The 287,118-nt window shown below is 38.6% G+C and overlaps 4 protein-coding genes across 12 annotated transcripts; 2 read left to right on the top strand and 2 right to left on the bottom strand.

The window, feature by feature from the left end:
- The first annotated feature begins 18,387 nt into the window (after positions 1-18,387).
- Positions 18,388-71,728, top strand: NPNT (nephronectin). 3 transcript variants are annotated; one of them, XM_042796983.1, is made up of 13 exons: positions 18,388-18,681; positions 20,163-20,263; positions 28,384-28,434; positions 36,758-36,850; positions 44,290-44,409; positions 45,259-45,378; positions 50,494-50,628; positions 51,848-51,970; positions 53,918-54,262; positions 63,886-63,981; positions 64,370-64,468; positions 67,572-67,828; positions 69,661-71,728. In XM_042796983.1, exons 1-13 carry the CDS (start codon positions 18,611-18,613, stop codon positions 69,754-69,756), a joined length of 1,707 nt encoding a protein of 568 aa, XP_042652917.1. In that variant the 5' UTR covers positions 18,388-18,610; the 3' UTR covers positions 69,757-71,728. The 3 variants fall into 3 exon arrangements, with proteins under 3 accessions (XP_042652917.1, XP_042652915.1, XP_042652916.1); XM_042796981.1 differs by having other exon boundaries at positions 53,759-54,262; XM_042796982.1 differs by lacking the exon at positions 28,384-28,434 and having other exon boundaries at positions 53,759-54,262.
- A 31,782-nt stretch (positions 71,729-103,510) lies between these two features.
- On the bottom strand, positions 103,511-212,283 carry TBCK (TBC1 domain containing kinase). 3 transcript variants are annotated; one of them, XM_042796258.1, is made up of 27 exons: positions 212,262-212,283; positions 211,818-211,945; positions 206,319-206,553; positions 203,797-203,869; positions 181,471-181,585; positions 179,840-179,913; positions 178,611-178,752; positions 177,288-177,348; positions 175,924-175,985; positions 175,132-175,193; positions 174,269-174,417; positions 173,109-173,247; positions 171,595-171,694; positions 169,618-169,667; positions 169,123-169,252; positions 168,189-168,287; positions 166,804-166,866; positions 165,810-165,936; positions 165,138-165,188; positions 162,925-163,008; positions 160,700-160,785; positions 154,444-154,480; positions 152,895-153,056; positions 137,710-137,885; positions 123,423-123,598; positions 118,631-118,790; positions 103,511-106,585 (listed from the first exon to the last, which is right to left on the bottom strand). In XM_042796258.1, exons 3-27 carry the CDS (start codon positions 206,509-206,511, stop codon positions 106,475-106,477), a joined length of 2,682 nt encoding a protein of 893 aa, XP_042652192.1. In that variant the 5' UTR covers positions 206,512-206,553; positions 211,818-211,945; positions 212,262-212,283; the 3' UTR covers positions 103,511-106,474. The 3 variants fall into 3 exon arrangements, with proteins under 3 accessions (XP_042652192.1, XP_042652191.1, XP_042652193.1); XM_042796257.1 differs by lacking the exon at positions 212,262-212,283 and adding an exon at positions 212,180-212,217; XM_042796259.1 differs by lacking the exons at positions 211,818-211,945; positions 212,262-212,283 and adding an exon at positions 212,180-212,211.
- Positions 212,284-212,605: 322 nt separating this feature from the next.
- AIMP1 (aminoacyl tRNA synthetase complex interacting multifunctional protein 1) lies at positions 212,606-251,346 on the top strand. 5 transcript variants are annotated; one of them, XM_042796254.1, is made up of 8 exons: positions 212,622-212,687; positions 231,169-231,246; positions 232,258-232,391; positions 233,127-233,240; positions 235,526-235,684; positions 238,712-238,923; positions 244,430-244,598; positions 251,092-251,346. In XM_042796254.1, the coding sequence occupies exons 3-8, from the start codon at positions 232,283-232,285 to the stop codon at positions 251,256-251,258; spliced, it is 930 nt and encodes a 309-aa protein (XP_042652188.1). In that variant the 5' UTR covers positions 212,622-212,687; positions 231,169-231,246; positions 232,258-232,282; the 3' UTR covers positions 251,259-251,346. The 5 variants fall into 5 exon arrangements, with proteins under 5 accessions (XP_042652186.1, XP_042652188.1, XP_042652187.1 ...); XM_042796253.1 differs by lacking the exon at positions 231,169-231,246 and adding an exon at positions 224,953-225,029 and having other exon boundaries at positions 212,628-212,687; XM_042796255.1 differs by lacking the exons at positions 212,622-212,687; positions 231,169-231,246 and adding exons at positions 217,037-217,054; positions 224,953-225,029.
- Positions 251,347-251,442: 96 nt separating this feature from the next.
- Positions 251,443-258,108, bottom strand: GIMD1 (GIMAP family P-loop NTPase domain containing 1). The gene is made up of 2 exons (XM_032997625.2): positions 256,219-258,108; positions 251,443-253,503 (listed from the first exon to the last, which is right to left on the bottom strand). Exons 1-2 carry the CDS (start codon positions 256,792-256,794, stop codon positions 253,231-253,233), a joined length of 849 nt encoding a protein of 282 aa, XP_032853516.2. The 5' UTR covers positions 256,795-258,108; the 3' UTR covers positions 251,443-253,230.
- Positions 258,109-287,118: the final 29,010 nt, after the last annotated feature.

Genomic DNA, 287,118 nt, shown 5'->3' with positions numbered 1-287,118 from the left:
AATACCTGCAAAACTAATGTTGTGTTTATGTGCATCATGACATCCCATTTTTCTTGGACAAGCCAAACTATAGAAGGTGAGTTTGTGACAGATTTTTTTTTTTTTTCTGAGAGATCAAGGATATTTTGATGGTATCATAGTATCTGTCATCTTGATGGCTTTCATGGTAGTGAGACTGCATGCCATTTGCAATACTGTTTTGTGACCTTGTCACTATTGGCATCAGTGGGCTTTGGTTTCTCCTTAGAACAGGATCTTCCTCATGTTTAAGGATGGATAGTAAAATCAGAACCATACTTGAGGTGAACTGTTATTTTGTTTATTGAAAACTGAAGAGAAGCAGATGAAAAAAAAGCATAAAAAGTAGAAGATATTTTCAGCAGCTGATAATAGCTATTCACCACAGATTAAATTGCCACTCTGTGCCGTATACTTCCCTCTAGAAATGTGAGCTCAATTATATTAATTTTTAGGTATGTTAATTTGTTATGTGCTTCCATATGCATAAATGGTGTGGAATTAATAGGGCCTAGAATGCCCTAAACAAGGTGACTGGACATTGTGGTCCCGGTAAGTGAACAACTGTTGTTCTAGCAGCTTGTTATGCAAGGAGCTAGTTTGATGTCCAAGATGCAGACCTAAATACTATTTGTGTTTCTTATGTGTCTGCCCCCACTGGGAGCAGCTATAAGGTAAACAAAATGTTGTCCTAACATGGTCATAATTTTCTGTTGTCTTGCCAGTCTTCTTTTCTGTTACCCTTGTAGCCAGTAATGCTGGGAAAAATGAGTTTATAACAGGAAACAGATGACCAAACTGAACTGAGCTCCTCTGTGTGTTATAGTCATCTGTGTGTACATGTATCATTATTTTTCTTCTTTCTTTTTTGTCTTTATTATGTTAATTATCTGCTTCTTCAGTCCTATTTCAAGAGCTGTTAGTATTGCCATATGTAGGCAGGGATACTAATAAACAAGGAGCATTCCTAGTAGGTACATTGTGCCCCCTACTTCTGTGGCTTGATCTGAAAGGAAAAAAAAGAAAAAAAAAAAGATGTTAGTATTACTCTGATAAATTAGTCTATTGAGGTTTTTTTTTTTAATGAAAATTACATGTGTTGTCAAAATTTACCCATTGATCATTCTTACAAAGACACATATAAAATGCTTCATTTGTAGAGTTGCCATAAGTTTTAGACTGATATTTTCTGTTTCTGTCTATTGCTTGACTGGTGGATCTGTCATTTGAAAAGGCAATGATAATAAGCAGAAATGTCTTTTAAATAGCTGTCTTTCTAGGTGACATGCTATGCCAGATATTCTCATTTAAAAGAACAATTGAAAAAGCCTATATGGTCAAGTATGTACAGTATAAGTTTGAGTTTTAAGCAATCTGCAGTGAAATGACACACAGTTGATTTTATAATGAGCTTATATAGATATTAGTTTGGCTAGACCCCATCAACTGCAGCTATTTTCTGTCAGGATTTTGGTTTAGGATTAGTGTTTTACTCTTTCAATGAATATACATCTATATTTAAAGAGTATTGAGCTAAAAAAGCATTGCATAACAAAAGGTAACTGAACAGCTGAAGCATTGCTTTCAGTCATAGTGCTAAGTTGTCAGCAGAAAGAAAAGCACAATTTTTTCCTTTAAGCCTATTCAAGAAAGACTTTCAGTGGTTTAGCCTGGGAGCATCTGCCAGTCATAACAAACTCCTGATGTCCAATCTCAGTCTAAGATCGTGTGATTTTATTACTACTTTAAAAAAAAAAAAAAAACGGGAAACCTAGGAATCATACATATACGTGTCTATATGTCTTGTGTCAAAAGTGTTAGAAAATGTTACTTACGTGCCTTTTTAATAAAATGAAGAAAACCTCAGGACTTTCCATGCTCAGACTTGCACTTAAACTACCTGGCTATCATGGTTTCGGTTCAGTAGCTTGTCCTTAGCAAGTTTCAGCTTATTACACCTATCATTAAAATAAATTAAATTTCCTAAGTTGTTAATATATTAAGATTATAGGCAAACAATGAAACTGGAACCAAATTCATCTTGTCTTTGCTTTTAGCTTTTATTTACTCAGAAATTAAATGAGTAAAGAAGTGTCCTGCTCTGCACTCTTCTCAAAGTGAATTTAAGAAAATACCTGTATTTTCAAAATTCCCCTGATAAACATCATATGTAAGGACAAGTGTTTAGGATAATTTTATAATAAATCACTCAGATCATTTCTGAGTGAAAATGGAACAGTTTTTAAACTTTGCATGTGTCCAGTGGTATATTTCCTAACTTGTAATGTTCGAATTTTTTTTTTTAAGGTGCTAGTGAAAATGTTCATTTTATAGCAAGTGAGTGATATTATTTGAGTATTTTTGTTAATTAAGTAATTGGTGTTTCTAGAAATTAAATTATTGACTAATGATGTGCTTTTTGCACTTCAGGCTATATTTTACATTATTGTTGCTGATCTTACATAAGTTTGCACAGCATCAGCTGTGATGGTGCCCTTGAAACAGGTTTGCTAAATGTTACAGTTATACTAATAGTGAATATGACTACCGATTTTAGTGCTAATATTTTTTTTTTAAAAAAACAGCAACATTTTCCAGTATCATTGAGAAATACGAACCTATTGTGTGAATTGAAATGTACCTGTATTGCTTCAGCAGTTTTATTGTCACGTTCCTTTTGATAAATCTGTCATTCTTCCTTGAGTGAAAGATTTCCTTTGAGCTTTAAGAATTAGAAGAGCACTTACTGAGGATACATGAGGCTTGAAATCACAACTGCACTGAAGACAGGAAGCTCTCCATGATACTGAGTAAAATAGGTTTTAATCCAGACTTTCAAACACACGAAACATCACTTTTTAATTGTTTTTGTATATGAGCCCCTTCTATGTGTAGACCCCATTGTTACGGGTATTTAAAAAGTTTTAAGAGGCTTCTATTTTAAAAACATCTGAGTTAATCTCAAATTTAAATACTGATCTTTTTGGGGGTGTTAAATTGGTCTTTTGAAAGGTTGAGTGAGACTTGGCTAATAGAACCTGTAATACCATATTGGAGTTGTGACCCGATAAAAAGCTCTTGAACTGTTTTATATATATTGGACTTGAACAATGGCAGAAATCTTCTGCAGTTCTCTAGGTTGCTACAGTAGACATGCATGCGGCAGAATGGAAAATGGGGTGAGCTCTTTGTACTTTCCCAGAGAGATACAGCTGGTATCTGCTGAGCGGAGCAGCCGCGTGAGTGAGACGGGCCATGGGGTATGTAAGTACCAAAGCGTACCGATGCAGTGGTGGCCCAGAGGTGTGCCGTGGGTACCCAGTGCAGCAGGAGACACATGCCCAATGGAGACTTGATTCTTTCACCACCGAGGGAGCATTTCATCAGCAGGTTGTAAAATTCTGCACCTGCATGTGAGACAACCATATGCAAGATGTATTGTAACCCAATTTTATTGGATTCACCATGAAAATATCATAAAACGTTTATACAACCCACTGATCAAAACGCATAGATAAGCCACCTGCAGAGAAGAACCATTACAGTTTCTCACTTAACAAATCTAAAGGTTGAAAGATGATGCTGATGTGGTATCATGTGTTTGCCTTTTTAGATCTGCTGTACCTACACACTTCTCTGCTGCCTATGGTTTGGTTGGTTTGCAGAAAGGACATTGGAGTGTAGAAATAATTTATTTCTGATCATACTACTGCTGATACTGCTTTTTTTTTTAATTATCCCTTCTTTTCAATGCATGTCTTCTTGAATTTGGAATCCATTCATCAACACTAGTGCCCAATATGGTATTTGTATATTGGTGAGGATTGAGTTACATTTCTCGAAGCTTAGAAAAAAAAAATCTCTGTTCTGCTTGCCTTGAGAATCAGAGTGCAATTAAATGAGAGGTGGAGTCATAAGAATCATACATATGTGAGAACTAAAATAATGTTAGTATTTCTGTTTTATATATGTGATAATGAATTTTGGATAGCTAGTTGCCAAAGGATTAGAAATAGATACAGCAATCGGAAAAAAAGGCATTTGTGCTTCTTAGCTGTGTTCACTTCATATGCCATAGCCAAAATCTAATTTCAGAAACTGTTTTAAATATTTTTGTGCACTTTAATACATCAAAAAAAGAGTTTCCATTAAAATTCTTATATTTTTGTCAGTCCTAAGTAATCGCCATTTTATCTTTCTATTAGTATGCTATTATAGTTTCCATTTTTCTTGCTTTCCTCTCTCCCAGTACTAGTTTTCCAACCCAGATGGTTGCTTTGGGTGTGTTGGAACAGCATTCCATGCATATTTTTAACTGTTAACAGCTTTTTCTGAGCTTTAAAGTGTCAATTCAAAATAACATGCCAGTGTGCTTAATGTGCCCTTTATTCTGTTATTATTGTAGCTTTTAATGTTTTTATTAGTATTTAGTTGCTTTTGCTGCATTTAGTGTTGTAACATTTTATTTAACATTATAATTATAATTTGGAGGTTTTTGGAAGGACTGTATTTTCAAATATATGAAGACAGAGTATGTTACTGTACTTTGAACTGTTACCAGTACAACTGTGTTGTAGCTCAAACACCTTCAATTATAGCAATATAATTCTAAGTTATATTAATGAGAAATGCAATTGTTCAGTCATGGGCACAAGAGACAAAGGAAAATCACCACTGTTATGAAAGTAATAAAGAGGAAAAGGCATATCTAAGGTACACAATGCAACAGTAAATTCATCTGTGCCACGAAACAGAAAACTCAAAAGTTAGCTTTTCTTTATGTCCACCATTGTCTTGATGTCCAACTTTTGATGTGTTTCTCAGTTTTATTGCTTTTTCTTTGGATTTTTCTAATTTTGTTCACCCCCAAGCAGCAGCACGTCAAAGGCCTCAGCATGGCTCCAGTTACAGATGCATCATTTTGGAACGATGAGGGATTGATATGCCAGAACAAATGTTCCTAAAATGATGTTGCAGGTAAGAAAAAGGAGAGAGAATTTTTGCAGGTTTAGAGCTTGCGTTGGGGGGGTGCTACCTTTTTGTTAAGGATGCTACAAAGTTAGATGGAAATCATACACATACTGGGTTGGAGGCTTCTAAGAGGCCTCACTTCGATTTTCCCAGGGATGAGAGTGAGTGTGACTTGCATATAGTTCCCTGCGTTGTCCTTGCTGTAAGATTTACCTTTCTGAAATTGTTGGGGAGCCTGCCCAGGCTTCACAACCTTTCAAAGACAATAAAGAGCTGCCTCGTGATGATGCCAGCCAGTTCTCCCACTACTCTCAGATGTGTCCCATCTACTCCTGTGGACATGTATAACAAGTTAGAGAACAGTGTCCAAGTTGGGGGAACTGGTTGTGGTTGTGGTATGATGGGAAACATTAACCATGGAGGAAATGGGTAAATTTTCTTGCCTATGAAATAAACATGAGCAAGTCTAAAATTAACTTTTAAGTTACTCATTTTAAAAAAGAAAAACAAAGCCACACAGTAACTACTCTGCTGAGGAACATCTGACTTTTATCAGATGTTTTAGCCTAATATTTTCAAGACAGCTGGGGTAGTTTTGGTGCAGGCATGTGGAGAGGAGCAGTGGGGTGTAAATGTGGAGAGGGAAGGGTGAGTTGAATTGGAGGATGGTTATTTGAGATAGTCCAGCTGTAGAACTCACTCCCTCTAGCCATTTCATTTCCCTACACACACACACACACACACCCTCCCCCCCCCATTTTTCATCTGGTATTTCCTGGACTGTGGACCATTTCTAGGTTATCTATAGCTGTTTGAAATGATAGATGTAAGAGCTGCGTATGTGTTTTTTTGTGACAAGTGGACCTACTATTTGGTTGCATTTGGTCTATATAAAAATATGTGTTAAGCACTAGGTGAAAAAAATCATGTAGGTGACTTAATAACTTGTATACAAAGAATCCTATTATTTTGCAAAGAAGATATAAGAGTGGTGGTCTGGGATAACATAACAAACTTAGTGTAGAAGTCTGGGGGTTTGCAAAAGTAAAGGTAAGTGATTGTGTCTATAACATGCATGTTTCTTTGTGGCATCTATATTTAGCCAGTGGAATTCCCCATGACAAACTATCACTGAGCCAGGTTTTAAATCAGGATTTTAAATAGAGGTTTTTAAAATAAGGATAATGAAGTTATCCATAGTTAAAACAGATGATAGGGAAGGACCATGGGGGATGGAAGCCTCATGTTTTAGAATTTAGGCCAAGAACTTTGAGCCAACTGCTGTTCATTAAAAACATTGAGGCCTCCAGTCTGGACCACTGTTGGCAACCAGAAGAATCAAAGTTCATTCACTGTTGCAAATCCCAGTCACCTTCTTTTAATTGAGGTCTGCAGTGACTAACTTCTTAAAATTAATTTTTATTCGATTTTATTCTTCAACTACTAAAAGGCTGTTGAACTGCACAGCTTCTGGTTATTATGGTTTTTGGCCAGCTAATATTATTCTCCATGTACTTAAGCAGAATATGTAGATTTCTTTTACGAATAGATAACTGTTTTCGTACCCTTGCGGTGTTACAGTTCTTGAGCTATAATACATATATGTTGCTGTGGTATAAGCTTGGATGATGACATAATGGGCTGGTAATAACTCCTAGTGTATTTTTTTGACATTACTTGCTTAAACAAAATCACATCAGCCATAGGCTACACATGGTGCCTGAGAGGTCAGTAGTTATAGTAGGTGTGTGTAATTTTGCACAATGCTTTTGCATGCTTTTGGCTCGTTTTGTAGAAATAGCTAATGTTTGGCACCCATGAAGGTTGTTTTTATTCATCTGGCATGTTCACGTTCAAATACCCGTTTAATGCAGTCACCGACTATAGAAATAGTTAAACAATACTGTAAATGGACATGTTTTCTTTGTTGGGATAATCACTGACACATTGAATTCTTTTCATTAAGTAATTTGACCACAAGCATGTCTTTACTTTGGAAAAAGAAGAGGAAAAAAGCTCTAGCAAATAGATTTTTCTCTCAGTTTTCATATTTGCAGTGCTTACATGGGTGATATAATTAGAATTTCAGGATAAATTACACAAGATATTGGATGAAAATCGAGACTAAAATAAACATTCAATTCCTCTTTTTTTTTGCATTTGACCATTATACACAAACATTTGGTTATAAATAGATACCTCATCCATGTTGGAGTAACATTTCATGTTCAAAGTAGGATTCTGGAAAAGAAAAATCCTTTTTAAAGTGATTTAAAGCAATTACGCAATTTGAAACCTTCAGTTAGTTTATGAATCTTTATTACAATTGGATTACTTTTATATGCTCTGTAATAAATACCAAAAATCCCTCTAAAGTAAAACATGTTCCAGCTGAATAATCCTTACTGGGGGAATTTGCAACTGCAGTTGCTTTTAGCTCTTGATAATCTCACATTAGCAGGATGTCTTCATACTACTGGTATACACAATAGCTACTGTTACATGAGTAAATACCATTGACATGTGTACTGTCAACCTGACAGACATAAATCACATCATTAATTTGATGTAAGCACCTACCTTGCTTAAAAGAAGTGGAAGCATTCAAGTTCTGAGGATCACACAGGACCATTCTGTGTCTACCATCCTTATTCAGAATTTGCTGCTGTGTGTAGAGATCACTAGGAAGTATAGTTCAAAAATTTTTTAGGATAGTCAGTCTTGGGTGTCTAATCTTGAAGAATGTTACTGTCCTTCTAAAGGTTGTCAGTTAACCATGAAAATGTAGGCATATTCACGCACAAAACTGCTATGGCTTAATACCTACCTTTATCCACAGGGACGAGTCAATGCAGGGCAGAAAGCAGTAAGACAGTTTTTAGCTATTGCTCTCAAGCTGGTTGTGAACAGTAACACTTTATGCCTGGGTCATCAAGTCCACTAGACTCATACCTTAGATGGAGCACAGCAGGTTTTCTGTAAGTGCCGTTTGGCTCTCCTAATTGTGTGCACCTTCTTCACATTGAGGAAGAGTAGAAAATACCCTTCTTTACTCAGTAGTGTTCTGGTTTGAACCAGGAAAATCAAAGCTCAAGTCAACACCCATGATGCCAAATAGGAAAAAATTACTAAAAGCAGTAAATGCCAGGAGGTCCTAGTTTAAGCTATACTGCAGACCCAGACCCTGTCGTGCTGTCACTGTGTGAAGAGTGAGAAAATCAATCAGGCTTCGACATACAGGAGGAATCTACAGAAATTTCTGTGACGTGTCTGCTTAATGAAACCTGTCCACAGCGCATACTGATGCACTGACCTTTGGAGATGCATATAATGTAGAGAGCTGCCCTACAGGTGTGCACACCTAGCTTTTTATTCATGTTGGTAATGCTATTGATGCTGGGGAAGTGATCCATAAACCAGATGAACTAAAATTTCAGCACAGCTAGGTTTGGGTTCCAGTATTTGTTGGTTTGATTTCCAAAATCATGCCAAGAACCAGAAATTAGCATCTTTATTGTCATTTACAGTAAAGCCAAATCTTATCCTTTAAGTGGACTTCCTTTGAGTGCTTCCTGATTTAACGTTTTAAATGTATTCCCTTGTCCTTATATGATCATTGCCTTTAGTTTCAGTAAAAGTAGAAACTGAATACTGTGCAAGCTTGACAGTCTAATTTTCTGATGGGCAGCTGACATTCTTTAACTGCATTCAAAGGAAGAATGACACCTGATTTATTTGGATAGTTTCCTTCTATCTTTGAGAGCTGACAGTTTTTCAGTTTAAGGATGCAGATTTTACACTATTCATGTTATTGTGAAATATTTTAGAGTAGTTTGGGCAATAGTTCTTGAAAGGAGGTAGAGCTTTTTATAGACACTTTCCTGTCTGTTTTCAACTCCAATACTTCCCCTACTTCACCAAGCATAGTTGTGAGTCATGGTTATTTATGTGTTAGAACCAAGAAGACAGGAATAAAATGTACTTTCTGAAATCTGATAGGAATCAACTTTTATCCCTTTGTCCTAGTTCCATCTTCTGCCTGTCAGTAGAACTGTTCATTCATTTTGTCATTAATTCTGTTACCTGTGGATTCTACTATTTAAAGCCCTACAGAGCCCTTTAAAATTTGGACTGTTTTTCATTTGTCCTAGAACATTTTGATATGGTCTGCAAACCAGTTTTTAAAATTGTTGACAGATTTGCTACAATCTCTTTCTTAGCTTTCCCCTCTCCTTTCATGCTAGCCATTACAATTTGTTTTCTATTCCTGAAATTTTCTCACTTCTGCAGACTCTCTTCATTACCCACGGAAAAAGCTTCTAATCTGGTGCTCCCGATCCATCTCAGCCAGAACTATTGTATTTCTCTACTTTATGAAAATCACAGTTCAGGAGAATTCTTATTGGTTTCAACTGTTCAGACATGTGCTGAATAGAATTTTAAAACAGAACCCCAAATTTATTGTCTCCTCTTGAAAGATATCCATGAAAATCCATAGATGTCTTTAGAAGAGTTATTTGGATTTACTTACAATTTTTGAGTACACTGCTTCAAGAAGAACACAGTACAAGGTAAAACTGAGTGTTACTGCGTTGTTTTAGCAGAATACAGAAGAATCAGTAACTGTCTACCAAAACCCTGTAGATAACCCTGAAACTGCTTCATTTCCTTTTGTACTGAGCACTTAAATCCATCTTAAATCTTTTCCATCCTCTTGTCTTTCACAATGTATTCAGAAGACGTGAACTTCATGCATGCTTTAGTCTCTCAAATCCTACCTAATGAAAACCACAAACAAAGTCTGTAATGCTGAAAGGCATTAAAAGGCTCACAAGCAGCTATCTGTGCAATAATTGTCATACCAGTCATATGATTTATTTAACTATTACTACGCTATACTTAGATGAGACCTGTTTTGGTGTTGACTTAAAACATACGAAAACTTCGTCGGTATAAATTGTTAGTTTCACAGAGGTCAGTACTGGGTCCAGTTCTGTTTAACATCTTCATGAACAATCTGGGTGATGGGGCAGAGCGTATGCTCAGCAAGTTTGCTGATGACACAAAACTGGGAGAAGTGGCTGGTATGCCAGAGCCTCCATGCTGCCATCCAGAGGGACCTCGACAGGCTGGAACTGTGGGCTGAGCAGAACCTCATGCAGTTCAACAAAGGGAAATGCAAAGTCCTGCACCTGGGGAGGAACGACCCTGTGCACTGTGTGCTGGCAGCTGCCTGGCTGGCAAGCGGCCTCGCGGAAAAGAGCCCGGGGGTCCTGCTGGACACCAAGCTGAGCGTGAGCCAGCACTGAGCCCTTGCTGCAAAGGCAGCTAACGGTGTCCTGGGCTGCATTAGGAGGAGTGTTGTCAGCAGGTCAAGGGCGGTGATCCTTCCCCTGTACTCAACTCTTGTGAGGCCATACCTGGAGTTCTGGGCTCCCTATTGCAAAAGGGGTAAAAAGGTGCTCCGAGACGGTCCAGCAAAGGGCCACTGAGGCAATTAAGGGACAAGAGCATCTCCTGCGAGGAAAGTATGAAAGAGCTGGCACTGTTTAGCCTGGAGAAGAGAAGGCTCAGGGGGGAATCTCATCAGTGTGGACAAATATCTGAAAAGAAGATGTAAAAAAAAAATGGAGCCAGGCGCTTTTTGGTGGTGTCCAGTGACAAGACAAGAGGCAATGGACACAGGATGTTCCATCTGAACATCAGGAAACACTTTTTCACTGTGAGGGTGACTGAGCACTGGCATGGGTTGCCCAGAGAGGTGGTGGAGTCTCCATCCTTGGAGCTATTCAAAAGCTGCGTGGACGAGGTCCTGGGCAACCAGCTGTAGGTGATCCTGCTTGAGGAGGGGGGTTGGACCACACGACCTGCAGAGATCCTTTCCAACCTCAAGCATTCTGTGATTCTGTAAAACAGTGATAGAAATATTCAGATGTCCATACTGTTTTAACTTGTAAAAGTTCTTTCAGAGATTGCAGTTATATAGAGTTGAAGAGAAGAGCTGGGTCAACAATATCATAACTAAATGAAAGCTCTCCCTCAGAGCATCCATAGTAGGTTTTCCTGCCTACTAGTCTCCCTTGGTATCTCAGAATGTACTAGGAATTTTCTGTATGTCAAAACAAGATGGAAATTAAATAAGGAATTTAATCAATTAGACAAGCCTATTTTCCTTTTGAGGATAGCAATTTAAACTCATTTATGTAAGTAGTTCTAGGTCAATTTATCAGCAACCAGTACTCCACGTCATTACACAGCTACAGCTCAGCTCAGGCAAGAAACATTACAGCACTTGAAACCAAATGAAACGGGGAAAATCAGGACCCAGAGTGATACGTATATTTAGGGCTAATTCAGCCCATCTTTGCCAGCATTTATGTCGCAATTCAGGTTCAGTATGAAAAAAGAAAATCTAAAGGATCAGGTTAAAGCAGTGCTTGGTCATTTCTCTCTGGAAAGTCATTGTCATAATTTATATAGGTAGTCTGGCAGCATTACCTATATTAATATACAGACCTTTGACTTTTTTTTTTTTTTTTTGGTCTGATATTGGCAATGAGCCCAAGGCATGGGGAAAAACAAATTTACAAAAGCTGTGTGATAGTCAAGGCTGATATCCTAGGCTACTGTAAATCATTTCCTTCTGGCTCTGCATCTCCCAGTGTATTTCTTGCTGTAAGGACTGTATTTCATGAGCAGAAACAATTGAATCCGTGCTGCACCAGATTATTTTATTCTTTTGTCCTAAAGACAATTCTGGTAACTTTTCAGGCTGATTTATGGCTGTTTCTTATATGTTAAAATTCTTATGTAGCCCAAGAAGTCCTAGCTTGCAGTCTGGGCTCATGAAAGAGAAAACTCACATAAAGTCCATAATTACTTCAGTTAATACACAAAACAATTGGCCTGCTTTATTCAAATCAGTTTACATTAGAACTGTGATCAAGAACATGTCTTCATGGAGATCTCTTAATGTTGCTTTCTCTCAAAAGTTATAGCAGAAAGAATGAGGTTAAATTTGATTTCAGCTCACGTACTTGTGTTTTTTTGATCCTTAACAGCTTTTTTTATAGTTATCCTCTGTATGACATATGTGACTCTTTTCCTGTTTTGTTTTCTTTATTTTTTCTTTTAGTTATAGATAATAATCTGGTGGTTTGATTTTTGCTTTGCCCTTTTTCTTTTCTTTTTTTAAAGGATCTGTCATCAGCCTTTAATATGGTTGAACAGAACGCTTTTATGTACTTCTTGCCCATGAAAAAGACAGTACACTGTTGATTCTGAGTGTTGCTGAGTATATATATTTTCTTGCCATGCAAGTAATATTTCTTTGGTAATTTTCACTCAAGCTAAATGTCTTGCTTGTTCTGGTCTCTTCACTCTGACTGGTAAGTGCATGTGCATGCAGCCCATGGAGATGATAACAGTTTGGGTGGCAGTGTATTAGTGATGTATGGAATAGTTTTCTTGTGTTCAAGCGTTTGGTTTCCTGAGGAAAGGAGACAGCACTGGCCATTGGCTGCACCGTGTAAAACTGGACATGAAGATCTGCAGTACGATCTGCAGAACACATGCTGCAAAGCTATAGGAGTTGTATTGGAGGCAGGGTATTACTGGAACTGTAGGACCTTACAGAGATGATGTGGCAAATGCTGTTACAGAAGCGTGACTAAGCCAGGCTCCTTAGGACACTTAGCCTTGCTTGCTCTGCACTGAACCTCGCTGGTTTGTTGTGAGGCTTTCCCAAAGGCTGACTGAACTACCTGGAACAACCTGGAATAGGTAATGATGCTAATGTGGTGTTGGAGGAATTCTGCTCAGTGCTGACAATCTGATTACGTAAAATAGTTTGTCATTCATTTATTCAGCAAGTTCCAAAAACTTTCTTCTCTTTCTCCCTTTTTCAGGCAGTGTTAGAGGCCATATGTGTGTTTTTCTGCTCAGTCTATGAAGGCATTCACAGTTTCTCTCGCATGTGGAACTCAACCCTGTTCCACCCTGTTGCCTGCCTGCAAGTGAGGATCATTGCAATGTAGGTTTTGGTCCTATCTGCAAAGAAATTTCTTAAGCCTGTGTTTTCCAAGTTGCTTCTCTTTCATTGCTGCCATCACTGAGAGGTGCAGGATGTGCAAGTCTGGAATTAGTGCAGGAATTAGCACCGTTTTTTGAAGTTGGCTGTGCTGGCCCTCACTATCCTACTGAAGAACTCTTTTACATCAGTTGCAGATTTTTCTGCGTTCAGTGGTTGTGTTGTAAATGAGGCAAAGTAGACTGACTCCTTAATGGACAGGTTAATGTTAAATTTTGGGGGGAATATCGTTCTGATCCCCTATGCAAAATAGCTTTGTTATGAAAATTGATAACAGGGACAGTTAGAAATCTGTTTAAAAGACATACGCAGAGGTCAATGTGAAATTTTACCGGGCTTTGAAAAGTTATTGTTTGTTTACAGGGGAAAATAAATTCTTTACACTGTAATGACATATAGAAAACTTCAACACAAATACCACTCATAGTTTTTAAAGAAGGGTCACGTGTGTGTGGAAAAAAACTTATTGGAAAAAGCAAATTAATTTGGAAGACCTTTTGAATTTAGAAGACCTTTTGAAGCATTTGGAAGCTTTTGAATTAGTATTTCCAAAGCACAGTGTTTATCTGTACAGAAGGTAATTTGATACTACAATGTCTGATAGTTTTGATTACTTTCTTACCCTTTCAAGTAGGATTACTAAGAGGGAGATGCAGTACTAAGATTAATTTATCTGGTAGAATTTCTGGATTTTCTTGATGCCTCATAGTTTCCTTATTAGCATGAGACTGACAGAGGTTGTTACCTAGCATATGACGAAGATAATATTTACTCACTAAATACTACTTTTAAATATACTGTATATAAAGTTGGTTGAAAAGCGGAATTGCATAGCCCCAGAGGAAAAGTAATGACATTGAAAGTTTCATAGATAATTTGGGCTTGGATTCTTTTCTTCTGCTCCATTTTGCAAGAAGTATACACATTACATTAGCATCACAAATGCAGAATATGATCATGCATGCCATTAGATACAAATCAAGTGGTTTTTATGCATGTCATAGTGTGATTTAGTGACTTGGGGTAGTGTAGTATTTGTGGTTAACTTCCTTAGCCTCAGTGAGGGTGAAATATTTTGAAGGGAGGAAGGATGGATTTGTGGTTGAAGTATAAAATTGGAAAACGGGAGATCTATTTCTGGTTTGATGACAGATTATTTGATTTGTGAGAAAATAATTTTCTGTTCCTTAATTTCTGCTTATGTAAATGGGAGAGTTACAAAAAGTATTGCCTGATTCTGCTGAATAGAGGACTTAGTGAATTCATATTTGTAATGTGTTTTAAGACAACAAGGAGGAAGTTAATATTAAAAAAAATGGACTTGAAAGAAATTATTCATTTAATGCCTCCCTCAGAAAAAAAGTTACCTGGCAGCAGATTGCCCTGAAAGCAGTATCTTTTACTGGTGTGATTATGTCCAATTCATAGCTACCAGTAACAATGAAGATAAATTTTAAAGTTGTTTCTATGTGATTTCTGCCATATTTACCATATTCTATCATTTACCAATATCTACCACCTGTATCTTTTTTTTCATCTCTTTTTTTCTTAATATTGTCTGTCCAGTCAATGCCAGGGAGCGTTCCAGAAACTGTTTTTGTTCTGTTGTTTTTTCCCCTCAGGAATGGCTATAGATACGTGGAGTGTATTAGAAGCCTGTGTTTAGCCCTGCAGCTGAAGTTTTAAACACTGAGACCACTGGGCACAGTCTACCTCAAGTGAAGTAAAAGTATTATTGTTCAAGAGGAACAGGTCCCATGCATACAAGAAAGGTTCATTTCACTAGAGAAAACTATAAGTAAGCTTAATTTCATTATAACTGGGTTTCATGTTTACATGCTTTTTTAGTTGATGTTGCTTGTATTACCAGTTACGTATATTGCTCATGACATTGGTTCTTTAATGGAGTTTAACACTGCACTGTATTGTTTTTTGGAAGAAAGTGAGTACTGTACTGAGCGGTATGTTGGACACACTCCTGCATGCTTTGTTTGACTGTGCTGTGCCAGATGTCCCCCTGCCATGCTCACCATCCCAGACTCAGCAGCTGTCCTCACCACCTTTACCCTCCCTGCAGCAGAATTAGCAAGCTCTACTCTTCAGAGCATTTCTTCACCCTCTGCCATCTTATCACCAAAATTCACTTTTGTGTGTAGTCAAATGTGCCTTTATCACTCACAGTGTAGAATACAGCAATAGAATATATATCTAGGGCTTCGTCCCCATGGAAATTAGAACCTAATGGGCTTTCTAGTGTCATAGGCAACTGCAACCATTCTAGACTCTTCCTCTGTTCTCAACACAAAGTATCTTAACAAGTTGAGGGTCTTGATTTTCATAGAAGGATCTCAAATTGACCTCAATATATCCATGAGACTGAAAGTTTGAGATGAGGATCAAGGCTTATAGCGTAGCTTCTCTGGCACAAGGGACATAAAGATCTTTATAGAGGAATGGAGAAGAGGAAAATAAGCATGGTGGGAAGGGTTACTATGCTTGCATAAAATAAACACCGTTTCAGGCAAAATTTACCTTCCTATTTGCAATTGCTGCATGCATTTTGACTTTTTCATATACAAGGGTACAGCATGGCTGTTCAGAATACTATGTCTTCCTCTGTGTTTCTGCTTCACTGTTGCTAATTTCCAGCTAAAAACCTGACTATCATGTTACATTCAAACAAGTGTCTTACCAATATCTTTGAAAAAGCTTTTTTGGACACTTGCTGGTTTACGCATGCTCCACTGTGTCCTCTGCTTGGTAGCTGGGTATGTACTAGTCATCGAGTGCTTGATGATGCACAGCTGCTGGACTTGTATTGCTAATGGCTTGCTGAACATCAGGTCAGCCCACCCTGTGGCTTCAACATTTGTCAGGCTTTCATACTGCTTCACTAAACGTAAGGCACGAAAGTGCTTCTAGTAATACTTCCACAACTTCTCCATCTCCCTCTTCTATATATTAGCCTTGGTGCATGCCCACACAGCAGTGGCATGTGGAAGATGGCTTTATACACTTTTAACTTACCAAGTGATTTGGTTCTTTGCCAGCTCACCCAGTAATCCTTCTAGGGTCCTGGATATGAGAAACTACCTCTTTAAAAAAACTCCACTGGCATTGATAAAGCATTGCCAAAATAAATGAGTTCATGAACGACTGGATGTTCAGCCCCACTGATGGGTGTGGAAGTGCAATATGTGATCTTTCAGTGGCTGTTTTTTTCAGGCTGATGTTGCAAAACAAATTGTAAAAGCAGCAGAAGTTAACCAAGAGAAGACAAACTTAATTGGAGTGGGCACCACATCTGAGCAGCACATTAGTACTAACATACAAGAGTGCCAAACAGGCTGTTGAGGAAATCTCAAATACTGGGTGCAGTCTGGAGAGATTAAATAATCTTACTATCATTTGTGAGTATACGTGCTTTAAAGGAGTAACATGTGCTTTAAAGTCACTGTATACATAACTACCACTATGCAGCATTGCATGAAAATAATTTATTTTATGACATGTCCCTTTGGACATTAGAGTGAAAGTGTCAGGTTGCCCTAGTCTGTAATTCAGAGTTAAGTTCAAATGTTGTTTTTGGCACCTGTCCTGTACTTGGCTGGGGTGTAATTTGTGGATACTTTTTTTTCTACAAGTTGGAGAGATGCAGGCAGATGCTGTTACCAAAAAGAAATCACTGTGGTTATCACAAATAGGATTTCTCCTCTTTTGCCCATAAAATCTTGACAGTGAATTAATTCTGCACAGTCTGTTATTCCACATCACACATCCAAGTGAAGAAAAAAAAAAAAAAAGTAATCAATCAGTCAAGAGCTGGAAATCAGCTCTATATTTCAGCAAGAATCTAATCTGAGCTAGATGCTCTCTCATCTTTCCCAAATGCCACTGTGGTGTTGTCTTCACTGTTTGGCAATCAACTTCTCATGTGAATTAAGGGAACCAGGTTTGGTTCTCGGTGCATTTTTTTTATATCTATCTGAGCCCTGTGAGGGGGGCTTGCTTATTATCTAAGCATAGGTAATGAGCACCTTGCAGAATCATCACCTTGTAGCTTTTACAGTTGGTTTTTCTCTGTTTCTGAAAAGTGCTGGGTTGAGGCTGTGGACAGAAAGCTTAGCATGGGGAACATATAGTCCTGAAGAGATGACAAAAAGAGGGGAAAGAGTATGGGAGGGGGGTCTCTGCTGCAAACTTGAGCAGGAAGTGGTAAAACCACTCTGGGCAAGGCTGTAATTTTCCAAAGCTCACTGGCACAATTTGTATCTTGTGCAAAAAGTAGTTACCTTTGTGTGGTATTGCTTGAATTATCTGTGAAGTGTTCTGAAGCTGGAAAATGCTCTGTACAGAACTACCAGCTCAATTCTAAAGCCTGAAATCATATTTGGCATCCGAATGATCCCTAAAGGCTTTGGCTTTGTGTTACCGCACAACCCAGAAGATCTTTGTTTTCTGCTTCTAAGCTGCAGCCAGACCCATGTAAGAACAGCTGATGGGCTTTAGCCTTGATTTAGGCACAAATCAAAACCAATGCTGCAGCCTTGTCCAAGTTGTTGGCCCCATCTGTCTGTAATTGGAGGGATGTCAGAGCAGCTTTGACCTGGAATTGGTGACAGGCTGTTTTTAGAAGTGTCTCTCTGTAAGTCCCTAGAGCTGTAGTTCATAGGAGCAAACCAAAAATAACTGCTGTATTTTAGCATGTTAATGTAGAGTCCCAATGCAGTAGTCTTTGTTGGTAGTGGTGTAAGGATGTTTTACATGCTGTGTGGGTAATGTTTAAACTTGTCACTTTTTTGTTCTGGACAAAGGCTGGGACACCTTATGTCACACATGCCAACAGCTGAGAGCTATTAATAGGAGTATTTGAGCCAAAAAAACCCCACATGCACCTTGTAATTCTTTTGAAAAGCTTTATTCTGGGGGAAGTTTGGTTGGCAAAAGAAGGCCAAATCTTAATGCTCTTGGCTCTAGAGGTCGACTCTGCTCACAGCGAGGAGTGGGTGGCCGCCCTACTTCGTAAGGTTCGGGCTAGAACAGCTTATAAAAACAAAGCCCACCCTTCGTGGCTTCAGACGGCGGGTTTTGCCTCGCTCGGCCCCTGTCAGCAGGGGTTGGGCCCGGGTGCCCTCAGCGGGGAGGCGGCCCCGGTGCCCTCAGCGGGGAGGCGGCCCCGGTGCCCTCAGCGGGGAGGCGGGCGGGCGGGCGGGCGGCCCCGGTGCCCTCAGCGGGGAGGCGGGCGGGCGGGCGGGCGGCCCCGGTGCCCTCAGCGGGGAGGCGGGCGTCCTGGCCCGGCCGCGGGCGCCTCTGCCGGGGGCGGGCGGCGGTGCCGCTCCCCGCGCAGCGCCTCCTCCGCCCGGCAGCGAGGCGGGCGGGCAGAGAGCGAGGGGCTCGCCGCCGCCGCTTCGGAGCTGTGGCAGCGCAGTCGGCGTCGGCGGCAGCCGGACCTCCCGCCCCGCAGTCCGCCTTCCAGCGCGGCGGTGGGGGAGCACCTCCGCCACCGCTGCCCGCCTCGGGGCCCCGCTGGCCATGGAGCTCTCCCTCAGGCTGCTCCTGGCGTCCTGCCTCTCCCTGGGGGCTGCTGGGGAGTTTGACAGAAGGTACGCGCCGGCTTCCGCGGGGTGAGCGGAGGTGGTCGGGGGCCGGCCGGGCGGGGAAGTTGGCGTTTCCTCAGGCGGGTCGGAGCCCCCGCGGGCAGAGCGGAGGGAGCCGGGGCTCTCCCCTTCGCGGGCGGTGGGGTGGGGACTTCGGCGGCGGCTGCTGTAACAGCCCGCGGGCTCCTGACTGCCACCAGTCCGCTGGGGCGCGAAATGGCGGCGGGGGGGTGGGCTCGTTACCGGCCCCCGGGGCTGCCTCCCGGTGAGGCGAGGGTAGCTGGAGCCCTCGCCCTCGGCGGGACTTGTCTCGGCGCTCCCGCCCCCCGAGCCGAGCGGAGGGGCCCGGGCGGGCGGCTGAGGGGCGCGGCGGGCCGAGCGCCCCGGCCCCCGCGGCCGCAGGTGGAGGCGCGGGGCCCGGTGCCACCCGGTGCCGCTGCCGGGGCTCCCCGGGACGGACCCACCCTTGACCCGCGGGGAGCCAGTGCCGGGCAGCGCTCGGCGTCCTGAGCACGGGGTTCGGGATACGGAGTTTGTTGCTCTGGCAGGGTTGCGTCCTGCGAGAATTAAAAACAAAGCACTTTGCGTGCTGTAAAAGTAAAATTAGTTTATTGACGCCTCGAGGCACTTGAAACAGAGTACGGTGAGGATTGCGACTCAAGTTTTAACATGAAGCGAGGTGAAAATGGATGTTTGGAGAGCGTGTGCCCCGTGGGCTGTGCTGAGCCGCGTCAGGTGTAGTGAGCGGCTGCATGGCAAGTCGGGGAAGGCTTCATGGGTGCTTCGAGGAGCGGGCTGCCCCGCGCAACGGTTCTGTCAGCGGGCACATAGATCGGCCAGCATCATCCCCTCTCCAAGGATTTCTTTTTAGGATTTGTTCAACTGCAACGTTCATGTGATTCCAGCTTGTCGTTAAAAAACATTAACCATTTATGTCAATACTTTGTAATTGTTTGAGACTGCAGTATCTTTTCCTTGGAACAAGGGAAGACTACAGATCTCCTTTTGTATTTACTTTCTGTTTAACAGTTCAGGAAGCTTTTGCTTTGATTTTTTTTTTTTTCTCTTTCATGTTTCAGTGAGAAAATTTGGCCATGTATTGTGAAATAAACCAATGCTGAAACTTTATGATGCTGGTTTATTCTACGTTATGAATTCTGTGTTTCAGACTTTTGAAATTATTCAATACCAGCCTGGGAGTGGAAGCAGTGAGCATATTGCAAAGCATGTCAGTTTTTTCAGGCTTTACAAAGTTATGCTAGTTATCTTTTCCCTTCTTTGCTTGTAGTCATTTGCATTTTCTGAACTAAACAAAGTGTTAATGATAGAATTATTACAGACTCAGAGCAATTGCTGTTTTTTAAAAAATATATATCTTCATGCAGGAGAGGTTTTTGCTGGTCTTTGTCTTTTGTTTTTCTTAATCTAGAATCATTTTAGTTCCTTTCAAAATGTTTCACCAGACTTTTTTGAACTGTCTTGTTCAGGTGGCCCAGACAAATAGTCTCCTCCACAGGACTGTGTCGGTTTGGAAGTAGAATTGACTGCTGCTGGGGCTGGGCCCGGTTGTCCTGGGGACAATGCCAACGTGAGTATCACTGCTGCTGGGGCTTCTAGTCACTTGTAGAAAAGGCTTGTACACACCTAGTCATGTCTTTCACATGTTCACACACATTCTTACAACGCAGGGCTTAGGCTTTTGCACGTGTGAGTCTGAATTAGAAGGATGTTGTCATTTTACAATTCTGTCTATTATTAACAGTACTAAAAATGATTGCAATCAAGTAAGGTAAACTTTAGTTAGGGCAGTGAGAATTTGGGAATTTCTGTTTGGTTTCCACTTCGTTTCATGCTCTGGTTTAATAGCCTGACGTAACACTGCACTGTGTCACGTTACAAGCACTGTAGGGCAAGAATATTTGCATCCAAGAAGGAAACCCAAATTATTGATATTTCACTTAGAAAGTTGGTGGAAATGTTCCAGTTAGTATTAAGTTCAAACATTCTTTCAGTAACCCCTAACTAAGGGAATAAATCTGCCTGACAGCATCCTTTTAGTGGGTCACACGTGAAGAGAAGCATCTCTGAGATTCTCACATCTATCTAGAATCTTTGATATAGTTGCAGGATTACCAAGTAGATAAGTCTTCATCATTAACTACATCTTCAAAAGGTATTCTGTGGTGGCAGCTTAGCACTGTGTAGAAGTTAAAATTGTTAGGAGTATTGTAGAGATATCAGCTTGTTAAAATTACAGCCTTTGATACCGGGAACGCTTGCTCGTGTGTTTAACAGTGCATACGTGAGTGATATCCCCTAAGTTTTTGCAGGAGGCAACCTATAAATGCAAGTATTTTTTTTTTTTTTTTTTATTTAGAGGCAAGTGTCTGCAAACTAGATCATTTTCTGCCAAGCCATTTTTAAATTAAGACAGGTATTAAATACTGTAAGTTGCTTAGTCTGCAGGGCAGTGACTGAGGTGGCAAATATTAGGCAAAAAATAAAAATAGCATTGGCAGTGCAACTGTAGACTCTCAGCAAAGGTTTTGTTCAAATCTGTAATCAACAAGACTGGCTTCTTCCTTCCCAAGTGTGTTAAAAGCCCTCAATGTTTAATAGCGTATAAGATGATTGGTAAAAAAAGCTATGTAAAGTACTTCTGGAACATAATATAATGTTTCTGATACTGTTTTTAAATACAAAGTTCTCAGGTTGATATCTCTTAGGCCATACAGTGAATCATTTCGTAACAAGTAGTCTTTTCCTTGGGATGAATGCTTACAGAGAAGGAAGGAGGATGTGAAGTAGGTTGATTGAGGCTACTCCAGAGATGATAGAATCTTTGTCCATCTTTCATAATACAGTTTAATTTGGAAATTGTTGAACATTTAAATGTTTGAGGCTACGAAGGCTTAACTGGCAAGTAGCAATTCACATCAATTTTGTTGTTGCTTGTCTTTTTTAAAACAAAAAAACCCAAAACCCTAAAAGGGTCTCACCATGGCCCTTTTCTTAGACAAATTGCCACCTGTGTTGTGACCGCAAACTGCAGCTCATATTTAGGTAGATGTAAGTTTCTCGCTATTACCAAGTCTGTTTTGGGGTTGTATTTTTATGATCTTGGGAGACAGGAATAGCATAAAGTGATACTATCAAAAGATTCATAACTAAAAGTTGAAAATGAGACAAAAGTAATAATACACAGAAAGTATTTTTTATTTTTACTCTGAATTTTGTCAGTAAGATCATTTGTGGTGCCAACTTTTTCAGATACCATAAATGCTCTTTTTTTAAGGCTAAAGCTAGGTTCATTCTCACCTCCTTCCACTGCATTTTAGTCCATTAGTCACACTTTTGTTCTCCATGTACATTTCCAAGAAGTGCAGAGATGGATTTTATGTGGTCATCTCCAGTAGTTGTGACCAGACTTTCAAAAGAATACAATTATCACTTAGGTGTCTAAATGCATTTTTTCCCCATTTTTTATTTCACACACTGGGTGCTAATAATTTCTGAATCACTGATTCAGAAGAGTCTCAGATATGTGGGTGATGACCTTATTAAAAACTTAGCAACTCCTTCTAGTTTTTAAATGGGATCCAAACTCTTTGCAGAATAAAGCAAGAAAATCTGCCCCAGTTGTGGGTGGTGAAAATTCCAGTCATATCAGAGTGGGAGATTGCATTAAATGAAAGTGAATCTTTCTAGTGCTTGCAGCCAAACAGAAAAACTGTAGTCAACTCTCCACCTTGGGAATGTGGCATTCAGTATGAAGGATTAGCCTGGCACAGAAGGCAGCATTCCTGGCCTCAAAGGAAAACTTGAATGTTTTACTGTACAAAGGGGTATCATTGAAAAATTTCCAAAAAGTCAAATACACAATTATTTCTCCTGCTTTCTCTGTGGAGAAAGGCAAACCTCTTAGTCCTGTCCCCAAAATGAGTGGCATAAATACATGTCAGACTACTAGATGTACATTTTCTTTGCCGTTTCCAGAATAAATTTTATTTGCACAACAAAAACAAGTATAGAGGCAGGTTTAAAAGTTAGTAGTGAGACTCAACTTATAAATGAGTCCAGAAATGAAGCTGTAAATATTCAGGCAATAACGCTGAGCTCTTTATTAGAGAGCTTGAACTGCTTTTCTCAAACTAGTTTGAGCCATTCTTGGTACACCTGCAAGTGCTACAGTACCTTTGGACTCTCACCTGCTTACTTGTGCATAATTTACTATGTAGGCACAAATTACCTCTGAATTTATCTTTCTGACAACAAACGTAAAGCGAGAGCCATGCTGGAGCCAGATTTTAGCAAGAATATAGGCTCTGATACGTGACAGGGTTGTCCCAGTTTACAGAGACCTCTGAACCGTGATGAGCCACGGACAAGTGATCGCGAATGTACCTGGATCCATTTTCTGCTGTCCAGCTGAGCCACTCCACTTAACGTGTATGGGCGTGCCTTTTGCCCATGACTTTTGAGAAAAACATGTGCTCGTTTAAACCAACAGTGTGATTTAAGGTAATTGTTTAATTGTGATCAGAAGTTTAAGCCTGTATATGTCAGCTTTAACAAGGTAGGAGTGCGGCACAGCTGACAAGTGGTAACTCATTAAGCCTTGGTAACTCAGTGCTCCTGATCTTCCATTCACAATCCACCCATACAGTTGCAAATGGAAACTGAACTGTTAGCTAAACTTGCTTTTGTGAAATGTGGAGTTATTCCTTTTATGTCCCTTTGACTGACAAAGGAGTGCACATAGAGCATAACTGTGTTTACTGCTGCTTAGTAACGCAAGTCAGCATAACTCAGCTGTCTTTTTCATTCTTATAAACATGTAGGAAGAAATTGAAACCAGGCCCTGCTTTTAATTTATACTCCTCCTTTAAAATATCCTCTGACTCCTGTTAATAAATTACACCAATCAAAACTTGTGCATGTAGGGCTGATCTGTCTGTAAACTTGCTTTCAAAGCCTGTCAGTGGTCCGCTGTAATTTCTCAGCTAGTAGAAATATTCTCTCTTCAGTGACATGAAATTGTCTTCCCAAATGCCCTTTCCAATTCCAGCAGATGCACTTAGAAGGTGTCCCTCCAACTGAAATAATCAAGAACTTTGAAACAGGTTGGACTTTTTTGTTTCTTTCTTGCAGTTAGTGAAAACCCAGGTGAGATCCATCTTCAGGCAACTAGATCCATTTTGAAACTGATACAAATGTAGCCACATTTTTAAAGGTGCTGAACATACTTAACAAATTCATTGGCATTTCTTAGTCCTTGTAAATTGAACTTTGTAAATCTACACTTATTTAGTAGCCTGATCTAGATTTAGAACTGTGGATATATTCCATCACTAGCATAATTAAGTAGCTCTTTTGAGGTTTTGATTTGGTATACAAACCAGATTTATTGGTTAAACCTAGTATGTAGAAAGGCTGATTTGTACACAGCAGGAATGTTGTTTAAGCAACAGCTCTTAGTTCATGTGAAGCAACCTCATCATTGGTACAGCTGGTCCTTTACACTTACGGATCCACAGCACCAGTACTTTAAAGTTAAATATCCCTATTGAAATTAGTCAAAAAACTGCATTTGTTGCCCAGCCTGAGGGATATACTTGTTCCTTAATAAGTAGTAGTGGGAGTAATATCTCTAAGTGGGAGTAATCACACAAAAGCCTACTTCTGAGAAAAAAGAATAAATGTATGATATGTTGATGAAGTACCTGATGAGATGTGTGTAAAAATAGGGCTGTTGTTTTGCATTTTTATGTGTTATTGTGCACACAACAAAACTATAACTCAGAGCAAAAGTGAGGGTAGAAAGAGTTTCTTCTGGATTTCTTAGAGTAGGGGGTTTTGACTTCTTGCGACAGTGTTTTTGGTGAGAGCAGATATCAACAGTAGATTTTTAATTCATAACTCCTTTTGCATTGTAAGCCACACTTAGCATCTGTGGTACCAAGTGTGTTGTCCTAACCCAGAACCCATTCAACGGGTTTTAAAGCATACAGGGAAAACCAAGTTGGGGCATGCATCATTGCACACATCTTGCACACACTCACTTTTCTGTGTGCCAGCAGAAAAAAATTGCCTTAGGAAGTTGATTAAACTTTTTTTTTAATGTGTTGTTCAGCAATAATTTTCATGGTTTGAAATATGTGGGGGAAGAGAATTTCCAGCAGTGGTGGGGCTGGAGCCCAGTTCTTTGAGCTGGATGAAAAACATCAACTACAGAATAGAAAATAGTTGTGTCCATTCCTGTGTTTTAGCTACTGTAGTCTAGGAGACCTGCTGAAGCCTGTCATCTCATCCCCCTAACATGATGTTTGTGACAGCATCCTGCAGGGATAGCTGTGTTTCTCAAGGAAAGAATAATCTGGGCCTTGTTGTCCAAGTGTCTCTGCTAGGTCAGAGCTAGGCCAAGCAGCAGAAAGGTCCTTGGAACTGCTGCTGACAGACCCTCGCTGATAATCTGGTGTACAGAAATCAACTGAGAATATACTCACATACGGAACTCTGGAACCTGGTTAGCCTATCAGAAAACTAAAATATGGGATAAGAGATGCACTTGTTTCATGCAGAGACTTATGTGAGAAGTAGTGTGATGCTTTTTATTCTTCAGTGTGAAAATGGAAGTTCTTCCCTTCAGTTTCCAACAGGCCATGCTAAGGACTCTCTGAAAATAGTTCTTTGTGAACATTTTTGCCACTAATCCACCTTGGTTCCCTGAAAGTTATTATTAGAACTAATGGTCTACCTGCCTTGCTTTTAGCTGGCTTACAAATATCTCTGTAGTTCTTTCAAAAGCTATAAAAATAGTTTCCGCATGCGTGTGTCCTTCATGAACAAAACACACCTGCTTTGTACTTGGCTGTGTGTCTGTTTGAAATTGATTTGTATGCTAGTTATATGTAGTCAAGGTACACTAAAGGTGTGGGTTGCCTTTTGCTTCAAAATTTCAGCTGCAGTTTAACAGCCAAGAACTGTAGAAAAAGATACTGCTTTAACATAAATTTTAAAGGTTAAACAAGATTTTTTTTTTTTTTTAAAGAAAAGCAATATAAACTAGTTTGAATTCTCGTTCTGGATTACAATTTGGACAACTCCTTTGCTAGAGGTGATGGTAAAAGTTACTCTTTTTGCTGTGTTCACATATGTACAAAATGGAAGGTTGGATCTGCAGCTTCTATAAACAGATGTAGATCTACTGTCAGATCCTCTGATGGCAGGAATCTGCATGACTGTTGGAGTCAGGAGAGGGTACTCTGAGATTTTTGTCTAGTGGACAGAAAATTTGACCAACGGAAGATGCTTAACAGGAATGAAATTTTACTGAACATGGATTTTACAAGTAGTGATGTTATTTTGTTACTTCGCTCATTTCAGTGTTGAATTCTCCTTAAATGATAACAAAGTCTATAAAGTCTGTCTTGAGATGGGGTTGTGAAGATGAGTGTGCTCTTTCAGAGCATCCATCTGTTCTAACTCCATCTGGTTATCTCCCTGTGCCGAAGTTTGAGTCTTCTACCTAGAGAGCAAAACCGAAATCAGTCAGCAAAGTAGTTTCCTGCCACCTTACATTAAAACCATGACAACTGGCTTAAAAGCCTAGGGACAGAGCAGACAAGAAGGTGTACAGTAAAATAGCCTATTAGTAAAAGTGTAAGTCAAGCCATCAGTTTAGACCTCCCCTTAGCATTGCATCATTAAAAAATGTTCATTGAAGGATGTCAGGTTAGCATTTAGATTTAGTCAAACCTAGTAGAAAGCATACTATTTCTGGAGGTTCTTAAGAGGACCTGCAAGAGAGAGAGAGGAGCTTTTACAAGCTGATAGAGCAGATGCAGGCATAACCAAATGCTTTGCCAAGAACTGTGCATGCTGCTGCATTCTTCCTACAGTTGCGAGGAAACTTACAGTGTCTGTGCTGCTGCTCCTGCCCTAATGAGCTTAAAGACTGTGTATCTGTACTGTGCAATCTATTTACAGAGCTGCAAGGTGGTGGGAGTGGTGGGGAAGGGGGTGGCTGTGCTCTCATTGATGCCTTAAAGGAGATGTTGTATAACCAATGATAATGTTGATGGGAGTTTACCCATATAAATCATCTCATACATCAATGGGAGGAGAGGCCATAGCTACTTAGGACTTCCATTTCTTGCACATAACAATGCTTCCAGTGGAAATGGCAATTCTGTATAGTCCAAAATGCACAAAAATAAACCCATGATTTTGTCACTATTGAACCATGAAAATACTGTCTTCCAGGAGGCTGACCCACTAGCAGAAACCTCCTTCAAGTCAATAAAAGCTTTGTTACTGAATTTGTGGTTGCAAGAATACAGTCTGGATTGATGCATTGTGTTGACAATGTTTAATTAATATCGATATGCAGGATGTCTGCTGCTTACAAAATGGCTAATATTTTTGTGCATCCCGGGTACTTTTCAAAGAAAAGACGTTTTATACAGAATTGCAATGCCGCTTTAATACTGCTATGCAAGAAAAAATGAGGTTTTGCTATTTTTATTCAGCTGTTCTTTTTTTTTTAGTTTTCAGTTTAGAAGCTGTATGCTTTTAAAGCAGTTATGACTTTACTATGTTAAAGATACAGTATCCTTTTCCACTTGCCCGCTGCATCCCTCCAGCAATTCATACATAGAGTAATAGTTTTGCCGTCTAGTTTTTCCTAAGGAAATCTCAACAGGAACATGATCTGACCGTTTACAACTGTAGTATATTCGTATTTGGAGCTTCTCTCAAAACCCAGCAACAACTTGAGGAGCCTCCTTCCACTGTAACAAACACTAAGGGACTTTCTGGTTAAAACTAATTTAAACCAATGTAAGTTGCAGTCATAGCAAACCATTAAGCATTGGTCACTTAAAATACAAAGAGCTGCTGTTGCTTAAGTCCCAGTCTTTTATAATAAGGTTAAGTAGCCTAACAAGCTATGCTGCTAACATTAAGTTTATTGTCAAATAAATTGATTTAAAATAAGCCCAAAACATAAATCTGTGTTTCCATCTTAACTTTTCTGGCATATCAAATTTCATATGGTAGTAAAAGCTGAAAAGGTCTCTAAGCATTAGTTTTAATTTAGATGACATTCAAAATTTAAACATTATAAAAATGACCAATAAATTTATCTGCCAGCATGTTCATTGATTACAGATGTTCAGGTACTTAGAAATTAGTGTAATTTTAATTACTGTCAAATTAGCATCCAGATGCTAACCCTTTATGTTTGCTATGTGGAGATGCAGCATTAAAAACAGATACCTATATTTAAATGAAGGGATACTGTCTCTTTAAGAAAAGCATTTATGTTCTCTTGATGGAAACATTGAACCTAAACCTTGAAACATGAGAATTTTTGCAACTGTGTGCCATATGAAACATGACAAGTGTCGCTCCTTATTTGATTGAATAAGAATAGCATCACGTCATTATATTTAATTACTCTTATGTATCAGAATGTGTTTGTTAAATCTCATAATGAAATACTGATGTAAGGTATTTCCATTTTTAAATGTGTACCAGAATTTTTTTTATTTCAGAAAAGCTCTGAGTGTTGAATGTGTGTAAGTCTCCAGGAATGTAACAAGTTGATAAAAACCCCAGCCAAGCCCATCCTCCTTACAGGAAAGAAAAAAAAAAAAAAAAAAAAAAAAAAGCTGGAATTTCTTTTTTTGGATATTTGTTTTGCAGCTTTCTACGTCTTAAGGCAGAGAATAGCCAGCCTAAGGTGCCAGCCCAAAGGTTAGCTGAACATATTTCTTGAAATAATTTTGGCAAGGTTATGACTTGGAGTTATGGCCTCCAAGTTGTAAGTTTACATGAATCCTATAATACGTGACAAGAAGATGTAAATGTTCTTTTTTTTTTTTCCTTTTTTTAAACATTTGGTCTGGGGAAGATGAGGGGGGGAAGGATATTGGGCAGTTTTATCCCAGTCACTTATCCAATGAGATACATATTTTCTAAACTATTGCACTTTTCCCTTTTCACTCTTTTCCTTTTTCTTTATTTTGCCCTCAAGCCCCAGGCAATATTTTTTTCCTTCTTGCAAATTGTTTGTACTCCCAGCATCATGTTTACAAGCTGTCAGACCTAGGAGGCCTAATTTGCTTTCACAGTATTGAATCATGTCCAGTGGGAGGTTTGGGGGGGCTGAAGCGCTTATTGCCTCCTGTTGCCTGCTTTGCACCTCCACTACAGGCTGTTGTTCCCACAACAGGGAGACTTTACAGTCCTTGCTCTGCAGCAGTGTGCAACCTGGCGTGTTAGAACAAAATGAAATCAACACTGCTTTACACTGGTACCCAGGGCTGCAGCCTGCTGCTGCTTAGGAGTCAATATGTCTTGTTTGCTTGTCCCTACGGCGGAAGTACCAGCCCTTAGAAAGGGGTGCAAAGCAATCAGCTGTCTGTCTGCCCCTTAACTTCAGCTTTGTTACTGTGGTACAGAAGTTACTCCACTGAAGCCAGTGGGTGTTATATTCTGATAAACAGAATAGCAATAGGGTCCAGTTTGTTTTCTGCCACCACACAGGGAGACACTTGCCCTAGCCTGCTTCTACTTGCTGGAATTCAGTAGACACAGATTCAGGTAACAACAGGCATTTGAGATGATAGAGCACCATTCTTTAATCAATTATCATGAGCCATTTGAAATGCAAACATGGAAAGATTGACAAAGAATGAAATATTTCTTGCTTTTCTAATTTTGCATTGTGTCAGGTCAAATTTTCACTGATTTTTAAAAAGAGTATTTAAGTGCATAAGCATTAGATTAACTGTCACTGACTTCATTAAGTCCTGGTGATTTCAGTGCTACCCATGCTTAAGTTACGCATGCTTTTAAGTGCTGTTGTGAATAGCAAGACGTTCATGAACCAGGGTCTGGATATGTCTATGCAGTTTAGAAACGCATTTGGCAGCAGTCATAGCCCAGCAAAGAATTCACTGCAATCAGCAGCCCACACTGGTTGCAGTTCGTCATTTTAATGTGCTGTTACCAGAATCATGTGTGCAAACTGAGTAACTGATTTACCCAGGCAAATGTAATAGTTGTGCATGAAAAATTAGGAGCCGCTCACTTAATGGAACTGTATGTTTTAGATAGAAGCTGAAGCATGCATTTTGACATTTGTTATCGTGAACGTTACAAATAAGCACAAGTAATTTGTGAAAAAATAAGCATTAGATACTACCATTTTATCTGATATTATCAATCTCTAGTTACAGATGTTGGTCAAGGACCTTTACTATCTTTCAAAAAACAGAGTAAGGAATGTTTTGCATATGAAATTATCTGAAAATTAATACCCAGTTGCCCTAGTCAGGCATATTAATCTCTGCAGAGATATATGTTGTGACTGCTAGTATACTTATTTGAGAAGCAAAGTTAATTTTTCAGAAGTAATTCTGTAATGTGAGTTACCGGTATGACATGTTTTTACCACCTACTGGTAACTTTGTGGCAGATTAAGCTTTATGTGTTCTCTGACATTTCTATGTAGTTGAACAAAAAAGCAGTATGTAACTCTGAAAGAGCTGCAGTGATTTATTTTACAATTTATTTCATACTTTTGGGATCCTAGATCAAAATTACTGTGAATAAGGCAGATTCTGAGCGTGTGTTTATACAATTGCATGATTTGCAAAGAATTGCAAAAAGTAAATAGAGACAGACATGAGCTGAAGCTGGTTCTGAGGAAGAGAAGTATAGAATTTGAGGCTGTAATCTGTTAGCACCAGAGGAAAAAGGCAGCCAGTTTCAGGTGAAGGAGGAAGCATGGAGGAAAGCTTGTTTCACCAACATGCAAGTCCTGTGATAGAGTTGGCACTGGGGGAACATGAGTAGCGATTTTAAGATTGGAAGTCTGTTCTCCATTCAGCAGGGTAAGAGGATCCAATAAAGGTTTGTGAAGCTGAATAGTATGTAATCATCTCTGGGCTGATGCACAAATTACTACGTGTTTGTGCAAATTGATTTTTGAGGAGTTGGGATTTAGAGTCAGAATAAATTAGGGGCTATGTGTTACTTGGAAAGAGAGGACAGAAGCAGGGCCGTTTTGGCAGATGGTTAGCATACATTGTTTCAGATGCAGGTATTCTTATGCATATTTTTAGACTTCAGAGAGGTGAAAGAATAAGTTCAAGGACAGGTTGGACATCTGCAGTCTGGCATTTTGAGGCAGATTTGGGTGAAGGGATGTAGAAAGAGCAGTTAAAGACTTTGAGGACAGTGAAGCCCTCTTGTGGGCATCATGCAAGAAAGAAAATGCAAGGAATAACTATTAAGGAACAGAAATCAAGAGGCAAAGCAGAGAAGAAGAGTGTAAGAATTGTACACAGAATTCTACTCAAAGCTGTTTTGATGAAAGACATAGCTAGGAGTGTTGAAAAACCAAAGAAGAATTAAACTGGTAGAGATACTCACTAAGAAAGTTTAGGGATTTCCATTGTTGGCCACAAACAAAGAGGAATTAGACAGGTAGGAACCAGACAGTGCAACCATCTGGTTAGGGCTCCACTGAACACTGTTTGATAATCAAGAAATAAACAGTTAATGTTAAAATTTTAGATGAGAAGGAATAGAGGGGACAGCATGTGGTAGTCATCCATGCCCTCAAAAGGTGGGCAGCGCAGTGTGGAGGAACTGACAAAACCTGGGTGGACTTCCAAAGCAGTTCCAAGAACTGTGTGCAGGGAGAAAATACAGGTGAGATTTTTAAAATGCAGCATTATAGACCCATAATTAATTGATTGAATGTACTTTTCATTTATTGTATTTATGCAACAATTAAAAAACAGTCCTTCAGAATGATTGAGTCATGCTCAGACACCACCAGCAGCTAGTAGTGGCTGGGAAGATTGGTGGCTTCTGGCTTTTATGCAAGCATAGCATGTGCATTTCACCAGAAATTCTTTCTCCCTCTCTCCCACACTGGAAGAAAATTCCCAATCCTCAACCCAAACCACTCATTCATGTTTCAATTCCTTGTGTTATTTTTACAGGAAGTTTAATTTGTCCTGAAGTTTAAATGAGACTTAAAATGTGGTATTTATCACCTTATTTTGGAGGAAAATGTAGGTCTTGCCAACCTTTAAAATAGGTACTCTGTTAGATTTATGGCCAAATAAAAGGCTTTAAGATACCTCCTTGACTCTACTGAAGTCGGCGGGAACTGAGACAGAGTAAGTCTTCATATCTGGACCAAAAAAAAATAGAATTAAAAATGATCAAACTGCAATGAATAATCATGAGACCAGCATGTATTTGCTGATATCTCTGATGTATTGGACAACAAAATGAAAAGTAAGGTTTAGTTGTAGTTCATTCTATGGCCTAGAAAAATGAGCAGCAGTGGACTAAAGACGAAAATAGCTGTGCTTAGGAGATTTCTTTCTATCTGAGTCCCCATTACTACCCAATGGCAGTGCCACTTTAATGCTTTCAGAGAGGAATCTTTAGAGAAATGGTAGGTCTTTGATGGTACTGATTCAACAATGAATATGCAATCTTGTTTTAGTGGCACTTGTCTATACAAGCGTACTGTTAACTTTTTTTTAAAGCAATTACTATTATAAAGAGTAGAAAATTTTTGTTTCTCTTTGGCAACCTGTTCAGATGCTTATCTTCTGGATGTCATTGCCCTAAGTGTGTAAGGGAGAGACTTTCTCACTCTGGTGGAACTCTCCACTGTCTATGTTTCTTTCTCACCTAGTAGGAAAGTGAGTGTTATGTAGCACACTGAAGTCCATGGACATGGCTTATTTCCATCACTGTAAATGTGAGTTGATCAGATGGAAATGGTGTTGTGTTGGGTGGTTTGTGGTTGGTCATGGGGGGAATTCTTTAATTGTCAGGATGCAGAGAATATTAGTTGGGAGGCTTTTTTCTGTACTACATATAAGTCTGTGTTAAAAAAAATAGATAAAGTCCATGTGTTTGTGTGCAAGCAGAGCAACTGAAATATTCTATTCTATTCTATTCTATTCTATTCTATTCTATTCTATTCTATTCTATTCTATTCTATTCTATTCTATTCTATTCTATTCTATTCTATTCTATTCTATTCTATTCCATTCCATTCCATTCCATTCCATTCCATTCCATTCCATTCCATTCCATTCCATTCCATTCCATTCCATTCCATTCCATTCCATTCCATTCCATTCCATTCCATTCCATTCCATTCGGAATTTTTCAAGAAATTAAGTAGAGTGAAAAATTCAAAGAAAAAGCCCAGTTGCGTCAGCACACATGGAGTATGCCTGGACTCATACCAAACAGTTGAAATAATTGCCTGTTATTAAAAGAAATGCTGAAAGTCAGGCTCAAGCTTATTTTCATACCTGGATCTCATTGTTGACCACCTTCCAGCGGCACCCTCGGGGACTCGGGGAGTGTGTGTGTGCTGCCGGGCAGGGGCAGCTCCTCCCTCGGAGGAGGGGGAGTTTGTAGGCTGCAGAGCCTGGGCCAGGACACCCCTCCGGGCCTGGTGACACGGGTGGGGGTCAGTGGGAAGGGTGCAGAGATGTCACGCGTGGGACCCCAGCCAGGTGTGCAGACTTGGCTGAATGCCGCCTGCTTCTTAGGCCCTGAGCGCTGTGCGGGGCCCCGCTCACGTGAATGGGAGGACGTACAGATCACTTGGTGAGGGTGGCTCGATTGCTGGTAGGAAATGCTGTGGGATGTGTCTGTGGTGCTGGCTGAGCTGCAGATGTTTGCTAAGCTTACTGCAAAGCGCTTTTCTCTTGTGCGTAGGAATTCTTCAGTTGTAACATTGTATTGAATTTCAGCTGCTGTGTATAAATAAGATGCATAATACTTAAGTAGCCAAAGTGCACAGAATATACTCTAATAAACAGGATTTATTCAAGTACAGTGTTTGGCAGCAAACATGGGTTTCCAAATACCTGTTTAATGTGCAAAAGCCCCCATTTTATGATGACTTTGACTTTATGGATAGTGGTTTGCTAATCATTAGGAAACTGCCTTTGTGGCAGTAGAAATTCTTGAGCTGTAGAATGCTGAGGGGCTGAGATTTCTCTTAACTGAGTCTTTTAAAACAGAAGAGAGATATCTGTCATGTGACTTCCATTTCTTAATTAAATCTTGAGATTAGGAGGTAGACGAGATCAGGAGTTACCCACCTGTATGTCACAGGACATTAAACATTGCATAGTATGGTGCTAAGTTTGTTGAGATGTGCTGGACTAGATGATCTCTTGAAGATCCCAAAGATCCAGTTGCCAGATTTAATAATATGGCCTATCTTACATGTTGCATATCTGTAGACAGTTGTATATTATTTGCTTTAAACAAATGCTAATGCGTAATTTTTGTTCTAGTATAATATCTGACCTACTTGATTAACAGAGAATTAAGCAAAACAACTAATTCCTAATATAAACATATTTGACCTTCCGAATTAGAGGAACATTTTAATTTCTAAATTAAATGTAAATCTCATTTATTTCATCACTGAATTTTAGAAAGCTTTTCATCTTCAAGTGCGAGTGATTTTTTCCCCTCTATCTGAGATGCTGCTAATTTATAATCTGTGCAACTGAGGGAGGGACCAGGACTATTTAAAAGTCAGCTAAACTGAAGTTGCCACAGGTTCAGCTCCTGAAATGTAACACTTCACACCAAGCTGATCCCATTATTATCTAGCTGTATCCCACTCCACAATATGGATTTTCTTTAAAGTGCAGTTGAAATTTCACGGAAGCTTTCAAAAACATATTTATAGTAATTTCTGTTTTTCTGATGTAGTTTAGATCACATCTTTTTCTTTTTCCCCAGTGACTTCAAAGTCATGAAGGTGGTCTTTATAGTCTGTTTTGCCACCGTCACCTCTAATTAGACTTGGGTTTATGTCAGGAAGATAAGAGTCTTAGTGTCTAAATGAGCTCTTATACAATGAAGATCTTTTTTTTTCTGTTTATGACCATAGTGATTAGAAAAGCAGTAATTGTTTCCAGGCACAATGTTCTAGAAGTTTTTCATGATGTATTATTTGCTCTTCAGTCAAATCTGTCCATTACCGTAGAGCATACTTTTTGAAACATACCTTTTAATAGTCCACACAGCCCCTTTTCCTAACGCTTTAATTGAGAGGTGTTTCTGAATCTGAATCCCATTTCTTTGTTTCTGGATGGTGCTCACTGGAAAAAAAAATCTTGCATTAACTAGAAACATCTCTCTGCTGCCTTTTAAGATATTCCTTAAGACAGTTTTCAGAAAGAAACTGTACCATCGCGTTAGGAAGATCTGTCAAGCACAGTGCTGTAAATTTAAAACAAAGTTTTGTGTTCTAAGGGGATATCACTGGCCATATATATATATATATATAAAATGTTTAAACAAAAAAATGCTCTGATACTAAAGAGCAAATGCAGTACAAAAACTGGAGCAAACTCCTATTCTAACAGTTGCTTCTGTGGATGCATTTGTGGGAATTACTGATTCTGGATGCTTTGAATCTTATGGAAAAGATTTGAGAAATCAGAGATGTATTTGCATAGTTCTTGCACAACCAAAACTAATCTCTTGTGTCTGTTTCAATTTTGTTTAATTCAACCCTGTTGAACAACTTGGCTAGAATGCAAGCTACATTTTTGAGTGCCTTCTGACAGATTTCTGTTGAATTACATCCGTAATACATCCAGCTTTATGATACAGCCTGTTGTCAGATTAATTAAAATTACAGCTGGATCTAATTAGTTACTTTTCAAATTCCAAAAGATACTGTTAGTTTAGAAAAGGAACTTAAAGCCAAGGTAAATAGTAAATCCTGATTACACAGTATTCAAGTTATGCCACCCTCTGATTTCTCTCAAATTTGTGTCTATGTTGCTTAAACAGTAAGTTTACCCGAATCTTGCATCTGCATTTTGTCATATAATGCTAAACAACATTTTAGAGCATAGTAAATAATTTAGTTTTCCAGTAGGTTGAAACGGTATGTTTAATAATAGAAAGACATTTCTAATAAAAAAGACTTGGAAATGTTGTTTAAAATTTTCAGCTGTAAAACGGTTTCCAGAGTTATACAGGATTCGTTGCACTCTGAAAATATTCCTGTTAGCTAATTCTACATTAGCAGAAATATATTTGTGCATTAATTTTTATATTTGTTCAGAATCAATGCTTGTTTCTTACTGAAGTTTCGAAAGTTTGTTTTATGAATTTTATTTGTATATATTGAGAGAGGTACCAAAAAATGGGTTCCTAACTATTATTCTTGGAGTTCTGTATTTATACTCCATTTGGGGAATTAGAAATTACCTGGAAAATTTGTATTTGAATAGACCATAACTTCACATTCTGAGACTATAACCGTACAGCAGGTTGGATAATAAATGCTTGTAATGTTCTGACTAGGAGTGACCTGCATATGTGTAGTGATAAAACAGCATATTACAGTTAGTGTTGCTTTTGCTTTTACCCAGTCCTTTTTTCCTCCAAAAGAAAAAAAAAAAAAAAAAAAAAAAAGTAATTCCCATGCCAGAATCCAAATACCCAAAAGGGAGAGATTCGGGCAAAACATTGCTTAATAAAGGGTAAAGAGTGTTGCCTTACAGTCATAGGGGAAAACGGTGAATGCGGGGATCTGTGCTACTGCCTATCAGTGGCTGAACCATGGCTTTGGTTGTATGTCACCTGTGACATTGGTGTACTCATTTTTTACATAGCTGGAGCATATTCCAGGTTTACCAAATGTAATGGCATGAATTGTAGTACATACATACACAGAGCAAGTGAAGGCACATGGCCTGCTTGCTGATTAGGTATTACGTGGGTTTAATATCCCAGGAACAGCACAATGTAGTGTTGTACAAAAATAGACTACTAATAAGTATTTCACTCTTCCCACGTGTACTGGGGTGGCGATTATTTTTGAAAGTGCACCTGACATTTGCACAGTGGTATTTGAGGCATACAGTGGTGCTGAAGGGAAGAACATAAACGGTACTATTTGTTAGGTCGTTGCCATTTGTTTTAAAGTAAAGTGCTGTCAGCCATGACTGGAGCGGAAGGATAATGAATATTCCTCTATTTGCAGCTATATGCCAGCCAGGATGCAAACATGGTGAATGTATTGGGCCAAACAAGTGTAAGTGCCACGCAGGATATACTGGAAAAACCTGCAACCAAGGTAAGAAAGTGAAGTCTGAGAAACAGAATTTCTTCTTGAAATCAGCAAAGTATTGTTAATCCCTCTCCCCTCAAATGCTATGTGTGTTGCCTGTGTTTAGAGGGTAATGAACTCATATACCAGGTCTGTTACTGCTGTAGCTATTCTGATGTTGGGACTGACATTTGTAGAGAGAATGACAACTGCAGTGGGATAACACAGGGGAAAAATTGCTTTCATTCCAATGAAATCAATGAGATTCATGTAAAGTATGTATTTACATGCTCTCCTGAATCTGAGTCAAATTATTTAAATCTTGTGGTCAGGATTGCTATTTCATAAAGTCAAAATTTGCAGGTTTGGATAGTGAAATAAAATCTGTTTAATTAAAAAAGATATTCATTCATGCATTCTCCTTTTTGTGTTTCTAATCCTGAACTACCTAGGTAGCAATACACTGTAGTGCATACTTAAAAGTTGGAAACATGAAGTGTTCTCCTACTGAATTCTCAATATAGTTTCACTTTGGTTTTTTTTGTGAAAAATTATGTCCAAACCGTGTAAAGGTATGATCATAGAGTATAAACAGAATTGTAATTAGCTTAGAATTCAGTTCACATACAAAGGTATCTCAATAAGACTGTTATCTTTTCCAGTTTCTTGGCCTACAGAAAATGTTCAAATGTTTTCTGAGAGTGCTGAGGAAGTACGGTAGAAGACTGTGACATTTAGAACTAGGTTGTTCAAAAATGTACCCTGATGTTTGCTAACGTTCTTTTGACATGTTGGTTTTAGAGTGGATTATTTTCTTTTAAAATAGACACACATTTATTCTCATATTTACTAATCACTCCCAAACTGATATGGAAATTAATGTTATATTTTTCAGTTTTGTTTAAGTTTCGTTTATTTTGTCATCTCTCAAATTATCCTCTCTCCTTTTTCCTTTACTCTGGACCGACATTTTAAAGGATGGGTTGTTACAATTTTATTATTCGACACCTGTTTTGATCAATCAAGAACTTTTTTAAAAAACAGTACAGTGAACTAACAGTTGTTACATGCATACGTAAGAGTTTTTATATGTACTAATAACTTTAACAATATCAAAAGAATGCTGTGCAAATTGCTGGAGGCTTCAGTCCTGAACTCAACTATTCACTTTTTACTCAATCCTAAGGAAGGAAAAAAAAGTGGTGATAGATGATTAAAGGAAGCCTTTTCGACAGTGTTGATCAATATTCTTGCATGGTATTGGTGGCAAAGTTGCCCTGGCAGATGTGCGTGAGGTTTCTGAGATGCCTGCTCACTGTGGTGTCCCAAGTGTACCCCAGTTTAGGTGACTACAGCCTATAGCTGTTCTTATTATATGGTGGGACCCTTGAGCTGTTCCTGGGGTCAGGCTATGCATTATTCCCATGCTGATTTCATGCTAGGATGGGACCTGAAAGTGCATAGTGGATGCAGAGCCTGCTTTTTCTGGGAGGAGATTCACATTGCACGGGATAAATGTGACCTATTATTATACCCTAATATAGCACCTGTCCTGTTCAGTCTGTGGGCCATCTTTCTCGTTGCTGTTCTAGAATAATAATTAGTAGTAACAGAAGGTATGGTGTTGGCAGAAGAAACGGTGGAGTTGGCCTGCAGAGATGGAAGTCTTGCTAGGATGTATGATGATGCCTGGATGCTTGTTCTTTTCCAGTGGCACTGCAGCTTCTGTGGCAATTTAGACCTCTCTTTAGATTACTCAGAAGTTAGGATTAGCTGTTACTTCTTTTATATGCTGCTATCATCAGCAATTAAATTGCAGTGATTTAGCAAAAGAGCTAACCATATGCTTTTGCCACAGCATTCAAATCTCCTGAGTGGATTTAGCGTTTCCCTTCTAGCTTTTTGATCCCAGGTTTACATCTGTAACCAGTTAAGAAAAAACTGAGCAACTTGAAAGAAAATAACCTGTGCCAGCTCTCTAATTTATAGTGATAATAATGGAACTAATACTTCTTTCCAAATGTGTTCATCAGAAAATTGATACAGGCTCTTCAGTAAGATCTGTGTTCACAGACAAATACAAATAGTTGAAAACTTGTGATTTTTGCTAGCAATCTAAAGCATATGCAGGCTAACTGTGCTTATCTGGACAAGATTGTCTTTATGCAAAGACTGTTATGCTGCTCTTCTGTAATTTAGTATCTCTTACCCTGTTTGTTCCAGGAACATGATGCAAAGTTGCAAAGTTTGCTATTTTCTCTTTCTGTAATGCAATTCTTGTCAGCACTTGATATCAATCTTTTTTTTTTTTTTTTTTTTTAAATGATGAAGTAATGCATATTACAAAGATCTGGTAATTTCATTTTTATTATGCCTTCTTCCCATACTGTGAAGATGAGCAGCCATATGCAAGTCTACCTGGTCAGAGCAGTGAAGCACTTCTGTTCCACCCCCTGGATCATCGTGCGAGAAATATAGCATCAAGGGGTGAGATGGTCCTGTATTTCAGGTGGCGTGCTCCTTCTACCTGCACGGCTTGAAACAGTAATACAATTTCTTGCAAAGGGTATGGAGGCTACTAGACCGATGGCTGTGATGCAAAAGCTGAACCTGCAGTGTCATTAGCATGCAAGCACATAATTGATTGTATTTCCTTGATGCTGTGTGCCTTTAGTCTGAAAAGGCTTGACTCTCCACCATACTCACGGTTGTAAGTTGCTTTTGTTTCTTTCCTCTGCTTTTCTTTCAGGTCCTGCACTTTATTTGTTTCTGAGTTCCTTTGTAAAGTGAGAGCAATGGAAACTGTGTATCAGGTTAGATAAAGACAAAACTGTGATTTACACAAAGCTGAAAGTTGAAGAAAACGAGGGTTGTTAACTTCTGCATTTGGCAACTGTTGATTAATCAGACTAAGAGATGCGAAGGAAACTCTCTTAGGGTGATACAAATCTCTGGTCATAAGCCTGACATGGCGGTGAGATGATAGTTGCTGGAAATGAAAGCTGATCTACTGTTTATAGTATGGTGTTAACAATTTAATTTTTTACTTGGTTTCTGGTCCCTGGCCTTCTATTTTCAAAGTCTGAGTAAATTTGGTATGGAATATTTGACCTTTGTGTTGCTCGATCCAAGATAGCTAATGGGCAGAAAAACGCAGAAAAGGTCTGAGTGCTGGAATCTTCTGCAGAAGCTAATTAAAGAAAATAGCAGAGCGTATTGCATCTTCGTAGGAATAAGTGCCCCATTGTTAAGTGTGCACTGAAATCAATCAGTATCCAAGATCATGTGTGGTACCACACAGTAGTCAGAGCAGTCACATCTGCATTTCCCAGCATAGCATTCTTGTCTTTTCTTCGCATTCACGTTTTCATTTAATTTCTTTAAAAATAAAATACTTGTGCTCAGCAGGTTGCACTTGTGTTATAGACCTGCTTTCCATACTGCCCAGAACTGCCACTCCGCTTTTATGTACGCTGCTGTCTTACATTATTTTGAATTAAAGAATGTTGGTTTTGCATGACTGTACAGTTGTAGGCAACATGGGAATCTAAGTGGCTGAACAATGAAATTCTCAAGTGCGGGACACAGTGAGAGGACATTTCCACAAAGGAATCAAAGGGATTTGTTAAACTTTTTAACAGTGTTGGGCTCTATATTTAAAATTCCAGTGCGAGATAAGTGACTAAAAGAAATGATGATATTTTATTAAAATTAAAAACTATTTAAAACCATTATTTTTATTACCCTTGAGTTTATACATTTTAGCTTGCCTTTTTTTTTTTTTTTTTAAGAGGAAAATTCAGCTATTTTCTTACTTCCTCTTTTGATGCATAGAATTTACACTGAGTTGTCTTTGTAGCTGTTGCTGGAAATACACAGTTGATAAGTAACCAGCATTTGTTGAAGAGGTTATGTTGCTATGGCTGATTTTTTTGACTGCTAACGTTAGCCTGAACCTGTTCTTGAAAACATAGACCTTACGTAAGGAACAAGAAACAAGAAACACACACACAGAGTGTATAAATAGCAGGGCTGTTTCGGTGCTCCTGCAGTCCATGTGCAATGCATCCGGACTCCTCTCAGGGAAGCTCGCTGTTACAGATTATGGGTGCATGGAGGTGGATCAAGAGAGCTGACAGCATATTCATCCAGGCCTTTGTGCAGAACCAGTGGGACCTGACAGTAATCGTACAACGTGCCTCCTAGCAGACTGAAGGGTGCTTGTCATGCAGTTTCCAAGTATGTGCCTGTCTGCGTTGGTGAAAAGAAGAAAAGTTGCATTTTAGGGAAAATAAGATGGGCTGAGCAGTATGCTCTAACACATCTAACCTGTTTGCAGGCTGACTTCTCTCTTAAGCAGCCACACCACTGCCAGTACGTGTTTTCCTAAACAGTAGCATTCATTTTGACTCCACAAAGTTAAAAACATCTTTCTCTCAATAGCTAATTTAAAAGTCAAAGATGAAAACCTGTGACACATGAAATTTAGGTTCAAGTGGAGTTGTGCTAACAGCCTGTTTCTTCTGCCTTGTGACCTTAGCTTTCTGTTATGTCAGCCAAGGTTAAAAAATTTGAACTTTTTCAAGGCACAGCCATTTTACTTTCAACATGCTTTTTAAGATGTGAATCAAAAGCTGATGTTGACAGCATTTGTTCACAGGCAGAAATAGAATGCAGTGAAGACAGTAGAAATAATTTGGTCAAAATTCCATAAACGAAAAGCCTGTGATGTGATATCCTAATATAGTTGATTGCATCTACTTTTTAAGATCAGGTTATTCTCAGTATATGTTACTAATAGCTGTCTATTTGTCAATACCAGAGCTTTCATTTCTGTACTAAGAATATTTTGTACCAAATGGTGGTGTAGTATTCAGAGTCCTATAGAAAGATCCAATTATTTAAGGCTCATAATGTAATCTATACTTTATGCAAGACGGTAAACTGAGAACAGTCATAAATTCTTATCGTTTTCAACTTCGGATCTGTGCTTGTAGCTCTGAAAATAAATGCAAGATAGTTCTTAAGGGTAAAGTCTTTGGGAGTACCTGAATTGAGGAGCTGAAGTGCAGTGGGATGTAAGCACTATAAGTTAACACAGGCACAGTTAAAATCCTGCCCTGTCAGCTTAATTGCAGCATTACCTTTCCTCATTTGGTTCCTACTTCTAATTAAGTATTTTATACTTAGCTCTGTCATGAATTTATTATGTACAGTGATGCTTTTTGTACAAAAGAGGAAGAATACAGATAGACTTACAGAACTTCTCTTACTTCAAAACTATTGTTGTCCATGATTCTCAGAATAGTCAATAGTGTGGGCTCTGTAGGGATACTTTTATGAATTGATGTAGAATTCTAACAGATTTGTTAAATTTAACAATGACTTCTTTAACAGATGTGTTGCATATGTAATAAATATGTTAATACAGCTATAATGTCTATCAGGAGCTGCCTAATTGTAGTAAATTTTACAGAAAAAATTTAAAAAGCAGCTTTTTGTGCAGCCCAGAGAATTTTGCTTTCCAAAATGTGGCCTTTCACCTAATTATTATTGAGCATTTTTATATAAAGTTTTTTTTACACAAAGATTTTCACAATGAAAACTTGCCCTTCCCCTCTAGTGTGATCAGCTTTTCCATCTGACCAGTGCAGGTACTCTATAAATAGTCACAACTCTTAGCTGAAGATCCCACTTTCACGGTAGAAAATGTCCATCTCTTCTGCAGCTGTTTCTCTCAAACCCAGCAGGTACACTCTTGTCATTGTGGCATTGGTGCCTGCTGGGGGAAGTGTGTTCTCCTCGCAACTCCAGAAATGTTTTCAGGCTCCCAAAGAGTGAGAGTTGAAAAGGGATGCTCTTTCTGCAACATGTGATCTGTAGGAAGACTTGAGGAGATGGTCATTGCTCCTTGTTTGTCAGGCACAGGTCCAGCCCTTACTTCGGCAACTTTTCCTCGCTGAAGTCCTGCCTACACTCACCTGGTCTTCCTTGCCACTCTAGGAGAAAACGTTTTCCTTCAGGCTTCCTATAAACATCTTATTCAGCTTTCTGCAGGAAGAAAGGGAAAATTATGACCCTTACCACTACCCTCTTGCAGCAGAGGGGAAGTATTCTTATCCTTCACCTTGCTGCTCTTCCATATCCATCAGTTAGGGGAAAGGTTGTGGAGAGGGACAAATACCTGTCTGCATGACGCTTGCTCTTCCTTGACCCCATGAAGATGAAAACAAAGTAGGTCAGAAGACAACGGGTGTGATGATACACATAAACGCTGTCCAGAATTACTGACTTCATTTTAACCAGAGATATATTTGTCTTTCTGCTTTAACGTCGTAACTCTAAGCCTTTACATCTAGTCCATAGAAAGCATGCGTCTCCTTCTCGGCTGGCTTTTTATAAAGTGGCTACTGTGTTTGTGTGTCTGGCACATGGTAGATGCCCCAAGGCTTTCCTTTCTGCTACATGAATTAGGGATTGATTTTTGATCAGAATGTGCTTAGTAGTGGAGATGGCTCTTTAAAAAGTTCCTGGAAATAACGGAATCTCCTACTGTAGCAAGACCTCTGGGCAGGATTGTGCAATATTAGAGGTGAGCGTTGGCAACTCAGTTGTTTAAGTACTTGTTGGCTGGATTTGTGAATAGATTTATTATTTTTACCTTTTTTGCATCTTTACTCATCAGCACACAGATAACTAAGTAACAGACTATTCTGGTTTACCCAGATAAAACCAACACACATTCTTGGAATGGAATTCTGAAGGAAATGCTTACTTAATCTTTACTGCCTGTTAGAACTCTTGTCTACTAATATGAAAATTGTAGGCTGAATATATTCAGTTTAAGTCATGAATTCTGTATTAAGTTGTAAATCTGAAATAGTAACCTTCATGGATAGTCCTTGACAAATATCACTGATGTCAGATACTTTTTTTCCAGTCTGTTCTAGATGGTGAGGAGTACATTTTTTCTGTGAGATTTAGTGTAGGTTGGCCTCAGCTTTCCTACCTTCCTGTGTGACTAATTTTGAGGCATGTTAGTGAACCACTGAATTGCTATCAGAATCACTGATAGCGATTGCAGCTGTGACATTTGCTTTCTCCTTCATCCTCCTATCCCAGAGTTGTGGCTGGTCCTGGACATGGCATCAACGTGAACAGTGGCAAGATGTGGGCAGCCTGAGCTTGTGCATTCCCTAATGAAACTTCTGTTGGCACTTAATCTAATGCTAATACTATCACTTCTGAAAGGATATCTGAAGCAGAAGAAAATATGCCACTTGGCAGGAGGGGTGAACAGCGCTTCATGCGGGATGTTCTGGACACTTGCTCTCAGCTGGACTGCATATAAAAAGCTAATCATTGTCTTTTTCCTTCTTTTTCCAGGAACTTGAACTAGTAGGTTTTTCACAAGTACTTTGTATGTTTTCTTTCCCCACCCCCTTCCCTTGTACCTTTCATTGCAGATCTAAATGAATGTGGACTAAAGCCACGGCCGTGCAAACACCGGTGTATGAATACCTACGGCAGCTACAAGTGCTACTGTCTGAACGGCTACATGCTTATGCCAGATGGAACGTGCTCAAGTACGGCAAGGCTTGTTGCTTTCTGTTTTCAGAGTCCTCAAGATCCCTGCTTGGGTTTCTCTGGGAAACTTGTATGAAATGAAGATGAGTCCCAAAGTAAAATATTAATCGTGCTGGAAATGAGGCAGTTGCACAAGATGAGCTGCTTTTTTCTAATGAAATTAGTCTGAACAAAACAAGAGCAAATATTTTGATTTTATTAGTTTTATTACAAGCTTCCCCAGAAGCATTCTTCAGTGCTGTAAATCACTGTTAATTGGCCTTCAAGGACAAGTCTTGCAGTTTTCATTGCAGCAAGACACCTGCAGCTCTGTTGTATTATGTCCTTATGAATGTAAAATCATTAAAGCTGCAGATGTTGGTTGTTTGACTGGTATAAAATTGTACTGTCATCTTTCTGGAGATCAGGTTCCTACTTGCTCCCATAAAAGAGGATATTTTGAGTGTCTGGACAGAGAGAAGGGGAGAGAAATTACCTTTAATTAAAGATGCTTCTATTTTAAAATGTCAGTACTGTCCAGGAGGCTTTATAGTACATACTGGGGTTTATATTTCTTATGGGGGCTGCATTCCATGACACAATTTGCTACAGTCGTGGTGGTGGTTTTGTTTTTTGTTTTTTGTTTGTTTTTTTTTTTTTTTTCTGCCTTAGAGATGCAGTTTGTGGAAAGAAAAAAAAATTACTGCGTGTGCATTTGCTCTTTAAAGCCTGGATGGATACCTGTCAAATTCAACAAGCATTTTTCCACTTCTGTCATAATTATATGATGTCTTAATTCTCCAGAGTTTTTAGTCATTCTCTGGTACTGACCAGATCCTTATCTAATCTGTTCAATTATTTTTCCCTAGATGCCCTGTCTTGCTCAATGGCAAACTGTCAGTATGGCTGTGATATACTGAAAGGGGAAGTACGCTGCCACTGCCCTTCTCCAGGACTGCAGCTAGGGCCTGATGGCAGGACTTGTATAGGTAGGTGATCAAATGTAGATTTTTTTTTTTTCTTCTCTAAAATGCTTCTTCCACTGAATGCAGTTCAAGCGAGTTTATCAGCTGTATTTAGCATGTGTCATCCGTGCAGTTTAAAGGCATTATGAGTAAGAACTGGAATAGGCATGTTGCTCAGATGCTCTCAAGTAGTCTGTGTCAGAGATCGCCAGTGTTTTCCTCCAGTCCTGCAAGTTTCATTGACTGCTTAAAACTCGTACAGGCTGCTGGGCATCCAAGCCCTCAGCCCTTACCACTCCCCTTACTGGGGCGTTTTATCTGATTGATAACAGAGACTCCAAAATACCTGTCTGTATACAAAAAGGAATGGGGAGATCAGCTCTGCCTCATACCCCGCCAGAGTGGTGCCTAGGCTCAGGGAGTAGAGGGGTAATTAATGAAAATCATTGAGATTATACTAGGACAAGGTAAAGATCTGTGCATGCTCCCAATATGGATGGGGTTGAAGCTACTGTCTGTCTTCCATACTGTGAAAACTCCAGGTTAAAATAAACTCAGGAATTCAGACTGTATAAATGTGAAGTGTTTTGTTCCCACATTCATGAACATGGAAAATATGCTTATGGTGAATCAGCCTGTATTGTGCCACAGTCTACTATGGTCTGAAGATCAGTGTGATGCATGATTTCATTAGTCATTAACTATACATCCTGGGTGGATATGATGCTCCAGTGATTTTATTATTTATGTCCTATGCAGCGCTACAGTTCTGTAACCAGTAACAACACTTGCACTGAAAGAATGAAAGAGAATGTGGATGCCCTAATCATCCATTTGGGTGTCAAGGCGGTCCACAGGGGTGGTTGACTCATGCTGACCAAGAATTTGTTGTCAGAGCAAGGGATGTATTCTGGATCTTCTGATGTGAGGAGCAGGCTCAGCTCTAAGTCGGAGGCTTTCTGAAGTGCATGACTGGCACATTTATGTATGCAAAAGAATGGGTAGAACAGTATTAAAAAAACCCACCATTGTGATGTGCTGAAGAGATTGAATTGTGACTAATCACGCTGTGGACTTTATGGCAGACAGAGATCTTTGGAAGAGAGTTGTGCCATGGCATAGCAAGCTGAGTAGTATTAAGTATAAATTCAAGGAAGTTATACCAAGTACAGAAATTTGCTAGAAAAAGACTTGCAAGATTCTCCTAGTGTGTATTTTTAGATTAAGGCAAACTTCATACTTTAAAATAAGCAAAGTGCACTTTTAATGCTGAAGATCAGCACTCAAAGCAGTTATATGAAATTCTTTCAGTTCTTCAGTGTAGTTTTCAAAAAAACACTTTATTTACCAGAAATATGAAGAACTGTACCCACATTTCAGTTAAGTATTCATCCTTCAGATTGATCTCATAACCTGTTTTTAAAATTTTCCACGAAAATTTCAGAGCAGTCTTCTACAATACAGAGAAAGTAGTCACAGCAAGAGATGTCTGTCCTTCATGAGTCATAACATGATCTACTCCCCTTTTTTGGTAAGAATTGATTGTGACATGCACCCTTTTTGTATTGTTTCTCTATCTAGTTTGAGTTGTACTAAAACCAGTGAATACCTCCAAGAATTGAAACGATCTGGGGCTAAGATTGTGCCTTTTCCTCATGTGTACAAGCCCATCACTGCTGGGGAGACTGTCAGCTCCAGTGAGGGTCTGGGTATTGCTGCCTTACAAACAGAAGTGTAAATGATGGTAAAAAAATTCAAGCATGCATTGGCTGCAGCTCATGAAATCCCTGTTTGAGGAGAGTTTGAAAGACATCTGGGAATGTAATGCTTATTTTTAGCACAGGTGGAAATTCCTCTAGGCATTATTCTATTCTTGGTTTAACCCATGTTTATCATTCTTTTGTTAAAATACTCCTTCCAGACAATCAGTAAAGAGCCACCAAATAATTGGGCTATGAAGGTAAATCATATAAACTAAATAACAATGAATTGGAAAATAATTCACCAGAGTATTCAGTGAAAATATGGATTAATTGACTAATTGATTAATTAATCTTGAATCAATAAATCAATCAGTGCTGCCAGATTTTTTGGTTGGGATATTCATTTAATGAAGTTAGCAGTATACACATTTCAGCTTCAGAAGGTCTGAAATTATTTGAGGACTGAAAATAATTATTTTCACTGTAAAATAATTTTTCTTTAGCTGTTCTGGTTGTGTATAGAAACTTGAAAATCTGGCCTTGTAATCTTAAAAATCATAGTAATTTTAAATCAGTCTCACGGGTGTTTAGTGCCTGAGTTGGTAATGTGGTCCCACTTCAAGCAGGGTTGAAGCACGGCTTTGTAATTCTGCTGCTCTGTTGAACGCTGACCGCCGCACGCGTTGGGTGCTGTCTGTGTTACGGGCCTTGAGCAGCTCCCTGGCGCTCGGTCTGGGCACACACTCGTGGCAGAGCAGGCTGAGGGGAGAATAGAGATCTTCCCCTTGCGCCCTGGTTTCCATAGGAAGCAGGCATGAGCTGCAGCATGTTGCAGCAGGGAAAGGGAAACAGCCTTTACACCCTTTGGGCCAGGGTGTAAATTGGCATGGGTCCGTGGCCTTGGAAGAAGCCACAGGGGCTGTACTGTTTGAGAACTGCAGCAAACTGATCGTAAAAACTTGCGTAACAGCTTCTGGCTAATGACTGGAATGTGGTTTTCCCACCAGTAACAAGAATTCGCCCACCTCGCATATTAAATGCAAGTAGTAGGCTGTTACTTTTTTCCATTGTTTTTCTGTCAGTTTTCAACAGTGAATTGATTAGCAGTTCAGTCCTCTATCTTTAGGATGGATAACTGCCTAGAAAATTAAGCAATACCACTACAGTGCTCTCATCATCTAACGCTTTTTGCCTTATGGAAATTTGCAAAAGCATGAATATGTACAGAGGGAAAGGCAGGACAGTCCGCATTAGGTTTTAAAGGGCATAATCCATGCCATGATGAGGTATATTCAGTGGCTTATCTTTTTCTTACTGAATTGCTTTTTGAAGTTGTGGTTTAAAGATAAAAACAGCAACAAACTCATAGTAATCAAGAGTCTGAAATTTACAGCATTGAAATAATATTTTATAATAAAGGACAGAAAATTGTAGCTTGTAAGTCAAACAACGGAAAGGAACATGGTAGAATTTATACAGCTGTTAATAAGGCACTCACAGCCTAAAGCTTTAATAATAGATTCAGCCGAGAGGCAGATTGATAGGGAGGTTCAGGCATGTGGAGAGGTGCTCAGTATTGGCCTCGTTTGCTTTCTCGTTCAGGCCTTTACCGTGGCATTGCAGAAGTGCTCCCGGCTGAGAGTAAAGGAGAGCTGCTATGTCAGAGAAGTCTGATGGGCCAGGAGTGTGGGAGCTCGGGGCTTGAATCCTTGCTGTCCTCAGTAATTCTTCATGCAGAGTGGGCAGTGCCAGCATGAGCTACTGGGACAGACCATCTAGCCAGTAGTTTATGGCTTCAGGTCACTTCTTTTGGCTGTGGGAAACACAGTTTGGAGAATTTGAAGCTACATCTCCCCTGCCTCCGGTAGCTGCCCTAACTAACTGGCAGTGTTGTGGCAGCATTTTTCCTGTGCTGTGCAAGAAACTCAGGTTTCTCTCTGCCTTGTTCAGGCCTCTTTCACAAGCAGCAGGGCATCAATCACTCAGCTTTGTTTTGTACTCTTGACACCTGCAGCTGAAGCACTCCTTTCGGGAAAAGAATTGCGTGGAGAGCAAAATCTTGCTTTCCTGATAGAGCTGCAGAGCAAAGGCTTGAACCGTGCTCTGTAGCTAACCAACGAACATCAGGAGCGGCATGCCTCAGAGGCAGCCGTGCGTGGCAGGCCTCTACCTCCGTGAAGAACTAGGGTTCAAGCTCTCAGCAGGCTTCGCTTCAGTTTCCAAGGGCTACAAAGTGAGTAGTAGCACAGGCACCTTTTGTGTGTCAGCCTGACCTCATCTGACAGTTTCCCACTCGGCGAAAGCAGCGCTGGGTTAGCATCGGCTGCTCCCTGGGCCGCTGCCTGGCTTGTTAGTCAGCATGAAGAACAGCATCTTCTGGGAGATGAGGAGCATCTGACATCTACTGAGCATCACCCGTGTCTTCCCACTCCTCTGGCCTTGGCCTGGACGTTGCTTGCAGAAGCACTGTTTCAGGTCCTGCTGGGAGCCCGTGGCAGGGCAAATGAGAGCCATGTATCTCAGAACCTCAGAGGTATTTTAAGGTCACTTAGGTAACCAACCTCTGTGAAAGACAGGTCAGCTACAGCGCAGGCACTGCAGGGTAAGAGATTGCAAAGAGCAGGTACTCAAAAAGCATTTGGCCTGTGTTAACTAACTGTTAGGAGACCCAGAAATACTGCACCCCTGCCATTAGCTTGAACTCTCTTCATTTAGAGGAAATCCTGAACAGATGAAGATTTCCTGATAAGTTCAATGGGCAGGGACGCCTGAGATTTTAAGAAAACAAACCACTTTCTACTGCAAGGTGATGTACGTTGAATATGCGTGTATGACCTGTGCTACAAAAACAGTATTTCAGGCACGTTTCAGAAAAAGAATTACTGGGGTAGTTTTTATTATTATTCCTTGTCTGTAAATCCGGGTGCTGTCTTTATAACCAGGCAGGGCTTAGTGGAACAAAAGTAAGTTCTACAAATAACATGAAACAGCTTTTCTTCAGACAAATACCATTACAGTTTTAAGGATGAGCGTTTTGGGGCCTTGAAGCTGTCATGCGTTCTGTGGGGAATTAGAGAGTGCCTCCTCTCCAGAGGGGAAGGTACCAGGATGGCAAGAGCATGGAGCAAGCATTCCAAATTCAATAGCAATGCCTACTATGCCAGTGCCTCTCTTGTCACTCACAGTATTTGTAAAGGCTTCTGGCACAGGAAGCATAAAAAACTTGGGGGTGTGACCAAGAGCTGAACTCAGATGTCACAGCCAGAAGTGCTCGGGTGTTACTGCTGGCTGACCAGCTTGTAGCCAAAATGACCTTATAAAAAATACTTTGGCTAGTCTTCTTTAGTGTTTCATTATGTGAAGCCAGTTGAATTTAGATAGTATAGATTGTATTTTAACTGCTATTAAGAATAATATAGTTCCTTTGTTTTCACAGATATTGATGAGTGTGCTACTGGGAGAGTTATCTGTCCACGATTTAGGCACTGCGTCAATACTTTTGGAAGCTACATTTGCAGGTGTCATAAAGGCTTTGATCTAATGTACATCGGAGGCAAATACCAATGCCATGGTAATAACAACTTATTTCTTCTGTGTATGTAATACAGCTGCATGTTCTAAACTGAAATTAGTGGTTTAAAGAGGAATGTTTGCGTATTATGGCTGAAATGTTGAAGCAGCTTGCTTTAGGTTGCACTACATCTGTATTTTAGGACAGAGTGGATTATAGAAATAGACTGTGAAAAAGAAAGCATATATTTGGCCCCTATTGTAGCTAGTTCTCCTGTGGAAGCCAGTGGGAGAGCAGAGGTGATGACCCCAGGAATTCCTTTCCAAAGCCTTTGTCCCCACAGGTTTCACTGTGCACAGGCAGTTGTAGGTTTGGAGCAGCATATGAGTTTAGGCTATGTCTGAGCTGCAATGCAGGTGTGCTCTGTAGCGTGTCCCAAGATCCAAGATAAGAAAACATGGCTAGAGCACACCCCAGCTCTGTCTAACCCAGTTTGCCCAGCTTTCCTTCCCCTGAAGACAGGTAGGGAAAAGGCAGGGCTTGGAAAATAGCCTGTCTTTGTCTGGACATGAGACTGGAATGCAGCTGGTGTATGCCCTTCAACAATGATGTTCCCAGGTCCCACTGGCTTAGTTTCCCAGGGCCTCAACTGGTTATGATCCTTTCACTGAAAAAAAGGAACAGGTGGAGGTAATGAGCATTGCTTTATGTTTGTTTAAGTATATTTTTTTGGAGAGAAATCTCTATGCAGAGCGCTGGAATTTGGAGATTTTTGCTTGCATCACTAATAACAAACACGGAAATGCTCTATGTTTGAAGCAGTGTCTAATTAATGTAGAAACATCTGTTCAGATGTATAACAGAGGAGGCATTTTATGAAAAAACAGTTTAATACCTGCATGATTAAGAACATGCACATTCTTACACTCAGTTTTTTCGTTTCTTGTTATGTCACCTTAAGAAGTTTTTATTAAAATTGTGATTTTCATGATCTGAACTGCAATCTACCCACAGCACATCACTGAAGCTGATGCTAAGGTATAAGCTGAGCAATAACAGTGTTACACAATAGTCCCTTTTACCCTGATGTTTGTATCACCACGTTCATTTGTGACTGTCTATCTTCCTTTTCCCACTGGCAATTCAGCTTTATTACATTTTTCAAAATGAATGATATTTTCCTAATGACTATGCTACTGTTTGTGGTTTTGCAGGTATAAGCAGAAAGTCAAGTTTCTTTGATGTAAATGATTTTTGTTAATGTAACTTTCTGTTGCAGATGTAGATGAATGTTCCCTTGGCCACCATCAGTGTGGTAGTTTTTCACGATGTTACAATACACCAGGATCCTACAAATGCAAGTGTAAAGAAGGATACAGAGACAATGGAACAAACTGCATACGTATGTAATGCTCCTTTTAAAAAAGGAATTTTGAAAGTGTCCCATGTTGTAAATTTTGAGATACAGCACTATCAGGCTCAGTTTCTCTTAACTATTTTTAATACTTATTAAGGGGCCAGGGAATGTAGTCAGAGTTTTCTCAGTCTTAGCATGCCTTGGTAAAAATATCTTTAATCGAGACATTTTCATAATTAGAAAGAAATTCACCTCTCCCTATTCACAGCTTGATTCTCGAGATTGCTGCAGGATGAGAACAACTGAGTAAGCAGGGTAGGTCTGGTCAAGTGGTACATATTACTCACACCCTGTTATTATGCACACTCTGCCACTGGCCCATTTCAGCAGCTCACCCCATCCACTCCCCACTGCTCCCCAGATGTGAGCGCAGCTGGGAGGGAGGATTTCTCTGGAAGAATTCCCTGTGGGAGAATTACCTTCCTCACCTTTCTCTTGGGAACAGCAGCAGCTGTCCCCCTTGGTCCAGAATAGGCCATTGGAGCTCCCCTACATTTGACATCCCTCAGGACTGTGCAGCTCTGTGACATCTGCTGAGTCTTCTCAAGGACCCTGTGTTCATACGTGGGCTCTGGGCTTTGGTGACTCGCTGATCTCTTTAAAGAGCAGTACCATTGCAGACTCGTTTCCTTTGGCTGTAGCTGCCAGGGTAATGTGATCTGGCTAAGGTGATCTTTCACAACCTGAGTGCTTGCAATTATATGTGGACACACTTCACGTGTGTTTCTGGGACATAGTCCCAAGGCACATTATATATTTTAGTATCCCATAATGTAAAAACCGCAGGGTATTCGAAAGCACAGTAACAAACAGGTGGCCAGAGAGAAAGCTTTTTTACCTGCTGTCATCAAACAATACATTGTTTAACCAATGGTAGTTCTTAATTTTAACTGTGTGTTTTACTTGAAACACTCAAACACAAAGTACATGACTAGAGTTCTTACTGGGGCTTTTAAGATCTCCAGTGAGATATAAAAGGCTTATTAACAAATAGAAAATTATAAATAACAAACCGGATGTTCTTGCATTTCATGTCTGCAGAAACCCCGCCTTGTGAAACCAAGTTAAAATTTGTTGTCCTTTCTTTATGAAGTATTGGGGGAGGTGGTACTGTAGTCACTGTCACTGTGGAGTAGGTGGTGCTCAGCTCACCTTCTCCTTTTTGTGGAAGCTGAAAAAATGCCATTTACTTAATTTCCTGGTGTTGAGCAAAGGTAAGGATCTAAATGAAGGCTATTGGCTTAGGTTCAATCTCTGTAAAATGATTAATGCTTACTGACAAGGAGAAAAGTTTAGAAGTGGAGAGATCTGAAAGATCATTTCTTAAGTCAACGATATCTGCCCATCCATGACCAAAATGGTTGTAACATTGGCGTCTTACTAAACTTCCCTCTGCTCCTGAGTACAAACTTGTCCAGTGTAGAGGGCTGATGAACAGGCATCTTCCTGTCCATGCGTTTTTACTAACAGTGCTTTTGGGTAAGTTTTGCCAACTCTGCAAGAGAGTTGATGCTTGGGAGGAGGTGGGGATGGAAGTCTCTTGGCCTTCAGTCGTTCTAAATCATCTCTAAACTGCTGTAATGAGTACTGTCTGAAGGGATGTGATAATTCAGCAGTGCTGATGCTAAAGTATGTTTCTAATTAGTGGAAACATTCAGAAGAAGAGAAATGATTTCAGCAAAGGCTCTCTGCGTCATAATGAAAGGTATTGTTAAGTTTCTGGAGCAAGGGACTCAGATGTCCACTTTGGTCCCATTTTGATTCTCTTTGCAGTTATTCCTAATGTTATGATTGAACCACCTGGTCCATATCATATATTCAAGGGCAACAGCACACTTCCTAAAGGAGGCAGTGATATAACCAATGGGATTCCTGATATTGGAGGCACAAGGCAACCCCTCAGACCATCATATGTACCTGCTGTTGTTACAGAAAGGCCAGTGACCAGGCCAACGACTCATCCCACACCCGGGCCAACAACTCGTCCTACACCGGGGCCAATGACTCGTTCTACACCCAGGCTAACCACTAGGTATGTGCCAGTGACAACAAGGCCACTAACAAAGCCAGGGACAAGGCCTCCACCTCCAACACCGCCTCCACCTCCAACACCACCTCAACCAACAATGTTAAGACCTACACTGTCACCACAAAGAACTCCTCTTGTAACAACTGAAGAGCCTTCACATGTTCCCACTGAAACTACATCTTCCCAAGGAATTACAGACGACAACAGGATCCAGCTAGATCCTCAGAAACCCCGAGGAGATGTGTTCAGTAAGTAATTTTACATATCCTTTCATTTATCAGAATTGCAGATGCAGTGAGGTGAAAGTGTGCGCTGTACTGTTTAGTTTTTTTGGAACACCTTATCAATAAGAACAAATAAATGAAACTGAAAATGGCCATATAGTAAAGCTGCAAAAATAATTTATTACCTAACAAAAATGTGGGGAGGAAGTTCAGAATCAATTCAACCAAAAATTTATTTTTTTTCCTCTTCCCGAAATTATTTGTGAGCATATCATCCTATGTAAGTGCTTAACCTAATTATGGTTTCAGATTAATGTTTTGGAGAAATGAAAGACATTTTACTGAAAAGTATTGAAAATTCAGGGAGTTGAGAATCACTCATAGACAGCATATTGCCATAACTTTAAGAAAGGTAAGAAATGGGACCACGCCTGATTGCCTAAAGACTGTTATGTCACCTGTATTGTAGGAATTCAAGTAGTCTTGGATATTTATGACTAAGCAATGGGAAAATTGCGTAAAAATAACAGCGGCTAATGTTATGGACTGCATCTCTGAAAATGGATACATGAGAAGCTGAAGATAGTAAAGATTCTCATAGCGTGAACACATGTCATTTTAAGAGCTTCTCTGAGATTTGCAGCAGCATTTCTAGGCCAGCTCTAGTGCATACCACAGAAGACATTACTGGCACATGCAGAGTTACACATATCTGCCAAGAAATACTCAACACTCGATTTCATCTTTAGTTCTGCAGCTAATTTTAGAGAGGGTGTGCTGGATCAGCCCTTCTCCTTCAGCTTGACGTGCAATAAAGCTGCTGAAGCAGTGTAGTAGGAGGAGAAGTTTGCTGTCTCAGAGCAGGTGTACAAGCAACGTGGGAGATTTTTCCGGTTGCTTTGGCATCTATGTGGTAACTTCTTGGGCTGTGTTCTGTTAGGTCATTACACAGCGAAATATTTTGTTCCTTGTAAAAAAAGGTTTATTTTCCCTGTTGACATTTTATCTGTTGTAGACAGTTTGATAAGTTAAAAATGGAGACAGAAGCTGACTTAGAATTTGGGAAGAAAAATCCTGATACTACTCAGAGGAGTGTGCTTTTGGCTTTTTCAAGGTTATTTTTTAAACAATCTATATTCAGGTAAAAATATAAAAACATTTTTATGTAAAATCCTAAAAAGAAATATAGCAAAGACTCTCAGAACTAAATATAATGGGAACCAATTGTTAAAAATACAGAATTATGTGGAAATTAGAATCTAGCGTGGTGCTTCCCAGGTGTCTCATGTTGCAAGTGTTCTCTGGAATTCTAAAGCAGAGGGATGGTTTTCAGCTATTTTCATGAAGTAATAACAATCATTTGTATAAAACTTATTATTTACAGTTAGTCTTTCTGTGTTCTCCTGACAGGCTAGATTTTGAAGCTGATGCTTTCAATACGTATCCTTCAGATACAGAGGTTTGGAAAGCACAGAAGTAAAAGCATTTTCTGATTGTAAGCTTATGTTATGGTACATACAACAAACACAGGAGAAAATCACCTTTGCAGAGTGTTTATCAACTATTTATTTAGGTCAGCTGCCACCCTTTGAGGTTTGTAATATACATGTGCATTAAGCCTTCAAAGGTTACAGTGCACAGTATGGCAGGATTACAAGAGGTCAAGCACCAGCAACTGTTACTGGCCTCAGCTGATAATACAGGGACAGATGGCTTCTCAGATCAAGTCAATAGGTGCCTTTAATCCCATATTATTTCTTCTACTCGCTGCTAAAGATATACTTGATATACATATGTGTGTGATATAACTGTGTCTGAAGGCATACTCTAGGTGGTAGGAATTTGCATGGTGCTAGCAGTGTGATCCTTAACGAGGCTAGTGTCTTTTCTCCTCTCTCGTTTATCTCTTTTTCTCCCCTTTCTGCTCTTTTTTTTTCTTTTTTCTCTTCTGATCACTTGGAAAGTATCATCTAGGTAGTGGTCACTGGTGTCGCCTCCCACTTTCTCTCTGTCCAGAGGCATTTATTTAGTGAGTGCACAAAAGCATTTGTTTAGGATTTGAAACCTACAGTCGGGTGCAAAACAGTTTGGTTCCAGAAGAATGTGTTAGCTTGTCAAGGAAAGCATTGCTTGTGGAATAAGGTGTTACTTCACCTGTTGAATCCTGCTACTATAGGAGTTTGTGGGGTAGGGGAGAAGTTACGTTTCCTCATGTGGGACATCTAGAAAAGCAGGTAGAACAGTTATAGCCACATACATTGCTACAGGGGGAGGCACAGGGCATGACTCAGCCTGTCCTTGCCTGTTCTGAGCGCTGCACTTCTAAGGCCAACACAGAGGTACTCGTACATCCCCAAGTGCCATCCCAGCAGGGGCTCAGCAGCGTGGGAGCGTTCCTGCCGCGTGCCTGGGCGCTGGCTGGGCTGCAGACCCGGCTGCGTGCGTGCTCTTGGCCAGTGGCAAACGCGAGCTAAAGGGCGTTAGCTCAGCCGCCTTTCAAGTTAGCTTACAAGTGGCATTTGCCAGGTGGGTTAAGGTGCAGGTTCCTGCTGGCCAGCCCCTGCCCCGCTGCATGCCCCAGGGAGAGCAGTGCCTGACTCTCCGGGGCTGCAGCTGCTCTGCATGAGGCACTGCGCGCTCAGGACAGCAGCGCTTCCACCGAGCGTAAGCCAGGGCCTCTCGGAAAGCGTTCCTCACAGCCGAGCACAATGTTAACCACCATGATGCTAAGACAAGAATTTTAAACAGGAGCAACTAGTGGCGTTTAGCTAATCTCTGTTGTGCTGCTTATCTACCATATGGATGTGCAAAACCCTCTTCGCCACCCAAAATGTTTGTGGATTTTTCACTTGCCTCTCTACTTCCTCAGGGAAGGGGCTTTTCCAGCTACTTCCTTCAGCTTCTTTAAAACCCAGTTGCTGTTTTAATCTCACCTACATCAGCCATCTTTGCAGTGTTCCTGGGTTGTGGATATGAGTTAATTTCAGTTGGTTTATACTGAACCTCTTTAGGTTTATTTCCCCACACCATCTGCTTCTCCAGTTAAGACAGCAAAGAAACAAGTTCTCAGAAATGATCTTGCACTGTGGTCCGCATATGCCTGCCTGAAAAGAGAAGAGAAAGCCTTGCTCTTCCTGCCTTTGTTTCCCATGGGAGAATGCAGGCAGCAATTCAGTTGTCTTATAACACTCATCTTGGAAAACAGAGGAGGAAATTGATATTAGGTCCACTCAGATTATGAAATAGGACTTCAGTTTTGTAAGGTCTTTGCAAGAGTTATGGTGTCTTCTTAGGCGGCTGCTTCCTTGTGTGTCGCCAAAGGCTGTTTTGTCCTGAAGAGTCACAAAAGGTAGTGTTTTATCACAAAAAGTAGTGTTTTACAATGCAAGGATGGGCAAAACCCAGCACAGAGAGCACTGTAGCCGGCAACCACTGGCAATTCTGATCTTCTGGCCTTTAGCATCTGCTGAAGACCTCAATGTTTAAAGTTGTGTTCCTAAACTAGGTTATCTTGTGACGCAGGGACTTTTTTCTTCCCCTTTTTCCCCCTCAGGCTCTGAAGCCTTAGCCACACTTTGACAAAGCAGCGTGACAGTAAACGCAGCGTTGCTTAGCCGTCCGCATAGGTGGTTCTGCTGTTAGGCAACCCAGGGCAAAGGGGTGGCTGGTGCGCCGCGCGCCGGTGGATGTCCTAGTGCACTAGACCAAATCCTGCAAATGTAGTGGTGGTCTAGAATCGGTCCACATCAGGAGAGGAAACATGCTTGGGCAAGTGTACTTGCTTTCTGCAAGCATCTCTCAAATTTTATTTTTTCACTATTTAACCTTTTCCTGAGCTACTTTGTTATCTGACCTGCCCTCCCACACGCTGAGTAAACTTGTCCTAGGCTTTCACTTCAGAGCAGCCTTGAACGTGCTGCTCAGCTTGAAATCAGCTGAGGACCAGTGAAATTGGTCTGTTCAGTGTTTACAAAGAGCACAAATGATAATGATGCTGATAATGTTATTTAAATGCCTTTGCAGTTTTTGAAGGCTTGTTGATTTTCTTTAGATGCTTTGCCCCTTTTCTAAAAATGCCTGCAGTGACTTTGGGAAGCTGCTTTTTCAGAGAACAAAAAATGAGTATTTTTTAAAATGGAATTCCTACACTTGGCCTTTGAACCACTTAGTCAGATGCAGACAGTGGAATCTGGCACCAAGGATAATCTTGTCCTGATATGGATATGGGGGGAATGGCAATGAGGGAGGAATGCAGCGATGGCTTAATACTTAACTATTTCAGGACTGATACAAACTACAGTGAAGTACAGAGGAATCTTTTCTGGTTACTCAGATGGATAAAGTCTCTAACAAATGGAATGAATTTCTCAATAAGACTGTGTATCTCTGCTACCATTGGGATCTGGGTGATAAGCGTTAAAAGCATAAACGTGAAGACAAAGCATAATACTAGATATTAGCAGGGCAAGAAAAAAACCCCTTATCTGTATTTATTAAAAGATAGTTCAGCAGTTTTCCTTCTTAGCCCTTAGTGGAGCTGAAAAGATTGGAATTAGGAGGCTTTTCTCCTAACAGCTATTAAAATTTTGAAGATTGGATTAAAACTTGATTATTTCAGGTCCCCTTTTCAATGACAGGAAAGCCCTTAATGCAGTTGAAGCTGTTGAAAAAAGGGAAATGCTAAAAGCAAAGACTGTGGTTTTGGTTATTCATTGGTATCATTATAGTAGCATCATTTTACAGTAGCATTTAATTTGTCTTCACTGTTCTGGCACCTATTAAAATGTATTTGTCTTAATATTTAAGCAATTAAGACAGGCACTTTGTACCTATTTGTACTCTGGAGCTAAACCATAAGATCTAGGAGTCTTACAAATCACACCCTCCATCAATCTTCCAGCTAGTTTCACCCCCAGATCTGATACACGAGCTTCTGCAGACTACTCATTTTAGCTGTGTTTCCCTGAAACTCAGTTGGCACTGGGCTCCTCCTAAACAGCTGCTCATAGAAAAGCAGGCAGGTTACTTTTCAGAAAATCTTCCTGGAAAGATATATAATATGATGCTTGATTTAGGTCAAAGGTAATGAGCCTTGTAACTGCCTGAGAAATGCAAGATTGGACTTCAGAGCAGTTACATGCTAGCACCATCTCTCCCCTCTTATGCACATGGTACTGGAGAGGGTGGGCCAGTCCATGAGGGCCTTTTCTGAAACAATTCACACTGCAGAATTTGAGTCTGCAGAGTTTTAGGCAACACATCCCGAACACTGTGGCTATCCAGCTAAAAGGGTGAAGTGTACCTCTCTGCTGTCCCTTCTTTTTAGCCTGGCATATATCAAAGTCTTCCCTGGAGGAAAACAGGACGTATGCTTGTTTACCAAGTCTGACTGACCTCTGGACTACCCTTCCTTTTAGCTATTTTCTGCTAGTTCTGTGTGAGATCTCATCACCTGTAGGGTTTCTTTGGAAGTGGAATTTAACAACTTCCAGTTGTAACTATTCAGTCAAAAAAATATTTGTCCTTTGTTGTTGTTGTTTAACAAATGGGAAGCTTGGTCATGATTATTGTGTGGAATGGAATTGCATAAGAATGCAGTATTTGTTGTAAGGCAGAACACTGCATCATTAATATTAAGAACAATTACTAGTAATATGAAGCTGCACTCCGCGTTCTGTTTTGGTTTTGTAACACTAGAGCAGTCATTATTCTGTAATTACAAATAATCTAACATATGTACACACCATCTCTTATACTCCCAAATACAACAATTAGCAAGTAAATGAAAAAAAGTCCTACTGTTTTCCCAAAGGACTAAAGAGCTGAAATCACTCTTATGCAGTTATGAAATGTTCCCCCCCCACATCCATGCATCTATGAAGGATTTAGCTCATGAACTCTGAGAATATGGTAGTGTTGATGTATTGGCTCACGCAGAGCTTAAAAAATTCTCCAAGAAAAAGAAGCCAAGTTTATATTTAACAGGCTTTATCAAACCATTGAAGTTAAGTGAAAAGCACACTGATAGGCTATATAAAGTACACAGAAACAGCTTGGAAAGCTTGCAAAAAATAGTTGTGCCAAATACTTTCTCCCACGATCGCCACTCAACACATTGGTGGTTGTAGCAAAAAGTAAATGTACACATGGATCATATTTAGAACCCTGCATCTCTTACGGTAACTCTCGTTTTGTATTGAGTGCACATTCCTCTAATTAGGTCTGAGCACTGAAGTGACTGGCTTACAGCTCTGCAACACGTTCTTCTAGAAGTTCATAACAACGGTGTTTTGAGAGGACTTTAGAGAATAGTTTTGAAGGAACATGTTTTTGTAGAGCTTTAATTATAGACAAATATATCAACTTTAAATTGGAGAATGCTTGTATGTGTGTACAGCTGTAACTCAGATTTGTATGAAATAGCAATGCGTTAGAAATGGTATTTTAGCAAGTAAGCTGAAGTAGTTTGGAAAACAAATTCCTAATATTTCCTGCAGTATTTTCCATAAACAAGATCTATGGGGGACTGGGAAGAGGATCCACAGGGCAAGCACATAGCTTGAGACTGTGACCCCTGAGTAGCCTACAAATATTAGAGCGCGGCAGTGGGTTTCCTCAATGCTCTCTGCCATTGCCTTCTTTTAGAGCCCTGTAACTACCTATCTGTGGTCTGAGCCTCTGCTCCCTAAGAAAAACTTGGGGCGCAGGGGAAGAACAGGAAGATATGGAGGTGCAGAGTGTTAAGTTCAGCGTTAACCTAGATGAGAAGAGGATGTGGGCATCCCATCGCTGGTGGGCGCGTGGCGGCCCGGGGTGATGGCACTGTGAGGTTCCTCGCGGGCTGGAGCCCTCCTGCAGCGCAGGGAGAGGGCAGCTGGCTTTTCTGTCTGCTCCTGTGGGCTGGCCGCTTTCCGTCCCTCCCTGTGCTGTGTGGATGTGGCACATGTAAAGGCACCTCAAGAAGAGGCGGCGTGTCCATTCCGGACTAGCAGCTACAGCACCTGCGTGTGCTGTGCTCAGCAGGTCGGAAGCAAAAATAGTGTAGAAAACAAAGAGTATCTTTTTTTTTTTTTCCTTAGCGCAGCCTGAGAAGAGGAAAGGCTTCTTTTTAAAGTGATAAAAAAAGTGATAAAGTGATAGTCCCTGGGGGTGCAGCAAAGATGTCTCACGTGTGGGGGCTGCTGCATTCCCCAGGGAGCAGGAGCCTGCAGCGTGCTTGTAACGCGAGGCGAAACTCCACTGTGAGGCCTTATCTAAGGTGAAACTGCAATCAGAGCACTGTCCTGCCAGAAATTCCGGTAAATAACTTAGAGGATGCTGGTAGTTTAGCACGCTTTGTGAGTAAATACTCCTGCAAACTTTGCTATCCCAGGTGGCTGGCCACAGGAAGCCCCAGAAATTGAATTCCCAGTTTTTAACATCCCTGAGCAAACACGCTGCAGTGTGGATGGTGCTGCTAGCTGCTGTGTGCCGCAGCGGCGGTGGTCCAGGCACGCAGAGGCAGTTCACACACACACCCCCCCACACACACACACCCCCCCCTACTCCATAAGCTGCTGCTCACGGTCACCCAGGACAGCGATGCCGGGTGTGGGCCCTGTTACACGTTGGAACCGCGCGTACGGCCGCCAGCGCCTCTGCGGTGGGAGCTGTGCGACGGGCTCATGCGGCCGTCCCGCCTGCGGATCCCAGCAAGCTCTTAGGAAGGACCACAGCATACTGCTGGGGGGATTCAGGGCCAACGATGGTCGGGTTTTAGAGCATTGCTGCTTTGATTTTCCTGTTCTTCTTTTGCTGCCTGAGGTAAATTTTTTTTTTTTGGTTTTTTTTTTTTTTGTTTTTTTCTTTCTATAATTGAATATAGTATTTGTGCATAAACGTGCTGCAGGGTGATTGTTGGCCTAGGTGGTGTGGACTATGCACATTTGTAAGGTTTCTTTCACGTTAAATCTCAAAATTCTAATCACAGAAGCAAAAAAACAGACTAAACAAAGCAGCAAAAATATTATTGCAAACAACGTATCCTTAAAAATTAAGAGGCCTTTACTACCCAAGCCACTCTAAAGTCTTAGAGGCTATTTGAGCATGAATATCTTAGGCTGCAAATAGACATAATCCAAAATCTACAAAGGATTTTTAAAAAGGAAAAAAAAAGGAGATGTAATGATCCCCAAAATGACTGTGAAATTAAGGAGTTAATATGTTTCCTACAAGCTTCAAGCTTTTTACTTATTTACTTTTACTATACAAAGTTTCCATCCAAAATCTGTAGCCTGTAATACTACTTCTAAAATATATTTGCATTTGGACAACCTTTTATGAGGCTGCTTATTCTGTCTTAATTCCAAAAAGCAGGAAGCTACTTCATTTTTACTTTTTGTTTTCCTCTGTCTTCTGGGTTTAGAGGAGCTCTTGCAGCAGTGCTACTTATGTGCTGTCCGAGTGCAAAAGGAGTTCCTTCTTACCTTTGATTTGATTTCCTGAAAACAGTCCTTTATTTCAGTTTAGAATTGTAAATCACCTCAATTCTTCTTGTTCTCACTTGCCTAAGAAGCCTATAGAGACATTAAGATATTTACTGCAGCACTGCAAATGGAAAACGTGTCAAGCTTGTAACAGTTTAGGCCCTTACAAATACCGCAGGTGTCAGGGCTGTCCATAACAGCCGAGGCCATGCCTGAAATGCATTACTGCTGTTATTAATTATGCACTAGACCTGCCTCTAAAAGAGGAATTTCCAGGACAGCTCTATCCAGTGCAACCTGTCTGTCTCTAGCTGACAGCTGTCTGTCACGCATGACATTGGGGTGTTGTTTCTGGGGACTTACACAGACTGGCACAGCATCTTCAGAAGGAGGTGGGAGTCTTTGTAGCCACCTGAGTTTGGCAGCCATTGTTCCCACAAAGACCTCTTGGATTTCGGGTTGTCCTGGCTGCTGAATGTCTAATAACCTCCGGGCCTGTTAATCACTGAGTGTTCCTTCCCCTTTGCAGCTGCAGCACAGACTGTGTTGGAAAGCGAAAAACGTAATTACAGTTGAATTCCACGTTTCCCTAGAGCTCCTCCTTCTCAGCTGTCAGTCTGATCCTGATAATTGTGTAGGGAGCCCTAATGCTTTGCAGATAGATGGCTGTCCCTACCTTCCGCTGTGTTTTGAAGGGTAGGTGTGTGTGAGGCCTCCTCTTGCGATTGTCCTGTAAGCATCTGGGGCAGGTGAGTGGGTTGGAAAGTTTCCCCAAGTGCTTTAATGTGGCTTTATTGTATTGCAAAGCTACTCTCTTTAAAAGTGTATTGAGGGGAATATTGAGCTTCAAGGTTAAAGCTTTTTTTACTTCTTGTGTTTTTTTTTTGTTTGGTTTGTATTTTTTTTTTTCCCCATCCTAGTTAAAAAGGAGCTTTCATTTGAATAGCCTTTAGCAGATTTGGAATCAGCTTTTACGGTGCTCAGATAAATGTTACAACATAAATCATAAATGGCACAGGCATAAAGTTTATGAATCTTCATGTCAAATATAATTAAATATATTGAAGTCTCCAAGAAAAGCACGATGCCCAGAGCTGCTCTGCTGTTTTTTATTAAAGATAAGAAAGTAGGTCACTAACTACCTTTATCTCATTCATTTCTGAAAAACTACTTTTCTTACAGTTCCCCGCCAGCCTGGAGTGAGCAATAATCTGTTTGAAATACTTGAAATTGAAAGAGGGATTACCGCCGATGAATTTGAAGCAAATGATGACCCAGGTAAAGATCACGTCTCATGTTCAGGGCCTAGGGTTTAGGATTTTTTTGAGATTTCTTGGGGTTTTGTACATTTTTACAGGACTCCTACGTTTTACGCCCCTTGTTTAAACTCTGCTTTGTAAAAATAAAAAAAGTCACCATCTAAGTGAACCTCTATAGTTTTATTTCCTAACAGATTTAGTACAAAAATAGTGTGAATTGATGATAACACTAGCATCCTTTTCAATGTTTTAGTCTTTTTGTAGATTCTTTTTCCAGTGCTCCTTCTGTTGCACTTAATTTTTATATTTACTTGCTAGTGTCAGCCACAAGGGAGATGGCTGTAATTCCCCACTGAAAACAATCCAAGTCATGGGTGTTTTCTGACCTTCTGCTCTGTTCTGCCTAGGCGTGCTGGTACACAGCTGTGATTTTGATAGTGGACTGTGCGGATGGATGAAGGGCAAAGATGACGACTTGCACTGGGAACCGGTGAAAGATGCTTCAGGTAAGGCACCTGTGTGCGATCACGTCCTGTAGTTGAAGAACCACCCAGGCTCGAGGCTGTCGGCAGTTCTCGCATTAGGATGGATTACAGAGCTGCTGCTCCCTTTTAGTCCTGGGATATACTTCACACCCACACGTCTTCTGTGTATAAAAATCAAAACTGAGGATTCCCAACATGAAAGAGCAATTGAGAAATTGCACTTTTATCACAGTTGGTATCTTTACAATAGGAATGTCTCTGAAGGAGTAGTAAATGTGTATTCAGTAAAAGATTATCTGTCTTAAAAGAATCAGAAAGAACAAAACTGTGGGCTAGAGAATAACTCTTACTTATGGTGAAGCAAAGCTTATTTTTCAAACCACCACACAAACATAATTATTTCTGTATTACTAGCAAAATTATAGAAAGTGCTGGAAATAGTCTTTGTTCTGCTGCCAAATATAATGTTCCAGTTGAACCTCTCGGTTTGCTTTTATTGAATTCTACCCTAAGTCACAGCAACCTGGGAAGGAACTGGAAGGAAGACAGGTTAGGTGCTCAGGAGCAGAGACTTCTGAAAGTGGGTGCGTTTGGGCTGGTAAAAAGTGACCTTCAGTGGTTCCATGACAGGGGAGTGGGCACTAGCCCCTTGCAGGGCAGCACCCCCTCCCCATCCGCGCTGCTGGGACTCAGCTGGGTGTGGTTTGGCCCCTAAACACTGAGGGGAAGTGCTTCACTTACTGGGCAGCCCCCCTCCCCACCCCCAGGCATGCTCTATATTTCGTATGCTCCTTATAACACTTAAAAATGTCAAATGAACGGGCTCCGAGAGCAGAGCTCCTTCTTCCTGCAGATGAGAAAACAGGGAGCCGTCTCCTGCTTGCAGCCAGACATTTTAAAAAAGATCACATGTAATTCATAACACATCATCTTGAGACAATAGATTCAAAAATGCTTTGCTTTTGAGATAATCACTGAAAGCATGGTTGTTATCTGTATTCAAAAATTGTTAAAAAAATCATGGTTCTGGAACTTAATATGTATGAACTGGCCTCTTTTTTTTTTTTTTTTTTTTTTTTTTATTTTTAGACTTTTTTTTTTCTCCTGGGTTGCTTCCCAGTCAGGGCAATCCCAGTTTTTTGTTTCCTGTGTATGTTCTGCTGCTGTTGACATAACCTGTTAAAACTAGTCCCTTGAAGTCACCCACCCACTCCCTCCTGTCTGGAATACCTTGTTGCAAGGATTTATTTTCACAGCTTGTTCCTGAGTGTTTGCTTTCACCTTTCAGAGTCTGCTATTTATTAGTTTATCAGAATCTGCATTTTGAAAGGTGCCACGCTGGAGCCCTATAAGCTTATCCTGCATGCAGAAAATGCTGATTTGAGGGACCTTTTCCTGCAGGGGCTTGCCTGCAGATATGCTGGCTTTGTGCTTACCTAAATCTGTTTCCTATTGATTGATTTCAGTCAGTGTAACTATCTATCTGAAACAGATGCAGTTAATGAGTTGAGTCGGTACTTTTATAGTGATATAATTGTATCTACACCGAGCAGGTGCAGTTATTTAAACTCTATTATGCTTATTGTAGCAGTTAGTGACCTCGATGCAAAAATGATGCCTTAAAACAAAACAAAACAAACTTGAGCAGATCCTTGGAGAAATGGATCCCACTTCATGCCCAAATGCTGATCTGGGGCCCCAACCAGCAGCATACTACTTGGCTTTGTTAAACCTTGTTGAGGCCAAAGAACTTAAAACCCTACCTAGAAGTAGTGAATTGGCGACAAGGTTGGCTTTCCTTTCAAGTGTGTGACAAGCACCAGTACATTGTCATTAAACCTCACAGCTTTTGAGGGAAATCGTTGTGGCTTTCAAAAAGGAGCTTTCCCAAAAATAAAGCTCTCATTGAATAGTAGCAAGGCAACAATTCAAATGAAAAGGATTTTTATAGCCTATAAATAAGTAAAGTCTGTGTATGACCAACAATATTACAAACCCCCAATATTTCTAGATTATCAGGTTCAACTAAGGAGCCTGAATGCCACCTTTACCTGAAGTTCATTAAACTTGGATTTTTTGATTAAAAAAAAAATTAAAATCTGATCTCATTAAAAAAAAAAAAAAAGATTGTTAGGTTCAGAATAAGGTAAGATTTTTTTTTCTAATTTATTTTTATTTTTTAAAAGTGAACCCTCCTCCCTTTGGTAATTTCAAATTTTAAAGTTGTCATCCACCTTGCAAAAGTACAAAGAAAAAGCACAGGTGTGGGTTTTCTCCAAGATGTGAAGTCTTATTTACTGTAGTTTTGAGTGCCTGGGTGAAAGGGTATGTGGAACTTACAGAAGTGTAGGCCTTTTTCTTTTCTTTTTTTTTTTTTTTTTTTCCCGATTTAATGGATGTTGCCATACCCGAGAGCCTCTACTTTTCATGTTCTATGTGTTTTTGTGAAGGCACCTTTACTTTGTACATGATCAGAGATAATAGTGGAGTTTTCAGTTAAGTATGTACGTTCACTGACAACTTACTACTGTTAGAAAAGACTTGGGGAGTGTATCAAGTTAACAGCCATTTGGAAATCAATACTGTTTCTATCTTTCTGGATCTAATTCAAATTAAGAGTTTAAATTATGGTTAAATAAAAAGGCTATCCTTGAGACAGAAAGGAAAGGACAGAACTGTACCACGATTACATGGTAACATTTATGCTGGCCTCCTTGTTCCTGTATCCAATAGCAAAGAACTGCAGCTTACAAGGTGTGTAAATGTACACAGTAGCTTTAATGTCACTGTGGGTTTAAAACACAGTTCATGGAGTTGCCAGAAAAAAACATGAAATTCTCATTTTCAAAAGAGGTATTATTTGCTTTGTAAAAAAGAAATTAGATGGGCAAGACCTAACCTGGTACTAATGCAAGGAGACCACCAGCTCTGCAAATCTTACCCTGCAGGAGGCCGATGCATCAGTCCTGGTTCACATTCCAGCAACTCTGCCTTATTTAAGACTCGCTGGACCTTGTGAAGCCCTTTTTTATTTTTTGAGTTTGTAATGACTCTTGTGCATGTGGTCCTGCAACACAGTAGAATTTTAAAAACCCCCACACACTAACTGCTTTTTCTTTTGCAGGGGGCCAGTATCTTACCATCTCTGACCCCAAAGGCAAAGAAGGCAGAGTAGCTCATCTCATCCTGCCCTTGGATCAGAGGGCTCAGGCCGGCGACTTGTGCCTGTCCTTCAGGCATAAGGTGCCTGGGCTGCATTCTGGTGCCCTCCACGTCTTTGTGAGGAAGAACGGGGCTCATGGACCAGCCCTCTGGGGAAGAAACGGTGGCCATGGCTGGAGACAGACACACCTAACTTTACGAGGACTCGGCATCAAGAGTGTAAGTACCGACGCGTGCGCTGCCTTTTGGGTTTTCGCAGGAGACGCTGAAGACACTTAGGGGCTGTAGCACTGGGCTGTTTGTCCTCTGGGTCCAATTTCAGCCTGTGTTTTACTACTTTGATCCCTCCTCATGGAATCATATTAAAGGTAAGAGAGTCATTGTGCATTTTTTCAAAGTAGTTTTATGACAAAAAAAGCCCGCCTACAGCAGTAGATGCATAGGAAACAGCAGAGCCTGTACTGAGCTACCTCATACAACCTGTTTTAGGGGAATCACTATATAGGAAAGAGCAGTCTAATGGACGATGGCATACTGCACGTGGATTGCCAAAAACTCTGTCAAGATTTCTCATAAACAATGCTTTAAATAATACAGTGCCATGACATAAGAGTCCTTCCCTGTGGACTAGTGCCTGGCTAAACCAGGGCAAAGATACTGAAAATAAGTCATTTTTGAGAATGCAGGGAGGTTACATGTGCAATCTCACATGCTTTTACGTTCTTCAGCATACCTGCAGCAGATCTGGCCAAGGAGGTGAAGGATGAACTAACTATGCCAATAACACAAAATGGTTTAGCGCAATCAAAGGAAGCTGTCTGAGAATCTTTTAATACCTGGAAATCTTAGAAACAGTGGGTGATAAACTGATATCAAAAGCTCAGCATTTTCCTTCAACCTTGGCTTAGCTTTGAAGGTTGTTTCTACTTCAGCTCTGAAGAAGGGGCTTGGGTGCTTCAGGGCCTGTTTTGCTCTGACAGATATCAGGTGGTCTAAAAAGCTTACGCATCCTAATGTTCATGGTGGGAGCAGGCTACAACACACACACAATATATAGTTCTCAAATTGATATTAAGGCTGTAATTATCACAGATCATTTTCTGAAAACTTTACCTCAGCAATAGTAACAAAGACTCCTGGCTTCCTGTTAGACATGGAAATGACTGTCAGACCGAGAATGTGGAAATTTATAACAGGTGAACAATACATTTGCCACGTTCTTACCCTTTTTTGCTAAGTTTAACACTCTTTCCAGTTCAGTGATAACAGCAGATTCTTACAAAGTTTTGCGGTAGGTTTCGAATAACTTTTTGGCCATGGTCAAAACCACTGACTGCATTATGTTCAGGCTTCTGAATCTACAGCAGTAGCACAGGTGAGCGATACTATTTATGGGAAGTGTTTCTTAAAGGCAGCTCCTCTGATTTCTGCTCCAGTCCTTCTAGGCAAGCTTTATATTTGTCAGATTTCTCCTACTCAGGTTAAATCTGGACTGCTAATGATCTGCATAAATGCATGCCCAAACTCTGGCAGCCAGTTTGTGAGGAACCAGTGCTTCTGCAGATTACACCAGGTGACTGCAGGAGCCAGAATTTGTTAAATAAAAGATAGGTGTTTCTAGTTCCCACAACTAAGGCAGCTTCAAGGTGATTTAGCAAAGTCAAGCTCCATTATTAGACAACATTTTTCAGAACCCAGAGGATTTTATATGTTTGCCATGAGGGACAATGAAAACAGTGCAGAGGTGATATGTAGAAAGTGCCCAAGATTCTCTTACGTGGAAGTTCATCTCACCTCAGCAGATGGTGCAACTGGAGCAACTCTGTCCTGAACTGCTCATTCTTCACAAAGATCCTGCCAAAGTGAAGGAGGAAGAGGAACAGAAATAGAAAAACCAGCCATAATTCTGAGCAGAATAAATAGGCTTTTGAGCCAGTTACGATTGCCTGAGCTTTCTTATGCTTTTGCTTTCTTACTGTTGAGACCGCTGTCAACCAAAGCTTCTTTCATTTTACTTTTTTGCACTCAAATTGTTCCGTTTCTCTTCCCAGGTTATTTTCAAAGGGGAGAAAGGAAAAGGAAGAACTGGGGATATTGGCCTAGATGATGTGATCTTGAGGAGAGGACGCTGCTCTGAAGAGCATTAGCAAAAACAATGGACCAGCACAGTCATCTCCTCTAGCCCTTCTCATGCCATTCCTACCAAGCTTTGAACCAGAACTGCATGAAAAAGAGGAAAAAGTGGGAGAGTGACACCTTCTCAGTGGTTTGCTAAGTGCAATCTCACTGAAACTTCACTTGAAAACACGGAGAGCACCTCCTTGGATTCAGGAACTCCAATCCCATGCTGGTTGTTTCTATTAATCCTTACCCCTAAATCGTATTTTTTTATGTAGTAACTTGATCCCCTGTTAAGCCTGGTGAGTTCTTTCTCAAAGAACATTTGTGAAAAAGGGAGAATTTAGTACAAATGATGGCAAAAGAAAGCTCCAGCTCAGAAAGTTTTAGCGTTAACTGATAGTCATTATCTTCCCATAGTGCTACTCATTCATTGATTAGATTTGAGAGACAGTGGGATGGATCTAGCTTCAGAGTCACCTCAGATGAGCAGAAGCCTGGACCTGAGCTGTGACTTACTGCCACTGACCTCTGAAGGAGGGTTTGCTTCATATTAAATAGCATTTATTTTGGTCTTGCATCTGTATTAAGAAAAAGCAGTTATAGAGAGTAGGCACTGCTTCCTGTAATATTGCTTCTGCTGAGTTTTGTGTATATGTGTATGGTTATTAACGTATTTATGGTTTTAATATTTACAGACTCTAGTCGCAAGGTAATTTGGCATCTGTGCTTTCTTATGGTACAAGACAGGAGTCCAGTATCTTCTTTGATCCCGCTGGTTGTGCCAGTAGATGTGTTACCAAAGTCAGTTAATGGTGCTCATTGGAAAATGCTGGTGCAGTTTTTCATGTTGTAATACGCTGAAGGCAAAAGACCAAACCCTTACCTGATGTAAACTGGCATCTGATACCGCTGTCCAAGTTTGCGTTTAGCTCAGGAGCAAGCCCTAAAGGGCTCTCAATCCTGCAAGAAACTCCTGGTTCAGCTGAAGACTGAGCAGCCTGGAGAAGAAAACTTGTGTCTTGTAAGACTGAGCCCATCGACACCTCCGGGGCCGCTCCCTTCCCACGGCTGTAGGAGCCTACGTGCGAGCAAAAGGGCAGCTGCATTAACACTGTATGAACAGTTCAGACCATGAAATGCCTTGAGTGATCTTTGTCAAATGTCCGTATTCCATCCAACCCTTCTGTACATAATAAACATTTTATTCTTTAGAACTAGAACAACTCTTAGCCCTAGTTGAAACTAAATATTTATCAGAACTTTGGACTAATTTTTTAGTTATGTATCATGCATGTGGTGTGCAGTTTCCCAGGGAATTCTTCTGTTTAGTTTGGGATTCTTTTAAATGAGGAACATTATTCAATGCTGCTACCAATCTCTACATCTGACAAAGTAATTGTAACATTTAAGAAAATGACAAAAGATTGATAAAATGTTGTTAGGGGCACAGCCTTAAAGCTTCAAAAATGTGTATATAGAAGAAATATGTCTCAGATCTTTTAAATACAATGTAAAATAGATGTCAGCTTCATATCATGTTATAAAACCATACTTAAAAAAAATTGCGCTAAGCCTTGCATGAAGTCCTCAGAGACAAAACTGCAAGACCATTAGAGGACATCTTCCAAACCCCTGTTTGTTTGACCAAACAGATGGTCTCTTGCAAAAACTGTATCAACAAACATTTTGAAAAGGAAAAAATAATGCATTTGTAAACATTTTTAAACTATTTTGCTTCAAATATGATCATGATCTTTTTATCTTACATTACTTTGTAATATGTCAGAAATATTTGTGAATAGCTGAAATACCTTGTCCTTATTTTAAAGTAATCAGTAAAGGAGGCTGTTACTTGCTACTATTTGGAATTTTTTTTTTTAATTTCTGGATTGAAAGTTGCATTTTTATTGCGGTGAAATGAACCAAAAGATGACAACCAAAGTGAAGTAGCTCTTGTTATCAGATTTAAAAATAAAAGTACATTTCAGTATAATACAACAAGAGCATTATATGTATTTTTCAAAAGTTAAAGTGACCATTTTTGACCCAGCTTTTTTTAAGAACAGTTTCACATGTGATTTAAGAGCTTCCCTAATATGAAATGTCCATTCTACCAGCAGCAGTGGCTGCCGTAGTTCCACACGCTACTCAGCCTGCACAAACTGTTATTTTCTTTAGCATCTAACAGGATAAACACGTTTTGGGCTGGTTCATCGACAGGAGATGAAGATGGTTTTTACCAGCTATTACCACAGCGCTCTGAGATGGAGACTGCCTGGTTGAAATCTGTCTCCTATCTATGCAAGACTGAAAGAATTTTTTGTCCTTTTACAAATGGCCCTTAGAACCCAGCATCTGACTGAATTCAGAAGGGAAGCAGAAATAAGTTCTCAGGTGACATGAGGAGATTTCGGGCTCTCTGTGCTTTATGGCTGCATTTCCTTGCTGCGGTCAGACCAAGAAGCACCGTAAGGCCCTGTTAACAGCTGAAGTGTCCCAGCTGGCACCCGGCACGGGCTCCCCTCTGCGAGCCTGTTCCTGAAGGAGCTGCTGTGGCTGGGAGTCACTCACGGCTGCAGCTGGCCGTGCCGCGAGGCTGGAGGTGTCACCCTCCCTCGGGGTTTCTGAAGGGACGAGGCTTGGCCGCTCTCTGGTTCTGTCGTGATGATCCTCCCCCAGCTCCCACCCTTTGAGGCAGCTCCATCCGGCCACACACAGCAGGTTCTGCCCTCTCCACAGGAGCCTCGAGAAAGATGAGAATAGGGCCTGAGGTCTTCCTGGGAAGTAGGCTGTAACTGCCCTTCCTGCCGAGGGTTGAACAAACAGGTAACCCTGCCAAAAGAAATTCTTGCTTAAATACTTAGGCCAGCAGAAGAAATTGCACTAAACTAACATGAAAGCATTTATCAAATGTACTGCCTAACCTCTTCCCAGCTTATAATTTAAGGTTTTTAAAAGACACGTTAAAGTTTTCTCCTCAAAAAAGACTGAAAATAAAGATTCTTCCTAAATTCCAGGTACTGTGACCAGCAGCAGTGTGCATTTACTGCATTCGCTGACATCAAAGGAGTACAATGGAAGGGACTGATACAAGGTTTTGTTTCCAGCTTCCATTCTAAACAGTCACCTCACCTCTCACAAGAGCCATGTCATTAAGTCACTAAGTGCTTTCAATAAACCCCTTCATTCTGGAGAAAAGCTTCCCCAGCTTCCCTTCAATAAATTAGCCTGGATTTGGAGGTTAAAACATGGGTTTTAATATAGTTGGAGATGACAATAACCACCCTCATAAGAGTCAGATTAGTCATGAGAAGACAATCCTGAGCTGAAGGATGCTCACAACAGCAGCCTCCAGCATCCTGCTCTGTCCTCGTGGAGAAGAGGCAAGAGCAGCAGCTGGCTCCAAGGGCCAGGTGTCTCTTTACACCCTACTGCCCCTTGTTCCTCCCACCAATGAGGCCCAGTGATAGGCTCAGGGACTGCTAAAATCAGAGACTTTGGATCAAGCTGTGCACCTGTCTGCTCTGCATTTAAAGATATACAAGATAAACTATAGCTGCCTGCCTTTAAAATTTTAATTGTGAATGTTAGAAAGACAAAGTCATTAATTATCAACTGAGGCGCAGTTAAATCCTATGCAATTTTTATTTATATAGAACTATATCTCAAACACCCAAATTATCAGTTTTCCTGGTAGCTGAAACGCTTTCTTACCTGCTGTTCTATCCGGACGGCCTGTAGTGACACAAGGTTTTATGACTTCCGATTTTCCACAGCAATAATAAAAAGAAAGACGTGTGACGCACTGGTGTAAGCCTGCAACTTTAGAAAGGAGTAAGAGACATTTTAGTTCTAAGTTCCAGTAGCGGTCTGAAAGAACACAGAAATCTCCTCAAGCTTTGAAAGTTAATGCGTTCTCAGAGCACACCTACTGCATCAGGCGGACCTGGTGGTAAGTGGGGACACGCGTTTCGAATGTCCGTAATGCTGTATTTGGTTGAGAGGAAGATGCCAACGGACTGAAGACCTTCAGGGACCACAGAGTCAACTTTACTAGTACAGACTGAAGCACCTATAGAGTTCAGACACCAGCTCCATGTAGGCTTTCAGGATTACAGGTCCAAAATGAATCAAATCGCATTGTAGCTGCTCTACTCAACCACTTTCCCAGCCCAAGCCCTGTTCCTTCACTTTGAAACAAACTGTCCTGTAGACAGTGCTCCCGCTGGTTGCTTTGGGCTGAGATTTTCTGAAAAACAAATGGTTTCTTTTTTATTTATCTCCTCTTAAACTTCACAAACAGCCTGGGTAACATTACTGGCATCGGGATGGAAGTTTCTTTTCACAGCAAATAACCCAATTACTGGATCTGAGTGTTCACCGGACTGTTCATGTCAGGTTGCCTTTTTTCTCCTAAGAAATCTCCAATTTAACTCCCAAGAGCCAGATGGGATATCATGCCTGATACATGTAAAAAGTACAGACCTATCCCTCATTTTCTTAATAACATGTCAAACAACAAGATGAAGTGGACCTGAACTTTCTGGACAAAGACAGAAATAATGCCCTGCTCCATAGATCAGGCACTCCCTATCATATTTCCTCAGATTGCTTCCCAATAGCTGTTAAGAATCAACCAATTCTTTCTTCACTTTTAGTAATACTGAACTCTGATTCTGTAGTACACAGGCAGATTTTTGCCGCTTGACTGTTTTCCTGTAATCCAGCTATTAAAGTACTCCCCAAGACCCAAGCTCCAGGCTCCATTGCCAAACCACTCTTCTACAGACACCACCTCCCCAGAGCAAAAGGGCCTTCACAGCACCTCCGTGCTCTGTGTGCCAAGAAACACGATGCAGAGCTGCACACCCTGCGCGCACGCGTGCACACGTACGGTGCCCAACAGGCCGAGGCCAGTGCCAAGTGTTTGAACAAGGAAGCCAAGTATTTATCTAGTCCACAGAATAAGAATGCCCCTCTCTCTGACAAAGCCAAATCCTGCCTTTCTCTGACCACAAGATACTACAGCCCTTTTCCAGTAATTTTTGTTAACCTTCTACCTTACGCCTCCTTCTGTTTGGGCCAGGAATCTCTCACACTCTTCTCCAAGGTTCTTCATCATCATGCATTTCCACAGCCCGTGCTCTCAGTTCAGACTCTCACCCAGAATCCTTTGGATATTCATTCTGAGTTTGGAAAACACCTGGAAAGATAAAGTATAGTGTGTTCACAGAGAATGATTTCACTGCATTTGCATGCAACACCAGTGCTACAGCTGGGGATTGCCACTTGGGATTTGAGGGAGATGCCATCATTGCTCTGATACCACTGCTGCCCCAGCAGAAGGGGAGGACCATGTCACCTCTTCTCTTTCGCCCCTTTTATGGGGGCAGAAATGCCCCTTTGAGCCCCTTTAGGTCAAAAACTTGAAGAAACGGACTCGCCAGATTTTTTCCCCGTCAGGATGGTCCAAGACAGAATGTATGAAGCAGGGTTACTGCAGCATGCATAAGCTGCAGTTCAGTACCCACGGCTTCTTACTGCAAACAACAACAAAAAAAGCCTTTCAAAGAAAATTGGCTTTGAAACAGCAAAAGGACAGGACGTGTGTCTTAATGAGTGTCCACCTTTCTCCTCTGCGAGGAGGCTGGAAACGTTAAGCTTCCGTAGGCAATGCAAAACCTCTCAGGTCTGGTGGCATAGTCATGTAACATCCCACTTAGTTTAAGAAAGATTCTTCTTTCAAAATGGCTTCATTTGTAATAATATTAACTTAACAGAAATTAAGTATTCATGAACTCCATAGAGGTCGCTCCTTTATCAGTCAGTTAAACATGCCTGGGACCGTCCTCTGGCCCTGAGGTCACACAGCACATAATACCTGTACCCACACCATCAAATCTGTACCCATGCAGCCATACTGTTCAATTCCCCGCTCCCCAGTGGGATGTCGATGTGCAGCCCAGTGGGCTGCCTGCCAGCCACACCGGGAGCTGCTGGCTGGAGCAGAGGGGCTGGTGAAGGCTCACGCCGTGACAGCGTTTGCTGGGAGAGCTGGAGCCCGCGGGACTCAGTGTCGCTGCTGGTCCCGCCTTCCCCGAATGGCACCTGCAGAAACAGCCCCGAACCCACCCAGCCACGTCCCTATCTCGCAAATCCGGATTTAAGACCCGAGAGGTGTGCCCTGCGTCCTGCAGGCGGGCGAGAGAGGGCTCTCCGCGGACACAGCGGCACGACATGGACAGTAAAACACAATCCCCTCCTCTAGGAAATGCCCTGCCAACCCCCCGATGCAAACGCGCACGGTTTGCCTCCCAGTTTGCCCAACTGGCCTGCTCTTGGCGTGCCTGCCCTGCGAGATGGCCTTTGCAGACCTGCGGATACAACAGAGCTGGCAAACAAGAGACCAACCGGTCATCAAAAGGCAGAGGTAGCGCGGGTGGCATCAAAGCAAGAGGAGGGAGCAAAGGGAGAGGCTGCTGCCTCCCGTCCCACACCCCACCTTTCTGCACAGACACCACCGATGCCGAGACGCAGCTGCGGGACGGTCTTGCAAAAATGCCTCGGAATAAAATCCCAAGGATGCTCATATCCGCCAGCCCCCCGCCAAGGCCCAGCCCCTGGCACGGGCTGCGACTGCTGTCCTCAGACACGGTCGCACCTCCCTGCCCCGCTGGGAAAAACACCAACCGCGGCTACAACCCGCGGGTCCCGCGTGCTAGTGACACCAACGGGGGGACAGGCAGCCGTGCTTCCAGGCTGCACCTCGGAGGGGCTCTTGGCCCACGCAGAGTCTGACACGGAAGGAGAAGGAAGAGTTGCCCTTGGCCCCCCCCCTCCTGCTGTGGCCCTTGAACGGCACCTTGTCAGTCCTTCCCCACCCACAGCGGAGGCGCAACGGGAAGCTCCGACGACACTCCTGCTGCAAAAGCCGCGCAGTCCACCCCTAAACCACGTTTTCCTCAGATCCCGTGTCTCAGGTTGTCACACAGCTGCTCCACAGTGGTTCTGCCAAAAAAAAAAAAAAGGAGCCCTTGCCAATTTAAAGTATGATTTTGTGTTAGTTTATTTCCAGATGAGCACAATAATGCACGTGTAGCACAAGTGCCCACAGAAAAAAAATAAGCAGCCAAAGGAATATGCTGATACGTGAGCAGCAACAGATCAAAGGCAACATCCAAATTTTAAATTAAGAAAAAAAAGTGCTGTCTGGCTTAAAACAACAAGTGTCTCGCCTATTTTTTTTCGCTTTAGCAAATGTTGGAACTTACTCATTGGATCTTAAGACCAGTATTTTGGGATGCCAAGTGCAAGTAAACTTTTTCCCCTTTTTCCAGACCTTTCCCTCTAGCACAGTGAAATGCGCTCTCACACCTGTGGCTTCAGGCCCAGCATGAGAGCAAGAGCTCCTCGTGTGGGAGCCCACACGACGTGTGTCACCTCAGCTGGCGATGGCAACACCAGAGCTCCCCGCAAAGACCATCTTGATGTCCAGCCCAGTGTGAAAACTAAACCCAAATAAGCACTGAGCGGTGTGCTTTCAAATGAGGAAAATAACTGGACGAGTGTCTAGAGCAAGAAATTTTGTCAGTAGGATTCAGAGGGACATCCAAGAGAGACAGTTTAACTCCCGTCCCTTTCAAGTTCTGAGTTAGCTCGGGAAATGTTGTCATCTTACCTCGGTTTCTGGACCAGCTGGAGGACAGGAGAAGTTGTGATCCCAGAGGACTCTTCAAGGTTCCCATGCCCAGACGGGATGTTTACTGTTCTCAAATATCAAATACACATGGTCCTCGTTATAGTCCAGGGGGTCCTTTTAATCATTGTGCCTTGGAGTGTATAAACAGGGACCAAAGACACTGCAACTGCTCACTAATATTAAACCCCACAACAGTACAGTGTGCGACAATTCGCACAGAAACCAGGCACCTGTGTCGCGCAGTTAGAGGTGCCAATAGACTGTGAGCAATTCAGTTTCCCTCCTGTTGTATCCCACTGGCTTTATCCTGCTTAGAAGAAGATACTTTAATTGGCTGTACTCCATTACCTTTAATTACCGCCAGGTACATGGGGCAGTTTTGTGGGGGCGTTAGGAGACCTTGGCACTCTGCCAGCTCGGCTCTGTATTAGCAAGCAGCCCTGGCTCACTCATGCTCCCTGGGAAACTCACTGTGAGCTACTCTGCCAGCTTTCGTTGGAGTAATTTGCTGGCCAAATATGTGACTGGGGCTTGAAAAAAATATTTCACTAATATGAAAAACAGGCAGAGAAAGTACATGGGTGCATCAAGTGATGCCTTCATCACCTTACAGCCTTTGATCTGCTTACATAAGTGGTTCGAAGCCTAAACAAAAACTGTAAGGGTTCAAATACGGCTTGGCCACAAAGCTCCAGTCCACAGACCTCTTACTCAGGCTCTTTGTAACGCTGTTCCTCGTCTTCTACTCAGCCATCCCCTCCCAGGACACCGCTTAGTCCAAAGCCTGTGTTTGACATCGCAGCAAACACACAAACGCTGACTGACCCAGCAGCTGGCTGGGACCGGGTGGTCCCTAATGCATGCAGCTCTCTTCATTTTTCTCTCAAGTTTTGCCAGAGGTTATGAGCTCTGCTACTAAAGACATTGGGCAAATTCAAACTCATGTTCCCTGATGAAGATAAGGAGGAGATTCTCCTTCCATGACATGCAGGTCTGCTGCTTCCTTCCTAATGAGGGACCCTCAGGAGAGCAGACCCCTGCACTAGCTGCTCCCCCCTGAAATCCCCTGCATACTGCAGCCAGGTCCTAGTGCACAGGTAGCAAACTGCACAAAAAACTCCAAGCAGGGCAATATCCCACACATGCAGCAAACAGACCTGAACCCTGACCTTCAAGAGACAACTACGGGTGAAACCACAGAAGGCATAAATGGGGAAATGCAGCAATCCTGCAACTGCACTCACCAGTATGGGACTGCAAAACAACTGGGCTCCATTTCTGGCCCTGGAATGCACTGACACACACCTCACCTGGTGAGTTTCCCAACGGCTGGTGTGCCTGGGACAGCAGAGGAACACGGTGCCTCCAAACCACGGGAGGCTGCCCACAGTGACTGCAAGGTCATCTTGCGGCGTGTGAAAGAATACGCGAGGGCCATTTTCAAGCCTCACTATTAAAAATGTCTTTGGAAGGATGGCCACGTCCTGACACTCCATACAGAAAACCCGCGTTTCGCATCTCGGTGACAGGGCAACAACTCCCTTAGGGGATGTGTACGGACTGCACAAACAAGCTCTACCCTTTGATGACCATGCTTTTGGGAAGACAAGCATCTTGCACCCGTGAGGGACCTGTACAGTGCTGCAGCAGAACAAGCACAGGCTGCTCCAGTGGTCTCGGGCTGCGCCCACCGGCCTTTCAGCCAGGGGCTGAGGCTGCCCAGGAGCTCCCTGAACATGTTCAAGGGACCAGTAGGAATTTTCTCCGTGTACCTCTCCACACCCCAATTTATACTCCTGTAAGTAATGTGAGTCTACTCACCCACGTGGCAGCTCAGAAGTGGGCAAATGCTTACATTGTGCACCCAGAGGTAGGTAAATGCCGTTTACTTGGACTTATTTGCAAATCCTACTGCTACATGCTGTCCTCTTCATACACAACCACAGCCAGGTCGACTAGCCTAAACTGCAACAGCAGCTAGTTAAAAAGCAGCAGCACAATTCAGAGCCTCCATTATCCAGCATTACCGAAGGGGGGAAGCTTACAGACAAGTGTAATTTGTCTAACTGCCAGAAACCTGGACCTCCAGCTTGGCCCTTTTGCCACCGCCACAGTCCGGCGAGGCATGCTGAGGCTGTTTTGGGTCCAGCTGCCATTGGCTTCTGTGGTATAAGATCAGGTCCTTCGTTAATACCAGATAAAACACCTTGCTTCTGATTAAAATGGATTCAGCTGCTCAGAGAAACACATCTGACTTCCTCTCCTGAAGGAGCTGCTGAACAGGGCATCTAGAAGACCCCTGTGCAGAAAGCACAGAAACCCAAAGCAACGTTACAAAAGAACCTGGGCAGCCATGAGACAAGCAAGCAGATCAGACACGGATGAAATCACCATGCTCCCTGAACTGTTTATATGTGATTTATCTCAGTTGCTAGTTAATTTTTAAAAGGCATTTCCCTTGTCCCTTGCCAAGCAGTTGGCAAACTCACTGCCGAAGAGCCACATGCGCTCCGGTAACAAACATCCAAGCAGCGTTTCAAAGCGGATGCAGTAAATTGAGTTCTTACTCCAAGCAAGAACTCTTGTTTAAAATCCTATTTCTCCTGTACCTGAAAATGAACAAACTTCTTTTTGCCCACATCAAAGAACTGAAACACAACATTCCTCTCTTCTTCACCATATTCTGCTTTGGGATAGTTTTTTTTCCTTCTTGCCTAGGTACAACACGTCATCCCTATCTCCTGTGCAGAGTGCTCTACAAGGCTCCAAAGTGGATTCGTTAATTAATCAACAGCTACCAACATTCAAAGTCTTCTACAAAGTGCATTTGCAGCAACACTCAACCCGGACAGCATCAGGGCAAGACAAAGGGAGAGCTCTTGCAGCCTCACATTTCAGCACATTACAGTTTTGCTGCAGGGCTTCCAGTCTAGCCCACAGTGACACCACCCTGTCAGAAGCTCTTCCACAGACCTGGGAGCAATTTTATAAGCACTATACTGGAAATATTTGTCACTCTCACCTGCAAAACACAAACCCTCATGCTGTCTTCCTCTGGTTCTGGTCATTACAGCCCCGTGGGCTGGTGGAGAGGTTGCGCTGCCCGCAGCGAGTCCCAGCTGAGGGTTCTCCCATACCCACCGCTCAGCTGTGGCCCTGCTCCTGCCCCCGGGCACCCAGCGCCGAGCCAGCACCACTCCAGATGGGCCCCGCGTGGGAGCAGAGCTCTCCAGTGGGATAAGCCAGCGTGGGCACAGCCTGCGTTATCGCAGCGGTGCCGGCATCCCGCCCCCGCTGCCACTGCCCCTGGCTGCAGTTCGGGCTGGACTGTGAGCCCCTGCTGTGAACAGACTCAGACCAAGCCTCTAAAAACCAAACTGGGAAAAGCCCCTCTGAGCCTTCGTGGTCGGGCAGTCCGCAAAGAGCAACCCCCTGAATCTATACAGCCTACCGAGCCTGCACCACGCACCCCACGGTGCGAAGGCCTCGCCTGACGGGTGCCCTCAACCAACAGCAGGAGCAGAACCGAGTCTTCACCTAAGTAGCAAGTGGCTAAAGACTGTGAATACAGAACTGGAATATTTCTTTATCCTGCCCATGTAAGTGTGTGTGTGCTCTGGAGCTGGATGCACTCACTGCAGTACAACACGTAGAGGTACAGCTCCCAACCCTCTGCACAGGTTGCTTCCTCTCCCCTCCTGACTTTTCCTCCTCCTCCTCACACAGCTCTCAGTTTCCCAACTGCACTTTTTCTCTTACCCTCCAGTTTGGTCCAGAAGCCCCACATAGTTCTCTCCATCTTCCAGCTCTGTGTTGCTGCTGTGGCCTTAAACTTTCGCTGAAAAACAGGCTATCAAAGCCTTTATCCTCAGCTGTGTACTTTTAAGTTTAGGCCCCTGCCTAGCAGGAAGATTCACGTTAAGTATAAAACATTGCACCTGGCAGTGTTTGCCAGATCCTGCCCAAACAATAATAAAGTTTCTTTGCCTCAGGACCTGCTGAACCCAAAGAGTGTTTTCTCTGGCACAAGAGACCAATTTACTCCTCGAGATAAACATTAAGAAAACCGGATTTTTTTGACTTTAGGAACTAAGAAGCCAGAACTTTTTCCTGGAGCCACAGTCACACCCCTTGTGCCTGCAACACTGAGCTATTTTTAAAGTTAATTCCTGGGGTATTTTCCTAATAGCCATATAGCAGTGGGGCATTCTGTCAGACACACACTGCTATTATTACTCCACCTCCACCTTTTGACTATGACCTTCCAAATTCAGAAAGATTAGCTAGCTGTCAAAAGAAAAAAAAATATATATATTCTTCTCTTTATAACCTTTCCTCTATCACTTGTTTTCCCTGGGCAGCAGCTCAGTCCTGGCAGGGAACTACCTTTTAGCTCCTGCCCTAAGACTCCATCGCATCTTGGAACCGTCCAAGTCCCGAGTGTTGCAACTTGGACTTTCTTCATACTAAAAAAAAACTACCCCAAACTTGTACCTCTTGCCAATGTTTCAACAAGTAAAAACAATGAACCAAAACCCAAGTGAAGTCCTATTGCCCTTCCATGTAATAACAACAATTTCTATACCTGACAAAATAACATTAGTAACTTAAAATGACCAAGGGGCACCAGCATCATCCATTCCAACAATCATACTGTTCTCCTCCTCTCAGGAGATGGCAGGTAAATTGAGTTTGTGACTTTGCTAGTAATTCTAATAAAAGCATCAATTCCATAGCAAATTATGATACAGACCCATCTCATCTTGGGGACTGCTTGTCAAAATAGCGGAGACACAGAGCAGTTAGCTGCTCTCTCTCCTCTGTACTTCTTCCCTGGTTTAAAATACAGAACATTTTTTTCCAAGACTATGTAAAGATAACAATTAAAATTAGGGCAAATGTCTCCTTCCCCTGATTTCATTGTCTGAACCCTCATAAAACTCCTCAGTAAGCAAGGTCAGACCCCATCTATTTTCTGTTAATACACAGAATTTATTTCTGCTTGCCCACGGCCTGTGCCTGGGGAGAGCACTCCCAAGCAATCAACCTTTCACTCCCAGCTCCTGACCCCATTTCTTTTCTCCCGTCCTTTTACGTTTTCCAGCCTTCTGGCCATCTCCTAGTGGTGAAATCAGCTTTTTGCTGCCTGAGCCAAGAGAAGAGGCAGTGGCAACATGCCCTTATGAAGAAGAAATTGCCTCCTGCTGTGTTTTCGACTTGCCAGAGCAAGTCTGCAGCCGTCTGCCCTCCGCGCCCTAACGCGCTCTGCTGCTGCCGCCCTCAGCAGCGCTTGTAAGGCCACAGGACGTGGCAAGCTCCGGAGCAGCCCCTCCTGGCTCTGGTTTGCATCTTGTTGCACTCCCCCTGCTCCTGCAAATGCACCCTGAGCCAAGAGCCTCTTCCAAGTCAAAACCTAACTTACGGACAAAACGATGAGTCCAGCAACTGGCACCAGTGGATTGTGAAATTTAAAAATTCTCCCCTGCATGTCAACACTCTTTTCCTTCTACTCGGCGAGTCCATCTTCAAACTTTGTCCTAGAGAGGTGTTGAAAATAAGATACCATGAGATGCGTGCAGGTCAGAGTTTCACATGTTGGCACAGCCCATCCGCACCACCTCCCTCCTGGAGCTCAGCTGCTGGCTTCTGAGGCAGCAGGGCCAAGCTCAGCATTACCACTACACTAAGAAAGTACATTTACATAAATTCAGCTGATAGCAAAGTTATAAATAAAGGTTTCAGTTCAAATGGTGCTATGCTGGTTTTTCATCAGCTGGTTCTCCGGCCCATGAATTCCAGCATCATTCATTTTCTCAGAAGTAATATCTAATTCTCATGTATGTCAGAATCACAAAATTTACTTCACTTCACCCATATCAAACTTAAGGAAAAAACAGGTGATGGGTTGGAGAACTCTCTAAAGCTGAACACTAATAATTGCTGGATGAGGAAACAACAAACAAAGTTATCAACAACTTCTGGCTAATTTCAGAGGGCAAAAGGGAATGACTTAATTCCACAAAAAAAGCAAAATCCCAACGGAAAAAAAGTAAGTGTGTTCTCCTCCACTCGGTACTGCTTACAACAATTCCAGTGGTTTATGTACATTTCTAGACTCTTTATTTGTTCTCCCAGACATTGGAAATAAAAAATAAAATCTACTTTCACCCCTCTCTGAACAAGCTACAGTGAAGTACAACAGATGGCAAGCTGAAAGTGCTTCTAGCAGGTGGCCAATTCCAATACCGCACCTTTAATTATATAGGAAGAACTGCACATATATATAAATATTTTGACTATATCGTATAGTTATACATATAAAAATCTATGCCTATTTACTCATTCAGGTAAACCACGTAACACCAGTTGCTTGGGAAGTGCTGCTAAGTCTGGTGAGCACTGGGAAGGCAGGACCTCCCAAACCCCTCCCTGGGGCTTGCTGGAGGAGCGGGCCGTACCTAAGGAGGAACAACCTCCCCTCGCCCCAGTTTTTCCCCATTTCACAGGTGCAAATCCTCAGCAGTTTGTCAGGCTCTGCTTGTTACAACAAAAGCCTTCAGTCTCCTGATGTTTTAAAAGGGTTCAAAGAAACCTAACATGAGCCAGTGAAAAACACCACGTGAGGTGTGTGTGCAAACAACACCCACCGCGCTCTAAGCCAAAATCACAGAAAGCAAAGTTTGCACAGCCTAAGAGCTCATCCTGCCTACCCCTCCCTCTCCTGCAGGACTCCGACAAAACAATACCTGTTGTGTTGCCTTGCCTGGTGCCTTTGGAAAGCCCCAGGTGACCCCCTCGTCACAGCAGGCACGCAGCCCGTACCCCGGCATGCGCCTGTAGCGTGCCTGGCACCAAGGGGCTCTGAGCCGAGCTGGGCACCTCCCGAGGGCACCCCATGGCAACAGATGCTGGAGAGCTCACGCTGCAGCACTCCTCCTGACCTTCAGCGAGAATCTTTGCTCCAGCTAATCTGAAACGTCTCCTTGTGGGAGACCACCCAAAATGTCTTTGTACAGTTCAGGCTGTGTCTTAATCACCTGGCCAAACTTAAGTCCTGCAGCTCTTTTGATCTTTTCTGGTTAGCCGGACTTCTCGGTCGCTATGCCATTGGCGATGCTGCTCTCAGGATTATGTTTGCACACAGCGATCTCCTCCTACTGCAGAGGGCTGCAGGGAGCCAGGCAGCATGGGAGCCACTGCCAGAAGCGTGTTCCCACAGCTTGCACTAGTGAGCCCAGCACAACGCTCTGCCAGGGCTCACCAGCGGAGCACCGGAGCCCGGACCGCGCTCCCTGTTGCTATTGCTAGACTGCTTTTGAAACTGGAACAAGGTAAGGTCTGTCTGCGCAGCGTTGCAGCGTGGACACACTGCTTTATTATTACCAAATCCATTCCCAAACATCAGCTCACGGTCGCCTGCCTGCTTTGTTCATGGCACAGGCAACATCTCCCTGCAGCTGCTTCTCGACAACTTTAAATGTCAGGGGGCTTAAGCGCACCCGAAGCCCACGGCCAAGCCATTCAGTTAGAGCCCCTGCTCCTCTTTCAGTCTGCGATCAATCTGTTTCCCACGGGCTGAGGGGATCAGAGGCAGGGACTGCTACAGAGAGAAGAAAATAAAATCAAGAAACAAATGAGAAAAAACAACGTCTAGGTAATGCGGGGAAACAAACATCAGCAGTATTCTGGCTCTTTGCTGGGCAAATTCTGTATGTCCCAGGTTTCCCCTAAAACTGAACAGTTACACAGTGGCATTTTATTTTAAAAAATAATGTAAACTACATCACCAATCCTACTGTATGCAATAACATGAGGCCCCAGACTGTGCAGCGAGTAGCCAGGCAATGTGCCTTCCTGCACGACAGTTCTAAGGGATTTTGACACTGTGCCGAAGCCTGACAGCAGCCCTGGATTGCTGCCTCTTAGCGATGCCTTCAGGCTGCTCTTCCTGCCACGCAGCTCATCCCTGCCCTGCTGTTAGCATCAGCACGCTCAGAATGCCAGACACCAGGTTTTGGGCCGGGGTGTGTTTCGCGCCACCTTTGTGCTGATGCAAGTGATGCCACAGAGCAGCGGGAGAGGCGGCCTTGGGCTGGCAGACTAGAAGACATCTGCAGAACTGACAGAGCAAAATCCTGTGTCATTGTAATAGACAGATTGCTTTTGGAAAGTCAGTAGTGCCCAGATAAGCGATTGTACAATAATTAATAAACTTTTATACTGTGCCACAGCGATCTATGAGGGGATCTTACACTAGATGCTGTACAAACAGGGAGATTTCTATTCAGGGGAATACCAACTATTATGTCATTTGCTTAAACAGACAAAAGCCCCAAAACAGCGTTTTCATCTCTTCTTTAAGATATTTTGAATCTGAACAGATTCCTTTCAGAGAAACAGTCTTCTATAAAAACACTACTTAACCCTTGCAATACAATCCTGACAGTGGTACAGCGCAATCATCCAAAAGAAAAATCCGCTGAATTCAGCATAGCCCGCTGGCAGCACTTAAGGCATTGCTGTCTTCATTCAGCATTATAAAATTGTTTGTCTCCTGAGTGTAAGACTTTCATTTCAGGTCCTGCCAAGGCTAATATGCAGGATAAATACTCTCCTCACTCACGGCCTAGTGGGAACTCTCTTAAGCACCTCAAGTTTGCTAGGTAATACCCAGGGAAACACGACAGTCAACATCTTGTATGCTAAATGATGTCAGATGTGAGAACGCAAGCAGGATTTTACTTCAGCTACTCTGTTCTTACCTTCCTCCAATACTGAAAAGAAGTGATCCCCTGTAAATCTGAGATACTTCAACTCATGACACTAGAAAAAAAGAAATCAGTATTTCTTATAGGGTTTGCTGTGAGCAGAGCTTTAGCTGAACAAGAGCTGTCACACCAACCCCCACCATGAAAAGTTTAGTGCCAGGAACTGAGAAGAGGGGGGAGCAGAGAAGAGGGGAGGGGAGAGGAGAGGAGAGGGGAGAGGAGAGGGAGGAGGTAGAGAGAGAAAGAGACCACCACCACTCACACCCCCCCGCCCAAAACAGAAACAGATCCATTTTCATAATTTTCTCCCTCAAATGCCTTTCTTAAGAATTACTTTTTTTCCCCCCTTTAAAAATGGATATATCTTTAATAAGATTATCAGTATTTACTTTTGTTATCACTGTGCCAGTGAAAATCCAGGGCATTTTGAATGATTAAACTTTCCTCCAGATGAACCCATAAATTTTCATAGTTTTCATGATGGCTGGACTGGAATGAATAGGTGCCCTGATAAAGTGCAATGACATCTCACTGAAATGTAGCTACTGCACATTTTATTTGGCAAAAAGGTGGAATATCCTTCTGGAAATTGTTTACAATGCAAAAATCTACATACCCCTCGGAACATCTTGGTTACTCAAGTTCATAATGAAAGAGAAGTCATTCACAGAAATAACCTGTTAAACCCAGAGCAGAAAATTCATACTTGAGGACACACACCAACACATGCATGTAAAGATGATGTGAGTTTATCTTGGTTGGACTCTATCTGCAGAGTTTGTGTCAATCTGCAGACTTTCACTGTCAGTACAGCTACTGCTGCCTGCACTGCCAAGCTAGAACAGGCTAATTAAGTGTAGTTAACTCTGAATCCTGCCCCCAATGTGTCCAACAAACCTCCAGACAGTTAAGGAAAAACTTGCCAATTTTCATTTTCAGCAACAATATGAGCTATTGAGACTTGTCAGAGATGCTGACATCTAAATATGCTTCACGAACTTCATAGTTTTGACTGCTTCACTGTATTTCCTGCATGTGTTATGCCTGCAATTTTCCCCCTCTAAATCACACAGCTCATCTGTGCCAAAATAAATTTATCACATATTAATTTCCATTCTTCTGCTCAGACAGTTATTTCACACCTCCAGCAGACAAGGGCAATGCAATGGCAGGGCATCAGGTTGCTAATCTAACATCACAGAGGAGGTTGCAGCATTTCCCCCCTCTGCAGTGTGCACACTTGGCACTCTTATGACTGTAGGTATCTGGCAAAATATAAGAGAGCGCTCTTCCCTGAGTTCATGGACTTGGGTGTCCACTTTACCTCTTTCAATTTAGAAAGACATACAGGTTTTCTTATTCTGTAACTCATGAAGTGTTTTTCCCCAAAAACATTTCACAGGGAAGTTAAACCCTACACAGAAAACATTTCATAAATGATGAAAAGCTGTAACCTTTGATAATTCCCTTTTCAAGAGAAAATAACAAAACAGAAAACATGCATGTTTTAAAGAAGCAACAGGGAATTCTTAAAGGAAACTAAATCCATGGATCTGACACAGCAGTGGTACAGCGAGCTAGAGATCCACTTCTTAACCATCCATATCAAAAATAAAAAAATAAATCAGGACATTTTATAGTGTAGAGTAACTCAATCTCTCACAGGAAAGCTCTTCATTTGATTAAAATCACTGCATCCTGTCTCTCCACCAAATTAAACTCAGTTTTGCTTTAACTGTAATTCTTCTTTAAGATGCCTCCTCGTTACAATCAGAGCAGGTGTATTTTTCCATGAGAAAGTACTGGCACAGTCGCAAAGGAAATGTACTTATCATCACACTTCCACCCGAATGCCTGATGAAAGCAAAAGCTGAATAAATCAGTTGTTTTCATGTTTGGGCAGTCAGGTGGTCAGCACCTCTCCCATCTGAACATGGTTTGACACTGCTGCCGCCTGCCAGCGGGACGCACGGCTGCTCGCTGAACGCTGCTCCATCAGCACGGCACTGCACTCTCCCATTCAGAAGATGTTAATTTAATTAAGAACATCTTAAAACAAACAAAAGGCACCTAAAAAGCCTGTCATTCATTGTATACACTTTCCCAGCTTCTCTTTGGATATATGAGCTCATTACAGACCTGCCACTGATAGAACATGCAAGCTATCAGTCCTCTTGAGTGTACAATGCCTGTAGCACACAAAAAATCTTGTCACCTCATAAATTTACTGAGCTCAGTGGCAGGATCTTCTCATACCCAAACTACTTAAAAAAGGTGGTTGCTTTTTAGAAGTACCTTATAATGTTCTCAGATTACCAAAAAACTGTCCAACAAACTTCAGACATGGTTCTTTTTAAAAATACACTTACAGGATTCCTTCTGTAGCATGAAAACAAAAAAAGGGTTAAAACCTTGGATGCCTGGTGAACACAAGTAAAATATTCCTCCCAGAAATCCAGGTTAGCAGGGTTTAGCACTGTCAGATGAAGAGCTATGCTTCATCTACACCTTTCAGCCCTGAGCCTCGAAGGAAGGTGCTCCAGGGCAACACTGACGAAGAAGATCGCTCTTGGCAGTCCCAGCAAACCTGCATGCAGATATCTGAGAATTAAGAAACACTCCTTAAACCAGATGGGCCAAATGTCACACCAGAACCAGTGATCTGCAACAAATTCCAGCTCCACTCTTGGAAGCCCCACCTCAGGGAACTCTCCAGCCGACAGCGCATGAGCCCTTTAGGTCACAGAGTGCCAAGAGCATCCAACAGCTCTGATGCCAGACACACACACAGAGGAGCTAATGCTGTGACCATTGTCATGGCAGCTACTGGGTTTATATTTTCAAGTATCGTAACAAACAAATAAATATTTAGTTCTAGATGCCCATATAAACCACAGGATGATTTAATTACCAATTTCTCTACACAGAAACCACAATACTGATGAAAAACTAAGGTAGACAGTCCTCATAGTCTCCATTTGCTGGAGGTATTAGTTACAGGTTTATCCCAGAAAAAAAAAAACAACCTCAATTAAGGCTTTTCAAATATTGCTATTAAATTAAATACCTTGAAACTGTAATATATTCATCATTTCAACTACAGTAGCATCCAGAAAACCAACTGCAGCTGGGCCTTACGTAAGTGTATAGAAAACACATCCATCTCCCAAGCGGCATATGCTCTGAAGAGTCAGTCAAATCAGGCACATGCTGAAAAAACCCCAAAGTTCTAATGAAGTTAGTTGAGCAGCCTCAACTCAGCGGCAGAGGAGGCAGGAACAAACTTTCAGTCCTCTCAAACCAGTTTTGTATCCACATGCTCATGTTGTCTCACTGATGGTTAAAAGAAACGGCAGTGAAGCATACCATTCCCAGCTCAACACAGCCTGAGAAATACGATTCTCACAGCTCACAGAAACAACAGTTCATAGCACGTGAGGAAACCTCAACATCGTTCTTTAATGCTCAGTCTGTTAAAGTTTCATGCTCGGATAGCTCTGCCAAAATCGTGGTATCAAATGACAAATTACTGTATCATCCCATTGACTTGCACTGGCATATACTCCCTGAAACGCATTCAAGAAATGTCATAAATGCATGCATCCAGAAGTTGCAAAAATAATAACCCTAAGAAACAAAAAACCCGAGGTAACAATGGCAGAATTCATTGCTGGAGCAGCAGCGTGTCAGAACAATAACAGAAAATCAAGTCCTAACAACATACAGAAGTCACGCAGAACAAACCCGACCGCTGTCATTGTATTAAAGAGCAGAAAAGACAGGCAAATCAAACACTGGACTACATCGTCAAGTTTCCTCCTAGAGTTCAGCATGGAAGTTTCTGGCCAAAACAATGTTATTTACTACCAGTTTCAGTATCTCACCTCAGTGTTCCTTCAGGGGCAGATCAGATTCAAATGGTTTTCCTTCTAACTGACAATTTTTTATTCACCATGAATCCTAGTAAGAGACTCCGGGAATGAGACACATCCAGAAAAAATAAAACAGTCTGAATTGCTTCATTTTACTTTTCTCCTTCTGGGTCCAAATCTACAATTGCTGTTCTTGGCAGATGCATTTACCACCAGGAGACAGTGATCAGCTTGGTTCTCAGCTAAAAATGCAGAATGATCTTCATTGAGCAGGACTATCAGATTTGCTCCACTGTTTCAACAGCAGACTGAGCTACTACAGTAAATGTAATAATTTTTTGCAGCTATTCACTATCAAGCTTGCTGCATTAATGTCAGATTTCCTGTGCTCAATTTCCACTGTAAAGAAATCATCAGGTCTGATCAGAGGCTGAGTGAGAATAACATTTATCTCTTCAGAGGTGGTAAAAGAAAAGAGAAAAGAGACAATAACTGGCATGAAATAGATCCTGTGTCGCAGGGGAAAACTGGAGATGTGTACCCCCCCGGTTTCTAGTTTGCACTTTGCTGTTCAGCTCCGAGCTGAATGCATTGCCCCTGCAACATACTGCAGTCTGGCTCAGTAGTTGTATACAAATCCCAAAGACAGTAAAGGAAACGGCAGGATATGAAAGCCAGCTAAACCCAAAGCCCCTAGGCATGAAAAAACAACAGAATGCTGCCACCAGTGATACATCTGGTAAACAATTACTGAAATAGCCGATGGTTGCCAAAAGGGGGGGAGGTAAAGAAATTGGAAGAGAGAATCAGCTATATTATATCAAATAAATTGCTTATTTCTCAGGATATCCATATGTCACGAGTGCATTACGGTACACTTGTCACATTAAATGGCTGTCCACAAGACATTAAGTGTATATCTAATAATCTTTTCTTTCGCATGAAATGTTCTGCACGTCATGTTTTGAATGTCTTCTGGGAATGTGAGCCACTGGCTCCCTGAAAGAAAAGTGTACCTCATTCACGCATGACTGTTCCTGAGATCTCACAAAGAGGCCAGACCTACCTGTGGGTCTCAGCAAACACCAGCTTCAGTAAAGGCAGTAAACACGTGAATACCTCTTAAACAAATAATTACACTAGCGCAATACTAGAAGAACGGATGCATTCCAGACTTGTACTCAGTTGAGAGTTTCTGGATAACAAATTTGTTCAGCAACACTTGGCATTAATCCCTTTGCTCTCTGGACATATTAAGCTGTTCCCGTATGTTTTCTGTAGTTAACAGATAGGCTGTGGGGGCCTGTCACCTGCACGTACCCTGAAGACTGAAGAAATAGCATAATTTATACTTTTTTTAATGGTAAAAAACTTCTATGCTGACAGTACATTCTAACTACCTACATAAACATTTTATTTGACTTTGCAGGTCTCCCAGGTTTCCCACAGCCCTTCTCTCCCTTCTGAATAAGTTTCAAACTCTTCCAGTAATACCCCACTAACTCCCAACTGCACTGCCAGTATTCTCCAGCCCTACTGATATCTCAGGAGGCCCCCTGGGAGCCTGAAGACTCTGGATCTTTTGGATTAAGCTAGAGTAAAATATTCCTTTTAATTAAGCATAATTTTGGATAATTAATCTGCACAGAAAGCATTAATTTACCTTGCTATCTCAGATTTCCCCAGAGAAAAGACTTGCAGTTCAGATGATCCCCACATCTATCGTTATAAATCATCACACCTTAATAAGGCAGCCTGCAAGTACGAAGAGCTTCCCACACACTCATTCTAATTAAAACAGAAATGCTGCCATATACAGCATGCACATGAATCCCAGCCTTCAGCAAAAACAAATCTTGCCACAAGACACCCTGTAGAGCCAGCATCACCGGGGCTCTCTCCATTCACAGCTCTGGAGTTTTGCACGTGTCAGCAACCCAGGAATCATCAGGACGAGCCAAGTCAACCACAACCCTAGTGACTAGGCAGTCTGGCTTCCCAGACTCGCCCCCTTCAGAAAACAGTTCCCTACAGTCCCATTCTTACCTACTACAATCAGGGCTGGCTTCCACTTTTACTAGGACTGTGCAGGATTTTGCCAGGTGTAGAGATATGCAGCGCAGTGTGTGCAGAGATGCCCACCTGAGCACCAGCTTTGTTAATTTGCCTTGGAGGAGGGCAGAAGTACTCCACCGTGACAGCAACCTGCGGATTCATTTCATGCAGCATCAATCTTCACCAGCACTCGCAATCCTGTGCTCTGTTGAGAACAATTGCAGAGAGGGAGAACAATTCAGGCATACTTAAAACTGAAAGGAAAAAGACCTCTCAAGCCTTAAGCTCATGCTGGGCATTGTACATTTGCGCATTTTCAGGTTGTCTCTACCCTCCAGTCAAAGCTGGGCACATGCACACAAGACACAGTCCCGGGCTTGCACACTGTCACAAACAATGTTTCCCCAGCAGCTAATCTGTATGAGCAGTGGACTGGACAGACACCTCCAGAAAGACGCGAGTTTTTTGGATAAACAGAAATGAACTTTGGTCTGTGCTGAACTGTTTCGTTGTTCTTGCCTCTTGACTAACAGTCACGAGTTCTGAATAACCCTATACCATATAAGTCTGGTCTATCTTACCAGACTTATTATACCACTGTTACCAGGCTCTATTCCCTGTAGCAATTTGTGCTCCCAAAAAGCATAGGAACTGCTGTCAATTTGGTCAGTATTTACTCTCACTAGCTGCCATTTGTACAGGTACATCTTTTGGCAGGACTGCATGTATAAGGCTTGTTGCTTATAGAGAAGGGCAACAGCCTATCATCCACACCCGTGCTCCTATAACACAGGGGCAGCTGCGTTAGAAAATGTCTTATACATCGTTACCCAGTTTGTCAGAGATCATCAGGTTCACACTCTTCAGTTCCTCCAGGAAATGGAGTTCCAGCATTGAGAGAACTGTCCTGAAGACATGCAGGGAATATGAAGTTCAGATTCGCCTTGTCTCCTCCTCCTGCATGAGAGTTTCACACTGTCCGTTGATTTCAGAGAATTTGCCATTTAGAGTTGATTGTTATGTCATTATGTCTGGAAGTATCCACTTAAAAAAAAAATTATTAGTTATTCACTTGGAATAACAGATAACATAATGTACTATGCAGACCTTCTAAAAGCACCATCTCTGCTTTCAGGAGCATACATGCACCTGAGAAGCGAGGCAGGAAAAGACAGCCTCAGTTTGTGTATGACAAGAAAACTGGGAGTGTGCAGAACAGGCCTGAGGACGAGTCAGGGTTAGAGGCTGGGCATGTGCTAAATGATAATTCTTTTCCAAACCTCAAGATTTTGACTGACCTATTAACAAATCTGCGTAGAACATCTATTATACTCAATAGATTGATCTTCCACGTAATCTTTTTTTTTTTTTTTCCCACTGACATGAGGTTTCCAAACTTTTAATCATCGTGATGAAAACAAGATAATTGCGACTGCCTCAATACTTCACTTTTAAAAGCTACAATAAAAAATTGCTTTTGGTTCAAATACTCGTTTCTTCTAAATATTCCAAAATGTGCTGGGACAATTGTTACTGCTGGACTGCAAACAAGAATAACCCTATACTGGATGTACCTATGTATGAGAAATCCCACTGTTTACCAAGCTCCATGGTTACCATTAAAATTGCCCCAGCTACTCAAATAAGGGGTAAAAAAAATAAAAGGAAGAGGGAAGGAAAAAACACTTCTGAAATGCCTTAAGTACATGTGCACTCATACACAAAACCTACCTGCAGTATGATCCTTCAGAAATTTAATTTATAGCTCTGGAGGGTTGTTTATGACCAAAGATTCCGAGCCTGTCCTGCAGCAAGATTTTCCTGCCTGTTCTGGGGAGCTCACACTGAACTAGAGCGGAGGTGGGGGAAGATGATTACCTACTGTTTTGCACTCTAGGTGGGGATTGACAAGCAGGCTTTCAACATCAGCCAAAAAGTAATCAGCAATTACAAATTGTATTGTATGATGAAGACCATACTGCGCACATGTGGAGTGTTCTGGCTGCACACCATCTCCTCGCCAAGAGTTAATGAGATAATTTTTCTCCTTGGAGGCTACGCCACTGCTAAATCCCTGAGTAAAGGCAGCCTTTGCACAGGCAGTACCTCCCATAGAGCAGGCCCCTGAAACAAAACATTACCTAATTGTAAGCTGCAGCTCAACAACTAGAGCCAAGAAAGGCTCCTCCTCTCTCTGACAGTAACTGCTCACAAGTGGGATGTGTTATCTGAACGTGAGCAGCTCCAGGATCTGCATGCGTACTCTCAAGGCTGTTTACATCCCTTCACCACGTCTTCGGTGGGTGGCCTTCCTCCGTTTTGTTTTTGATTGTTTCTACCCCCTCCTCTTTCCATCAAAGTACTGTCATTATTATTATTATTATTATTATTATTATTCTAACTGCTATTTCTTAGCCTGATTGAGGCTCTCTGGCTATAGGATGTATTTTTATTTTTGGTTTAATAAAACAAAACAACAACACAGCAGAGAACCCTCGGGTCTTTGAGTGGATTCAGGCAAAGCTTGATGTTTTGATTGTTTCTAGCCAGATCAGAATAAAGTATTTAAGGTATTTAGGCCTACGCCTAAATTAAAGCTAGGTGTCATGACATCTTCAACCTGACGGTTCCTCTGATCATCTGCAAAAGTATCTTGCTGAATCAGTAAAACAGCGCAGGAGAACAACACTCATGTCTGCTAATATTTGAACTTCTTAAGGTTTCTTATTAAAAAGCACTCCCCTGAAAATGCAATCTGAGACAGGGTCAGCAGAGACTTTAAGAAGATTTTGTAGTCAGCTTAAGATTTCACAAGGAAAACAGATGCAGCAGACTTTTTTTTTGTTGGTTATTGTTTGTTTGTTTTTGTTAAAAAAGCAACTAAATTAAATCAGTAAGGATGAATCTCGGCAGCAAATGTTCCTTTTAGGCTGCTTGTACTGCACAGGCGGAATGGGTAGTCTGCAAAACAGGTTAACAATTAATACTAGAGGGGTAGCTCTGCCGGCACTTCCCACTGAAAACCATTTACAGACTCTATGTAAATCCTGACCCTTACGAGGACAAATTTTCCAAGCTCAAGTCCAAATTTGTAAGTGTTTAGCAGTGAGTGTGGAAGCCAGATTTTCAGGAACTTGGGCCCCATTAGGCATTTAACAAAGGGTTCAGATTTTTGCCAGTCCTTTGTGTAAGTAACTGGAGACTTCTGAAAATTGGCTAGGTGTTACAAGAAGCAGTTTCTGTTGCACAAAATAACCTTTACTTAACCTGGTTCATACCTACTAACATAGCCAGGAGCCTGCTATGGTCTGCACAAAATTGCAAGAGTCCAATGCTATAATAATCTATCAAGATGTTATACATCATGAACAGGTGAGGTTTTGCAACTGGACAACACACAACACAACATTACAGCAAGTGAACAGCTGTACAGTGGAGGTTACCCTAACCGTTAATGTAGTGGCACAATGGAGTAAACATACAATTATGTTCACCAACTGGCTGGGGCAAGAAGTCAGTCCTTTCCATCTGCTCCCTACATCAGTAATGACAGCCAACTATGCAAAAATTTCCAATAAGGTGAAGTCCTCCATGCACTTCAACCATACACAGGCTTAAGTCTAACTCACCACTAGAGCCTGGGAATCATTACCTTCTGATCCCTGGGACAGTCTGCTTGCCTCAAGTTTTAGATGTGAATTTACACGGAGAATAAAACACATTTGAACTACTTCACACAGAGTCAAAACTCCCAGTTCCTCCTGCCCAGCTTGCCATTCAAACTGGTGACTCATCCACTGCTGCACTTTCATCTAAGTCGCTTGCTATGGATGACCAACCACCCTTGAAAACTGTGTAGGATATAATGCTCAGAGCCTTCTCCAGTGTAATTTTCTTCTCACAGTACATGTTTGCCTGTGCTAAAAACCCAAATCCCTGAAAACACCAAGCCAAAATCTGAGAAAAGTTGCTGGACATATTCTTTTGTAATTTGCAACTCAGAACTATTAAATGCTTTTATTGCTTCAACTACAGTAGTAATTGAGGGTCACAGAAAGAAATTAGGGTCCCATGTGCTAGTGGCAAAGGGTCAGGGAGGGTACCTGCTAACTGTTATTCATACAGAAGAGCTTCTTAGCAGTCTATCATCCCCGCATTGTGGTTCTGCACCGATCTTTCTTAAACTCCTGACTGAAGTTAACAATAGTTCTGAAAAGTTCAGAAACTCTTACCTTTTACAGCATGTTTAACACCACACTTAAGCTTCAGTTTCCAAATTTATTCTGGGTTCGGTCATCAGTTCCTTATAAACACTTAAAACAAACAAACAAACAATTAAACGGCTGAAATCTCAAGGACTAATGCTTCTTCCCATTTTCTTAGACTGACCTCGCCTCATTTTTCGGGACTTCCCCTTGACTGCGTGCATGCTTAGAATATTATTTATAGAGAAAGAGATAGATACATGTGCTGCACTACATTTACCAGCTAAAGGTTTGTCAGTGCTCTTGGCAAATTTAATCCTGTCACCTTGGAGGATGAAAAGCCTGGTTGGAGGCCACTTGGCATGGAAACTGGAGAAGAAGAGCTGGAGCTGCAATGGAAAGCTGGCTTTGGAAAGGCTTCAGGAGAGCCAGACCTGCCCTCCCTGTTTCCTTAGGGGATCGGAGTCACCCAGTGCTGCCTCTAGGAAGACCTCTCCATCACTGAGAGAAAGGGTGGTCCTGGCTTTCCAAGACAGGCAGAGGGGACGTGGTGAGTTTTCCTGGACAATCACTTCTTCTGCACATCAGCACGCCATCTGCCTCCTTGGACACACACATCTAATTGCAGATAAGGTATAAAAATGAGGAGTACTCAGTTTACGTACCTGTCAGTATTTGCACAAGATGAAAAGGCAAAAAACTTCTAGGAGTCTCTAACCAACAAAATTTCTATTTGCCAAAACACTAACATTCTGGTTTGCAACGTAGCGTCACAGTGTCTATCCCAGCCGGAGTGACCTATTTGTTCAGTAGTAAGTACTTCAAGTTCTTAGCAAGTTTGCTGAGCACATGAGGTCTGTCCTACTGCAAGTTTAATAGAATTCATCCAGCCCTGGATTCACATGGAGGGGTATCACAGACAAGAAATGAGACAAAATGAGAAGCAGCCTGAATAAAGTGGAAAGTGAAAAAAGGCTGAGGTTCTTTTTCTTTTGGCATACACGAGATGACCATCAGAAACACAGGATATCTTCAAGTTCAGTATAATAAATTCCTAGTACCCATCTGTTTAGATTACTTGCTACTGTGACCATTTATTGCACAACTTTTATGTGCAGCACACATAGTAGGGCTGCTTGACTTTTTTCACTGCCTGTTTTTTCCCATTACATCACCAAAACCCAACCCAACCCAAACCCCAAAAGGCAAACCACCTTGTCTTTGTCACAACAGGAGGTGAAAGTTCATGCCACTGTCTCAGAATGTGATAACCCAAGAGCAGCCCTAGTCCATGAGGGATGTTGGTGATTCTGTAACAAGCAGTGAGCAAGAGGCAGCAGTGTGAAGCACAGTCCTCGGTGTCGGTTATTCTACCTTGTCACAAAAGAGTAGAGAGTAACTCCCTGTTGCCTTCAGCCCTCTCCTGCCACCCCCACTGGTTCTCATCCATCATCATGAAGACTTCTCTCAGTGATTCATTATAAGAAGGCTGCCTTTCCCAGGGAGGCATTGAGAGGAATTTTCCACTTCTCCCTCCCGCTATGCACAGGAGCAATCTCATTTCATTAGAAGCCCAGGATCCCAATGTCAGTAGCTTCAGGCATCTGCTAATAAGGAACAAGCAGCTTCCAGGAACAGGAGACAAAATGAGTGCATTAAAAAACTCTTCTGAGAAAGAAAACCCATCACATGTTTTGATAGGGAAGGTGAGCAAAAGGTAAGGGCCTGTGAAAAGCTGAAATAAGTCCTGGAAGGAGGGAGGGCCTCTAAAGTACACAGTAAAAGCACTATCAGGCAGGAGGAAAGAGAGCAAAAAAGTCTGGGCAAATACTGGTTTACATACAGGACTTCAGGAAGAAATGCAGGGCAAATATATATTTGCACATGTAGTACCAAGAGACACAAAGCATTCCAAAAGCAGTAAGAATATCTGGAACAACTGAGCTCAGATATATTGCAATAGCACTGGGTTCTAACTGCCCATTTTGCTCGTTTCTCCTTCAAAAGTAATTGCAAGATTTCTCTCCATGCAAAGTGGCAAGAAGACTTACATATTTTAGTAAAGCACACAGATTCATTTGTACATGTATGCGCTGCATGTCTATACAAATATTGCAAAGGAAGAATCTTCATCATTCCAACTACTTTGCACTGTTCTAGCTAGGTTCAGAGGATCTCCCAAAAGAGCTGGAAGTTTTTAACAGCTTTGTCAGTTTAAACAAAGCTGTTTGCTAGCTACATTGCTATACATATAACATGTAGTTACATACTAAACTAAATTCTCCATGCTCGTTCTTGCAGGTACATACTGTAAATGGGGCATATTTCCAGACCTGGAGGAGGAGTGTCCCAGTTGCCAAAGAGCTGCCATCAGAGAGCACTGAACTGGATCTACCCTGAGGACATGTAATACCTGAGTGCCACTAAGTTCCTCTCTTGAGGACTCATCCTACATCAGATGTCACCTATGTCTTTGAGGCTGGAGAAACAATATTGCTTCAAAAAACAGGTTTAATCAAAATAAAGATTTTAAATCAGAGATATCGTCTCATTCAAGTTTCAAAGGGTTTGAGAACAATTGCATTTAAGGTAGGAACTGAACCGAGGCAAATCAAATTAACTGATGTAATGGCAAGAAAGTCAATCCTTTTGTGGAAGCTGAATGCTGTGTGCGCACTAAAAGTATGTTTCTGAAGCTCCAGGGTTGCACAATACTTTAAAAGTAATAATTATAATTACGCAGGAGAAGATAGACTGTGCTACTCTTGTGCTCACTAGTGCCAGAACTACACACGAAGCTGCCAAACAAGATAAAGTTCTCTCTGTGGATGCAATTGAAAAAAAAAAATATACAGCTCTGACTTGTTTTGAGTCAGCTTGCTGTGAGAATGCCAAGTGAGAAAAGTTTAAGGCTAAAAACCTATCTTTCGACAGCTGTTAGAACATGTCACGAATATCCACAGGATGAATGTATTCAATTTGTGTAAGAACAGTGACAGTCTGAAACTATGGAGAACTGAGTAACAGCAGGATGTCACATGTTAATTTATGTAAAATGATGACTGCTAGGAAAGGTTAAATACCACACGATCAACTCCATGACATTTAGTTCCAAAATTCTGGTCTAGATTTATCTCTGTTAACACAAATGATTTGTTTCTTATCAAGTCCTTTTACTATAGATCTCAAGTGGAGAAAAGGTGGATGGGTTCAGAAGAGAGAGATCCATCCAAAAAGCTCGACACTTCCTAGCTTGTGGTATTTTAGTGTAGCATATAAACACGTCAGTGAGATGAGACCCCCGTGCTATACCTTCATGCAGGCCTCAGTGCCTATACTTCCTTGTTGAAAAAGTGTGAGAAACTGTTGACAAAAAGAATATAGTGTTTTACTGCTGCTGAGATAAGCAGAATTTCTATGTCTTAACAAGCCACAGCAGGACACAAAAGCACTATGCCAACAGATACCTCCCCCTCTACCTTTATATGTAAGACCAAAACCAGAGGTTAGTCTGACTGTGGATTTACATTAGTTAAACACCTTTTGGAAAAAAGCTTTACAAGAAATACTTAAAAATGAATTTAGTGGCAATAACATTCTACTTCTGGGACCAGTTTCTTTAAACTGTGTATAACACTGGTTTACTACATGTTACTATAAGACAACAGCCACACTGCAATTGTGATTTATCTTCAACTAACGCTTATGGTAGTATGAGATGAATTTGTCAACCTAAATTAATAGAATACAGACTCTGTTGTTACAGAATATTAAACTGTTGTCCAACAGCTACTTTGATGTTGCTATTTAAAAGGCAGCCTCATGGTTACTTGAAAGGCAAACAAAACACTACTTCTAAAACAGAATGTAGTTTCTGGCATCAGCTCTCTACTGAGAATGGAAACCTAAAAGAACGACAATACTAGCATTATAGTTTGAGATTAAAATAAAAAGGAAAATCTGCAGTTTTGCTAGTCAAATATACAAATCTGATGTTAGCTCAGTCAGCACAGATCAAGTTTCACTACTCGCCCTGGAAAGAAACACTCTTTTGGGAGGAATAATAATTCTTTCAGTCAATCTTCACAAGTTAGGCCCAAGAGAAGGAATTAAAAATAGAAAGATAAGACTGATGGCAGTAGTTAAGTTTCTAACATAACAGTGGGAGAGGCCAGTCTGACTCATCAGCAAGGAAAAGATAACTGGAAACGGGAGATTAAAAGGCCACTCTCATTCCCACACAATTCCCAGACCTTCTAGTAACGCAATCTGAACACTGTGAAAGGTAAATAAAGATATGGCTAGTTTTTATATTAACTGAAGAAACTTGATAAGCTACCAAAACTGCAAATGCAAATTAACTCTCTGGAAGGGATATTCTGGACAACATTCATGCCCTGCAAACAGGAACAGCAAGAATGTTTCAGGCCACAGAATTAACAGGCTCTCACAGTACTTCTCTGAATAATAACATGAATGATCCAGCTTCTGAAGAGCTCATGTGCTTTGGATTTTTTTGTTTTGTTGAGTTGTGTATGATGCAGCTCTGTAGTCCAGCGAAGAAGTACTCCGGTGCAATTTGGGGTTTTTTGTTTTGTTGAATTGGTGTGATACAGCTCTGAAGTCCAGTTGAGAGGTACTCCAATAAGCATCTTCCTTAGCTGGCTGGAATAACAAGGGAAGCCTAGATACTGATATCTAGAAGGCCACAGAAATAACATTGCACCACTGTATTATGCCTACACAGATTATGTCTACAAAGGCACGGAGGGATGGCAACAAATTTAAGTGTAGTTAGTGGTCTTGTCAGTTAGCCTAATCATAGATGAAAGCCTGGAAAAAGAAACAAGAAAAGGATAGTATTAAAGGTTAAGCCCCTACCCACTCTGACAAATTATTTAGCCCTTTACACTTCTAAAGATTATTCAGGAGATGGGAAAAAAAATCACTGAAGTGAAAGAATACATATCTGTCTCTGCTGAGCTGTTATGGTTACTGTTTCTACTTCAGAAATATCAGAAAGACTGTCTACCAAATACCCTAGATTAACGGTGGGAAGCACATAAATTGAAAGGGAAAACTCATGATAAATTAGGAAAAAAAAAAAAAAAACAAAACCTAAACCAAAACCCAAACAAACCCGAAGCATCTGATGTAAACCAGATTAATGAAAGCTAAAGCAAAGCGAACACCACAACTTCCCTCGTTTCTGCTACATAATGTGAGTTGTTCCCATCCTAAACTGGGAAGGTACCATGGTTGCAGATGACCTAGACTTAGAGAAACTAGGATGACAAAGGGAAACAAGGTGGGTCCAGGAAGGGAGGTTCCTAGAATGAGGACAAATAGTCTTTGTCTTTGCTCAATAAAGTGGGCCAAATAGGACAAAAGCCACTTGTAAAAAACCCCAAACGAACCAAGAAACTTAGATGCAAAGTGTAATAAAAATCTCAAAGAAATACACCTTGTCTAAAGAAGGACACTGTAGTTTAACAGCAATTGTTTCAGAGTCTGCAATGATCAGCAAGCCTGAAAGTGCCAAAAGAGGGTTTAACTCCTTTGCTCTGTTCTTAGATGCCCATCTGGGTACCCTGTGGGGAACCTGCTAGGTGTAGGTCCATGGAGGCCCAGGAGGCTGGGGCAGATTCAGGATGTTTTGAAATTGTATGAAAAAACAGATTAGGAGAGGCTGCATTTTCCAGGCAAAACAGTGGGAAATATTTAGTTAGGACTTTTTTCCGCTAGCAATAGAAGATATCAGCATGGAATATTTTTTTTTCCTCCTACTTGATCTTTACAGTTTCCAGTTGCAGTCTTGAACAAAGACTGACAATGGTACAGCTGGACAAACCATGGTGCAAGAAACGTACCTGTTTGGAAAACCTAGTCTCCAGAAATCTTTCAAGAGCTCTGCGAAACTTGACAACTGCTTGCTCTACCAAAGAAGTGCCAAAATTGGTGAGGTAACAGAGCAAATATGTTTTGGTGCTCTTAAAACGGGTAAACATTGCAAAAACTAGGTAAGATTCTTTAATGAGATATTACCACAAAATGCAAGAATTCTCCCTGTCTCTGGAAGAGGAGATCAGAAGCTAATTCTGTGGCAGCTTTTGTCCCACATAACTAAATTAAAATAAGTAGGCATAGTATGCCTATTTATAGGCACAGTTTAAAAAATGCTGACTAAAGTATAGTAAGTGCAGGTACATCATCAACTGTCAACCATAACCAGCTGCTAGCTACAAACCTTCCAGGTAGTTCCAGTTCCATGGGAAAAAAATTCAATACTGTCTAGCGGTTCTTGACATTTCCTGCTTTTAGACACATCCACTCTCACGACTTCTCCTGGAAAATACATGTAAATGTTACTTTATAATGTAAGCTTTTACTTAATGGCAGCTTTTAAGTCTTCTGTCAAAAACAGATGCATGCACAAATGGAATACATAGGCTTTGAATCTTACTCAGCCAAGTTCAAAGTGAAAACTGAATTGCATTATAGCTGAAATCTATAGATATTCAACATTTAAATACTAAACCCAGTTGTATTAATCAAAAAGCAATTGTTGAAGCTATTAAATATTAGCTATTTTTCACTCAAAAGATAACTTGGCTTCTCTAAGAATGAAAATATCTATAGGAGATACAGAATACCTCCTACCTATGGAACAAGTAGCTAAGTACACATTAAATCCTCTTTTCTCAAAGGCATTCTATTCTTTGTGCTTACATTCCTTTTCTGAGTACCTGTATAAAGGAAAAGGAAATATCAAGCTGAGATTAAGTATATAACATCACCTGAACTGCTGTATTGGGTATAGCCCAATATTCACTTATTAAGGGGAAATGCTTGAAAAGGGAGTGTAAGAAACAGGGCGAAATCTTTCTTTGCTGCATTCTGCCAGCCTCTCAACAACAGATCAGGAAATTCCTCAGTTGAATACTGTTTCTCAACCATCGTGGTTAATAGTCAGAGATAGAGCTCCTCCACAAACCTGTCTAATCCTTTATAAGTATTTTTATAAACCATTGGCTTCTTCTGGTGACAAATTCACATTTTAAAGATGTACTTTTGACAAAAGGTGGGATGTTCTATTTTGGTTGCCTCTTTTCCCAAACTGAAGAGTTTAAAGCCAACATAACTAACATCATCTTATTCTGACGCCGTTTTGTGCCTATTTGCCTATTTCTAATCCTGTGTATCTTTTTTTTTTTTTTTTTTTTTTTTGGTATTATAAAGCATCCGTGCTGTGTTCAAAATGTACCATATGGATTAATTCTCTGATGGGATAACCTGTTTTATTCATTTCCTTCCTTACAATCACCACTATCCCGGGTGCCTTTCTGGCTGCTGTTAAGCATTTACAATGATGTCGTATTTGTCAACAAATTCTCTTTTGAACATGGTTAAAATTTTTGTTCTCCAGGGCTCCATGTGTAGCCTTTCATAGTGAATCTCTCTGACACTGAGTATCACAAGGTCTTTCCAGTTCTCCGTGCAGCCAGGCAGAACTTTGATCACAGCAGATGATTTTGTAGTATCAGGAAGCTTGTTATTAACCTCACTGCTCCCCTCCATTTCCAGGTCATCCTTTTAAAGTCAGCTGAGCACCCTGGGCTTCATCAGAGATTGTTGCAGAAAATCTCTGCTAACAGAGGAACCCGATGGTCTGTCCCTGCATTTAATTTCTGATCCCTTATTTGGTCACTCTGCCAGGCGTCTTGGATTTTTAAAGTCAAAAACATCTTGAAAGCTTCACTACATTATGCTGACCTTAGACCAAAGAAAGCCCATATATATATATATATACATATCAGCATGTTGTAATTACACGGGTTTGGGTTTGGTTTTTGCCCTTTTTTTTTTTTTTTTTTTAGACCAATCACAACTGAAATAAAGGGAGTTAAAAAGTGCCTTTCTTCCTCCATGTTCTTTACACTCATCATACTTTTCCAATAGGGTTCTCAAAACCACAGCTGTGGCAAGACGAATCTTCCCCGGAGACAGCATATAGTGCTAGAGACCAGCTTCTGAAGATTCAGGATAAAATTTTCAGGTCATTGTGCAGGCAAGAAGAAAACCTTACTCTTTCAATGCTTTCCACAAGATCTCATCTTCTATGGTTTTAGTTCAAATCAACCTCCCAAAACAACAAACAACAAAACGCACCACCACCACTGGAAAAAAAAAAAAACAAAACAAAAACCAAAAACAAAACAAAAACAAAAATTCCACCAAAAAAGCGATCATTTTGCCTGGGATTTATAGAGACTGTTCACAGCCTTCTCACTGACTCCCCTTCTCTCCTCTCACAACTATCTCCTGTAGCAGAAGAAAAATGAAATAAAAGTTAGCTCCTGCAAATTTCTGTTTGCCAAGCTAAAAACTATTCATGAGAGAAAATCCTCAACTACGGTGTATGGTTAAATATATCCAGAGCAAATCCTCATTACCCTAACAGTGAGCTTGTATCACGCAAACTGCTGTGTCTCAGATGATGGTCTAATAAAGAGCACGGTGTCAAGTTTACAATGCAAGCTAATATGCAGTTGTAACCAGGTGAACAGATCTTTGGTGTCATTTTAATTTTACAGAATACATTTCAATCCTTTCACTTCAGTGATTATTAAGCCTCATTTCACACAAGTGTTTTCTAAACTTTAAAAATGCAGAGAAATCTAAAAGTTTCTTGTCTTCTAAAATAAATTATTCCAAATTCCCATTTAATTTCAGAGTCATACTGTCAGTCTAACATTATCACAACTGGTTTTCCTGAATTAAAGGCACTACTTCCAAGTAACATTCTTGAAGACAGATTCTTTTCTTTTCCTAGTCTTTTTCCCTCCCACATTATTTTTAGAATAATGGACCTGATATGCTAGCAAAGCTAACCTGGGATTTAGAGGAGAAATTTGGGTGGGGACTTTTTCGTATCTTAGAGGTGGTACTTGTCTGAATTACATTTGTTTTTAGCTTCTCAGCAACAGAGAGATGCAAATTTCTGTTTCTGTTGGTGCTTTCAAAACTTCTGGTTTCCTATTGCAAAGTAATTTATTTCCACATCTCTAGTGCACAGCCACCTTATGCCCTTTGTGGATGCCTGCTTTCACCGATGAACATCACTTGCATCCAGTTTACTTTAGAAACAGGTTTGCTATCTTGATTTGTCAGTTTTAGAGCTCATGTTTAAGAAACAGGACTTAAAAAAAAAATTGACACCACTAGCTGAAAGAGTAGACAACCAAAGGGAACTGCGCACCTCCAATTCACACAAGAGTGATTATTCTGGAATGTTTTCATATGAACATTAAAAATACATTTTTTTTTTTTTTTTTTTTTTTTTAAGGTATGAGCTTCTAAAATGGAAAAGCACTATTATTTGTGGAATAACTGATCTATAGTCATAAGACACGGTATTGTCAAAAGCCTACCTTTCTGGTAAATATTACTGTTTTAGAAATGGTCATGTTTGCTGTGTTTACGGAAATAGAATATTAAATTCTCCACAGAGGAGTAAGCTTCTCCACTTCTGATGGATACGATACAGATTGGATTGACTCAGCAGCAGCTGTTACAGTGACTTCCAGTCTGGGACACATCTTTATTTCAAATCCAGATGAAAAAATGCTTCCTCAAAAAGAAATTAGGTCACAAGATACAGCAATTACTCTAAAATATTAGAGAACACTTTTTTCACAGGATACACACAGGGTACAGTTTCAGCTTGTTACTTTCAATATTCACAGTAAAATACTTCTGAAAAAAAAAAACAAAACTATTTAAGTGCAGCTTAGAGCCATCAAGCGCCAGTTTACTTTGTTCTGCAGAAATATTTATAAGATACCTAATTCCAGATGAGATACTCTTTTTGTGTTCAGACTTGCTCAACCAGTTGTGCACTACATTAATGCTGAAAGATGTTTCTTGGAAAGCTTGAAGCTTCACAGTTTTCATCTGTTCCAACTGAAGCTCTATATCAAAGTCTAAATGCAAGAATCCTGCAGATCTAGAGCACGGGAGAAGACACTGATCATCAGGATAGCTTGTACAGTGGAAACATCATAATGCCCTTTGTGTTCAGGATATCTATGTTGTACAGTAAGACTTCCCTATTCAGATGGATTGTCCTGAATATTTATAGTCATTTAAATCTGTGGAGAAGGAACAGTGAGGAGACCAGTTGGCTTGATCTTGTTGATTCCTCCATCTAGGATGCAGACCCTTGGGTACTTGTTTTTCACTAGATGAGCTGCAAACTGAAACAGATATATCATTAGCACACTGCATATTATAGTCCTTAAATTGAAATAACTTTGTGTTACGTAAGGCAAGTTAAAAGAAAAACATTATAGGACATTAGAAGTTCTTTCTTTGCACCAACTAGACCAATACAGGAACTCAGGTTTGTTGAAACAGCTGGGATGAATTTAGTGGTCATGAAAGTGTCACACTGATAACCCTGAACTTCATTTATCTCTGTTTAGGCAGGATTTTACCTCATTCTAACAGGATTATTTAATCTCAGTATAATCACTGGAACCCCTCTCAAAGCACAACAACAGATATTTTTCTCTGCATTAATTTAACTCCCAAGTGTTTTCTGTAGGTTCCCAAGTGCACAAACGTCCCAGTTTGATGGTATAGTCTTTTGCTTACCTGTCAGACTTGTCCAACATCACTTGATTTCACAGATGTCAGATATGAAATTGGGGTCTAGCAGCTGCACTCTCCTCCCCCCCACCATCTGCTCATAGACAGGTTACATGGTGCAAGAACAAACACACATACCCCAGTCCTTGAAAGCCTCTTTCCTCAGTTAATTCATTCCATAAACCAAATACAGGAGTTGTCAGTTTCTGTGTAGTAACTTCATGAAAAGTTGCTACACTGATGAAGGAACAATATTTTGTGTATCAAAAAAAAAAAAAAAGATTTAAAAACCAAAATAAAAAAATTATATATTAAAATATCAAATCCCAAACCACAGGAACAATATTTTGTGTATCATGTCAAGCTTGCCTTTTAAATATTGATCACAATACTTTAAAAAGCAAGCCACCAAAATGGATTAGTCCAAAAGAAATTACAATAGTTTCACCTTATTTCCAATACCTGTGAGAAAGCTTACCCTGACATCCCAGTTTTTCAGACTGTTGCTTTATACTTGATTGACAAATTAGTACCATTTGTAAAATCACCAAGTGCTTCAAAATGGGCTATGTAAACCATTTACAATTACTTTTTTGATCCTTTAAAATTATTTGTGATACTATTCTGGAACCCAGTGCAAGCATGACATCCAAATAACTAACTTGGCACAAACAACTAAATTATTGACTCAAGAGCAGCAGTAGGGTCCCCATCCAAACTTAGTACATGGGATTGCTTTTTACATTTACATTCCTTCTAATTACCTCTGACAGTATAACAGATACTAAAGCAGAACGAGATGCACTGCATGGTTACGTGATCAAATACAGGTCCTGAAATAATCTCTTCAACGGGTAAGAGTTCATAGTAGCAAAGTTTTAAACTCCTTCCATAGCCAGAACTTTTGCTTCGCACTGAAGGTATTTTATATATGCAAGGAATTAGTTTCTATCCACTTATGTGTCAAACACAACTATGTTCCCTCCTGTTTCAGGATGGGTGCAACGAGGGAGTAATTAGTACATGATCTGTAACCACTGAGAACTTGTTGAGGCAGAATAAGAGGTCACAATGGATCCGTCAGGACAGTTTGGCTGTCATGTCTGTTTTGGGTACTTGCCTAAGGAAGACCGAAAGCAAGTTCAGTCATCTCTTCCCCCATTAGTTTGGCTCAGTCAGCGCCGGATTCAAAGGATCAAATGAAAAAAAAAAAATCTTCACAACCTAACAAATCAAATCAGCTAATGATAAAGTTAGACCATATGTGGTTTTCATGAGAAAAGTAAATGCCGTGCTTTTAGATAGCCTCTTTGATGCAGCAATGGTGTAATGTGCACCGAGGTATCACCAGGAGGGTCCAACTACCTCTTGCTATAATCACAGTCCATAAAGCTGTGGTGTATAGTAAAACAGAGAGGAAGATATTTCTCTTTGTCAAAAATAGCGCTCAGCTGTGCATACCATGAGCTACAAAAATAGTTTATATTCTCAGTGAAACACTCCTACCAGACCTCTCTACTTCATATGTGCCTATCTGTCACCTCACAATGCTCTCCACCTGTGACTAATGGAGAGTGCTCTGTCTTGGACACCAGTGCTGCTCGTAGCTGACAGAAATGAAAAATGGCAACAAGCGTTCAGACTGACAGGAAGCAGCATGTTATTTGCTGAGTACAATGTCCCGTGCGTCAGCAGAGAGGTTCCACTCCCTGTCTACTGATAATTTTACAATTCTGATAATAAACTGTAAACTCTGCTCCAAGTTTTCAGATGCCCTAGCCATAATATAACTACCATTCCATGTAATCTGAGAGGAAAATATGTGAACAAATGCTTTGTATTTAGGGTTTGAGCATTAAGGCCTGTGTCCTACTGTATTTTAGAATTGCTTTAGTAACCAAGATATGGCTGGAAATAAATTTTCTTCACTGCATGTGACAAGAGTTTCCATCATAACCTTATGGTGAGGAATCTCTCACTTCTTGCAGGGCCTCTGCAAATCAAGCACTGCAGAATCTGATGCTGTTTTCAAATCACAGGCAGAAAGCACAAGAGCACAAGTTAGCTGACCACAAGATGAACTGATTTTTTTTTTTTTTTAAGATGTCACAGAACTGTCTGCAGTTGTCTACATAGCTTCGGTGAGAAAGGCTGCAAATACAGCTCAAAATGTTGCATCTGAACATTTAGCCAGGGAAAATCCAGTGAGCACAGAATGTACTACCACTGGTACCTCACTACTGTGGGAGTTAGTTGCAAGTCAGGAGTCCAGATGCATATACACTGACATAAGCCGAGAGCTGCCACCAAACATGATCCTCCAAGAGCTCTGCACATACATCTGTCTCCCCACTGCAAAGAAAAGAGTCAAGGCTTAACTCACAGGTTAACAGGATTTGATCCAATTAAAGACATTCCTAGTTTTACCTTCTACCTTCCCACTTTGCATCACTGTAGCAGAAACAGTAAATTTTGAGTAGATTTAGTAGTCATCTTACTAGCATTCCAGTTTTTCTAATTAAAGCTTTGACTTTTTATAGTTCTGTTCCCCATGACGTGTTTGTGCCTTCCTCTCTCAGACAGAGGAGTCTGCCTGCCACAGACAAGAACAGGAACATGTTGACCATGCTTCTGAAATGTTCCAACACCCCCTGGTGCCTTTTTCTGCCAAAATACACTGTACGAAGCTCGTATTTTCAAAACACATGAAAGTGTTATTTCTGGAATGTGCACTGATGGAGGGGCATGAGAGGAAGGACTATTTGAAATAGCTACATAGACTTCCTCCCTAATGTGACCTTCATTTATATTCAAATATCAGCAACTTAAATCAAAGAAATTAAGACAGATAAAAAAATGTTTCCTAAAAAATTGAAAAAAAATCAATGATCCAAAAAGAACAAAATTTCATGCATCAAAAAACCCTCGAGGTGCTCTTCTGAATTAATGCCACAGGCCCTCTACACCAGAAACTGACACCTTGGACTTCACACATGGGCTTTATTTCCTTTATAAACGCTATCATAAAGTGTCAATGAGAAGTTTAATAGCAGGCACCAGAATATGTAATTTGTAGTCTACTAAACCTAAGCTACAGAGATGTTCTTAGGACAGAAGTTAATACGGTGAAGAGATACGCAAATGGGTTACATCATCTTTAGTAACCTGTAAACCACCTACATTTTAATGAGAGATTTACTGAAAGATATAAAGGAAGTGTATTATATAATAATAATTAATTTGATTTTAAATAGAAATGAAATTAAGTTGATTTTAAATAGAAGTGAACCTTTGTCATTTATAAGGTGATTATACTTTCTCAAATTTATCAAATGCTTGTGTTGACACTGCTTCTGAGATATAACCCTTTTTCCATACCACCAATGGATCATAGCCCTCTGTAATGCTTCTGTTTTCATTTAGACAACAGTGCTACTTGGGGGAAATGGAGTTATGCTTATCTGAGGTAGAGGATTAAAGGGATGCTACAAGACTTGAGACTTTTTCCTTTCTACCTCAGGTGGCCTTTCCTCAAAACGCACTTCCCAAGAAAGTTCAGTTACTGTGTTTTTACTGGCTGCATCTAGTGTTTAAATTTCACTTCCTCTTGCTACCTTCACAGCAGATATTATATATGAAAGGATGAATATGTAGCAACTTGTTTAATGACTACTATGTTATGGCTTTGGTGAAGACTTTGGAACCACTGTTCCTCTATTAAGCAATGCATCAATCAATTCCACAGAAAACACCCTTCCTGGTGAGTGTGACTGAGCCAGAAAATTCTAATTTGCATCTGAAAGCAGTCAGCTAAGACTCTCTCATGCAGACACAAGAAGCCAGACTTTCAAAGACAGACAAGATGACAACAAATTCATATCAAAATTTGGGCAAATATTAAACACTTTGTATTGGTATTGCTCTCAATATAGATAGTGTAACTGGACTGCTCCTTTAAGTACCATCAAAAACCTTAATAATCTGCACATTGGGACATTTATCAAAAAGTTTCTACTACCTTGTTCCAAGCAGTAAAATCACAGCTTTCATGTGTGCTGAATGTATTAAACCAAGCACATAATATTTTCAAATTGTCTATAGCAAAGAGTCTAATAACACAACACAGCTTGAGCAGCATCGTTCCCAGCACCCTTGGGGCCAGCCATCAGGGTTGCTATGTACACATTATTCACTTTCACAGACATTCTCGTGACAGGTTGTAATTAAAGGGCAAGATGGGAGGGAAGGAGAAGTAACATACTGTACCCAAATACCAAAAAAAGACTGCTGTGACAAATGTTACAGGGTATAAACGTTATTATCATATTCTGAAAGAGTGAGAAGAGAGTTACTTTAGAAACTTAAGAAGAAATATAACCAAATTTTGTAGTACTCATTCATTGACACAAGATTATTTTCATTTGTAAACACCTGCTACACAAACCTCTCAGGGACTGCAGTCTGTTTTACTATATGATTTCAGTCAAGAGTTCACCACTCCGAAAGCACGCCATAGTCAAGGTGATCAGTTTAGAGCTTTTTAAGCAACACTTTCCATATGCCAGAAAGCAGATCCAGTACACAAGACTATTTTTAGTCTGCTACTTCTTATATTAAAGGGTTCCAGATAAATGAAATGGCATTTTAACACCAAGGGAAAGACAGGAACCTAAAGCCTCCCATATCAACAAAACAGTGCCCAGTTAATGGTTACAGTATTAGCATAAACTAAATGGAAGTACAAAATACAAGAAGCTAAACTGTGCAAACACATACTATGAAAAAAAAAGCATAAAAAAGAGGGAGCGCAAAAGAAGAGAATGCAGAAAGAGAAAGGAAAAGAGTGAAAAGAGAAAAAGAGAGAGACAGGAAAAAATAAGCACTTACTGCTCTGACATGATGAAGGACAAGTTCTTCACATGCAGACCTGGCCAAAAAGGAGCACTTTCCATTCCATCAGTACAAAAGTGCAGCAGTAACTTAAAGGACTTACATGCAAAGATTTGAAAGTAAGCCTACACAAGCAGGTATTTAATAGCTCATTTCAGAATAAATGTTACTGAGAATGCAAGTAAGAGTAAACACTCAATTTTTTCCAAGTAATAACTTCTAAACATCTGCACTTTTAATTCCCAGAGATTTAGCTGTTGTAACACAGCTATTTTATACTGACCAAAACATATCCAGTATACCAAATGTAGCAAAATATATTGTAAAATTAAAATACAGAAAGCAAACCTATTCTATTTTTGATTCAACAGAACATAAAAGCTGTTAGTGAACAGAAGTATGTATCTTCTAAAAAGATGTCTAACAGCTGGTTTGAATATTAAAAAAAAAAAAGCATAAGCCTTTCTGAAAGAATCTATCCCCCTCTAAGTCTAAAGATTGTCCTAGATGTCGAAAAAATGCTGAAAGAAATACTTGGTAGTGAAAAATCATTCTTCATGATTTACAATACTTTTTCCTAACACCACCCAAACTGGATGGCATCTTTTTTCTTAACCAGAGAAACAGCTGATTAGAAAGCCTCTGGTAAATCCATACAGCTCTTAGATATTTCTGAGGGCGTGCCTACACTGCCAGTTTTGTCCCATTTCTTCTTAAACTTGAGGACAAAAGTCCTTGGAGCTCCCACACAATGGACACATTCCCTCATGGAGCAGTCACTCAGTCTTTTAGAAAAGAGCAAAACAACATCTGCCCCACACAAGCAGTATGGGTACTAGAATTGCCCAATTCATCAATACCGTTCTAGCTGTGAGTATCCTTACACAAGTCTCCTGGACCTGTAACACACATTTATTAGTTCATTACCGTTTTTATTTCAGCTATCGTTATTTCAGGTTCTCTGAACCAGAAGAGCAGGAAACACAAAAGATTGTCTCAGAACTGAAAAACAGCCTCCAAAATTGGTAATTCTATGTTATAATACAGTAGCCCTGAGTGATAGAGATACAGGCTAAGCCATGCAAGCTCACGAAAGGACAAGGGTGCTCTTTTGGAGGCGCAGCCCACAAGGACAGTATAACCACAGCCAAGATTGACATGCCTGATGGAAACTCTGGAGCCTGTTGGCACCTCTTCAGGATTCAGATTCACCATCTCCCATCCTTCCTGTTCTTATAGACCTTCCAGATGTCTGAGAAGAGTGGAGATCCTGCTCTGCTTGACAGCACCCCCCAGAAGTCAGACATATTTTGATAGCTGAAGCTGATGACCCCACAGTCCCTCATCTCAGAAACATTCAAACCTCTGTGTTGTAAGGCACACAGATGGGACAAGCAACATCATCATCAAATCACCAGCTAAAATTTCCAATAACCATAACTATAACTATTTGTCTCAATAAAGGTTAAGGACAGAACCTATTTGGAGTTGTAGAAATAGCCTGCTTTCATTGGCACCTACTTCAGAAGAGAAAAAGGAACAATCAAATTCTGCTCCTGAGCAGAATTTCATTTTCCCCTTTCCTACCTAGCTGGAACGGATGAATATTTAGGTCATCTCTGCTGTACCTGAGACATTCAGTGCAAACTAACGAAAGACACTGGCAGGCGCAGAACTACAACAGCATAACACAACTCCTGGCTGGCAGCCCAAGTGTCTGTCTTGGGCCACGTGAAGAGCAATGTACTAGCAACAGCAGCTGGGCTATCTTTCTGCCAGTGAAGGAAAACATGCATACATGTTACAATAAGAAAAAGTACTAAATAAAATACAAACTGTACAGAATCAATTAATGAAGACCTTACCATGTCTTGGGTAGAGATACAATCAGCAGGACTGTTGCTATTACCTAAACCTTTCAATCTCCTAAAAATACTAGCTTAATCTCTTCCTCTTTAAAGGCAACAAAGAGGCACTTGATGATTTCAGCAGGTTCTGAGTCTGAATGCAGACAGGAGGGTGATGCTTTAACAAAACAAACATGAAAAAAAAACCCCCAAACAAGTCTGGGAATCATAAGGAGTCCCTCCATCCCTGCAAAGAGAAAATACTGTCAGTTTTCATTCCAATTGTTCAATTACTTCTCTGCAGAGAATATTTAGAAGGAAATGTAGGACCTAAACCACATATAGTGGAAATATCTCAAGAAGTTTATTGCCTAATGTCTATTTACTTTCACTCCAGAAGTTTCATTAGACCCTTCTAATTAAACATATCTGTCTTTAGAAGCCCAAATGCATCTGCCCTTTAGTATTCTATGCAACACCTAATCTTCAGATCATCCTATGAAGTTTTATGGGTATTCATTTGTGTTTTTAAGGCAGGTTTATAACAAGAAACCAGTTTCAGCATGCAGGTACTTGCTTCTCTGGCAAGGCCTTTTTAAAAGGCCCGAGGAAGATGACAACAAAATCACAAAAATTCAGTGGTAACTGGACATTTTTACCTGTGCATCTCAGCCTTCATATAAGAAGAAATGTATCTTTGATAGTGAGTTGTGAGAGAGAAAATGTTACTTTTATATAAAAAAATATTATTCTTTTTTCAGGCTAGGAATATGTTATACAAAAAGAATCTTAAACTGGACTCTCTCTTGCCTTGAAGAGGGCCAGAACAATCTCATGGAAAATCAGGACTGCTTTGGATATAATGAATGCATTTCATATATTAGCTACTGTGATGCAGCAAGAATGACTACTTTGCTTCAACAACTTGTAGAAGTTGTTTAGACAATGTATATATAGCAGCATAATTTATCTAGATAAAAAAATAATCAGTGTAACAATCAGAAGTTACAATTTAGAATTTATTTCCCTGCTATAAAGGCAGATGTTGTTTAAGCTTTGATTTACAATTTATCTGTCTTTTTCCAAGGCAAGAAATGAGTTGCTAATTATTAGACAGATTAAAGTGCCCTGTATACTATATACTGTTATAGCATTTAACTGACAATAAAGTACATTTATTAAACCACTGGGGAAACATGTATATATTAAACAATCACACCACACAAGTAGAAGCCTGTCACCGTCAAAATTGAGTTGTCAGAGCATGATTTAATATCAGGTAAGGTATTTCTCCTCTTCTGATTTGACTTAACATTGAAGTAATCCAAACAAAAAGCCAGAAACAGAAACAGATAATGGCTTAGCACTTCAAAGGTGATTGAAGGAGGGGAGATGAAGAGGTATTGTCACCCCTCCAAAAAAAGACCTGAACCAATCCTCTTCCTATATATGCATAACTATGATCTGCCTTTGCCCTTGCTGTACCTCAAACTTCGGAAGTGACAAAAATCAGGAGACGTGCTACTTGCCATGCACCAAAAAAAGAAGCTACAGTTGAGCACTCATTGCTTATTTAACTATTATACTCCCAACTGTAACCATACCCTACCCACACTGGAATTTTCAAGGCACTTATCTATCAATGGATGTGGGAAAGGGGAATTTAATTCACTTAATAGACGATGACACTTAACATATTTAAAAGTTAAAAATCAAAATAGAATCTGGTTTATTAACTCCAGCATAACGCCTTTCATGCAGATGTTTCCCACTCTTTTCAGAAGCAAACAAGTATCTGCTCTGTTAACAAATGCCCAGAATCTCAAATGCTGGCACAAAGTGAGAACCAGACTGAAGGAAGGAATATTCTGCAAAGAAGTGTGAGCCAAGCACCACCACATAATGCCCGGTGCAAGCTCCCCTTCACAGTCCAGTAAGGCTCTTGTACATCAGTCAATATATTAATTTAACTTTTAGGGTAAACCAAATGGCTTAAACAGGTTTACTCTGTGTTAATTCTGTCTTAAGGAAGTGTTCGACTAGAGCCAGAGCTACACTAAAGTCTGTGGCACTGCTGGCTTCCTTTGCCTCCTGCTGGAACAGGGCTGCAGTCAAGTTTTCACTTTTCCCTCTCGCCTATCAAGTTCTAGACAGCATTTTCTTTCCAATTTCAATGTTTTGCCATCTGGCACCAAATCAAATACAAAAGATAGAAACAGACAAGACGTGTGAAAAACTTATTTTCTTTTCTATATGTCTGTTGAATACACTCAACTTTGCCTTTTTTTTTTTTTTTTTTTTTTTTAAATTTATTTAAATGATGCCAAATAGGCTCCTAATACAAAAAGGCAATTGAAAGATTCAACTTTCTAATTACAAACAGCCCCAATAAATAAGCAGTGCTTTTTCACACTTACCCCACCTCTTTCAGTCCTGCATAAATTTAAACCAAATATCTAACAGTGCCTATCTCCATATTTTTAATGGAGTACATATCAGTGAACACTTCTGAAAAATTCTCCTTTATGGTGGGGGGTACAATTTGTGGCTTATTCCTTTTCGGCCGGAAATACATAATTCTGTTTAGAACAAATACATTTGAAGCTGAACATCATCTAACAAACATTTCTTTAGATAAAATGGTTTTTGTTTCCATGCATTTTCTTCTGCAATTTTTCATATGGGTGGATTACCTAGTAAAATTTAAAAAGTAATAGCTATTGCTTTTGTCAAGCCTCAAGATACATAGTTTTGGATTGGCTAAATCCATGAATAGTGGCAGACAGTTCTATACAGCCATGATGAGTAAAACTGAAGAAAAACAAAAGAAAGGTGTCCTAAGTTTTATCAACACAGTGAAATTGAGGCTGGTTTTATATGTACTCTAAGGGTATGATAGAGGTGGTGAGTCTCTACCAGTATTTAGGCTCCAGTATTTAATTAATCTGTGGTCAAACTGGTCAATCCAGTATTTTGCTGCTGTTTAAAACTCTACACTCTTTAGCTAGACTTCCAAGAACTTTAAAAGCAAATCAAGAGGCAAAGCAGCATTTCTCTTTTATAGAAGACTAGAACATTGACAATTCCAGTTAAACTGGATAAACAACGTCTTGGTTGCAGAAAGTCTGGGTTTGAGGATAAGGCAGCACCCTCTCACATGACTGAAATACTTGCACTTACTAAGCACACTGCAAGTTTTCTTTAGCTGCACTGCAAAGGAAATACTCAATTTTCAGTTAACAAAACATTTAAAAGCCAAAACAAATCTAAGTTTGCATAAGAAGTGTCACTATATTACAGGAGAAAATGGTATCTCAGCTATGGTGTAACCCACAAGCCACACTGTAAAGCCTCTGTCCTTTCTTCCCTCCAGACACTTGTTTCAGGTTATGTCTTCATTCTGGTTTAGACAGAATACTTACAGTGTTCCTTTGTTTCAGATGAAACATTCCTGACTGGTCCTGGAAAACAACTCTCTGAAAATGGCTTGGTAGTATGTGGGATATCTCCCATAAAGATATTCATTAGTGACTACCAAAGCGTTTTCTTTCCTGTTCCTATTCCTCAGGACATTAGTGAATAGTTAAGCTCTTTCTGAAATAAATTAGCATGTTCAGTGATGTAAAATGTAATTGTTGAAGGAAGCTGCATAACCCACTATCAAATGTGTAAAACATCATGTAAATCAGCTCCATTTGGCTGTTAGCATGTTATGCATGTTCCATTTGTTCCTTTGAGGGGGGGATTTAAGCACTCAGCATTTAGTGAGCAGCTGTGATTATTCAAGTGGATAGCTTTCATGTTGAAATATTTATCATGGACTTACCCAGATTTCATGCACAAAGCTAGGTACTCACTGACTGAAACTATCTGAGATATGCTGTACTATATCTTCTACGCCATCACTGTTACTATTTAAGAGACATGATACATATCACAAGTTAATTTTCTAAATGATGAAACAGGTTAATGAAAGAGATGCCTCATACTACTTACAACTCCCTGTTTGTATAAAAACCTCAGTGTTTGTTGTGCTAATTCTTCTGCTGTCTATCACATGAAGACCTTTTAGTGGTCCACAGCCCTCCTTGTCATATCAGGGTTACAGTTCCTGCCCTTTGAGTAAATAGGTTTAAGAAACTGTGGTAACTGTGTTGAACTTAAGGTATACCATATCTAAGAACATGTATTTATAAACAAACAAACAAAAAAAAAGGTAAGTTTCCTGCACCTGAGAGGAAGAATGGCAAAATAAATACTTCTACTTGTTATTCTGCTGGTTCACAACACCACCCAATATTTACTAATAAAAAGGAATAGGCAAGTCTGAATATTCTCCCTGCCTAGTTTAAGACACTGACAGTAAAAAGTATCATGTGAGAGTCACCATTCTCCATAGGAACAATTCTCCATTTCACTGCGAGCAACACCACATGAGCTAAATGATTCTAAAAACCCAATCAATACATTGTTTTTTGCTAGCAGGAATATGAATTATACCTTATTTCCTTTGGACTTTATGACATACCTGTCCCCACCCTACTTATCTTGTATGTGTTTCCTAAAACCACAGAAAGTACACACAAGTGAGTTTTGAAAACTAGATCTTACTGGTACACACTAGAAGTGCTGATGTCACTTCTATAACATGTCAAAATAAATATTTTAAAGCTGAAAAAGGGCACGTTAAATAATTTCATTTCAAAACATCAACTCAGCTGCTGATCACTTGAAGAGAAATGCTTGTCAAGAAGCAGAAATGAACAACAAAAAAACACCCCCAAATCCTGTCGTCTTACCCAAAGTTATGAATCTCAATTATCCAGACTCTAGCATTTATTTACTACAGTCTCTATTAATGCCACTGATGTATTTTTAAGTATAAACATATATATGCTATAGCAATATACTTACAGCAGCTGTGTTCTTCATGGCATTTCCTACAATCACCAGAACTCTTCCTTTAAAGCTCTGGAGTGTGGCAGTTGCTGGGCACTGCACAAGATCCCCTTCTGCAGTAAATGCTGATGCAAATGGGACATTGATGCTGCCAGAAATGTGGCCACGGTTGAAGCTTAGGAAGATCAGTTAAGGATATTGGAAAGGCAGAGAAATCTGTGGTACCTGAACAGCTGTAGGATAAATCTGCTCTTCATCCTGGCTGTTGTGATACAACAGCATTGGTCTTTCGTACTGGCGTGCTTATTTACTATTTACATATGGAGCAGACAACTTCTGACACTACACAGCAAAAGGACAGAATGAAGAGTTGTTTCATGAAGGACATAGCACTACAGAAACCGATCTGCTGAATGAAACACTCGGTGCTGAGGACTGAATATCCACACTATACAAAATTTCATGGTTTTCACTTTGAATCAGCTCTAGTCTGATACCAGGAGCCAAATGCCAATAATCAGCTGGAGCACCTCTTCCACAGGACTTTTATGCAAAAAGAATGAAGTACTTAAAATAAGAACCAAAACTAAATCGGGATTATTGAAAAATTTCTTTAAACCTCCTGCCAAACCCTGTAAACCCCCTACAATTTTGATGCAAACTGAAATTCTAATGCACATACACTCAGATTCCCAGACAACAAGCATCATGTATAGTATCTGCAGTCCGACTAACAGCAGGTGTGCACAGGGTATTGAAAAGCAAACAACATACAAGTGCTAGCAACTCTGTTATAGTTAGTTGTGCTTCACTTTCAAAGGATTATCCTTCAGTGAGATTTTATGAACAAATACTGAATGTGAAACTCTCTTCAATAAAAATTAAGTTTGGACTACTACTATCTAGCTTTTTATGAATTTGAAAATGCACCATGACCTTGCCAAACCCCCAATTTACTTTCACAGACTGTACACACATGCCTGGAACACTCCCCCAACAATAAGCAAGAACAGCTTTGAAGAGATGGGAAACAGCAAAGTTCTGCAAAAACATACACAGTGTCAAATACCCAAATTAGTGTCACTTTATTACTGTACTTGCAGAGAGCTAGTTCAATTTATAATTACATCTCAGAAGCCTTTTTAATAAAGGAGCTGCCTTAAATGGCGGTAAGATTAAACTGACTTAGGTTAACATTAGCATTCATTTCTTGCGATTTATGTAACTGTTTCAGCTTTATGATCATCACTGTTATACTGTGGGGAAAAACATGGCTATAGAAAAACATTTGAAAGAACAAAATATGATCATGTACCATTCACTAATGTTGTCAGTTTGTTTCTATTTTGGAGGGGAAAATTACGACAGCCCTCCATCTGTGCCAACCCCTTTTCTGCAAGCCCCTTTATAACAGCATTACTCTCATTGCTACTAATCAGGGTAGAAGTGCTGAAACAATCATTGTTTAGACAGAAAATTACTTTGGACAGATTTAGTTGCTAATACTTACACCACTGAGTATGCTTAACTGCCCAGCGAAACTTGACCTATTCTTTTAAAAAAGAAATACATTTGATATCAACATTAGTACCAAACTAGGCAGGATCCAAACTGTATTTGCTGTCACTCACTTTCTCCCTCGTCATCAGTCACCATTTGAAGTGTTCAAGTACTAAGACAATTAACAAAAAGGCCAAGAGTTTGTGCTACAGGCTGAGAGACCGTAAGTATGCAACTATCACTTTCACAACAGGAATGGAAGGCTTCCAGTATTTTTGCTAACACGCTTAACAAAATGAGCCTTCGATGGATTGCTGACCAACAGAGACACGGCTTTCAGTATATTACCTTTTCATTAGGAAGTCTTCTGTTCCAAAGCTCCCAATCGGGAAAAAGGTCTAGTAGCTCTTGGCCTCTAAACATGAGCTTCATTTCAAAACAATGCCTTAGCTTTCAAGTGCATCCTAGTATGAAAAATGAAGCATGTTCAATACTTGTTGAAAGTTCTCTCATGCTTTTTTTCAAATCGCACCGAAAACAAAATGAGAGTGAAGTTTATAACAACAGGCATAGATGATGAGGAAGACTAACAACAAAACATAAGAAATGACCATATTTTTGAAACGCCTCACAGTGGTCTGTCACATTTTAAATACACATGCCACAGTCACATACAGACTGCTGGATCCTATTGTACAGTTTGTTGAAATTTTGTGACAAACACAAAGAGTGTTTCCTCACTGTGAGAATGAAGAGGACACCGAACACAGTATTATTGTCATTTCCCATGTATATTCAGAACTGATGATAGTTTAATAGCTTTCTAGATACCATATGTTTTCTTCTACAACTGACATACAAATCAACTCACTTAAGGGGTAATTTTACTACCTAACAGGCTGCCTTTCTAATACTGACATCGCCTACTTCCTAATACCAGACGGGTATCAGGATTTACGTCCACCCATTACGTAAAGGACAGGACATGTTAGTCTACCATAAATTCCAACCAGACCAGAACAGCAGCAGCAGTGATTACAGTGCACTGTTCAAGCTATGGAGATTTTGTCCCTCCAGCATGCCTTCTCATTCAAGAAATATAAATGGAAAGCCTGATTAAAATTTTGTAATATGAAAGACAGCCTCATAAAACCACTTCATCACAGTCAAATGATTTTAAAAATAAATGAAATTTTGAATCCACTCTGCCAGAGTAGAATAGGATTAGTATGACAGTAGAGTAGAACCCATTATCAAGCTATTAGTAAAGCTATAAGAAACATTTAAGCAAACACCTTGCCTTTGATCCTGATTATAGTATAAATAAATCCATTACTGTACACAGATAATAGCCTTTCAGTGTAATGATTGTAGCCTAGGCATTTTATATTACTTGCTCTCCTTCTGCTTTCTCCTTGATTTCTAGGAATTAGCTTAAATAATTAATAATAGAATGATGCATGTAGAAACAGAAACATTATTAAACTCTGTAGTATCAAAGCTTTCTATGCAGTAACAATAACCTCTTATAGTTTTTAATTCCAGAGACTTCTCTTTTAAACTGGAGGAAAAAAAAAATATCCCTTGATGAAGAAATTATCTCTCAGAAAATAGCTTGCATTTTTACTGTTTTCTGAATACAGAAGACCACATTTTCAACAATTTAGATCCAGAAATAAAGAAGCTGCTGGAACCTAAAACATAAAGAGTCAAACTACTCAGACACATGAATCTCTACTTAATTGTTATCCTTAACTGATGCATTAAATTAATACATGTAAGCAAAAGAAAAATTACTTTTTTGCATTCCTTTCACCATTCTGTTTTATCTACACAGCTGATCATATTACAAGTTCAAGTTTGGCATACAATAAAATTGTAATTCCTTGAAAATAACAACTTTAATTTAGAATATTTCAATTATACTATTCTGTTTACTATGTAAATAATAACTTTACCTCTACATAGTAAAAATAATATTTTTTTTTCTATTTTATCATACTTTGTCATAAATATTGTTAAATATTTAATAGAGAAAAATGTTAGTGGCAGTTTCTTTCTGAATATATAATTACCTTTAAAGTGCAAACTAGATGAAAAAAATGAGGTTAAAACATCATTTATTCAAATTTTTACTACATATTTGAGCCCAAATATTGGCACTGATCCACCATTCACTTCACTGTTTACAATTTACACTTTTCTAATACACATGCAGTATGTCAGTAGCATGCATTAGATATGGAAGATCTTTTCTAATGGCAAAGATGTTGGGAGCCTCTTGAATCCCTATCACTGGACATCTTTAAGAACAAGCCAGGCGTATATAAAAGGAACAATCATCCTTTCTCAAAGTAAAAGGTGGACTACAACTCATTATTCTTTTGTTATTTTTCTATTTAGTATTGCTTGCCCATGAGGAATTATAGCTTGTGACACAGCAAGCTAAGAGTACATCTACTACAAAAAAAACTATCTACCATCACTTCTGTTATTATGAAAGGAGCAATATTTAAAAAATGATACAAACCAATAACAAATATATTATCAAATACTTGGCATAGCATTCAGAGTTACCTCTAATAAAATCTTATCATTATTCCCACTTTCAGATGGCTGTGGACAAAGATGTGTAAGAAGGACTCCCTCTTCCAAATCCCAATCAAACCCAGCCCCGCAACTACACTACTTCAGAAGAACAACTAAAAAAATACTCCACATGCAAAAAACTATGTATTTGGAGAAGAACAAATGAGTGAGGTGTAGACAGGGTAGCAACCCTGATAAAAATATAGCTTCAAGATACCTTTAGGGCTTTTCTGATTATAAACTAACTAGAGGACATAAGTTAGAACAAACATACGGCTGCATTACCTGACAATAAGCAAGAAAGCAGTAGGAATTGCTTTTTCACTGAGGGATTGGCAAAGCACATGAGTTAGTAACTCTATCTCCCTTGCACTTAATTGGAAATCCTCAAACCCTTCCAAAACATCGGACATATTAAGTGGGGAAGGTCTCCTGACAACACCTGTCATACAAAAGAAGTAGCATTAAAGCACTCATACTACTGGTACAAAGTGGTTTCACAGCTTAAAATGGAAAGGCAAAAATACATTTGTTCTCTTCTCTGCAAGACAGGCCTCTCCATGACAAAAAAAAAAATCTGTGTTTGGTCCTTCCACTGTATTTCTACCACATTGTTTCCCATTGTTTACTATTCTAACATCTCAGTTTCTGCAAATAATGAAGAAGTAATTGATACAAGCATGATTTGGCAAGACTCGCACTCAGATTTTAAGGATACTCGTCGCTGTTACGAATGTCCACCACCAGCAGCTTTGGCTTGCTAGACTTTGTTTTCTTCACAGGTGTTTTGGAATGGCTAGATCCTGTCAACTCACAAAAATCAATCAGATCTTCTGCTGAAATCCGTGGTGACACCTCTGCCTTCAGGTCATCCAACTTGATGGAATCCCTAGACTTTTAAAGGTGAAAATTAATATTAGCGGTGATAGAATTAGAGACATGGTTCTTCTTTGAAACTTCTACTTACTTGACAGCCTCAAAGTGTAACAACCCAGTTAGACAGAAACAGATCTTTTCCTTATAACTTTGAACTAGTCTCAGTTTATCTATCCATACAGAAAAGCTCCAAAGCAGTGTCAAATGGCTGTCAATTATAGCCCTATTTTCTCATGAAGTTAAAAATTAAAATTGTTTGACAATCTGTAAAAACTATTTTAGTTTGTGATTTTTTAACAAATTATTCACTGTGGCTGAGGTGGGTCACAAAACGCACAGAATGTTTCTCAGCATCAGAAATTAAGCAAATTGGCTAGAAAGCATTCTCTGAAAGGAGACATGCTTGGAGCAGGAAAGAAAGTTAGCAATTGAAGATTCGGTACAGAAACTTCAGGGAATCCTCTGTAAGATACAAAGCTATCTAAACACCAGGCATTACCTCAGCTGGAAGACTAGGCACAAACCAGGACACCAGAAATGTAATAGTCCTGTATTATAACCCAGCAAATGTGTTCCCTAGTGTTGGAGGACAGGACAGATGACAATACAACACACAACACCGCACATCTGGTAGTACTCAAGCAGGTAGTTTGATAACACTTAAATTGTTTTTCATAAGAAAGCCTTAATTGTGAATTCTCTCAGAAATATCCCTAAGCGCTAGCATTTCTTCATTTTACATTAAAAGCTCATGCATATCTAAATAAGGCAAAAAAAAAAAAAAAAACAAAAAAAACACAAAACCCCACACCAAAATCCCTCCCTATTTTTTTGAATAATAGAGAATGCAGAAATCCTGTATTTTCATTAATTACCAACACATACTAATCTGCTGAAACTTTTAAGTGCCATTACAACTACACTTTCACCCAAAAGAATTAGCCTGACTCACTCAAAATAAAGCAAGAAGGAAACATCCAGATTGTTCAAGAAGGTCAGACTTTGATTCTTTACAAACAATAGGTAAAAAGATCTGTGGCATGCCCTAGGCTTCTGTTCTTGGGAACATCAGGTTTGCAAAGCCTTTTTGAAGATCTAAAAGTTAAAGGACTGCTACAGTCACTTTTCCTATTATTACGTATGCAAACATAAGACTTTTTCCTTTAATCTCTTAGCTACCCTGGCAGAATTTCCAGAATGGTAGCTGCCTAAAAGTTCCTCATATCACTTCAATTAAGCATTGAAAGCACTTATTTTTAAAAACTTTCATATGTTATGTAATTAAAAATACATTAGCATGCACCATGGTGCTAGAGGAGTTAATAAATTACACCTATAGTCTTCTGCAGCAAGATTTTTTTTTTTTCTGTTGGTGCCATTGCCTCAATCTGAAAAAAAATCACAAGTAAATTTTAAGGCAGCTTGCTTTCACTATGCTTTAATCCATCAGATACAGAGTTAACAGGGTGGTTACATATGCAAAAAAATTCAACTTACTGCAAGAGTTTGTTTTGCCAATTGACGGGGTTAACACAGAGGACACAGACACCAAGCTAAAGAAATAGGCTTATTTTACTTTAGTTTAAAGCAGCAGAAAGAATAAGCAAGGTAACGCACCTAGTCATTACTACATAAAGCTAGCTATAGTGATTAAGAAAGGTACATCACCAATTGCCCTCCTACTTTACCATCACCCCGACCCGTGCATCAGCTGGGGAGCCCCGTCACAGCGAAGGGTCGCAGAGCCTTTCCCGGCAATTGGGAAGTCTCACACAGTGTGTCCGCTCGTAGGTGAGGTCTCCGTCTGTGCTGTGAGAGGGCCCGGCTTTTATACAGTTTAACAAACAAGTCTATATACAAAATGCACAGGAGATATCTGGTAGATTGATATGCCTCACTCAGGCGTGTCCGGATCTGGCCAGGATCCGGGCACGTCTGAGGAGTCTCCATTTTTCTTTACGTTTGGCATTTATAGTTACTTCCTGTTGTTTACTTATAGTTTCCAGGGATTGTTCCCAGGGTTGCATTTCACGCTGATAAGATGCTGGTTGCTGGTCGGGGAATTCACTCAGAAGTCAACTTTGGTTTGAGGCCTATTGTTTGGGCCTTTTTTTGTTTCAGCGTTACATTATGTCAAAGATACACTTACAGAGCTTAGTCACTTTAGGACAGAACTGGCTTGTTTTGTGCAACCACTGCACTCCTCTTGAGCAGGAGGTCAAATAGAGGCAAAAGCTGCTTATAACGAAGTCCACAGCTGTTTCTAGTGAGTTATTCTGGCTTGTCAGGAGCAGGAACAAACAAAATAACTAGGATTCATTACAGGGGGCATCATCTGAAAGATCTTCAGACTGTTTTGATGTCTTATTCTTGAGGAAGAATACCTATATTATTGAAATAGCCAACTGCTTCATCATGAAGATTTACCTGTGAACTCTGCAGTTGTTCAGAACACGAGCACAAGCATACAGAGATGGACTACAGGAAGTGGAAAAATAAGAACGGAACATTACTGTGTATTGCCTTTGAGAATGAGTCTATACCAGTCAAATTGTAAGTCTTTCTAAGAGTGTCACACTAGCAATTTTTCAAATTAATCCATTTCTGTCCTCTTGTTTTAGATTGCAGTGATCACACTGATTCAAGACACTATGTGCTTACAGCCCATGAAAAAAAATTCAAGAGAACAGGAGTAACACACGGGAGGAAATGGAGGCATTACTAATTAGCATTAGCCCAACTGACTTAGTTCCAGCTTTTGCTTCCATTTCTAAACATACCAGTTTCTCATTTAATCTGTGGACTATTCCAGGTTGAGAGAACAGAGGCATACACATATTCTCCTCAGTTATGTCCCAGGGGAAAAAAAAAAAAAAAAAAAAGACTTCTTCGACAGTCCTTCTGCAGTTCAAAATGCCTTCACTGTAAAGCAGGCTATCAAAAATTACAAACAAAATTGGTAATTATACTTCAGGGAATATATCAGCCCACCAAACTGCCTTTTCCATTGTATATGATAGTATTTAAAACAAAAGAACTTACAAATTGCTAGTCTCAGCACATAATTTCTTCCCAAGTTAAGAATAATAGAGGTCAAGACACTTTATAATCAGAAAAATGCTTGATTTTCTGGATAACATATTATTTGTTTCAAGAGAATAGCCAATACTCAAAGGAGACCTGTTTCCATAAAAATAACAGTGTGACAGAGGGCACTGCCAACTCCCAGTTGAGCAGCTGGATTTCCCCAAGAGGACTCCAAGGAAATGAAGAGCATCAAAGGGGGGGGAGGAGGAAGAAGGACAAAGACAAACTCGTCTCAAACTTCAGCCTTGCCAAACGAATTCAGCGGTCTGTGTCTAGGGCATTCACAGCAGACACGTTTGCAATATCCAAGAAAGGCAGGCAGTAATGCAGAAAGAGTAATGATTACATAAATACACATTTGGCTGAGACAGCTTAATTTGCCTGATAACTACAACTGGCTGACATTCCTACACCCTCCTCAGGCGAATGTTTGTGGAGCAGCATCGAGGAGGGAAGGGAAGCAAGTCCACTGAAAAAAAAGAGTTCAATCCTTGAAGCAAGGTCAGACAATTACAGATAATAATAAACACTCAGGTATCAAAGTCAGGCATTATAAATGTGGGCTATGCCAGTGAAGATGGCTGAAATGGCCTGAATTAAGTCTTCTGGAGAAATATTTTCATTATGATGGACTCTTAATTACACAACCACTTCCTACTTTTGTTTATACAGTTTTGTCTAATTCAGCAGACGGGATGTAGTACATAATTTCTAAAAAAATCCATTACTCTTTCTTAAAAGGCAAAAGCTTCACTTTAAGCACAGTGCCAGATGGTAGTTAAAAGTCCAGTTACACACTTGAGTAGCACTCATGGTTTTAGAGATAGTGTCAGAAATTGCATACCGACTACAGCAGTTGCTTCACCTGTTTTCCTGTAAAGAAAAGAGACTGACTAGCATATTCTAACTTCAAGCATGAATCTTGCTTTAGACTAGTCAGATATAAGTTGTTCATCAAGGAAGACTGCTTAATCAGCAGGTTGATAATAGGAAAGAGATTTCTTAAGATGAAGTCTGAGGTCTACTTGCCTCCCAGAAGTTTCTCTGACAACACCCTAAATTCTTTACTTTCAAAGTACTTATTCTTCTCACCCCATTAATTTTCAAATAGGCCTGGGAATTGCTAAGCCATATGCATTTACTGCTCTTAATAAGAAGAAATAGACATTAAGAATTTTTTTTTTTTTAATATTAGGAATTAAAGCTGCTTAAGCGTTCTCAAATTAGAAGTCAAGCTTCAGAAAGATTAAAGCACTCCAGAACATGAGGCTAGCACAATCGCAGCTCCTATCTATTTTTCCATTAGCCTATAATCTCTTACAGGCATTTCACCCTGGCTATTAAATGAACCTGAACTTAACAGTCCCATCTGATAAACGCAGGAGCTATAAAGCAACTTTTTATCCATGGAAAGGATAGCTTTATCTGAGTAGAAGCAGGGTTTCCCCCCTTTTGTCTTTGAAGTTGGCAAAACTTACTGCAGCAAATTTAATACAGAAGGAATTTCAGCCCAAAAGTCAACATAATTAAAATCTGGGGTTCAAGTAAAATAGTCTATTCAAAGCATCAAAGTCCTTCAGAAAGGAACATGCTTCATGGAGGATGTCATTCCATATTTTTGGGACATAGTGTTTTGTTTTGAAATCAATGAATGCATGCATATCTAGGAATAAGACAACAAAAACATTTTAAAAACCGCTTAGAAGATAATGGTTTTAAGAGATTTCTAAAGAATTGTTCATAAAGAGACAAAAGCAGATTCACACAACCACCACAAACAGGTGCAACTCCGAATCAGGGGTCACACTAGTTTGTAGTGAAGACATTGCTGCTTGTGCTTGTTTTCCCTTTAAATAACCATAATGGAAGAAAGCTTGTGTATTTTTTACAGTGAGTTTTACCTAAATATAATACTCAATATCATGGTGCCATCATATAAGCTTTGGGATAAATACATTTGTATAGAATAGCACTATTTTAAACTAATTGAAATATAGCAGTCAGATGAAAACAACTGGTAGAAAAGGAGAGCAGCAAGCAAGAACAGGACACTTTAGGACAGATTTGTAGTCAACGACACTGCTACTGTGCTTTTATCAGAAAAGCAGTTTCCATGACAGGCAGAATCAGTTTTCAGGAAGTATCTGAAAACAAAACCAAATAAGAACAGTGGATTTTAGCTGCATCATCTAAAAAGATTTTATGACTGAAACCAATCATTACCAGTGTGTTTGCACTTAGTATTTTCCTGAAAATGTTTCTGTTTATATCCTTCATAATTAACTAGATGAAGGCAGCACTTAATCCCCTAGGAGCATTGTTCTTTACATGTTTATTTTTGGTGGGGTGTTTTTGTTTGTTTGTTTTTAAACAAATAGAATGACTCCCATTGCTCCCTTGACTTCTGATGGCCTGAGAAGCGAAAAGTACTTAACTCCTGTACTGACTGAGAAAGAATGGTGCTTAAATCCACTGAAAGAAAGAGGCCTATACAGGCAGGGAAATATTCTAATGATCATAAATAAACAAAAAGGAATACACATCTTGACACACTCCCTAATCCCTGTCCCCTCTTCTCCCCGTCCCCTCTGCTCCCCCACTATTTTTAATGATCATTATTAGCAAAGGGTCATGCAAAAAAGCTTCAGTAGATTTTGTTTGTTGTTTGTTCAATTAGGACTACTTATAAAGGAGGAACAGCCAAACTTTCAGATTTTAGGAACTGTTTTCTAAAATTTTTCAAAGTGCTTGAAAACAGTGCATTGAGAACCACTGTTCCCTATGCGACCTCTCTACCAAACTCATTCTTACATTTCCGATTCAGTGTTCCCTCACCATCATATTCTGCTGCTTCTATTTCCAAGCCGAGACATTGGTGCCTCCCTTCTCTGTGCTCCCTACCTCCCTCTACTTCCTATTTATTAACTTTGCTCAATTTAATTTAGAAGTACCTTTTGCAAGCTGTACTCTTCCACTCCCTCCACCCCAGAGCCCCCTGCTCTAGAGCCCACGCCTTAGTGAGTATGCAAACAGCAACTTTTAGCCAGTTGTTATTCATAAACATCCTCCAAATGTCTTTGTACACTACTGCAGGCAGTCTACAAAAATCTAAGTGAGCTCTGCTTACTGAAGTAGCTCGTTATTAAGGAAACCTCTCTCTCTTTCTCTGTGGAATGACATCATTGAGTGAATAAGCTGAGTCAGCAGAGCAGTTATTTTCTGCATGCAGCTAGGCAGACATGCTGCCAAGTCTCATTAGTTATTGCCTCTGAAACGATAATACAGGTAAACACTTCTCACAACTGCAGGGAACCATTTTAAAATATAAAGCTGAGCTGTAATCAAGTTGTGCCTGAAAAAACCCACTATATGATTTAACATGAAATAAAACTTGAAATAAAAGAAGCAGCAAGAATGATCTTGCAAGCCTTCCTCACTTTCCATCAGTGCCTGTTTTTCCCTCCTGATAGATGCTCTCTCTCCTTGACAAGAAATTATATTACTTTGCTTTGAGAAAAAATATATTACAGAATCTTATGAATACAAACTGTCAGAGATTTCCTTGCCCTCTTTAAAAACAAAACCAACAATTTAATATCACCTCTCAATGCAAACTGCAACTGGAAGAGGAATTTTCTTCCCCTCACAATGTCACCACCTCTGTCACTTGATGTCAGAGACCTTGGATTTGGACAATCCAGCTTTTTTCAGGATTCAACTGTAGTTGGTATTTATCCACCGTTCCTGTTTTCTGAACTGGCATAACAATTGCAGCACAGCTCTGGGACATTTTCAGTTATTTACCACTGTGAAGCCTGTCAAAGATCAAAACATACTGTTAAGGATCTACCTTAACTGGTGACTACTAAGAGGAGTGTTGAGTTTGAGTAATTGTCAAAAAGTTTGAAAATACAGTTAGCCAGACAGTTACCCTGTAAATTGTACGTATACATGCTTTTCATATCAATCTCCTTGGATTTCTGTACCACTCTGCTCATTTTAGAAACCTGGGCCCAGGCTTTGGTGAGATATACGTAAATCATCATTTCAGCATCAACAGAAACATTTGTCCCTCAACCTAAAACATGTTCATCCACATTTGTAGGATGGGCTCCGTGACTAACTTTTGCTGGAGGTTCAACTTCGCAATCAGTATGCGCTCTTTCTTCTAGTTAAGCTGTCACATATATTTGAAAATCAGATCTTCCACTGGTAAAAATGGCAGATGAGAAAATGTATACACATAGCAATAACAATTTTACTAGAAGATTAAAATGATGCTGACATGATCACATAGGCCACCAGCTGGTTTGTCCTAAACTATAAACTGCAACAATGCAGCAACAGCACCAGGCAAGAGAGCTGCCTTCAGGAAAGCCTTCATCCCCCCACTGCACTTCCTACTGAAGTCAGATTATAACAACATCACAGCGTGACTCAGCTGAGAAAACTCACAGCACCTAGCGTGGCCCGAGGTGCATTAAGAGAGGCATGCAAGGGGATCCTGGATTAAAGGTTAGCCTAAGGTGGGCTCCTATAGAGACCTGTATAGAAAAAAAGAATAGGGTAGAACAGAGGATTGGGGAGTAGGGAGAAAAAACACCTTAGGACTTTGATAGAAATAAGTATCTCAGACATAATACACCCCTTCCGCATGTCAAGAAAATTCATTTGTATCGTATTTTCTCAATAGCACTGTTACACAGCAGTGTGCTCCAAGACATAACTTTCACAGCAGCAATATATGGCATACACAGGACTTAGTGCATGCTGGAATGAGAGTTGCTGTGAGTGGCAGGAGGCACCTATGTCTGTGCACCTAAGCATATTTGTGTGTGACAGAAACTACCAAGATCCTTGAGTTTACTTCTCCAAAAGTCAACTTCAAAAATTTCTCCCAAACTCCATTGCCTTCTAATGCTACAAGCACACACATAAAAAAAAGTAATACCAAGTGGATCATTTCTCCCTGCAGTGTCTAATTGTGCTTATCAGGAACTGAATAAAGTATTAATCTTTTTAGATCTGTGCTGGTCCTAAAGCATTTTCAGCACACTCAGTGGTTTATTCTGAGTGTTACTTTCTTTCCTAAAACGAATTCCAATACACACTGCACTGCCTTTTTTTTTTTTTTTTTCTAGACACAGACCACTATCTTTTTGAGAAAATATGGATTATTTAACAAAAGTATGAAATAAAACTGTCACCCAGGAAACCACACCAAGTATTTATATTGGTTGCCAAAAAAGACTTATTTCTACTGCAGTCCTCCCTCTCAGAGGGCCAGACTCACTGCTAAAACATGTGAAAACAAACAAAGTGACAACACTGTTTTCAGCCCGCCACCCAGCTTGTAATTCAGGACCATTACAGCTTGAAATTGTGCTCTTAGGAGCTTGCAAGCTGATCCCCTGATGTATTTTTCAGGAGAAAATTCTAAAGCATCCTTCACAAATTGTTAACTTTATATCATATTGTCAGCAAGCCAATAAATAATTACCAGTGAAACTATTAAAACACTGAGGTGTGTAACTATTGCGTACCATTCTCCATGCACTGGATGTGCATTTAAAAAAAAAAAAAAAAAAGCATGTTTGAAAAATAGCTTACTGGTACTACTCCTCAGTGAGAGAAAGCAAATTTCTCCTTGCTAAGACTTAGTTATAACATAGGGCTTTGCTCCAGCTGTACTTGGGGAAAGAAACATTTGCACAAACAAGTTCTCCAGAATGAAACCATACAGCTCACACACCACAGAGATCACTCACCAGTAATCAGTAAGGAAAACAGACATCAACCAATGCCTATGGAAAAAGCACAGGTGAAAACCACAGTTCTGCTTGGCAGAGCTCAGATTCATGCCGCCAGCTACAGCTGAGCATTGACACGGCTGGGCAGATGTCACACTGACCAGAAAGACATTGGAAATCCTGGTTTTCCTCTGTTTTCATTTCAATATTCCAATAATTGACCTTAGCAAGGACTGACCTCAGATTATGTTACCAGTGATACCATATGCATTTCAGACAACACCTTCTCACAGGGACCAAGATTGGGCACAGAAGGGAAAAACAGAGTTGGCTCAAATCCAAACTATTTAACAGCTGTAGTAAACTTGAAGGAAGTGTTCTGTTGTGTTAACTATTTTATTAAGGCCCCAATCCTTCATCTTGTAAACAGCTCATTTGTCAACAACTTTCACATCTGAAAGGGTGGTGGTGATAGCTGTCATTTTCCTTATTCTGTCATAGAGTGGCTACCGCTTCAAATTTTTTAAAGTAAATTTATTTTCCCCAGTAATATAGCAAAACTGAACAAGAAAAAAATTAAACTCCTAATATTTAATTGACGAAAGGCTATCAAACCTAGAATCTGATTTCAAAACAATTTCCAAATCCGAACACACACCACAACCCCCCCTGTAAAAAGAACACTCCCACAAGGTGCAGTGAGAGAGAACCGGCTAGCTTTTTTTTTGGTTTCTGGTGTTGTTTTTTTTTAAATTAATTTTACAGCTATAATTACACCCCCCCCACACACATTTGCTAATCAGTCCTGGAATCCCAATTGTGGGAAGTCAAAAAGGTCAAATACATTTAGTTTTCAACTTCAAAGTGGGTATAATCACAAAGGCTTGGGAGGAAGGACCTGATGGACAATCAGTGAATCCAGAACCTGAGCCTAAGGCTGCAGCAGAGTGCTCTGGCTGCTCTGACTGCCCATTTACATTCATAGTAGACAAACACGTCCCAGGGAGACTCAGAAACCAAGCTTGTACAAAATATGTTTACAGTCCTTAAATATGATCTGAGTGTCTAAAAGTATTAAAGTCTCATATAAATAATATTTAGATTATTATAAACACACTCCTTTAATTATACCTCAACTAAGGAAAAAACACAGCATATTTGTTCCAATGAGTTTACATTCAATTAAAATAATTGCTATTTATATTACAACTTTAAAACACAACCACAACATTCATTAGACTCTTGAACTAACATTCAAGTTCAGATATTTCCTAAGACATGCACTTCTTGTTTTATCTACTCTGGTAATTGGTTTAATGCCTTATCTTGTATCAGAAGAAGTCCTAAAACATAAGAAAGTATATTCACATTTTTGAAACCAAGCAGAGTAAACAAAGTGCTAAAATAGGCTTCCTTCAGCTAATCTAATCTGCAGAAACAAAGCACTGGAAGCAGAGTTTTCCTTACACTCCCCACTTTTTGGTTGCTGGCTGCCTGGTTTATCAATATCAAAAAACCTTTGAAAACCTAACAAATACACAGAGAAAGTTTTAAAGTTTTCAACAGTTCTTGAAAATATTTGTCATGATGTGCTGAGATGATGACACGCCTAATTAAACAGTGAATTGTTTATTCACTCACAGAAGCGTGACTTAAAAAGTGTATTTCAACCAACTCCTCTCAAAAATGACCAACCCAACTGTTCGCTCAGGCTGTTGGCAGCTACAATCAGAAAAACAGAGAAACACAACTCTGAATACCGGTTATTCAAAAAACCCTCACTTTCGGAGCTTTCGGGGTATGAAGTTAAGCTTCAGGAAGAGTAAGGAAAAAAAAAAACCAACAGTGTACTAGTCAATAAAAAAATTACAGAGTCAAATTTGTGTAGAGTTTACTAAAAATCAGTAGTAAATTTAAAGGGGTTTTTCTGTTCTTAGTTTTGACATTTTATCTTTCTCAAAATAAACATGCAAAACCACTTAAGATGTACATTCATTCTCTCTGAAGCTATTTCCTCCTTGAGATTTTATCACAGTAGAAATATGCTTACTGGCTGAGAGAGTAAAAGATTAAGCAACGCACAAGTCTAGGAGGGAAGAGAGCACCCAAGTCGATCTATGAAGTTGCAAATAAATGCAACTAAAATTAAAACTAAGCAATGCTAGTGATAGAGTCAAAATAGTTTTGTTTTACAGGCTGCTGATTTAGGGAAAAAAGTGCTCACCCAGGGGCAAATACTTGTGTTATTATTAACCAAAACACCATAACATGCAGATACACACAAATATTTGAGTAGCCAATAAAAAGCACTTAAGAAACAAACTGAAGCAGCTTAGTAGGAAAATACAAATATAAGATTAGAAGACAGCTGGTGTTTAAAATTAAATACACTAAATACTTAATGTTTCAAGAAATCCTAAACTACCTTCAGAAGCAAACCCACGGTTTTGTTTACAAAGGAATTGTTTCCTACCCTCCCCACCCTCAAATACAGAGGTGACGCACAAGTATAAAACTGGAGATGCAAAAGTAGTGCAAAGTGCTTGTCCAAATAATGACCAACTAAATAGGTGGGGAAACAGCAAAATAATTTTTTAAGAGCTTGACTGACCAGCAAGGACACAATGGTGCTTTAAAAATCCATTAAAGGCTACTGTGTGTACTAAAAAATTAAATGACATCCACTGCTTTCAAGTAGGAAGAAGTCTCCCCATGGCAGCAAACACCAGCAGAGTACATGTCTGAAGAGAGAGATAGATAGTTCCAGGATTAAGAAACCAAAACACAACATCTCTCGGTTTAAATAGTGTATTTCACCAATAATTTCAAATTTTTTTTAATCAACGTTGCTCAAACCCTTGAGAAGTGTCATCTTATAAAAACAAATATCCAGAAATGCAGAACTGGTTACAAGTGAGAGGTAGCTCATTAGTGGCTCGTGTTACACAGAATATTCGAAGTCTGAAGTACTGCTCCTGACAGAACCGTAACATGCTTGACTTGTATATGCTTCTGTCTCAAAATCTGACATGCCAAAGTACAGCATGAGAGCAAACACATTTGTAGGATATCACTTATGAATTGGCTTCCTTGTCATTCAGGTGTCCATGAGATCAGCTTCCTCTTTGCTACACAAAAAGCCCGAATATATTCACGTACTTCTGTATAAATCATATCGTGCTACTCTATATGATGAGCTAAAAGACACCTACAGCAGTATCCAAAACATCTAATACACCTGAGCTTCAAAAGTTAAACCGTCAGTTACGCTGCAGTAAGTGAAGTGCTTTGCTGTTAAGCAGGGAGAAGTAGAAATGAAAGAGAAGGCAATAGAAGATATGGTATTTATTCTTCTTCTCTGTAACATACCAAAAACATTAGCTTAATTTCTTGGAAATTGTGAGATGGATGAGCCTAGTTACTGGCATTATAAACAAACACAACTTCTGCTATGAAAATAAAATTACTATCAGTAAAAAAAAAAAGCACACCAAAAATTTCTCAGGAAATCGAAAAACACTGAAGGAAACTTTGCTTGACCCAAAATATTGGATTATTATCCCTGCTACAAATACAACTCTTTGTTCTATTTACCAGTTCAGTAGACAACTGCTATTTTCTCTTGTCTCTCTTCTTGCTATTTCCAAATCCCTTCACTGTTACTTAGACACAGAAAGGCACAAGCACACCCTTAGAACTGAGGAGACTTGTCTTCTTACTTTCTTGTTGGGATAACTTTAAGAAAAGCTAGCACATACACAAAAACATTTTCACTGTTCACATTGTCAGGCTGCCAAGAGAGACTGCATAATCTTAGAAGTTTTCATGATTTGACAGAACAAAGCCCTGGACAACCCCATCTGAATTCAGTGTTGGGACTGTTTTCCACAGGAATCTGTACCAGATGACTTCCTAAGGTCCTATCTGAATTATTCTATGAATGTGCAGCCCTAAGCTCCTTCCGAAAGTTTCTGTACACAGCTCTACAACAGCACATCAGCAGTTGTGTTGGCTACAATTCCTGTATGACAAGCACCAGCATTCTCCTTACATTTAATTCTTCTTTCCAATTGCCTTTCTACATCCCTCTATTACTTTCTCTTAAATTCTGTAAGCTCTTTGGAGTTTCCCTTTGTTTTTCATTTGCACATCTAGCACTTGGAGCCTTGCATTTGTGGTTAAGACTTCTAGAAAATAGAGAAATAGAAATAAAATCAAAACTAAAGTAAAAAACAAGAAAATGACTGAATATCACATGCAGGCTTAAGGACTATTTAAAAAGTAAGATACAGATGAGTGACGATACACTTAGTTAGGAAAAACAAATGGAAAGATGCAATTGACCTAATGCAATTGACCCAATAAATATGGCAGGTCTATACAGCCTTCCCCTATTATTGTAATGTACTAGTGAATAAATTCTGATTGTAGGAGAATGTGGAAGGGAAAAAAAAAAACCACCAAACCTGTTGAATTTTTAAGAGACTGCCTAGATTTATACTGCTGAAAGGAAGGAAAGGAATAATTTCAAATCACTACTTCTCAAAAGGTATATATGACAAGAGAAACAACCATCAGATTTTACTGAAGGGAAAAATATTTTTGCTAAACTGAGTATCTATTTAATGCAGATATACTCTTAGCCACTAGTTATTCTTTGCCAAGACAAACACAGGCATAAACCACATACTAACTCTCAAAATAACTTCAGCCATACCTTTAACCTGACATGCCAAGATAGAAAAAGCAGACAGAGCTGCCTCCATCACTTCCCAGCTAGCTGTTTCTCACTGGCAAACTATTCTTTTCACTATTTTCCTCCTGAGATAAAGCCTGTTCGTAGTTCTGCAGGTGTGCCATGGACATTGGTCTGCTGTGGTAACAAACACCACAGAACTGAAGAAACAGGAGTTGGCAGAGGCAGAAATCCAGCACGAGAAGAAATATTTTTATTGGCATGTACATCAAAAGAGCTGAAGTTCAAAGCAGCAAAGTTAAAAAAAAACAAACCCCAGCCGCCTTTCAGTTAGTTCTCAGTCACTGCATTGGACTGTTCATTAAAATTAATAATATGGCATAGATTCTAACACCGTGCACCAGCTGACAAGCAAATTAGAACATCTGATGAATGTGTCAAACCCCTGTACTTCGAAGTGACAACATAAATGCCAGTAACTGAGGTTTTGGGGGTATTTTTTTCCTGTCTAAATTTTAAAGAGAAAAAAAACACTGGGGGCAGGAGAAACATGCCATGTGAACAACTCTCCCCCCTCCAATTCCCAGGTCACTTACTAGGTCACTTCGGGGTGCTTCCTGATAGTCTGCTGAAAAGCAGGACATGGAACTTCTGGTGCCATTGCTCTCACTGGCTTGCCGTGGAGGCTGTGCGTACTGCCTGTACGTTGCACTCTTTGGGGTCCAGCGAAACAGGTTGATGGACTCACGAACACAACGCTCAATGTCAATCTCTGATCAGGAATTTAAAGAAAAAACAAGAAATGCAGTCATGAAAAATCAGCAAAGCCAATTAATCTAGCTATGATACTGCTAAATATACATATATCTATTTACACGTTTGTCTCTCCACCGCCTTAAAAGGCACATAGTTTTCAAAAACATTCTCCCATTCAAGAAAACACTTAGAAATTTTTTATGAAAAACTAGCAAAGACGTTTTGAGCATTAAATTTATTCCTAGTTATGTATGGAAATACAGCAAGCTGTTTAAAGAGAAGTGTTTAATCAATGCAAAGATGAGAATATAATCGAAGCCCGGTTATTGTAAGGCATCTTCATTAAGTGTCTTTACAAGTCAGACTGCTGACTCTTTTAAATGTACATATATGCAGTATATCAAAAGTACAGTTCATGCACTGTATGGACATCAGGATTTCGGGGTCAACTGAGTGTCTTATTTGCCAGTTAAAAGTTAAATACTGCTGTGAGCCACACCGAAAGCTTTCAGTGAAGTTTTGTGTGGCCTGCCATTTTGACAAAGCTACATGTTACCTGTTTGATGGAAAACAGAGACAGTAATTTGTGCTTGATGGCAAGTGCGATGGATTTTAGAGTCCAAAACCCAACTAGACATTCACAGTGAAACATTCTGGCTGAGAGAGTTAAGCGGTAGTGTGTGTGGCCAGAGTTCTCAACTTGGGAGGAAAGCAGACACCCATCAAACAGGAAGCATCCTAAAATAAGCTGTGCTCAAATAAAAGTTACTGAAACATAAATGAAACACATATGCAAAGGAGAAAAAAAGAGTAAACCTGTTACAAATATAATTTTTTCAAGACTAAGCATCCTGCATGTATCTGTCTTATAACAAGATGTAAAATAAAAATAATTTACTTTTCTATCACCATAAAAAGACTGGTTAGTTTTGCATCTCCTGTCTGCAGTCTCGTGAAGAGAAAAATATATTCTAGCTTGATTTTTACAACAAACCTAGTATAGTGCATCAGACAACAAATGGGTATATTAGCACTTCTTTCTTGTGCCTGTCCCAAGCACCTTGGATGATTCATTACAACACTCATAACTTAGAAGATTGAAGCATCAGCTTCTATGAAGAAAACAGAGGCACTGTAGCCAAGCCTCACCTGTACATCTGAAACAGATTTGATGCACTGTCATCAATCAGGGACTTACTTCAGTTACTCAGTCATTTAGTAGGGTGGTGAGTGGAAGAAGAGGAAGATTGGGGCAGAATATTCCAGCTGGATAAGATTATTCACTTGGTATCATTCATTCAGATTTTAAACAATCTATTTACCTCCCATTCAAAAAGCTGTCCATATTCAGTTAGGATACAGCCTGCAGTATATGCTTTAATTCCATTGAAGATAAGATGATTGTGTGCTATCTTGCTTCTGGAATTCTGAAAAAAGTGGGACTGAAGCTATGGTTTACCTAATTTTATTTCTAGCTCTAAAACCTTTTTATGGATGTGAAAGTAAATCACAATTTTCGTTATCCATATCAGGTTCCTTAACTACTTGGGATAATACTTGCCAAAGATAAATGGACAATATGGTGTCTCAACAGTAACTAACAATTTTTCTTTGTGATGAAATATTAGATTTTTCATCCTGAATATACTGCAATGGAAGGTTGTTATTTAGTTTAATTCCCAAGGAAAATCCACGAAACTATAAAATTTTGCACAATTTCTAAATTCAGGTAAAGGCAGCAGATGCCTTTCACTGGCTATTATTCCTAGAGCTCAGAATACACGCCAAAGCATGGGTCATTAGTCACACTTTCTCTACATTTCTGAAGACTCAATTTATAGAAAGTTGAGAATTTCAGTTCAAAACTGTAGTCCATTTATGGTTTGTTTTTTTTTTTTTTTTTTTTTTTTTTTTCCCCCTGTAAAGAGACTGCTATAACTGTGAGTTAGTCCTGTCTCCTGAGATTTTTAGCTAAGGAAGCATTAGCAATACTTTTGTAGTAAGTGGGATGAAAACAGAATATAGCCAGTAAAAAAAAAAAATAAAAAAATCTGAACAACAATAACTAATAGCATGAGAAATGTTTGGTTGAGAAGGCATAATAACCTACAAATATCTGAAATTGAAAACAGAGAACTGGGGGATGGAATAGGAACGCTATATGCAGTATAAAGTAATGGAAAAGCTGAAAGCAGAAATAGAGATTGACAGAGTTAAGCCTTGAGACAGACTACAAAAATATTTTTCTTAGGAACAAGCTCATTAATTCCAAAAGGAATTTATTTAAAGAAGTGGAAAATGCAGCAATGAGTTTCTCTAAAAATGATAACCAGTTCTCACACATCAGGATGTAAGTAAAAAATTTAGGAGTCCGTTATTCTGTGATTCTTGGCTGTTTGGTTGCTCATTTGTTCTAAGCAGCATTTCAGGACAGTGGCCATACCTGAAAAATGAAATTCCATGAAACAAGAGGGAATTTTGAATGGTTTGAGAGGGAGCCAACAAAAGCCTAACACCAATTTACAGTCTGCTGATTAATTAATCTGCTTCGAAGCAATGCAAAATAAAAATATAACAAGTAGATTGTGGTTTCCACAAAGAATAAATGTATGCACATAGTTACATGTACGCATATATACAGGAACGGTCAAGTTTTATCACCCACAAGGGAGACACGACTACTGGTAGTGAAAGAATTTACCCACTTTCTTTTTTTTAAAAAAAAACAAGTAGTTTCAGGATACTGGAATTTAAAGACAAAGTTAAACTTGTGTAAAGATTTACAGAACATTTGTTAGTCACATCGCATGAACAAGCTTCACACTTCAGCAACCTTCAAGCCCATCTTCAGCCTTTGCTTAAAATTTTGGTTTAAGAAAAATCACTTCCTGTCAATAACTAAAATGCAATGCAATCTTTTGCAGCCTTGCTGGATAAGATCTTTTCTACTCCCTCTGGCTAATAAGTAAGGGTTTGCTGTGCTACTTCAATTCTGATTTCTTCCCATGCCCTTTCAAACATATGACAAATGAGTCAGTCTCCAATTAAATGTCCCTCTTTTGTTATCTCACCGAGACTTTGTATTCACACCATATTAATTCTGCTCATACTCTTCCTGCTCTGAAGTAACTGTGTTACAAGCTATAAAAACACAAATGTGTTTTACACATTATTAAAAACATACTGTTGTGTACCAGGAGTGTAAACACATTAAACTAGTGCCTAGATTCTTGAGCAGGACTACGAACAAATGAACAGAGTACCTCACCAGCATGCCAGACTACTTGTCATGTGCAAACGACTTAGAACATCCTCCTGAGAGCAGGCTCTGCATAAATCTCAAGGCATCAGCAAGAAGCAAACAGAAATATTTCGAAAGGACAGGCAGGGCCTGCTCACTCATGGAGAAGCACATATAACATCACTGTGCTCTCCAAGGTCCCAACCCTGGGGTGTTTTGTAGTTCAAAAAGCACGTGCCTCTGGTTTTAATCAATACAAATTATTTTGCTGGAAAATCTAGAACAAAAATGTGCTGACGTAACATGGTGTCATTAACTGTTAAGTGCGCACTAAAACAAACGCAAACCTAACTTTAAACATAATATAAACACTATAAAAATAAATTCTCATTTCAAGATTTAGTACATCTTCAAGCAGTCTGGTTTTCAAAAAGCACAAAGTACCTCCATTTCAAAAAGCCACAGTTGGCATCCAAGTACCTAGGAACTAAAAATCACAGGTTTCATTTTAAAACATTGGTTTTAGGAGTTCTGGCTCAACTAAACTTAAGTATTTCAGTCAAGCAACAATCAAGCCTTACGGGGAACAATTCTATGGCATCAGCTAATTACTCCATTACTTGGCATCAAAAGACTTTTCCTGAGATTTCTAAATATGCAAATAATATGGGAATTGAAAAAGGCAGGGGTGGGGAAACAAACAACAAGTAATCTAACAGCAATATCCTGGGTTTTGCCATAGCCCCATGCCAATATTAAGCCTACTGAAGTATTTTGCTCCTTTTCTGAACTAAACCTCCTAATTGCTCTAAGGTGCTACTCATTTTCATCTCTTCATGCTAAACTTTCACTCCCTACCAAGCTGCTGCTTCCTTCTGTCAAGAGCCTCAACTGAAAAGGGCAGCCCAGCCTGACATAACTGCTTTTTAAGCTACATATATTTGGTGTTTATTACTATATATAGATACAGGAGAGAATTATACCACACTTGAACCAAATGTTAAAAAGAAAGCATCGGTTTAAAGGCAATTCACCTGTGGCAAAAGCACAAAGAATCTTTTATTTTCACAGAAAAACTGGATGTGCATACATTGTTCACAGCAAGTGAAAGAAAGTAATGGAGAAAAACCTATCATGAATCGTTCTTTCTTAATGAAAATGTACACAAACCAAGTCTTTGTGAGCAGTTAATCAATTCCAGAGCCCCTTCCTTGGGTAACAGGACACCACTTAAGAAGTTTGGCCAAAATAAACTGCTTCTGCATTTTGAAAACAGCTCAGAATTATGGGCTTGGTTTGACCTCTCCATCACAAATACTTCATTACTACCCTGCCAGGCAACATCAGCTTTCACCACACAGCCACATAAATAGGCCAGAAAACCTCTGTGCTATAAAAGCAGAGAAGGTGAACAGGTCAGTCAGTTCGATCTCACGATTCCTGCTCTCAGAAGAAACAGAGGTGAAAGGTCACGAGCATTTTCTTTTCTGATGACATAAAAAAAGATACACTAAGCCAACATATTTAAAAGGACAATTCTAGGAAGAGAAGTGACATTACTATTCAACCTCTCTATTACTGCTAAAAGGTTACTATAAATGAAAAGGTCAATGCAAAATTATTCTTTAAATATAAATTATTTCATACATCATAGGATAGTTGCGTTATTTCGTTGTTTTATGGATAGTAAATTGCTCTTACACACATCAGCAACCCTTTCAGTGCATCCTGCTACAAAATTTCAAAGGCAACATAAATATCAGTCATTAATTTTCAAACTCTTCAACTAGTAAGAAAGAAGCCTTTGTTCTTTCAACATGGATGCAAGGTGTGCACCTCTGAAAGGCTGCTGGGAGGACATGTGCTATCAGTCAAGGAGCCATCGTATTTTTTATGTAATACAGCAGGTATACCGAAGTTGTACTCAGCTAGAAAAATGATTGGATGCAGAAGCAAGGGAACAAACTATACTACTCTGTCTTCTGACAGATTGCATGTTGCACAGCTGTAATAAGCATCAGTAATGTCAATGCTGCATTGACAGGCTACCTCGTCTGGAATAAAAAAACAAAAAAAATCTCTGGACACTTCTCCACAGTCAATATTGTTTACCACCTCTGGGCAATGCTGCTGTTTTCAGTGTACATGTGACAGCTGCCTTGCCCTTGGAAAGACAACAATTTAAACTATTCTGGTGTCTGACTGCCCACAAACAGTGGTTAGTGTACCAAGAATGAAACAGTCCAGGCCCTTGCTTGGCGAAAGCACATCAAACCATCTGCATCAGAGTTCAGAAACACTCAGAAAATAAGGTCTTTTGGTTTTATGAAGTCACATGCAATGTTCGACGAGTGGAAAATGAACTTATTGGTCTCTTGTCTTAATTCATAAAGGAGATGTCTGAAGACTGAGAAATTCAGAATGTATCCAGATAAAGAGTTCTGTAGCAGAGGATGTTATTAAGATAATAATTCAAGAAGTGACAAATCTATATGAACTACTGATGCTTCTGCTGAGAACACGTTCAGGATATATGTTTGCAGCCTGCGTATAAACAAGAAAAGTTGAAAGAAGAGTTATGGCAAGTACAACTATTATAGTACCTGCAGTTATGCAGTCACCTAGACCAGTTCATGTAAAGCTTACCAAAGTAATGAGCAATAAGAGAGAAGCAGCAGTAAACACCGAGTTATTTCCTGAGACATTAGACTGTATAAAGGACAAACATGAATCCTTTCCTTACCCATGATGATAAAAATTGCTTTGACTCAGCAGTTTAGTGAAAAGGTTTCATAAAGAATGCCTTCCAGTATGGAAATGTGATGTTGCCCTGCACCGATAATGAGCAGGCAAGACAGAATGATGAATGACTGTATGAAGGGTAAAGGTCTACTGTAAGTGAACCACCAAATGCCACATGCTATGTCTTACTGAGAAAGAAGACCAAAATAGATTACATAAGGACTGTAATGTCAGCTAAGCTCTGACAGAAAAGTGTGTTTTAAACAGTTTTATGAGGTGTGCCATGACTGTTTAACAGCAGACATTTCTACAAACTAACAAAATGTTAAAGACATTTAGTCCAGCCCTAATATCAGATTGGGATACTGGCCAACAACAGAAGGACACGAATTCACACTGTATAATGGAAATAGTCAGATGGAGGCTACTATGCAAAACCTTAGAGATACACAAAAATAAGTCAAAAAAAAAGCAGATCAGCAGAAGAATGAATATCATTTCATAGCTAGATGATAAACATCTATAAAAGATGCAAAAAAAAGGACAGGTTTATGAAACTGCAAGGATCAGCTTAGAGGAAAAACTTGTTAGAAATACATGGAGGTGAGGAACTTGTGCCAACATCCAACATCTAATTTTTGAAGAAAAAATATTGTTTTGGCTTCTCTGTGTTGTACAGTTAAAATATTTCTTAAACTGACTCAACACACATTTATCACTCAAATACTAGTGAAACCTATCTCCTTTATTCTAAATCTGTGTTTCACTGAAGTAATATACAAATACTGAAGCTCAGTATGCATTAGTAAAGATCATGCGGTTTAAGTTTCTAGCTGGGTGGTAGATATCTGGCACTTCAGCTATTTCCCAGATATAACAGGTATAAAAATTATAAAGAACTCTACAATCAGAAACACTGACCGGACCAAATGCTTATAAAACTGATCCATCTCTAAAGAGGCATAAGTAGAAGACTTTTGCATCAGCAGAGCTCTCCTCCTGTTAGCCTTCAGGATATTATTAAGAAACTAATATGAAGTAACTTAGAATTTCTGGTTTTGGAATAAGACAAAAATTCAGGTAGCATTGAATAAGGAGTACCTGTTGCCATGAGAAAAGGATCAAAGCCTCTAATTCGACCTGTTGGTTCCTAGACCAATGATGGAAAAATCTTTGAGTAAAGAGTAATATAGGTAAGAAGTCTAGATCTGCCTAAAGAGTATCCTGAACCTTGTAACACACACAAACTACCCAAGATCAAGAAACACATTATTCAAGACTGAAATGTTATTCATTTCCCACAAATACAGCAACTGTAAACAGGAAGGTTAATAACCATCTTGCTTACTTACCCATGCTTAAAATTGCTTTAATTTCTAAAAAAATGCTCTTGTCATTTGGCACTACAATATATAACTTACTGAGATGCAAAACTGTCAGTGTTTACCATTAGTCAAGTCTATGCCAGTGTTTCACAGTGCAAAACTAGTAGTTTTAGAGTATCTAACAGACATTTCTAAATGATTTAAAGTTAGCTGCATAATTAACCTACTCAAGTGAAGGAAAAAAGTTCCCCTATTCTGTGAAAAAGCTTTCTAACATCTCCTATTTGAATTTATACATTAAAGTATTTAAGTAATACATTCCTAAATATAGTATTTTTTATATCAAAACACCAAAAAAAGACCATCTTTAAGACATTTTCAAGTTTGTGTCATTTCAGGGCTACTTTCCCAGCAGACAAGTTTGTGGTTTATACTCTGTCAGTTTACATGATTGCTGAATTTGTTTCTTTAGAACTACGCTATGCTGGTTAATTAAAGAAAAAACAAACAAGTAGGCCTTTTTTTCTTTTTTTTTTTTTTTTTTTTTTTTTAAGCATAATGATTGAAGAGCCAGCAAGAAATTGTCTAGCTCCTTACCATGCTCTAAAGCCAAATGATATGTAACTAGTCTCTTCCCTAACAGATGCTTGTCTAGACTTTCTAAATTTTTGCAGTGACAGAGGTTTCACCTAACACCCCCCCGATGGGTACTTAGCCCATTTATCACCATTTTCAGAATACAGACAACATTCTTCACATACTATGTGAGCTTTTTGCAGTTGGGACACCTGTGCTTCCTGAATCAGTTTGCCCTTCAATGCTAACAACCCAGTCCTGAAATTTATTCTGAGCTGGTAATATCAACAGTCTTAGCCTTAGGTACAAATCCTGCTCTGGCTCTCCATGTTTAGTTTTCGTCTTTCTGTTGATTTCTACTCAACTCCAGCTCTTAGTATATTAAGAACAAAGAAGATTGGATAGACAGAATCAAATGCCTCACACAGATTTAAAAAGGCAAGAGTTTAAGTTATTCAGATATGAGAAAGTAGACCAAAGTGAATTGACAGCTATCCCAAAGTATGAGACCACTGAGAATTCACTTAGACTTCATTTCTCAGTCCTTATTTTGGCAGAAGGATTCTTCTAGCTCTCAGCCTGCACTGCCATTCCAATTCTGTATTTAAGTAGTTAGGTGCATCCCTAGTAACAACATTGGATATACAACACCCCAAAACATATCTACAATGAGAAACGTGTTGCTAATGTACATTTTAATCAAGGCATTTTAACACTGCAGTATTTATGCAGCTTACTTCAAAATCCTTCTCAATTAACAATTAGAGAACTAAATATTGTTGGAAAGACCATTTATACCTGTACAGGCAAAGAAATACATTCAGCATAACAAAGGTACAGACAGATACCCTATTAGGCATCTTGGTCTGTCAGCAACATTTTCCATAACTGTAAAAGGAAAAAAATCTAGTGCAAACTTTTGCTTTCTAAGCACTAATCTAATCCTGATCCAGTTATGCTCATAATTATAATGAAACACACACATACAAAAAAGAGAAATATTTTCCTGAGACACCTTGGTAAAGAAAAAAAAAAATAATAATTTGCCACATCTAGAAGCAAAACTCAGATAAGAGTGGCCTGAATTTTGTTTTTCCATGCCTAAAAATGCTAGTATGTTTGATGATCTACCATCATGTACTTTGATTTTATACCAGGGTAAAGGTGCACAAAATCCTATATGACTAACAGGTGGATTATTGTGCTCTCTGCTGTCCCCTTTTGCTATGAAGAGTACATACAGGTTCTATCAAGAAACAGGAGACATAAGCTGTGCCTCAGATTGAAGTTCTACTGATGAACTTACTTTTCACCCTTTTTATGAAATACCATCTCTTGAGACAGTCCTTTGCTAAAGGATATATATTTGATTTTCTTCTCTCAGTGACAACTACACACTAGCAAGTACATTAATATGAATCAAATAAAGGATTTTGGTATTTTTTTCCTTAGTGTGTCACCCACTGCAGCATTTCTCTTCAGTCTCAAGAAGATAGAATATATAAATAGAACTGCATTTTGTTCATGTCACTACAAGTGGAAAACGTGAATAATTAAAGAATTCACAGCTTCAGGTGAAATGACATAAATCTTAGAGTTTGACACTACCAAACAGCCTGGGTGAGCAGGTTTGCCCTAACAAATTGCTCTGCTTCTGTACCAAAGCCAGCTCCCAACCCACAGCTGGCTGTAAGCCATTTTTTTTTTTTTTTTTTAAAAAAAAAAAAGCAAACAAAACCCCACTTACTATCAGCAATATACAGTTTCTGCTTTATAAATGCCAGTACTTAGCAACAATAATCTTCAGGAATTTCATTTTAAAATACACCTGCCACTTGCATCTAAAAAAGCCATCTAGCATAGCAAACATGAGGAATTTGTTCAGAAAACGATGTTTCCATAAATATCAGTCAGACCTCCATCTCTCAAGAAATGAAAACTAGAAATGTGATTTTCTTTTTGCCTCTGAAGTTTTTTGATATTTGCAATCCAATTTTTTAATGTTATATTTATAGCATCATTATCATGCGCATCATGTGGCAGAGACCAAATTGCTGGTTTTCTTCAGGTATACTGTAATTTCAAAAAGCAGTCCAGTTTCACTAATTGCATGATAAATCACCTTACAATGTCATCTTCCACAGGGGACAACAGTTTTGAACTTGGGCAAGCTACAACAAAGCCACGTGTCAAAATTTCATAGCTGAAGTTATGAAAAAAGTTTTCTTCTGAAAGAGCTATTACAACATCTATTCCTCAAAGCCTCATCAAAAGCAGTTTTTCCGTTGTTCACCAGCACACAGAAGACCCCACTGTATTTCTTTCAGTCTATTCAAAGTTGGTGTTTTAATCTCAGAGTTTACATTTTTATTCAAGAAGTGGTGAAACAAATGGGAACAGGAAAAACACACACACAAACTCAGCGTGGGCTTGGCAGCCAACTGCCATTTCTTCCTCCCACCAAGTCTTAATTAACTCAGTGCTGAACCACCAGAAAGTCTGGCACAATAAAAGTATATGAATCACAGATGTGGACAGACAAAGGATTTTCAGGAAGAAAAAGAATGGAAAGTAAAATTATAGCTACTTAGGGTTGGATATGTATCTAAAGTAGAGTTCTCTGATATGCATCTAAATGCTGCTGTCAGCACAAACACATCATTCAAAACTGTAACATACAATCTCAGTGTAGTTTTTCCACTGTTTTTAAATCTTTAGTTCATTTCTGAGATGGATGTAATATTTCTAAGCATTTATATGGCTTTCACCATCATGGGATTCAGCATTTTGGCACGTCACTATAATGGCAACAGATATCATTGTTTCTCCCACATTAGAGAAAAACTGTTCCTTGGAGAATCATTTTTGTGGTTTGATGATAGCTAGGTCTTTGACTACATGTTGCATCTTAAAGCTACATGCCTGTGTCTCACAAAGTTGAATCCTCTATATTTTCCAATTCATCAGTTTTACTGTAGCTTCTCATTGCACTGGATTGCTTTTCCACAGCCGGTCTTTCCGGACTTCCTATCTGAGCCAGAGGTTCTTCCTTTGGAAGCACTGACTAGCCTGAAGCCAACAAAAAGATGCCTCCAGAGGTGCATAGCATTAAAAGAACGAACTATTCTCTTGCTCCAAAACTACAGAAAATGAGGTTAGTGGGTGAACTAACTGACAAGGCTTGTTTGAAGGTATGTTTTCTCATGTCTGTAATATTCTGTAATAGAACCTGTCCCCATCTTTTTGTTAGCTGTCTTATCCCTTCTCAAGGCCACAGTTAATCTCTGTATCTCAGTGACGATGTTGGCATGGACCTCAAAGATCCGTTTGCCAGGCCCTATATTGCACCCATTTCCAAGTGGAACTGAATGGGTGTACAGGATCCTTCAGTTGGTTGCAAAGAGTTGTACAGATCTGGATGCCTCCACTACCTGGGTTTGCTTCCCAACAAAACGTGCTGGTGACTTCGTAGTACTTGTACAGTGGGTAATGAACTTAGTGATCAAGTCAAGCTACAATAATCATCATTTTTTATTTGCATAACGTACATTATCACACAAACTTATGGCAAGATGCTAAAGACTAAGCTATAAGCAGAATCACAAGTTTTAAAATAAAGTTATTTGCACAGTTGGCCTGCAACGCATGAAAGAGCCTTCTGGGTTGTAAATTGGCTGATACATAAGATTCAGACGTATCCAAACTTGCTTAGTACAAGTCAGTACTCATCTGAAAGCAGAGTCCTGCCTCTGTTATTGGTACCTCAGGAATCACAGCATCATAGTAGTGCCACCCTTACCATCCTCATTTTCCTGCCACGTTCTCCTGCTACGTGTCAGACCAAGAGGAAGAAGAAACAAAGTTAATGAATACTGTGCTTGCTCTCTCTGCATCACCCAAATAGGATGAGATTTACTAAGTCTCAAACTACATATAAAGAATTAGCAGTGACTCCAGCATTGGCTTTGTTTGTCTGTCTGAAATAGTACCTCTTAAATCTTCTCTGGTATTTATACTGTTCAAATAAAGTTTATACTTAGCAGAGTTCCTTAAACACAAGGGAGAAAAGAAAAAGAAAGAAAAATGAAACAGATTAAAAAAACCCACCTTGGGGTTGTTATTTCCTAAACAATCTGATTCTATTTAAGTTTTAGCAGTTGCTTATATGTCCCCTTTATACAGACCCATGAGGAATGAACTAGGACATTTGTTGCTATAGCAAAGGGATTTTCCAGTATTCTTAATTAAACAATTATTTTGTCATACTTCAAATAGATTTCCTAATAGGCTAGAATATTGCTAAAACTACATAAAACAAACTAGAATTTCCAACAGAGCTCCTGAAAATATCAAGTAATGCCCAACTATATTGGGTTTCTAGATAAAATATGGCCAAAGCTTTGAGGCAAACACTGGAAAGGGTTTTCAGAATCGAGTAATCAATAATAGCCCTGTGCACCTTCTTTTTCCTCACATCATTAATTTTTTTAAACAGTAATTGAAACTGTGTTATATGCAGCTACCTGGAAATACAGCAGTGGTGGTGGTGTTTGGGTTTTTTTCAACTTTAAATATACATTTTTAGAAATAATTATTGTAAAAACAAGTGTTCCACAAAGTTGCTAGATTGCAATAAAATAGCTTTATCAGTCTGAAAAGCAAGTCACTTTCACTGGCAGCCTGAGATAAGCCATTTCAATGCACAGAAAGCTTAAAACCACGGGAGTTTCAGGCTGTTGAGCAACAATTGATTTATGGCTGAAATTATTGCAGATGTTTTGAACAACATAATCTCTTCCTCAGGGTGACCCAGTTTCAGGTGAAGGTTGTCTGTAAATTAGTTTCAGAAAATTCTCAGGGCTGGTACACTATTTATTTTAACCAACATAACAGAAGTCCCGTTTGGAAGAGAGAGGTGACAAACACCAGAAGTAGTCAATACTACTTAATCAGAAATAAGACTCAGATCAGAAAGAAGATACAAGGATATGATAATTATACGTTCAATGAAGTTACTGATTACAGAAGTCTCAGCTAGATCATTGAGTTTTACATCATACTAGGATCATCTTCCATCCTCATTCTTTTTTCCCTTAGTAGTCAGTTTATGATATGCTTCGGATTCATCTCACAATATTCAAAATTGTGCCACTGTTGACATCCAAAATATTGCAGACGTCACCAACATTGAAAAAAAAAAAAAAAACACAACAATCTTTTCAGAACTACCATTCTACCAAAACATTTCCTACATGAGTATCAGCAAAGTTGTCATAAACTATAATCAGCAGGAATCATGTGCATTGTAATACTCCAGATTTTAATGATTTAATTTTATTCGATAAAGAGGTATGTATCATGAGAACTATGGTGTTCTTAGACACTAACTACCTCAGCATGAAGTACTTCAGCTGTCAGTAAAACAGCTGATTCAAGATCAATTGGAATATATAATTTAGAACCACTCAAGGAAAAAAAAAGGAAGAAATTACATTAGGCAAGAAAATAAGTTAAATATTAATGAATCTATATTTAACTAAGACATACAGATAATAGGTGGGGGAGGCGGGAAGGGGAAGAGAGACAATCTTTTAGTTTAGCACTAACCTTTCAGAGGATTTAAAGATAGTGAGTTAAATTAAATAAGGGCATTCAAAATGGCTAAGCATATAGACTAAAAATAAAAAAAACCACCACCAACAACAAAAAAACCCAAACAAAACCACATCTCCATAAGGAATGGCCTAAATGAATTTCTTATAAATTGAAAAATACAGCAGCAATTGCACAGTACATACTAAACTGAAAGATAGCAGAAAAGCAACTTCTTGAAACATGGACATATGTTCAAGGGCATTCAGGAAGAGACAGAATTTGTGACAATAATATTTAAAGAAAAGCTTCATCTGTAAGAACTCAATGAACTTATCGGAAATGGATTTACGCAACTATGAATTTACCCTCAGGCTGCTTGCTGCCATATCCTAAACCAGCTAACCTTTGTAAACTCTGCAGTTGTGTAGACTGCCACACTTAACAAGAGCTTTTAAGCTTAAATGCTCTTCCAAACTTGGCGCTCTCATTCAATTCTTCTGAAAGAATGACTTGAAATGAATTACTGAATTGCACACATGGTGTTCAGAGCCCACTAAATCTAGAACTAGTTCAGGAATTAGTCAAAAGTTAAAGTTACCTTAAGAAAGGCCACACAATTAAAACAGTGTCACCTCTTAACCAAGATCCATATTATGTTAGTAAGATCCTGGGTTGAAGAGCGGGAATTAATAGAAGCAGAGAGATATATTCTGGGTGCAGTAGCCTTCCAATTCATATGTTATGTAAATAATAGTCCATCAGAAATGGAAACACATCTTCCAGTTAAGAGGGCTTACTCAGTTCATATGCATTCTACTGTCTCAGTAGCAACTTGCTCAGAAATAAGACCCAAACTTGGTGGTTACCTGCATTTTTTTTTTTTTTTTTTTTTTAAAAAAAAAGAGAACAAGATGCAACACTTGCTTCTATGGATAGGTCAACCACCTCCCAATGAATGAGAAGACAGAACTTCTGCAAAACAATCATGCACAACCTCTGATCCAATTTTGAGGGTTCTTTTGAAAGCTTTAACTTTCAAATGGAAACCAATTTTCACAGAGCAATTCCAATGCATTTTATACTGCTTCCCTTAATTCTTTTACATTAAGTGCTTCCACAGCAAAAGTTAAATTATTTTTGAAAACTAGATAGTACCAGCATCCAAGTGGAAAAGCACTGTTCAGAATAGCACCAAATTTCTTTCACTAAGAAATCCCTATCAACTGGATTGTTTCTATACATGGCATGTCTACATATAGTTGCTTATGAATAATTTAAAGTTGTTCTAAATTTCACAAGAAACTACTCCAACCTCCACCTGGAAAAATTAACAAGCTTGCCCAGTTCTTGCTGATGATAGCAAAAAGACTTCTGCTAACTTCATCAAGCTGTGGTTAAGACCTACACACTGATAGTGAGTTTCCCTAATTCTACCATGCTTTCAAAACACATGTAAGATTTATAGTATATATTCACATGCAAGCACATACTTTCTTTAGCAGCACATTGGAGAAGACAGAGAAAGAGGGAAGTTTTTTTCCTGTACCTGGCAAGTCTGAAAAAAGGAGAATGCATTCATTGAATCCATTAGCCAGAAGACGATCTCTCAGTTGTTGAAGTATTGCAACTCCAATACAGAATGGGAAGGAGGAATTTCCAAGCAGTAATGTATCCCACAAGTGAAAAATTTTGTGCAAAGGAAAGACATCTGCATGATGAATAAGCAGTTAAAAAAAGCTATAAGCATACAAGTTGATAAAAACATATACACACAAGCATGCTCTAAACGAGTTGCCTACATACTTTTACCCTCTCCCATCCTAAGGTTATTCCTTTTTTATTTGGGAGCAAAAAGGACTCAGCCTGTTTAGAAACAGGTTTGTCTTCATATGCCATTTGATTATTCTGGAAATCATCAGTGTCTTCTTTCATTATTAAATACTTAAAAATGTGCAGGTTCTCAATTTCAAACACGCACAAAATTAGGCAATTTATTTTTCTTCCGGTACAGTGCAATTATGCATTGAGACATGCATTTCCAATAGTACAAAGACATTAATGAATTAATCAATAAGCTCAATTACTTAAAATTAGACAAGAAAATTAGCAGAATAGAGCAAAAAGTGGCACAATAAAGGAAAGACAAGGGGAAAAACCTGTTACAAATAACAACATTTTACATATAAAGCTGAAGGTGGCTCTCCTAAAATAAGCTATCCTTCAACTAAATAATTCTAACATTTTACTGCAATTCACCGCCAAGGAAACCATCTCCTTGGTTTTCCAAAGGTGACGATTCTCATGAAAGTTATAGAACGGAAAACTGCAAGGGCCAGTGCTTTACAGTCAACATCTTTAAAAATTGCAATCAAGAATTTCACATTAAATTCTTTGATATTTCATCAGAGAAATAATCCATCAGCTCTTTTCATCCTGCCATTTTTTTTTTATTTAATGCAAAGCCTGCCAATGTTGACCTAAAATGAAAAAAAAAATCAGAAGTCTTTTAATTGCTTTCTGACTTGCTTTATTAACTTTGCCCTCTTTCATTAAAAGCTCACCAAATGATAAAGCTCTTTTTGTTCCTAAAATACAAGCACAAATATCATAGTAAACTAGCACTAGTAAAATAACAATGTGTCAATGTTTCATTAAAAGAAGGTTGTTTTCTTGGTCTTTAAAAACAAAGTTACTCTCTTTCTTACATTATTTGGGTGAGGTCAGAGGAAAGTCATGAGGTGTGTTTTTGTTAGGTTTTTTTTTGTTTGTTTGTTTTTTTTTTTTTTTCCCCCCCAGTAAATAACAGCTTCCTTCACAGACTCTCTAAATCCTGCATGCATAAAATAATCCCGTTCAGATTTAATATAATACTTTTTTAAAAAAAGTAATAGAATGTGAATTATTGTCAAATCAGGGCAGAAAGTATGTGACAGGCACTGTTGAGACTCAAACCACACCACATCTTTGCAAATTACAAGCAACCTACTAAATGATACACATCACACCAATTCAGAAGGCTTTAGCTGAAAAAGTGAGAAAAATTATGCTTACAAAGTATAAGAACATTTAATCAGAGAAAAAGAATGCATACTCACGTGTAAACATTGTAAGAAACCAAGGAATAGCATAAAGCTGCAAAAGGAGGTGATGGGGGAAGAAAACAAAAAAAAAAAGTTTTAAGAGCTCAAGTTGTTTGTGACAATTGTCTACTACATTAAAAAGTGCATTGTTTGTCATGAATGTCTTTAAAATGGAAAATAACTGTGGTGGAAGAAGCACCATCACATAACTTTCAGCCCCTCAGAGAAGCTTATTCCCCTCTCTTGGCCCCCATTCTCATTTCTTTCAAATTACTAGTTTGTGATACTGCATTGAAAACAACAACAAAAACAACCACCACCCTTCACTAGGCTTTTGTTTGTAAAAAATAACACCCAAAGGCTTAAAGAACTCAAACACCTGCTGTATTACACTTCCACAGTTCTTACCTTACATACGTATACTGCTAAGAGAAAAGGATGCCTGAACAAGCATAAACCAACTTGATTCAATCGTTTTTTTTTTGTTTTTTTTTTTTTTACTATAGACAAAACAACTGATTCTATATAAATTGTTAAAAGTGCAAATCACAATTTCCAGCAGAAAAATTAACCACATCTACCTTTTTGTCCTGTGCTGGAATTTATTAAAATGTACACTTGTCAGTGAAAGGCACTAAGAACTGTCTCATTCTCAAAAGTATATAGTGCCAGAAACTAAAATCTTAAGCATTTACCTTGTTCTACTGGGACCTTTAAAGGCAGGTGTCATCTGAAGAATTTGAGGCTGCTTCAGCACTTATACTATTATGAGACTGTTCAAGAACCTGTGCTCCTACAATGGCTACAGAAAGCCTTTAGTTACTGCAAACTTTCATACTCCTGACAGCATACAGAGAAAATTCAGTATGCATTGGAAGAGCTAAGCATTTATGACACCTTAAGAGTTTCTTAATGCTCAGTGAAGTATTTAGGATGTTGAAGGCAACAGAATCTATTCTCTTGAAACATCGAACTGCACAGAAAATCCCCACAAATTAGGAATGCAAGAGTGAGATGATCAATGTTAAATTTTACTCAGTTGTATAGCTCACGTGCTCTGTTTTCCACTTCTGAAGATTTACAGCTAGACATAAAGCTTAATATATTACTTTTTAGCTCATAAAAAGTGCAAATTAGTCCTCCTATTAAGCTTTCACTGGAAGTAAGCATAATCGTCATAATGTTAATAAATTACTACTTATTCCGTAAACTCTTAACTGGGTTATGGCACTGATTAAATGATGCACACATTTGCTGAAGAGCTCTTTAGAACACCACACTCTAAATTTTATTCCTATGTCTTCATCTGAGCATCTGATAGTATCTGAACCATACTGTCCACAAAACTAAGAAAGCTGTGATGACCGGACTGTTCACCACTTTCAGTATTCCAGAGGATTTTATAAACTTTAGGCTCCAACCCCCCAGTTGATTTTAAGGGTTAAAACTCCAAAACATATCAATTTCTATCACCATTACCATCTTATAATACATTCACACAATTTCCCCAAGTATATCCTTGTCATGTCTTCAGTAGATGGCTCCCTACTGAACAACATAGCCTGTTCCCTGAAATACCCACTACAGTGATTGTGATCAGCTAATACCTGTTTACCTGCTTGCATGTCTGCAATATCTTTCTTTTCATGCAGTAGGAAAACAAGCATTGCTCATAGCCTGAGGCTCCTCTTCACTTGGAGCTACAAATTGTGTGGACGTCATTTTGAACGTTACTTCCTTGGTATTTCAAAGCAATTATTTCCTCCTTCTCACACATCTGATCAAAATGTTTTACCAAAGCAGATACACGCTTAGTCCTAGTTACAGACACCTCTATCTTCTATGCATCTACATACAAATACACAAGAAAATACACAAAATTTGAAGTATTAAACAGATTATTGTAAGGTAACCACAAGGCAAAGCACTGCTTTGTTCTAAACTATCCTCACCAAACCTATCCACAGTGACATTAGAAGTACTCTAAGTAGAAGGTGCCAAGGAAGTTTTTATTGAAGGGATTTTTCCCTCTGTTTTTCACATATATAATGTTCTAAGACAAGAAGGTCCTGGTAAACATGAAGGGGTTATGATTACTATTCACAAGCAAGCAAAGAAAATCCACAACACTAGTGGTGTAATTCCACCATGCAAGTCAAATTAAAAAACACAGACAAAAAGAACTGCACTGACTTGAAGTCCTCAAATAAACAGGCTAAATTCTTTTAGTTAAATGACTGCACATTTAGCAAATTATTAGTAAATACTGCCCTCTAGCAACCACCAGCTGGAACAGCTTCTGTACTAACAAGCTGCTGATAAAGATTCTCAACCGTTCACTACTGAACCCTGAAACATGACGGGATTGTGTTTTCCATTGACGCTTAACTTTCCATAGTTGGGAAGCATATCTAATGTTTAATCAAAGTAGCACTTGAGCTGCTGGAACAGCCGGAGAATAAGTCACATTAAAGTAAGAGCCTGTAAAACCAGTGCTTGATTTTTTTAAGAGTGAACTTTAAATCAGCCACACCATGATTAGAATTTTGCTTTGCTAGTAAAAGCACAGGAGAGCTTGTATTTTAAGTAAGGACTTGGACATTTCTTATACAGCAGTCCCCTAACATGAGTTCCTGTTCAGTCTGAATAAATCCACAGGTTTTTTCAGTTACAATTGAAATCTCTTGCCCTTGAGACTCCATTTCATTCTCCATCTTTCCATTATCTCTAGCTAAAGCTTCCCTTCCAATAGGGCTCTGTTATGACAAATTCTTCTCAGTACCTGACCTTGAAGATGCAGTTCATTGTGTTTCAACAGGGTGATGATGTTTACTTGCCCATGGTTAGATGCACATATTTTGAGAAGTGTACATCTCCTGTTAGATGCTCAAAACTCTCAGAGATACTGGCTCAAATGATAACAGAAAGGATTCAGAAAAGGTGTCACATATTTCTTTTCTTATTCAAGCATTCAGTAACAATCCCAGAGAATGAAGATCCGTTAAGTAATCCAATCTTTCTTTCCAAACTTAATAAACTAAAAGACCATTTTACATACCTACGCAGAACAGTGGCTAAGAAAATAACAAAAGAATAATCCTTAGTTAAAAGGAATCTTTTTCACCCTTGGGACACCCCCACCCCCCCAACCCTTCCTTCCCTCTCCTCCTTGGCCATCCTCACCAAGGAGAGTGAGCCCTGGCACACAGGCACAGCGCTGTCACTCAACCAACATGCAAACCAGTTCACCCGTTAGCAGGAATAGAAACTCCCCCCTGAGCACCAAAACTTCAAGGCCCTGCTTGCTTTCTTACAAGTACTTCAAAGGAGAATCTGTTTGTATTTTTCATTTACATTTTATATTCTTGTACATAGTTAGGAGGTCCACCATTTTCAAGTGATCTGGGATTGATCGAAAGGAGGGCTTTAAAGTACGTATCTCGTTACCCATCTCTGACTTCACTCATGGTGTGATCAGGCTGAAAACATTATCTCAAAGGAGAATAAACAAAAAGGACAAAAATTAAAAAAAAAAATATTACAATCTTATTCTGAGTATTCTAGTAACTTTTTTTTGTCTACGTGCTTCACACTGCACTGCAGATCATAGTTTATATGAGATGGCAAGGCCAAAGCTAAAAAGGTTGGATTTTTTTTTTTGTTGTTTGTTCTGTTTGTTTTTGTTTTACACCTTCATGTTATGTCTTCAAAATACATACACACCTACTTATAGCTTCAAGCCTATATGGTGCCTAGACAATTAATCATATATTTAAATGCTACAGAGAAGTACAAAAATGTTTTGATGACTGAGGATGCAAAGAGAATGCAGATTCAGCCCAATTTGTAGTATTAGATTCTACCTACCTATATGCGCCTACACAAACAAAATTTGAAGAATGATCACTTTACTCACAAGATAAAAATACCATCAAGAAATCTCTCCCCAGATTCACCACTAGAAAATCATGTAACAGATCTAACAGGGGTAAAGTACTTCAATTGCAGGATTTTTAGTTCTCAGTTAGATGAAGCCCTCTTACCGACACTTTCTGCACATCACCAAAACCCAACTAAGCTATCTACCAGTGACAGCAGCTCCAGCACAATGATATTCAGTGCAGCCAGACTTTGTCACCTCTGTTAATGGGCAGCTAACAACTCCATCTAGATGCCATAATTTGCAGCTGAAAGCTCTTCAAAATAATTTATGGCTATGGTTACCCTTTTAGTAATGTAGCACACTTTCTTGTTTTTCTTCAGTTCAAAATGGTCTGCTGTTGATGTCAGAATTGTTCAGTAAAATATAGAATGTGTTATAAAGCATTATATAGGGTGTGGGAGATTATAAACTTTGGGAGAGTGAGCAAAGAACTGTAAGATTCACCGTATATATCCCTGTATTTACATGTAAATCATATAGCCACAGCAATGTACTTAATCGAGGCACCACATCAGCTAACAACAATCACAACTATTCAAGCGTCAGCAGTGTTCAATATTCTGAGAGCTACGTGACCCGAAGCAATTGAGAGGGCTACCAGGAAGCCCTTCCTGCAGCGGAGCCTGCGTTTCAATGATTAAAGATTAAGCAGGGTTTACTTTGATAGGATTAGTACTCAAGCAAGAAACTCTGGTTCAGATCTCATTACTACAGCGCACATCCTTCACCTTGATGGATCCTGTGCTGTCTTGCTACAGGTACTAATATCAGCTCTCTCACTGATCTAAAAGGAAGAACAACTTTTACTTATTAAAAAAAAAAATAAAAAATATTTCAAATGGATGACCTCTATTCAGAGGTTAGTGTTAATTTTAGAACTAGCATTTATATTCAGTGCTAGAGGTTTTTTCAGTAAATACACCTCTGTTTTGTAATTATTTACTACATAACCGAAGCATTTCTAGCCTCTAACACTTAGAGGCAAGGCTCACATTTGAGTATGTGCTGTCCAATGACTAGCAAAACACAGAAACCAAAATATAACAAACCAGATGATTTGAAACTATTCCATCTGAATTGCACCTTCAAAATTTTCAGTGGAGAATTATAACTGCATAAGCAGACACTAGAAGCTGCTGAAAGATCACCTAACACCCAAGATGGGTTGCTACAGAGCTCTCATGTAGGTTAGTAGAAGAATCAGGGAGCTGTAAAATGGTCAGGGAAATTACATCTCTGCCTCTTCAGTGAGAAAGAACAAAATAAACAGATAAATTCCTTTGGTCATCCACAGACTTTAACAAATAAATATCAGAAGAGCCTTATGCTTATTAGGAAACACTTTTATATTGCTTATAGAAGAAATGTATATAAGTTTCTTATTTATGAAATCTGTATTTCTCCACCACCATCTCGATTCCTTCTTCCATTTTGACCTCTCGTCATCATCTGTTCTTACGACTAACTTGTAATTACCAAATTTCTACATGATAGAGACCCTATGACTTAATGTTCTATCTATGGCCTTGCCTAAATCTATTTATCAGAAACATCAGCCATAAATGTCAAGAATACTATAGTATGCAGACAAATGTTTTTATAGATCATTATCCGGGCTTTCTGGACTATACATGCCTCTCTAAACAAAGGAGGAAAACTTCACTATTTACAGTGATAGCTAAAAGTGAGGCTCGAAAGAAGGCCTTGTTTTACCTTTTCCAGCACAGTCCTCCCTCTCTACAGCATTTTGGCTGTGTTGTCAGTTTTCACTTTCCTACATGTTATAGACTTCTTCCAATGAAAGCATAAAACTTAGACATAAGTTAAGTGCTTGTCCAATGCTTCTGACAGACTTCGACAAATAACTGCTAAGCATTTTCTGAGGTCTGCCATGTCTGAAGTTTAACCATTACTTGCACATATTTTTTTTTATTACCTGCAAATTCACGTGTCTTTTGTGTTAACCAACAGCATTTAATTACTTTACTATTAGTGATTTATGGCCACATGAATTTTTGTATATTAATCCACACTTTAAAAATAAAATTATATGCATCTTCTAAGATTAATCTGTAAATTATAATAAATCATGAGTAGTGTTTTTATTGAATTTACCATGCCAACAGAACGGGAAAGACTGAAGTATGTAAAACAACAATTAAACCTTCACCATTTTAACAGCATACTCAGAAAGGTCCATTAATGTCAAAGTTTTACTTATGTCAAACTGCTACTGAAAGAGTCTGGAAAGACATCTCATCCTAGCCACCCTCATTTTCCAAATTTTATTTCCTCTGAACAATACTTACAAGAACCCTTAGTACTTACATCTGGAATAAAACCAATTTCATTAAGATGGTTACTCAGCTCCGGATCATGGAATGCAATCATCTGGGAAAATACCGTCAGGTATTCTGAAATGACAAACAAATTCAAGATCATCATCAAAAACATAAGCCACCATGTACTGCTAGCTCACTGCTAGCTGTAGAAAAGGAAGAACACAAATTTTTTTCATCTTTTTTTTTTTTTTAAACCTACAATAAACCAGCAAGTGAATACCACTACTGTCCTCCTTGTCACCATTATATTCAATACAGAGGAAGAAACATTCAATTTCTCTTCCTCAGTACTTCTCAATTTGAATTTTCAACAATGGTTTACTTGGTTCATATTTAGGTTGTGATATATGTTCAACATGCAAAATTAAAGACTTTCCAGTATGAGCATGAGCCACAGGATATTGATGGAAGCAAATTAGAACAAGTCCATTCCAGGGATTTGAGATCCAAACAGTTTTAGTCATACACAAAGTTTATATTCTTTAAATTATATTTTGTGTGGTTTCTTTTCTACAAAGCTAAGGTTTATAACCTGGAAGTTAAGGTTTTAAAGCAATGGGGCTTTAAGGGTAGCACTTCTGTGATCAGTAACATCTTAATTACTTTTTTCCCAATTTGCTTTTAATTGGAAAAGCAGTAGACAGCAGAACACAGACACTGACAGATTTCTCTCTCTCTCTGTTCTGGCCCTCTCCCAATTTTGTCCACATTGTCATATGCTTCATTAGAAGGAAGATAAAGAGGAAACATTGCAATTTTGTAACAGATAGCAATTCCACTTTCTCCATGCTCCCAAGAAGAGAGCACTTAGGGCCCAGACAGCTAGCCAATGGGAGGAAGAGAGAAAGAGACTGTGAACCCTGCTCCCTGATCAGAACATGCTGGCATCTCAATACTCCACAGACTACTGTCCCCAAAGATAAGCCCCCAAACACCAAGTCCATACAGCTCCACAAATTAGCCATTCAGAGTTGCCAATGCTTCCTTTAAATCCTACTGTAAGGACTAGATGCTGACTACTGTCTCTCCTGGGAAGAGCAGATAACTCTCTATTATATTTGACTTCAAGGATGAAGTGGCAAAATTCCAAACTATTACTTGCATATTCAGCTCATAACACCTCCTACCCATTGTCTTTCATATGCCAACTCTCTTGACCACTGTATTCTCCCCTTATGTTAGCTCTCTCCCTATTACCCAATATGTAACTGGTTTTACATCTAATAATTTTTTGTTGATCAGTTCTTAATTCCCTTTTGTTTTTTCAAGACAAAATATGACAGACGCCATTTCTAAGTTTGACTTTCATAAGTTATATAAAAAAGAATTTCTTTAGAAGAAATACAAGGACATCAAGCCATGCTGAAATGCAGTATTCAGTAAACACTCATAACTGCTTGCAGTTAAAAACATTCATTACCACCTGTTTTCTTTAAAATACTGATGGCGTTTCAAATGGCTTCTTTTGGTTTTTAAAAGCTGCCTACAAGACAAATTATCTTTCTAACACAGACTGTGCGCAGGTGACTTTCTAGGTCTAAACAATTCCTTCTTCATCCATTAAATTTACAAATAATTTTCAAGAACAGACATTTACTTACTAGCTATTTTTTAAATTTCTCTGAGCTACCTATATAGCTGTTGAAGACTGAACTATGAACACTGTTCCCCAGGGTTCTTCAACAACTGTGCTGTATTGAACGACATGATCCTCTGTTCAGTAAGAAATTCCCCGCAAATCCCTAACTCTCTGAATACTGTAACTTCCAGTTTCTGAGGAGTCACTAGTTTGTACTGTTCCTCTTCATTTTCCCTCATTGTCAAAATCACTCCTGTAACAGTATGATTTTGATCACCTGAAGAGGAGGTCTTTACAATCTAACACTGGAAAGACTATTTCTTCATTTTAAAACTTTGCATGATCAACTGACTCTTACCTTGGATACTACACAGAAAATTTCTGGGTTGCTTTTTTTTTTGTGTGCAGTTGTTTTTCTCCTGCCTGAATCTTCACCCTCTTATGTTGTTCCTATTTTTCTTGCACAGCTTTTGTTCTTATGTATCTAAAATAAAGCTTTTGAATGAAATAGGTAGGTATTTCTAAAATGTGATTCTAATTGTGTTCCGATTTTACAACCACTTGAAAAAGTGTATTTATATATCTAGAAATAATTCTACTCTTAGAATTACAAAATAAAGGGACTGACTTACCTTGAATAACATGAGAATTATCCTTCAGAAAGAAGTTATACAAATACTTGGGGATAAAAGCAGACATGCAGGCATATGCCAGAGCTGAAAAAGTTAGAAAAATGGATGCAACTACTGAGGTAGAATCATTAATACACCTAAAAAAGGTCATTATTAGGCAAATAATGAGCATAAATACTTAAATCAATCTATACACAAAAATGATCATAAAACACATAAAAAGGGAATATTCCTCAGTAAAGAATTTTAAAAGCTCCTAAGAAAGTCTCCTGTCACTGATTAACCCATATAAAGCTGGCTGGACCTGGTCTGTGACCAGTTTATTTCCATACGTCTCAGCTACAAAGTAATGAGATGATGTTTGGAAAGCCATGGTGATGTTTGTACCAAAAAGTGAAGGTCCTTGGATGAATAAAATTTTATAGGGCAGTTTCAGACAACTGCATTGTTGCAGTCTTCTGGGTTTTCTCCTATAGAATTTTCACAGTTTTTGCCCCATCAGGCTCGTATTTTGTCTCTAACTTCAGCTCAGAAACTAAAGATGATAGAATATAGAAGGAAAAACACAGAGTGGAATTATCGTTAAAAATATTGTTAAAAAGATAGAAAAAAAAAAAATCTTAAATTTCTCACTGGCTCCTCACATACATGCCAGATAGAGATTAGACGGTCAAGCTTTAGTGTTTATCCTCTTGATTAATTCCTGGGAACTCGGCTAAGAGACAGTCTATTGCAATACAATTCTTAGCCACGGTGCTACACCACAGATGTAAAACAGAAATAGGGGTTTGTTGTAAATTGTCCAAAGACAACAAAAATAATTTTGGGAGTTGCTAAGCAAAACACAAGATTTATAGAAAATATGATGTAAGATCACGTTACAAATGGATTCTGTGCTACAACTTCTCTAGCATTGAAACCACCCTTTAAATATCCAAGCTAAATGCATATGATTAAGTTTGTTAACTAGAACACAAAATTTTACATAATTCACTACTATATATTTTGCTTCAATGGAAAGGAAATCAGGTTCTGCAATCAAGCTGTATAAGAACATATCCAAGAGCAAGAAAAATCTGTTAAAATGTTAGAATTAGTATGCACAGTAGGCATTATAGGAGTCATTGTACTAAGAAACTAGTTTTCCCCACACCGACCTTATATGAAGAAAGCCAGGTGCAAGAGAAAAGAAGATTGGACTAGATCTATTCTGAATAAATCGCATTCTAAGAAGATAAAGGCCACATACCCAAAGCTGGTCTTGAGAAGATTTTAGGCATTTAAAACAATCATCAGCTTTTCTGAATAAAGCTAGGCTGCCAGGTGGTCCTGGTTTAGTCTGGGACAGAGTAATTTTTCTTTTTAGTAGCTGGTATGGTGTTGTGTTTTTGATTTAGTATAAGACTAATGTTGATAACACACTGATGTTCATATTTGTTTCTAAGCAGCATCTTATTAAGCCAAGGACTTTTCAGCTTCTCGTGCTGACCTGCCAGAAGGCTGGGGGGGCACAAGAAGCTGGGAGGGGGCAGAGCCAGGACAGCTGACCCCAACTGCCGAAGGGATATTCCAGACCATACGACATCATGCTGAGTATATAAACTGTGGGGAAAGCTGGCAGAGGGGCCACTTCTTGGGAACTGGGTGGGCATCGGTCAGTGGGTGGTAAGCAATTACACTGTGCATCACTTGTCTTGTACATTCCAGGTCTATTATTGTTTTCTTTCTTTTCTGTTCTATTAAACTGTCTTTATCTCAGCCCATGAGTTGGGTTTTGGTTGGTTTCTCCCCCCATCCTGCTGGAGGCAGGGAGTGAGCAAGCAGCTGTCACCACAACACAGGCTAACATTTGGGTTAACAAATAACACATTCACGTTAAACAAGGTCAAACTACAGCTTCACTGAAAAAGGCAAGTGCTGGAGAAGCATTTCTCACTATTCTATAATCAAGATTATTTGTGCTTTTTATTATACATTCATTATTGTACTTGGCAATAAACACAGCATTTGAACTCCTGTTTGAAGAGCAGTACATCACATAGACTTTTCAAAAAACAATAATTTCTTTTGACTTGTGGCAACAAGAGCTTTAAAATTCTTTAGTAGCTACAGAAAGTTTCCATCTGTAAGTGGGTGCACACACATCCGTCTACAACTAGATAGAGATGACAGACTGTGCTTCCCCTTCACCCCCAGAAGAAAAAGGCACTCACCTTCATTGTTAAAATTCAAGTACAGAAATGGTGCACAAAGAGAGTCAAGACCTAAAGAGAGAAGAGCCATGAAGAAACGGCATAAAAAGCTCATTTATCATAATGCACAAGATAAATTCATTGATTTATCATGAAAATTTGCCTACTTGATACTTATTATAATTCTGCAATGTCAGGCTTCATATGTAATGCTGAGAACAATTGTGAAATCAATGCATGAAAACAGAGAGGATTTCAAATTGTTAAACTATAATATTGAATTGATTATTCTGCTGAGGATTTAAAATTTTTGAACTATAATACTAAATCAATTACTCTGCCAAGGCTCCCAAGAAATGCAATTTACCATCCCAAGAACTTGCTCAGTAACTTCTGTAGTTTTACCTTGGAAATGAACAGTAAGCAACAGTTATTTCATTTTTTTTTTTTAATGAAGTGACTGAAGCTTAAGGAGAATAAATATGTAAGAGAGAATGGGGCAATTTTGCATTACAAATTAAATACAAATTACTAGACTTTAGTTCTGCAATAAGCCACAGATTCATCCTTCAAAAGAAACAGAAAGGATAGCACTCAAAAAACTCCTTACATTTTGGGGGGAGAGGGAGATATTTTTAAGTCAGTCATAGTTTTCCTGTTAATTATCTGTCCTTGCCAACTAGTCAAACTCACCTTGCCAGTACACCAAATCAGGATGGGAAACAACCCAGGCCTTCAATACACGTCTAAACTTTGCATGACCCTCTGGTGATGACAACAATTCATCATACTGGTGGCAACGAGGAATGTCAACTTCAATCTGCACCACAGCCAAGCATATAATATAAAAACAAACCAGGATGAATGTGGTGGTACCACAGCAATCTTGCAACACTAGAGGTGGAAGTCAGCCAAAGAATGACTTAGGGTCAGACCACAATCATAAACACGATCTGCTTCCTCCATCACTTTCAAAACCAAAACTGGAAGGGGACAGGGGACTCTTAACAGCCCTGTCAAAGATGAAAAGCAGAGACTTCCTTTTCCAGAATCATATTTTTGAAATTGATCTAACCCTTGAGAAAGGCAGAAATCAGATTACAATTATATTTTTTTTTCTAACCCAAATTTTAGACTCATTTCAGGTGCTAATATCACTTTGCTCTAAAGGATAAACAAATCAGAGTTCTCGGAAAATTGTACCCAATTTGATGGAAAATATTTCTTCACCCAGCTGAAAGGAACAGCTGTTGCTTGTAATGTCTTTTTATGTCTGGCAAGATTTCTTGGAGAACCAAATTGCTCAAGAACCCATTTACGTGAAGCACAGCTGACCTTACAGGATCTCAGGGTACTCAGCACTATCTAGTATAAGGTCCAAGAGGCACAACAAACATCCGATAAAAACAGGACTTTTAACAATACATCAGGAATATTGTTCACTAAACTCTGCTGCTGCTACAGAAACAGGGATTCTGAAGTAAAAGAGGATTTCACTTTCCACGTTATAGCATAATTTGAGTTAAACTACTTGTTCCTATTTGTTTTGCAAGATACTTGCTACAGCATGAATAACGTTAGAGGACAGGGGGAACCCTTTTAGTGTTATCAGCCACGTCTGCTGTAATATGCAAATGACTTTTGCATTACTTCAACAGACAATATTTGATAGCACCAGATGTCTTACTTGTCGGTCTGTAGGAATCGGTGTGTCTTTATCAATGGCATCATATTTTGCTTGTATGGCACCCTAAATGTGGGAGAAGAATACTTGAATTTAGAAAGCCGTTCACATAAATGCATATTACAATGTATATGCTGATATACAGAAGTTGACTGTTTTTGTGTGGTACTTTAGCTCACAACTTTTTTCTCCTGAAAAAATTTCCCAAAGTACAGAAAATTCTGACAGCTTAATTTTAACATCAACATCTTTATTCTGTTATAATTCAGGACATACAGACCTTTCTGTGACCTCCTAGTATGATGTTCAGGGTTTTTCAGTTGTTTATGCAGAAAGCTACATACTTGATACAGTTTTCCATTTTCAAGTTAAGAAATGCTCTTGCTTTAAATTTAGCGCTTGCCTCAGCCACTGCCAACTGGCTTTCCGCATCATCTCTATAAAGGCACTGAATCCAGCTGCTTGCTAATTAGCACTGATATTACCAATATACACTACTCTTAAGTAGCCTTAAGCAAAGTAGTCTTTGCATAAATTGCAAGACAGGCATGCTATCAAGTCAATCTTCATGTTCTGAAACAAGGAAACACTACCTGCATTGTGCAGATGGTAAGATGATGAAGCATGAGAACTTACTCATCTCCCAAGACCTAGGCTACAACCCTGACCAGCAACTGTTCTTTACCTTTACAGCTTTTTTTGAGTCATATTATATAGCACCTGGCAGATCGCACCCTATGCTAAATATCCTAAATAACCTGGAATGTGTTACCTCTAAGAACCTCTTTGCTGCACTACTGCAGATTGCAAGCAGGGTTAATGCAATAGCTGGGTAGTCAAGCAATCTCTGTGAGGAGTCCTCATTTCCGGGACATGACCTTCTAGTGTTTTGTCCAAACTGCTTACATTGAATTTATTTATTCTACAGTCTTTGGAGGAAGTGCATTGATTGACACGTGATAAAAATACATTTGGTATGTTTCAGCCTGTTTTGCCCAACTATTGCTGACTGGGATCAGAAGGATCCTAACTGTATTTGTGAAAAATATTAAAAGTCAAAACAAAAAACCCATTAAATACCAATTGTATTTAAAGAATCTAGCAAAATTAGGTTGTATGGGTAGTATTTTTCCATCCCATAGTAAAAATTAAAGGCAGTCAAGGTTACATACATTCTCTGAAATCAAATAGCATTAGAGACAAGGAGCAAGTTTTTCTGAACATTGTCTTTATTAACACAGTTTCACGACTCATTTTGTTTGAAATGCCAGTAATTGTAGCTGCCAAAGCTTCAAATCCACCTCACCTTCCCTGTCAATCCCACTCCTATCCCATTCCCTCCCCAGTCAGTACTGGAACTTTTGCAAATGTCCTCCCATTACCCTTACCTCAACGCCCAACAGGGCAGCCCAGGTTATGCCTCTCAGAAGAGGAGGGATGTCAACCCTTGCTTCTTTCCAAATTTGGTTTTTCTTATATGGGTAGGCCTTCAAAGAGAAAAGATGACCAGCAAAAATTGTTACCATGTAACTGAAACAATTCAAATCCCAAACCTGGGACAGTCTTCCCCCCACAAAGGACAAATGCTGTCAGACTGAATAGTGAATAAAAGTTTTACAACAATTAGATTTCATTCCTAACTGGAAGGCCAGGATGGAAGATGACAGTTTGATGTTAAAATACTCTCTCATGAATATATTCAAGTACTTTGGTATATACTGGATATATATATTTGCCAATCTAACTTTTTATCTAAAGCTCTTTCTTCATTATATGTTCCTTTTCATAGCATGCATCCAACTTTGTTTTATTAAACATTTCTAGTTTATACCTTCCTAAGTACTGCACTTGATGATGCACACCAGCTCTCTCTCATTCTTAAGCAAGAATCCATCTCTGCATATAGGTAAATTAGGGACTGCTATTTTCCCCCTCAGCATAATACCCATATTTCTAACATGGCACTGCTACAGTAAAGACTGGTATTGTTTTCAAGTACCTTACTGCCTGGAAATGCAGAAATATTACAGGCATATTTATACCTATAATAGCCTAGGCTGCTATGAAATAAAGGATGCAGAAGTATTTTCTTCAGTAAATAACAGGTATTAGCAGCAGCTCTATTTTCACGTGCGTACTTCAAAATTTACTTTTATGACTACTGAAAGACCTATTTCTCACATTTTTATTTTCAATCTTCTTATGCATCTGCAAGGTTTTCCTCCCCTTTCTCACTGTGGTCTCTTGTATCTCTGCTTCCTTTTTCAATTATTTGGTCCTTTAAAAATCTTCTAATTATCCAGCATCAGAAAGATTCCATACCTTCAACAGCCTGTCAAACAGGACAATTCTGTTTAGCTGATACTCTGTGTCCCTCTCCCGGATGATCAGAGGAAGACTAGCAGCTGCAGACAGTTCATTACCACTATTTGAATGAGGTAACGTTGACTGGCTGGAAAAAGAGTTGGATAGTAGTAATCAACAGGAAGAAATCCAAACAAATCACTGAAAAAAATTACTATCCTGTGATGCATTTCTGAGTCAAAACCAACTGTAAGTGGGTAATTTTGAATATTCAGCACAAACAGCTGATTTCCAGAACAGAGAAACATGCTAGACTCCTCAGTTTGGCATCAGGGCCTTACCTAAACCAGGGCAGAGTACCTATCAGCTCTTGTTGACTTTCAGAGCCAAAGGAGGACATGTCGGGTTTGGTTTTGGAAGACAGTTGTGTCCAGCTGTGCAGTGTGCCACTCAAAACTAATAACTCAAAATTCAGTCTCTTATATATGCACAAACTTACACACACACACTTACTCATCTTCAAGCAATGGATAAAATGCTTCCCCACCAACATCTTTCAGTCTCTGAAATGAAGAATAAAAATAATTATAAGAATGCTGCTTAGAATTCAAGTGGCAGTATTTAGTGGAATACGAAAACTATTAATTAGCAATTCATTTGCCAAATTTAGTAGCTTGCGTAGACCTAAGCATTATCTCAGTCCTCCATCAGCCAAGAAACATACAGCCTTTAACACTAAGAACTTTTGCTACTACAACCTTTTTGAGTTGATAGAAATTCTTCTGCCTGAGAATAACACTCATCTCATTCATAAATGTACTTCCACATAAGAAAAGCTCCTATAGTCCACGGATTAACAGATCAATGCTATTATATAGTTCTTGTCCTCATTTTTCTACATGGACCCAAGTAGCTGCAGAGCAACTGCACAACTTGGTTTTATGTCTTTAATCAGTTCAATAGTTATGCAAATTTGAGTTCCTTTCAGTAGCATTATCTGAACACTGCATAGAAATACAGACACTCTCTGGAAAGGTGACAGACAAGTATGCCTGGACTTTTGCCTGAAGTTTTCAGACATCTTTGCTGCATCCTGATTAATGTTTAATACCATCCCCCCTGCACTGCTCTGTTTTGCAGTTCAATCCCTAACTTAAAGGAACACAGCCTGTTTCTCCTGGGACTGACTGAACAGTTCATTCTCAGTTCATTCAGTACTGATTCTCTTTTGATTACAAGCATCATGATCTGCTCTATAAAATGTGTTTGAAGAATTGCATAAGTTCAAAAATTTATTTCAACTAACACCGCAAGGTTCAGGCTTGTATCTTCCCCAAAATGAAACTTCAGAATATACTTATTCGCTACTGTATTTATAGAAGTAGGCAGCAATATCAAAAATTACAGATTGAAAAGTTTTTAAAAAAAGCTTAAAAGGCTTCCCTTTTGTAGGAACAACAGTAGAACCTGCACTGAGTATTGCTCAAATTGCTGTTGCATATTCCTAAACTCCCCCTGGCTCCCCAAGCCCCACCAACCAACCAACATAACCACGTTCTTTTGTCTGTTTTCATGTATTTGTGTGAAGTAATGCAAAGTTCTACTGAAGAAATACGTTTATACAGTATTTGCCACATTGCACCCGAAATTAAGGTAATGGTGGCAGAGATCAAGACTTCGGGAGTCACCTTCCTTTCTCTATTAACCCCTGTAATCATATGGAAAGGTTTTTTATAAAGACTGTGATAGAATTGCATTTGCTACTAGAAAAAGCAACCTGCAAACAGTGCAGTCTAGACTTCCAATTCTACAGCAATCAAGCTCTAGATGTTTAAAGATATGTGAAAAAATAAAACATTTCAGTGATATATGCAGTAAATCTTGTAACTGATCATTATATCAGGCAGAAATATGGGTTATCATCTGTTGATTTTTCTACTACAGATGGAATAAAACTGCATTGCTGCATTTTGGCGAAATACTTTGAAGTTACCTTTTGAACTAGTTGTTTAACAGCTATGTATTTCAAAGATTAGTAATTAACTACTGGAAACTTGGCATCCAACTTTAAGCATAAAGCCTTTAAGGATCCGCAACTGAATTGAGTTGATCTTTCTTTTGATTCTTTTGAATATTGTGAGCCACCTACAGACAGGAATTAAAGAATGCAAGATGACATTCACTGTTCAATTGGTTCAGCAACTGGGAGAATATCAAGTACTACAGAACTATTTGGGCTAAGACAGAACAAAGCAGGTAACAAAAATAAGGAAATGGAGGGACAGAAGAGAAATCAAATTTAGTAAGCTTTTACAGACAAAGCAATTGAATAACAGAAATCAGAATCTGACTCTGACACCAAGAAGTGCTCTCTTGGAATCAATAACCGTCATTTGCAGGAACAGCAGTATGAGCTGCTGCTCCATAACCCCTTTAAACAAATGTTCTTATGTCTTCCCTGCAGACACAAGTGCACAACATTATTCTTACATTTCGGAGCTGGCACAAAGATAAAGTCACAGTTGTGTCATCTAGGAGGGAACTTCTATCTCGTCCTTGCCCAAAGCTCTCACCATCTTCTAATAAAAAGCTTCAAAAGGAGGAAAAAAAAAAAAAATCAGGTCATTTTATACCATAAGACTTGAGTTGGAAAAAAACAGAGAATTCTTACATCAATCACTGTCTCCTCTTTAAAATAAAATACTAGCTCTTAGAAGTATACTGTATTGACTTTTCATGGCATGAAACCTGCTATCAAGGGAATGTACAACCACCTTAAATTATTTAAATAGTTTTTGCTGTAAAAAGGCACATTACAGGTTTTCAATAACTTTGGTTTGTACACAAAGGTAGAGTAATGAGATATGGGATTAATATTCCCTTTTATTCCTTGACCAGGTCTGTCATTTATTGTGAAAGGCAAAAATGAAACATTACTGCCACATGAAAGCCATTTCCCACCATGACAAAAACAAGTAGAACTCTGACCCAGATCTTTTCTGCTGTAGTCCATCTAAGGATACAAATGCATCCAAGAAAGAATAAACACAAATAGTCTGTTTGGTGACATTTTTTGAAGCAGACAACATGAAATTGACTTCCAGAAATTAAGCTAACATTCTCAGTATAACTAGGAAGATGGAGTTAGATTGCATTTTTGAAACTACACTTCATTTTCAAGATAGACAGTATGATGAAAAATGTTTCCCCCCCTCATAATTAAAAAGCACATACATTCACCTACAGCTGAGGCAATCCCTCAAAATCTCATACTAATTTTGCCAACGAATTATCATTTAAAATGTAGCTTACCTTTTTTTTTTCAAGATACTGCATTTTGCCTGTGCACTAACTTAAACTGTTTTTAAAACCCAGAACCAGCAGATTGATCTATATGCACACATAATTACGCTTACCAAGATCAGACTGTAGGATTAAAGCATGAATATACTACATAATACTGCAACTTGTGCAGCAGTGAGATAAAAGTAGTAATGATTAAGATGCTGTTATGGAATTATAAGTCATAAAACTAAGCATTTGAAAATGAAGTAATCAGCTGATGTCCTGAGTAACTGGGTTGACCATTCAGCACTGCTGCTCTTTGAAAGGGAATTCAGAAAGTGAGGATTTGCTACAGAGCCTATTAGATTAAATTACAATTACAAACATGCTGTTGAAGCACACTGAGACATTTTTACTAAAACTTAAAGCTATTGGCAAGCGTGTTAATTTTAAGGACTTCCAGTTCAGTACTTTTTACTTCATCTACGCATCTTCAAGTTTCAGAAAGCAATTTAAAGTGCAGGTAGGCGGCATATACACAATTTAAGGTATTATTTAAAGGCCTTGTAAGAGGGGAAGTGACATGATTTCCTGCTGTTCAGGAACATTATTTTCAGTATTTTTACATACGGTTATTGAAACTAAAAACCAAACCAAAATTTTCTCTCAGAATCAATGCATCCATCCTCCTTTCCCTTAAAGTGCTTCTCCTTCCTTACTTGGGAAGTGTGCAGACAGGTGGCTTTGATCGAATTATTTCCTTGTTGACAAGTTCTTTCTCCAAGTCTCCTCCAGCCAAACACCAGAGATAATAAACCTCTTCAATTGATCTTTCTGCTAGGTAATCACTATCTTCATCTATTAGGAAAAAACACATAATAGTGGGTTACAGCTTTTTAGACAGCCTGTGTTTCTTCCTGCCACTCTAAACACATATTGTTGAAAAAAAAAAAAAAAAAAAAAAAATTATTATGCTTGAAAGGTCCTTGACCTTAATGTTAAGTTACAGGAAAAGTGATCTTCCCTCTGCAAGTGCCCTTTAGGAAGACTTAAGGAAAGAGCAGATGGGCAGAATTTAGAAAGAAGCAAATATTTCTGCAGTTTGCCTTGGTGTCAGAAAAGAGAACCAATCTGATAAATACACTGATGTGTGGACTTCTGCTTCCTCTGTGTCTTTTAACTGTTTTGACTATTCTGTACATAATACAGCGCTAAGAGTAGAAGTAAGACTGTAACTACTCTGTATGAATCACTAGTTTCTATCTTCCCTTCACATTCCATAGCCATACTAACAAGGTATAAAATCTTCATCTCCAAAAATTGTATAATGAGATTTTCTAAGTATGTAGAAATCTCTGAATTCATCAGAAAATATTAATGAGGACTTAAGAGTGGTAATACTTCTAGTATACTGTAGTTTTAAACTTAGGAATGTCATCTTTTATTCTAGAATGTGACCTCTTCCACAAGGATTTAGTTTTTCAATACTGTCAAAAATCATCTCATTCTATGATGCAGCAGAATCCAATTACCAATTCACAACATAATTTAGTGGAAAAAAAACCCCAACTACCTTATACATGCACATGTCCAAATTCTAAAGGCAAGACATGATATTGATATTCCAAGCTGGACTTGAATACTAATTATAACTATTTATTTCTTGAGGTTGAAGCACACAATCAGGATGCCCTCCTTTGACTCGCATACATCCCTCAAAACATGTCTGTCCATATCTCTACCCATTAAACAACTGATTACAAGAATGTAGTATTGTAACATTTAATAGTTTCTCTCCAACAAAGTATTCAAAGAAAATATGAAAACATGTTATTTTCCTTCCCCCTCCAATTACATTTATCCCACTCCCTGCTTTTACCTTTACATAATTGACTTATGTCTTCAGGAAGCGTTAAATTAGCACACCTTGGAGAAGATGAGAACAGACCAGCAGATTTATGGAAGAGAGGATATACTGAGGATACTTCACTGAACAAGTTGTCATGCAGCAATTCCTCTGGAGTTGGCCTTGAATTAAGATAAGAGAATAAAAACACAATAAGTAAAGTGCTTCCAAAAATGTTACGTTTCGGTAAGAAATGTCACCAGTAACAAATATTAGTAAGTTACTTAAAATTATATTGTATTTCAGAAGTTTTAGTAGCAAAAATGTCTACCAATTTTGTTCAATTCATGATGCACCACACACCATGCAGTCTGTTTACAGCCCAAGTTCGGATCTCACCTTCATTTAAGGTACATAGCAACTATTTCAATTCCCCTTTAATTCCTCTAAGCAGAGATGGAAAAATTCAAATGCGAAGCCTTAATTAAAGAACAAAAGCATACTTCAGTTTTCAGAAGAAAGTTGTGGCGGACTGACATAATGAAAAAGTAGTTTGAAATATGAAATTTGAAGAAAGCAGCCCTAATTTTGGCTACAACAGAACTATAGTAACTGCCACCAACTTCCAGACATGGAATCAGTAAAAGCTGTGAACTTAGAACAACAAATGCCTGAATAGTGTTCGCCCAAAATACTCAGATTCAATTTCAAGGTTTTGTACACTTGGGTTCCACACACCTCTTTCCTGCCCCCCCAATTCTTTTCCTTTAAACACTGAAAAGCAACAAAAATAGTAATTGCTTATACATAGTGCAAATCATCAGTATTCCAGAAAAGGTTCTGCAATGGGTCTTCTAATTTCATATTATCACTAGACACTTGGACTCAATACTTGCCTCTTAGAAGGTTGGAATGTAAGGCATTTCTTCAGTAGAGCTATAATATTTTCAGAAAGGTCCTGGAACATAAGAAAAATATGGAGGAGGTCTGTTTACTACTGTCTTAATTCAGGAAACCACTTACCTCATACTTAACTTTTAACATACAGACTATTCTTTTGAGGGCAATGAAATTTCACACCTACACATATAAGGTTAGCTGTGTCAGACCAAAATGCTGGGGAAGTACTTCTTCTCACCTCCTGACCCTGCATTTGCTTTGAGGAAAAAAACAAACTGAATAATCTGAAAAATATGTAGTGTAAGCAGCTTTTTGTTTTCATTTTTTTAATTTAGATATTCTGTACCCAGCTTGTACTTGGAAAGTCCCTTCTGCCAGTAGTCAGAATCATTTTACACAGTGTCTTCAAAATATAGACAGTAAAATTCAGTGACTAATTTTGGGAGTGGGGAGGAATTGAACTGTATAAACCTATACTATAGAATGTGTAAAGTAGACCAGATAGCAGTCTAAATTTCTAGAAGAAAATACTTAACTTCCAACACTTTAAAGAAAATTTGTAACTAATTAAATTATCCAGAGAGCGTTAACATCTACTGTGACTGACAGTAATTTTAGGAAAGAATATTACCAGTACTGGCTATTTGAAAGGATTTTAGATATGTAGTTCAGATTCATACTGCAATACATAAAGTGACCAAATAAGTTAATAAAAAGTGAAATACTATTCAACAATAATAAAATTTTTTGGATAAGACAGCACTGAAGGGCAAACTAGTTCCACACACCTTAATAATATCAAGGCAACCATGTTCTTCAGCCAATACAGTTACAATATCATCTACACAGCCTTTGAAAAATAAACAGAATAAGAAGTTAGAGACTATGAAAAAAGTGATACTAATTAAACAGGATATGAGATAAAATACCACCCCAACAAAAAGAACTTAACTTTGACTTTTTATTGACATTGACACATCACCTGAAAGCGAATTATCAAAATTAAAAATGAAATTTATCATCACCTATGCAGAAAGAAAATTGAAGCCTAGGAAAATAGTTCATCTAATTTAACAGTGAAAATCTTTTTGCAGGCTTAGTAAATCCATAGTGTCAGTCTCTGCCAAATCAATTAAAACAGTCTTTCCACTTATGAAAAACAAACAAATCCCTGAAAGAGCTTAAAAATACCTGCATATAGAAACTCAAAGTAATTTTCATTTTGTTGCTACTTGCAGATAATACTAGCAGTATTTTATAACTTGTTTTTAACACATTATTGAGAAAATAATTCCCAAGTCAGGACACAAATGTTTTTCAGTGGATAAAGGTTACCAGTAACTGGCATTCAACTTGAAGGGGACTGAAATGCTTCAGGAAGCTTTGTTAACAAATCACTTATCAAAACAGTCAGCATTTCAGCACCCAGGCATTAACAGCTGAATAAAAAAGATGTTTCTACTGACACTAACTTCAACAATATTAGTATTTGCTCTGGATAACTTACTGATAAAGCTTCAAAATGCAAATTCATGCCCTTTCTCTCTTCATGATTTATACGTAAACCCCACAAGAAATTGAGTTTTAAAAGCCAGAAAATAGTCCCACTTTCAGACTCATTTACATTAAGCAAAAATTCCACATCTACAGTAATGTTCTGTAGTTTGCCTTCTGTAGGTGAAGCCAGAAACAAAAGAAGCCTGCATCCAGCAATACATGTCTCAGCTCTCTTTTTATTTTCTGTCTTCCTATTTGACTCCTCCTTCTGCCTGCTTGGGATTTGATGCACAAGCACTGCTAGTGCAGGGACAGTTTTCTTTAGCATCATACAATTCCTAACTCATTTCAGAAACCTCCTGCAACACAAAACAACAAATAACCATCAGAATGACCACCTTTCCTGAGCATGCTTTTTTATAGTATGCCCTTACTCTAACATACTCATAGCTCTTCTGCAAAGTTATTGTTCCTGGCACCCACTTCTCTACCTTCCCTAGAGAAACAACCATGCTTTAAATGCCTGCTTAATTCTGCAAATGAAAGCTGGCAAAGGAGAACTGCCTTTGGCCTGAGCATCACAAGCTGACTAGTCTGACAAGCTCTAGCTATAGAATTGATTGGAAACTTAAAAAATTGATTTTGTGCTACTTACCTAACATAATTATAAATTTCAATCTCTCTGCTATCTCCAAACTCTGGAATAATTTTCTACCCTAAATGAAAAACAAAACCAATTCAACAGTTGGTACATAAAAATATTTAGGTAGCACACATACCCTTCTATAGATGAAGACAGTGAAACAAGCTTCTACATATCAATTTTAGATTTAGGAAAACTATCTGTTAGAACAGAAAACATTATTTACCCCAACTATAGCAGAAACAGTTTCTTGCCATCATAAAGAAGACAATGTGTCATTTAAAATGTCTCTTAACTGGAACAAATGCAAAACAGAAAAAAAAAAAAAAAGCCCTAAGCCATCTTAGTAAACCTGCAGGTTTATTATTAATTTAGTGAACAAAACAGTTTTAAAAACCTGTATTTTTTCCAATGTGAGCATGATTAAAGTTAATCAATTACTGAACATGATAATTATAATTGCTTTTTTCTGCATTGTGTAGTAATACAAGCTATCTGAAATCCCCTTTAAAGGTGCTTCAAAACATTGCATTTTTAAGAGAATATTCTTTTTTGAAAGAGTAATTATCTATGAACACTATGGAAATTTACATAAGAGCAGACTACGCAAAATAAAACTATTTCCACTGTTCTGTTCTAATCACCATATAAAACACTACAGAAAACATCTCTTGACCATACAGTTGTCTGACATTTTAGTTATCTTCTATAACAAGACTAAATGTCAATATTGAGGTATTTTCTAGATTGTATCTCCCTACAGATTGTTGCTGTCTTTGACTGGAAGAAGTCTAGTTTAACATATACAAATGGTCAAGATTATGCTGTCAGAATTTAGTTCAGCTTCTACAGTTAAATAAGCATTTTCCAAATAAACCCTTAATTCTGTACAGAATCACTTTAAAATCTGGCAATAAGGCAGATGCTCCCTTCTCTTCCTCTCCATGAAACTTTATTAGTTTCTCATCCTTTCCAAGGAGAAGGAGAGCATGACCGCAATGGTTATTTCACACTTAAAAGCATAATTAAAACAAGTTACCTAGAGAAACTTCTTGGTTCAGAAGCTATTCCTCCCTAAGAACTTGATCATGCAATCACATCATTGTGGCTTAACAGGCAGCTGCCCTTCATGGTTAACAGCTACACTCACACCAAGCCATTATGTACCCTACTACCTAAACCACCACCAATTCTGTACAGGTAGGAACACTAACATATTTTGGTATTTGGACTTCGGTGACAGGTAAAGTGTCATGAACCCCATACTCAAGAGCAATCAAGTTAATGTAACTATTCCCCAAGAGTCGCAATCAAGAGAATTATCCTCTGACATACCACGCAAAGCTCAAATAATATTATACCAAGAGACCACAGATCCGATTTAGGGCCAGAAGGCAGAGGCTTCTCACACTGCGTAGAATCACTTGGTTTGATTATTCCCTGTGCAATTACTTCAGGTGCCAGATACGATGGGTACCTAGAAAAATGCAGCAACTTTAAGTAATACCCTTTCTGTCCAAAACCCCCTACACCTTTCAGTAGCAATAATCAAAATAATTTTACGTTCTGGGAAACTAGTATTCATAACTACTATTCAGTCAATATCTACTCATTGCAGCAAATGTTCACTCCAACTGCAAAATGCATAGTGCCTATTACATAAAGGGTCAAATCTTAATCACTAGCCCGGTGTTTTTGTGAGAGAAAATAACAGCAGCTTTCTACATAGTGTGTCTACCTATCTCAAACAAAATGTATGTTGACTTTTAAGCACTAGTACATTAAATAAATGTATCCTAGACCCACATTTGGAGAACGTTGGCTGTATCCCCCTCCACTGACAGTGTCCCTATCAAATAACATTTGAATTTGTGAAACAAGTAACATAAGATGTTGAGGACATATTCTACTTGTTGCTAGATCATTTAAAAATAACATAATCACATTTGCTGTCAACAATTCATTATAATACTTAAAAAAAACCAACCCTGAAATCACCTTTTGAAGTGAAACATCATAACTTCTTTTGAGCTTGTGTTTAAGAATCAGGTCAGTATTTCAATTGTAAACAACATGACATCTCAAAAAAGTCACGAGAAAACACTGCAACAAAGCATGTCACTTCAGCTAGATAGTACGATCACTTGAAAATAAATCACAAAACGATAAGGAAACAAGAGGCCTACAACACTGTGTAACAGCAAAGCACTGATTGTGCTTCTTCCTAAATTTGATATTGGATTGTACCTCCAGAATCTGAGTCACATGGAACTACTAGCATTTGAAGGCAAATCTAGGCAATAAGGACTGACATCACATAGCTACAGTAACATGCTTGCACAGTACCCATTTGCCATTCTGCACTGATTTCACCTAGCCAGACGCTAACCTCTTCAGTGGCATTACCAGAAGCTCCTGTGTAAGGGCTATACGTAACTGGTATGAAATAAACCAGCAACCTATAACCTGTGCATACAAATCACTTTTGAAGATGATTCCTCAAAACAGTATTTCCTGAAAAAACACATCTGCAATATATTTGCATTGTGTAGCTACATCCTTACCCTATAGGAAAATCAACATCAACACCCTGAGCAGTCATATGGTAGAGTCCAAATTTAGCCAATTTCACATGTCCCTGAAAAGGAAAAAAAATAAATGACCAAGAGCAGCAGGACCAAACACTGTAAGAATCTGTGTTTAAGTTACAAAAATAAAATAAAACAAAAATTTAAAGTTCCAATAGCTATTAGAAGACAGATACTCAAAAAAGGTTACACATACATTTCCATCTCATCTACTACACAGAACTCCACTGCAAGTTAATAAGATGCTTATTTCTAATGTTTCTACTTCCCAAGAGCATTAAGTAATCACTTTGTTTGGAACACATAAGGAAACCAGAACTTTCCAAGTTACAGTATATTTTCAGTAAATTAAAAAGGCTGCTTACATACACAATTGAACATATTTCCTGTTTGAAAACTGTTCAGAATCCTGTTTGATTGAATCTAGAACTCCCTAAACGTCACCACTCTTCCCTCACCTCTCCCATTTACCCAGCCTTGTACCTCCAGTCCTTCCCATCAACTCATTACTACCTTGCTCTCCTTAACTGCATCAACGCATACTTCAAACAAACAAGTTTTCCGGGAGCTTGCTTTTATTCTGTGAAGGCAGAAAGTTAACACCAAAACAACAAAAAATAGGCATAGACGTTGAACAGAGGTATTGGTCCTGATGGATTTTGAATTATACTCAGCTAGCCTGAAGATGGTGCAACAGTGAAGGCTACATCAGCAAGCTTTTCAAGTGCAGGGAAAAAAGTTTAGAAGTTTATGGTCTCCTGGCCCCCTTTTGTTCTTTTATTAACTTTAGGAGTATCTTAAAATCCTGAAGTACTTTTGCTTGTTAGAGCATTATTATGATTTTCATTTGCTTCCAAGTATGTCAAAAATAGTGTTCCTTCCTTCTTCCTACTTCTTTTCTTTCTGCCTTCCGAAAGGAGGATCCAACTAGTCTATCTAAACTGATTAAGAAGGAGAGTAAGAGAGGGGTTAATGCAGACAGGACAAGCTCTTTAGCTGTCAGTTCAGATGAAGTAGCAGCGATTAGTTTCTCTCAGCTTTTATGAGCAGAACCTGTATTCCACATTGCCAACTCAGTAGTCTGTGACAACAAAACTGACAGACACTGGAATTTTAAAAAGTGAACATGAACAAAGAAGTACGTCGCTATCTTAAAAGTCAAGTATCAGATTACCATGAAACACAAGAAATAGTATTATCAGCTATTTAGCCAGAAAAAAATCTTTTCCCATTCACACACCTCAAAAGGTCTCGCAACTAACTAGAATGCCGTCAAGTAGAGTTAGATTACCACCTTAAGAAAAGGGTGAAAAAATTTTTTAGGATAGAAGAAAATGGGAAAACATAAAAAAAAAAATCTGAAATACATTTGAAATTTAGGAAATGGGAGAAAACTGTAGTTCTAGAAAGAAAAGAAAAAAAAAAAACCAAACAAAAATCCCAAAATGAACAGCTTTCTAGATATGCTACTTTCCCCCCCCCCCCCCCCCCCATCAGAAGGACTGTGACTGCCCAGTCTCCACATAAAACTTAGCATGCTACCTCTTGGCCGCGAGATGAAAAAACAAAAACCAAACGAAGCCATAGATTTATTCCTGTAGCTGTACCTTTCGATCCAAAAGAATATTGCATGGAGAGAGTGCTCGGTGGACCATTCCATGTTTGTTCATATATTGCAAGCCTTGCAAAACCTCATATGCTATGCATAAGATCCTTGAAGAACTGAAAAAAAAAAAAAAGGAACAAGTTATACTGAATGTTTCCCTTTTTAATTTGCAAAAATGCAGTGTTCCGCAGTTATTCTAAACACAAGTGAGACATTTACAACTGCAGACCAGTTCAAGGGATCAATATTGAATATGGTAGGATACATTCAGTGACATACACAACTCCTCAATATCCCCCAAATAGGTTTCTTCACACTGAACTATCCTTAAAAACAGCAAAAAATTGTGGCAAAGCATAAAATATTCTCTGCAATAGAAACTGTGAGGTACATGTTAACTAATTGGGGAAAAAAAAAAATACATCTCAACTCCGCTTTAATTTTGCTTGCTTTTCCAAAGTCTGCTACTGATGTTCACAGAAAAGATAAACTGAACAAAAGCTTTTGAAACTCAGATGTTAACTGGGGCTTATCTAGAAGATAGTGTGGAGGCACTAGATCACACCTACAGTCTTTGGTCATTTCAACATCTAAACGAAGAAACAACAGAAAGGGCAGAAAACTTAGTTTTCAGCACATTTGGGTTTACAGCCTTGGAAGCATCAACCTTACAGTCTTTGAAAATAAACTATTAAGTTTACCATCCAAACCATTTTGACATAATTATGTATTTTGACAAAAGTTATTCCTGTGATCAAGTAAGGAGAAATTTGTACAGAGATCACCAGTGTTTGGCTTCCAAAGTGTACCCCCAGTCAGAACAATAGGCACAGATCTAATATCCACCACAGAGATTTCTTTTAACTTTTTACCCTCCATTTCCCACCCGCTCCCCCCTCAGAGGACATTTCAGGTCTGTTTGGCAACTTTATTGTTGAAGACACTGGTTTACAAAAGATCCAAAAACCAAAACATATCTACTAATAAAGGCATATCTTTACAACCCCATTTTAAAATGCAATTGTTAAAGATTAACATACAATATTATTCCAGACAAGGCTTACCACCTTCTCTTGCTTATTAAAAGTTTGTGCAGCAGCAAAATGAGGTGGAGCATTACAGACCAACGAGAGTGACAAGTCAACTTGCTGACCAAAGGCTAAAATTAATTAATTAAAGCTTTATTAGCTGCTATTCATAGCTGATGGAATGCCAAAACTTTGTCACAAGTGTAAACAGCTAGATTTCGACAAAAGCCACAATTGCAGGGCAACACAGAAATACTGAAAAGAGCTGTTTCCATAATAGTCCAAGGTCACCATTAAGTCCCATTACATGTGGCTATTCTCTAGACTCTAACCTTTTTACTAGGAGAGCTCTGTACTACTTTACACTAGTTGTGAAAATACACTTTTAAATGAAATTTTAAGCACAAAGGGAATCTCTATTCTAACATATGTCCACACTGCTGTAACTTAGATCATAGCATTTGGAAGTGATTCTCAAGGTCTTAGCAATTCAACCAAAACCACATGGCTAATAACCACAAAAACAAAACAAAACCCCACAACTATCTCACTCCTCCCTCACTGGCACTTTTTTCTTCCCCATTCTTCCCCCCTCCAAGTTATATAATACACCACAGCATCAGACACCACTAGCTGTGTAGTGTTTCATCCCAGTCATTCTTGAGCAGAAATCTAACTGCGACAAAAAATTTACCTTACAATTCTTTAGCCTCCCTGTAGAGTGTTTTGCCTGCAATGCATATATTAACAATAATGGTTGCAAACAGATTCTTCTCACATTTTGTACAGCTTTGCAAAACAAGACATGAAAATAAATTATGGAGAATTCTTGTTTTCAGCAAGGAATCAGTTTCATGTGAACAATTAGTACATCGTGAGGTATTTTAGCTTAAAAAGTCTTTATTTGTATTAAAAAATGAAAGTAAATTTAGAGTGCAATTTTGTGGCCATCGTGCCCGAGGAGTGCAGTGTGCTCTGGCAGCACTGGAGGGCCTCAGCCGTCCATCTATTCTCCATGGCCCCTTGCAATTCATGAAAATAGAACGCCTGCAAATGCCTGAAAATACTGCTTTTGGATACTTTGCTTCTAAAGAGAAGTCCTCCATGGCATTACAACCACCACCACCACATGAGTAAGTATTTTTCATTACACATAATTCTCCGTGTTCTTAAACGCTTGACGCCACCCTGCTGTGAAGAAGTGTTCAGCCAAGTACCTCACCCTCCAGCTGAAGCGCGTATGCCACCTCCCCAGGAGAGAGGGAGTTCTGTATAACAAGCTCTCCATAGTGTTGTTGCACATCATCTTAGTTGTTATTTCATTTACTAGGTAAAACACACTGTGGTTATTACCCATGAGATCTGCATCTAACTGCAAAGGACCCGAGAACAACACTCATGGCACAAGAGATCTCTCTGCTTCAAACTCCCCAGGGCCAAGTTCAACACCAGGCCCTTGCCTCACTGGAAATGTCTACCAAGGCCATCCCCTTGCTGCAGTGGCACTCGGCTCTCTCCGAGCTTCCACAGCAACTGTCAGTACAGCATTACAACAGGGTTCTGTAAATGCAGAAGGTATACTCATCATGAAGCTGCTTCAAGGCTCCAGGTTAAGTTGACCTTTAAAAAGCCCCACCATCAATAGAGAAAGAAAACACAGTCCTAAGCAACAAGGACATTTACAATACGTAATATTAGTGGTGAGGTCAGAGCAGATTCAGAAACTTTTTCCCTGATTATCCTGAAGACTGTTTTTCAATAGACTAGCCAGTGTTGAACTATGAGAGATCTAGAGGAGTGGTTTAGCCATGGGGTTTGTGGAACTGCAGACATTTCAGCACCCTCCTTTAACATGAAGTGGAGGAAAACAACAGCAAAAGCCCTACAAACAATACTGGAAAAAAGGCAGCAAAATGAAGGTGTGGCAGGTTCAATGCCAACCATGCTATACCACTGACCTAAAGAGAGCCATAACAACAGTTGTGTGGCATGAAATACCCTGTTCATCTCAACAGCTGATGATCCTGGTTGTGACTTTAAACTCTTGTGAATCAAATCATTCCACCACTTAAAGCAGATACGATATGAGGCAGTAAATAAAAGCATGAAAATGTGACACACACTTCAACAGCTAGCAAACCTGAAGGGGCACCAGTTGTCTTCAGTTTCCTAGCTCTCTTAACACTCGTTTTAAGGTTCTTTTCCTCTCTACAAGTGGGAGAAAGAGAGAAGCACTTCACAGACAGTAAAAAAGGCATGATCTCTCTGCAACTACTAGCACATTTCCAAGAAGCAGGCTTCATTTTAATCCTCAGTCTGGATACCAACAAATCTACTCAGTTGTAGCCCACTCAGCCAGAATTTTGAAAAGGGCTTCTCTTCAAGCGAAAGGATTGCACACTGATGTAAAATCCAACTGCTTTGTTTTAATTATAGCTTGCTTTTTTCCAGGTTTGGAGAAGAAGAAATGGATCTACAAAAATGGGCCATTTTATGTTCCTTCATTCTAGAAATGAAGAATTAAAGCCAATACCAGGTTTAGGTCTCTAACTTGAATGTATAGAACCATAGCTAAGGAAGCACAAAGTATAACTGACTTCCTCCCTCAGAAATTAATCTTTGAAGTAGGAGAAATAAAAACAAAAAAATCTCTACAAGTTGATATAAGCAAGTTCAGCCAAGAGTACAAAACCAGCATGGTTAAGAGGCATGTGCATGGCATTTGCGGGCGGAGAGAGAAGGGAAGATGACTTAAAAATCCACAAAAATGAGGATTGTTTTATTACCTCCAGAATTTTTCAGACCAAAAGCTATACCAGACAAATGACTAATTTCCACACTTTAATAGTACACAGGTGGCTGCATTGTGCCTTCACAAAAAATATTAACTTTTTCACTTAGCAGTCAGCCTGATCTCCAGCCTGTTGAATTCTTACTGTTAAGGACACAAAGCCATTTTCTGGAAGTTTACTTCAGAAATAATGAACCTACCCTGTCAGGAAACAGATGTTTTAGTAGTTTCAATCTCTTGTGGTGCTGCAGACACACTTACTAAATAATCTGATTGCTTAGGACACTTTTGTCACATTTTGGATTCAGACAGAGGAAAAAAAAAAAAAAAAAAAAGCATTATTCTTTGCACACACACTACAATCTTTCATCTGACTGAGAACAACTTCTGGGCAGGAGTGAAAGGGGAAAGCTGTACTAGATGAATTTGGCATACTGATAAATATTACCTTTCTTAAGAAGGATCAGATATTAACAGAGAGAAAGCGGGATTGATCAGGAATCAAGTAAAGACAATAAGCCCCTGAGATATTTAGTGGAACGGAGCGCTAAGAGTGAGTGTACTCACCCAGTAGTGACAGAGCAGTACCTGGGAACAAACTACTACGAAGAATTGCCCATGCCAGATGTCAACATAAGCACAAGATCAAAAACAAAAAAATGTTGGAAACACCATTAGAAATTTAAAAGTTTATAACAGAAAGGTGCTATTCTGAGTTCTTGGGAAAACAAAACAAAACAAAACAAACAAACAAAAAACCCACCCAAATATTACCTATGTATTATTCTGTTTGAATTGTTATTTATTAATGTATTATTTGCCATTATTAATAGGAATGATAATGCAGCTGCTTGTAGAGCAGGAAGCTAGGCTCCAAGACTGGATGCTCTAGGGACAAGCAACTTGCTGCAACTGACTATTTCCATTTTATATAAAATTAATAGTCTTCCAAAGCCTATAAATGGTCATACTAGCTCAGATGAAAAGCTATGAGACCACTATCCTGTTCCCCAAAAAGATGACAGGCAGATGCCTAGGAGAGAAGAAATACCAAGCAAGCATATATGAAATGTTCCCTGATGTTTTCCTGGCTTCCAAGCTCTTTAATTGAAGTTTGCTTCTGGGTTAAAAAAAAATACAAAAAACATTTGCCTCCTGAGCATCACATCTGATAACGTCAGAACATAAAGCAACCCCTGCAAGCCTCAACAGCTCTCATAGGATGATATCCATTATTCCAAATCTTTCATACATGTTCACAAAACATCATCCACAAGTTACTGTGGAAATTCACAGCCACCAAGTATTGTGTTGGTAAAATCTCCTTGCTGTCTATTTTATCAAGAGGTTCTCTTCATGGTGCTCTGTTGCTCTAACTTCCAGAAAACCAATTTTAAATTTCAGCTTCAAGCAAAAAACCCAACTGCTTAACTCAAGAGCAGGAAGTGATTTTGGAAAATGTATTTGACAGCCCGCAGCAGTAGTCCCTACGTATATCACAGATTGGGAAAAATAAAAACTACTGGATGCATGACAACTTGAATACTTAAGAACAAGAGAACTGTAGATCATACAGTTGGAGATTGGAGATGGGTGGGATCAGAATACTTGAAAAGAATTCCAGTATGAGAAAAGAAACAATGAAAAGAAGAGGTAATACTTCAGCATTTATGTCAGTATCATGGAAGTTTCTGGTTCACACAGGTTTCTTTTCCTCCAGTTTAAAGGAAAATTAATACAAATCTGCACATGAATTCACTGTATTTATCAAGAGAAGATGGCATTAACTGGAAATATATCTCCATCCTTTTTTGGTGCTTCAATAAAATAGTTTAACATGAAAGAGTAATTTGGTATCTCAAAAGATCTTCCTGCTTGCTGTCTCCAGTCCTACTTTCTTCAAGACAAAACAACCTCCCTTTTTGATCACTTTGACCCAGGCAGCTGTAGCCATTACAGTGTAGTTACCCAGAATACGTAGATGTACCTGGACAATAGTACAGGAGCAAAAGTAACCGGGGCTGGAGATAAAGTGGGGGCATCAGCGAAGTCTTGGGGAGAGAAGAAATATTCCTGGTTGTTACATTTGCATTTGTGCTATTTTTAACTGGTTATGAACACTTATACATTCCACTTGCTTTTATGCTATAATAACAGTCAACATGGAGTACCTAATCCATTTTGTAGAAAGAAGAAAGCTGTGCCTGGAAGGTACTGACAATGCAATCAACACTTAATGGACTATTTTGAATAAGAGCGCTTCATCTAGTGAAATGAACAGAGGCCCCACTGGAATTTGAAACAACACAGGACTGGCACCAGAAAGCAAGCTTCATCATCTACTTAGTCATAGAGAGCCCCGTAAATTTTGTACCTACTGGAGACGTATATGTGGATTAGTGTGAAGTCATGGTTCTTCAGTGCAGTGGCAACTCAAGGTAAAAGGAAATTGATAACAAAAAATGAAATTAGAACTATTCTGACTTCCCTTGGGAAGGCAGAGCAAGAAAAAATGGGATAAGGTTATGCTGATACCACCATGTTCCACAGTTTCTCTTTCCTCAGACTTACAACTCATGGGTGCATATACAGAAATGCATGCTTAAGGAAGCGCTTTATCAAATCTGTGCATCTTGTTCTAACACTATTATTGGTGTAAACAAGTAAACTCTAGAGGATGAGAACCTCAGCAACCAGGAGACTCAAGAAGCTTATGGTACTGATACACAGGAGCAAAAGCACGGGTTCCTCTTCCAAAGAGGAACGTCAGACAGGGTCTGCCCTAAGGAAGCGCACCAGAGCAACACAAACCAGCAATGTCATCAATCACTACCCTAGAACTTGTGAAACTAACACACATTTGGAATTCAGGAAGGAGATTCATCACAAAAAATTGTGTCTGTTCAAAGCGGAACGGAACCAGGTTGTGAACAGATGTAATGTTTCTGAACTCATAAAAGTGACAATATTTCAACAGAAGCAAAACTATAAAACAAAGAAAATGACATTTGCAGTTAGTTCCATTACTGCCGACAATGCAGATAGACTGGATAGGAGGGGTGTGGCCAAGTGGTTACAGCAAAGGATAAAGTTTGGGTATAATCCCAGCCGAGACAATCACTACAGTGACCTCAAGAAAGCCATCTGACCTCCTTGTGCCTCAATCAACCAGCTGGAAAACTGGATAAAAAGCAGGACTGGGTCAAAAACCAGATGTGCAGATAAATTGGGTCTTTCTGGGTAAATAAATTACAAAAATACTTTATTCAGAACATAAAGAGTTTGACCAGGTGGGAATGGTTTATTTAGCACTTTATTATGTGTTTGATTAAAAAGTGGCACTAGGGACCAAGATAGTAAACACTGCCAATTTACTTGGAAATGTATTCATGTTATCAGAATGTAATGAACTGGAAAGGAATGCAACAAGCAGAGTATACAGGACAAAAAAAATAATATATATATAGGCAGAGTCCTCAGGAAGTCTCTAATTCATGCACAGAGGTATTTCACACAGGGCATCTTCAACAAGTTCATATCGCTCATCTGAAAAAACTCAAAAAGTCCTTTCATTCCCTTTTTAAAGTTCTAAGCAGCAAGCATGACTTTGAAAGCAACACAAATGGTGTTACATTTTTATGAAGGTCTCAACTTGTAATGTACAATAAGGAAGTCCATAAAGCAATGGATGAAGGCACAGATAAAGAAAAACATGTATAAAACAGATTGCACACAAGGTTTTTAATAGACAGGTGATTTTTCCGATCATTATGACTCAATGATTTCAGTGTATCTGGCCCTCATCAAGCAAATTTTTAAAACACTGCGGCTTGAATTCCTTTAAGACATCTAGCATTCATCCCATAAATTGAGGGAATAAATGAACAAGGTCCTTTTGAAAAGTGAGTACACCTTATAAAGCAACATCTTAATTAAACTCCTAGTGCCATCTGGTTTAATGCACAGAAGGGGAAAGACACACCCACATTCTCAGTTTTTCATCTTGCCACTGATTAACTTCTCAGAAGTAATTTCTTGCACCTTAGCCTCAGCTGGCTCATACATAAAAGATATAATAATGATACTTTTAATTGGACCAAAAAAGTGCAATGAAATAAACAAAACTCAATCACCACATGTAAAGATTAGATTAAGTAGCCCTCACTTAAAACCAGATAAGAGACTGCATTCTTATCAGAGACTATACGTTCTGAAGTAACTGAACACAATAGAACCAGGTGCACAGGTGACAAGAGAACAAGAGCTAGTGGGATGAAAAGCAATGCCTCAAAATATACAATAAAGAACTTAACTTCAATAGTATTATCTACATGTAACATACACCGCATTGCTAACATTCCATTAAAGGAAACAACACATCTCACATTCTCCTCTCCTTGTCCAAGAGGAGTGAACTGGTAAAATACAGGAATGGAATTAAGATCAACTGAAATCAGATCCCTAAAATCCCTTTTCTTCTTTTCTTTTGGACTTCATCTGAAAAAATATATGCACCTTTAAAAGGCCACACATTTTGTAATCAACAATCCTGGCAAGGTCTATCACAATCTGACAGACTCAGGAAACCGAACAGACAACATATAAAAAGTAAATAAGGGAATTAACTACAAGTAGGATACTTTACAATAAAAGGCACTAAATCTTCAGCTGCTCAGAGGTGTCTTATTAAGTTAGATCCAAACCAGGCATCAAATCCCATGCTCTAGGCAAGGACTATCATTCCTTTGTACCTGAAAGCACCAGCATCCAGATTTCTAGGCACAGGATATTTTAAGTTTCAATGCTCTAAAGTACAGACACCTTGACATTTGTCTATTAAACATTTACTGTGCAGTAAATGGTACAAGTAGCAGTATTACCAGAGCCTTAAACCATGCAATCATTGAAGGAAGAGTGACTTTTACAGATGCATGATGAATGGTCACACGGTAGGCAGAACCTATCTGCTTACCTTCCTCCACGTTAATATAAAAGACCTATGTGAAAAACAATTGCTGTTTGCATGGCAAAATGCTAAGTGGCAACTATACGTCAGCCTCTGGCTCACACTGTGCTTTTGAAAAAGAACAAAGAATTTTGAAACAGAAAAAGAATGCTATGCATTTGAAAGTCCATGTGATCCCTGTAACACACTAGTGATGGCACATCCTTTCAGCAGATATGGCAGTATAAAAGGTGGTTATAGGCTTGGGAAAGTGGGTGTCAAGCACCAAAGCAAGGTGCTCCACAAAACATTTTTATTATCCCTCAGCCAGCTACTCTTCACCTAGCTCACATCACTGCAGCATTGTACCACTGAGAAATTTTGCTGATGCTCAACTTGACAGATTCAGCATTTTTGTAATGTAAGAAAATTGAAAAGTTGAAGAAATACATTACCTTTTCCTATGAAAAAACCTCAGAGGAACAAACAGCAAAGATGAAGACCAAGAAGCATTCTTGTTTTGCTATCACTTTTACACCAGAGAAGTTAAGATTCAGTTAACACGTTAGTAACTTCCATACAAGCAGAAGGCTGTAGAGATCTGGAATACCTTCATATCTGACAGCACAGTTATTTCAAGGGTCAAATCCTTGCCACCACCCTTCAACCAACAATCAGAAGGGTAAGCTCTCCTTTGTCCATACATGCTTCACTCACACGTGCTGTGAAGACATTGTTTCCGATGGCTGAATTTGGCACATTAGACTATCAAATCCATGCATCAGTCAGTGCACTCTATACATAAATCCTATTTGGAGCTGGGGATCTCTATCCAGCTCTCACCTAACAGAACATAATTTGGCCTGTCATTCTTTTCTGCCACTACAGATGTTTTGAGACTATTACAATCATAAAATGATTACTTTAATTAGATTAAACTTACAGAACACCATTCTTTCACATTTTTCCCTAAAAAATATGTTAATGATTTAAGAAAAAAAATATATTTAAAAAATAAAGTTTCCATTATGTCTAATAACATACTCTAATGGAGCTATTTTTTTTTAAATAAATATAATTTTTCAGTATGTCTTGAAATAATGTCAATTATGGCAACACTATGTTGACCTCAAGCATATTTCAAGTTCTCTTTCAGGGGGAAGAGCATAATAAAATCATTTTTTATAGGTACCACAATCATTCTGTATAAAGATTTAAAAAAAAAAAAAAAAGTGATTTCTACTCTCACTGTTTACAGTTTGATGGTATCAGTAACGATTGCTGAATGCACACTGAAAAACAAAAATAGTGTTTAATGTCGAGGCATTAATTTCTAATTGAACCAACACAGTTATCAGAAATTATAGTAATTGACCAAAACTGCCCATCCTGTGTTGTTTGGTCACCCAATGAATATCTAAAAGTTACTCCAAGCTTTCAATACTATGCTTAAAATCGACACTACCATGTGCTTGTTCAGCAGCAACTCCGTAAAGTCAGCAAGTGTCAGTACTATTTGCATTAGTCACTCAAAATTACTGCTTTTCAAAGATTTGCTGACAGGATGTTGCTGATTAATTTCATCACTGCTTTTCTGCCTCCTCCCATTAAGAGGAGAGGTAATATTGCACAGGGTTTGCTAGTATGGTCTTTGCCAGGAAAAAAGGGAAGTGGGGTGGGTGGGAGGATATTATGAGAACGGCCTTACTGTGCTACAGTTAACTTTGTGCAGCTCCCTTCTATACACCAAGGCCATAAGGAAAACATTTTCTTAATCAAAGGCACAGCCATGTACATATGGAAGAACAGTATCAGTGGGCCACCTTAGATTGTATGTTTGAAGCACTGCCTTAATAAAACAAATTTTCATATGCTTGAGGTACGTTATTTTCAGATACTAAAGCAGCCTCTTTTCACCCTGAGCTGCTATAGCATCCAGGCTTATCTCAACAGGATGACCAAAGATTCTTCTGTCACTACTGTCTTCATCCAGACAGAACTCAAGCCTCAAACTGGAAGCTGTAACCTTGTATCCACTTTAAAAAGAAAACTGTTATTTTACTAGGGCTGAGGATTGTCTGCTACAAAGATCAGCATCACAGCAAGATTTCTTCAGAAACAAACACCAAAACAGCAACATTTGTAAATTTTCATTCTGATGGGGAGCATCTCATAATCTACATTTGTTCTTAGGAACAACACTGCAACCATGTCATTACAAGACTAAAGATCTTGTCATACTTTGAACTCCAAGCAGAGTAATTATTTTGAGATACTATTACTAAGATTAAGCTTTCTAAGAGTTTTTGCTTAGAGTGACATTATTCACAAGAAGAAAAAGTTAAAGATAATTTATTTGAACGCAATTCTTTTGGCTGAGACTTTCAGCAGGGGCTTTCATTCCTATATTATATAATCCTTGGTTTATAGCAAGTGTATGCATTGAAATAAATTAATTGAGGAATATCCACAGAATTCCAAGTCTGCTTTAAGTGTTTGCTATAAAAAAAGTAAACATTTTTTTTCCTTAAGCAAATTTAAGTGTGAGCTTCTCTGCTTCTAAGAGCATGCACACCATACACAGAGGACTGTAACAGTGGTTTTACAGTGCAAAACTTTTTTCCCCATAAAAGCAAAACCAGTGTTTTATTACTTCTGTAAACACTACACCAGCAAAACAGCTGAAGTTGGCTTGTATCAGTTACTTATCATCTGATAAAATTACAAGAGCAGAAGAAAAATTAGACTTCAGAAATCACTAGAAAATAAAAACAAGATAAGGCTATCTGCTCAGGATTTGATAGAAATTTTGTGCAGAAAGGCACCAAATGGTTAGCCATAGCCTAAATACAGGAAAGAAACGTATCTCCAATGCTCATCTCATTTTTCACTGTCATCATATTAAGTCTGCAGATCTCTAAAGATCAAAGTGTCTGAAGAGTTAAAATTAAAAAAAAAAAACAAAAAACAAAATAAAACACAAAACCCCAAAAAACAATGCATAGACTTCCTTTAGTGGGTTTTAAACCTGAATGACTTCTGGACACTACAAAATATCACTGATAGCAGAGAGGAAAGAATTCACATGTCTGCCCTTATATTTTATCATAAACTTGTACAAATGTCAGTTATGTCTGGAAGCAAAACATAAATGAATCACAGAGCATGCAGGTACTGCACAATCCAGTGTTTTCCTTATCTTTGAACCTCTCCCAGCTTGGACAGATGCGCCACTCTACACTATGCTGGAAGAGAACTGAACAGATGAGCTCCTGGAAATCCAGCTTTCTTACACAGGCACTGAAAGCAAGGGGCTCCCAACCATTAAAATACTGCCTGAATTCAAATCATATATTATTATTTACTCTGTGACACGGTTAAGGAAGAAATTGTTAGTAACAATGGGATTCTCAACACCACATCCTCTGCTCCTGAATAAATCCAACCTATTTTTTCCCCTTTAGAGATTAAAAAGTCCAAAATCACTCGCCAGTGCACAAAAAGCTGAAAGAAATCTCAAAACATTCAGAGAATGAAAAAACAGAGACCTCCTCCTCTTCAAAGGCCTAAAAGCTAAACAACTGAGCTCCCTTTAAGAATTCAGTTTCTCCAAGCAGAACAGTAGTCGTGCGCACATAATTTAGTTCAAGCAGCAGCCAAGGAATAATCTCTTGCAGAGATAAAGGATGATCTCGTGACTATCAAGCAAGAACCCCGAGGTGGGGAGAAAGAAGTCTTCATTGAAAGTAGTAATTATCATTCCCTTAACCGCCACCACCCCCACACCCCTCCAAAAAAAAAAAAAAAAAAGTTTTGTATGGTAGCAAATGGTCAATAAAAATAACACAAGAACAGGTGTTCAGAATTTTCAGAATCAGCATGAGGGCTATGTTATGCCGTCTCACTGTAGGGGCTCAGAACACAAAAGTGAGCAACCTCACAGGTACTCTATTTAATACTAAAGAATGTGTAGAGATTACTGATGACATCAAGGGAAAAATAATGCTTTTTTTCCCCCAAGAATAACACAAAGGCATGCAAATTTGTACAAGAACCAACTATCCTCATCTAATTTTAGCACCTCACCTGTAATTCTACAAATACAAAGTAAAGCAAGAACTGTGTCCCACAACTTCTAGTTTCCCTTGTTACACTGAAAATTCATTGTATCTGTCAGGAATTCTGCGCAACTAAGATGAAAAGAGGAGAGACTTGAATCTACTTACGGGTTACTTGGATAATCAGCAAAGGGGATACATAAGCTACTTATGTAACTTAGAGCTCACAGCTTTTCTGCAGTTTATGCAAAACTGAGCTTTAAGTTAAACAAATGAGACAGCAACTTTTAGCTTTGCATTTGCAGCAAAGAGCTCAAGGCAACTTAAAGAATTCTATATTAAGACCTGAGTTCAGATCAGAGCATATTTTTAGAATATACTCTCCTGATCAGCCCCTCCTATCATGCTTGATTCACAGTGGTCTCTGAGCACACAAACTAGATTTCTTTTAGATCAAACAGAAGGTAGGATCCAGAACCCACCTACTGCCCTGCAGCTGCTAACAGGCATTTGGTCCAATGCAGACCGGAGCTATATGGAATAAGCACCCCGAAAAGATGTAGAGCACACTTTGCTTTACACATCTGTTCCTGTTGTATCACATTACTTGCTAATAAATAGACAGCCTAAGATAGGTCCTTTTTCTTAGTACAGGTCATCCAAGGCTTTTTTTAACGTCATCTGTGTAACCTACGCTCCTGGGTTCCACGAAGACACTCTAGCACTGGGGGCCGAGGGGAGCACGGGCAGCCTACACGACTGAGCCACCTGCCAACCTTGGCCAGCATCTCCCGTACAAACTCCCACCCGCAGCAGCAGGAGGGCACAGTCAGGGACAAACCTCTGAGCTGCAGATGCCCACAGCTGCTTCCACCGCAGCCAGGGAGCATATGTGGTTAGCCTCTCAGGGGCAGGACTCTTGCTCTGCTGCACGTGAGGGCCAGGAATAGAGCAGACCATAGATCATGGGGTGCTTTCTCCCATTTAAGGTCACAATGGACAACTGCATACTTCACTTTATTTTTAAGGCAGACCTATATCTAAGGCATGAGAACACAGTTTTACTTAATATTAGCCATTTCTCTTTCCCACTGCAACAGAAGTGATAGGTCCCTAACTTCATTATACAAGGAGATGGATTGTCTCATTCTTTCTGTAGTGCCCCAGATAGATCAGAAAAATCTCATTTAAAATCTTATCAATGAAAATTTTTAAAAGAAAAGCTGAAAATGTAGATATTAATGCAGTTAACATTACTGCAGCTGTGTGGCAGTAAGAACTGAACTGACAGCTCTAGAAGTCGTGACTAGCTAACAATAAATAATGCTGTCCTGCTGTCCTTGCAGCCAGACAGCATTGATTTTTTGTTATTAATTTCTGCAGTTCTGTGAAGCACTGCCAGCTTAAAAAAAAATAAAAAAAAAAGGGGGGGGGGAGGGGAGTACAGTGGGGGGAGAGTAGGGTAGTCCTGTTGGATACTTCTTGACAGAGCAGCTGCAGAGCTAACACCCTAGAAGATAATTAGCTTCTCAAGAAATAAATCACATTAGAACAATAAAAGGAGAATTAATTTCAAAGAAACAAATATAACCACTAACTCCAGTAACTACAGATATTAGTAGGAATGATAACTGAGCATGCTTTCTTTTTAACAAGTTACTGGATAGCCAGAAAAGCACCCAAAACATCGTAAAACTGCACTAAAGCAATCTCTTTAAAAATTTCTCAGCCTTTGAGAGAAATGCTTCACTTCAGGTATCTCTGCATGAGAGAATGAACCATTAGCAACAACTCACATACCTAATTAAGCCCCTGCTCCCCCCCTTTCATAAAAGTACAACAATTTTTTTAAGCTATGAACAAAAATTTCAACAGTGCCCAGCTCTTCTAAAGCCAGGCATTCCTTGTAAATCAGTAGAGTCTGCAACAGTGTTCTTTTAACAAACAAAAAATGTAAATATCTAAAATTAAAAGCCACACCTAGGGATGTTTGAGTGTTTAGCTCAAAAAAATCTGGATCCCTATTATCCATGGTACAGATGCTACTCAAAAGTGAAACAGAACAGAAAGTTCCAAGGGAAGAACAGTCTGCAAATCCAGGTGATCAAAGGGACTTTGCAAGTAAGTCAATAAGCAGTGGTGCTGTTCAGAATTTCATAGCTAACAACTAATATTCAAAAAGGCATTAAAAGTGTATCACTTTGATCTATATCCCAGTACACATCATCACAACAGGCAGGAAACACCTATCTAGAGGGGTAACAATAAACTTAAGTGTAGCCAAAACAGACGCCTGTGACTATATATTAGAAATGTATTAATCAGCGTATAATTAACATTAGAGTTCCTTGAAAGTGATATCGGAAATGTGATTAGGAAAAGGAAAAAAAAAAAAAAAAAAAGAGATGGATATAGTTGCATGTAGAAGAAATCCACACAATAGAAGTTGCTAGACAAAAGGACAAGAAAAGCACAGCAGACTAAATATGCAGGACATACTCTGGAATACATAAGGATGACTGGCAAAACATAAAACAAAACAAGCGGTATTGAGAGTACAGGAGTCCACACCTTGTGGGGGCCATAGAGTGGTGATAACATAAAAAAAAAAAAAAAAAAAAAAATCACGCATTAGATAATAGAAGAAAGACCAGTCCACACTGGTTCTTACTTCACTCAGAGAATGCTTAAGCCTGATTACCTTGACTTCCAAGAACCACCAAGGGCCATCACTGCCACTGTTAACCATACAGCATCACCTCCATAGTATTGTATATTCACAGCTAATTTACAACATATGTAGAAGACTAACAGTTTTGTGTCCACAGTGATGATTAATAACATCCCTAACTTTTATCGTTAGCAAGACTAGTGCTGTTAATGAATGAAATAAACAGTTTTAAACCTTAAAACTAACCTGATCTGCCAGCCTTCTAAACACTCCTATCACAGCAATCTCCAATTCCCTGGTATCTATCTAGCTATAAACACATGCACAAGTACTTATACTCAGTTCCAATACAAGCTCCTTCTGCCTGCACACGTATCTGTCTATCTGAAGGTTCTGTTGCTTCAGGAGCCAAGCAATTCGGTTAACTTAGTGCTGTTCTAGTAATATGGCGCCCACAAAATAGCAGGGAAGAGAAAAAGGCGCTACATGATGTTTCCAACAACATTATGTTCTGTAAATCTATCATTTCAAGTCTTGCACAACACTAATGTAGGGATGGTATGAGACTAGTGCAGCTCCTAGGCAGGCAAGCAGCTAGCCTGGAGTGAAGGCACTAAGTCTGGGTCTATCTGCACTGTAAAATAGAGGAGCTTGGACCCAAGGAGAGAACATCCATATGCACAAAAGAAACGATCTCAAACCACAGAGACATTAGAGATGTTTGCAAGTGTATCAGTGCATCTAAATAAACCAGCTGTCTGATCCCTAATTAGTGACAAATGCTCCCCTGAAAACATTGCGCAGTAGTTCCAAATGCAAGAACTTGCACTTGAAAAATATAATCCCTTTCTAGAAGTATGCACTGTATAGCAAGTTTAATGAGTGTTAGCTCTTCCTTTTTTTCCTTCTTAAAAGTAAGATGAAGTGTCAAACACTGTATTAAGTTAGAATATACTAACCACATCTTGTTCTTGCAAGTCTACAGGCAATTTTTATTCTCAACACAACCATCATAAATCAACATTAAGATTAATAATGTGGCTTAAATCCAGTGAGATTTACACAGTACATATTTGACATTTGGTTTTTTAGCCATTAGCTCATTAGTAGTAGTTTGCTTGTTTATGCAGAATGGAATTTTAACACCAATCCTTACACAGAAATATCTCTGCACAATAAAGTCACCCTCCCACAGAAGTTGGCATTTGGTTTGTTGGAGAAAAACTCACCATCCTCTTTCACTAGATACTGAAGACTCACAACTCTTGGCTACTTTTGTTCTAAATTAACTCAGCATAACTCATCTTCAGCCCAAGATCTTTAATATTGCTTTTAGCATGGAAATCTGTGAAACATCTATAATAAACTACAGAACAAGCATAGTAGAGCAAAACGTTGAAATATAATTACACACTGCTTCCAAGTCTACAGAATTTATGGTGTATACAGCTATCATACAAATTTTTCAATAAAAGGAATTTTCCATTTTCTTTTCTCCTGAAAGAGAAGATGAGAAACAAGAGTGCACTCCCTGTTACATTTCACACGTAAGGGAGATGTGGACAGGCGTTCTGGGATGTCTTTGTGCTGCCATCAAACATCGAAGTCAGCCATATAAGCAAAGAATTTGGTTCCATACCTAAAAAGGTCCCTCAGACATCAAGAGCAATAATGCTCACCTCGACTACCTCATGAAAACTATACCCCTTTCCCATTCCAAACAGTTGTTTTCTCGTGTGGGGAAGGCAGTCACAGGAGAAAACCTATGCTAAAAGGAACTCTATAGGAAGATTTTCAATCAAAATAAAAATTATTTACAGAAATAAAACACTCCTATAGGAAGAAAGGCATCATTGGACAATATACAAACAAGTTGGGACTAATGGCTAATCTTTCATCATACCTTTGGAAGTAAAGCTTTGGCAAGAAATTAAAGGAAAACTCTACAAACATAAAATGCCGAAACTATAGACTCTCGCACATGCTGAAGAGAAAAGTAATTTCAAGTTTGTTTATTAATGCTACTTCAATTTACTACTTCATCATTTCTCCTTGCTAAATGCAGCCTCATTATGACATATGGATTTCTCATATGAAATTCCAACACAGACTTGATTCAAAGCAGAAAACACTCAGCCCTTGAAGTTCTGCTCATATGCAGCTCTTCAAGTCAAATCATGTACAACCTTCAGTCTTTTGATGACTTGCACCTGTCCTCCAATATTTTTGAAGAATCCCTGGCTACTCAGAAATTGCTTTTCCCCCCATCTAATTATCTCTTCTGTAACATAGTTTCACTTCAAGTTTGCCAAAAGCACATTAACAGCAAGGATGGCATAAAGAAAACTAATCCAATCAATGAGCAGACAACTGTTTAATATCGCCAAATAAAATGTACTCATCCGAATCAGTCAGATCATGTTTTCTCCAAACTAGTAAACAGCTGCAGACACAGTCTGCTTCCCATCAAATGCTCCGTGTATAACAAACTATACCTTGTATCTCTGATGGTTCACTAGTAATTTTTCAAAACCATGACTTTCAAAACATATGACAACTATATTTTATTGAAGAAATGAATAGGCTTAGACTGCCCAAGCCACAAACTGAAGACTAATCCAGAAACTCTTTTAGGTGCCAAAAGTCTGATGAATGTCAATATTTGCTGGTATTTTTATTGTTATGAATACAAGTCCAGACCAACTTCTTTGAAGAAACACACTTCAAACATGACAGAAAAGGAAAAGCCCACAACTCCTATTGTAACAGCATGGGAGCAGAGAAAACTCCTTTAACACTGTCTGGAAAAGGTATCCCAAAGGAGTAGTTGTAAATGTGTTTAAAAGATGGAGAGCCTTAAAAATAAATGCACATCTTACATTTTGGGCTGTGGTATTGTCAGTGCTAAATTAACTGGCAAATGTTGAAAATCCTAGTAAAATTCTGACTGTCAGAAACATGAAAACTACCCTTAGTGACACTGTTTAAGTACAAAACTTCTACCCACCAAAATTTTTAGTGACTTATTTTCAGTTCATTCACAAGAAAAAATCCTTGCATGAGCAAGAAGACACAGAGGAAGTCAACCAGACCAAGACACATTTTCAAATCTCTGAACAGCAGTCAATTATTATGAGCTTAAATCAGGTATTTACTATTTTTGGTTGACTAGGCCCATAAATTCCTAGCTATTTAAAAATTAAACTGACTCCCAAACATACTTGAGAAAGCTGATTTTGCACTAAGTGACTGTTATAAACCAGAATTCAGTGCACACTTTCTCTGACTCAGAGTAACAACAAAAAGTACAATAAATACAGAATAAACAAAGCAGGAAACAAAGACCCAAACTACAATCTCTCACACAGAGGACAATGGAGCCTTATCTGGTAAAAAATGGGACACCAGTGCCTAAAATTCTTATCCAACCCTATCCTAAAACTCTTATCCATGGTTGCAGCCTGCATTCCCTGTGGGACACAACTCCAGTAGAGCAAACCTGCTGTTACTGTGATGCCCTGTGGAAGCACAGTAAAGAGAATTGGAATTAATGCCACTTTTAGAAGCATTAATTGTAGTTATGATGTCAACATGGCTATCCCCCGAATAAAATACATAAAACACTAAAGAGATGTATTTATTTCCTTTTCTGCCTCTGGTTACTTATGCTAAGAATTGCAAAGCACTGACTCATTTCATGCATTTAAGAGTGCCTAAAATTTACCTAATAGAGTCCTAACAGCACCAAATGCTCCTTCTAGGATTCCAGATATGCATCCCCCAAGAAAGAAAATAATCTGGCTATAAATTACCAAACACTCACTTGCACTTCTAAAGTGAAATTGAGCACATCACCTTTGAGGATAATGACAAACCATCGTTGTAATTCCTGGAGACTGCTGTCACAGTGTCGTTAGGTAATGAATGAATTCTTGAATATATCACAAATCTGAGTTCTAGAAAAGGTTTGGTGGTAGGCTCAGTAAAATGACTTACTTCACTGTGGCAGAGTGGATAAGGTAAACCATTAGAGCTCTGATTTCCAGTATTCAGTCTCCATGTGCAACTGATTCATTAGGATTAGAAAACCTGGTGAAACTCTGAGGTTAATTGAACAAAGAACTCTGTTGCATTTATTTTTTTAAATATAATTCATATATTAAGGAATGTATGCTACACTTGATGCATGACTTCAGGAAAGATTAACTGCAAATAACTACCAAACAGCTGTATGGCCTGTTTTCCAGTATGTATGGAAAGACAGATAGTCCATAATGTAATGTCTTGAATTTCAGCACTAACAAAATAGAATATTTCCTGCTGATTTTACATCAGCTTGTGGTAAAGGTGCAAAGGACTTAGGTTACTGGCAAGCGCAAGGAAAATTAATCTAGAAACCAGAAGAGCAGCTTCTCGCCTTCCATAAACAGTTTATAGGATTAATTTCAATAGCATACACATGAACTCTGGATGCATAACCAGCTATGCTGTCATTGACCAATACTATCAGAATACATGGAAAAAGCCAAAGACTACTCTCCAAAGGTAATTGATATCGACAGATCACATAACCAATAACTAATTGCTCCACCCAAGTTATCTCTGGAAATTTACGGGTCTCACATAAGAACCAAAAATGTCAGTTTTCATTAAAAAAAAAAAAAAAAAAAAAAAGTGGAAGGAAAACATCAAACTTGCAAGAAACTTAATTTGAAGTCAACATAATTTATGTTTTAGTTACTATTGCAAAAGCTGTAATTTACAGTAGACCAATCATTAACATGTCCTAAAGCTATCAACATACATATATAGCCCTATACCTCAGATGTTACAACTTCCTGAAGAAATGCCAATTGGCTCATTAAGAGAAAGAACAGATACCAGAGTAACTTATTTCAGTAAAAACTCTCTCAAGACAAGAGGTAAAAAATAAAGCCAGCCTTTATGCAGCTACTCTCTCAATAGAACCACAGTCCAAATAGCTGAGGTAACTGTCACAAACTAAGTAACTTCTCTCAGCATGTCAAAATAACAAAGTTCCATACCGTATCAAAATATCTAAAAAGGTCTCAAAAATCTTTCTGGGTGCCACAAAACACATGCTAGTATAGAGGGGCATAACAGATGCATAGCTGTTATTTGAGAAAGTTTTGTTTAAAGAATTATGGTAGAGATTTTATTTTTTATTTTTTCCACTCAAGAAAGGACATCTTGCCCCTTGCAATTCTAAGGCTGCAGGAATAAACTGCAAAAGGAGTTGCCAGACAATCTACATAAGTATACTTTATCAAGCAGTTCAAAGCAAATTAAAATAGCTACAGAAACAGTCAATAGGCAGCAGACTGTCTGGGCTGCTTCTCATCTGACACCAAAATACACACGTTCAAAGAACAGTATGAGAAGTAAATGAAAAAGGAAAAAAAAGTTTCTAATGCTTTAACTATTTCTGGAACTTTGCAGAACAAGAACCTGATGCAAAACTGTGTGAAGGGCTGTAATTTACATCACACATGAAAAGCCCCTTACACCTAAATGCCTTTCTATCATAAGAAAAAATGGAAGCCATATTTGCCTAACATTCCTCAAGCTGTTAAGTCCTCTGCAACACACACTGTCATACAAGCTTAAGTTCACAAAAAGCTAACATACAGGCACAGGGCATTTTGTGTTTAGATTTATCTCTGCCAGACAACACTGTTAGCATCCTACTTAGGGGTTGTGAGGCTCAAAAGGCTACAAGATCCAGTATTATTTCCTTTATAGAAATCTAAATTGGGACGAGTCACAGGCAGTTTATCTGGATAGTATCTTACCAAACACAGGCCACTTGAGACGCCTCATGTTAACCGGGTAAACACACAAAAATTTGTTGATTATTTCACTGAGTAATCATCATCTCTATGCTTGCATGAATATCAAAAGAGATTAAATCTGATGCTTGCTATATATTTTTCAGAAACTAGAATGAAGAGACTTTGGATTTCTCTAAATGTGTTTTATATATTTGTGTGTTCTGGAAATAATCAGTTAGATTACAATGCCTTTCTATCCCAAATGGAAATAGCGTTTCTCTCGTCCATTCTTCACATTTTCTATGTTACATACTCTTTAGGAAAAAAGACCACTCTTTTGCTCCAAAGGTAATGGTGATAGACTTTAAAATTACAGTTAACACTTTTAGCAACAAGTCTGATGGGGATTTTGTTTATTTGTCTGCTGCTTTAAAGATACAGTTCAACTATTTTATATATCCTAGTACGAAAGCAAATATTCTTGATATCCAACCTTTGGACTTGGTTTTGACCAAAGCCTTGCTGAAGTGACTATATTAACTCCAATTCAAATCACTTATTAGAACCCTGGCATATGTATCTCACATCCTGTCCACTGTCTAGTTAATCAAGTAATACATTTATGCATATGAAAAAACACACACCAAATTCTGTTATTTCTAGTGAAACTTGTATTTCATCATCTGGCAGACATACAATCTTCAAATTAATTCTTAAGATGATACTTACCTGTCATTGGTCTGATTTTATTTTTAAAAAGAAAATCCCAAACTACTATTACAAAACAGACACTATTTTATGAGTTACAGGGTATTTCAGCCGTAAGCAATTTCCCCATAATTATTCTACCTTTTAGAATCATACAGAAATAAGCAGTCTCACTTTCAGGCACGTGTTTTATCTGATAAACAATGCCTTCAGGTTAAATTTTAACAGAATAAAATTTATATAAACCAATAGAAGTTAAAAAAGGTCTGGGACACTGCCACAGATGATATGTGAAATTATGGTGAGTGGATCTGAGTTTAGCTTGACACCATACCTGACTGGCTTTCTTTCTCGTAGCAAATCTTCCAGACTCTGTTCACAGTGTTCAGCCGCCACAACCAGTCTCTCTAATAGAAAAAAAAGGATAAGACAACTAGAATCCCACTAAAACAATGGAGGTACAGACATCTCAGTCTACCAACTTGACAAATGTTAAAGTATTTTGACATACACTATATGGACAACTACACATAATTGTTAAAAGTGTACAACTTCTGGATATTTCATTTATGAGACAGAGCAGAATATCTTTCCTGTTTCCTCATGGAAAGCACTGTCAAACCATCCATCCAGTAACCTCCTAATAAATGTTGAAGCCCTCAGACAATGTCAGTCAAATTTGACTTAAGAATAGAGATCTCAAAGACAAGCATCTACAAAGCTACAGAAATCTGTGGCTGGATTGATGAGAGAGACACTACCAGTAACACCAGCTTTGAGAAAAGGGACTCAAGAGTGAGCACAGGCGTTTCAGTCCTGATGGGCCAACTAGCACATTACTAGCTCCAATATGTCTTGCCCTACAAATAGCTATAGGACTTCCAGGGGTCCCACATGTTCTGGAGATCGATGGGCTGGCTCTGAACAGAGCAGAAAAGACAAAACAATTGTTGCAATGAAGACAGCAGTTATCAAGTAGGAAAAGACAAAGGTGTAAGATGTTACATGGGGGAATGAGGTAACTCGAAGCTAGGCTTTGCTACATCCATTATTCATGAAACAGCTAGTAGTGAATGTTCACATTCAAAACCAAATCTAACTAAATTATTTCAAACATGTTTTTAGAAGACAGCTGTTTCAGTATTTTCCATCTTTATCTTACTTCAAGGAAAACAGGTCATCACATTAAAGCTAGAATGCTTGTTACCCAACTTTATGTTTCTCCTTTTTGAAATCAAAGAACCATGTAAGCTTTCTTTGGAAGAAAAAATTCTGGGATTGCCTTCTACAATGGTAGCAAAGTTTTACAAGTAGTTAAATTTTGCCAAAAAAAAACCCAAACCAAAACTAAATTCAGTTTGAATGTTTTTCTGTTACTTCTTTATTCCCCTTTTGAGGGGAAAGCACACATCTAATTATTTTTTTTAATACTGCTTCCCTAGACCTCTATTATTTAAGAGTAGAAAGTGACATTTCCAAGAAAAATAACATTAAATCACTATGCTTAGGATTGACAAGTGAAAAATTCTGTCAGTATCAGAATGATAAAATTTACCACCAAACTGGCAGTATTATTTGGAAGTGATTAACTGCTATTCTGATCACCAGGAACAGAACATTCTCCTGACTTCATGGTTAGACATTTTATTTGCTATCCTTCAAGTTACTTAAATTATAATAAGATATTTTCTCCTTCATATTTATGCATACTCATAAACCTTCACGTCACAGACTACTGTCAAAAAGGCCACATTTCCCTGTTTAACCATTTTATTTACTAAATGCTATGTTAGCTGATGTTTCTTAACCTTTCAACCCTAACACTACTGTAAGAAAACCCTAGTTACTGTTTCAAGAGATACTAGTAAAAAGATGAAAATGAATAAACTTTCTAGATCTCCTGACTTCAGAAATTAAAAATTTACAAGTTTGAGACCAAATGAAAACACACAAAGAACCCACAACCTGCAGAATACTTTAGTGTTTGTAGTTTGCAATATCCTCATTTTCTTAAAATCTGAAGCATTCTATCATATTGCATTCTAAAGGGGAAAAAATTACTTGCTCTTCTTTGAGACCCTATAGCTAATCAAACAAAAACATACAATGCACTTTTATATGGGAACATTGTTGATTTAAAAGTTAAAGGTGGCAACCACTTAAATTGTCACAGGTGTTGCAGCCTTTTTGTGGAAATTAAGTTCTGCAATCCTGCTGAGCTTGCAACAGAGTAAGATCATCTGGATCAAAAAAAAAACCAAACAAAACACAAAAGCCTTATCTGAGCTAACAATATGTGATAACAGTTACTAAAAAAAACGAATCTGTACTGTGATAAATGAATTGTTAGTGGGAGAGATCTTAAAGAGCTAGAAGTAAAAAAAAAAAAATAATAAGGGAAGCTTGAAGCCAAGACACAAGACAGAGAACAAGAACAGCTGCAAACCAAGCACAAGAAGCCTAACCATCACATGAAAATGTTCACAGGATTAGAATATTAGTGTAGGAGCTCAGCATCAAAAGTACATGTATTCCAATGTCCCCCACAAAGACATGGCACAGCAATTGAGTACAAGAGTTTTACAAGCATAAAAAGCACAAAGTTCTTCTCTTTTATCAGTTAGCATAGAATATAACAAGAGGACAGACAACTAACATCTGCCTCAACTCCAAAGAGAAAAAACAAAAGCACCAGTACTACCAGTCACAGCAAAGGCATAAAGTCACTCTGAGACTGAAAATCAGGCACTTTCTGGTGCTATAAAGGCAGCAGTCTGCTCAGTCACCTTGAGCCATATTGTCACAAAAAAACAACTGCACCCATACATAAAAATTCCTCATGAAATAGATACTCACCATGTTTACCTCTGGTAATGTCAACATATTGGCAAAGCCGGGGATGGGTGATCGTTTTAAGGATTTGAAATCTCCCCAAAATTTTGATGGAGTTAGGTGTCAGAGGAAGTCCATTACTTCCACAAACATCATGTGGCAGAGCTGAAGCAAAGAAGGTGGAGGCACCCATCTCAGTGTCTTTTAAAGGAAACATCTTCTTTGCTCAATCTTAAGCCCTTCAGAGCAATTTCTGTTCCTTAAAAAGAAAACACAGAGTAAAAATTTATCCACAAAGTATACAGATCCTTGTGACTCAGCCTACTAGTTGTTTACTAAATAATGCAATTAAATTTTTTTTTTCTCTCTGTTATGGAGGAATGGGACATTTTGCATAATAAACACAGCAACAATAATACAGTGCTGCTGCATCATAAACACTACATATAAAAATGTAGTCATAGTTTTAAACACAGATTTAAGAATCAAATAAAGATATTTCTAGGAGCAGATAAATGCTTTAATGCAAACAATCTTCAGATGACTACTGCATTATAGTAGGTTATTTATTAAGAAACCAGGAAAGGCACCAAACAGAAAAATAATCTTCTAAAATACCATCAGCAGGCCACAAATCTAGATTACTACAGTTTTAGTGATAATGTAGCATCTATATACTACAGCATTCCTAATATTTAAAGCTATGAAGTAACAGTCTTCTGTCCTACCACCATTTCTTTCCCTACCCATAGGTAAACTGCTAGCTCACACACTAACTTGATAATAAATTATGGAAGCAATCTCAATTTTTCCTTAAATATTTCTCTGAGACAAGCGAAGCAAAATAAGTTGGCTTGCAATTTAGTTCCAGGTGTACTTAGTTTCACAACCATTTTTCTCTCCAGGAGGAACAAGCTCTCTCCTGTGAACTACGCATTACAACTCACTGCAAGCTAAACATTTTCTCTGCACTTTTCCATAGCCAACTACTATGCCACTCAAGATTAGGAAAATCTAAACAATGCACAAGTAACAGACACTTCTACAGTTAGCTAGGCCTCATAAAACTGCCTGACCTCTTTTTACTGGCAAACTAAGAATTTAACCTGAGACAAGTACCAAAACCCCAAATCTGAATCCAACCCCTGCTCAGCTCATTTCTGGATTGCCCAGACTGGGCCTCAAAACACTACAAGTTGTCTTTAGACAGTATTATCCAATGGTACATCTTAGCTTCCATAGCACATACATGCTTATGTATAACGATACATATATAAGTAGAGATAAAAAGGTCAAGCTTCTTTGCTCTTAAATGGATTCTGGTCTGGAAGTTGTGACGGTGAAGTAGATGGCACTTTCGAATAGCATGGGACCACAGTCTACATAACAACAAGAACTCATTAACAAGCCTATGCAGAAGGATACCGTCCAGCACACTTCAACTCCAGAGACATTATGGCACAGAGTCTGAAGGCATCTGTGTATACATTCAAGAAAAATAATCAACTGATGTCGAAAGCACCTCCAACTCTCATCAGCTACAGAACAGTAATTATGGACTCTGAAGAGTAGAAACAGATATGCAGTTGCTCCAAGAAAAGAGGAGGAACCCTCAGGATCTGAAGCCCTTAAGAGAAATAATACAAAAAGCTTGAAGTATAAGCCCAACATAATTCTTTCAATCCAGATGTGATAATTTTTTATCATTTTTGAGGCTTCATGAAACAAAACCCAAGTAGAACAAGATTACGCAGAGTACTAATGAACCTAAGGGCTACTTTTTGATTATTCTTTCAACCAACACTGGCCTGCTGGTTTCAGGAAAAACTATTATCTCCTGAGCAACTCACACAGGAGAAACAGAGCATTTAATACTTCAGTGCCTCAAAATTATTTTTTCTCTAAGCCAACAACCTTGTTCCCAGTACAATCCGACTAAGTTTCTTTCTTGAATCTTAATTGAGAGAGTGATCCCATAGCAGGTTGTACAGAGATCCTTAAGTACTTACATTTACTAAGTCTACACAAATGGAAATTATGCAACGTACCTTCTCTGTTAACTAATACAGTCTCATTTAAGATACAAATCAAATAAAAGACTGCTCTTATTTGTGTTTTGTTTTGTTTTTTTTTTTTCCCTAAAAAAACACACGAGATATATAACAGAATTCAGATTTATCTATCATCATATTAAATAGAAACGCATAGCATTAAAGAATCAAACTTAATAAAGGAAGAAAAAACTGAAACAGCATTGAGAAATCGAGTTTTTATAGTAGTACTTTTGTACTAGAAGTCTTATTTGTAAAAATACAGTGCTTTCATATCTCATATTTAATATTTTGGGCAAGTGATTTATTTCAGGATGACAACAATGCAATTTAGAGTTAGAATATTCCATTGGAATGACATAAATTGGACTGAATGTAAGGACAAAGATTTATTGGCATGCAGCAAATTCCAGTTGGAAAGCTTTAATTGTGTATTTATAATAGGACACACGTTTCTGTAAAAACATCATGTCTGCCAAATGAACTACTCAGCTTCAGAAAGAAAATATGTATTGACCATGAAGAAAAGAAATCTTGATTGAAAGAATTAATTATAATCTTTCTTGGCACAACAGTCCTCTAGTTGCTCTAAAATTAAAAATAAAGTTAATATCAACAGAGCTGAGGGGAGGGAGAATAAAATTAGGCCAAATCGGGAAGTGCATTATGTCTCTGCAAAGTTAAATACACAGCGTACAATTTATTTACTCAGGTAAGAAATGTTTTCATTTTTACTGTAGAAAAATAATCTGCTAGTTAATACTTTTCCAGTACATCGTATCTGCATTCAACTGACACTTAAAAAGGAATTTTAATAAAAAGAACTGTTAAATATCATCAGTACAATTACCATTTTAAGAGATGAAACTTTTCTTGTACTCTAGATCACTTGGCCTACAAAGACGAATTAGAACACCTGCAATGTTTGCAACTACACAACTACAGATTTATCATTCACTTCCTTTGCCTAGGAAGCACACAGACAGAAAGGAATACATGAGATAAAAAGTCTTCCCTGTCAGCCACCTAAAGGAATCAATAAAGAATTTTAAAAGGTATGCATTAAAACAAGTTCTCTTATTATAGCATTAATTCTGTGGACTCCACTAAAGCAGTGAAGAAAATTCTCTCTGATGATGGAAAAGGCCTAGTTCTGTCAAACAGCCACCATCACAATCAAACTCTGATCTGTGTTCTTAACTCTCAACTTCCATAAATTCCAGGGACTGACTTTAGAAATCAGCCAAGTAACCCCAAAACTAAAAACCTAACCTTTCACCACCTTGAAAAAGGGTCACACATAATATCTTAAGTGAAAGTGGTTTTTTAAACTAAATTATTTCAGTCTAGTTATTTCTCCAGTAGCTTACTGATATCTCTAAATTCAAACAGGTGTTAGACATATTTTAAAAATATATAGGAAAAAATCTTATCTAATTATTTTTAAATTGCAGGGGTTTGTTTGTTTCTGGGTTTTGTTTATTTATTTATTTATTTTTTTAATCTACATCAAAGTCTGACACAACTATAAATATAAACTTTTTATGTTTAAGGCACATGATTTTATACCTCAGATTCACCTTTTCTATACAGAAGACACTTATTGTATTAATTTTATGATTTGGAGAAATTATATCATGCAGAATTTCCCTATTGCTTTGAAATAAAAAGAGGAAGAGATAAAGAAAGGTTTGCTTTTTTAAACTGACACCAGAAACAACAAATACAATTTTGGGACTGAGTTCTAGAAATTCAATTCTGATAATCCAAAACAGTGAAGATGGAAGAAGTGAAGACTTGTCTTATTACTGTCAGCTAAAATTACTGAGTCATTGTTTCCAAAGCACCATTTATTCTGTGTACAAGAGACTGTCTATCTCATCTGCGAAATCGGCCTGGCATAAAAATTAGAAGACCAGCAGCGGCCTGTTTTGCATCATGCCTCTGAACAACCTTCCCTAGTCCACAATCTCCATCCAAAGCTCCCTTAGAAACCTTTACACCATTCTCAGCAAATCCACCACAAACTAAAGACCTTTACGAATTTCTACTTAATACTGAGATCAGCACTGTTTTGATAGCCTTTCACTTGATAGCTTTACCATGCCCAATACTAAGAAATAAAATTCAAGTTCCCCCCTCATCTACTGAGCAACTTATTTGTTCTTCTGAATACATACTGCTCTCAGAGAACAAGTTTTTTCTTCCGAATTTCACATTTTCTAGCCACCATTTACAACTTCTTCACTACAGCAGTGCTAAGGCAATTGAGTCCATGGACACTAAAAACTTTGCCAGACACACCCACCCACCCCAAAAGCATCCACATGCAGAAATAAAGACAATTAGCCATGTACTAACACCTGTTAGTAATTTTGAACAGCTAGTTATATAAATGCCTCCTGAATATCCAGGTGTAAATGTCCCTTGCCTAATCAACACAGATTTTCAGAATGAAAACATAATTATAATCAGTACTGCTACTGAATTGTTTTTAAAGCAATTGAGAATAATTTCAGGAGAGCAGGTGGCCTCCATATCCTGCACTTACACTGTTTTTCATTAAATCACAGTATTTTCAACAGACTATGCCATTTCATAAGAAGAAATTTCTTCACAAAATATCTTTTCTTCTTAAGTCTTAAAACATTCCTCTTGCAACCCTAGTAATTATTATTTTGGTAAAATCAGTGGGGAGATAATTACAGGTTATGCACACATTAGGCATACTTAAGGAAAAAAAAAAACAAAACACGTTATTCTGTTCAACATAATAAATTCACTGCATAAAAGAAACACTTTGTTTCAGATTCCAGCTACACCAGTTGAGCAATAGATAGAATAAATGTGCCAAAATTGCCATTATAATGTAGTTACTTGAGTTAAGCAGAAGTGAATCAGATTTTGAGAAGGATCCAATGTCACTATTTTCTCTTCAATGAATATCCAAATTCTGGGGGAAAAAACCCAGGCAGGTATCATGGTGCTTTTGGGTACAGATAATTAACAACTATTTGAAAAGTTATTTCATGAAAATGCTAAAGAGTAATTCCTTTCCCTACTCTTGTAGGGATATTAAAGCATCACTCTGCTCAAGTGAAATCTAAACCATCAGTTAAGATTAAAAAAGGCTATATCCCAGTAGTATTCGGAGAATTTTGTTGTACATACATGAAAGCCTCTGTATTCTAGGAAGGTATTTACCTAAGAAGAGTTCCTGGTGTAGTTCGGAGCACTTACAATGTTACTACACAGATTACTATGTTGCTGCTTTGAAAGCCAAACAGAAACGCTGGTGAAACTCACAGACACATTGAGTTTCCTACCTGCAGCTAGAACATTTAGCTAGCGGGGAAAAAAAAAAAAACACAACTCTTGGAGAGCACGAAGAAAACATATAATCTGTTTTTGACAGAGCAGGACAGACTTCCAGTTACATCCTTCTATTTTATAAACTTGTTGTTTCTTTTACCTGTTTATCAGCGTCTTTTGGTTACAGCCTGCCTGCCCGTTCTGCTACACCAGCGTCCCTGTACGCATACAGACGGCGTCTGTTACCGTTCGGTTCATACGTTACACACGGCTGTTCAGGAATTGAAACTAGGAAGACAGAAAGCAGTTTTAAGCAGCCCGCTACACGACTGCTGGAAAGGCGGGGAAGCGCTAAGGCCGGGGAGCCGGCTCCCCAGAGCCCCCACCAGCCCTGCGGGAGCTTCGCCCCGCCCCCGCCGCACCCCCGGCCTCTCCGCCACCCGGGGGCTGCCCTCGGCGGGGGAAGAAGAAGAAAAGGAGAAAGAAGAAGAAGAAGGCCAGGGCCGGTGCTGCCGTCGGTACCTGCGACACCGCCGCCGTCCCTGCCGCCCGTCACCCACCCGCCCTCCCCACAGCGAGTCGCCACACCCCCGCCCGCCCTCACCGCTCCGAGGCGTCACTCCACCCCGCCGGCTACAGGAAGGACCCCCGCGTATGGGCGTCCTGCGGCGTGCCTGAGATATTTTCTTTTGGGCGCCTTTTTTTTTTTTATTATTTTTTTTTTTTTAAAGAGAGTTTAACGTTATTCCCCCTCTTCCCTGTGTGCATAAATGTACAGTGTACAGGTATATATCGGTTTGTGTGTATTTATATGCATGGGCGCGTACGTGTGCACACACTGTGCCAGGATTCTGCGAGCGGCGTGTTGAGCACCTTGGCCATGAAAGCGATGCTTGCCGAGGGGCGCGAGGTTTGCCGATGCTCCTTGTCACGGAGATCAGGCGTTCGCTCGGGTAGCCCGGAGCGGCGGGTCCTTTCCCGCTCAGCGGCGGAAGGTGTGTGGCGGCGGCGGAGGTTCGGTTCGGTTCATGTGAGTGCTTTTCGGCGGGCGGCGGGGCCTGGTGGGTCCCAACATCCCGGGGTGGCTTTAGCCCATTAACGCGCTCCCAGCGCGCCCGAGGGTGCCTTAGTTCGGTAGTTCCTTGCCGCTGGGGCGTTGTGTCATGGCGGTGTGATGCCCCGGGTCTCCCCCTCGGGCCCGGCTGGGTCGGACCGAGCTGTGTGGGGCGGGGAGGCGGGAAGCAGGCACCAGGCAGGGCCGCGGAGTTTGCATCAAGTCGCCGGGGCAGTGCGGGGAGGCTGGAGCGGGTGTTCCCTGTGGGCTGTGTGTTGCTGTGGTGGTCGTAGGGAGGCCGCTGCCGCCCCTCCGAGGGGAATTCTCCGGCAGCGGAGGGGCGGGATGAGTGCATCGAGTTAGAGGAAGCGACGTTATGCTCGTTGTTGTTGAATTTGTATAAGGGATTTAATCGTGGGGCTCACTGTGTAGTGCAGCTATAGAGTGGCATTGCAAACACAGATGCTGCACTTTGTGGGGAGGAAGCAGGCACGTGAAGCGGTTCCGAACTCCATCGTGTTTCTTTATTCAGTTCGTCAGCTGAAATGACGGTTTGGAAGCGTCATAGTTGTGGGCTGTGGAAGAAAATGCCGTAGTAGGGTGGAAAGCACAGGCATGGAGTATCTGCTGAGCCTTGCGTAGGAACGGCTGTTACTAATTGAAAAGTAGATGTTTTCTCTGTGTTGGTAATTGGTATATACATTCATTATGCTTTTGTGTAGAGTTCAGTGAGTGAAAAACAGTGTATAACTAAGTATTTGGTCCATCCTTTGTAGACATACTTGCAGGACTTAATATACAGCACATATTCTGTACAGGGATGGAAGGACATGATAACAAGGATGAGCTTATGATTTGTTGCTTGTCAGGTTATATTACAAGCCCACAGCTAGCCAGCATATGGCAGTGTTACTGAAATACTGTATACCTTGAGCTAATGGGTAAATGGTTTTGTGCTGGGTTTAGCAGCTGGCAAAATAAAGAAATTAATACTGCAAACTAAGTAATCCTTGCATTTCCAGTTCGATTTCTGTAATTCAGATTTTTTTTAAAAAAAAAAAAAACAAAAAAACTGTCACTGCTTTTCACATAGTTTTGCAATTCAGGATACTCACATGAAATCTGTAGTAAGGCCATAGTGAGTAAAAATAGCATCCCATACTTGTATGCTCTTATCATTCACTTATTATATTATTCTCCAGTTATATTTACATAATAATACTTTATTTGGCAGACTTGATGGAAAGTAAGCCCAAAAATCTGTGAAATAAAAGCAAATTTCTAAAGCTGAGTTTTTAATACTGCATATTATTAAAAGGGATAAGGCCTTAGAAATGAGTAACAGAAAGAAAAAATAATATCAAACAGTTGGTAAAGTGGGGGATTTTTTTTTTTTTTTTTTTTTGTTGGTTGCTTGTTTTTTTGGGGTTTTATTTTAGCTAGCCTCAAGGATCTTTGCTTGTCAGTACAGCTTCACCCTGTCACAAACTAACAATATATTCTTGTTATGGTAATTTTGACTTTAAAGAATCTTAAGAAATATATTGGTAGTTGCTTTGATGTTTTAGCAGCACTGAATCATAAAAATGCAAGATGTTGAAGGCAGAGAGTCAAAATGATTCTTATAACTATCCTCAGCAGATATGGGCTCTGGAATGTCTTTCTCCAATTGCAAATAGGAAGCTTGTGCATATTTTATGTGTATTGCTATAGGTTTATTTCACACCATTAAATGTAAATAGAAAAGGAAACAATTTCCCATTTCCCAGACTGAAAGCAGCAGATGTTGTCTGGAGAGAATGATATCAAATGGAAAAGTATATTTGCTAAAAAAAGGACATTTGTGCAAATCTGAAAATAGTCCACTAGATTGGAAATAATAGGACTCTTGAGTTGCCTAGAGCCTTGAAGAGTTGATGCTTCTGATGATGAAGCATATTTGAGTGGGAAAACAATCTGAAAAATAAAAGTTTAATGCAGAAAGGTATGACGAAGTTGCTTTGACATCATTATAACTCTAATTTAGTATGAATTTGACAATGGCAGGCTAACCTAGGGCCCCTTTACCAAAGGAAGGCCAAACAACCCATGGATATTTTTCCATCCTTCTGACTTAGGTGTTTTCTGTAATGGTTATTCTCCAAAATATATTTGACTAAACTCCAGTTAATACATTATTGTTTTTTCAATTATATATCTTACCCAAGAGAATTAGCAACAAAGTTAATTGGATGCCATGATGGCAGCAAGCAATCCCCTAGGACTTCTTGTGCTCTGGAAAATTCTTTAAATCAATTCATGATGTTTTCCTAAAATTCTTTCTGAAAATCAGTGAAGGGACTCTAGTCCACTAGAGTCCTTACTTTCTACTGACCTGAAAGTTTCACAATATTATGTTTTCCGGAAAAGAAAACTACGAAATGTCACGTGAGTAATGCTCCGTCATGCAAGGCATATTGATGGCATTCCTTCTTTTTCCTGTTACTGTTTTTTCTAAAGTGCTGCCTGCTTAATAACCTTGGTAGAATCACATTTTTGAAGAACAGAGTCCTAATTTATAGAATATTGAAATATATGTATTTATCTGTGATGTTCATCACCAAAATGTCACGCTATATGCTTGACGCACCAAATTCCTAATTTAGGTAGCACATCATCACAATAATTTAATCAGTGTTGCCAAATTAATCCTTTGTTTGTTTTTCTTACATAAACTCCATAGAGACCTGGTTGTTTGTGACTTTGGGGGTGGACACAATGACAGTGTTGTTGTTTCTTAAATTAGGACTACAGTAGAAAGTAAAAAACTTTGGTTTTATATTAGTCTGTAACACACTGAGATATAGAATACTCATTTCAGTTGGCATGAAGCTTTAAAAACAGTTTCTGGAAATATTGTAAAAATGCCTCAGAGTATTTCTATACTTCTATTATACAGCACATTTTATAGTATAGAGCTGTGTTGGTCTGTATTATAAGATAGTAAGAGATAACATAAGGCAATAATCGGCTGTAGTGATGTGTGTGTTTTCTTTCTGAATCAACAGACCGTTTCTAAAGTTGCTGCTATGTGTTAATTTACGAATTAGCCGTAGAATAAAATGAGAAAACTACCAGTTTCTCAGCTTCACACACACGTACCCCCCCCAACCTTAAAGAAGAATAAATAATTTCATGGATGTCATGTTAACTCTGTTAATTTCTGAAAAAGCCCTAAGAAGCAGCAGAGGTAGCTTGTACATCCTGGAGGACAAGAAAGCAAACAATGGCATCAGAATGAAGAGTGGATCTTGGATTGGCAAGAAAAAAAATGTATTGAGACAAAATAGGTGACAAGTTTTATCTTAGACCTCTAAGAGTAAAAATAAAAATAAAGCTCTTGTGTACCTACAAATCCCACCTACTTTACAAGTCCCTGGAAGCATGCTGGGGAAATAACTGTATAATAAAAATAAGATAAAGCACTTGTCATAAGGAGGATTTATCAAGTGTATAGGAAGACAAATCTGGTATCTACCATAGTGGTTTTTTGAACTTTTCTGGTTATTATTTGCTTGCTGTATGTCACAGCTGCCATGTGAATGAGTGTATTAATGTTTGTCTCTTCTAAGGGAGTGTTTCCTAAAGCCTAAAGAATGTCAAATGCTAGACAACAGAGGTAAAACTGAGGGGTCAGCATACAGGGCAGCTGCTAGGAACACTGGATGTGAGTGAAGGAAATATTATCTCCTGTTTCTTGTAGTGATCTGAATTATATGATGTCAGTCCAGAAGAGACCCCCAGAAACCCCTGTTTATTATTCTTCTAAACAGTTACCTGTATGGTTCTTATTACTCTCACCAAGAAGCATTTCCCTTGTTAGATTTTCTGTTATACTGGGGGTGAGAGGGAAATCAGTGTTTAGTATTTATTTCCATGGTTACATTAGTATTAAACAGTAGGGGGGGAGGAAATAATTTCCATGGTTACATTAGTATTAAACAGTAGGAGGAAGAAAAGAAGTCTCTGGCTTTTTCCCCCCCCAGTGTGGTGGAAGCCATTCTTACTCATAATTTAATATGGTTTCAAAAAGATTTGAATATTTCTTAAAGCAACCTTCTGCTTTCATAGCTTTGATTTTATATACACACATATATATAATTTTGTGTGCGTGTATGTGTTTGGGAAAGAGTCCTTTCCTTTAAAAAAAAATAATGAAAAACTGGGAAATGGTTTACAGACTAGGCTTGGTGACCACAGATCAGGAAGTCATCAGTTAAAGTTTCCACAATTTTCTTGTCTCTTGCAGGACGAGAAAATATAGTACTGTCTGCACTAGGAGGTTAGAGGTCAGTTTCTTCAGAGTAAGTGTAAAATTAATATATTGGTGTTTTACTTCACAGGTGGTTTATTTAACCTGCTTTCAAAGCTAACAAATCTTTGATGTTTTTTGTTCTCCCACATAGTCACATTTGGAACATATGGAAATATCACAATTAGAAGGGTAGGCTTTACTACAGTTTTTAAAATTAAATAAAAAGCAGTGATATTAAAGAGGGAAGTATTACTGATTTTGTAAACTGAGTGTGATGAAAAGACCTTAGCAGAAGAGGAGCAAAAGATCTCAAGTTCATTGTCATCTGTTATACCTTAGTCACTTCTGACAGATGTTTGCCTAACCTGTTTTTAAAACCTTTCATTAATAGATATTCCACAACCTCCATAGGCAGCCTGTTCAGTCCTTGACTCTTGAAACTTTTCCAAATATCTAACTTAAATGTTCCTTGCTTCTTCCTGTCTGTAGTAGACCTGGTGAACAGCTTAGTCCCATTCTCATACCAACTTTTGCATTTGAAGAATGAGACCAAGCCTCCCATCTATCTTCTATTCTGTAGACTAAACAGCTACATTTCTTTCAAGCTTTTTGATCTTCTTTGAAGTGTCTTTAAAAAGTTGAGAGGCAGGAAAGGAGAATCTCAACAAGAGCAAATCTCTGTGGCATTTATGGGGGGGGTCTTGAGTATACTTGAGTGCAATGTGAGTATTACTTGGGAAGCCTCTTGAGCAGCTGAGACAGTTTGCCTGTAATAAAATGTGGCTAGTCAGGCCTTCCCTGACTTGCCCCTCCATTATTTCCTCCTGTCTCACATTTCTCTAGAAAAGAAGTTACAGGTTTGAGATGATTTTTTTTTTTTTTTTTTTTGTTTGTTTGTTTGTTTAAACTGGAGAGGAGAGGCATGGCAAGGGAATAGATTCCCAGGTGAGAAGTTGTTCTCTATAATGTTTGTGGTGTGGTGTTAATTCATTAGTTAGTTGCTTTTACACTTTTTGAGCCTTAAAGTCTTCTAATCGTGTAGTATATAACAAGCATGAGTTATATTGCAAGCAGGTATTTCCCTCCTGAAATTGTAGCTCATGTGGTTACAGTCCGTTGAATAGATCTGATAGAACAAGGTAAAGCACTTGGAGCATAACAAAAATGTGCTAGTTTGCTTGGGTAGCATAACAGCACCAAGTGTTTTGAGATTGTCACCACATTCATTTGAGTATTCCTAAACTGTCTAAGCATATGTCTTTATATTTAAATAAGAAAAGTTCCTTGCCTTAGCATGCTCTGTGTTTCTGACAAATGCTTATAAAGTCAGTGGTTTTAGACATGGCAATCGCTGGGATTCTTGGTGGCAAAATTCAGTGTGTCAGATCCCTGTTCAGTTTTCTAGGGAGTAGTTGCTTGTGATAGAAATCATGGCCTGCTCCTGGGTGATAGTCTGTAATACCAGGTGATATGCCAACACAAAAAGAAATCAGTTGAATTTATAGGTTTTTTTCTAAATGCCAATTTTTATTTCCTTTCTTTGTGCCCCCCCAAGGACCATCTTAAAAGTTGTATGCCTTTCAGGACTGACAGGTGGTGATGGTTTCATATCTTAGTGCCCTCTTACTTTCTTATTGGTAGCTTGTAAAACAGTTTGCAATTTCAGTTTTCAATATAATATTTTAAATACCTGGTTGGATCAAATGGAAAAAGAAGGGGAGCAATTAAATGGCTCGTTTGTTTCTTTGTACTCTATTTATTTTGCTATGATAATTACTCCAGTAATTCTAATGCTGGTGCTTACAGGCTAAAATTGAGCTGCATTAGCAGTAGTCTGTGACCACCAAAGATTTTGTTTCTTTATTGTCATATATATTCTTACTCTTGAATGTCCTTGGCTCTGTTCTTCTGTTACTCAACAAATCTTGCATCCTGTCATGGGATTGGGGCAGGAACGGGGGGATAAAAGTAAGTAGGACACTAAGTCAGCATCTGAATAATATTTTCTTTGAAGTCTTGGGGCAGACCACCTTCCAATTGTTCACTTGCTCATTTGTGGTTTGTTTTGCTTCATTCTGTTTTGTCAGAATATTTCAGTTGGTCAGTGGCCTTCTGGTAAGGGTCCAAAAAACCTTTATTGACCATGTGAAGTGTGAACATTATTAATAAAGGTATGAATTACTTTTAAAGGGATAAATGAGGGGGTCATCTCTGCCTACTGAGATGAACGATAAGGTTTCTCTTAGGTTACATTTACAACCTAGAGTCATGATAGTCTGGAATTGATCTTATTTTCATGATTAAATACATCAATGGGGGTCTGTAACAGCAGCTGTAATCACTTGTTGACACTTGCTGTTTCCAAAGAAAATTACTTTGATACCTTACTGAAATGGGAATTGGATAAATTCCTTTTCGCTGTGTACAGTTTTCAGAGAGAAATTCCAGAAAAGAGGTACCTTCTGTTGACCTAGATTCTACAATTTCTGTTACACTCTACAACTTTGTATACAATTCTTAACTTCTTATGCCACTTTATATAAATAAATAGGCTAGAAATTGTTCCTTGACTTCCAAAACTGTAGAGAAGGAAGCTTAAACTAGCAGTCATATTAGAAAGCAATATATACTGTATTTAACCATCATCCATTAAACACAATTCATGTAGAAGATCCCATTCTTCTTCCCTCAGAATGCTGGAAAAAACCTGACGGAGATTGTATGCTGGATTAGAGGAAATTTTAATTCCTCTCATAACTGCTTCCCTGGTGTGTTGTCTCATATTCTAATTATCTGAAAGCAGACAGATTTTGAGACGCTTTTTACATTTGAAAGCGGCTGGCAATGCATAAAACATCATAAAAGAAATTGCCTCGAGTTAGCAAATATCTTCTTGAGATCATTTGGTACAATCTTTTGGCATAAAACTATCCATTATTGAAGACTTATTTCCATTTCCTTCTCATCAGGAGCTTTCCCAACTTAACTTCAACTGAGTATGAATTAATAGTTTAAAGATTAGTCTCTGACTTTGGGAGTCTCTCTCGGAAATGATCCATGGCTATTGGATCTGGTTTCTATCACAGAGTGTTTCTCAATTACAGTTTAATATACAGCTTTGTAGCGGCATCTTGTTTCAGACTCTGAAGATAAGTGAGCAGATCATTTCAGCAGCTCAGTTGGCCGGGGCATCTAGGGACTGCTCTTCCCACAAGAGTGTATGGGCTTGCACATGGCATGCAAGAGGCTCTGTGTTTGGCTTGGTAGCAGCTGCTCTGGAGTGGAGGCTGTAAGTTCCCATTCATGCTTGTCCCACCGTAAGGTTTCAAACCTTCTGTGCTAAGTGCTCTGGTAATTGGTAACAGTCACACACTAAGGAAGTTGCTGTTGCCAGCTAGTATATGACACTGAATTGTACACCAGGGAAATGAATCTTTTCTTAGGGGTTGAATTACCCTGCAATGTCACAGTGGGTAGGTAAGTAATTTCATGTCCATATGATCATCTATAAAATAATGATAGTGATAATGACTAGGCACAGATTTTTTTTTTCCTTTACATATAGCTTATAATTAAATTTTACTGAGAACTTACCTGCAAATTTACACTTTCTGAAGAATGAAAACCAAGATATTCTAATTGAAAATAATTGTTTTAAAACAGTTGGATTTTTATTAGAATAATTTGGAACACAACATAATCAATGTTTAGCTCAACTTGTCTTAAACTATGGAAATAAAAGAAGCTTTGAATCCATAGATGAAATACAGCTATTCCCTGAAAGCTGCTTGGAGGATTTTTATGTCAGATACTGCCAGTCTTAATACCTGACATCAGCCCTCTCACTGTCCAAGGTGAGTGCACAAGGGCTTTGATAGTTTGTATTTTTTCTCTCTGCACAGATCCAGTATTTAAAAGAAGGGAAAATAATTTTCATCGTAGATGTTTTAAAAGCTGTGAACCTGAAATGCTTCCCACTGCATACAACTACAGAGAAGGTTGGGAAAGACAATTACAGGACTGCTTGCTTTTTTGGTACCATTTAAAGATACAGTATCGCTGTGCTGTCTTTAAAGCAGTGCTTGAGACACTGCTTGTAGAAGATGTATTCCAGAAGTTTACCTAGGCGAACACACTATTAACTCAGTAACCGTGGTGCTATTCTGGACTGTACCCAAAGGACTCCTGAGTATACTTACTTTGAAATTGGGTTATCAAGTGCTCGTAAACCCAGGTATTTAGTAACATTGATGTTCCTACCTTAGTTCTTATCAGTACCAGTGTGTGAACATTTTTGTGAGAAGCTGTTCATGCATGTATGCAATGTTAGCAGAGGGAAGAAGGTGGGGATGCTGTCCCATAACAGCTAGAGGTTTGCAAGGGATGCTGAAAGGTAATAAAAAAACTTTTGATGTTCCCATCTAGTTTAAAATACCAAAAACAACTCAGGCCAAAAATAATCCTTTCAAGATCACTCTCTTTGGTACGGGAGGGTAGTTTTTGTGTGTCAGCTGGAATAACTACAATAGTAAAACGTATCTTTTGTTTGCATGGGGTTTACATTTGCTTTATCAGTCTTGGCAAACTGATTTAGTTTTCAAAATGTGAAATAAGCATATAAATCTGGATGGTGCTTCTGTGTTAAATGATTCTCATTTTAAAAAGAAAAAAACCTTAAATATAAGCGGCATTTACTGTACAGAAAAAGTGGTGTGTTGTTTTTTATACAAAGGGCATCGTTCTGTAAAAATGTTTCAAATCAGTAGAAGATCTGAAAAAGCTATGTATTAATATAATTCTTGGGTGGATGTTCATGTCTGAGCAGAAGGAAAGCTGATATTTTGATTTCAAGTATTTGAATTGTTACTTTGTGCACATTTAGAAATGATTGACAGATAGTTGCTGTAGAGTCTGCTTCAGAAGTTGTTTTTTTTTCTGTTTGAGAACAGTGAAGTCCTCATCTGCAGGGTTGTAAATCTATTGCAAATGTTTTTCTTCAGAGGTCCTTTCTTTTATCTCCAAAAGGGGAAGAAATATTCTTTATATTTCTGCCACACAAGTTAAAATTATTGATCCAAAAGGTAGGTAGTTGTAATACTTCTGTAATATCTGGAGATTTTTACTAAGTAGATGAGATGCTTGATAGGACTTTTAAGTCTCTTCACTCTGTACGTGATAAAAGGAAAGACCTGTGTTTTGAGACTGATGCCAGGAATATGTAGTGGTAGATATGGCTGGCATCTGGTTTTGAAGTGATATGTAACTGCTTCTGGCTACTGAGGATTAGTTGTCATCAGCCAACTTCAGATTTAAAAGTTAATTTAGACTTTTCACTCCACAGTTCAATAAATAATTTTCTCTGCACAGGGTAAGTTAGTATCTTTATAGAAGATTTTCATTAACATGCCATCCTCCTGTATGACGTGAGTAAATTCAACACTGGAAAATACAATTATTTCTGTGGTGAATGAAACAGCGTCGTTGAATGTGTGTGGGAGGGTTTTGCCTGTGTAAATAAGATACTGCAACTGCAGGCTCAGAGTTCTCTGAGGACCGCTTTTCCCCTTAAAGCTTTGTTTGACAGCTTTCTTGATCCCCAGTAAGAGATGTTTGCCGTTATTCTTGCACTGATTGCACACAAACATGCACAAATTCAGATTTAATTTTCTGCAGCTTTTATTTGTCTTACATAAAAGGATACCTAAAGTTTCTGCCTCAGTAAATACCAGCAATTGTTAATGCAGTTGTAGTTAGAGAACACTGATTTTTTTTTGATGTACAGCTAGCTGCATGATGTCTGATGAAGGCATTAATGAATAAATAGTGATTACTTTTTAACCTTAGCTTTGCTTTAGCTGAGCAGTTAAATCCCGTTTTCCTCTAGCTGTGCTACAAGGTACTACTTCTACATGTAGAGAAGTCGGTATTTATGTAAAAGTAATAAATGTCAAGATTCTTTTTTACCACCATTGAACTGTGTAATATAACTACGTGGCAGGTTTCAGACATTAAGAGTATTGTGAATTAAAATGGAAAAGGAGGATCAGTGTTCCTGTGAACTAGCTAACAAATACCATTATTTTGCAGACTATTGCTGACATAAAATACATTGCTTAATGGTATTCTTATTTCCAAGCTCTTCAAGGTTCTGAGGGGAAGGTATCTTTAAAATGTGTTTTTAGCAGTTAGGGTTTTTGAGAAGGTTTATACTTATTACTTTGACAGACCCAAAAGAAGATGACTGGATTTTGAGAGGTTCTTTTAAAATGTAGTTTAGTTCTCAAGTGAGACCTGTCTTAGAGAAAGAGGGTAAACATTTCTGCTTTACCTTTTTATAACTGCTGTGCCTGTTCTTAATTAAGGAGGTAGTATGAATGCTCACTTTGTTAGGATAAAGTTGCAAAAATCAGTAAAATCCCTAAGGAAGTGTTTTACTTGGTATCAACAGGTAAGAATTCAGTGCAGTTCTGATTATTCTTCTGCTATCTGATTCATGGATGGTTTATTCTGTAGTTATAACCGTAATCTAAAACTTTCACTCCCCAGTAAAACCATAGAGCGTGAACCGCAGTACAGATTCTTCGAGTTCCTGAGGCATATGCTGACCTTGCAGACTTGTCCAGATGCATCAGAGTCTGCTTATATTTCTGAGTTCATAGGCGTGTGTGTGTGTCTGTAATTGTGAAGTCCATCACCTGTCGAGCAAATTCTATGAGAATATTTTAAGGCATTAATAGCAGCTACTTTTTTTTTTTCTTCTTCTTCTATTCAGTGGTAGGCACTGGATATACTGTGGTTTGGAAAATTAAAGCTTTTATAAATTAAAAAAAAACAAACAGTGTAAATTTTTGAGGTAAGCTTTCTGTTTCAAAGGATTGGATGTATTTTGGGTTTGGAAATCAGTGCTTAAGGTCAAATAAACAAGGTGGCACGTTGTGGGTGTTGCATCTTTCCCATCATGGGATTTCTATGAGAATTCCTTCTGCACATGTTGATCATTTTTCATAAAATTCTGATCGTACTATTAAAATATTAATGCAGTGGGATCCAAAAGATACACACTGCTGAAAAAATACATAAGGCTGTCCAACTGTTTTGGCATACGACCTGCTACTTAAATTTCAGACTGCACTGTAAAGCACAACCAGATGAATCTCTACTGAATTTCCAGGCGACCTGGTAGATGTAGTGGGTGTGTAACCTGTTGAGGCTTAAGTCAAAGTCAAGAACTGCACAGAAGTTGCTTTTCTTGAGCAGTTTTGTGAGCCCTCCATGTCTGTTGAATTATTGTGCAGTCTTCTCAGATTAATAAATTAAGTTTCATATAACTTTGTATACAGTCTTTGTTACTGAAAATTTTTGGTAGCTCTGAAGGCAGAAATTTTGTTACAAACTGCATCTAAATTACTTGACTTTTTATAGTCATGTCTCTGCTTTATTTAATTGTTAGGGTGTCTGCTCAGAGTTAGGAAAGAGTACAAAGTGAATTCAGAAATGGACTGAGACAAGCATTAGTAGAAACTTCTCCCTGAGTTACAAATTTAGCACAAGCTTACAGCCGGGATGTGAATGAAATTGCAAGTACTCTTAACTTACCTTAACCCTTTGAATGTTGCAGCTGTAGTGTGTTAAGATATGATGCCATTAATTAATACGTTATGGCATCTACTAAGTCTTGAAATGCAAACTTGAACAAAATACTACAATAATTTTTCCTTCTGACTATTCAGTTTCTAGTGATCTCTACCATACAGATCCAAGAGATGCATTTTAATTCAAATGAAGCCTGTCATAATACTCTCAGAAGTAAAAATGTAATGCTTTACTTGTTTTACAACCTTTACTTGTTTTAACATATGCTTGTCTTCTTCATTTTTTGCTTCTCATAGACTTGATTTTTGCCTGTCTTGTTAGTGCTGTGGCTTGCTTGTGACCTTGTCTTGACAGGGAGCAATGTACCAGACTTGTCTTCATGTTTAAAAAGTCAATACTGAGTAACTTCTGTTGCCTCAAAATTGGTACTGGTGAGTGGACTTTTTTTTTTTTTTTTGTGCAATCTTCCATCACACTTCTAAAAAATCTTTTCCATGTTGCAGTGTTTTTCAATATGAAAAAGTTTGGTTTTATGTGTTTCTACTATTTACAGCCCTTTAAAATAGGGAGGGATAGGCTCTTAGGACTACTAAAAGACCTGTCTGCATCTGGGATTGAGCCTGATTTATCTGGCAGCCAGAAGGGTTGGACTGTAGTCTCCAGAGCTAGCAAATCATTCCTTAGGGCTGGCATTGCTTCTTGGATGGACTGTGTTAGACATGTTAGTTGTTTGGAAATCTGCAAAGCAATTATTCTGACTCAGTGCAAAAGATGTGAGTTGAAATAACATATGGCAGAAATGCACAACTTCGCCTATTAATTTGCTGCTTGGCAAATTGCTTTCAATACTGACTACACAGGAGTTTGTAGTTGATGAATACTTTAAAACTTGTGTTTAAGTGCTCACAAAAAAAAATAATTGGGGTGTTCAACTGTTTAAAGCCCCAGCTATAGCAATCACTTGTTTGGGGAGAAGGAGGAAGATAGAATTCTTACGTCTTTTTGCAATTGTAAGTCTGCAAAATTGTATTGCCAAACTTTACAATACCCTCTTACAGTTTAGGCTGTAATTCCATTTTGCTCATATTAGAAAGAGTGTTCTTTCTTTAGCAAAATATGACGATAATAGTTTAAATTTCATTTGATCTTTTATAGTGCCACATTTCTACTACCTAGTAGGGGATCACTGATCTAGTATTGAGAGCCAAAAATGAGGTTCCATGATGATTTATTTGATAATAACTTTGAGAATTTGAGTTTTTACACTGCGATTTATCAATATTGCTCAAAATCTTGATAAAAAATGCAGTGAATTTGTGGGTTTGTTTGGGCTGGTGCTGTTTTGGTGGGTTGGTTGATTTGTTTGTTTTTTTAATTGGGCTGTCATTGCCAGGTGTTGCTTTTCGAGTGTTTGCCATTATTCTGCCAGAAATATTTTTGCAGGTCTCCTTTGCTGTATGTGCAGAAGGACCTAGGTGACTCTACAGTTTGATCATTTACACACATTTGCTGAAGGCCTTAAACCATATTTTTAGTTGTGTAAAATTACTTTGACAGTGTGAGATTCAGGAAACCTACGTTCTTCCCGTACAGAGCTAACAATATACTTAATTCTGAAAGATGGATGAGCTGGTAGTTAAATCTTAACTGATATGTTCCTGTCATTTCAATGTGGGTGAAATCATATTGAAGCGTAATGGGGTGCACTATGACTTTTTGCTTTATTATAACAAGGAAACTAGAGCTTTGCTTGTGATTAAGTAGCCTCAAGCAATGCAAAAGTTGTATCTAAGAGACTTCTGTTTTCTTCTCTAGCATTACAGTGCTGCTTACTGATACCTTAGCCTATTTATTTGCGTATAGGTTTAAAAGGGACATTTTTTTGAAAACTCTTTGTGACGAGCTTCATGTTTTACTTCATTTTGTTATTGAGGAATTATATTTTTGTACAGATAAAGATGTGGAAAACTTCTGTTTCTCATAAGTAAATCTGATCTTCTCTAGCTTCTGAAGCCTAGAAACATTGAATCTTTTAGAATTACATTGCCTGAGAAGGAGTATTTGGCTGTAAAAGTCATGATTGCATTTTACAATGTGTAACAGGTATAAAACCACCGAAATACCCAATGTTACTCGGTGGTGATAGGTAACTGCATGAAACTTACTGAATATAGCAGATTTCCAAAATGTCATAGCAATAGAATTACATCACTGCAAATTTCTAACTGTTACAGGCCATTGTCTCCCTAAGGACAAATTGAGAGCTGCTGCTGATCTTCTGTGCTTCAATTAGAGTGAGGCTGGGATATGATGAAGTCAAAACTAAGACTTGTTTTCAAAACTACTCAGTTGTAGCTCTCTTAAGGTTTTTTTTAATAGTTTAAATTTTTATAGTTTTGAAAGCTAAACCTTAAGTTTTTCTACCAAAAATGTGAAATCAAATCAGACATTGTAAATCTTATCCAAATATATTTACAGCATCAGGTCATAGAATATTTTATCCCAGGTTAGGTAAAACCTGTAAGAATTGATTGTTCAAGCATGAATCCCGATTCTCTGAGACAGGAGAAGATGGGACATGTTACAATTTCCTAGTTGGGCTGATTCTTTGGTTTAGCAAAAAATAACATAGTTCCACTCTTTTTTCTTTTTATTGATCTGCTAACTACTGTTCCTTACTTAGCAGAATAAAAAGGGGTGATGTGAGATTCTTAAATCTGATTCACTGTGTCCTGAGAGTTCATAGAAGTGCAAAACACAGGAAAGCAGAATCTGGCAAACAGCTGGCAGGTTCTGTTATATTTATGGGTTATTCTAAGATTGTCTGCCAGAAATGACCGTACTCAAAAAAGATGCTCAGAAAGGAAGCTTTGAACATGCTTCTTGCAGAAACAGTGATTGTTGATACTTTCTGTCTTTTACAGAAAGTAGACTACTTTGCTATACAAGCTGGCCATAATAAAGCATCTTGAGACATCTCACAGAAGAAGAAAAGCAGTTTAATTTGAGACCTTCTTGAGATTTAAGACCACAATCTTAGTAACAGAAAGTGCCATTAAATATTTTTTCTCTACTTGAAATGAATTAACTTTATTTAACATTGGACAAATTACTTCTGTTATGTCATTAACTTTTAGAATGAGTCTGATCCCACTGGTTCTGCTTCATAATGACAAACTTTTAATTTGAACAGAGCATCTCAATTGATAAGCAAACATGGTTTTTTGCAGCCTTTTATTTTCTCCTGTAGTGGCTTCTTGCCTGATCTTAGGTCTTGGTTGGTGGCTGTTCATGAACATGGCATTCTTTGTAAGGCACATGTTTATGCTGTCTGGGCCATCTTGTGATTACTTTCTGCTCTTTGCTAAAGGTCAGTAGGATTGGCTTTACTGTAGAAATAATTGATTTTTCCATAGCTCTCACAAAGCAAAGAGCAATGATGGGTCGGAGAAAAGCAGCTGTGCAATGAAGAACACTTCCTAGCTGTGGTGAGCTGTGAAAATTTAGTCTCTTACTGTGGAGGTGTTAGTGTTAGGAGAGGGACAGAGGAGGAGCAGGTAGTTGTGGTAATATTGTTGTTTTTTTTTTTTTTTTTTTTTTGCTGGAGGCTCAAAATATGCTCAGGGTGACCACCTGAAACACGCATGGCATTTGGTTGTGTTGCATTAAGGCCTGTGGGAAAGAATGAGAAGATGCCTGTCACCTAAGAGAGCAGCATAAAACTTTACTGAATTTAAAATGCTGAAGTAAAGCTGCATCAGTGTCATAGATGTACTTGATCCATACGTGGAGAATATGTTGAACTGTAGGCAGTAAGTGTTACTGAGTAGCCTGCAGATTAGATCTCGTTCAGTTAGTAGTCTTACTTTGTGTGTTGGCATTAAAGCATTGCAAGGAAAAGCTGAGAACTTGGAAGTACTGAGCTTTTTTTTAAACCTCCAGCTGGAAGAAGGAATGATTAGAGACAATTATTTTAGGTTTTGAGAATCAGTTGGCTTCCAATTTCTGGTTTTTTGGTTAAACGATTGCTTTTCCTATAGTGAAAAGTAATTGGTTCCATGTTCGGACTATGGATAGATTCCAAAAACAATTTTTAGAGTTTAAGTTTTAAATACTGTCATTAATTTTATGGGGGTTTTGGCTTTTTCTTGTTTCTAAAAGCACAGAATATTAATACGGAAGAGTAAGCTACAGTAAGATTTACATTTTTAGAATCTTCTTGGTGTGTTTACTTTCTGATCTGGATATATTCTGAGGTCAAGGCCAATGTTGATAAAGCAGTATTTGTAAAACATGTTGAAATTTTGGGCTAATTTGTACTATATGAGAAGTCTGGATTATTATGAAGAGTTCATTGCTTTGGGAACCACTCCACATGATGTGTTACTGAGGAATGAAGTAGAAAAATGACTGTTTTCTCCTGTGAGGGTACTGCAACTATGTAGAAGACAGTAGGAGACAGTGCTGTGTGTTTAAAAAAAGATAGACAACTGTTTCAGTCAGCAAGTAGAATGGTGAGAAATTATAAAACTTTTATGTGTTGATATGTAACTTCATTAATAACTGCACGACTTAAGTCTTTCATCCGAAGATTTAGTTTCACTATAGTGGAGCAGGTGGGTTTTGGAGCAGTTACGAATGTCTTGCAGGTAACCTCAGAGGTCTGAAATTAAACAGTTTCCCTTAGCTGAGCAACCAGATAACTTGAAGAGGTTACGCTTTTCAGAAGGTCTGAAAATAGCTTCTCCTTACTTGTTTTTCAGAACTACTATTTGTTTGAAGGGTAAGCAGCTTGTTAGGCATAATTGTACGAAGTGACTTTGCTTTCAGTTGACCTTTGGGACATTTTCTACAAAACAGATCAGAATGTATCTGAAATAAGATATGAATCTGTTTTTTAAGCTATATTATTCCTGGTTTTCTTTCCTGTTTTAGTCTGTGTATCACCAGTAGAAATTGGTTGGTTAAGGTTTTTTTTTATTTGTTTGTTTGTTTTTTGGTTTTTTTGTTTTTTTTTTTTTTTTTTTTTGGGGGGGGGGGGGTGGGGTGGGGAGTGGGGGGGTGCCAGGGTAATAGAGGGCAAAGAAAATAGGGAGAAGGTTAAAAGAAAATTCCAGAAAAATCATTGACGCTAACCTTTGATTGTTGCAGTGCTAATGTTTGAAATGTGTTTTATGTTTTATAATAAAGTTTGGCTCTTAAAACCAAAGCAAACAAACACACACACACACACAAAAACAGCAACAAAAAACAACCAACCAACCACAAACAAAACAACCCAAAAAAACCCCATACCCAAACCCCCACCCTTTTTAGATACAAGTTTTATCAGTGTGCTTTCTGGGGTCCTGTGCAGCAGTTCATTTCAGCCTGTTGGCTCTTTATATTAGTATCGGAAATACCTATTCCTTTGTGTTTTCGTTAAAATACTAGCTTTACAGAAATTTATTTGACAAGTGGGAAAATGTCTACCCATTGTAATCATATAACTTCATTTCCAGATCTTCAGGTCATTAGCCCACTTGGCTAAAACCTGTAAAATGTACCAATTCTATTCACTTCGAAGTTTTAGTAGCATTTCTGTTGTTGTTGGCAGTTTCCACTGTTAGTATTATGTTCCCCTGAGAGAATATGTAGCTTGCAAGAAATCTTACCGCTATGCAGACAGTAATACTCCAGGCTCCATATTACGCAGTGTTGTGCCATAATAGTTTTGTGTCTATTTCCATTTGATATCTACATCAGTAATTTATTGGAATCACTGCTTTCCTTTTTAAAACCCTCTGTTTTCAGACTGCACATGAAAACAAAATTATTTTCTTATTAGCAGAGATTAATTTTAATATTAAAATTACTTTGGTTGTCCAGGAAAGATGATTTTACTGCTCTTCTCTCCATGGAAGTTTCTTTCTTCTATTAGAAAAATGTGTTGTGGATGAGTGGAAGGTGTGATGGCAGTAACACTCTTGCATCTCTCTAAGCAAAACAGTGTGTGTAAACCAGACTTTGATTGTAGTGGTTTGCAAGTAGGGCAAGATGTTGGTTCATTCATCACTTTTGCAAGAGTAATATACCACATGCATCGCATGACTACTGTATCTCTCTGGCTTTGTGAATCTTACTTTGAGAACTTTTAATTACCCTATTCCTGATTCATTGTCTTTCACTTTTATTTTTTAATTTAAAAAGATATATAGCTGTAGAGAGTTGAGTTCTTTGTAATAGAAGATCAGATATCAAGTATAAGTTGATACTGAGAGTGCAGCAAAGGTGATGTTACAGTCGTGCTGATGCCAGTGTCATCTGTTCACCTTTCAGTTATTTCTAAAGTTGTTTTGTCTTCAGCACAGCTTTTGTTGCAAATCCCAGCAGAGAATATTTGCATGGTAAAAACAGATTTAGGTTATAGTGTCAGAATAATCTTGCAATAAAGTGGGAAGTTTTCTGCCAACTTGATATGGGAAAAGGCGATTTGGGGCTCTGATGAAGTTGAGAAGCCAATGCACGCATCTGGATTGCCATTTGCTTACCAATTCTTCCCTTTGTTGCCCTTGATGGGCAAATTCACAGGAATTGCATCACTGTTGCTTGTGAAGATCTGCAAGGCATGTTTTCTTCCCACCTATAATCAGTTTTCTTGATTTACAGGTGAGACAGCTGTTAGTACATATTCTTTCTTCATCTATGTACTGAGTGGGACAGTAAAAGCAGTATCTGCTGCAGAAGCGAGTGGCAGTAACTGAATTTCATCATTCTGTTGCTACTGTGAGCTTTTATGGTTAGGCACAAATGCTGCAGAGAAGGAAGTAGGCCAAATTTGGTAGCTTTCAAGAAATAAGGGCTGTACAGAAGTCATAGCTAGTTTCTGGAGCATTAGAGAAACCTAGTAAAAGGAGTTGAACATCTTAAAAGAAGGTTAGAGAACATTTATTTGTGCTCTTGCCTTTACTGGTCTTTTGTGTTTCCTGCTTCTTCAATTTGTTACCTGTGTGCCTGGCATTCTGTTTCAGCGGCAACAAAATAAGACAGTTGAAATCAGTGCTAAAATAACTCTGTGGAAACCTGCAGTAAAAGTTCTATTAATCAGAGATGAGTAAAAATGCTGGTGAATTTTGCTTAAAAGTAAAATAATGGCAAATTCTTAATTTGCACAACCAGAATGTATCAAGTACTCAGTATATTCCGAATAAATTTGTTAGAAAAGTTTGGAAATTTTCATGAGATGTTTCTGGTTTTTTAAGTCTCAATAAAATTCTGTGTACACTTAGTACATTTTTCAGCTAAAACCAGGATACAATGTTTTCCCGTTCAATCTTTTTGCTTTTATTTCCTTTTTTTTTTTTTTTTTTTTCCCAATTTGTTTAGAACTTTTTCTGAGAAAGTGGAATTTTTTCTGTTCCATGAAGGAAAAACATGTTTTCTGCAGCTGGGAAGAGAAGTAACTTTTCTTCCAAAATACTTGAAAGGAGCTGTCAAACATGAGATTCTGTTTTAACATTGCATTTTGTTTAGGCTGTGCATTAGGAAGTAGGAGCCCAGCTTGTTCACTTAGCAAATTTTCTTATTCAGCAACTGATTTTAGAACTGCTTCATGTGGTAAGGGATGGTAGTGGTTTTACATTAAGAAGGCATTAATTTTCAACTCTGTTGTTTGTCTAGGTTTTTAGCCCATTTCTTGGTAAAGATGGCAGCCAACAATGCAGTGCTGAACAGACTGGAGCAGAAGGGTGCAGAGGCCGATCAAGTTATTGAATACCTCAAGCAACAAGTTGCTCTGCTCAAGGAGAAAGCTAGTAAGGAATTATCTAATTTATGATAAACTGTTAACCAGATGGTTACCATTAAATACTCATAGGGAAAAATGAGAACATGGACGACTTCACTGGTGCTGTCAGCCTTTTAAGTGTGCTTGAAGTTCTCAAAGATAAAGCTTGTAATAGTAGCACCGCTTCACTGTCTTGTGGTTTGTGGGGTTTTTTTGAAGCTTCTCATTCTGAAATAGAAAAGGCATGAATGAGTTAGGATTAATGACAGAAATGGATTATGGAAATTTGATAGCACACAATTCCATGTTGGGGGAGAGAGGGTGTTGGGAGGAATGTGAGACTGTGCATTTTCCTGAATGTGTTTTTGCTTTTTCACCACTATGAGATTCTCTCAAGAGTGTCATACCTTCAACTTTGATACTTTGTACATATCAGTGTCAGTGAATTAAGGTGCTCCAGATTACAAACATGTTCAAACTTTTTCTAATTTTCTTGGATTTTTTTGTTGTGTGTCTGTTTAGGGGACTGAGAAGCTAGTATATCAAGAGGTAACTTGAGTACATGAGTATTGTAAAAAATGGGTATTTCAACAAAAAAGGGATTCTAAAATTTTTCTGATGATATACTTCTTGAAAGTTTTTGCTTTTTTGGTGTTTGGTTCACCATTTTTCACTTGTCTCTAAAAACAAAACCTCTCTTTGCCAAATGCTGAATGCTAATTATTGAAGCCTGGGGGTTTTTTTAACATCTTGTCAACTGTAGTCTTGCAGGCATCTCTCCGAGAAGAGAAGAAGCTCCGTGTGGAAAATGCTAAACTGAAGAAAGAAATTGAAGGGCTGAAGCAAGAACTGATTCAGGCAGAAATTCGAAATGGAGGTGGGAAAAAAAAGTCCGATCCTCATACAACAAATAATCTAGTTAGCAGAAAATATGATCAAAACTATCTTAATTCCTCTTGATTTCTTTCTGTATACAAATCTTTGCATTTCTTACAAATTCTGGATTTTCCTAGGTTCTATGCCTATGACAAGTTATTTAATTCCAGTGTTTTAGTAAGCTGCAAGACTATGCCAAATCTTATTCAGATATGGAACTGTTCTTTCAGTTTTTTTACACAGTGCCTTTTGTAATAAGCCCCCAATTTGACTGATGACAATGCCTCCTTATAATATCTTAGAACTTGCTGAATGTCTTAACACTTCTGATACTCGGAGTATTTAATCTAGCATGACTGAAAACTCAATAGAAAATTAAGCCATAGTTCAAAGTACAGATGGGCATTGACTTACTAGAGAATCTGTGGTAATGTAAAATTAGAAACAATGCATTTAGAATTTTTGATTCCATGCTTTAGTAACACCGGCCTTTTGTTGCAATGTTTTTTCTTCTTTGTGTTCCTCTGTGTAGCTCAGTTCAGCTTGTGCCATCATTATATAATCTATGTTAAAATAGAAAGGAGAAATAAACAGAACTGGAGTGTTTCAGATCCTTCTTTAAAATTATTTGCAAAGAAAGCTTCTTCTGCCCTCAGCAGCTATTACTAGTTTTACCCATGCTGTCAGTATTGTGAAGTGGGTGAGATGGTACCCAGTGTAGCTGGCTGCTAGCATTCAGCCGTACTGAATGTTTTACTGGTAAAATAGCACATTCGATCTTCAAGAAGACTAGCGTTTTATAAATGCAGGCAATTCTTTTTCTTCTTTTGGCATGAATAAAACCCTTTCATGTACTAAACCAAACCATTAGTTTATATTTCTCCATTGTCTGTTTGTCTGCAGCAATTCTTGACAGGTATAGGATATGTCACAGAATCTCTGTTTTGCTTGAGTCAGAAGTCTCAAGGTATATGATTTTTTTTTTTTCCAAGATGGGAAAGGACTACAAAATTAACATTTAGCTAGACATACATCTTCCTTTATTTAGCCATTTTATCTAAAAGGTAGTAGGACTAACTTCAGGTCTTTTTTTCTGAAGTAAATTAGAGTTTGTTAGCTTTGACAGTATTAAGTAGTTGAGCACAGAAATTAGATGGACACAGAATATCAAAAATATCACTTCAGATATTTTTTTCAAAAATGTGAGAAACAGAAAGTCTTTCCGCAACTAGCAAGCAAAACAGCAAGCAAGTGGTTGTTGGTACAACAAATCTGGGATTCAAATGATTTTTGAAAATTCTTTATAAGAACATAATTTGTGCAATTTTTTTAGTGTTGAAGAGAGCACAGTGCAGTTCTTAAGGAAAATTTAATAAATATCTGAAGTGTGAAAAGAAGCACGTATGCAGAATGGAGAACTGTGTAATAGTGACAACTAGAAGGATTTGTCAAATAGTAATTAATGATAGAACAGCTCAGATTAAAAGGGAGCTTGAAAGATCATCTGGTCTAACCTTTCTTGGGAAAGGGAGCCTAGATGATATTGTCTAGCATGCTGATGATGCTTACCCAGTACAATGATTTGGTAAAAAGCTTTATTGAGAATCTTGGAGAGCAGAATGTAGAAGGGAGGTGATCTTCCTGCTTTCATCTGGTAAGATTGTTGGTGAGATGGTGTCCAGAATTCTGTATCAGCAATTTAAAAAGAAATATGAAGGAAATCTGCAGAATTTAGGGAAGTGAGGAATCAACAGATCATTTTAGGGCTGCAGGTAATTTCTTAGAATGTGATTATTCAGGCTCAGTTTCTTTAGTTAATCAGAAAAAAAGAGTTGAGGAATGATCTGCTTACAACATGAAAATGATTTTATGCCTATCAAATTATAGAATAGTCTCCAGTATGGCAGTAGCTGGTAGCTAGAAACTGAAACTCCACAAACACAAATGAGAATTAAGGAGTTAATGGCAAAGATAACTAGATCTTCAAATAAACTACAAAAGGAGGTGATGTTTACTTACATGTTTTCTTGTATTTAAAACTTTTTTCCATTTAAAAATTGTATAGTCAAATGCATTGCTCTTAACTGATCAGAATAATCATATATAGAGTCTGAAGTGTGTTTTGTAATGTTGTGCTTCAATACTCAGCAGTTGTAAACAACCTAAACCAGTTATTTTAAGCAAAATGTTCAGTTCTCTCTACTTTTTAATTTATATTGGAAACTTAAAATGTCATTGTATTTAAAGTTCTGGTACCCCTTTTAACTTCTGTGCTTTTAATTTTAGTAAAACAGATTGCTGTTCCTCCTGGTACAACCGTTCCTACAGCTTCATTTTCAGATGATATTTCACAACCTACAGAAGTCACATCATCTCCTGGTTCCAAAGATCAAATTAAAGGTGAAGATGAAGAAAAGAAAAAGAAGGAAAAAGTAGAAAAAAGAGGTACTTCAGTTTTCTTAGCAGTGATAGACAGTTAAGACACTTAATTTATGCAAGTGCTTTTACATCAACGTGGGCACAGAAACAAACAGTTCATACAGCCTCAGTAGGAAGAGTCATGTGCTAACACTTAAAATCTTAGAAGTACTTGAAGCTAATGAAGGCCATCAAGTAAACTACAGATTCTTACTTAAATAGGATATATGCAAATTTTCTTTTAATGTGAGTGAAGTCCGTTATTTAAAAAAAAAAAAAAACAAAACAAAAACAAAAAACCAAAACCAGCAAACAAACAGCAACAAAAAACCCAAGCCCCCACCCAACCAAACCCCCAAAACCTGGCAACAAAAAAGCAAAACCAAAATACACACACACAGAGGAGGAAAAAAAAAAAAAAGCTGGATGGGTTGTCAAAGGAGTACGACACGAAGTTTAGAGACATTTTTGGCAGACTGACTGGCTTTCTGTTCTGAGGCATAGATTTTTTTTTTTTTCTTTAATCCTGCAGTGCAAGCAAAAAGCAAAGACCAGCTCAGCAAAATAGCTTGCAAGCAATAGTAGCATAGCATAATACTAAAGGAAGAGTGCTTAATTGCAGTTTTCTGCATCCTCGATGTGCTTTTTTTTTCCCCTGAAAATTCTTATGGATAGTGAAGCTCCATCAGAATTGATCAGATAGACCCATGTCAACACCGGTGAAATTGTGTGACTAAGAGGAAGTACTGGGTAAAGGATATAGGCAGATAGCACAATCTGGTTTTGGCAACAGGGCGGAAATGTAGGAGACGGATATGTAGGTTTCTTAACACTTTTCCTCCTGTTTTTCTTTTCTAGCTGTCTGAATTGACTTCTGTTTAACTAAACCCTCTTAATAGAAGAAAGGATGTGTCTGTTACACTTGCACAAAAGTACAGGTGTTTGTTTTTTAATTTATGTTTTATAATCATTCTCTTATTTAAATTATTATTACTTTGATATGAATTTATTTGTACAGCTTTTCAGAGTTTGAATATTATGCTGATAGGGCACTGTATCTCCTTGTTTTTTTTTTCTGGTGGGCTGTATGCAGGCTTAAAAGCTTCAGATTTTTTGATGTACTGCAGCCTTTGACACATCAGTATTCCACAGAGCTGTAAATGTAAAAGCAGAGGTCACATGTCATATCAAAATTAACTGTTTTCTTCAATTATTCAGTGGCTACAGAGCAAGTATTCAGCTGGTAAGGATAAATAAAACTTTCTTGTATTATATTTCCCTTTGTCCTATATAAGTAACTTAAATTTTGAAAGCCATCTATTTGACTTCTTCCAGTGACTGTATTTGGAAGAAGGTGAAGTATAGCATGAACATTAAGTAGAAGCCCTGAACAGGCTATTTCTGTAGAGTGCAGCATCCATTGTAGGCATAGCATTTAACAATCAAAGTAACCAATACGTAAAATCTGTTTTTTAGTCTTGAAATTGATGACATTATGGAATACCTCAAATCACTTTGTTTTCTGTCACATATTGCATCTGTTTTCCTTTCTGGTTATTCCCATATTCTCTGTTCCAGTTCTTGCAAACTTCATTGGTGAGGCTTCTCTGGCTATGGATTCTGGGCTGACTCCGACACTAGCCGGAGGAATGCAGTTCTTTCCTTAGCTTGTGGCATTGAAATGGATGTTTTCTGTGCATCTGTATATATGCTGTGTATAGACGTGCTTTGCTGTGTTCTCTCTTTCCCTATTTGGTGACAGACCTCGTTTCTCTGAAGTGAAATGAATAGGGTGGTAGAAGCTGATTTTTTTTTGGCTTCAGACTATTGCAGAGAAATGTCATTAAGTGGAGAACAGTGTGGAATGATACCAAGGATCAAGCTGGCAGTTCTTTGATATGATATTAGATATTAAATATTAACTATTTTTATGGTATTTTTTCAGTTTCTCTTGAATTACTGTGTTTTTGACTAATCTGTTTACAAATAGATTAATAAAACTCAGTCATAAACACTAGAGCTTTTTATTAATCATATATGGACTGAAATATTTTTGAAGAGCTGGTGCTTATGTTAAAAAAATTCTGCCCTTTTGAGTGTACTATTTAATTTCAACCCTGTACTAGAGCTATGGTAAATTAATCAAATTGCGTGCTGTGACCACTTTTCCTTTTTTGCTCCCTAAAGAAGGGAGTTAGCTTACGTATTAATGTAAGCTAATCTTGGATGAAAGAATAACAAAATATGCTTGTTTTAAGTTAAGCACTGCTTAGACATTTCTTAATCCCCCAGAGATTATAGTTGTTGAACAAATCTTGAATGTCTTTTAAACAAGATAATCTTAAATACAAACTCGATGTACATTGCTCATCTCGAAAGGAATATCTAAACAAGCAGCTGGGAATGGGGAGTGTTGCTTCGCTGCTGTTTTATACTCTACAGTATGTTTGGCTGATGACAAGCCCTTGCATTGCCATGGGATAAAGACTCTGCATCAGTTGAACCTCATAAGCAGTATATTTGGGAAGTGAGGAACGTTAGCTAAGGTCATCTTGAAGGGTTACTTTACAACCGTAACAGTACAGTTGCAGTGACTTAGTCCACAGTCAGGAGCTGTTATTAAGCACTCTCCAATGACTTGTGATAGTCTAGTTTCCCTTTGCTGGTGAAACACCGTGGCAAGACTCTCTGGTAATTGCTAATTATTAAAACAGTGCTACCAGGCTTACTGGTGTGACCTTCGCATAGTGTGTTTGTCACTTACATACGTGTTAGCTACACTTAAAGTTCAGGATGACTTCACTTTACAGACAAGAAAATACCTCTGTCCTAAGGTGGTAATTACTTGCAATAACAGTCTATAAATTGGAGTCTGTATGATGATTCTCCTCTGGAAACTAGTGATAGAAGTGCTAACTCTTTATTCTTCATTTGTGTTTCACAGTGCTTTTAAACTTATTTCAGAGATTACAGATTGCTTCCCCTTGCAGTAGCCACATATATTATTTATGCTTTTTTAAAAGTTTATTTCATGAACTGAACTGTTTTTAATAGGTGAAAAGAAGGAGAAGAAACAGCAGCCAGCTGCTGGAAGTAGTGATGCAAAACCTGTAGATGTTTCTCGTCTGGATCTTCGTGTTGGCTGCATTCTTACTGCTGAAAAACATCCGGATGCAGATTCTCTGTACGTTGAAGAAGTGGATGTCGGTGAAGGAAGCCCAAGGACTGTTGTCAGTGGTTTAGTGAAACATGTTCCTCTGGATCAGGTATCAACAAAATTATTTGCTGATTAGCTTTTACTTCTCTAAAGTATCTTAAGACCTTCATCTGTTTATAGGATGTGTTTTCATTCTGGTAAAATATTTTTACAGTCATGAAGACAAAAATAAAATGCAAATGGAAGTAACGCTTAACACCACGTGCCAGAAAATGGAGAAGTACCCTTACCCCAAACCAGTTCGTTTCTGCTTGCAGTGCTTCTATCCTGGGATCTTTTTCTGATTCCTCTCTCATGTCATTGGCACACAGTGGACTCCTAAACCAAACAGATGTGATTCTCCCTTTAGGTTTCCTTGTATATAGTAGAGAACCCATAATGACTTATTTGATATCATCCAAACTTTTGAAACCTTTGCCTTCTAACTCTCTTTATAGCCCATTGAAGTGTTTGGCACGGAGTAAAGCAAAGAGCATGTAAATTTAACTTAGCTGGCAGTGAGTGGCTTAAACAACAGTGGAATACAAAATGCGTGGTTTTACTTTAGTGTCTGGAATAGTCTGCTTCTATGCTTTTTTTTTAGTTGATACACTTCTCTGTTTGACATGCATGGTTTATGTGTGTCTTGGGAACCATCTAAGACTTCAAGATTGCACTTTTCTTTCATACCTCTTCTAGAGGGTGAGTGGAAGGGAGGAATTGATTGAACGCTGCTTCCAAATTCAAATGCAAGTTTGGCAATTAAAGCAGTGTTGGATAGAGCAACTGCAAAACGGGCCATGAAGGAACTGATCTTAGTGTGAAAAAGCTACGTTTTCTCAAATGCCTTTTCAATCCCTATTCACACCCTATCCCCATGGTAAGATTGCAAGTGTAGGAGGCAATTAAAATTGATTGTTGTTTTTATGATACAGAAAGCTATTGACTGAATACAAGAACTATTCTGCACTGACCACTCGATAGCATTCAATTACTGGATTTGCAGTGGGCAAAAATTCATGTTGCTCATTTTCAGCAGTCAACTGTCAAGAAAGCATGTAGAAAAAACATCTTAAAAGACTTTCTAAATAAACTTATGAACATGAAGTGTTTAGAATGCAGCAGCAGTGACAGTTTTTTCTCTTTAACCTGCTTTCTGTCTGGAGAAAATAATCCAAAGTACTCATTAACAGAGAATTAGGGGTTCATTCTTGCACATTCTTTGGGAACAGTTAGTTTATGTGTCTGGTTTTGGTTTTGGCAAGTCTATCAGACAGTAAATTCTTAGGGGCAAGCTTTCATCTTTTTGTGTTTTTTGAAGTGTTCAAAAACGTGAAGGCCTGGCATGTGACTGCTGCCATATATTTAAATAAAAATATATACATCAGATCAAGTACTATAGACATAATTCACAAAAAATTCAGCTGTTTGTGATTGCAGTGTTTGATGTGGTAATTCAGCAGTGTTTGAGGCTGTAGTATTTGTATCATCTGATTTTATTTTTTGTGAGGAAGCACGATGTGTATCTTCATTAACATTTCATTATGCAGTGCAAGTTATTTATGTGTGTGAAAACTTCTTGCATGACCACTTTATATGTGGCACATGATGTTTTTGTGCACCACTGATGGACACAAGTCAGAAGTTGCACGCTCAGGTATCACGTATAGAAACACACATGTGTCATCAGTAACAGGGATATGGAACTGAAGCACGAGGTGGACCACGCCAATGCTGAGCCCTCAGCAGCGGCTGGGGACCATTGGAGAACTTTCTGAAATGCCAGCAGGAATCGACAGCTTTTCTGCCACTGCATTTGGCTTTTTGAAGTGGGTCTCTGAGTACTCCTAGCATCAATACTTGTCTCAGGCAATCTTTCTCGAAATTCAGATAATTCTCAAGTGTCACATTTTGCCTCCTGAGATCCCCTTTAGCTTAATTGATCCTCATGTCAGTGATCAGAAGTGAAGGACAAGAATGCAGGGCATGTATCTTAAAGCTAGCAAGAAAAGAGGCCACCATCAGCCTCCAGAAACACTACCTTACAACCATTCCTTGTGAGAGGACACGTTACAGCTGTATCTGTTATGAACTGTATAGTGTTACTTTTGTAGGAGAAACTCTTTCTTTCTGCTTAGATGGCTTAATATTTTTTTCTTTCTAGATCACTGTTTAAGGGCTAGTATTGTCCACCCAGGAATTAGCAAATGGTACTCGAATCTGTATTTCTTTTTCTTAGCTAGAATGGTAATTATATTTTTTTATACATGCTCTTGATGTTCTAATTTTTTTGCCTAGTCTGCAGGGAAACCATGTTTCTTTAAATCGTAAAGAACAGCGACTACAGCATGACTGTAAACTTATTGACGCGACACATTCTCTGTAATATAAGGCACTTTTCTTAAAGCAAACTATTTTTTTCCTCTGCTTTTGTAACATTAAGCTCCAAGGCTATATTAAATGCTACTCTGCTTCTTTTCCCATATGAAACAAATAGAAATATCCATGTAACCAAGTTTATGACTTGTCAGTTATGTTTGCTGACAAACTTAAAGTCCAGCCAAGCGTGTAATAAATTGAGGAGGGCTTTTTGTTGCTGTTGGCATTGCAACTCACTCTGGTTTTAAAGGAGTCAGTGGGTTGGTTTTAACTCATAGTCATTAGCCATTGCAGTCTGTCACGGTATCTGATTTTGAGATATAGATGGACAGTTAGTTGATAATCAGTCATACAGGCAACTTCAGGGATTACCTAAGAAAAAAAGTAATTTAACACTTGTGCTTCAAGGATAAGGTAATTTTTCTTTTGTATGGTAAACTAGAGGATTAACTTTTCCTTGTTTTAGGTTCTTTGCTTTATTTCTATACACCATCCCACCGGCTTCATTCTACCAGCATGCCAGGAAAACGCATTGTTTTATTCAGAATCTGAAGTAGCTGTGTGTTCAACCATAGAAACTGTAGCATCTAACATTTTTGTTGAAACTAAATTGGTTTCTCACTGGTTGAGTTCTCAGTTTTGAAGTTCCTAGGTTTCAGAAACAGAAGGATTGACTCTTTGTAAGGCCAGCAGAGATTGTTACTGTTTCAAGGAGATAATATTTGAGTTTCCTTTGCTTATTCTCAGCTCATTAATGTATCAGACACCTCCTGAGATGCTGAAGCCTTATCATTCCCTGTAGACAGAGAATTGCTTTTGTTTGTGTCCTTTTAAGTGTAGAGATTAGCCCTATTGTTCTTAATCAGAATTTGCTTTACTGGATAATAGCACATATTCAGAAGCAAACATTTACTTACTCTCTACCAGTGTTACCTTCAGCTGCTTTTCAGTAACACCCTGTATTTCTGGTAGAACTTTTCATGTAGTGGGAAAGTGAGTCAGGTTTCTCCCCCTGCTTTCCACCCCCACCCCTTCTTTTTTTATTGTTTTGTTTAATTTCTGCAAAATCTTGTTTGTTTGTCAGGAAACTTGCCAGTTTATTTCTACAGTTACTTTTGAAAAACTTTATTGTTTCTTTTGTTCCTCTAACTTGTGGGGTTAGAGTGGCCATGAGTAGAATCACTTGATCTGACTCTTTGTAGCTGGCACATTTCAGAGTTTTATTTATCATTTACTGTAAAAAGTACTCCTAAGAGCAGTGCAGATAGAATGATACCTGAACATCATATTCTTTGATGGTTTGTAAAGAGTGGTTTTTTTTGCTCTTTGTATGCACAGACAGGTTTACTGTTGTAATTGAAGCCCTGTTTTATGGAAACATTACAGTAAGTTCCTTCTATAAAAAGTAGCACAACCACTTTAAAAAAAAAAAAAAACAAACCTAAAAACTTTTGCATTGTTAGGAAGCACTTATTTAGGTCTAGTTTCTTTTTATCTCTATACTTAGGGAATTGTCCTTTATCTGAAGATGGTTTAAAAATTGAGCCATTTTTAATAGAAAGGAAAAAAACCCCACCCTTGAAATAGTAATGATCTGGTTTTGTCTGACTGTCTTGGGGTGGGTTTTTCTTGTTTTACGATAGTACTTATTTAACTTGTGGGTTTTCTTACCACTTACTTGTGAAATCAATGCCCATGTCTTACTATTAGAGCAGTTTTTCAAAAGCATTTAAAGATGCTTCCCAGTAAAAGTGATGAGATAAAGGGTATATTTGAAAAGCTGATAAATACTTCTTAACTTTTTAATAGTAATCAACTTCTTGTACAGAAATCTCATGCAGCATATATAAAAGTTTGGGCCACTGTGAGTGGGGAGAAAAGAATGATGTGATGCTAGTTTGGTTTTCTTTCCTGTTAGTTTGATGGTGATCTTAATTTCTGTATTAATTATAGTCTGGTTTTGTCATTTGTATAATTTGTAATAAAAGTACAATGCTCTGAAGTTAGTCAAAACTGAAGTTGATTGCCAATTGCAGAAATCTTATTTCTTTTATTCTTATATCCATTTGCTAATTGTTATTCAGTGCTAGATAATATCTACCACTTGCATTTTAGAATCACTGACATCTTACAGCCGTTCCTTGTGTTTTGGGTGATTTATATATAATAAATAACATAACAATAACCTAAGAACATTTCAGTCAGTGGGCTGCCTTGATACTTATGCGAGATCAACTTTTCATAACAACTGCTTCATTTTGGAGATTTATATTTTTGCTTTTTAAAATGTTCTACTTGGAAAATATGCAGTATTCAGAAAACTTGATCATATATGTTTTATTAAATATTAATCCTGCAGCTTTGTTTAAAGTTTATATTGTAATGCACAAAGACTTAAATTTAGAAATATGGATTTATATATGTGCACTAGGAGTATGGTAATTAAGTCTTCCTTATTTTCTGTCTGTATCTGAAGAATATTCTGGGGGCTTTATTCAGTTTGAAAGTGTGGTTTGTTTTCTAGGCTGAAGTGTGGCAGTTTCCCCTAACAAAGTATGTTTACTCTGGCTTACTATTATAATTTTCATTAAAACAAAACAAAGGAAGAAACCTAGTTCTGCAGTTTGTCTCTAACAAATTACAGTGCACAAGATATAGAGCCATTTTCAGTGGTTAAAAAAAATTCGAAGCATTTGGGTTAAATAAGGTAAAACTTGAATTTTAAGTGAGCTAATTCTGTAAAACACCTCTATTCTTCCAGTTCACAGTTTGAAATTTTTATCTATGAGCTACCCTGATTTGTAGAGTGTTTTGTTATTGTTATTAAAATGAAATTGTTTGTTTAATAGTGCTATGTTGAAAGTAGACTCAGGTGGTGATCTAGAATAAGTAAAGATGAAATGCAGGTGAAATTCGTCTCCTGGTTTTTGGAATTCTGGGTTGCATATTTTGTATTTCCATAAGTGTGTCACAGTTTAGCATTTACTCCGTTATTCACTGGCCAGCTCTTAAGTAGTTTAAAAATTAATTATTTTTTACTGGTATGCAGGCATTGGAATTGTGCATCTGTTGCTGTATGCTCCTCTGTTCAATGTTAAGGTGTCTTCATTTAATTCTTATGCAATAAAGAAATAGAGTCCCCAAAAGCATGTGGCGTTTAAGTACTCGTATCCTTCTTTTTTTTTTTCTCTCCCAAGATGCAGAATCGGATGGCAATACTACTCTGTAACTTGAAGCCTGCAAAGATGAGAGGAGTAGTATCTCAAGCAATGGTGATGTGTGCCAGCTCCCCAGAAAAAGTGGAAATTCTCGCTCCCCCACCTGGGGCAGTACCTGGGGATAGAATCACTTTTGAAGGGTTTCCTGGTAAGTAGCTATTTGGGAAATTGGAGGAAATGAGTTTGCCAAGGTCACCTCAGTGTTGTAGCAGATAAAACCGTATTTTGAAGTTGGTTGCGTTTTTTTGTTGAAATTTTATGATTTAGTTATATTCCAACTTTTTTATTGTTGTTGGCATGCTAAGATATGTAAATTAAGGATTGAAAAGATGTAACAAGCTGAGAAAAATTGGAAAATACAAGGAAATAACTGTAACTCCAAAAAGTTATGTAGTAATTTAATATAAAATTACCTTTTTTAAGTCTTGATATGTATATCTGCTTTTGAAATGTATGGACAAATGTATTTGCAATTTGCAAGATACAGTAAGCAAATGTAAAGCAACTTTCCGAGCGTCTTGGTGTAAGGGATAAAGTAAAAGTTCCTGACTCCAGCTCTCCCCTCTCTGATGAAAGTGTCAGAACTTGAGGTAGGCTTTTTTGGTTTCAATTTTTTTTTTTTTTTTTTTTTGGTCCCCCTGAGGAGGAAGGGATGGAAAGGATTGGAGGAGGGTAGAAATCTCCTATTTATGAGAAGAACCTATAATATGCAAAACACCAGGGTTTTTTTGTTTGCTTGTCTGGGAGGAAATGACTTTTTGGGTCTCCACAGACAGACATTGGATTTCTTCCCACTTAATTAAATCAATAAATCCGTATTTTTTGCAGAATATAAAAGAGAAAATAATCAAATTTAAGCATTGTCAGAAGAATATTTTCATCTATTTTACCACTTCCTCTGCCTCCCACTCATATATTAAAATGATTAGTTTCTGACATTCCACACTGGGAATTCAAATAAGCATCACAGATGTAGTGTTGGTGAATGTTCCCCGCCTACCCAAATGCCAGTTCATTTTTCTCACAGGCTGAAAGGGATACGAAGGTTCAGCTTCTCCTGTTGCTGTCTGTCTTAGCACTGTTGCTTTGTTTTCTCTATCATGGCTTTAAGTGTTTTTCATCAGGAGGTGATGGTCCATTATGATCCCAGTAAGAAAGGCACTCAGATTCTGTAAAGCATCATTTCAAATGCTATTTATTAGAGCTGACGTTGAAAAGAGAGAATAGGATAAATAGCCTTGCATCACACAGGTGATGGGAACCCTGAGTTGGTGCAGCATCAAACAGGTTTCTGATCCGTGTGCAGCATGCTGTGTACTCCCTGTCCAGAGAAGATATTCCCTGCTTCTGGTCACTTGAGCTATTGTTGTATTTTCTTGTGCATTTCAACTGTCAAACAGAGAAGAAGTTCACATGAGAACTTGATGCCGCCCTGTTCCATAACGGTGAGGACACACGGGTAGCTCAGTCCGTGATACCACGTGGGAGCTGCCTGCAGGCTCCTCTGTTAGAATCAGCTGGCTGGGTTTATTCTGCACCCCAGGAATTTGTGCAACACGGCACAAGCCTAGACCTTCCCAGGTCAACTGGTACATGGATCACAGAGTTTTTGATGAACTGTGGTCTTCTGGTCAGGATCACTGCATCGCTTTATCTTAAGCAAAAGTGGTCTAACTTCCAGTATTTCCCATATTGCATGGAGTTGTATGTGTGTGCATTTATCAATAAATTATTCATCGTCAGGATGAGTTTGTTGCTCAGTAAACCCTTCTAGTGCATAAGCCCTACAAAATGATATACAAGTCTGCCTGGGCAGGTGGCTCTTTTCAGGTATGAAGGGTCTTTTGTTTGTTTTTGTCCAAGATATAACCTCATTCCAAATTTATATCTCAAGTAACTTCAAATGCCAGTAACCTGGCATTTGAAAATAATGTGAGAGTTGGTAGTAGTGCTGTTCTCTGTTAGCCCAACATATCTATTCTTGCAAATGACTAATGAAGTTTTGTCAAGATAGCTAAACTATTTGAGTCTGTTTTGTTTCCAGTTGCCAAAAGGTCTTCCTAAAGCAAATCAGTTATAGAAATGTTAGTTTTAAAAATATTCCCAGGTGTTAAGCTATATAGATATTCTGTTGAATTTTGATTCGTAAAAGACATAGAATAAGCTAAACGTAGTGTAAAAGTTGTACTGGTTCTAAAATACTGGCGTGCAGTCTGTGATACAAGGTTTTGTACACTTTATATCAATTTACTTCTTACAGGGAGACAAAGACATGGAGATCTGATTAGTGTCAGATAAAGGCTTTTACAACCCCTTTGAAAAGCGTATGTATTCAGGGCTATAGATTGTAGTCTGCAGTATGGCAGCTGTTTCCTCATGTTTCATAAATAGCTGCTCAGAAAAATTGGTAGGTACAAGATTAAAGCTAATCATTGGCATTGAGAATATACGTAATGCTTAACAGTGAGAAGTAGAGTGATGTGTCTCCTTGTTACATAAAACTTACTTTAAAGACTTTTAAGATTCTATTATTTTGAAGTGAGTATCACTGACATCTGCTCTGTAACTTAATTTGTTGCATACTTGTCTTTTACATATTGCCTTTGTAAACTAAGATATTAATACTGTTCATTGGTAGGTTTTGGTTTGCTTTAGTTTTTTGTTTTTTGGGGTTTTTTTAGGTTTGCTTTTTTTTTAGCTAGAGACTAAGATTATTGCCACTTACTTCTTGTCCAGGTGAATAACAACTTCTGGTGGGTTTAGTTCCCTCGCCTGATTCCTTTGTCTGGTTTGGTGGTGGTGGTTTGTTGTTTTTTTGTGTTTTTTTTTTGGTGTTGTTTTGTTTTGGTTTTTTGTTTATTTTTTTTTTCCTCCTTTTTGAATAGCTATTTGGTGTGTTGGTTTGGTGGTTGTTTTTATTCCTGAGGAGGGGAAGCTCACTGGGAGACTGGAGAACTGTTTCTCAGTTTTTAATGGGGCTGTATGTCTGTATCTTCTATGCACTTATTCTTTGTTAAAATCTCACATGCTTCTTAGCTGCTGTCTCACCAAAGGCAACCTGGCACTTCACTGATACTGTTACCAGGGGAATAGAGTCCTTGCTATGACAGATGGCATTTAATTTCAGTGCTTAATTGTAACCATTTATATTCTGATCAGATTTTTTTTTAAGAGTGATTTTAAAGCATAAAGATTCAGTTTGAGTCCTTGAAATTAAAATAGAAAGGACAGCTGGGTCTTATTTTAGTTTGAAGTATGAAAGTCTGTGAAGCAACAGAAGCAGCAGCAGCAGTAACGATAAAGCAACTCTAAAATGCACACAGCTGTCTATCAGGCAGCTTGGAATAAAGTTATTTTTACATCTTCTCTCTCCACCATACAAAATACTCATAAGATAAAAGCTAGTTTTCCTTGGTTGTTTTAGTCAAAGTAAACAAATGGTATCTTGATTCAAACCCATTGAACTTTTTTCTGCAGAAACTTAAGAATTTTCCTAGAACCATATAGAGTGTCATAGAAGAGTGATTTGATAAGGAATGCTGTTGCCTGGAAGACTGTTCTTTTTTGTTTATTTGATGTCATTGACCTTAGGGAAACTTTAGTGCCATTTTATATTCCAACCCATGAATCTTCAAGATCGTTTGGGCCTTTTTTTGCAATAAGAACTTTATCGAAATTCTATCCACCTTCAGTGGAAAAGGTCCGATTTATGAGCCTTAGAAGGATTATTCCATTGCATGTCTGTAAATACTATACCCTCCTATGCAGTAATTGACATAAGACAGCAATAATTCTTGGAGTTTTCATAGCCAACTGTGAAATCCTTCTAATAGCAGTATAATTGATGCTTTGACAAAGCTCTTTAAATGCAAAAATGCACAGGAACCACAAATCTGTTATTCATGTTATATAATTAAATAATCTTTCTGGTCTAAGAATCCTGGCAATTTAGTCAATGACTATCTCTTAAAAAAAAAAAAAAAAGTGCTAAAACTGGAGTTCAGTAGTTAGTCCATATTTAACAGGTTTCTCTAATCAAAGCTGTTGTGTATGGATGCTTTCCTTCAGTTTCATAATTATAATCCACAGTGGACTAAATAGTATTAACTTTTCGTAAGGTCACACATCACCATATCTTCTTGCCCCTTCTTGTGCTGAGATATATTCTTTCAGTAGTTACTGAGCTGTTATGAAGTGGAGAGGTTTCTTGCTCATATGAGAATTTCTTTTGTAATATTTAAACTGCTAGACTGAATGACATATTTAAGACTATTTGAAGCCTCTTACTTGGCTCTTTTTATGTAAAGAGAGTGGGAAGCTCATTAAACCATTACAAGTTTAAATTTATTTTATTTATAGAAACCCTTCTAAAGAATATTTTATGGGAAGAAGGAATGCAGTGAGGAGAAGTCATAGGAAAATGCACAGCCTTAAAGCTCTGGTAGTATTTAAAATCGGTGCCTATTCTAATCTAATATGAGCTCACCACAGATCCCGAGGGAGCTTGATGCAGGACTCCAAAGAAACTTATTAACATCCAAAGCATGTTTTTTGTAATAAAAGTCAGGGGTTTTTTTCTTACTGAAAAAATTCACTTGCTTTTTATATTTGAGGAGGGGGAAGGAAATGTACAATGGATCATTCAGCATTCTGTTTAACAAATTTATTAGTTCGTATGCATTCACTTTGGTCTAAATCCAATTCTGTCTTTGTTCATGAATTTGAGCATTGAACAGGATTTTTATTTTTATGAAAAAATACGGTTATCTCGGTTTAATTTATTAATGGTATTACTGAGTTTTCTTTTAAATATTAAGTGCACTATGGTTGTGAAATGACTTGACTGCAACACTGAATCGCTCTGGCAAGTCTATCCCGCTTAACAGAATTCTGGCCTGTTCTACTTCTCTTACACAGTTACAGATACAGAATCTACAGAAATTAGATCTGTCTACAGGCAGAAGTAACTTACTTCTGCAAGCATTGAAAATTTGAGTCGATTGAACCATTGAAAACATTTGAAGGAGAAAAACAATAAGGCAGGCTGCAATGAGAGTAGTTAATTTAACTGTCTGCTGGTCAGCTGGAACACACCAAACAGTAATGCATTTCAACTATCTACTAGAAACACGTACATTAAAAGCCCTGTAGCCTTATAGTTGTTCTTCCTGAACCTTTGGGGACACTGAGTAGTGGAAGATGAGAATACTTGACATTCTGCTCACTTCGAAAAATCTTCATTTTCCTTTAGGAACTCCTGGCTCCTCTGAGAGAGGATCTCAGCGAGGATATGTTGACTGGGATTTGTTTTTTGATTCTTGCTTGTTCTGGAACTTAAGATTTTAATAGTTGGGGGAGAATGGTTACAATATTGCATTCCAAGCAAGTTAAAATGTATATATGGTGTACCAACAATGAAATAGAATGGGATCCCTTTCAGGGTTCAAATGTGCTCTAACTATATTTAAAACAAGTCTTGTGGGGTTTTTTCATTTGGCCTGCTTATGTTACCACATAAGAGCTCAAAAGCACCTGGCAGCGTTATGATTAAGTAACATATTAAATGAAATAGCTTTTTTCTTTAAGCAAATCTGCATTGTATTAGAATTTAGAGATGAAATTTGCCTGACCTTTGGAGAGAAAATAATTGTACAGCGAATGGATTGTCTTGCGTTACCTAGATTATGTCAGCAGGTAGCTGTTTATTCAGTATCTTTACAGCAAGAGAGCTTATTTAGCTTAATTGTTTGGTTCCTATACTTTGTATTTCATGCCTATTTAAAAATAGGAAAAGTATGACTCTGAAATACTTCACTATTCTATGTAATTTGTTAACAGTATTTTTAAAAATGTTACTGTTAGAAACCTGCATTTTGTGGTCGTTAGAGATGCTTAAATGGTCAGATTTGCTAATGTAGTTAGACTGTCAATACCTCTAGGGCATAGGTAGCTTATCATGGTGTATACATAAAAACAGGGAACTTACTGACAGAGTCTGAGGCCATAATTACTGAAATAAAAGCTGACCTCTAATGCTTCTGTTATTTTAGTCACCAGAGCTTGTCATCAAATAGTACAAAAAATAGTAGAATGGTATTGAAGCTTGGAGCTAAAGTTGAATGTCAGTATCCTAATTTTGGACTGTTTTTGTCTAAGTTCAGTATTTCTCAACTGCAAGGGCACCTGCCAAATTCACTTAATATTAATTGCTTATAAAAATTCATTAATTCCTAAACTGAAGATGCCAACAAACCCGTGTCTTGGTTAGCAATGTATTTCTGTGGTCCACATCTACTTAATTCTTAGGAATCCTTTTGGTCTCTGGTAAATTTTGTAAACCAACAACTAGCAGTGGTTTGATTTTTTTTTTTTTTTTTCCTTTTGACAGTATTTGTGGTCTGTTACTTAGAACCTCTTTTTCCCCTGAAAGATCAGCATTTTGAGAAATGCTCTGGAGACATTCCCTAGACAATCCCTAATTCCAAATAAAGTTTTATTTTTTAGATTTGTAGGTAATGTCTTTTTCCCTTGACAGGGTGTGCAGTAATGCTCTGTGGGCTGTCACAGATGTGTATGTACATAGAGCTCTTGCTCTGCCTTCTGTGTTGTGTGCTATTAGCTTATTCTTTGTTTTGAAACAGGAGATCCTGAGAAGGAGCTTAATCCCAAGAAGAAGATTTGGGAGCAAATCCAACCTGATCTTCATACCAATGACCAGTGTGTTGCTACATACAAAGGCGTTCCATTTGAAGTGAAAGGGAAAGGAGTCTGCAGGGCAGAGACCATGGCAAACAGCGGAATTAAATAAATAAATGGCTATTGAAAGCTTTTTCAGATGTTGAAATGGAAAGTCCTGCAAACAAAATAAAAAACATGAATATATTACCCCTCTGAAATACATGGCTAATACCTTTTTTGTTTGACTCCTCTTCCAGCAGTACAGAATGTGTTATGTTTCCAGCATTTTCGCAGTTCACTCCTTCACCATGCTTGCTGTCCTTGAGGTTAAGTGTTGTCAGGAGTCATTAACCACTCAGTGCTCAAGACTTAATTGCCAAGGCTTGTTCATGGTAGAACTACAAGCAGGCAAGCACATTTTCTGGACAGCTAAAAGGCTTAGTCGATCTCTGGAGCAAGAGCATCTCAATAAGGAAAAATTTCTGCTGCATTCCTTGTGTGCTAACTGCACTTCAAGAGGTGCAGGAGTAGCAGGTGGTCAGTGAAGACCACAATTGTCTTCTTGTAGTAACCTTTTAATAGTTCTCCTCTTCCAAGCAGTTTTCAAATATATTAGAAGCCTCTGCAACTTTGTTCTTGGCTGTATTGTGTCAGTAGTCTGCAGACAATTGTAATGTGAAGGTTAAACTATGGGCCTTTATGCCTTAAGACATACAAATGGACATACAGTTGTGTCCCACAGTTAAGCTGTTTAATATGTCAGTAAGACCAAAGCTGTCGCTTTGCTAAAATATTTCTTTATCTAGTCCACCTAGATATTTTCTTCCAAATGATAGATAACACTAAGGAAGAATGTGTAACAAATACATTGCCAGAGCTAGTCAAATACTACCAGAAACATATCTGTTGCCAGTGCCCCAAAAGGTGTAAAAGGAATTGATTTTTTTCTTTTAATGTGCTTTTATGCAATGATAATTTGTACAAAAGATGCTTTGGTTTTATCAGAAATAGCTTCTTTAAGTTTTACAGTTAGAATTATTCCTTAACAATGTGGCACAAGTAGTCATGGTTGCTATGGTAATAGCCTCAAATTTCTTCTTTTAATTACTAGCTTTTAATAATCTGAAAGTAACTATCTTAGAGCAATTCACAAAAAATATTTTAAATAACTATTTAGAATTACTTCAGGTATTTTGGCATATATTATTTAATTAACTGGTCACTATCTAACCCCTGAAACTGTGTGCTTTTTTAGCCACTAGAATTAAAAAAACAGCTACTCTGAATTTTGAAGGCTTTGAACTTCATCCAATAAACTGGGAAAGAAAACAAAATGACAATGATATAAAATTAAAAGGAAGAGGCGCAAAAGAAGAGATGAATGAATTTCTTTTTCAAATGAGTTTTGTATGTGCCTATAAACTGTGTTAATTTTTCATGCATCTGGGAATAAACAATAGTAATTAGTTCTTTTAAATGTGCTGAATAGCATAAGGCATATGGGAGCTATTTTATCTGCCTTGTAAGCTACATATCCAGTAATGTCTTAATGAACAAAATTCTTCAAGTTCAAAATCTTAATTCTAACTAATTCTGAATCAAAGTAAGGAAATACTTTTACAGTAGACAAATCTTAGCTTTTGATACTAGAAAGCTTTTTCCAAACGTTGGAATTCAGAGGAGCTTCTGAAAGTTTGAGGAATTGAGAAAAGAAGCTCCCTTGTAGTCTGAATTTGAGGAATTGAGAAAAGAAGCTCCCTTGTAGTCTGAATTTATGTGTGTTTTTCACTTTTTTCTTCTTTCAGATCTGTGTTCTGTGTGAACTGCAGTATACAATCTGGTGTAGTGTAGAATCTCATTTGTGACTACATGCACACGTGTTAGAAGCATGATTTAGAGCACTGCCTTGTTCTGATTCTGTGTTTGAAGCTGGGATTCTGGATGCAGTAGTGTGAGGTACTCTCTGAAAGGTTTTTCCAACTGTGTGTTTAAAGGTATTTGGTATGGATGTGGAATTTTCCAGTTGATGGCTTCTACTCTTTTATTTCTGTGAAATGTTACCTACCATAGAAAAGAGACAAAAGAGCACCTGAAAGCTAATTTTATTCCTTGCTGTGTTTAAGTGGAAGCACTTGATAATTATTCTGTCTTATAAAATTCAAGAGCTTTCTTAACACAATACATCTTTCCTCTTTAATTAAGCTCTTTTGATTGTCTAGGAAAATGTATTTATGCTGTACTGAGCTCAAAAGTGACAACAGGGTACATGAGGCACTGTGCAAGTATGCTTCCTCACTGAATCCAGCCTCTTCTGCCTTGTCTGCATGAGTAAGTAGAACTGCAGTGAAATTCTTCCATGTGGGACCCAGAAGTTCCTGTAATGAAAAACAAATCTTAAATAGTTATCTTTTCTTGTTCCTTTTCCTCACTACCACCTCATATACTTATGCATTAACAGACCAGTTACAAGTTCTTTTCCTGGCAGTAATCCAATTCATGCTATCTGAGTTGCTGAAATTTCTGGGGTTTTTCACCTTCCCAAGACACTGACATCCACTTTCAGTGGAAATACGTGGTCATGCTGTACTAGCAGTTCTCTGCTCTCTTACTACAGATGTTAATAAAATTTTTCCAGTTAAAAAATGTCTGTGTAAATAATGAAAAATGGTTGTTCAACTGACACAGTTTACATCAGTAGTTTCCACATAACTGTATTTCTCCTCTTTTTAGAGCTCTTGAAAATGTTTTTAAAAATCACCAAATCACTTTGTGTAGAAAAAATAAACGGTGAATTTCTGTGTAACACCAACTACAATTCCAGCTGTATCCCATAAAACTGAACTTTTCTCAGTAATTCGGGAAACACACAAATCAAATGCATCAACCTAAGTGATGGGTCAGAGAGTTTGTCTTTAACTGCTGTGGTTCATCTGATGGAGTGGAGAAAACAAGCTGCCTTTTTATCAGTGAGTACAGAAAATTCTAATATGAATACGAGATTTGGTTTTCATTTACAGAGAGAAATTAAATTACAGCTTCAGTGCAATCATGCTAACTCCTGTGTATGACAAGAAGCATACTTTGGTAATAAAGTCCACCTTGCAGTGGTCTTAATTCTGTAACCTAAATACCAAGGTGTATAAAGCTCCTTTGGAGGGCATTTTTCTACTTCCAAGGTAAGCAGAGAGTTAGAAAAACATGTTGTAATGATAGGATTATTTTAGACACTAGGGATGAAAAAAAATGTGTACAAAATTTAGGCATAAGCTGTGTAAGGAAGTGTCAGGTTATCAGTTTTGGAGAGAGAGGATAGTGCTGTGATTTGCTGAGGACTCAAAGTCGGTGCTAATGTTAGTTCTGAAATCAGTAACTGCTAGTCTCTCAATTCATTAGTCTATGTTACTGAAATAAAAATATCCAGAGAGATTTAAATGCCAGTCGTCTTCTGTCGATATGCCATCTTAATTGATATGCCATCCCTCATTTGCAGATGATCATTGTGAAAACTCCCAGTTGTTAAAGGTACTTTTCACGCTAACGCCTTCTTGGAATGATATACTGAAATGCAAGCATTACTATTCACTGGCACCCAGGCAGCTGTCCTGTCCTGTTTGTTTGTGGCTGATGAAATCACAGCATCTGGTCTTTTTTAAGGGGAAAGTAACTAAAAATCCATCCATTATATAAGCTGAGAGCCAGTTGTAATCATGAAACAGAAGTAAGTGTTGCTCTCTCATTATTTTTGAACATCTTTTTTTTCCTTTCCAGTTAGGGGCTTTAAAGGTCCAGTTGAAGAGAAGCAGCATGGTGGCATTTCTTATGCTTTCAATGCCCATATGGACTTGATCCAAAACAGTCTCAAACTAGAAACATGATGTTTTTTCACTGGCTTAGAGTAAAAATATTTTGAGTAAATATTGCTTTCTCTTAAATATCTTGAAGTATAGACAGATGGAGGACTGCAGAAGGAAAAAGGGTAACACTGAAAACAAATGTGTAAACTGACAATATGTGTGTGCTGAAATTAGAACTGACTCTCAAACTACTAGAAGTGAGGAGTAGCCTACCAATAGAGAGTAATCAGAATGGAAAACAAATCGAACATGTTCTGACAACTATTTTTCTGTCCGCATATTTATATAGTGTATATTTTTAGCTACATATGTATTTAGATAATACCAGTTACAGAAAGTGATAAGACTTGATGAACCAGAAAGTCCCTTCCAGTCCTAAAGGTTTTCAGAAAGTTCATTAGTGTAAGAGAAAAGCAAAGTGTTATGCGCAGACTTTAACAATAGCTGAAACCCTTTGTTTCTTTGTGAATCATGCAAACCTGGTTCATCTGATCAGATAGCTAAACTGAGGCATATTTTTTTTTTTTTTTTTTTTTTTTTTTTTCCTCCTTTCCCCTTTCTTTTTCTCCAAAGATACATGTGCATGGCAATGAGAAATCTCCAACTGAAAAGAAAGCCATTCCTTTTTGGTGTCTGCCCACATATCTTACCTACTTGCGAAAAACATTTTTTACCCCAGGAGCTTCAACATATTTGCTTCTAGTTATGCTAGAAATTTTCCTTAGCCAGAGTAAATTTATGGTAGCTTTCTAGTTATTTTCTCTTGAACAGATACAGCAGTGCAGGACGAGCATTCTTGTCCCAGGTCAGTCCCTTTCTGTGTGATTTTGGGCCTGTTGCACTCTGCTTTGGTCTTACAAGAGCACAGGAGGGTGAGGTGACCTGGCTTTTTGTTTGCATTACACAGCACTTCAACAAGCTGGATCTGTCGTGATAAAGCATTAACTCATTTCTGAGAGAGAAGCTTATATTGATAGGTAAATTTGGTTCCTAAATTCCTTTGTGCTGAGCCCACGTACGACAGAGTGAGCAGTTCTGCCTCTGTTCTCAGGTCTAGGGTAGCAAGGGCAGCTAGGGTGTATGGTGGTGGAGCTGTCAGTGGGGCCTTTCAGCTGCTGGACTGGGAAGCGTGCCAGTTTTCAGCTGCACTTCTCTGTTTTACTAGCAGTCAGCTCTCATGGCTGAAAAGAAAAGAGGTGCCGCTAGGGCAGACGCTTGAATTTATTTATTTGTTACCTGGATGAACTGAACTGCATGATCGCTTTCATCCGGACACAGAGGCAAGTCAGCCCGCAGGACCAAGAGAGCTAGGTGCAGGCCTTCCTCCCCGAAGTGGTGAGACAGGGCAGATCTCACTGTGTCTCTCACCTGCTCTTGGCTCAAACCAGTGTGAGGGTAGCCTGGAGTGTCAAGCACTCGGACACGGAGAGCTAGCTCACAGCCCTGCCTTCTCACGATCCCCGAAATGCGGCAGCTGCGCCCAAGGCTGCAGCATGTAGTCACGGAGCTTGGGGAGCGGTGGCCCTCAAAGTCTGAGCTGCCCAGCAGGCTGTTCCCAACGGTGCTTTTGCCAGTTTGAGTTCTTCCGAGGACAACAAGGTTGATGGTCATCTCATCGCTGTCTGTCATTGTCTCTGCTTTTATCCACAAACCAGCCACTAAGTGAAGAACAAATAACATGAGCCGTTTCAGATAACTTAAAAAAAAAAAAGTCCACCAAAAATCACAGATTTCTATGACTTTTGAGTGTCCTTCCCTGCCTGGAATGTTTGAAGTAGTGTGTGGTGTAGATAGACATTCAGTGCAGCACATACACCTCTGAGGGAAGGACAGATCTTTGCTGTCCTTCCCGGTCTGCTCCTTAGAGATCACTAGGCCCCATGGAAGGTGTCACCGGGTACAAGAGCAACGTACCAGCCTGCACTCGCTGGCAAAAACTGAAGAGCTGGGAAAGAATCAGATGTGAGAAGAGTTTTAACAAGTAAAGCAGAAAAAGCTGAGGAGAGGCAACAGAGAAGGGAGGGGAGGGAATGGAGGAGTAGGGAAACAACTGTAGAAAATGGCATGCAAGCAGAGTTATGAAAAGGAGAAAAGCTAGGGGAGGAAGAAGAGAAAGGTGACAAATGCATGCTGTGGTTATTAAGTGACCATGTTTCAGAAAGTAAATACTTTTTTTCTTGGGGAAAAAGATGGATAGGCAAGAAGAAGTAGCTTTTAAAGGAGCACTTTTTCAGAGCAGAGAACAGCTTAGAATGTGTCTTTCATCATTTACCGCTGAAGTTGAAATAGAGAGTAATCCAAAAGAGCTGATACTTATAATAAGTATGTCTTAATGAAAAAAAGAAGAGTTAAAATAGCCAATGCTGCAGGTTCTAACCCCATATGAAATGGAGACTTTGGATATGTATGCTGTACAAACTTCTAGACTTAGGGTACCGTTAGTGGAAAAGAAAAGCATATACTGGTGGATGAAGAGGGACATGGGTAAGTACCATTTCCAGTTAATATAATTACTCATAAATAAGCCCCCTCATTCTCTGTACTTTTCTGTAATATAGTACCTGAAAGCTTTTTGGTGCTCATAAATTGTCTAACAGCAATACTGGCCAATTAAATAAATTCAGAACTGTTTCAGATCGAAAACCATATTGGCAAGTAGTTGATTTTAAGTTGTTAGTGACACCTGAACTTCAGAAAGGTGGTGGGTTTTTGTTTGTTGTTTTTTGTTTTTTGTTTTTTGTTTTTTGTTTTTTTTTTTAAGATGCTGTGTTTGGGTGCTCATAGGGAGATTGTGGATAATTTTAGAATGGGATTTCCTGGGATTAATTTAGTTGGATTCTTGCATGTGCAGTTCAAGCTTTCTCCCTCATATTAAATACATGCCCAAATCAATCTTTTGAAATAACTTCAGTACAAAGCCAAACATGCGAGAGCTATTAACATACTAATTTTGTTACAGGCAACACTGAATACTGTACATGATGGTCTTCCATACTGAATTCATAATGAGGTTTTTGTGGATTTTTCAATGATCAATTTTTATTTTTTTTTTTTTTAAGAACGCATTTTAAAAAAGATTCATCAGTCTAGATGCGCATTGAATTATTTTCCTGTAGCAAATAATATGACATGGTGGACATGCATTTGTGTATTCTTTTTTAAAATCATGATCAAGTGTTTGTTCTCTTTTTTTCCTGTAAGCAATCTATGCTTAAATAGTTAAACTAATTTCATTTTATGTCACTTACCTTATTTTCCTTTGAATTTCTCTTTTATTCAGACTTCATTCATAAACCATGTGTGCATTGTAAAGCAAAGTTCTTATGTGAACTTTGAAACTAACAGCAGCAATGTACCATGCTGAGACTGTTACGCACACATTAACCTGGTTAATCTATTGCTGACTGATATTCAATTGGATGTGTTTGGCGAGTAATCGGCTCTGTTGCATTTTTACAACTTGGCTGCAGATACAGTTTTTGCAATCACTTTAGTGATTGAATGAAGTTGATGTTTTTGAAAGTTACTTGAGTTCTACCAGCAGTTAAATGTGAGAGTTAAAACGGAGGTACTGGGATTACTTTGTGTTGCATGTTCTTGAAAGTGTGTTTGTATATACATGTGAAGAGCATATGCACTTTCTCTTATTATTGCAATGAATTAATAATTTAAATATTTTCAATGCACAATGTAAAACATATGCAGATGTAAAGCTGTTTGCCTAACAAAAATGGATGAAGATAATAAAAAATTGGATTAAAATAAATTATTTGTGCGTCAGGAAGAAAACTGAAGGCTTGCACCACTGCCAGTTGTGTGCATTAGCTGTTGGTTTGATAGCTTGATACTTTTTTCTTGCCAGCACCAGTTTCTGCCTTGTTATAGTAGCATTAAAACCAGGGATTAAAAGATTGTCCAGAAAGGACTTATCATTTGCTTTTTAGACAATTTCCCACAAGTGAGAAAGTAGTTGATCTGAACTCCTGTGCGCTAGTGGAAAATAAATACAGATTTGTGCTTTAATGACCAGGTTCTAGTAACAGAACTAAAGAGTGGAGTGAGCCCTTCTTGTCTGTTCACAAGGAAAGGTTTAGCTAAGCCCCATCTCCGACTGTAAATCCCAGGAGGGTGGAGGCATGTGTTTACTGCAAGGGTATTAGGAGATGTGTCCTTGCGTGGAGAACGTGAATCTGGTATGTAGGTCTGTCTGTGGTGGGAGGGAAGGAAGAAGGTGCTTTCCAGAGCCCAGTCCTGCTGGGAACATTGTCATCCAAAACATAGGTCTGTGTGGGAGCCTGTAAGTCTCGATTTACCTCAGCACGCGGGCTGTTCCTGCTTGCCACAGCAGTGGAGTGAGACTTCAGTTCCTCTGGAAGCCTGCTGTGCCCTGCTGTGATGCCTCAAACACAGCCAGTGCTTTGGCAGAAGGTAGGAGTTAATGGTGCCTTCACAGCCTCCTCGCATAAATTCACATCGTTCATCACGAATGAGTTTGCACTTTCTGTTACTTGGTCATAGATGGCTGTGTAATAATTTCATTGCTGTATGTTTTTAAGAGCACATAAACAAGTTGCTTTCAGACAGTTTCCTCCTCTCAAGCCTGCCTATTCTGGTGAGAGGCGAGACATTAAATCTTTTCCTGTATTCTATGTGTAGCAGAGGAAACTACTGATAGTTTCCATTGTGAAAAACCTTGTGGCTCAGTGCTGTGCACAGTCATTGTGTCTCAAGGCGTATTTATGTACAAATTGTATAACAAGGTTCCTTCATTTGCTAGCGGATATAAGCTCAAAGAAGACTGGACGGGGGTGACTCACTTGCAAAGCAAAAAGGTAGGTCAGTCTCATAAAACTATGGATAATGATGAAGATAAAATCCAGATGCTTCCTTTAATTTGCCTAGAAGTCCTGACTTGAGTTAAATTGTCACAGTCTAGCTCTGTACTTCTCATGAGACTGTTCCTATGCACAGTAAAGCCTCTCATGACATCTGAGGTGGTATATGTCCTAGCAGTCACATTCGACTGAGCCAGCAGCCTGTCAAGGAGGTAACTTGAGCTGTGCATGGACAAGGATTTAGACTACTGAGACAGCTAGAATCCCAGAAGCAGAGGTGTATTGTGTGCAAAATACAGCTTGCCCAGCTGGATCCGGAACAGGACTTTTATGCTGTCAAAATGGATGTAAAATTAAGACTAGTGTAAATAAGGCACTGCTTAAATGATATCTAAAACTTGGCTAAGCAACCTTCCCCGCAAGAAAAAAGTAATTTCTTTCCAGTGTTATTATGAATGTAATGTGGTCCGAGTTGGGACACATCTGGAAGGTCTTACAACAGCACGGGCAGAGGATTTTAAGAAGTTGTCTTCCTGTGAGGATGCGGCAGGGCTAAAAACTGATTTAGAGGACACTTGCTTAGGCTTCTCGAAGTACATGGAAAGAATCCTCCCCAAGGTGGCAGCATCAGCCTGTTCCACAGGTACCGTAAAACTCAGCTGGGGTCCCCTTGCTCTGGAGTCCTGTGCTGAAGTAAAATACCAGGTCAAAAAAAAGATAAAGCATTAGAAAATGTAGAATAATTACACGAGTCTTCAAGCATCTTTGCAAGTAAGAAATGTAAAAACCATTTGTCTCCTTTGTCACAAGAAAAATTTTTCACTTAATATGTTAAATGCAAACAGTGTAGCACCTTGTTGAGTTTGGAAAGCATTAATGGAAAGGTAGCAGTTAAGAAAATTGAAGTGTTATTTACTATCCCTTATACGATTCTTTTTCTAATCGAGACCTTTGTTTTCACTAGCTTTTAAGTTGGGTCAGTGACATTTGTTATGGGTCTATGGATCTGAGACTTCAAAATCTACTGCCAGAGTGTGACTTTGCAAAGAACAAGTACAGAATACTACAAAATTAACTTGGATGCTTTTTAGCACTGTTCACTGCCAGTGGGTAAGCTATTTTTTTTCCTTCTCTTTGTTTTTATCTAACTTTATTTTTGAAATTACAAAATGGAAACCAGAACTGAGATTGTTGCAGAGTGGCAGGCAGGATGGCTTCCTGTAACTGATAAAGGAAGCCTTGTATTGATCGCATAGAAATACTAAGCGAGTCTAGTGAGGAATTGTCAAGAATCTAAGGAAGTAAGGCCCCTAATCTAATTGAAAATAAGAGGCATTTGAGTATCCAGCTTCTTTAGTTGTCTTTGAAAAAATCAGGCGAAAATAATCTGTAAGTAACTGTCGGATTTGTATATAGCTACAGAGTTAACCGGAGTTGCAGTGCATTTTAGTCGCATTACTGTGCCAGCTGCGGTTCTTTTGTAATCGCTGTGATTGCCCCATTGGTTTGCACGCACCCTAAACATCTCTCCACGATGCTTGTTTGGGTACACCAAGCAGGCTGGATCTTGTAAACTGGAATAGCATAGCTTCTCTTCAGGCACATGGCATCTCTTACCATGTGTCATCTTTCTGTTCCCACGCCTTCCCACCCCTTATAGCTTCTTTCCTGATGTGGGCTCTCATTTTAGCCCAAGATGATGCCGTAATAAGTAATTTAAGATGTGCTTTGATGAGTTTCTCTTAGAGAAAACCCAGTGAGGCCATTTTATGGACTGCCACACACGGAGGTGGGCTCTTAGCCTTCCCAAACAGCATGAGAACTCCAGGAAGGTATGTGGTCCATGTAGTCGGTGTAGCTTCAGTTCTGTTAGATGTGTAATTTCTAAGAAACACCAGACACCTCACTGCAGAGAGAGAGAGGATGGATCTAGTGATTCTCTGCTCCCTTTGGACTACATTCACACCAAAAAATTTTGTGCTGATCCTAAAGGAGCACACACATAAAATACACTAACGTTTCCTTAGAACGGATTAATATTTCTTTTCCTTTGCTTCATCCAATCCTTAGTATCCTTAGTATTTTTGAACAAAAGTAAACAATTATCAACAATCTACAAGGTCATGTTTTTCTTTGCAGTATGGGTGGCTGTGTAGGTTATGTGCTACTACATTGGCATTGCTGAGGGAAAAGGGGGTGGGGTGTAGCTGCAGAGTAACACTGCAGTTGCACCAACTTTTGGACAATATCTGTATAATTGTGGAACCAGCTCCTCAAGTTCCCACTGTACTTCTTACAGTGGGTTCTGGGCTCAGGGCAAATACTGCTGGCAGAGAGGCAGATCAGGGAGCTGCCTTGTGCCTTGTGTTTAAAAGGAGATTGAGCAGAACTGTCAACACCGTGAGAACATCAACCAGACTTTTTTTTTTTTTTTTGTTCTCACACTGAATCACTAAGATCCACAAGATAACCTTTTCCTTCATCTTCTGCAAATAATAGACGATTTCAAATTAGAAACCAGTATCTTTGACATGCTGATCTGGTAAGCCTCTGCTGTGGAAGTATTGTGTGTCTTCAGTAGGTGGGAATGATACTCTTCCAAGCACTCTGCATCTCAGTGCACTGAGAGCAGAGCACTGTAACAAGCCCCAGGAGCACAGTTTCTTTTTGTTTCTTGTTAGTATGGTTTGGTGCGACATGGCTTTTCAAAATGCTGGGGGATGCATTAAAAAATAGGACGTGTCACCCTTACCATCACAGGCTACCAGTTTCTTAAGTCATTTACTAATTCCCACCTTCTCTAATTTAACTAATGATTTTCCTCATGGCACCATGTTTTGTTTTTTGTTTTTTGGTTTTTTTTTTTTTTTTATTGTGCAAGGAATGCTTTTAATATACCATATTGTGCTATATTGCCTCTTGAGCAGATTAGAGATATTTAAACTGTCTTGTTTTCACCCATGTTGCCAGGATATATTTTCTCTAGTGTAAAGGTTGGACATAAGTCACTAGTGCACAGGTTTGGCCATAGGACTATGCCACAATGCTGATATGTTTGTGTCTGTTCACTACTTCATGTGAAATATGTAAAATATCCAAAGAAATAAAGGTGGCATTGCAAGTAAGAGTATAGATATATAAATAATAATTTAAAAAATAACCAAACCAAACAACCCCCACATCATAAACTGTTGATTTCCAAGACATACATTTGGGAAGGTAACAAAAATCAAAAAGTCTAAAAATACAGACCTAAGGAAGAATCCTTTTTCCCTTACTTATTCTTAGCTGGATGAACTCTGTGACTGATGCTGTACATGTTTTGTTGTGACAGCATGAGTTAGGGTACCATACTCATTCAGCTTCTTGTGATTAGCCTCAAAATTCATAATTCATCCATGTGTGTAAAAACATTTTATCCCTGGGGCAAAAGTCCTGTGAATGGAGAACGTATCTGGAAGCTCAGGAAACCCAGATCTGGCTATTCTTTCTGTAACATTCATTCCCTTATTCTGAGAAGCTGCACAATTTCTCAATTTCCTCACCTAAATATGATGGGAAGTATTCATCTCTTTTGAAGATGTGCAGTGGGATTGATTTAACTGAAGGGAACAGATTTCTGTAGCGCAATAACAGCATTGATTGCATTAAAAAAAAAAAAAAAAAGAAAGAAAAAGAAATGGTATATTTAGCATATTTTAAAATGCTCCATAGGGACCCAAATGACTTAAGACATACTTTTCAAAAATATTCCCATGATGCCTGGAAAGGGTATCACCATTGTAACGCTAATAACCACAAAAGCTGCAGCTTATGGGTGAACTGGTTACACTGCTACTCTTACACAATCTAATCCTTAAGAGATGTTCCCCATAATGTCAGGAATACAGAACATATAAAGTTTCAACTCAAGGATATGTAAAAGTGACACCTTTCTAATCAATAACATGGATATCCGTGTGTGCTCAGGACAGATTTAGGACTCAGTTCCTTAATTTTCTTATTTTCCAGGTTTTTCAGGATAGATGTATTTTTATGGACACAACACATGTTGAAGACTTCTGTTAAAATACCCAATTACTAACAAATTGATATTGTTTATATTTAATTCTGATTATGAATCTTTCTCTTCCTATACTTACACATTAGCGGTGATATGCTCAAATGCAAAGAACATTTCTTAAAAATACAAGTTTAGGAAACTGGAATACTAATTAGAAATACTATACTTTCTTGGTTTTGATAATCGTGATAGCTTGTGGACATCAAGCCTCAACAGATTCTTTTTATATTTTAAAACATGCTAAACGAGCTGAACCTGAGGACGTCTTCCAATATATTTCATGATGTCAAGCCACTGAATATGTAATGTCATAATTTTTCTGTAAAAGTTGCCTTACAAGTCAGTGTGGCTTGCTTTGGCAGTGAAATTGTTTAGAAAAGTGGAACTGCTGTAGATGGTTTATTAAAATTCTGAATAGTGTATAAGGAAAGGGTGCAAAGCGTACAGTTACAAAGCCTGCGTGAGGTTTGGGACTGTGAGCCCCAGACTTCATAATTAACCCAGTGCTTATAACTTTTCAATATCAACTGTCAAAAAATACAGTGAAGTTGGAGCTTTTTTAATTGATGTCTTTTCTGCATGGGGGGACAAAGGGGGCATAAATCATCACCTGCATTTCACAGTGTAAAGGATTTAAGAAATCAGAATGCTTCCTCTCTTCAATGCTGTGTGTGCTTCAGCATCTGGAGTGTGCTGCATTCAGGAATGTGGTACCTCTCTAAATTTTGGGAAGTGTCTAGGGTCTTTTAGGGCTTGAAGCGTGATAAACTATTACTTTATTCAGTGGTTGGAGATCTGCCTGTTGTTGATGCAAAATACAGTGCTGCATCACAACTTGATTTCCTGAAATTAAAGTTTTGTAGGTATGGACAAGAAAAGTAAAAGTCTCTGTGAACACTGCAGACCTGAAGCCTAGTTCCAGTGAGCACTGGCATGACTAAGAGCAGTGGAAGTCACAGATGGAAGCTTCAGATGCAGCAGAAGGCTGCGAAGTTGCAGATTGATGGGGTTTTTCCGGGGTTCTTCCACAGTTGTTACGTCACCACTTGGCAGACTTCATCATCTGCGCACAGTGGAAGCCTTCTGCCAAGTATCTTCAGATAAAATGGCCCCAGATCTAGCACTCCACATGGCATACAGGAAAGGTGAACCCGGTTCCTTCTGATGTCATATACCTTACCTGCTTAAGTCACCAAAATTTAAAGGCTGGAAATTTTAAGGGTATTAATGATATATGAAGAAACAAATAGGAACCCAAAGAAAGTTTTCAGAAGTCAGTTTACACTGTTTATTGTTTGGTGGGGTTTTTGTTTGTTTTGTTTTGTTTTTTCTTGAGACCTGCAAACCAGTTTGCCACTAAAAATTCAATGAATACACACTGCTCCTTCAGGTCCCTAAAGGCTCGATGAAGACACCTCTTCCCTCCACCTGCCTCCCTCCCCATCTAGGCTTTACCTGTTTCCTTCTCCGTGTGACTGTCTGTCCAGCCAGGAAGAGCTGGGTACAACTTCCATGCAATTCCTTAGTTGACAGCAGCCTCTGTGCCCCAAAGAAAGTTTTTGAGGTGTTTTGTTTTGTTTTGGTTTTTTTTTTTCTCCTCCTCTATCGGACATCTGGCATCTTGGAAAAAGTTGTTTCTTGCCACAACTTTCCCGTTCTGATGCAAGCCTGGGCTCCCTGTATGGGCGGTGGGGTGACAGGTCAGAAGGGAAGGCTGATGATTATGTGGCCTTACTAACCTCTGATCAAGTTCATGGAATCTGACAAAGGTAAAGTATTGTCTCCTCTTCATGTAGTCAACTACGTTTTTTATCCGAATAGTTAAGTCCCTGATGTATTTTACAGTACAGTGCACTAAGCCATGAGGTGAGTTTAAAACATGGTATCGTGCTGTGAATAACTTCTGTGGGGGAGAGTGCAATGCAAATGTAGCACTGCTGGTGGAAATTCAGCTATAAATTATTGTCACGTAATGTTCAATAGGTCTTTTCTCAGAACAGAGGTATACAGGGAACAGCCATATAGCAAAGAACAAATGGTGATTCCCAGTAAGTTAATGAAATTTTCTGTCACCCAGTTAAGTGAACCAGTGGAAAAAATTCAGGGCTTGAAGTGAAATTTAGTTTTGAATTGGAAAAAATAAACTGATGTAGTGAGCTTATGTTTTTGCATTAGCTTCCCTATAGCTCAAACAGTGTTTGCCCATTGTCATCAGCTAAGATTTTACAGAGCTTTTTCTTTGAGTCAGCACAAAATAATTGATGGGCCATGAAGAACAAACAAGAGTACTAATTGTTTTAGTCTACACCCACAACTCTTTCTTTAGAAATGGTATTTGTCTCAAATGAGAGAACAGATTTGTTTAAAAAAAAAAAAAAAAAAAAAGAATAGATGGAAATTGTAATGTGGGAACAAAAACTTTTGGCTGTCAGCATTTCCGTAACCTCACAAGACCCAATTTTCATGTCTTAATTTATAATCTTGGTGTAAAGATAAAACATGTTTTTATTTTTCTTGTTTCAGATTTGAATAACTGGATGATAATATATAAATTTTCTGCATTTGTGCAGAAGATGTGATGTTTTTAACATCTGTCAGAGAGCTGCATCTCAAATTCCTTCCCATGATCATCTTTTGGGTGTTATTTTCTGGTAAGTTTGGGACTTTGTTTTCAAGAATTCTTATTCAAGCAAAAGGATAAATCCATCCTGATTCAGGAAAGTACTCTGTAGTTAACATGTATGCAATTAGGTTTCGGTGGTTAAATTATCAGCTTCCTTAGAAAAAACAAACTAGTAATAATATTCAACAGTTACTTGAGTTTTGGTGCTTCCCAAGGAGGCTCTGAAGGCCTATGCTGAAGCCATATGAAATGTATGTTAAATGGATTGCTACAGAGAGAGCCTTAAACAGATGGTAGAAGTTTGTGCATAATGATTTGATACATTTTTTATACCAACTCTTAAACTGTTTGGATATAAAATAGGTTGTCTTCTGGTAGGATGTGAGAGAGTTCACTGGAGGCTGGCGAGGTGTGATAAAGAATTCATTCTGTAACAGCTCTAAGCACAGCATTTTTGACGTATTTTTCTCTATCCTTCGAACACATAACTTCACGGGTGGAATAAATAAAATAGATGCTGTCTCAAAAATGGGAAGAAGTAGCTTCTTAAAATTGCAATTCGTAATCTATCATTAGCACCAGAGTTCCCCAGGCAGCATGTGAAGCTGACAGGCTTCGCAAATGGATGTGTCAGGAAAGACAGACCTCTACCAGAGCGTTCTGAGAAAGCATGAGAAATCGTAATGTGGAAGAAGCTTACAAAAAAAGAGTCTGCTTAAGTAGATGTGAGATTCAGTGGTTGTGAAATATGCACTATGTCGTACTGACTAGTGCTGCATTGTTCAATATTAGCCCACAAAACTTGGCAAACTCTCTCACTCCCCATGAAAATCACTGTTATAGGCGACTCAGCTTGTGGACCCTGGCAGCTGAAAAGAGAAGAGGAGTTATGCAGATGACTTCACACTGTTTAGAATTTCTGCGTTTGGGGAATATTATGGAATTGCTAAAAAATTAGTCTTTTTTAAATGTAGTGGCATATATGCATCTCCTGTCCCAATATCTCCATGCTTATTCATAGCATACCAAAAGAATCACAGATTTTATATATATATATATATATAAATATAAATATATATATTTTTGCCTTTGAATACAAACAGCATGAAGGAAGATAATTTTCTAGACATCAAAGAGAATGAAAACAAAATGACCAATTCAAACACAGAAAACTGAACAGAAATCTAAATATTGGCTTGGTTTATGGCATTTAATGATAACAAGACCAGCTATTAAAGAAAACAGAGGCAGAAGACAGGCAAGAGGAGATTTGTCCACAGTTTTTATTTAATCATGGACAAAAAGTTGGTAGAAAAATTGTAATTTGGACTGAAATGTGGTGAAAATAGCCTTTTTGGACCTTAGTACAAAGATGATGTAGTAATTCATACTGTAATTTGAATAAGACATATTGGGTACTTAAGTCTGCCCCTGCACATGCGTGACTTTTATTTACATTGTTTCACCTTTCATATTTCTTGCATCTGGATGTACCTAACCTTAGTGAAACACAAATTTAGACATTGGAGTTGCTTAACTGCAGCTATGTCAACAGTGAAACACATCAAACCATCGGATTAGAGTAAGAAGTTAAATGTATCAGAGGAAACTGGGGGATTGTACAGAGAGAGGGTCATTTCTTACGTGGAATAGTGGCAATGAATACCAGCTATTTGTTGGCAAAGATGTCATATGAGCATGCTTTTGTTATTCTCTCTTCCCCAATATTGGCTTTATGCAGTATAAAACAAAAGAAAACATAACCCCCAAAACAAACAAAAAAAAAAAAGGGTGGGGGGACGAACCTGCCCAAACTGAAAGGGAAGAGTAAAAGCATATGTGGTCCTTTTATAGGAGTGTTGCATGTCTGCAGATCCAGAAGAAAAGGATAAAATGTTGCACTAGTGAGTGAAAGGCACCACAAAGTAAGGCAGAAACAGTGAACTGAGAAACAGGGTTAGATTCCGAGATGCAGGAGAAGCACTCTGGTTTGTTCGCTGGTTGGTTTATTGGTTGGAGGAGTCTAACCTGAGTCTAAAGACTATATAAACATGAGGCAACAGACTTGGTGAAACAAATAGTAAGATTGTACAGCTTTGCTTAGTGTAAACTAAAATAACCACTTTTTGGGTTTGTTTTTATTTTGGTTTTTGGTTAGGTTTTTTTGGGGTTTTTTTTTTTTTTTTGGAAGTCTTAGAAAACCTCTGTGTCGTATTTGCATCTGATATCAGGAATATAAATTCAGACTATCTGCAGCTGCTGGTGGGTGTCTGAAAATTAACATTGGTTCTGGGGCAAAAAGCAGCTGGAACTTCTGAGGCTTAGGACAAGAGTGTCACAGAAGTATGCTCCAAGTAGTCTGCTCCTTCACTGTCGTGCTGTCTAGATAACGTACCTAATTTCCAGAAGTGCTCAACATCCAAGAATTCTCATTTGAGTCAGTGGGAAGGGACAAATGCAGTTTTTAATTAGAAATATTAATTTAAATGCCTAAGTGTGGATGTAACAACCTTTACGTCGTCTTCTTTTAAAACAAAAAACCAAAACCAACCAATGAAGCAAAAATGGAAAAGAAAAGAAAAAAAGAAGAGGGGGAAAAAAAACCCCAAATCCTCCATTCAAAGCTGGTCCCAGATAACAGTGCAGGGACAATCTCTGGTCTTTGGACCCTGGCTGCAGCTCCAGCAAATCCCGCATCATTACTGCTGGAAGGCTTTGCAGAGAAGTGTGTTTCAAGGGGGAGACCTGCTTTGAGTGAAAGGCCATATGTTTACAGGAACCTTGATCCAACTTCCTCTGGCATAGATGGGAATTTTAGCACTGAATTTGTCAGCTTCTCCTCCAAGTCATACAGATTTTGTCCTTTTCATGTATATTCAGTTTTTCTTTTCTTTGGCAAGGTCCCAAATATAAAGGAGCATCCACTGGCTACCAAACCGTGCCCCTCTCCAGCTCTTTCCTGCATTTGTCAGTCTCTTTTGAGTTCATTTTGAACCTTGTAGACGCTGTATTCTGCAGCTTTTCAGATTCACCAACTTAAAAGAGCGTAGAAAGAGTTTCAAGTATAAAATTATGACTGTGACAGTAGCTGAAGAGTACTGAACAGGCTTTAGTATCTGGAGGTACTGAACAAAACCAGGATGGATGTCTTGTGCATAGGCACTCTTAAGCTAATTGAGAAAAAAGCAAGTACATTGCACTTGCATTGAGCCAGTAGAACAGGGCAACTGTAAAACATCATTAAGATCAGTTTCATTTCCATGCATAACAGTTACTCGTGACTCTTGCAAACACGGCAGATCATATTGCTTTCTGCTGTACCCCAGAATTACTTGGTTGGGTTCATTTGCTATAACTACAACAGTGCGCTTTTGGTTGGGTATGCTTATAAATCATTTGAGTAATGCTGGTTAAAACTGAAATAACATTGATGTAAGCGAGACCTTTCACTTCAAATTGAGATGGCAAAATATGTTCAGCCTCTTGAGAGGAAATGACAATGAGCTATGGCATACTCAAGGAAAGCTGAGCATTGTAACTCTTGGGATCACATTGAGAAACTCTTTGTAAGGCCATGGCCTCTCACCTCATATTTTCAAGTGTCCAAACTGACTTTAATTCTGTTCAAAAGGAGGACACTCAGGCTTTTATTTTTCCTGCAAGTTTGTGTTCTCATTTCTCTCACTTTCACAAAGAACGTTACCTCAGAAACATTAAATGGGAAACATGTGCTTCAGGGCTAATGGTATTGCTGCTTTCTAAGGTCAGCTCCAAAGACTCAACATAAAGGCTTTGTTAATCTGAAGTGAAATAAAAGCAGCTGTCATAAAGCATGTGATATATAAACTCTCATTTAAAGTTGTATTATATTTCTCTTATTATTTTTAATAGTCTGAATTGAGAGAGAGAAAAATATTTATTGAGAAGATAAAACCCAGCACTTTTCTATACTTCTCAAGAAAGGGGAGGCAATTATTTTGTCACTGATATAAAGACACTATCTTTTTTTTTTTTTTTTCCCCCTGATACTCATTTCTCTTAGGTCATATATTCTGTCTACAAAAGAACAAGGAGTGTTGGTATTCTGTAACTGAAAACAGCACACAAGATAGATAAATTTCACAGCTTTTTCAGGCCGATGAAAGAACATTTTTCCTCTTTATTATTAAGTTCTCATTCCATCACTCCCAATCAGGGATTTCATTTTGGTTGGTGGTCCCAAGGAGATGAGTTGTCCCATGTTCCTACTGTGTTTGAGAGTTTCAGTCAACATCAAACAAAATCAAGCATTGCTGTTCATGTCATGAGACCTATGTGTGTTGATGGATACTGGTGCTTTTCTCATTGCAAAATGGTTCTGCCTTTTACTGACCCCTCCAATCCCCACCTCGTATCTCATTAAAACTAATATCATTTGTGAGGCTGAGTTACTCCTTGCTACAAATGGTCTTTGTTGGAACAACTTCAGATGTTGCACCTTGAGGCCCAAAGGAAATGGTTCACATCAGAGAAGCTTCATGTTGGACCTGTGATGGGGAAAGGTGCTGGCCTTGCTGGGTTGCTTGACAGACAGTTTCAGCTATGAAATCCACCGATCCTTACCTGCCGGGACAAGGGGTCAGAAGTGGCTAGTTATGAACAGTTATCCTGATGGTTTTCACTTTGGCATTGTATCTATACAGCTTTTAAGATGCATGGTGTTTTAATTATGCATAGGTATTAAGAGAAAAGTTGCTGCTTTTTTAAAAACCACAGTGCGTGTCTGATTTTTCTCTTTAAAGATTCTTTTGCAGACATGTATTAAAAGCAGGACCCTCAACCATAATTTGGAGGCTAAACTATTTCATCAAGAAACTAAAAACTTCTTGACAAAGGTAAACTGTGAAATTGAATACTAAAACTGCATTCAAATGTTGGGTATGAAGTTTTTCTGGGACTATAATGATCATTTGGCTATATCAAATTACATTAGGGAAAAGTGTACAAATGTGTGAGCACTTTGTAAGATGTTGGTATGGAAATGTACCTTTTAATGTATCTCAGTAAGAAAAGAAATAACTGATGAAACCTTAAACTACATTTTCTTCACTGCCTTGCTGATCCTCATCAAAGCTATTGCTTCAGCAATCTGAAAAATTGGAATATCTGTAGAGACTTGAAAAAAAGTGTATGTACATTTGTCATAGGTATCATGGATGCTCATTTTTTCTTATCTTGGCTCTTTTCTTCCTAGTGCAAAACAGATAACTTAGTTGTGATATAGCTATATAGTCTCTGATAGCTTAGTCAGCAATAAAAACTAGTGACAGATTTGGCACTCTACAGAGGAAAATAAGAATAAAAATTATATTAGTAGAAAGTGAAACTTAGCAGTTCTACACTCTGTAAGCAGCACAGTACTTTCCCTCTCAATTTCAGCTGTCTTTCAATTTTTCTAACTTCAAAATTAATTTCTGGGTTTATCTTATTTAATATCTGTTTAATGTATTTCATATTTTCCATCTCTATCCTCACAAATTTTTCTGCATTCCTTGTCGATCTTTTTAACTAAGAATAATTTTATAACAGTATGAAAATACTTTGTTTTCAGTGTACAATTATAGCTGTTCTTTATAGAGCCTATATCCATTTCATAACGTACATCTTGAGATACTTGTTTTAGTGAACTTTAACCAGAATACTCTCAAATCTTTTTATAACTCTTTTGGAGATCTTTCTTTTGTTTTTCTTTTTTTTTCTTTTTTTTTTGGGGGGTGTGTATGTGTGGGTTTTTTTGGGGCGGGGGGGTTGGGGTGAGGAAATCACAGTTTCTCTTTTTACAGTTCTTAAAGAAATCAGAAACCTTATTAAAAACTGTCAAAATGGAAAAAACATGTTCTGTGAAGCCAGAATATCTGTCTAAGTGTTTTTATGACCCATTCTTCCTTTTACACAAGATCAAAGCATCAAGGGACAAGAAAATAGGGTGAGAAAAGTCAATTCAAGCTTGCAGAAATCATGCTCAGGCCAAATATTTATCCAATGATTCATCAAAAATGTTGCAAAATGTAGTACTGGATTTTTAATGATCGCAGGTTTCACTGCCAGTTCTTATAGGACATACTGCTCTGGTGCAGTGCTTTTTAAAGAAAAAAAAAAAAAAAAAAGAAGAAAGAAAAGGTCAAGTAAATACATTAGATCAAACCATAATTCAGCAACAACTGGAAGCCACTAATGGGATGGACATACCTTGTTATGAAGCAGTGGTTTTTAAAAGAATGTAAATACTTATACTGGTGGTGGTAGAAGACTCACATTTAATTTAATGGTGGAGAAATGTCTCCTAACTGAACAAGTTCCTGTTTCTGCTCCCAGAATACAAGAATTCCTCAAAAGGGAGGCAAGTTCAGAAAAGAAGTGGTACAGGCATGACAACAGTCATCTCTTACATTTCAGTTCTGCTGAAATAAAAGGTGAAACTTCAGAATTTTGAGCACCAAGATGGTTAACAATGCGTTATATGTTGAAGGACACTGATGTAATTTATAAGGGATTCTTGATGTGTGGAACAAAAGGATACACAGCAGAAGCAAACAGACTGAGCTCTGTTGGCAAATTAGGCATCGGTTGAGCAAGAGATGATGACAGTAGAAAGCAGTAGAGAAAGCAAGGTAAAGCAGACAGGTGTGAGTCAATATCGAAGGAGTTGATGGACAAAATAATTGCGAATACTACTCAAGGTCTATGTAACCATTTATCAAGTGCAATTGAAAGATGTCTACATGAAGCCTTGTATTTTGCTGAACTGTGTACAAAACACAGAAGAGTTTGTTCCAGCAATTTTTTCCTGCTGGAAATTGATGTATTCTAGCTGCTGCCCTCGTTCCCTCTGTAGGTAGCTATATTTCAGATACAGACTGTCATGTCTCACCTTTGGGGAGGGGGGAGTGACTAGGATTTGCAAATCCCCTCAGTGTGGATGAGATAACACTCAAGGTCCATATGTAACCATCAACTTTAATGAGAGCATAAAGAACAAATATTCTGTAAATGTTGGTACTGTCACAATTATACCTACCTAAGCTATGCAGCTTTAGGCAAAACCAAAGGAGGACTTTAACACTTTAACAACTGTAGGAGAAAAGAGAAAAGGAGAGAAAGATCACCAGTTCTGGACCCAGTGAGAGAGTCCCCTCATAGACTCATACATGCCCCTCTTTATTGGCTCCAGTTCCTGGGCTTCTGGAACATTCTCTCACCCCAGTTCCAGGAGTGGTTGAGACACCAGTCAAATCAAGAGAAGTGACACCAGCCCACTCCCAGTGACTTACTTCTGGTTCCTCTTCGCAGGGCGTTGCCTGGGCTCACAGTACAGTCAGTTGAGGCTCGTCCCTTAAACAGACCTTTTCATTTTATGTAAGGAGTAAGACTACAAGAGGAGCTCAGTCCATGGAGAAGAGGGTCCTTGAGAGGCTTCAGCTCTTGAGGTGCTCTCCTGAGTGCCTTTTCAAGGTGGTCTGTGTGAAAATGAAGGCAGTCCAAACACCACTGTGTTTCAGCCTATCCACAGGTCCTTTCTACCATGTTTCCTCCTATAATGCATATCAAAAAGTTATTTTTTTTAAAAAAGTAGGAAGAGCAGAATGCATTTACAACTGTAAAGCCTATATATTAATGAAAGAAGCATATAGATAGTAAGAGAAGAAAAGTAGATGTGAAGAGTTAACTTCAGAAAGTTAGATTTTTGTTTGAAGGAGTAGAACTGCTACTGAAGATAAGTTTTGCTAACAAAGCATAGGATGCCTGCTATTCAAACTGCGTATCATGTTTCTGTATCTACAGCCCACTCAACAATTTAATTTAAAACTGATCCATGACCTTTTTTCATATGATAGTCTTAAAAGTGAGAATACATAGTTCAGTGCTATAGCGTACAACCACATATAACCACAAAGGTTATCTATTAAGGAAGGTATGAAAGAGAGAACAAACTTGGAATGAAATGTATGGGAAAACTTTGGCTCTCACACCACATGGAAAAAAGCAAGCAGAATTGTCTCTTGTGAAACATGAAGGAGATATGTAACCGAAATTTTAAACGTGCAAGAATATTGGCTGCTTCTCCTTTCAGGATTACTGAGGTAATGAAGATGGGATTCTACTCATACTTTTCAAACTGTTATTAATGGCATTCCTGATTGCCAATGGAAATGTCTCTGCTGCCTTCCAATAGACTCTATTCATTTATTTTGGAGCTGTAAACCACTGACTTTTCCTAATCATCTTAGAGATGCCCCTTCTCAATCAGTCCAGGAGATAATTTCCAGTAAGAAATCCATCAAGCTTAACACAGTGCGCACACCTTTGTACATATAAGCAAGGACAAGTGCCCAACCTCTCTAATGTGACAAGGACTGCAGAAGAATGGGCACATGCTGCTCCACAGCACTCACCCCCTTCTCGAGTGCTGCTGCTTTGGCAGTGTTTTCATACTTATCGTAGATCAGTATTATAGCTAATGTGGTATCTTCACCCTGTTGTTAAAAGCATCAATAAGAACAAAACACGTATTTTATGGAAATGTCAAGTTCTTACTTTACCATTGTTTTCCACAACAGAAGGCATGGAAATGTATAAGGAGAGTGGCTCAGAATGAGTAAGTTGGATAAGAATTAGAGTGCAGGAAAAAGAGTGCTAATTAACTTTGCTCTCTTGGGCTGATCCTTAAGACCAAACAGTGGAGAGAAAATAGAAAAGATTTGTCAGAGAAAGGAACCCAGTTCCCCCGAGAAGAATCATAGCCTTGCATTTTTTTTTTTTTTTTCCTTTGGATCATGCACCAAGAGGATTCAAAGAAAGGTTGAAGAGTTTTAGAGTTTGGAGAGGGCACAGAAATGGTTTTGTTATTATTCTTGCAATGAAACAGTGGAAAGAAAATATGTGGCTTGTTTTGAGACATGCACAGAGGCATTTATTACAGCTGTAAAGCATTGTTGGTATGATGCTGTTATCTTTTTGAACCAGCACACCTGTGGCTAAGTGGTGATTTAGGGTTGATTCTCACCACCTGTGCTACAGAGGTGAGGGCATCCAAAAGAGGTGCTCTTCAGAGCTGCTGGCCTCACATGGGAAGGCTTTGCTCTCTTACTCACGGTAGTTTGTGCGTTTTTTTTTCTCTCTTTAAAGAAGCACATGAGTTGTTAATTTACAGTGGGTTATTTTAATTCTTTTACATGGCAAAACTAGAAGAGAAGCTGATCTCTGCTAAGGTGTAACCTCTGGTTCTCTACATTGAATAATGGAGGTGAGTGAGTGTCTGCTGAAGTGAAGTGAGTGTTGAGGTGTGGGGAAAAAGAGAAGATGGACTGAGATAATGGAGGAGCAGTGGTGCTTAATAGGCTAAGTAGAGGATATGTGGATGAAATCCTGTTTTCTACTTATAGGTGCACCAAAGGATCTGGATAGCTCTGTATCCCCATTACTATCTCAGCATTTCTTGGTCCTTATTGCCTGTAGAGGAGGCATTTGTCTCTGCTTATCTTAATATGTGTGTGCTCTTTAGCTCTTCTGTTGTATGAGTTGGGATTTAGAGGACTTGCTGCCTTTTTCAGGAGTGTCTGAGGCTCTAAATCTGATTAGTAAAGCTAGTCCTCATTTAGGCTTGGGAGCATGTCAATGAAGTTGTTTCTGTACACGTCTAAGAAATTCATCCACTGTTTGCTACGAAATATTTTCAGTCTTTAGAAATTTGTCCTAACTTGGGAGGTTTCTGGGGAAGCAGTTATCAATTCAGATTTCAGTTGGGCTGCTATGGTGAGATGGAAGTCATTTGGATGCATATCCAATATATATGTGGCCAGCCTTCTGGGGGAAGGATGAAAGAGAGGAAAGACCCAAGAAGCAGCGTTTGATACATTTTGGAAAGGCTAGTCTGTGAGCCTGACTGCCACAGTATTGAACTGAGACCTGACAGAGAGGTGTGCTTAGGTTTGCATAAGGAATTGCAATTCTTTCCTCAAGCTCTACAATTCTTTAAGTTAAGTTACATGTGCTGTGTGGCTTTAAGTAATACACGCATTTTGGTATGTGGACTGTCAGATAATCTATTCAGTATAGCTAAACGTTACGCCTTGAGTCTTAGCAAGTCAGAGATGAATACAATTCTGGAGGTACTGAGTGGGGAGGGCTTGGTGGTCATAAGTGTATGCAGTTCTGCAGTGTGTTTTGTATCTCCTGACATGTAGGGAAGAGAAAGCTGGTGATGCCATGGCTGACTTGTTTAGAGGAAAGTCGTTAATGTCTGCTACTGGAGTCCTTATTGGTCTTGGTCTGTCATGGGCATTGGTGGAGATGGAGGTGATGGAGCTCAAAACCAAAAAGGACTTGTGCGGGTGTGTGTGGAGGTTAGTGCTTTTCAGAATTCCTCCTTAGGTGTTCATGCTGATCTTAAAATGCTACATATGAATGAGAAATGGTTAAAATACTGTATTTTTTGACTCCTATATTCAGTTCATTTTGAATTTATGCAAATAAGTCAGCCTCAGAAGTAGTTTTACTTTTCTGTTCCTTCTCACAAAGAAGAAAGAATTTCACCAAGTTTGAAAGAAGAGAAGTTTGTATGGAAAACTTCAGGTTGGAGTGAATTAGTCCGACTATTGAAAAGGTCTTCATTCCGGATGAAATTGCACCAACATGAAAACCAGTGCCTGACACTGGTGTAAGGCAGGTGTGCTCGTGATTAGAGTACGGAGGTGAAATGTGGTTCAGCTGCCTCAGTGGATCACCCTAATTAGAGGAGGCAGAGAATCAGGTGGTATCGGTTAGCCACCAAGACGTATGCTTCCAGCTGGCTTGCTGCCTGGCACACGCCTGTGCAGTAACAAGAGACAGGCAGGACTTCTGAGTACATTAGGAGACAATTTGACACAGAACCAAGCAGGCAGCGCAGAAGATGAAACAGGGAGTTTTAGAGGTAGGCGTAGAGTAAATTACCAAAGCATTTCTCTTTTCCATGTGTTTAATTTGAGGTCTGACTTCATAATAAGTGATCCCATGTGGTGCGTCCTTAAAGTAATACTTGCCTATTGTAATCCTTTAAACCTTCTGAGATGCCTGAAGTATGAGATCATTTTAATCTATTACCTGGAATGTACTAATCACACTCAACAAATTTCTGAACTGCTATTAAATATTTGAGTGTCGTTTTTCCATCCTCATTCCTCTCTCCCTGCCCCACCAGTGGTGGAGATATTACTGTTTCTGCAGCAACCCTGGTGTAGATACAGCTATATCACATATAAACTAGTTGTTGGTGAATGGTGGTTGTATAGAATGTTTTAGCTGAATGTGTATGGTCAATATAAATCAATGGTCTAATATAGTAAGTAACTTTCTCCTCAGTTCAGCTGGTAGTTTTTAGGGAAAGCATTACTACAGGGCAGGCAACTTTTTTTTTTTTTTTCCCCCTTCCCTTAAATGTATGGTAAACATAGTGACTGTGACTGTTACTTTTTGCCAGACAACTTATATAGCCCTGGCTTGACTCTTGATAAATGTCTTGAAATCACACTGAGTTGGTTATGTTAATTTTGGTGATGTGAAACAAAAGAAGCTGTTCCATTCCTGTAAGTCTCTTTGCAAGGAATAGCACTGACAGTCTGAGGAATGCAAGAGTTTTCCAATAAAAACATCACAGTAATTGCATTAAATGAGTGAATCATGCATGTTAATCTCTCAAATATGCTGGCGTGGATTTTGTTAAGACCGACTGACTTGGCTAGTGTGATAGGTGCTATTCTTTAGAAACATACCTAATGATAGTGTCTGATCTCCAAGCAAGGTAAGGCCAAAAGAGGTTAGATGTTGGATGTGAAACCTCCTGGGACCCAATAATTTGCAGAAGCAGATGCTTTTTATTTTGGGAGGTGCTGTGTTGCTGCAAGTGGCCTGTGTAATTACCATCGTGATCCTGGCAATGTAGTGACACTGATGATAATCAGTCAGGTTGGAAGGGATGATAGGAGGTTGCCCAGCACTGAATTCAGAGCCAGTCTGAAGTTCCTGAATTAAGGAAACATAATAATTTCTCTAGAAAACTGGTGATGATCTGCTTGGCACAGCTGCATATACTATTGGCCTTTCCTGTTGCCAGGTTGCGTGAGTCACTAATATTCAACCTTCTGTCCACCAGGACCTCAAAGTCTTTGCAGTGGAGCTGCTGGTCACTCAGTCAATTCCCATTCCAGGCCCTGTATAGCTCTTCCCTTGTAAGAGGAGAACTGGGTTGCTTGAGAGACAAAACTCCTGTTCTTATTCCCCTAGCTGAGCTATGATTTGCATTAATAGTCTGCTATATTTTTCCTGTTCTAATTGGCTGTATAGGGTTGCTGCTGCATACTGGTTAAAAAGTTGCCCCGTTCCACTACCAGAAGGATTGCTTTTTAGGTCAGAAGCAATGGCTGTACTGTCTAGACTTGAGAAAATGTGAAGAAAACCCAGATAATATTGGGGAATGCTCTGAAGATTTCTAAATGAAAGACACTGGAGAAGTGCAATGCATAGGTGCAAGATTCAGTTTGCTGGTGCCTCTGGTGCTACTCTCAGTAGTAACAACACTTTTCTGAGAAGTTTTCCATGTACAATTCTTGATCAGGCGTAACCCTGCTAAAGAAATATCACAGAGTGAGGTGTTTGGACTTATTTAAAAGATTTTTATCCTACCATTTGTTTTTATGTTTCTATTTTACCCTAGTTTTCCTAAGACCTATCATTATGGGATTCTCTGTATCTTAACTAATACAGTTCAAGTTGTCATTTGAAATGCAGCATATATATGGGTTATTCTATATGCATAAATATATATATAAAATGTTATACTATATACTATGAACTATTCTATGTATATAGAATACTATATTATATACTATGAACTCTACACTTTGTGTTGCTGCGGGATACAAAGTGATCCTTACCCAGTGAAGCAGAAATGCCATTAAAGCCCAAACATTAATTTGTTTGCTATAGGCATCCAGTGATGTTGTAATTGTAGGAATTGTTTTTGTTTTATTTCTTCCATTATGTTTTTGAAATCATTCAAAAAAATATGCTGTTTCCTGTTCCTGTCTCTTTCAGGGATATCTTTAGTGCAAATTATAATATGTTGCTTGATTAGCTCTTGATGCTGAGGGACGTGTGTAAGCTAATTGTCCAGTGCTAATAATTTAATGAAATCTTGGACTTAAATTATCTTTCATTGACAAGTTTGCAGAAATTAATTTCATCTTCTGTTCTTTTAGTCATAATAAAAAAGCCAGGACTAATCTAGGAGGGAAAATGTGAATAATGAGACACTACAGCCCTCACCAAAGAAAAAGTAATTAAACATTTGAATTAATCCACAACATACTTATGAATATTTACGTACTTATTTTGTAGGAAATTCAACCTCAAGAACCATGAGGCTTCCTGGCTTTTACTTTTTGTGCATGACTGCACAGGAAGATTTCATAATGTCTATAGATCACTTGCAGTATGGCTTCAGGAAGAAGTGACTGAGTAAAAACTTGTTTGTTAGTGAGAGTCCTTGAGCAGTTTTTCTCTTCTGGAGACCTTGTTCGTTCACTTGGAACCCCATGAGTCTCTTTGGGAAGTGTGTGAAAGAATCCTTTTAGACAGTAGTCATATTTAACGTCTTTCTGTTGCTTCATTTGCCTGTTAGGATTGATATCAATGTGACTGTCAGATATTTGCCCTGTATTCCCCTTGTTTACCTCATGCCATCTAAATTCAGTCCTTGAAAGCTTGCTGGATCCCATGTGTGCCTGAGATACAGATAGTCCTGCCTCCTTCCTCCTCATCATCCCACTTTGCTGGTAGTGCAACCCTCTTGTGCTGGGACCCCTGGTGCCTTATTCAACTTCTGGTAGCCTCCAGCCAGAACCTGTGCATGGAGGTTTTGTCTATGGGGTCAATAGAGCAGACTAAGGACTGTTCGTTTGTTCTTAGCAGTGACAAGTCGATTGCACCTAGTTAGGAAAATAGCTGTCGTTTGAAAGCATGTTATTAGTAAAGTGATGGTTTCTGTTCACCCTTCTATCAAGATTCAAGTTTAAGCCTACATTTAAGCAACACTTTCTTGCTTACTGTGACTGAGCTCACAATTACCATGGATCAATAGGGCCCGATTATGACAAGTCTGTTGTCATTCTGCAAGGAAAAAAGAACAAATGGAGGAAGAAGTCCTTTGAAAACATGAATCTGAACTCAAACTTTAAAACAAATAAGAATCTCTGTTAGTTTGGGCTTTGTCATTTCTTTGTTTTTATTTTTTAATAAACCCCACCTTTTCACTTTATTTTTGGAATTGAGTTCACTATTTGTCCATGCATGGGACTGGCCTTACTCTTGGTACACGTTTTGGATTGTCATCCTACAAGTGATAAACCTGTAGCAGTGAGTGATCTATGCATTCTTCCCCCCCAAATGCCATTAAAATATTTCTATTTTGGCATATTCTTGGGACTTCAGTCAGTAGAAGTATTTCTCAATTTCGAGTAGATTATGATACCATTTGAATCTCTGTGTAAGAATTTTGATGAGGTTTCTAACTTTTTATGTTGTCTCCTGGCTTGCTTTGTTACACATTCCCCACCCCTTGGGTCTATTCTTAATTTTTATTTTAGACTGATTGCAAGCAAGTAGTCTTAGAGTTGAGGTGACAGGGGCTCACAGTTGTTTACGGGAACCTTCTGTCTGTGAATTGACACTTGGTCACACTCAGCTTCTTGGAAATTAGAATCAAAGCTGAAAAAATGCCTTCTTTTCTGTTGGGCACTTGTCTCTTAGTAGCATTGAGGACAGCTTATGAGCTTTAGTCCTCAGTTTGTGCCACTGAAGCTGTGTCTCCTTCAATTTTTGAATTGGTTTCAGGGTAATTCCACTTTCTGTTTTAAAAAAAAATAAAGGAAATATCTCTGGCAATAGATATAATGCATATGCAGAACTGACACCCTCAGGGACTTTTTCAATTGAAAAGTAAAAAGCATCACAAAATTGGCTTCTTTCAAGGCTTCAGAGAAGGCTCAGGTATGGTAAAATCATACGCCCTGTAATTTCCTGTGTCTCAAGTATTTATTGAAGTGTATTTATCATGCTTGTGTTGGAGGCTTCTTCACAGTAAAATCAAAAATGTATTCTGCTTGTTCATGAGTGAGACAGCTAATACAGATACTCTGTGGTTAGGATACAAGCTGAGAGATACATTTATCAGTAGAGAATATATCCCTTCTGAATCTCCACATGGAATGTGGTGCTAGACTATAGCTCTTGCTGCCTTTGTCCCTTACAAAGTAAATATTTGCACATAATAACCCATTAAATTGTGGTAGTTACTGACGTTATTTATAAATTGGCTTTTAGGGTGACTTACAGCCTTTTTAAAATGGTAGAGAATGTTTTTCTTCTTGCATCTTTTTGGTGCCAAGTGCTTTGTATGGTGGGGTAGTTGCTGGAAATTGTTGCTGCTCTTACTAGCTTAGGTATACAGTTGTAGAGTAGCTCAAATCAGGGATAGTTGCTAGTGCTTGGTTCGTGCAAGTACTTATTCATACTTGCTTGGTTCATGCAGTTCCCTGGTCCATGAATAGTTCAAAGAACTTCAGTGGCTGTCTAAATTGGTTTAAAGAATGTTGGAAAAACATGCCAAAACCTGATGTTAATGGGATTGTCTTTGTTCTCTATTTGACATTGGTTTATGTTGTTTTTAAGTGGTTGTATAGCTATCCAAATAGATAGGTTGGTGTTTAGAGAGGGAAAAATCAATGGGAAAAGTTAAGGTGACTTTAGTATTCAGAAAAGCTGGAGTTTAAACATTTATCCTAGTACTGCAGATTCTTCTGCATTCCAGTGGATGTACAATAGCATTTTCCTTATGCTACTCTGTCTTTTAGAGTAACAAATCCTATTTTTTAATATATATATTTCTAAATATATACAGGAGAATTAATAAGAAATCTGTGTAATTACTAAAAAAAATGTTGGTGGGAGGGGAGAAGGAAGTAAAAAAAAAAAAACCATACCACCCCACCTCCCATGTTCTTCTTCTGAAATGCCCATGCCTTGTTTGTAGTGCGTAATTAAAACAGGATGTTGGCTTTTTATAGGAAATTAAGAAAGCAATCAATGCCTAATATGATAAATTGCTTTAGGACATGTTGAGAAATGCCCTAAGAATGGGAGAGGTACAATGTTACTCTTGGAGAGCAAACAAAAGCTCTGTCTCTTTTTGCTACAGAGAACCAGTGCAGTCAGTTGCTGAATAAGGGAGAGCTAAGGTGGTTGTAAATTCTGGTTTCACTGAAGAGAAGGGGTCCCTATAGCTGGGAAATGGAGTAGGACTGTGACAGCCTCCCAAGTGCAATGTGAGATTGAGCTTTGTGGAGCTGATCTTGGCATGAACAAGAGACATAGGAAGGGGACTGTGATTTCCTGCTGGCTAGACTGGCTCCAGGGTGCTTTGGGTTTTAATATGTGATAGATTCATATTTTTGAGGAGAACATTGTCTGGTTGTTTTGACCACCCAGAAGGACGGTGACAAGAATCCTCCGGTGAAGTGGATTGTAGAGACCAACAGTGAACCTTGATGAGAGCTTGGTCTTGGCCGTAATGCAGGAGGGCATCTCTTAGAGCGGTGTACAGAGCCCTGGAAATGCTTCTGACTGTTTTCTTCCTTGGGGAACAGAAAGACAGAGAAGTCAAGATAATATTGAGCAAAATGGGAATATTAACCTTACTTGAATTTTTCCTTCATGGCTTAATGGAATCTCCTGTCAGACAAGAACACAATGGCAGAAGTGTTAGCTTATCTGAACGGGAGTGTGGATAATGGTTGCATCAACTTCATTTCTTTATAACGACCTCAAATTATATTTGTTTAATAATAATTTAGAAGAAAAAAAAAAAAATCCCAAACCCCATATGCAATTCTTTTTGTATTTTACCTGTGGAATCATTAAACCAGCCAAAGCCCACCCCCAGTAACTTACATCTAGTTCCTGAAAACTGGGATTCCTGAAAAATTTAATATAATTGCAAGAAATAGATGCTTGTCATTCTTAAATTTGACAAGCAATTAGCTCAATGAAGGTCTGGCCACTGTTTCACTCTTTAAGTCACTGAATTTTAAATACAAAATGAGCTTTAAATTATACCAGATGCAGTATAAAATTGTCTTACCAGTGTGACTTCTAACCTGAAATATCTTCAGTAACTGCATGTATATTTTTAAAGCAATGGAACGGTGTTGTGAGAGTATGTTCTTAGCATGAGTACATTGGGCTGTCTGCCAATGCTTTCTGGCAGAAACTTCTCTGTAAACTTTTTCTACTAACTGGTGTACAATGATGTCTTCATAATGAACACAATTGGATTTGTATCAGAATCAAAAATGCTTTTCAGTTCCATTTTAATTACTCTAAGTAAATGAGATGGCTTTAACTGGTGTTTGTTGGTTCAGCAATGAGTGAAAGCAATAAAAGCCAATGAGCCAACATTTAGTGGAGCAAACTGAATGAGGAAGTTGCAGGTGGGAGAAAGCAGCATTCTGTATAGCTAGTGGTCATTTATAGTGTACCTTTTATAGCTAGGTTGAAATAGGAATCAGTGTGCCAGCCCACAGCATAAGTACAGATACATCTTAGTACTTTTAACTTCTCTTTCATCTGAAAACCTCAAAAGAACAAATGGATGAGTTCTCCCAGTATCATTGCCTTATATGGCAGCGTTATGAGCTGCAGTAGGATAGTGAGTTACTGCTCAGTCTGTCTGAAATCCAGATGAGTGTTGTGTTGCTCTATGACAGGAATAATTCCTGAGCTTCCACTAAATTCTTGGTCATTGCCACTAGCAAACTCTTCACGTCATTGCATGTGAGCTGGACAAAACCTTGCTTGTGTCAACAGTGAGATCAAAGTTGGAGTAGTCAAAGCTTCAGTGCTGATCAACACTCTTAGTTTGCATAGACTGTGTCCTAGCCACAGGTCTGCTTCCTTGATCGATTTGTGTGTTCCTTTGTCTCTCCATTTGTAAGAAATGAAATGCAAGAGATTTTGAAGTATTCAAGCTGCTATTGAAAGAAAAGGATAGCAGCCTGTGAGGGAGAGATGTGTGGAGTTACTGTAGAAATAGAGAAAATGAACAATGCTGTTTCAGCAAACTGATGAAGTAGGAGTACGTTGATGAACTCTACTGTAAATATCAGATCTCTGGGACCTCTCATAATCATCTGATGCTAAGACAAGCTGATTAGGTAGGAAAATCAATGCAATTTATAGTGAAATTGAAAGCAACTTCAGTGTTAACTATTAAAAAAAATAACATAATCATTGGGAATAATATATTTTCTTTAAACCAGTCTTGTTACCAGCATAAAAATTAATATAGAATTTAGGTGTTACATGACCATCTTCAGCCTCAGCTCTTTCCTGGGCTGTTCAGTCATACAACATAAAGATCTGCTTTAGCAGTGTATGACATGTAACGAAGAAGTTGTAGTAGTAACCTAAATGTTGAGGTGCTACCAATTCTGAAAATTACTCTTAACTATATTGCCATATCTACTCATATCTGTCTCACAAGAAACGTATGTCACAAGTAACATTAATCAAACAGATGTAGCCACTTGGAGTTTCATCTGAGTTTTAAAAAAACAGCCAGGCAAAACCACCACTAAAACTGCACTTCAGTTTCCAAAAGCATTAAATATTTCATATTACTTGGGAGAAGAAAAAGCAAGATGCCAGCTGATTCCAAAAAGACTGTCACAAAGACTTGAGGTTTAGCAAATATACTGGATGTTTTCAGCAATGCCTTTGAGGTTCACCCACTAACGATATTTCTGAAAAATGTCTTTAAAGTCTGCATCTTATTCTTTTGATGGATTACCAGAATCTCAGGCTCATGCCTGAATTTAGTGCGACATAAACTGCAGCTAAGGCAGAGAAGGAGGAAATGAGATGAGAATGCCTGAAGAAACTTTGAATGTCCTTGCTTTGATGTATTTCACAATCTTAGCATGACTTCATAGCTGGCAGTATACAATATATACAAGACTGAGAGAGCCAACACAGCATGACAGCCTGAAACAGAAGTATGTGTTACATTTCAAGAGGAAAGCGAACTAAAGATGTTAGGAGTAACTGTAAAGTTCAAGCAAAGTTGTTATGAAAGTGCTGATTGTGGCTCCGTAGTTATTAATTGACTTGGTTTTTATTTCTGAAGAAGGTATTAAGCCCCTGTGATATCTAGAAGAAATTAGAGCTCTTTTACTCTCAGATTATAGCATAAAATCAATAAAGGTCATGTTGCTTTTCTGTATAGTGTGCACACCTACCTGGGTGTTCTCACACCTTTTGAAATAACACATTTTACTTACTGTCAGATTTGGAAGATGTATTATTTTCATGTATGAACCTCTATATGCAACTTGTAATTAGGTCTAAGACAAACTGGAGACCTTGATAGAGAAACATGCTGTGAACAGAGCTTGTTAGACACCCTAAATATTACAGGGAGAAGACTAGCCAGCTGTAATGTGTCTTCTTGAGCAAAAAGTGAACTTGCTATGAAACCGATCTTAAGCAAGTGTTTTACTACCACCTCAAGAGCTTTTTTCAGTCATATGCTGCTATGACGGGTGCATCAACAAGTGTTTTGCTAACAAAGTTAATCATCAGTAGGCAGTAGTAATGAATTTTGGATTTATTATATAGCCACTTAATCTCAGGATGACTGTGGACACTTGTACATTGGAGACAGTTTGCTGTCACTGGTAAACCTGGGGTAGTCATGAAAGGTGCTTAGAAAGATTTCTTTGCAACTTGCTTGAAGGGGGTAGCACAGACAAATGCATCACTGTTTCTACCCTGAAGTTCAGCAGATCTTTCAGTGTTTGAGGCTTCTAAGATTCAGTGGCTTTAATAGCAATCCTGGTACATCATGAAGATTTTGGTTTTCATCTGTATTTAGATCTGATTGCATCAGTAACAAAAATGTTGGTGCTTTAACTACTTTAGTGTTTGCAAGCATTTTTTTTTTTTTAGAGAAGTAACATTCCTGAGATGGCAGGAAGGAGCTTCATGACTGTCTATCAGTGGCAACAGTTAAAAAATCTGCTCTCACTTTTGTACAATGGGACAAATTCTGGGAACCACTTTGGAAGTGGAATTAGAAGGGCAGTGATCTGTCTAGCAGAGTTCTTATTTGGCATATAGGGTGGATTACTTCTGTTCTTTCCGCTTTTATGTCAAATTAACCAGTAGAAGATACAACTTCATTTGGCAGCATTAGAAATCTGATTCATGATTCCTCTAGCTTCTTTTTCACTTTCCTGTGTGTGTGTGTGTTCGCTCAAACAGGTGCTTGCAACCTAACCACCAAGTAGAATGCAACCTTTTAATGGTAGAAGAAAAGTAAGGTCTGTCCTGATGACTTAAGTAGATGCTTCTATTATACTGAAAGACAAAGGACCAAGATCTCTGATGGTTTTACTTTACAGACTATAGTTCTGTTTCATCTGTAGACAATTTGGATTCAGGAGGGAATGGACAGTCCTGAAACAATACAGTACACTGACCAGCAC

The sequence above is a fragment of the Tyto alba genome, unplaced genomic scaffold (assembly GCF_018691265.1).
Source record: "Tyto alba isolate M040663 unplaced genomic scaffold, T.alba_DEE_v4.0 Super-Scaffold_23, whole genome shotgun sequence".
NCBI lineage: Eukaryota > Metazoa > Chordata > Aves > Strigiformes > Tytonidae > Tyto > Tyto alba.
This window is presented reverse-complemented; position numbering and strand designations above follow the sequence as displayed.

Excerpts from the sequence above, each read along its gene's own strand:
- AIMP1 (XM_042796252.1), top strand. Across the intron at positions 232,392-233,126 it reads TCTGCTCAAGGAGAAAGCTA|TCTTGCAGGCATCTCTCCGA; the intron begins GTAAGGAATTAT and ends TGTCAACTGTAG. Across the intron at positions 235,685-238,711 it reads GGAAAAAGTAGAAAAAAGAG|GTGAAAAGAAGGAGAAGAAA; the intron begins GTACTTCAGTTT and ends TGTTTTTAATAG.
- NPNT (XM_042796981.1), top strand. The coding sequence starts at position 18,611 with ATGGAGCTCTCCCTCAGGCTGCTCCTGGCGTCCTGCCTCTCCCTGGGG. Across the intron at positions 28,435-36,757 it reads CCTAAGGTGCCAGCCCAAAG|CTATATGCCAGCCAGGATGC; the intron begins GTTAGCTGAACA and ends CTCTATTTGCAG. Across the intron at positions 54,263-63,885 it reads ACCCCGAGGAGATGTGTTCA|TTCCCCGCCAGCCTGGAGTG; the intron begins GTAAGTAATTTT and ends CTTTTCTTACAG.
- GIMD1 (XM_032997625.2), bottom strand. The coding sequence starts at position 256,794 with ATGTGCTGCACTGAATGTCTATCTACACCACACACTACTTCAAACATT. Across the intron at positions 253,504-256,218 it reads ATGCAGTTCAGTTCATCCAG|GAACTTCTGGGTCCCACATG; the intron begins GTAACAAATAAA and ends TTTTCATTACAG.
- TBCK (XM_042796258.1), bottom strand. The coding sequence starts at position 206,511 with ATGTTTCCTTTAAAAGACACTGAGATGGGTGCCTCCACCTTCTTTGCT. Across the intron at positions 163,009-165,137 it reads CTTGAATTTTAACAATGAAG|CTCTGGCATATGCCTGCATG; the intron begins GTGAGTGCCTTT and ends TAACTTTTTCAG. Across the intron at positions 160,786-162,924 it reads TAATTCTCATGTTATTCAAG|AATACCTGACGGTATTTTCC; the intron begins GTAAGTCAGTCC and ends TTGTCATTTCAG.